Below are 288,358 nucleotides of genomic sequence, written 5' to 3' on the forward strand. Positions count from 1 at the left end.
CAGTCTCACACCAAGCTTGCTCCCCACCTGCTAAGGAGATCCCTTAATGCTCTTGGTTTTTTGTCCTCGTTCTCTGTCTCTGTACTTATTTCATGTAGGTTTTAATTTCCCTTTTTTAAAATCTGGAGGGAGAAGATTTGTGGGGGCATTTTAAAAAAATATTCCCCCCCCACCCCCAAAGCTTTTGTGAGAGCAGTGCTCAGCTCTGCAGCTCTGTACTGAGGATGCCACCAGTGCCCACACAAGGACCAAACTTTGCTGTCACTGTCTGGTTCAGGGCTAGTCTGCAGAGCCTGGCAGCAGCAGGCTTCCAAACATGTGAGTGGAGCATTCTTACAGTTTGAGTGAAAAAACCTCCCCTGTCTCTCCCTTCAAAAAGAAACCCACCGTGGTTACTGTAGTAACCATGATCTCATCTGCCAGCACACACAGGCTGCTGGACAGTCCCTGCTGCACTGGGGAAGTGTTGCACGTGCAAACAGGGCTTGGACAACATTTTCTAAGTCATTCAGGCTACCCTGTTGCCCGAGGGCAGGACTGGCTTTGCCTTCACCAGGCAGGTTCTTGTCCAACTCTCTGCTTTAAATCTCCAGTGATGAGGAAGGGAATGTTTTTCCTTGTCACAGCTGTTGCCTGTCTCATAGCCTGCAGTGTGAAAAGGATGGTATTTCCATACAGTTTTTATCTTCACTGGTGTAATTGTAGTTCTTGTCTCTGGTTGTTTGATAGATTGAACTAATGACCAGCAATTTGTGTAGTGATCTTTTCTGCCTCCCTTATAATGTTCTGGGAGTTGGAATATGATTTGGGAAGAACAGAGCTGTGCTGAAAGTCCTGTGACTTTCTGTGGCTGGAGAGCACATGGGCAGACTCAGAATCAGCCTTTTCTTCTCTATTCTATTGGACTGTGTTCCTGATTTATAAAATTGACTCTCTCCCATGCCTGAAGGTAGTTTCAAATTGCTCTTCTGACTCAGTTCCTTCTTTTTGGATTTTAAATATGCTGTTACCAGTAAATAGTAAATCTATTATAACACTGGGTTGTGAGAACTTCTAGGTCTTAAGGAAGAAAGGAATGGCTGTATAAGTAATTGCTGGCCAGAAGGTGTAACATGTTTGTCAGACAAAACAAGTCAGAGGCCATAATATCCGAAGGAGAAAAGTAGATGGTTGTTTTAATGGAGTTGATACTGGCAGCATGAGCAGCAGAACCATAATTTCAGTGTCCTGTGGGAAGTTTTTTTCTGTTTCATTTATCAGTTTGAGCTTCTGTGTCCTCCTTTCACACCCCCTCTGGACAGTGCCTCAGTCCATTGCTCCAAGGAGGCTGGATGCAGATGCCACCCTATTGCATCCTGCAGCAGTACAGAGACAAGGAGATTATTTAGCAGCCTCACAGTACATTTCTATCTCATACTTTGCTCCTTTCAGAGGGTTACAAATGGTTTTACAGACTTTGAACTTGTAATCTATTAATAAAAAGTATACTTTTAAATTTCTTTAGCTCCTAAAGTGTTTTGGTTTTGTTGGTTTCCAGTCAGGTTTTTCCCAACTAAGCTCTGTGTTTATTTTGCCTGGGCTCTGCTTTCGTTTCTTGAAGCACAGCTTTAGAATTTAAAGTGAGCTTTGCCACTTGGTCATAAGGCTTGACTCTCCCCTGCCTCCTGCTCCTCCTCCTCTGCTCTAGGTTCTGGATAGAAGTGAGATCAGCTTCAAGGCTTGGTACAACTTCTTGTGTAGCCTCCATGCTGAGTTTAAGATCTTTAAGAGCCCTCATCCCCAGAAATGCTGCTTTTTTCCCCACCCTGCCTATTTCTCCAGTCCTTATTGACATTTTGTGTCAGAAGCTAAGCTAATTCCTTCTTGAAGGTATGGAATTTAACCAGGGTAACTGGGTTTCTTCATGGACCCACTTCCATCAGCCAAACCAGAAGCAGGAGGTAAGGCCCAAGTCAGGCCCCACAGTCCAAAACCAGCAGCCTGGCTAAGGAAATCCAGAACCAGTAAAGACATTTGAGTCTAAAGCCCTTCAGCCTCTCATGAAGTCTCTGCTCCCACAGACAGCTCAGCAGGGTAGCCCTGTTGTGCCTCTGCCCAGCTGGGAAGGAAGGTGGCCAGGGAAACAGAAGCCTTGGCCAGCTGCAGCCTCTGCTCATGCTGTGTGGGCCCTTTGCAAGGAGAGATCCCACCTGTGGCTCTGACTGCCTCGGTTATTTGGCTACATGGCATGATTGACAAGCTTAATTTAATTTTTGACTGGTCAAGATTTGGCTGATTTGATCAGTACAGTTCTCCAGAGGCAAAAAAGAAAAAGCCATTATTCCCACTTCCTGCTATATTTGACTTTGATAAAACAAGAGATTAGTTATCACTAAGGTAAAGGCATCAGCTGACCACAGTTTTCAGCTGGAGCATTGTGTATTTAAATGATAACGGGGCTATGTGAGCACAAACACCTTTTTGTTAAAGGTGCCTCCTACTTAATGAAGTGTTAGATGAAAACTAAATTGTCCCCAGGTAGTTTTAGTCTGGAGTATTTGGGTAATACACAGAGCAACAGCTTATTAAAATGGAAGAAGCAAACAAAAATAACAATGATGAAAGGGATCCTTGATTCAAAATGATATTGTGTGTCTCAGAGCATTGACATTTGTGTCAATATCGTATTAGCGGTAATCAAATTTCTCATTGTCTGCTGCAATGTAACCAACTCCTCGAGTGTAAAAGTCTATTAATCATGGAGGTGTGCTCTCTGTGCCTGTGTCAGTGGGAAGATAAATTAGGTGGCACTTTGCAGATCTGCTGAAAGAGAGGAGGACATGCATTGAGTATAGATGGAGCAGGATAAGCAAAACCTACTCCTAGATCTTTTTCCTTGACATTTTCCCTGTGCCAAGCCAAATAATGGTCCAGATTGTGCTTTTACTAACTATTCTGCATACTTCTGTATCACAGTTTTCATTTTAGACCAAATGAAAGTGCATTTCTGTGCTTATGGCAAGAAGTTGTGGGGGGCGAGTTTCTGTGACTGCAGACTATACAGGCAGTTTCACCCTCTTAAAATGGGAGTAACTACATTTCATAGTTGTCTTGGTTCTGACAGAAACTGCAATGCTTTCAGCAGGCTCTGGAGACCCAAGTCTGCTATAGCTTTGCCACAGATCTCCTGCATGATGTTGGCAGATCATTTTGCTCTACCTTGTTTCCCCTACTCTTACTGCAGGCAACAGCACTTCTGCATCCAGAAGGCACAGCCTTAATAACACCTCGTTAATGTTCATGAGATAGATCCAAAGAAAGAACTTGTGGGTGTGTTTTCTTCATTCCTGAAACTGTGTGAGGATGGGCTGCACAAGGCAGATGCCAGCTGGATGGATGGGGGGGGTCTCAGAGGCTCCTGCATCCTGTGCCATCCTCTTCATGGCTCTGTGAACAGCCCTTGCTGTGTGTGCAGCCATGTAAGAGGAGCCCTGTTACGCCTCTGTTTGGCTGGGAAGGACACTCCTCTTCCCAAGGGAGCGGGTGGCCAGGGAACACAAGCCTTGGTGCATGCTGTGGCAGGCCCTTTGCAAAGGAGAGGTCTCACCTGCAGGTCAGGTGTGCAGTGCTGTGTGTGCAGTCAGCTCAGACCTGCAATTTCTGTGGCCAGGATTACATGCATGGGGAACTTGACTCCATGGATCTTTTTCCGCATTGTTCCCCTGTCATCCTCTAGAACATGCTCTCATCCCAGTGACTTGCTTCCACACAGTTAGCCCCTGCTGCTGTGTGGGCTGTCTGAAGGGGCTGCATGTTTGAGGAGGTGATTTCAGGTTTTAGAGCATTTAAATGGGTGGGGATTACCTCAGGGACCAGTTTCACCTCATAGTGATCGGAGCCTCTTCAGGTGACAAGTGGTGACAGGATTCCTTCCTTTCCAACATGGAGCTCTTGGTAACAGCAGTGCCAAGTGTTACTGCAGTGTACGGGGTGTTTGGGCTCTGCAGTTTAGAAATCTTTGGTTGTCCATGGCAACCTGCAGGCACTGAAATATTGGCTTGCACGTATGTGGGGGTTTGAAAAGCTGCTGTTGCTGGAGGCTCCTAGGAAAAGCCTCTCAGCTCCGTCCCTGTGTGGACCTTTTCCCCATTGCCCCATCCCATCCCACGCAGGTTGTGGCTCCTGCCAGCACAGCAGTTTTTAGCAGGCTGCAGGTCCTCCCTAGGAGCATTGTGCATGGCCAGAGAGAAACCAGGATTGAGGTAATGTGTGCAGGACAGTCCTACCCAGAGGTAGCCCCCATCCAGCACAGACATCAGGGCTCTGATATCCACCCCTACACAGAAGACCAGAGTTCACTGGTGATTGATGCATCATAAAAGGCAGACTTGCTTGTAGTTGAAATTAGGAAAGAAGCAAAGAAAGAGATCAGAGCCACTCTATCTCACGCTCCCAGGTCATGATCTGGGCAAAATTCCCTGTGTCCCAGCTAACAAGCAGGAGGCAGGGCAGCATCCCAGACTGTAACCAAGTCATTGGGCCAAAGCAGTGGCTGTGTGACATGATTCAACACGGCAGTGTTCCCCCTCTGCTGCAAATGTCTCACATTAACATACTGGGTCACCCTGCACCTGTTTGTGACCTTGTCCCCCATGTGTTTTGGAGGACCCTTGTGTCAGCCAGCTAGTGCACACTCTATTCTGATGCAGGGTGTTGTGACAGCCCTGAAAGGGTCACTGCCACCTGTGCTTTGTCACTGCCTCACTCCTTAATATACCCCTCTGTGGGGAGCCAGAGCCTGGACCAACTGCTCAGCTTCAGTGAGCCACTTTTGCAGTATTACACTATGAAGACATTTTGAGCAGCTTCTGTGCTTTTGGCAGCCCCCAGTCCCTACTGTAATTAGGCTTGGGTGTCCTCCAAAATGACAAAAACTTTAAAAGCCCCAAGCGTAACCCTGAGCGAATGTAGGTGGGGCTATGATCCCCAGGAAACGTCATCCTGGGAGTCTTTCAGCTCCACTGGCCAGTTTACATAATCAAGACTTGACACAGCAAAAGAGAGACTTACAGTCTGATGGCTTCAGTCTTTTAATCCCTATTTCTACCAGTAATCCTTTCCCTGCAAGTAGGCCCTACTTGTCCAAGTAGTTCTCTTGGCTTCAGCAGAGTGTCTTTGGCCTGCCTGTACTTAATGTAAACTAAGATTACTTTTGGCATCTGTGGAATCCTAAAAAACTAAAACAGCAGAGTACGATTGAGGGCAACAGGCTTTACAGACCCAGGAGGTCACACTGGAGTTTACATTTGCTGCTGGCAATTCCAAGGGTTTGCTAGAACAGCCACAGCAGATGAATCTCCTTTCCAACTGCAGAATAAACACTGCATGTGGGGTAAATATTAAAGGAAAGGAAAGGTCCTTTGTCAAACATAAAGGATGTCTGTTTACCTGTAGCAGATACTGCTTATTGGAGTTTTGCAAGTCAAGAGATAAAGCCTTAAATGGGGACAGCCAATGCACAAAGATGAGGGCTCTTCCAGCTTTTCAAGTTTTGGGTAATTGTGGCCATGGCTAATTGTCACACCATGATGGCTTAACAGTTATGTGCTTGTGATTGTGCAGCCCAACTCACATGGGAAATGCTTCTTGGAGCCTAATAAGCACTGAGGTGCACATCCTGCGTGCTGCCATGGCAACAGCAGGATGCAGGAGAGCTGGGAGGTCTGGCTGCCAGGAGCTGCTGCACTTTGGCAGGAGAACTGCCCTTTGGATGTCCAAATTGGTTTAATTACCAGCTGTGGAAACTACCTGGTGTCTAGTGACTGATTCTTCAAACAAGTGATACCCCTGTGAGCAGAATGAAACCTTTGGTTGCTGGGCCAGCACAGCTGTGTAGGGGGGGGACAGGCAGTCCTGGGGACACTGCCTTGCAGTGCATACGCTGGCAGTGTTTATGCAAAACTGTCAGGCCTGATAAGGAAGCCCAGGAAAGCTCCACTGACGCTTTTCTGGCATTCAATATCAGATTGTGTTAGGAGGTTTTGTTTTTACCTTGCTTTCCTGGCCATTGCTGATGCCTGTCCCTTTTGCCGCTGACAGGGCACGTGCGGGCAGCCTTCCCTCCCTGCTGACCTTCTTTGGACAGGGCTGAGTGGGCTTTTGGCAGGAGAGTAGTAACAACAAATTCTGTCCATGGAGAACTGTGGTACTTTGACACTTCTTTGCCCCCAGCTGAGGTGTTTTCCTTGCTGAAAAAGATCATGGCTCTGCAATGCTGGGGCTGTGTTTGCCAGGTCAGCCAGGAAGAGAAGTCCCCTGCCTGAGCAGCAGTGTCCATGGGAACTGGTGGCTTGGATACCCTGTGTTCTCAGTTTTCCTCTGTGGCTGAGACTTCCAGCAGGGCAGCAACTTCTGTGCTGTGTCGTAGCCAAGGAAACCACATGAGGCCCTGTTGCTGGTGAGGAAGGACAGTGGGATGGAAAATTAAACGGGGGAACATGGTCCATGTAGGAGAACAGGGACATGAAATAATTCAAAATCCTATTTGTAGATCCTATGAAGTACTTTGGCAGCTTGGGTAGGTACCTGTTAATTCCAAGCTGAACAAAATCAACTGTTTGGGGGAGTTTTTTATTCCATTTGACAAACTGAAGGAAAATTATTCAATTACCATGGACATGAAACAGTTTTGTTTTGACATATCTCTGCTCAAACTGTGGTAAAAGTTAGTATTTCCCACTCTTGGGTCTTGACATGAAAGAGCAAGTGTTTTGCATCAGCCACCACTGCTGATTTCAGTTGCAGGATGCACCCTTAGCAATGGGTCTCCTGCCAATGTTTTGAGTGTTGCTACTGGGCTCAGGGGAGTGATGGTTGATAAAGCTGAGTCTTCTGATATGGCCCTTCACTCAGTCTGTGATATGCAGCCCAGGTCCCTCCATGCCAGATTCAGCCCATGAAATTAGAGGGTGGCTATCAAAACGATGCTCTGAGTGTCTCACGCCTCTCTGCTGAGGTGTTGGATAACCTGGTGAGCTCTCCCAGGAAGAGCCTGCATGGTCCTAATGCCAGCATGGAGTGGCTTCTGTGACATATGCTCCACGTGAATTCCCTGCACCCTCCACAGGTGCATCATTTGGCTGAAAACAGACAACTCTCATGGCTAATTATGTGTTGCTCTGCTACCTGCTAATTAAGGAAGGCTGCAAAGCTAAGATCTCTGGGATAGTGACCATCTGACTCAGTGAGTGCAGAGGTGAAGGGTAAAAACTTGGGAGAGAAACCTGGAATGGGTAATACAATAGTGCTTGGTTGGGTTTTTTAACTTTCTTCAGGATTTACTGACATTCCTGTTCAGAAATACAGCAACATGTCTGGGATAAAGAAAGGTATGTAAAGACCACAATTTCTAACTCAAGGGAAGTGAACACATTGCAAGTAGGAAAAGCCACTTCTTATCTGGCTGGAAAAGAAACCCAGTTGTGTTGGCACAGAAGCATTTTGGAAAATTAAACAGCAGGAAGGGAAATGACGCCGTGGTTCCACAGGTGTGCCACAGGGAGGCCATCAGAAGGGAGCTCCCTTGCCCTGCATACTTCAGAGAAGGCTGAGGGGAACTGCAGGGGTGGCTCCCACTGCTGGGAATTCAAGTGGATTTCCTGGGGCTGAGCATCCATGGCAGAGGGAGAGCTGAGAAGGTCTGACAGACTAAACAAACAATCTCTGGCCAGCAATGAGATCTCAGTACTGCTCCATGGTCCCTGTGCACTGCAGATGTACAAATGCACACCTCTGGCCATGACTTCACCTTGGTAGCTAGGCTGACAAATGCCATGGGGAGGTTTCTTAATGGAACATATACATTGAAGTCTCATTACAGTTCCAACATAGGGCTGGATTTCATAACCAGAATGGTGCCATCAAGCTTCTGAAATTAACATCTGGTTAAAGCCTGGTTTATAGGAACTTTTTAAACTCTTGATATAACACAAGATAAAAATGAGCCTGAATATGGAAAACCTGTACAAAATTATTCATTATGTGTGTCACTATGTATCTTCTTTTACATGGCATCTGATATGAATCAGGATATAACTTAGGGGGTTACTGAACTGTGTTATTGAGGTGTTGACGTCTCTCAATTCTGCATCACAGTAGCTGAAGCTCTGTTGTAAGGGATGGATGACTAAATGACAATGCACAGATGATGTGCCTCCTGTGGAAGCATCTATGGAAGATGCTAAATGGGTATAAGATACTATTCATATTATCAGTAATGAAATATCTGCAATACAAAATAACTTTCTTGTGTGCTAAGATTTCGGTATTGTCTGGCTTGCCTGGAGAACATAATGAAACTATGGCACCAATAGATAATACAACTGCAAGCTGAATTAACTGCAGTTTTTGATCCTCTGGCTAGATAAGACTTTGTGTTTTCTTATTATTGCTAAGTTGCAATAATTAATTATTCTTTGCAGAAAATATATTCTGTATTCTAATACCACTCTGCAGCAAAGATGAGACTCTTAGAAAAGCTTTAAATGTAACCTCATCAAGAAGTATTCTGGGCAGCACCAACATCTTAATGGTTAAAAAAACACAAAAAATTAGTACCTACAAGAACTGAATCTTTAGCTCCCTTTGTACATATATAATAGTAACAGGAAGGGAATGGAGTGACTGGCTACATGAAGACATTACCTTATATTTTACTATTACTAAAGCATTTTATTGGTCAAGGAGACCCAGCAGAACAGAAACAATAATTATTTCCTGTAGTACTAGTTTTACAACAGTGGAAATGCACCCAGTTGGCAAACCCCTTTAAATGAAAGCAGTGAAGGCATCTGATGGCTTGGGATTAACCATTTCCCCAGCAGTGCCAGTGAAGAATCACACTCCTCTTTCCTAAAGTGAACCTGCAGTCACTCAGACAATGGATACAGATTGATTTGCATGGGTAAAATCCCCTTTGAGTACCTGGTGCCTGCTCCACTGGCACTGTTTTCTTGTAGGATCTCCTGGAGACCTAAATGAGGCCTCTAAAGCTAAACCTGTGGCCAGGCGTGGGATGCCAGGAGGGAATGTTCACCCAGCTGGTCTGACGCTGATGACGTGCACAGGTAACCCGAGAGCTTGTTGCACAGCTTTTGTGACTGGGGTTGCTGTGGGATCATACAGAGATGGCTGATTCTGTCCCTGTGTGTGCCATGCTCTTGATGGCTCTGTCCTGGTGTATGCCATGCCCGTGCTGGCTCTGTCCCTGGTGTGCCATGCCCACGTTGGCTCTGTCCCTGGTGTGCCATGCCCACGTTGGCTCTGTCCCTGGGGTGCCATGCCCACACCAGCTCTGTCCTGTGTGTGCAATGCCAGTGTCAGCTCTGTCCCTGGTGTGCCATGCCCACACCAGCTCTGTCCTGTGTGTGCAATGCCAGTGTCAGCTCTGTCCCTGGTGTGCCATGCCCACGTTGGCTCTGTCCCTGTGTGTGCAATGCCAGTGTCAGCTCTGTCCCTGGTGTGCCATGCCCATGTTGGCTCTGTCCCTGGGGTGCCCTGCCCACACCAGCTCTGTCCTGTGTGTGCAATGCCAGTGTCAGCTCTGTCCCTGGTGCGCCATGCCCATGTTGGCTCTGTCCCTGGGGTGCCATGCCCACACCACCCCGCTGTGCTGCCCCTCCTGAGCACATGCCTTTCAGCTGTGTTTGAATTCAATGTGCAATGCCTGTTGCCCAGTAACTCACTGGCTGCTCAGTCCTATTCTGTGCTGCCCTGTCTGGATTATTCAGGAATATCTGGGAACCTGTGTTCCTGAACTGTCTGTTATCAGCAAGCCCAAGAGCTGGGAAGCCCTAGGAAGCTTTCACTGTACTCTGTGTACTTTTCCATTCCCTCCCACAACTCACACAACATAGGGCAACAACACAGGATGCAGTCAAATGGTGACCTACAAACGTCACTGTGAGTAAGGCTTTTTAATTCCTGTTTTAAAAGATCCCAAACTACAACTTGGTTTCAAACAGTACCTTCCCAGGGGTGCTTATTCCAAAGGACCACTTGAAGTACCCATTTTACTTCACATATATTCATGGCTTTCAGATGGAACAATTTCCTTTGTTATCCCACCTGGACAGGAATGTTTTTGTTATATATGGTCAGAAAATGGAAGTGAAAATACAAAAGCTGTGGTACAAAACCTCTTCTTGTTGCCAGTGGCACTTGAAATGTGCTGCATCATCAGGTTTGATGTTCTGAAAGAATGTTTTTTTACTTTTTGGCCCAGGTGGATGATTCTTAGGGCTTTTCCTAATGTCTTTAATAGCAGTGATGATATGCAGCTTATAGAATTCTGCAGCAATTGTTTCTCATTAGTCACTGACACAAAGCTTTGCACAGCAGAATCTATCTAGAGGTGCCACAGGGAGAAGACAAGAAAGAAAAATGTGTCATACTCTGAGGTAAACAGCTTTACTCCCTATTAGTCTGCCAGAGGCTGAATTAGTAATTGATGAAGCACTTTGCCACGATGAGATTTGTTTAGTCCACTTAGGATTTGTTTTTCTCTGTTAACACAGAGCTAAACAAGCAAGGCTGTGTCTACATGCTCTCTTGCAGATAGGAGCTTGCTCCATGCCTGGTGCCTGTCAGCTGTGAGCCACATCCCCGGCAGCACGGCTGCCTTGTTTGCACAGCACCGAGGGGAGGGCTAATATTCCCACAGTTACTCATCCCAGCACCGCACCCCCTTCCTCCACCAGGTGTTGGAGCTGCCTCTGCCTTGCTTGGCAGGGCAGGCACGCTGTCTGCCGCACAGGAATGCAGCTGTCACACACAGCGCTGCTGGCAGGCCGTGGGGAGGGCTGGCGACAGCCTTGGGCAGGGTGGGGGTCATGGCACCTTCAGCCAGCTCTGTGGCAGTGTGAACAAAGTGGTTCCTCTGCCTAGGGAACACATCTGTGGGAAGGTTGTGGCTTTTTCCATCTTTAACACACCCTATTGCTTATTAAGATTTGAGAAAGGTAGAAGTCCATATTGTTAAGATCACCACCAAAATTTTGTAAAGAAGCTGACACTGCTACAGGAAAAAAAAACAAAAAGAAAAAAGAAACAAGAATATAGAAAAGAAACACAAATCCCTATCTCAAAAAGTAAATCCAAACCAAATTAAATTTTCAAAGCCTCCTTCTGGACATAAATCCCCTATTTTTCTTTTGAAGGTCAGCATTAGATGATGCAAGAACAAGGCTGAACTTCCAGCCCATTAGGCTCTGCGGAGCCAGGCGGCAGACGGATGATGTGGTGTGTCTGCATACCTCCCCCAGGCACTGGAGAAAAGGTAAGATGTAAAACCCCTCCTGCAGTGGAAGGAGTTACAAGATCCTTCTCATCTTCAAGGGAATGCACTGCTGCCAAGGGTGCCATGGCACAAGCTCATGGAAAGCAGGAATCACTCCTAGAAGAGACACGGCTGGCAAAAGGAGAAGGCATTTGCAAAGCCTTCTGAATGTTGCCTCCCCTGGCTAAAACTGATAGGCAAGGGCTCACCTTGAAGGCACCTGAAGGGCTTCTGAGCCACTTCACACAACTCCCCAGTGCCGACTGTCCGGTGTGAAACAAGGAACTTGGTTCAGTCGGGAAGGCATAGGTTTGTCAGAGCCCGGTGTCCCACTGGAACTGCCCTCATCCTCCGAGTCGAAGTGTTTGTCTCTTCTATCAGCCTTGGCAGTGGGGCAGCTTAAGGGATCACTCCACAGTTTTGCTGGCATAAAGCTGGTATCTATTTTCCCTATGTAAGCAGAAGATACTGAATTGGTTTAGGTGACTGTGACTTGAGTCCCTGTGAACAGAGTGTGGGTTGTTCTGGCACAGCTACAGTTGGAAAGTGCTAATCCCCCCATCTGCACTTGTTAAACCTTTTAATTAAAGATTACTTTGATGAAGGTGCAAGGCTGAGAGGTCAGGGTTTTGCTACAGCACTCACCAGAGAGCAAGAAACAGCAGTTGTGAGTGGTAGTGGACTTTGAGACTTGTTCATTTGAGCTGTAGTGGAAAAGATGAAGAGGCACCAGCTCCTCTGCACTCCATCTGTATGGGGCGAAGTTAGACCCAAATTCCTCTGGTTCAAGCTGATTCACAGCTGAGCAGGAAAGGTGACCTAGAACTGCCCCACATCAGTGATTTCATGTAAGTCACCTGACTGATGTGTGAGGGATTTGTCAAAAGAGGGAAATTAATAACTTGCAGAAACACCTTGGAGGACTGGGTTCTCAGATGAGAACATGTACTAAAATGTGTGGGACCCAGGAAGAAAAGGCTACATTAGTGCAGCCACATGAGCACATGGCTCCTCTGGAATGAATAAGAATGCTGCAAATTCTGATTGTTTGCTTGCCCTGTGGTATTTACAGCGCCCTGGTACTCATTCAGCTTTCCTAGCTAACAGCTAGGGAGGTAGATGGAGCTGCATAGAATCCTGGCATCAGACACTTGACAGGCACCTTCCTGCTTCAGGCATCTGTCAGGAGGACAGCAGGCAACTTGGATGTGTTCCTGTGTCAGGAACAGGACCCCAGCAGAGTGGGGATTCCACAATGTACCTGCCCCACTGACTTCTAGAAGTTCCTCTCAAACCTGTGTGTCATTCCCAGGCATCACTCCTATTTCCTTGAGGAAATACTGACCCTGATGGCAGAATATCGTGTGTTTGAGATGCTGAAGACACCAAACTACTGTTTGCTAGGGTCTCCAGACTGCCAGACTGGCTGCCAGCTTGTTAAACACACACTGATGTGCCATTAGGGAGCTGAAGTGTCATCAATGTTATAAACCTGAACCTGTAGCTTAATTTAGGGGCTTGTCAGACATATGGTAATGGTCTGGTAAGGCTTGGTGAAAGGTGGCATTTGCAGGCATCTGTACATTTTTAATCTCTGTATACAATAAAATATTACACATTAGCTTTTGCTCTCGCTGGCAGATTTCTTGTGGGAAGATCTACTTTGGGACTCCAGTAGCACTGAATACTGAGCAAGTGACAGAAATAGGGAGTTTGGAGCAATGTCTTTGCTGGCGTAACTCCATTGCAGCCAGAGGGTGAAATCCCAGGCCTGTTGAGATGCATGGGACTTGTGCCAGGCTTCAACTGCTGAGAACTCTTTTAGCAACTCAACCCTGATTTTGCTTTGGACTGAAACCTCCCTGTGGATCTCAGCCTAGAAACACTTGCATCTTTCACACAGAAGAAAAATGTTCTGCAGAAAGCAAATGAGCTTGGAAATGATTTAAACTTCATCAGTGGAACCCTTGCTGTAGACATTCACTGTGGGCTAAATTTGGTTTGTGTGGTAAGACACAAAGTGGCTCAGAGACACTCGTCTCCCTCAGTGATGGAAGGGCTCATGCTTGGCTGCAGTCACAGTTTATTGGACGTGCTCCCTGTTACTCCTGTGAAAGGCAGGAGCAAAGTTTTGGTGCTCTCAGTGTAATTCATTCATGCAGTTAGTGCTCATCAACATTTTTTAAACACCAGGAACTCTAGATATTGACAATGTACTTCTCTCTTCTCTTTACAGTGTATATTGCTGTCCTGGCATCCCAGCTCCTTTTCCAGGCCTATCCATTGTCCCAGGGTATTTGCTGGAAGCTCTTGAGAATGCAGACACACCTGCATCAAAGTCCCTGTGCTCCTGTTTGTGAGACTACAGCCCCAGAAAGGTCAGAGTGGTGCTTCCATTACCCACAGCTGTGACTTGATAACCTTATGGTTCTGAGGTCAAAAATTAAGCACGAAAAGAGGGGTTGGAAAACCAAAATAAATTAACAATAATTCTGTTTTCTTTATACATTTTAAAGAAGCAGGATGGGGAAAACTGTTTTGCTTTGTAGGTCACCTTCACAGAAAACAGGAATCATTCAGTTGCTGCTGGATAATACCAAGGGCACCCTCGGAGGCTGGCAATTGGAATGATTAAAAAAATATGAGCAAGATTTTTAGTGTCTCCTTGAGAAACAAACAGAGCAAAATTGTTCATCAGTGGTGGAACAGACACTGTAAACAATGTATTTAATGAATCTGGAAGGATCTTTAAGGGAGCAGATGACCAGCTCTGTCTTTCCAGCACAGTCCCAGTCCCTTACAGAAGGAGTTTGTGACCTTGCCTTCCTATCCCACACATCAAGCTTTTTGCAGCTGTGTTTCTTTTTGCATTTTAGAAAACAGGAAATATTTCACAGAATCACAGAATCAATGAAATTGGTTGGTGATTTAGCGCAGGTTGCCAAGGATTGTGTCCAGTTGGTTTTTGAGTATCTCCATGGAGTGAGATTCCACCGCCTTTCTGCACAAATGACTTGCTTTTGGGCATTCTCACAGTAAAAAAGAAAAATGGTTTTTTGTGTTCAGGTGGAATCTGGTGTTTCAGTTTGTGTCTCTTACCCTGTCAGTGGACACTACTGAGAACAGTCTGCCTCCCTCTTGTTCTCTGTGCTGGGGATGGACCTTGGCAGCACCTGCAGGTGATCTTGGAAAGCCAGGCAGCTTTTCTGGATGCTGTCATCTCCAGGACCATGTCACAAGCAGATCCCTGAAGAGGCCAAATTCTGCTCTTCAAAATCAGAGTTTTCTTGCCTTTTGTGCCACTGTCCCTTCTCAGGATCCTGAACTCCACTGTCTCACAGGCACTGGACCAAATGCTGACCCACCTTCATGTTTGCAAGCAGTTCTTCCTTGATTCTGAGGTCCAGCAGAGCACCCTTGCTTATTTCCTCGATCAGCCACGCCAGGGAGTTGTCAGTGTGCTCCTGAACTTGCCTAGATTGCTTGGGCCCCTCCTGCTGTGTTGTCATTTCTAGCTCAAACCTGTTCCTAGCAGCTTCAAAGGAAACCTTGGTGTAAAATAAATCCACCTCCTCCATGCTGGCTGCTGGTCCCTGTGCTCCCTGCTGCAGGCCCGGTGCAGCATTTCCAGGTGTGCTGGCTGTGAGGTGGCTTGGAGCCCACACCTGGTGTCCTGTGCACCTCTCCAGCTGCTCTGGGGCACCAGCACTTGCCTTCCTGGACGGATGTTCACCCGAAACCATCTCACCAGCGACATACCACATAAGTGTTCTTGGTGAAGTGTGTTAGTGTTTTCTGCTTTTCAGCTAACAACACTTGTGACTTCCTTTCTGCTCAAGGCTCACCATAATGTGAATAAGCTTTCTTAACTGGTTGTTTTAAGGGTTTTTTTCCTTGAAAAGTTGAAGGGTTCTCCTCAAATCTACTGTGCTTAGGGCTGAAAACACAGGATACAAAATTATTCTTTCCAAGGGCTCTAAATAGATGTGGCAGACAAAAGGAAGAAATGAAGGCAGAAAAACCACCTATGTATGAAAAAATATTACCAGTTCTAAATAAAGGTAGAAGTATATTTGTCCAACCTTTGCTAGAGACACTGTCATTCCTAGAGTTTGGTTTGAAATCTTTCCCAAGTGACTAAATTTAAAGCCATTCATGTAGTGAAATACAGTTGATGACTCTGAAAGTTTTAGTGCTACCGTATTATAGATCCCACCAGGAGATAGGCCCCTGAGGGAGTCTGTCATTTCCCTCATCTGCACTCACTGAAGGATTCAGTACAGAAGTGGATTAAGCTCTTGGGGCACTTTAAGCAAACTCTCCTTTCAGATTCCTGCAGCGTATTTCATTCTGAGCCCCGAGTGGCACCCAGCAAGGCTGCTCTGCTGCCTAAACACAAATACTGCTCAAAATTCCTTGGGCCAGAGCTCCCGTGTGGCAGAACGTGTGGCCAGGCGTTTCACAACTGCTGTCATCTATGGATTTCTGCTCGCACAAATAGAAAGGGAAAGCCCAGCTAGCTCGGTTTGGCTCTGACAAGGAGCAGCAGTGCACATACACTGCTCAAATACCCTTCCTAAGGGGGAGAGCTGAATTACAGGACCACCTGCACGTGTCTGGGCTGTTGTGTGGCACAGAGCTGTTTCCTTGGGACCCACCAGCCAAGGATGTCACAATGCTTGTGGGGGCTAGTCCACCACCTCGATGGCTTCCTGCCTGGAGAAGCTGCCCTTCCCTCCTATTTTATCCCCTGCCTACAGCCAAGCTCAAGGGAATAACGCATCTCCCCAAGAAACTGCTGGCAGAATTCAGATGCTTTGAGAACTTTTTTCGTGTTCATCACGATTTAGACTCACATTTTAAGCATAGGAAGGTTTAAATCAGGCTCCGGCACAATCCCTGGCTTTCCCTACGTGCCACGAGCATTCGGTCCCAGGGGCAGAATGATGTTGTGTAGCCCTGCCAAACCCTGAGGTGCCCCAGACCTGACAACAGCCTTTTCTGCTTGGTGGAAACCAACACCAAATCTCTTCCGGAAAACAAAAAACTATCTCACAAATCTTTATGTCTTTATTCCTAGTGAAGGAGGGCGGAACTGCCGGGAAATCGCCCTCCGGGAAACCTGTGACAACGCTCCTCTCACTGTTACAGCCGGGGCTTAAAATGGCGCGGAAGGGCAGCGAGCCGCTCCCTTACTCCGCTGCGCCGCACCAGCCGCTCTCGGGGCGCCGCGGGGCTGGTGCCCGGAGGGAAGTCAGTCGGTGGGCAAGGGGCTGAGGGGAGGCCGAGGGGCTGAGGGGAGGCAGGGCGCGCTCACGGAGCACACCCGACTCGGCAGCCCCGACTCAGCAGCGGCAGCGCCCCGAGAACGAGAAGATGGCGGCAGCAGCGTTGACCAATCAGCGCGCGGCGCCGGCTCGCGCCCGCCCGTTACCCAGTCCCGGCGCTCCGCGTGCCCCGGACGATTCCATTCGCCGCAATCGCCCCCTCCGCGCGCCCGGGTTGGTGGCGCCCGGCCGGTATAAAGCGGAGCGCGGCGCACGTGTGCGCCTCAGTGCCGGCGGGAGAGGGAGGCGGGGTGGGGGCTGTGCTGCTGGTGTCGGTGTGGAGAGGGAGCGGTGGGGGTCGGGCGTGCCGCACAGTCACCGCACAGCCCCTCGGTGCTCGTGTCCCCGTCCCCTGTGAGGGTCGCCGGTGCCCCCCTGCCCGGCCCCGCGCTTCTTCTGCTCCCCCGCGGGATGCGGGCTCGGCCCGCCCCGCTAGCCCTCACCCCCGCGCCGGCCGCAGCATGAGCGCGGCGAGCGACACGTATTTCCTTATAAAAGACATAAAACCCGGACTGAAAAATTTAAATGTCATCTTTATTGTGCTGGAGATCGGTAAGTGGCGCCCGGCACGCCCCACCCCCGGGCCGCCCACGCGTGTCACGGCGGGCGGGGGGGCCGGCGGCGCCGTGCCCCCCCTGAGCCGCGCTTCTCCCCGCAGGGCGAGTCACCAAGACGAAGGACGGGCACGAGGTGAGGTCCTGCAAGGTGGCGGACAAGACGGGCAGCATCACCATCTGCGTGTGGGACGAGATCGGCGGCCTCATCCAGCCGGGGGACATCATCCGCCTGACCAAAGGGTGCGTACGGGGCCGCCCCGCGCCCGCCGGGCCGCGCTGCCCTTTGTCACCCGCGGGGCCCCTCCAGGGCCACGGGGGACACGGCCGCCGCCTCCGACCCGCTCCCTGTAACCGAGCCGGCGCCCTAAGGTCACTTGCCAAATTAAACCCACCTTTCCCAGGCCAGAACATGCCTAGCGTGAGTGTACAGGCAAGGAGGGGCGTGGGTTTGTAATGAGGAGGTGGTGGTGAAGAGATTTGTGTTGGCTTTAAAAAGCTTCCTCGGAAAATACTTCTGGGGCAGGGGGGAATGCAACAGTCAGTCCTGGCCTGTAAATCAAGCAGGGGAAGTCCCAAAGCATGTTCTTATTTTCACAGCTAATTCCTTACTCTCGCAGTCAGCTCCCTAATGAAAGGTGAGGATGATTACATATCACACAGAAAAGTTGCTTTTCATTAGAATGATGTAACAAAAGTGACAGGCAGAGGTGAACCTTTTCAGTTTCACTATAAAAATTCATTCTAGGGCTACACTGTAGAATGTGTTAATTTGTTGAGGTTCAAATAATTACTCAGAGGTAATTTAATTAAAAAAAGAAAGCAACCCAACCCCCAAAGTTGTTGTGAGAATGTTACAGGCAATCTGAAAATCCTTTTCAGTGTCACTTAAATTGTCACTAGCTAAGTCATAGTAAGTTTCATTTGAGTTCTTCATGCCACTTAGGTTGCACTTTTAGCAATCCATTACACCGATCCTTTGACCTACAGCACTCTAGGATCTGCAGTGTGTGTAAGGTCCTGTTAATTTGTTTTTATGAAAAAGTAGGTGAAAGGCAACTCGGGCTGCTAACTGGGCTGCTCTTAAGTTGTTCATTTGAGTGTAATTCTCAGTTCTGCACTGAAATTGCATGACCCTTGCCACCAAAACTACAGCTGCTTCCTCCTATGCGAATGTCCTTTTACACGAAATGAGCTGACTCCTCAGCAGAGGTGGTTCTGGGGAAGGCTGCTTGCGTGGAGAGCACGTGGAGCGCAGGGATGGGTGGAACTAAACCAGAGCTCTGGGCCAGCACAAAGCCCCGTGTGTAAATGACATTGAAACAAATTAAGAGCAATACTGTTCAGCTGCATTACTGTACTCCCTTCTGTGACTGGCTTACTGTAACTGCGTTTCTGTGCAACGAGTCATGGCATTGTTTAATGTAAAAAACCGAGCTTGGCTTGTATGTATTAAATTTATGAGGTGACATCAGAGATTCTGGTGGGTGGCAAAGTCATGCCTTCGTTCACATGAATTACATGCTCCCTTAGGACTGCGGAGGGAGTGAAATGGCAAAAGCTAAATCCATTCTGCTTTGGCTCTCATCTTCAGAAAACTGGCCTCATGCTGGCATACAGGGTTCTCCAAACACAGTTTTATATTTAAATAGAATTGAGTGTGTGATGTTGCCATTACAAGGCAGGTAAATTTCAGCTCTGTAGGCCAATCTGGCTTCATAGTGCAGGATGCCCTCTGATGCAAGCAGAAAAGCTTACACAGGAACCACCAGTAAACATGCCTTTTTTTTGCCCCTTGCTGAATTTCAAGCTGCAGATGCATTCCTCTGCAAAAGCAGACACTGTTGCTTGCTTTTGTCACTGGGTGGTGAACCCAGTTAGAGGAAGCTGTTCTACTTAATATTTCTAAATTTGAAATTAGTGCTGGAGTTTAGTGCTTTATGGCCAGCACTTTTTGAGATAAAAACCAATGCTTGCATACGTGGAATAACTTTGTGCTGGGGGTTGTTAGTCACGTGGTTTGCTGGGTCTTTTTCCAGTAAATGTATATTTGACTTACGTTTATTATTTGGTAGCTCTTTCCCTTTGTTTTCTGCCACAAGACTGCCTGACTAGCTGGTTATTAAAGGTTAAGCAGTGAGGGAATCTTAAAAGTGAATCTATGAAGTGAAGAACACTAATCCTTGTTCTGGATGGAAAGCTCCCAAGATAGTATCTGCAGTTACAGTGCCTGTGCTTTCCTGCTGAAGTACAATGAAGGTTATCACTGCACTGGCAGTGCTGTCCTCTCCTGCCAGCCTGACTCCTCCCTGGTGCCTCTTCAGGGCCCTGCCTTTGGCCGGATGTCTCCCAGTCTCAGCAGATAAGGCAGAGGGCAAGAGGAAGGTTTGTTATCTCTGTTCCAGAGATACACCCGGAGTGTAAGGAAGTGGTGACTTTTCCAGAGTGGTGACTCCTGTGAGTGCAGTTGCTGAGGCTGCCTGTTCCTGTGCTAGAAGACACCTATATTCTTTTTAACTCCCTTACACTGTGCCTGTGTTTCTGGTCTGCATTTTCCTCATTCTCTACACATATGTGATGCTCCTCACTGAAGGGAACAATTACACAGAAAGTTTTGTATGGCTCAGATTTCTGTGCTTGAAGTCAAGTGCCACCATAAAGAACAGAGTGCACTCACCCTGTCTTTGTAAGGGAACGTTCCTGCATTCAAAAACCAATTTCAGTGTGTTTCTATACATCACTTGGAGTTTGATGGCCAAACTTGTGCCTTTGAAAAACCCAGTCTGGTAAGGACCTATATTAAGAATGGAAACACTTTTGAACATACACATTCAGTAGCAGTAGCTGTTCTCCAGCAAGCAAAGGTGATTCTTCCTGGCTCCTGCTGAAAGCAGAACTGAGAGTTGTCACCAAATATAACACAGATACTGCTTTTGGCAAAATGCCTTTTCTCTGCAGGACAAGTCATAAGGGTTGTTCCAGTCAACAAAAGAGCATCCAATCTCAAAATAATTGGCTGCTTTCCTGGAATTGTCAAAGGAGTCTGCTGAGTTTCCGGTACCTTTTGCTAGAAGTAGTACATGGGGATCTGTAAACCATTGGTGTCGGTGACATTGAGGAACCTGGGAATTTTTTTAGTCCATGCTGGCATGTAATACTTGTTAACTTCCTGGAAGATAGCATTCTTCCACTTCCTCTGTAAGCTCATTCACTAAGAAACTGCTTCACTTCTCCTTTCTCTGGCCAGGTACGCATCTCTGTGGAAAGGATGCCTGACACTTTACACGGGACGAGGAGGGGAGCTGCATAAAATTGGGGAGTAAGTATTGTGTGTTCATACCTGTCAGCAGAGTGCCATGGTAAGTATGAGACCTGGTAGCTCTTAGGAAATGGAATTCAGGGCAGCAAAAGTGTGTTCTCAGTTGGTTGTGGGTATAATGAGCTCTGACCCTGTCTGGACTGTAGGTACTTTGAGGAAAACCAGCCTCCTTCATTGGCACAGGTCTAGGAGGAGGAACTGTATAAATGACAATCTGCTTTGCTTACCTAGGCCTTATCTTGATTAACCACTTAATTTTGGTGGAAGTCTTTTGTATGTGTGTCATCCTTGAGGGACAGGCAATGCAGAGAAGGAAGAGCAAGGTCACTCCAGTGAATCATATCCAAGCAGAAGCAAGTCTCATTAAACCTGCTTTAAATTGCCCACAGACTGGGGCAACAGCTTCTGCCTAAGAACAAACATGACTAACATACTTGAGCAATAGAAAAAACTAGCAACATTTTCTAACCAGAAGAGTACTTCCACTGTTGCACAAAGTGCTGTGGGAAACCTTGCAGTCATCAGGGAAGTGGGGCTCTGGGGTTGCTACATATCCTCCTTTATGGTTCAGAAACGCCCAGTGTTCAGATGGATTTACACAAAAAAAAAATCTATAGATTGTCTTGTACAAAATCCATTACCTCAGAAGTCACCCAGCTGACTTACTCTCCAGCACGCTGGAGTGATGAGAGTCCTTATCTGAGTTGTACCTCTCAGCAGCAGGTGGGAGCTCCGCTTGAGTTTAACCATTCTAAGCAGTGTAATGATCCAGATCTTTCTTCTTCTCTGCCATAATTTCCATGTTGTGAGTTGATGAGCCTATTCTGCCACAGTCCCCTTGAGTGGAAAAGGATGCTTTGAATTTCATTGCCTGTTTTGGGCTCCCCTGTGCTATTATTGTTAATGGGGCACTGCACAGTATGGGAGTGTGTGGGAGTGAGTTTTCTCTAGAGGTGTAATGCAGTCCCTGTCTGGGAGCAGGCTGGGTGACTCAGTGCCTCAGGTGACCTTGTGAGTGGGTGCTGGACAAGATTATGCAGCTGGAAGAGAGACAAAGGGAGCCCTTTCATCACTTTTTGTTTTACTTAGGCCAGTTTACCTCCCTGATTAAATGAATCCTTGCCTCTGCTTGATTGAAATGCCCTCATCAGGAAGATGTGGCAGCCTCACCACAAGCCTATAAAGGGATCAAAGAGCCTTTTAATACCTACAGATATTTTCTGAACAGTGGGGTCTGGAGTAATTACTTCTATCTGATGGGATGTGTCAAGAATATATGCTCTGTGAATTGTGGAGCTGAGAACTCTGTTAAAAAATGGCTTTAGAACTTTCTAATAATCCTAATTTCTTCCCAGGTTCTGCATGGTGTACTCAGAAGTGCCAAACTACAGTGAACCCAACTCAGAACATGTCGGGCAGAACAAACTGGTATGTTAAACTTGTCTGAGGCTTCTGGCCTAAAGTGCTCTTTGTTCTGAATATTTCACACTAGACTATGATCAGATGTGACTCTTCTGGAAGAAGGGACTCAGTGATATATAGCTAAAAATGAGCCAATAATTGAAGTAGCAGATAAATTCCATGTGGAGCCACTGTAAGAACAAAGAGGGGAAAGAATCAGCCCCTTTCTGTAAAAATAGGAATTTTCTTTCTCTGATCCATGTCTATTTTTTTTTTTTTTTTACTTTTCTCTAAAGGCACAGGGTGAACAGAATAATATTTCTGCATCAAGTGGTATGGGTACTTGTACTTTTGGGCCACTGGGTAAGTTCTTTTCAGTTTGTAGAAGTGAAAAAATGAGAAACACTTAATGGGAATAGAAATTTATTTCAAGGGTTCTCCATTCTTGGGATAAAATGTACTAGGCTCTAAAAAGTCATTCAGACTGGGGCCAGAACCTCAAGCATGTAAGCATGAACATTTTCTGAAACTGTTTTTAGGATTTCTTCTGTACGAGAGAGGAGGAGATTAGAATATCTGGGTTGCCTATATCACATAAGAGGTCTTGACTAATCTTAAATTGTTGTGATGCTTTTGAAAAGTTTTTGCTGCACTTGAAATTCTGCTTTTTTTAAACTTCCTGAGCCATTGGCTTTAAAAATTACTTCAGTCTTGCTAGACACCATGGCTTTCCTGCCTGGTTAGCTCACAAAAGCAGATGTGGTGGTAATCTGAATTTCAATATTTGACTTACCCAGATCATTTTGTGCTGTATTTAAACACAGAATCTTAAATATGAAAATGCTTCAAGGCTTTGAGCAGGTGTAAACTGAGAGGGAACCTTAGTTCCAGCCTGCCTACACAATGCCCATATTCAGTAGCTGGTATTATACAGCTGTTATCATGACCCTTCTTGCTTTAGTTGAGAAAGGGATGGAGGGAAGGTAGTTTGGGAAAGGAAGGGTAAGCTGTGATTTGGGGTTTTGCAGTGCCAGGGAGGCTTTTCCTTCTGGTCTTCAGGGTTTGGTGTTTACTGCAAACTCCACGTATTCCCTGTTGGTAAACTTATGTAAGGAATCAGTGATTTCAACCCATGGAACTCGTGATAACGTTTTTTCTGTCTTTTTAGGAAATGGTTTACAAACTGGACCTGAAGCAAGTGGATTTCCATTCACATATAACCACGGCCACATTTATGCAGGTAGTGGGAGAGGCAATGGACGAGGACCTGTAAATCCAGCAGCAGCTAATAGTGTTCAGCCTCTTCCCCCTGCTGTCAGTAACGGGAGGGACCCACGCAGGGCCTTTAAAAGATGACTATGCCAAATGTGTGTGTACAGCTTGCTTAAACTCTACACTCTACTTGAACACTTACTGCACTTTTATTTATAGTTAACTGTGAACCAGTTTGTCCTTTGGTTTTTGTTTTTTTGTTTTTTTTTTTTTAACTTTTTTGGTGTATGGAGCAAACTTGATGTGATCTAGTTCTTGTTTTGCATCAGGGAAGCACAGTGAGTCTTCCCCGTACATAAAGGGGGTAGGGGGAGAAGGTAGATATGAGGAAGTAAGGGTCACAGGTGAAAATGTCTCAATTAAAACTCAGTGCCCTTTGCTGAACAGAAGAAAATTTCAGTTATGTACATGTATTTTTGTTGGTCAGCCATGTAGCCTTAATAGGTCTACTCTGTCCTGTGTACGCATGTGTTGACTTCCGTTAGGGATAATGGGAGCTCTTTGTATGGGAAGAGAAATGAAGGGAAGAACAAAAGCAGTCTGGTGAGCTAGGTGTCCTGGGAATTAATACAGCTTGTGAAGCAATAAGTGTAAGGAAATGGTGATGCCAGACCTAGTGGTGTCTCTGGAATCAGGGAATGGATAGCTTGAATTAAAGCTGAAGATGTGGTGAGTGTCGTGAAGCTTGATTCTGATTCCAGAAAGGTATACACTACTTGAAAAATTCTGTCTAAACACCATTATCACTGTCAAGGAAAGTGACAGTGATTTTTGCTTTGGATAGAAGCATGGATATTTGTTCTTGCTTTGCATGAGATAGCAGAATAGGAGGATCTAAATTCAGACAGTGTTGGGAAATATGCATTTTGTAGCCTTTCCTTTTGTCAAAGCCCAAGGTTACTTTGCAGGAGCCTGAATTTCCAGGAGTGGACTGTTCTCAAATGCTGCATTACCCAATTACTTCAATGAGTCTGCCTACTCCTCCTTCCTTCATTCACTTTTCCAAATAAATTATGTATTAGATGAAGCTGTATATGTGGATTGCAGAGGTACTGGCCAAGCACACAACTGCACTTGTGATGCTGTTAAGCTTTCCTTCCTCTGTTTTATATGAAACATGAATTATCCCTTGAAGAGCCTTCTCCATATCCTGGGAGGCAAATAGCTGGTTTTATTTCTGAGATCACAAATGCCTTGACTCTAGATGAGAGTCCAGTGCCATATTTCAGATCAGGTTCAAAAACAACTCGGAAACTGAGATGTCATACTGGATTCATCTGTTTAACTCTTCTTAACTGACCTCTCAAATAAAAAAAAAAATTGCACTAACCACATCAAAAACAAATCTAACTTTCTTTCTGTCAAGCCATAAAGACTTCATGACAAAAGGCTGTTTCTGAATTGTGAGTTGTCTCTGGTCATTCACGTTATTCGAATCTACCAATGTGTTACTAATGTTTACAAGTTGTTTACATTTGATACTTTTTGCTTTTGGTACTCTATCATGATATGTTGAAAATTGTTTCTAATTGGTGCAAGTTCCCTACTTGGTGTGAAATACTGAACTTTGAAATGCAAGCGTCAGCAACAACAAAGTGCTGAAGGGTGGTTGAGAGAGACCTGTGTGCCGAGACACCTGAGGGTAAAGTGCTTTCCTGGTACTTCCAGGTGGAACTAGAGAAACTTGTTTTGGACACAAAAGGGTGGCATGCCTCAGGAGATCCCCTCTGCATGCTGCTGTGGAAGAATATACTGGTCATTGGTGAAGCAGAAAGCAGGCATTTCTGGGGAAATGGTGTAAGGAGGTGACATGTAACTCAGGGACTTTAAATTGCTTACTTGTTTAAATAAATGTGATGTATAGTCTAGATGCATGGACAACCTTCTTCTGCAGTGTTGCTCTAAGACATATGACATGCTTGTGAGAAGGAAGCCCAGAGGACTTCTAAACCCAGGAACTATCTGTGATGTGTTCCAGAGGTACATGAGATGTAAGTATGGTGTGAGAGCCATGCTGCCCGGTCAGTAGTAGCTGTAAAGTTAGCAAAGTGAACAGTGCAGGTGATGGCATGGTGGGGTCTTCGTGTTCATTGGACTATCTCCAGTGTGGATTTCAAGTGCACACTGGTGGTCTTCTCTGTGGCATAAAGAAGTTAAAATCAAGGGCAATCCTGTGTTAGTGTGTGCTGAGGTGCCTGATGTTTGTAGCTCTATGCATCTGAGCTTTTATTAAGCTAATAAACAGAATACTTGTTCACAAATGCCAAGTAAAAAGTGATATGATTAATGCTAATAAGAGGCATAAGAATAAAACCCTGCAGTGAAGTGGATGATTGATGTGCAGTTGGGAGGAAAAAAGCAAGAGACTGGTCTTCACATTCTCAAGGTTAGTAACATTCCTACTTTCCTGTTTCTTACATTAAACTATTGCAGTTTATTAATAAATTTTTACTTCTTTGCAGGGGAAATCTGTGCCCTGAAATGGACATGGACTTAAATATAATTTTTCAAGGTCCTCTGATCTTCCACTGAACCTGTGACAAAGTTGTTTCCCTCAGAGGTATCAGTGTCGAGATAGTGAGCTCTCAGCTTGCAGAGGAATCTGGGAGCCTTACAGCTGTTGGGAACCTATCACCTCGGTTCACAGACACACATCTCTGTGCAAACAAGCAGTTGTGAATTACTGTAACATGCTAAGGCAGTTCCTCGGTGCTCAGTGATGAGGTCAAGGAGTCTCTCTGTAGATGTCTTCCTGTTAATGGTTAGGCTGCACTTAGGGTAGTCTCATTCTGGATAATACAGATTTCCAAAGGAAAAGTGTCCATGTACCCAGACACAAACTGCACAGTGCTGAAGTGCTGCTGAGTAGTCCCCATACACTCGAATCACAAGATGCCCTGTTCTCATCACCTGACAACAACTCCCCCTCCCCTACCTGCCCAGCACAAGGACTGATGGCAGAGTGGCAGTGGAAAGAGTTCTTACTGTATTTCTGCTGCCGTCTGTTTTTTCTGTCCATCCTTTGCATGAATCACCTTGATCTGAAAGTGGCAAAGCAGTCCTGTACAGTGAAATACTGTCATAACTTTGGATACAGGGGAAAGTCACTCACTCCATGTCCACAGTGAAAATGGGAAGGTGCTATAAAAACAAATATAAATACTAGACCAAAAAGCAGTACCTGGAATGTAATCTGCCTTTACAACTTGTTTATTTAGTTTTGGCCTTAACTTGAAACTGGCAGGTTGCAGTCCTGTGCTCTCCAAATAATGCTGATCTTTAGCATCACAAATCCCAGGAAGGGTGTCTGCAGTGAGTGCTGCTTCTGCAAAGCCACGATGGGTGGTGCAAAACACCTTTTCTACCTCAGTGCAGTGTCTGCACAGCCAACCCCCTTAGCAGCACTGCAGGGCTGTCCACCATGTTCTCTGGCCAGGGGAGTGTTCAGGAGACAGGTGCTGTTCCCTGAAACCCCTTATGTTTTTCATAGACATTGAACCTTGTGTTTCATAGTGACCTGGCTGCTATGGCCATCTTTTGCAGCTCATGTACATACTCCTAAAACAAGGGATCTTTTCCCCACTATAAGGCAGTTTTCTTAGGAAACTCCTGAAGTGCTTGTATAGGACTAGGAATTAGTAAAAGCAATGGGGTTTGGAGTGTTTCTGGGGAAGTCTCCTGGGCTCCTTCATGGCCCATGTGTTTTCACCTGCCAGGTTGTTCCCTTACCTCTCTAATGCTTGTAGATGTGCCCAGTCAAACATGCTCTTTGTCCTTAAGCCCTGAGCCAAGCAGTTATTTGCACTGTGTGTGTGGTGTCCAGCAGTGCTTTCCCACGGCATCCCGGGAGCTGCCTTGCAGTCTCCCTGCAGCCCTTGCTGGCAGCTGGCTCCGGAGCTGCAGTCAGTTAATCTGGGGAATTGCATGCTCCTGGGGAGGCTGCAGGGCTGTGGCTGCCCAGCCCGGATGTGCTGAGCTCCGTTAATGACTGCAGTGGAGCTCCTGCCAGCTGTGCCCCAGCCAGGTCTGCCTCTGACTGTGCAGTGCTGCAGGGTGAGCCTGGCCCTGCTGCTGAGGAGCACAGGGGCCCCAGGAATTCATTAAGAGATGCTCTTTCTGTCTTCTGCCTTTGTCTTACTGAGTCCTTTATTCTTGCTTCCAGAGAATGTGAAATTGTTATGGCTCTTTATGGGGATTCTGCTTTTTAATTTATTCTGTGATGGACATTTGGGAGTGCGTGTGTGTGCATAACTGGGATGAGATGATTAATCCTAAACAAGCTGTTGATTAAACTACTGGAGTTCATAGGGATTAGGAAAAAGGTTTGGAAGTGACTAAGGACAACTCTTAAGGACTTCATTTAGGTTTTTAATTTCTCTAAGTTGCTGATGTTTTTTTTTTTCTCATAAAGAAAACCATGCAGTTGTAAGAGCTTCATCTGAAACTGCCCTCCCACACCCCCAGCTGATAAAGACCGTCTGGATTTGTACATGTCCTAGCAAGTAAGATTAGGGAAGGTAGAAAACAGGTTGTAGCTCAGAGAAGAAAACTCTTGTTCTCTAAATGTATCATCAGAGCTAAATATTTCCTTATTATACAAGTTTAAATTGCATGGTTTTGGCTGTGTAGAGTGGATTGTAGGGCTGATTGGCTGCTCCATGTTTAATAAATTTGCATATAAAAGACAAAATTGGCTTCATACACCATCAGCTGTGACTCCATGGAGGTGTAGTTGCATGTTGGTTGTAGTGTGTCAGCAGAACCCTCTACCAAGCTTTCTTTGGGTTTGTGTCCAGAGGATGAAGTGGTTTTGCAAAGTACTGGACAGCAATTTGGGAAATATGGAACCATGCTTGTCCACCCTATGTCCCATGGGGCTCACTGGGAGATCCCACTAACTTCAAGGATAATTTGGATCAGGTCCTATGCAGGCAGTAGTTTCTCATCTGTAAAACTGGAATAAAGTGGTAGTGCAGATCTGTCAGATACTAAATTTGTCATTTATGGTGTGGATGGTGTGGAGAAGATGAAAGCCACAGCCAATGTAGAGTTCTTCCTAAATCAGAAAACTTTTACAAATATATATTTCTAAGCCTGGATCCTTTGAAGTGAGGTAATTGGACTTGCCCTTTTGGGTTTGCTCTTTTTTCTTCCAGTGGTGCCAAGTGCTGCAGTTCTGTGCCCAAAACTGCAAGTGACCTGTCAGTGAAACTGGGAGGAGCTGCTTTCCTGGGCCCTGCCAGCTGGGGCAGGGATGGGGGATACCCCAAAGGCAAGGCCTGGAGCAGAAGGGCTGGTGGGGCTCTTCAGGGCTCTGACTGGTGGCTTCTGGTACCTGTGTTGTGGGTAAATTTTTGAAAGGATTGGATAATAACTGTCAGAGTGGCTTGGGGAGGGGGGGAGTTGGTTCTGGTGTGGGACAAGATGAAGATGCATTAAATGATCTCTAGCTGGCTCCACCATTCTTTTCTATGATTTATGCATTAGCTTAATTTTTGTAATTTCCTTCTTCCTAGCTTGATTAATACTAAATTTAATTTTCTATAATCAACTTGAGCATGTAACTTGGAGAGATGAGGTTTAGGCTGATTGCGGTAAAAATCTACCTATCCAGCCTAGCTTGAATAAAGCAAAACTATTTTTATCCCTAAATTATGCAATATTTTCATGGAGCTCTGCGGCTTACTTATTTAACCTTTGAAAGGAGTGCTCTATTTTTTCAGATCACCTAATGCAAACTTTGCAAATGGGTTTTTTAATTATGAGAGACCCACCTGCATGCCATCAACCAAATTATTAGTGAGGCAGAGAAGGATAATCAATAGTGCTGCCAGACTTAAGGTGAATATGAAAAATGTTTAAATGCTGAGAACAGAAGTTGCCAAGAAATAAGTTTAAACACCAGGTGCTGAAGAACAAATTATTTATTATTACTTACTTTATTTTTAGAAATAGTGAGTTGAGGCCTGATGGAGATAGATGTTTCTATGTGCAGCAGCAGCACTTGGCTATGCAATAGGACCAACAAAATCAACACAACCTTCTTTTAGAAGAAAATAAAATATCTATTTTAGTTTTAAAAAGCCTTAGGTAGGGAGAGAACAAGAGCTTCATAAACTCTCTACTATTTTTAAGTCTCTGGTGAGTTGTTGTGCTGTTGCTTATCAGAGCTGTCTGTGATGTGGGTTGGGATGACCTTGAAGCAAGAAACTCCTGTGCAAACGCCATTCTTGCAAGTGTTTCCCTGGAATGCCCAGTCTGGTTTCATTTTGGCTGTGCTTTACTGATGGCAGGGCCCATTGCTAGGGACAGTGAGTCTAAATGTTGTTGCTAAGCTTATTTTCCCCAGTAGTATGGGGAATCAGAGATAATTTCTAGAGGAAGTGGGACCCAAAATATCAGTAAGTCAGTACATGAAGCCAATTAGAAGGATATGTCAGCTCAGGAAAATTGCTGCAATTAGCTTCCTGTAGTCTTTTTAGCCAGGTGGATTTGCAGAAGCTCACTGTGTAACTTTATCAGTGCTGGACCTGAAGGCAACAGTTGCAAAAATCTGGGTCTTTCTAGTAGATGTAAATGTCTGGAAGCTGCACTGAAAAAAAGAGGTGCATTGATCATGGTTGTTCTCTTGGATGCCTGGTGACTGGAAAACAAGAACTGATAGTAGATCTGTAATTACCTTGTGGTTTTGGGGATGTGCTTCAGCAGCCTGTTGTCACTGGGCTAATTGTGATTTAGTTTGGGTGGTATGAACGAATGGCTCCTTCTATGGCTGTGGCTGCTTTGATGGCCAAAACTGGTGAGGCTTCTTCTTCAGTCCAGGAACACAGGTGCCCCCTGAGGAATTAGCTTAAGGGATTAGCTTCAGGTGTTGTGTGCAGCCTGTGATCAGCAGTAACAGCCTGTCAGAGGGTCCCAGCTGTCAGCAGGGTGATGCACAGGAGGAGATCTCCACAGGACAGTATTTTCAGGTACCACAGGTTACCTCATCTCCCAGAAATATTTGGTTCACTCAGGATATGAGGGCTTTGGGTTTTTTTTGTTTGTTTGTTTCTTGTAAACTTGAGAGCTGCCTGCTGTGCAGCTCCGTGGTTTCTTTGACTGCCTTCTCTTTGACCTGTCCTGAGAAAACCTTCCCAGTGGAGGCGCTTCCCTGGTGTCCTGCTGAGCCTTCCCCTGCCTGTGGTTACCTTGCCCTGTGGGCACTTGCACTGCTGCTCCTGCCAGTGCTCGACCTCTTCTCGTTTGTCCCTTAACATGTTACTACTCCTCGGGTGTTTGGCAGGTCTGTCTCATTATTTCTGCTTGTTGCAGCTGCTTTCTGTATTACCAAAGTAATTTACAGCCCTGCCCAATTAGAGCCCCTGTTTCCTTCCCCAGCCGGGTGTGACATTGCCTGCCCTCAAGAATAACCATGATCTTCCTGCAATCCCATTGATGGAATCCTCTGAGGCTGGCGAAGGCGTTTCATGCATCGCTGTAACAAGTTGTTCACAGCTCCCCGTGTGCTGGGCTTCAAATTCAGCCTTTCAAAAGACTTTGATAAAGAAGAAAGGACTGGTTTTTTCCCTGACTGCTGCAAATGAAAAAGCTTCTCACTTGGGAGTCGTGGGTCATATTTATGGAAATGGGCAGAGCAGTTGCAATATTTATGGCAGTTACAGAAGCACTTGAATCTATATTTTATTGATATGTATTTACGTGCCCACAGAAATCTTATTGCACGCTAGTTGAGAGAACTTTATTTAGATTTAGTATTTTGAAGCCATTTTTTAGTGCTTCTTTATTATCCATGGAGTGCAAGGTCCAATATTTCAAGTAGGACTGTCACCAAACAGCCGGAGGTTTTTAAAAGATTTTTATTTTACATAAAGATAAATGTTGAAGCCACATTTTTCAGAGGCACCATCTGTTCCGTGTTGACCTTAATTTTCTGGATGAGTGCTTTTCTTCAAACATTTTAAGTCTTGTCTACATTTCATTTGGTTGGGAGTGTTTAGGTTATTTGTTGAACAGGAAATCAGATATTCAGAATGCAAACACACCATTACATTGCAAATTATTCCCTTTGTATAATTTAGCGAACTGCTTCTTAAATACTCTGCAGACTTGCTGGGGTAGCTCTGTGTCTCTGGCATCTGGCAGGTTGGCCCTGTGTGGAGCTGGATTTCTTTGGAATGTCACTGGGCAATGGGGTGCAGAACACCGAGGGAGAACTGCTGAGTAGCTTTTTAATGGATAGTTTCTGGGACTGAGGGTTGGGTAAGGATTTCTTGGTTGGCTTCGTGGCCTTGGAAGGATTTGTTGTCCAACAAACAACAATATCTGCTCCTACTAAAAGGCGACACTAAAATAGCTGTATGAGTACACGTGCATCGTTCCCACAGGGCGATACTCCCCTTTCTCCCTTCAAATTCTTCTTGCTTTCCTTTCTGAAATAGGTTTATAGATTATTTTTGCCTTCCTTTGCCTCCAGCCTTGCTCTGTGCCTTGTCTGAACTCCTGTGGCTCCAGTGGTTCAGCTTTTTGTTACTCTGCCACTTCCAAGGGCTTTCAGGACCCTGCCTGTCTGTCTGTTCCTTCTCTCCTGTATCAGCTCCCTGCCTTGCCCTATCCAAACCTTGTCCCTTGTCATAAAAGCTTCTTGGCACTGCCTGTCACTGTCCCTTGCAGGGGGCTGCAGCCTCAGCCTGTCCAGCTGAATGTCAGGTGTTCACTATTGATATGTGCTAGATCTGGGCTAATGCTGGCCTGCAGTAGCAACTATTTTAGTGACAAAATGTACTCTTGGCAGAGACAGTAATTTCTTCGTGGCTTTGGATGGGAGGTGAGACCATACTCCTGCTCTTACGTGGTTTTTTAGTGTTTATTTAGCATCTCCTTTTGCCCCTGCAAAATGCAGAGTGATAGTGAGACTTTTTTTCCCCTCAGAGTATGGATTTGGAAGTAAAACTCATGATGTGGTAGAAAAAGTGTTACAATATAAATTTTTTTTGTGTGTGTGCTTCAAGAAATTCCCGGAGGGGAAAGCTATAAGGACTGCACTCTTTTAAATTAACCAGCTGGTTTCTTTACAGCTCTGCTATGTAAGTGCCTAGTAAAGCTCATTTCAATGAGGTGCCAAGATATGGGGGAAAAGAGCTGAACAAACAACAAAATATCTGCTTAAACCAAGGCTGAACTGTTCTGAATAGCAAAGCCTGGAGTCTGTCTCACCAGGCTGGCTGCTTTTGGAAATACCTATTCCTACACCAGTTTTTGAGGCAAGTGATGGACAGGGAGGAGGAAGGAGTGACTGCTGGGCTTGTGGCTTGTGCTAGTGGCTGTTTGCCATCCCAAAATCCACATAGTGCTCTGGTGCTGGATACTTAGAAGGTTTTTAGATGTTCATGTGAGGCCCCATGGAGATGTTCATGTGAGGCCCCAGTGTGTGGCCAGGTCACCTGCTGTTCTTCTTCCTCACCATGCCCAGGGCACCAGGCATCTCTGCTGGGAAGTGGGGTTACCAGTATTGTTTCAATTCTAGGATCTTTTCCTAATTTGTGCTATAAAATAATTAAATCTAGAGTGGGTAAGTTTTGCCTCTTGTGGCTATCACTAACATCTAGATTTATATTTTTGTTTGCAAGGGCAGAAGTCATTAATACTAGAGAAAACAAGTCTGCTGTCCCTTGACCATGGAAATAAATGTTTTTCTACTTCTGAAAAATCACTGAGTCCTGAAAATGATAGTGGTTTGGGTTTTGAGGCTATGATTTATGTGCAAATTGCACATCTCTAAAGAGGTGAGGAGTAACTTGTCCTGAAGAGCTACAGCATCATGCTGCACCTGTGAGATGGGCCATTAGGAAGGCAAGGTATCTGGCTTAACTGCCAGAAGGTCAGCTCTTAATTATTACTGTAATTAATCTCAGGTGATCTTTTTTATCTACTCAGCAGAAGGAGCTGTTGCAGAAACTCATTAAAAGCACGACTCTTCAGCAGACAGCAGAGTAGGGAGCTGTTCCTGGGCTCTCCTAGGGGTGGGTAAGATCTCAGAAATAGCACGTTGGGCTGGCAGCAGCATTTAGGCCTTCAAATGCCACTCTAGGGTAGCTTGAAGCATCCGAGCTGTCAAAAAGTTGGACTGTGCATTTGGTTGTGGAGTTTTAGACAATCTAGTGGCATCCCAGTGTGCTGCTAACTGCCCTGCAAGGGACTTCCCACTCAAGGGTAACAATCAAAATTGGAATGTTCTAAGATAGAGTCTGGATTTGCAGCTGCTGGAGACTATGGCAGAAGTAGGGTAAGTGAATGAGCAACAGCTGTGTTGTTTTCATAACAGATCTATGTTAAAAAACATTATTTCTCTCTCTCCAAACAGAAAAATGTTTAATTTTACAAGACAAAGACCTGTTTTTTTTCCCCCATGCATCTGACTTTCTACAATTGCTTAAGAAAACACCTAACTTTGGTAACATTGTGGCAGAATAAATTGTTTGGTGCATGTTCATAATGTTTCTTTTGGTAGTTCCATAGCATAACGTTTGTGAGGGTTTGAACAAATAATTGTTTTGAGTTAAAAAAACCTTTCATGTGACTTAAGGGAGGTATTCTGCAAATACTGCCTTTGCTTTAATATGGTATGTGGTCATACCTAGACCACGTGAGTAAGTGTATTAGGGTGCCCAAAAGCTCTCTGACCTGCTAGGTAGCAAGTTAAATATGAAGTCACTGTAAAACTATTTGGAAGACTACAACTTTGTTTCTTGGGTTGAAACTTAAATTGTTATTCATGAGAATGTCAGAACTATCACCACTATGTGATTTTAGATATATAAAAAAAAGTGTTCTGAATTTAGGGGGCAATATGCTTTCCACTGGCACATAAGGATAGGTTATTACTTTAAAATAACAAAGGCAGCTCCATCCACTTCAAATGTGGCCTCACCCTCCCCAAAATCTGTGCTTGCTTTTCACTGCTAGTACTTTGATGTTTTGTGGTGAATTGCAATGCCCTGGTGCCTGTTTAATTTCTGAGGGAGGCTGCTGTGCAGTCTTTCTTACAGGGAGAAATTGATGCTGGAAAATCTACCAGAAAACTGGCAGGTCACGTGGCGAAGCAGTACTGATGTTGCTTTTGTTTGTCAGGGTGAAACAAGGTGTTCAATAATGAGAGATTGTGTATTGCTTGAATTTTGTGTATACGACTGTGCTAACCCCAACGTGCAGGGCAGGAAAATGAATTGACAGGCAAGGAACAGCTGAAGGTTGTCAGCAGGAGGTTCACAGGGAGGTTATTGAGGGCTGCAGAGAAGTCAATCACAAGCTAATGGGTTTTGATTCCTGTAGTCTGCAGCAAGAAAAGGAATCTCCACCCAGTCACAGCCCTGCTGCTTGGTTGTAGCACCCTTGATGAGAAAATGAACCCACCATTTGCTGCCCAGGTCTCACCTGTGTGCTATTAAGGCTCTGCCTCAGCAGGTGCCCTGGGCTCTCTCATGGCTAGGATGGGGCAGCACAGAACTTCGGGGGCTCCCACTACTCAAAAAAACCCCAAAAAACTTCAGAATGACTACTTGATGTTTGGAAGAAAGAGCAAGGTTGGTTTCCTGGGCTTCTGAGAAATGTCTTCATATTCACTTCTCACAGTAAACAATTAAAACTGCTACTTTGTTTGTATCCATAGTTTTTAATAAAGCAGGCTCCTCTTTAAGGAAATTGCCACAAACCCACATGTTCATAAGCCAAGTGTTGTTTTTCCTTTTTAGAGCATGCTATTATCCCATGTAATCTCTGAATTATAACTAATGAATTTAGCTGCACCTAATTACTAAGCTAGCTACAGGTGAGAAGTTTATTTTTAATGAGATTTTTGTTTGATGGGAATGAGTGGATTCTCCAAATGGCATATCCTTACATACAGATTTTTTTAATCTGAGAACTGGGTATTCTAGTGATGTAGGTTGAGGTTTGTTTTGTTGTTTTTTGGGGTTTTTTTTTCTAAATATAATGCAAAATGTAATGTGTGGTAACATGGCTGACTGCTCAGGAGTAAAGAATGCTTTTTGAGAAGAGGCTTTCAGTCTTTTACCAGGATTCCCAAATGTAAGAAACTTGCATTGCAGACAGTAGTGTAGAGATAGTGATGCTTTGATAGCACTGAGGTGGCAATAAAGTCACTGCTTGGAAGCTGGGCCTGTGGGACAGACACGGTGTCTCTCTAGTGCGTCAGAAACCCCCCAGAATGGTGTACAGGTGCAGCTCGTAGGCAGCCCCAAATGATGTTACTTCCCTGCACAAGTGATTCTGATCTAAAGCAGGCTGGTCCTGCTGTGCCATAAAACATTTTCTCCCTGGCCTAGCTGGCACTGGTGCTTGGAATATTCCAGCCAAAATGTGGAAGAGAAAAGGATGTCCCTTTTGCTGGTCTCAGTGAGACAGAAGAGCAGTACATTCTTATTATAAAATTGGTGTCACAATTTGGAGCCAAATTTAGTCCTAGACATTGTTTATGGGTTCATCCAAAAAGCAGGCAAATAGTTTTCCCACTATTATGAAAATAATTTGTTTACTTGCCATCTGGTTATTATACATGATTTTCTCCCCCCCCCCCCAAGATAAAATGATCTTTTGATTAGTGACTACAGTAAAATGTGTCTGATTTATTTGTGAGAGTTGCTGTTTGCCAAGTACATTGCTGCAGCACAAGTACTGTTTGTTATGACATTGTACTGAGTCACTTGTTGATGCTATTTGAGGGAGAAAATTCAGTTAAAGAAACTGGAACAGGATGTCCATTTTATTTCAGTACTTGTAATCCTGAGTCATCTCAGATAGTTGATGAAGTACAGCACCTCACATTTTAGACAGGACTTCTCTTAAGATAATTTGGGGATGTTGTTATTTGATAGAGGGTGGAAAAATACACAGAGCTGAATTTATGCAGAGAGGTTTATTTTAGTTGTCACTCTCTGTTGAAGCACTCTTAAACCTTGCACACATCTGTGGCAATTTACCAGGTCTTTAAATACTTTGTACTTAGAGTGAAAGAGGAACCATGTAGATAGCACATGGCTGTGCAGGTAATGGGATTTTGAGGACTCTGTCTCAAGTATGTGGATTCTGGCTGTGGAGATCAATTAGGTTTATTCTTGATTGATCATGTTGGCTGCCTCCTGCTTTACTTCCACTGCAAAAATAGAACTCCAGAGGCATTTGGTTGAGTGCATGGAAAGCAAGCAACTAATGGGATGGTTATTTCTCTTGGATGAGGTTGAATTCAAATATTAAGTGAAATTTTGGATATGATTTTATATAAGCCTATATATCTGTGTAAGTGTGAGAATTAAGGTCGTTGTGAGAGTAGTATGAACCATCAAATGTGTATTATTGTTACTTCCTGTATGGGTTTGTAAATGATTGTAAAATTCTGAAGCTGAGTGTATTTCTCCATAGGAGCTCAGGGGTTTTTCAAAATAATTTGCATGTATCCCATTAGCTTCACTTTGGGGTAGCAGGCAGCAAATCTTTAAAACATAAAGTATTTATGGGCAGAAAATAAAGACTATTGACTCTATTTAAAGCTGTGGGAAGAATTCACATTAGAATAATATAATTATTAGATTATAATTTGCCCTGTGAAACACCTGCTTTAGGTGAGAGATGCTACTATAAGGTGAACAGTGGTCAGAGGATATAAGGGCCTAGTTTCACTTTTAATTTGGATACATGCATGTTCAATAGCTGCAGAAGCTTGGAAGATGAGGGGCCAATGTGTATTTATCAAACACTGATATCCAGATAGCTGTAGAATCAACTAAAGAATGTTGGTAGTAAGAGCCAAGGGTTGTTGGTAAGAACACACTGTGAGAAAGAATGGGATGTGGCTGAGGAAGGGGCCTTATGGGGCAGGGCAGCACTTTCCTGGGACAAACATCCTTGTTCTGGCTCCTGGAGAGAAATACAACCCAGCAGAAGCACAGGATGGAGGCTGAGAAGTGGGCATGGGTGTCGGGGGATTGAGACCACCAAAACTCTCTGACCTGTTTCCAGAAAGGTCTGAAAGAATGGACTGTGCATGTAACTAATTTGCATAGAAAATGAGAAACTTTCCAGAGCAGGGAAAGCCTACCTATGAAAATTTACCCCCACCAAGCCCTGGTGTGTGAGTACTCCAAGAACCCTTGGACACTACATCAGCTGCATCCATGCTGGAACTAGTGCTGGTAATATCTTTTTCTTCCTTCATCTCTCCTCTCTAATCTTTCTCTCTTCCCTTTCACCTTCCCTCTTTATTCAAACCCCACTGTTGTGTACCTACAAAGGAGTTCAGGGACTATTGTAGCAATTTCCATGCCAAGTGAGCAATTTACTAATAAAACTTAGTAAGCTTTTGCTGACCTTCTGATTTTTGTCATTCTTCTCAACCACAGGGATCTGTGAATCTTGGGTGCTGCCTTCCCCTTAAGGGTGGCACATCACAGTAGAGCAGTTAATGTTTTGAGAATCAAGGTGACAATCTGGGTTGCAAAAGGAAAATGATACCACCCCTCATACCGTGCAGTTGTTTTCCTCCTGGGATCCTGTAGATCTAGGAGAGCCATGGTTGTTGATCTGGCACTGACATGGCAGTGTGCCTGTCCAAAGGCTTCTCCTTTCATCCCTTCACTTCCTGACATTCCCAGGAAATCTGTGTGACCAGGCAGCAGAGCAGCTAGGAAAGCTCCTTCATCCCTTAATAGGAAAGAACAATGAATAGAGGTAGTGCAGGTAAAACTGTACATTTAAATTATCTGCAGTCAAGAAGTGAAATACATTCATCCCTTCTGGCACTCCTGCTAATTTATATTTAAAGCAATATGAATTTCATGAGCATTTTAAAAAATCATATTTTAAATTCAATCTGCTGTCAAGTCATTTGATGTTTTGTGTAAAGTCATTTCCCGTAAACAGGTTATTGAATATCAAAAGACTTGTCTCATACATAATTTGTGGAAAGAAACAATATTATAATAAAGATGAGAATCTGGCCCTCATGTGAGTTGGTGAGCACTTTCTGGATCACTGCAGCTTCTTGGTGCTTGCTTTATCCCAGTCAAGGGAGTGACCTGGGAAAGGAAGATTTGAAAAGGAGTCCTTAATAATAATGTTTTCTAGGTTACAGTAGGTTATTTTGCAATTAAATAGTAATATATAATATATGAAGAAAGACAACAGTGTAATTTTTTCCAAATATCAGAAAGAGAGTTGGAAAAATATGGATTAAAATACCTCAGACCTTTCAAGCTGTAGAGCTCATGCAGAGTAATGGATTGGGTAATACAAGTAGATATGTTGAAAAGCTAAGACATGTTTGTTCAAAACTGTTGATGAAATAACTGCTGTATTTTCGTGGCATGAGGTTCTTACCTGTGCATGGAGACTGCTGTCATTTGGCAGATGCTGCCCTATGTAAAACTAAGCATCAAAGCTGGGATGTAGCTGAGTCTTTTGCTAAAAGAAATAAATTTGCCTCCGGATGCCACCGGTTCCTCTTCCAAGTGCTGACTAATATACCCTGGGTGTAAGTGTATAAAACACACAAATAAGGTGCTTGGGGTCTCAAAGATTAGATGGATCAGGCCAGTAGGGTTGAAATAGCTTTTTATTTAATCATTTATTCATTCAGTTATTTGAACAATCTCTGCTTTGAAAGGGAGTTTCTCCTTCTGTCTTTGAAGACTGCCAGAAAAAGTAGTTTCTACATTTTGCATCACTTGTATCATAGTGTTTATGTTATACTGATTCATCACATTAAACTGAAATAGTCTTGGTTATGTTAAAGAGGCAACTGGACATTGTGCTGAGTAGAACTGGATTGTGCTTCTGGCTTTCTCCAGCAAACTGCCTCCTACTTGATACAGGTTTGAAGCAGTTTTACACCTTAACAAGCTTCAATCTTAAACTTTGAAATCCCAAGCTCCCAAATTTCCCAAGTCAATGTTTTGGGTTTTTTTTCCCCCAGGTGTTGATTGTCCTGGAATTTTTGTGTTATTTCACGCAGGAATGGAAGTTCCACCTAATTGCTAAGTGCCCAAGTGCTCTGAAACAGAATTACTGTGCTTGAGGCCACGGAAGCATTTCTGAAATCAATCGCATCTCAACTCTGAAACCACTTGGGTTCAGATAACCCCTGGTTATCTCTGAGGTTTGCTGTGTGCGTTTTGTGGCCCTTGGAGATGTGAAGACTCTGGTATGGGACTCAGACAAAAGAGTTGTCCATTCCTCATCACTTCTGGGCTGGCTCCAGATTTGGTACCTGTGGCCAGAGCTTTGTCCTCCCGGGCTGGAGGTTTGGAGCTGGATCCTGCCTGCTGTGAGCCTGCGGCTGAGCTGGCAGGAGCTGTGCCCACTCAGGATTTATCCTCCATCAGCTGTGTGTGCTTCAGGATGTTGTTAGTGAGGTTAGAAAGGGCTTGGGAGCCAAAGGGCTCGTTGGCAAGGAGATCAAAGCAGGTCCATGCTGCAGGGGTGGGAGAGAAGGATGAGACCTGGAAGGGGCTGAAGGAACCCCCTATTACTTCAGAGGGTGGAGAGTGGTGTCACCACCAAAAGGAGCAAACTCCAGGTGGTTTTTGCCCTCTGCACTATATATTTTTTCATTGCTGGGCAAATTCTCATCTGCTGGGTATTGCCTCTCCTTATCTCCAGAGGAACTGATGTGATTTAATTTGTGTCTGAGAAAAGGATTTATTATAAGGAATGAAGAGGTGCTGTTCAAATCCTTGGTGTTCATATGGTAACGTTTTCCCCATGTTCCTTTTATGTACAAGGTGAAATTAAACCCTGAGGGTCATAGACATCTAATGACCTAAATCTAATGCCATCTAAAGACCTAATCTGAAAATGCTGACACCATTGCTTTGATTTGATTCTTCAGCTAGTAGAAAGCTGAGCATGGGCCAAGCACATGGGGAAAAATGGGATAAATAAAACCAGCTTTTCCTAGCAAGCACATAGCTTAGAAGGAGTTAATGTGCACTGATAATGCTGTAGCCTGCAAGTTAAAATTATAATATGAAGCAAATCCACAATACCCACAGTAGGAAGCTCAGCACATTACGGTGGAATTAATGTACAATTTCTGTGGTCAAAGCATGGGGCATGCTGAATAGCAGCTAAATTGTCTGGGAAGAGCCTGGCAAGACACCCTGTATTCCTGTGGAGCTCTTGTTCTGAGGGTGTTTGACCCTTTTGCCTCCAAGGAACAGCAAAAGAAAAGCTTCCCAGCTCCTGTGCCCTGGGCAGGGCTGGTGTCCATCTCGGTCACACCTGCTCTGTTCTTTGAGAGGCTGCTGTGTTCTCAGGTCACTGAGATCCCTCCTCTGCAGAGACCCTGACCTGAGGGCACTGAGTCGTGGTCAAAGGTGAGGAAGAAATAGCATCCTTTGGTTGCTGGCAGGCATTGTGCGCAGTGCTCATAGCTGTGACTTGTAAGAAGTCACTGCAGATGTTACCACCTGGGACAGCCTCCCAAAGTATCTGCAGCTTTCTGCTGCACACAGAGGAGAGATGATGCTGGGAGAAAAGTTTATTTAATGGAGTATTTCTGATAATAGCAATGTGTCAGTGCCTGCTGTGAAGTGTGCAGGAGAGGCTCAGTGGGGCAGAGGTGCCAGGGATGCCTGCGACCTGCACAAGGGATGGGCACCCCTTCCTTGCAGGGTCAGTGAGTTTGCTATATAGCAGGAATAAATTAAATTGGAGAAGATGTTCATGGAATACATGGGAATGAGGAAAAAAAAATGGTTAATTTCAAGTGAAGGAAGTTCTCTATGGTCCGGGCTCTTTGTGACAATGAATCAAAAAATGCCTGAGCCAGAGGTGAGGAGGCACAGGACATCTCTGCAAAGCACAGCTGGTGACAAAGGGACAGCAGCACACCTCGGCCAGCCCCCACATTAACCGCTGCCCCGGGATGGGTGGGAGGGATACAGCCACATCTGCTGTACCCGGGTGTGTGCCAGACAGCGCTAAGGTGGAGCGCTGCTTTTTGCAGCCCAGTATAACGTAGGATGCTGGGAGTGCGGTGATGAGTTTCCGTACTACGGGGCACTCTTGGATTGCAGCGCTGCCTTCTGGCCCCAAACCAGCGGCTCTCTTGTATCGATAGGTGGTGCAAGTTTGCTACGGCTTCTGGAAAGCTGGAGCAGCTTTTCCAAGATTGCAGTATGTGTTTAGGCTACAGGGATCGGAGGAGGAAAAGCTGAACATTGTAAGGAAAAGCACACTCTTAAATATGGCCCTTCTCAATATCCAGCCAGTACCAAACCAGCAGAGGCAGTGTGCTGTCATGTGTGCCACTTGCACGGGCTCTCGGGAGGTGACATCGAGACAGGCTGTGTTAGCCCCAGTGTAATGCCCAGGTCAGTGGGAGCCCTGGGCTTGCTGGCAGTGGCTGCCCCAGCCTTGCTGCAAGAGGGGTGAGCTGTGCTCCTCCAAATGAGCTCTGGAACAAACAGGGGAGGACAGCAAAGCAATCAGACTGTTGGTCTCCATGTTCTGCATGCCAATTAAATGGCTATGAGAGAAAGTGAAAACCTTGCTGATGCTGAGCAGAAGTGGCAAAGCCCCCTGGTTTCAGCTAATGCAGCTATGACTGCTAAAAATAAAGGGAAAAGAGGATTTAAACTAAAGCTGGGTGTCTAACAAGTCACTGCATGCTGAATGTACAATTGCATAGTTTGTCAATCAGACTGTAAATGTGTCCTGTAAGGTTTGCAGATGGTTGTGTTGCCAGTTGGGGAAATCTGGTCTAAATCAGAGGCAGAGTTAACTATGTGCAGGAGCACAAAGCCATCAGGACTTTCACTGCCAGAGGAGGTCTGTCCTGGTGTTTCCAGTGGTTAACTGTGGGGTTGTTGAGTCTAAATTTATTATATGGAAATATTTGGCTTAGCTTTTCCTCCAGAAGTTGATCCCTATGAGTAGCTGTTTGCAGGTCCACTCAACAGAAGAAATTAATGCTCATGGATACCCCACTGTAAGGAGAAGATGAAGCTGAGTGAGAAACTGAAGTGGTGCAGTCTGGCTGCAGGAATATTTTCTACAAGGGTTTATTTCCAAGCCCTGTAGCTGGCAGTCACCCTGTCCCAGCTGTCCAGGGAATGACAGTTTCTCTTTGCTGCAGCTTTCAAGGTTTTTAGCTGTGTCTGTTTCACATTGAAACAAACAACAAAAAAATTCTTTTGGACTGCTTTCATCAAAGTGGAAACATCTGGTTTGGGTGTAAAAATAGCTGGGTGTGTTCTCAAGGCAGAGTACATTTTTATTCTGTTTGTCCTGTTCTGCAAGATCATCAGGTACATCCACTATCCTCCCCCATGGTCACCGTGACACTGATTTGCTGAAGCCATGGTTTGTGTGTGCGCCTGCGTGCCCCTGCCCAGCCTCTGTGCCTGCTTTAATGGAAAGCACTATATCTGCCAGCAGAAATGCTGTCTGGAAAAGCAGTGTGCTTCAGGAATATGTTACTTGGGTAAACAGGTCTCTAACAGTGAGAACATTACATGGGATAGGAGCAGTGGAGACAATGGGGTTTGGACAGCTTTTCTACTACACTGTCACTTTGGCACATTTGTGGATTAATCACGGCATTCCTCAGACAGGTTGGAAGAGAAAAGCTAAGGTAGATCTGGTATTTCTGCCATGTGTTCTCTCCCTTCCCTTCCCAGCTGCCCGCCTCTCACAGCACAGTGCTGAAGTCAAGGCACAGGAAAAGGTGGCAGTGGTCTCCCTTGTAGCCAAGGAGCAGACCTTGCCCTGGTCCCGGCTTCTCTGCGGGCTCTGGCCCAGCACACAACCTGCTCTGCCAGGCAGGAGGGGTCTCTTCACTCTATATTGTGTGATTCTCTTGTTGCTGATTGTGGGGATGATGGCAGTGAAACACAGACTGCATCCAAGATGGATGGGGAAAACTGCATTAAGATCTCTTGCTAATAATCCTTGATTAATGCAGTTATACTGTTCCTGTTAAAGGCTGTCGCTGGACAGGATTAAGGAAGAAGGACCTGTGAGGAGCAGGATTGGTTGTGAGTTTCCTTCTTGTATCTTTTAATCTCTCATGTGCTACTGCCTGATGTTTTCAAGTCTTCCTTTTGAAATGGCAGATAGAAACATATTACTGCTGTCTAGAACCTTTACTCTTCAAAAGAAAATAAGCTTTTCTTGCAGAAGTAGGCTGCTTTGTCAGATGCTTTCAGAAATGCCAATGTTGTGCCTTGGTTGATGTGGCTAATTAAAAATGAGCTTGTGTCAATCAAAACTATTACTATAATGATAATGGCAAAAATGCAAAGTGCAGCTCTAGTAAATCAGTGTTAGAAACGTGCCTTATTTCTTCTGATTCTGTGTCTGATTCACTTGGGGAGAACTGAAATTTTTGTGAATTTTGATATTCACAGCCTTTTCTGTTACAAATTTTACCCTTTTAATTCCTGTTGTCTACTTAGATGACAGAGTGTTTACTCAAAATACTTAATTACTTGCCTAAAGATTGTGGAGTGTGCCCCCGAGGACTCGGCTGGGCTGAGTCCAGCTGTATTTGAGACTCCTCCTCCTTCTCCTCCTCCCCCTTGCACCGACTGTATCCTGTGCCCTGGGGAACACCTCGTTTTAGCAAACACTACATTCTGCTCCACGTGAAACTGGGCTGAGCTGAACCCACAGTCCCAGGATTTCTATCCTGCTGTCAGTCTCTGAGCTGTGCCATTGCCCAGAGTTTGTCTGCTGTCCTAGATGTTCAAAAAACTTACCCTGATGATGCTGAATCCTTCCCTGAAGAGGCCCATCTCACTGGCTTTGAGTGACTGCTCTCTGATTAAGCATATACAGACAGGAAAGTATTTTTACTCCCTCGCATCCTTTGTAGTGTATTTGGCTTTTCAAAATCTATTTCTGCACCAAACAGATGAGTAGTTGCAGTGAAAGACATTCTGAGTATAGAGTTTGACTTAGAAGTGTGCACATGAAATGCTTATAAAGACACCTGATTGTCAAGGTTTGAAGGTTATGTGCATGCAATGTTATGATGGTGTTAGATCTGCCCCTGGTTTTGTTTTCAGCAAAGACACAAATCAAAGAACCAAAGCAAACCTGCCTTTATATATTGAATCTCTCAAATGTCAGTACAAAGACTCCAGGTGCCTTAATGATTAATTGGACTCAAAATGGCAAATATGACCACCTAGCAGCAAAAACTAATTATATGCAAATAGTGAATTAAGCTCAACCCAAGGTAACTCAAAAGATCATAAAGCAGCTCAAGGATTTTAAAAAGTATTTCTTATCCATCCCCCCTGCCCCCTGCCCACCAAATGCAAGGAGCTTGACCTTCCTCAAAGCAGCCTTGTATAGAACGACTCTGACTTTCCCTTCTTTTCCTGTATTTGCTAACCCCCAGTATCTCTCTTTGTCACTTAAACTTTCCAGTGGTGAAGTCCTCCTGCTCCTGTCTGACCTGAGATCCTTCCCCTGCTGACTCCTGTTATCTCTGGCTCAGCTGTTCCTGTCCCTCCCATCATTTTGAAATAATACTCTTTTGTTCTGCCTCTGTGCATGTTCTTGCATACCACAGTCCAGTAGCTCTTCCCTGGTTCCTCAGCTGCTGCCTCATCCCTCCTTTTCATTCTTGCCTTAGGTGTTGCTCCTGCCTGTCTGCAACCCCACCGCAGTGTGAGCTAAAAATCCTCACCCGGGAAATTGTAACTGGGGCAATTTAAAAGCAGGCCTGAATGCATCAGGACAGGCTACCTCAGGTTCAATACCTTTCCCCGGGTGTTGTAAAAGTCAGTTGTCCCTATTACTTTAACTGCTCTTCACACTGAGTTGGACACAAGCATGGTGGCACCAGTTTCCTTCACCAAGTCCTGCTTTAGCCTGTCTCAGTGTGGGAGCCCTGGAAGTTAGCAGGGATCTGTGGCAAGAAGAGCTGATGTGGACCCTGCACACATTTGCAGCAGAGCCTCTTGCCTTCCCAAGGTGGAGGCCTCAAAGAAAGTAACTGCCAGGGTATTCCTGTGCTTTTACACCCCTAATTACCTTCTCATGACTAAATCATTAGCTGCCTTTCGCTCAGGTCTGCTTGTAGCATCTTCCTCTTCTCTGCTTCTGATGTTGAGGCTTTCCCTTTAGTGTAGCAGCTGTTCAGTTCCTGTCTGAGTGATGGGATTGAAATACCTGCAGACAAGCAGAGGATCTTTCAAATTCCTCTTGAAATACACCTGGAAATTGCAAATTCAGCTCTGGGATGGAAAGCTGAACTGCGGGGAGAAGCCAGGCACATGCTTCCTGCACAAGCAGGCAAATGGCATGGATGGGAAACACAGCCTCTGTGTTTCAGGACCTCTCCCCTTCACAATTCACCCCTGTTTTGTTGCAAGGCAGTCTCATGATGGTCAATATTTTCCTAAGGCTTCAAGATTCCAGTCTTGTGATCAGACTGCTTTCATCAAATAAAATTGGCCTGAAAGCATGGGGGTTTTCATCAGGGGTGTGCATCTGGCTTGGAAACCACAAGGCAAAGGTACATAACCCCTCATTATAAATATTTTTGGCTTTAGGGGCCATGATTTCTTTGGAGGAAACCACAGTGATAATATTGGAGTGCTATTGGCAGCTATTCCCAGCTGTCTTTTCTTTTTAAGGTGGCACACGAAGGAATGTTTTCCCCTGGATTTGCTGCTTTGAGATTTATAGCTCAGGGCAAAAAGGATCATTCTGAAAAGTCTTGCTGTTTTGTATGACTTTTACATTTGAAATACTGGGCTTTTTTAGACTAGAAGACATGGATTTTTAGCCAAGCTGTTTTGGCCATGGTGGTTGACATGTGCATATTGAGAAGAGCTCACCTTGGTTAAAATGCAGTACCAGTGCAGGTGGAGGCAGCCTTTTGACTTTCTGGTCATTTGTGTGCTGAAATAATTTTTCCTTTGGATGATGTAAACACACAAGGAACAAATTAAAACACAGTGTCCTTTGTGCTCTGTTGGGTCCCCCCAAGACTTGATTTTTTTGATAATGAGAAAAGAGAATGTGTTCAAGAGGGGGAAAAAAAATAAACCTGCATATAACAGCTCTAAGCTACGATGAAAAATGCATAGAATAAGCACCCTTTATTTCCCTCAGGTCCCGCAGCAAAGCTAGGCATGATCTGCTTTATCTTTCTAGGGTAAAAATAAGATTTACTTTAAAAAAAAGTTTCAAGAGTATTTAAATTAAAAAAAAAATCAACCAAGTTACAAAACAAATCATCCACTGGTTATCTTTACCATCTATTTAATGAAAACTGAGGTAAATCCATGGCCAAAGTAAAAGGCTAAAGTCTAGCAGAACTCTGATACATTTGGGAACTCCAAAATCTTGAGAACTGTGTATTTGGATCGTGCTTTCATCTAGTGACAAAATCTTGAGAGTCACCTTCTCAACCCTTTGCTGTATGTGATCCATTTGTCTTTCTAATGTATATTGTGAATTCACCTGGCTCACATCTATGCACATATAAACATTATAATGAGGAGGAATTACTGCTGCCACCAGTGGATGTGCCTGGCCGGCTGCCAGGGAGTTCACTGATTGCTGGGGAGATGCCAGCGTTTATGAAAAACGAGTATTCTTTCAAATCACAAAATTGTTTGTGATTGAGGCTGAATTATGAATAGCTGCTGTGTCTGCCGTGGCCAAATAAGTTTGCTCGGAAATCAGTGCTCGGGGCTCTGATTGGCGACCGGCTCCGCAGCTATTGAGGCCTTTGGGCCTCATTTTCTGCTGTGCAGAGAGCTGCCAGTTGGGGCTGGGCTTGCACAAAGGGAGCCTGGTCCCCAAAGCCCCTTGCTGGTGACTGGCTGCTCCTCTCTGGACTGTCTGATGGCCCTTCCTGCTGCTAATGAGAAGTGGGAAAAACCCTTTGGACGTGCAGGAATAGTCTGTGTTTCCTCTAGTTGGTCCTGCCACCACGTCCCCTTTCCCCGTGTGATGCTGCCCCGGTCTGGCTGCTTTCCTGAGCTCTGTGTAGTTCGGTCGGGCTCGCTTTGCCCTCCTGCGGCGGACAGCAGATGTTCAGGAGGTCTGGGCGTGCCTGCTGGGGCACGCCGAGCCCTGGCCCACAAGCCCAGCCCTTCTCAAAGCAACGCCTTGGTGATGGTGCTCGGTATTTAGGATTTGCTTTGAAGCACAAGCTCAAATGTCTTATCGTTGCCTATATGGTTCTGAACATCTCTGACTGGACTAGCTAATAGATATGACTAGTTTGGGATTTATTTATTCGCTCTGAAACACAACCAAGTTTTTAAGAGGAGAAGCCTGCTGCCTGTTCTTCTTTCTCTGAATCCAAATAATTATAACTTCAGACAAAACAGCTCATGGTAATAAAAACTTTCTTGGTAAGAGATAAAGCATTCAAAATAACTTATTGAAATATATAATTAATAATAATTTAAAACAGTGTTCATATTGTTAGCCTCCTGCAGAACTGTTGCACCTTCAGATCTGTGGCTGCTTCAGCCTGTTGATGTTGATTCCTCTGCTGGTTTATTTCCAGGTGCTGACTTGTTTCTAGAAGCTACTAAAACATCTGTAGAGAGGGATAAGACTGGGGAAGTGTTTACTGGCTCTGTGTTGTTGCCTTCTCAGACACTGCAGAGACAGGTTGTGTCAGCAGGGTGGCCTGGCCAGATGTGTGGCCCCCACACTGCTGGCATGTGACTTTCCCCATCTGTCTCACACAGGCATGGGGGGCCATCTCCTGTCCCTCTGTCCCTGTCACCAGGGTGGTGTTTGACTTTATTCTGAGGACCTAGAGGTCTCCTGTGTGACGGTGGGAAACGGCTTCCAGATTTATAGCTGCTGCGTGTTGGGGTGACTTACTGGAAGTGGTAGGGGATTTTTTTCATTGTCAGGTAGGATCTTTAATGTGAAGACAAAAAAAAAGTCATGTTTTAATAGTTGTGAAGTGGAAATTACTGAAATAAGGAAAGCTGTTGATGTTTGCATCTGATCTAAGAGGACTCAGCAGGTACTTGCTGGCTGTTTTTCCAGTTTCAGCATGGCTCATGAATGTCCTTGGGATATCTTGATCTCTAGGTGGAGAAATGGGAGGACAGCATAAACACACATAAAATAAAGCCTTCTTAAGAAATATGTCCTTAGTATACTATAAATGGATTTGTAATTATCTTGTACTTCATTTAAAATAGCTGAAATCTAAGGAGTTCAGGTCAGGTAAGGGCTCTTATTCTCTGGTATGTGTGTGGTTCCCTATAAACCTCTTAATTGTTTGTGAGGTTTATGAAGAGGAATGGGGGAAAGGAGAGCAATCTTGATGCTGTATGAATTGCAACCCTCTAAAATGAACCACCTGACACAAATGCAGTAAACTAAGGAAACCCAGCTGATAATCCAAGGAAAACCAGTCATTAAAGCAAGTGGGAGCTCTTTCTTTCCCTGCTGTGGACACGTTGCTACCCTGGGTAAGCTGGCCCAACACATGTGCTCCACAGTAATAGGATAACCTTTTAAGGGGATCCCTTTCTCCTATTTTTGACCATTGATTAGTGTACCAAGCATCTGTTACTGACTGTGCATCCTCCTGGCTAAATTCCTGAGATGTGCTCTTAGAGTTTGTGGACGATGTACTCTGGGAAAAATTGGGAATTCCAGTTTGGAGCATGCATTTGATGCATTTTGCATCAAAAAAAAAAAAAATAGAATTTGAGAGTAAAATTGATTTTTCCTCTTTTGCTAGAAGAATAGGTAACCAATTCTTATCCCTCTTAGAGAATAGTTGTTTTATCCCTAAGCTCTGAAAAATCAAGCAATCTTACAGAGAGACAGTAACAAAATATCTCCATTTGATTCTAGAACAGTGTTCCTTTTTGCACCTCCATTTATTAAAGAGGCTATTGAGGATTCTGCACCACAGGCTTTTGCAGCCACAAGTCCAGGTGCAGGAGTGGTGCATACAAATGGTGAGGAATCTGTTCCCTGGCTGTGGCAATAATGGTTCCACACAGCTTACCTGGAGATGGGTGCTGTGCACTGGAAGATACGTTCCTGCCTGCAGCCATGGAATTTCCAAAGCAGGACTGGAACCCAAATGTGATTATAATGTGAGTCAGAATGTAATTATGAATGCAGGAGGGGATGTGGGACTGCAAACTCTGTTTGATATGGTAAAATCTTCGGTGTGCTGTAGTTCTCAGCCTGAAGTTCTGCACCCATTGAAGATTTCTAAAGTTAGAGGTTTGGAGTTGCTTTAATGCGAAATATTTAATTTTTACATTACAAAGAAAATAATGGTCCAGGGGAAAAAAAATCTAGGGAAGGTGTTCACAAAACACCAAGATTAGGAGCGTGAAAAATTGCATAGAAAATTGCTTTCAGGTCGATGCTTCCGAGCCAAGTGGCACGAGTTCTCAGATGTGACAAGCAATCACCATCTCCTCTTAGACGTTCCAGGAGCTGCCGAGTGCTCAGTGTGTGTTTGAAAATAAGGTCACTGATTTAGGCTTCTGTGAAGGGACTTAATGGCTTGATCTGAGGCATCCACTTCAGAAGGTTCTGACTGGATTCACATAAACCCTTCAAGTCAGAGTATACAATTTTTTATTTCCTGTGGCCAGTCAGAGACTTAACACCAGTTTTGCATTTCATCTACCGAGATTGTTTATAGCCCCAGGAGGGAGGGAGGTATTTTAAGCAGTGCTGTTCGGAGGACTGGTCAATCTCATAAAACTGCCTGGTGTTTGCATTCCTGCAGGCAGAGGGTAGCAAAAAGCTGAGTGGATGCTCGGTGTGACTTGGGGAGGGACGACTCAGCAACGCCCTCACTTCCATCCTTGCCAGTGAACAGAACTAAACCTCAGTGCTGCAAGGGTCTGGTCCCAGCACCTCCAAGTGTGTCATTCCTGGCAGAGGTTTGTCCCACCTGCTTTAACCAGCAGCTGATGATGGTGGCTCCACAGCCTACCTGAGCAATCTCACTAGTGCTTCATGGTGGCTGCTGTTAAAGAGCATCCCCTCACCCCTTCTGATGTTCACTCTAACTCTCACTACTGACATCTTAGGTCATTGCTTTTCCCCTTCCTTTAGGAAGGTAATACCTAGAGGATTCCTTCCTAGTTTTGGGAATTCCTCCTTGTACCTGACAGTCAGTTATGTTTTCATTCAACCTTCGCTTTGTGTAGGATGGTTGAAAGAATGATGACAAATGCATCACGTCATAGTTTCTGTTCCTTTGACACTCTTGGCTGTCTGACTGGCCTGTAGCTCTGTGAGGGCATTATTTCAGCCAAGGTCTAAGGACTCTTGGCTCTACTGTTATTTTGCTCCATAGGGATTTCTTACAGATACTGCATTTTATGATCTAAGTCTTTTTGCATCAACATGACTTTGACACATATTAATTTTAAGATTCCTTACAAACATCCCAGAAGAATTCCTATGCCACTACCATGCCCTTCCCTGTTTCACACAGGTGTTTATCTTTACTAAATGTAGACCACTGTATCTTTCTTCACCAGGTTATATTTTTAAAACTGTTTGTTCTTCAGCTTTATCAAAATCGTGTTCATTCTAGCTCTGTTGTCAAACTTCCTTAAAGATTTTGTCATCTGCAGGATTAGTAAGCATGTTCCTTTCCATCATCCAGATTACTCATGAAAGTGTTCGAGTCACCCAAGACAGATCATCATGGAAAATATCCTTTCAATTTGACAGTGAACCACTGAGACTGCTTTCTAAGAAGAGTTTCTTCTGTAGTCTAGGTCGTGTATCCCTCTTTTTTCAATTATTATGTCTGCAAAGAAAGCTTTCCCAAAGGCAAAATATGTGTCATCACTCCTACTTAAAGAAGGTAAGCACGTGATGATAGTGGATACTCGTGCAAGTTTTGTCCAGTCCTACTATATGATCCCGTTAAAACAGGGACAAACTTGATGGACAGGCCAAGCAGAAAGAAATGGGGGGAATTTCCTTTCCATATTTATTTTCCTCTGAGCTCTCTGGGATTTGGATGACCCAAGCTTAGACAGGAGAGCCCGTGGCTCTGCGTCCGTTCCTGTCGGTTCCTCCGGTGTCACCCTGCCGTGCCCTGGCCAGGCTGCCTGCACACCCTCCGGCAGGGACGTGCTGGCTGGACATGCTCTGCCTCTGCCCTGCCAGCCCTGAGCTCCCCAGCAAGGGCTGGCCTCAGCTTTCATTGCTTTCCAGTGGGGCTTGAGGTGCAGCCAGCCAACGCGCCAGCTCCGAGAGCTGCTGTCTCAGCAGGGCTGTGCTGACAGCAGGTTTAATGAGGGGAAGGTGGATGGGTGCTGGAGAGCTGGTTTTGCCCTTTTAGTGCCTGCCTTGGTAAGAGGGGCTTCTGCCTTGCCAGCCTGCAGCCTGAGGGACAAAGGGAGCGCTGAGGAAGAGATCCTGAGTGGAAGGCTGCCAGGTGATCTGCTCTGGCCCCTCTCTGGGGTTGTGCCAGCCTGCAGGGCAGCTGCTGTTGGAGAGGGCATGGGCAATGGGAGCAAGCAGCCTGGTGCTGTGGAGAAGTTGTCCCAAATTGATTCTTTCACCTGGTGAGCAAGAGGCCAATCTACACAGAGCCTTGAGATACTTGATTTACTGTTCTGCACAGAAAGGGGAGCTGGGTGGCAAATCCCCAAAGCCACCACAAAGATTACCAAAACTTTTCACTATTTATATACTTTAGCGAACAAAGGCATCAATGTTCTCTTATTAATTAGTATCATATCTTCCATTGGTTCATGAATCTCTTGCTTCCCATGCTAATTAGTCCATATGCTCAGTCACTCTCTTCTTTTGGGTTGGGGCATTTTTTGGGTGGGTGGCCATGAGTTGGTGGTTGTGATCTGTCCCTGCCAAAACTACCTTTTACACAGCTGAACCTGATTCAGCACAGTTGCTGTGATGCCTTTATTAATTTCATCCTTATCTTGGGGGTTCTGCCAAATGTCCTTGTGGCCCCTAAATTCTGCTTTCTTTGTGTGCACTATCAAGGGTACATCCTTCTTCCCAAGCATTGGTAACCTCCAGGCTGTCCCAGGTCTGGGAGCTGGGCTCTGCCTTCCTGCAAAATGGCTGCACCAAGACTTTGTGCTGCTGGACATGAAATAATTACTTTTTAAAAAGACCCATGTACTGGACATAGTGTAACTTTAAGCACAAGATCTTGTGGCAGGAAAATACAGCCTTTGCATAAACACACACTGACTCATGCAAAAATTTTAAGGTCTAAAAAATTCCTGTCCTGAGGCATTTGCAGCCTGAGCTGTCCTGAGGAGATAGCACTGACCTGCCCTCAGCTGGGGTGAACTGTGGGTTTCCCAGAGCATTTCCAACCCATGTTCCCTGTTGGGTAAGCAACCTTGAAGATCTCTAATGCCAGAGGAAGGGGAAATCCTGTGAACTGAGCCCCACCTATATGCAGAGAAGAAAATGTGTCTGTGTGTCCTTGGATTTTGCCTGTGCTACGCAGCATCCCGCATAAATGAGTGATGAATCATAACTCAGTGACGAACTCCAGTCCCCGCCACTACCTCTCTTCCCTTCCTTATCTTCTGGCTGCTGCCTTGCTTTGTGCTAAGCAGGTCACCAGACCATAATAGTTCAGCGATTCTTGCATAGATGGCTTGAAAGAATGGGCTGGGGAAGGAAAAAAAAAACAGTGCTAAGTGTTAAAAGCATGTCATAAGTCTAGTGCTGTAATAAGGGGATATTTCATAGAGTAAATGTTAGTCACTGCTAATGGGAAGCATCACATATAAATAGCATTCCCATCTGGTTAAATATTTTCCACTGGAAGGTAATTCCCAGCTACACACTTTTTCCTGAGGCAGACACTGTTTCCTGCTTTGGCCTGATGCTTAGCCACACAGGCGTGTAGATGTTAGGTAGTGAGGCATGTTAAGCCTTTAGTACCACAGTCTTATCTTAATTGATATTCATAATACTCTGACACTTTCATGGGGAGGGGAAGAGAAGGCAGAGCTGTGAATTAAAAGCACCTGTGTATGTGAGGCATACAGAGAAAGTTGATTTCTCATAGTTTCATCTTGTGAGGTATGATACAAGCTAAGCTGGAGAAAATGCTGGTTGTTTCATCTCCCGAGGCACCTGAGTTACCTTTGTGTTACGGGAGGGCAGATTTTCAGTTGAATTGAAGTGCAATAGTGGAGCTAGCAATAATAATAATTCTTACATTTGTATTGTTTCGGCAAGTGGTGCTAAGGACCTGCTCCTTGGTTCCCTCTCCTGTGCTTTCAGGGTGAGTTAGATGGATCTGACATTCACAGCTTGTTAATCACCAGAACCCCAGGTAAAAATAAGTGGATACTTTAAGTGCTGTAAGATTTTCAATTGAAATTCAATAGCACCCTGGATGTTTGTCTAAGCTCTTGTACTGTCTGTGCATTGTAGGAGTTTCATCATCACAGCATAAACGCAGCTGCGGCCGCATTGAGCTGGAGCAGGAAATGGGGTGGAGGTTTGAAGCTGCCACAGTGTTTTTTTTTTTTGTTAAGTCTGGCAATTTCATTTCAAACCACTTTATTTGGCTTATTGTGAGTGGGTAAATACAGTCCTTGAGAGTCGTTCAAGCCATACAAAAAGATGCTGTGCTGCGAGGGGCATTATGGACTTCAGAGCATCCTACCACTCTTTTTCAAGAGAGGACAACTCCCATGTACATCTTGTGTGTTTACTCTTAGATTCTGTTCCTGTTTTGACATCAGGGACACAGTTGCATTCATGTGATGTTTTCATTTTGAATTTATGTTCTCATACCAAGAAGAAGGATGTGTTTTGGAAATGGTGGATTTCAGAGGGTGGGATTGTCGTTGTAGATCAAAGGACTATGATGTGGAAGAAGTGGAAGATGGTCTTTACTGTTTTTTTTAATCATTCTTTTTGACACTAAAGTAAAAAATTGCATAGTCTGATTTCTGCCATTTGTAATCAGGGTGCTCTTGTCCCCAAAGAGAACACAGCTAAGGTAAAATAGCAAGGTTCCATGCCCTGCCTTCTGGGGACCAGCTAAGAAATCTCAATGGCTCTGGTAAATTTCTTCAACGTTAGCTGGGGTTACAGAGCATTGTTTGTCAGGTGATGCCATAGATGTCATTGTCATAGATGTGATAAGCACCTGCCAGAATCTGGCTGGCATCCAGCTGCATGGACCCAGTTTAAACAGAGAGGGATTTATTTTTAAATGCTGGTTGGAGTTCCCACCTGGAAATTCAGGACAATTAAACTGAACTACCTGGTGCCTAAGAAGTTAATTTTCCACACTTGCAAACATGAATCAATTGGCTTAACAAGCAATACATTATTAAAGGGAATTAAGTTCCCCTAGCTGGTGCTGCTTTCTGCCATATTACCCCAGACAGCAGATGCTTGTCTTTGGTTTTCCCATAGATGCAGCATTTTAGCTTGCCTGAAGCCCCCAGGGTACCCATAAATGCTGATCCTCATCTGGTGGGAGATGCTGCTGCCTCAGGTGCTCACCAATATGAGCAAAGGATGCCTGATCAGAGCCCTGTTTGTCTGAGTTAGGGAATTTGATGATCTCTTGGCCTTTTTGGGTCCCTACTAGGGGACCCTTTCCATACTGCATTGCTTCCTTTAGACAAAGCTTTAGGACAGGATTCCTGATGAGAACTTACTCGGAGCTCTGAAGCACTGGGAAATACTGCAGGCCTTGTCCTGTTGCATTCCTTGCCTGGATACTGCATGACATAAATTTGTTCCTGGGTATGCAAACCCTGTAGTTGTGTTAGTTCCAGGTATTGTGTGTATTGCAGGGAGAGGTTTACACTCAGGCATGTCTTTCAGTCACAGAGCACCCCCATATGAATAGCTCCAGGTTTTAACATTGCTGTGGCAGTTTGCTGAAAACAGATGGGTATATCCTCACGGACACTGATACATGAAATCTCCCCTCTAAGCTGAGGGAAGGGGCCAATTTACTTCTGCTTTGTGTTCATGCCTTTTGGTGTCTTGAGCAGCAGTGCTGGCCACAACTGATGTCACAAAGTCCATGGCTAACAAGCAGGAAAGAAAGATCAGTGTTTTCACAGCCTTGTCATGCCTTATTTACTTATTGAATGTCATGTAAAGTTTGAATCTGCACTTAGCTTTTCTCAGCTCCCTTGATCTGTCTCACAGCTGTGGTAGATGGTTCTCTCAGCTGCTGCTGCCTCTCTAATCTGCACTTTGATTCTGTAGGCATTTCTTATCTGCTGGCTGTGGTCTGTTTGGCACGTCCAGCTATGAAAGGAAAACCAGACTGTTGAGAACTCGTGTGATAATACTTCTGCCCCTCTACAAAGGAACTTTATGTGCCTTGCAAACTTGCCATATGCATGCAAAGCAGCATGTTTTAAAACTCTTAGAAGCACCAAGCCAGTGTTACCCCAATTCATTTTGTGCTTGATTTTCAGTGGGTATGAGCTGATGTCTCTCTGTTGGTATCAGTGGAGCCGTGTGTGTTTTTAGAGAAAAAATCAGGGCTGCACATTTTCTGGAGCTTTGTGATGATGTGGTTTTACTAAATCTGCTCATGATGATTAATCTTTTTGTCTGTATGTCTGTATCATAAGGGCTGTCCCTGGAGACAGAACTCTGGGGTCAGAAGCCCCACTGGGCAATGTGGGACCCAGATGAGTGAGCCCAGGCAGTGACTCAGTGTCAGAACTGCCCAGGCTGGTGCTGCCTGCCTGCAGCTGGTCCAGGCTGGGGTGGGTCACAGGGTGTGCCGTGCCATGGCCAGGCTAAAGTTCATCCTGAGCAGCAGGGCTGGCTGTGTGACACGGCCCTGGTGCTGGAGCCTCGTGTAACTGCAGGGGAAGCTCCTGTATTCTGAGGCACATTTCTGCACCAGCCCTCTCTCCACAGTGCAGAATCTGTCTTATCTAGGCTCATGCTGGTTTTTAGTACATAAGTTTATTTTATTGTCTGTGCAAATCACAATAACTTTACAAATTAAATTACATTAGCAGGCTTAAAATGTGGGTTCTTTGGTCTGCATGTAGCTCCTTTTGGGAAGCCAGCTACCAATGCTCACTCTGACTACCATTTTGTCTTCTGACCTGAAAAAGCTGGTGTAAAAGAAAATAAGCTTCCTCTGCTTTGTGTCCTGCTTTCCCGTGGTCTCAATGACAGAAACCTGCTCCTTCAGTGGCAGAAGGCTATGGGTGAGTGTGTTGCTGGAGCTGTGATATACGTAACCAGCTGTTCATCTTCTCTAAGTGAGGAAGAAAATCACCCAGAGGAGCAATGCCTGTCCCTGAGGCAGCAGCTGATGTGGATTTATGAGCCTGTAGCAGACATAATCAACCTATTTGGTTTTCCCAAAGCTGGAAGCAAAGCTCTCCTGTGGGAACAGACCTTCTGTACCCTTCAGCAGAATACATCTTGCTTCCTGGGTGACTCTGCTCGATGGGAGCCAGAAGCTGGGTGTTGTGTCACTCTGGCTGCTGGAAGCTTATTTACCTGCTTTGTGGAACAAGGTCTGCTGAGGATGCTCGGGGCTTTATATCACCTGGCAGGTATCACAGTCTATCCTAAACCTTTGGAAATAGTTTTCTAATGGAATCTTGCCTGCCTGGGGAAAAGTCTGTACTCATCCTTGCTTTCTCACTGCTCTGGGCTCCAGTTAGAACCAGTTTTTCTGAAATAGAGTTTTGCTTGCCCCTGAGAAGGGCCCCTCCTCAGCAATGACCTGTTTCAGCACTTCTCCCTGAGCAGTGTCCAGGTACAGCCCACGCTGTTGAACCTGGGGCTGAGAGAGAAAGAGAGCACATTAAATCTATAGCAAACAGTGCACAAGTGAGCCGTGCTGTTTCCTATTGTGGCCCTTTCTCCTTTGAACTGATTGAGGGCAGGGCAGGCTGAGCAACAAGGGCCAGGGGTGAGCTGGGGCTCAGGGAAGTGTGTGTGCCTACAAGCAGCTCCTGAGAGGGAAATCTTCTCCTTTACCTCTCATGAGACTGGGGAGCACAGGAACTGTTCTGAGAGCAGCACCTCTGATTGTTTGGATGCTCACTGCGAGGATTGCCTGGATGCAATCCCCCCGGGGGAAACCTGCTGGTGTTTCCACTATTTACTCGTGATTGTGGCAGCATCCGAGAGCCACAGGCACGGTTCAGAGCCCCCTTGTGCAGGGAATTGATTATGAGCAGGATTGGGATGAAAGGTGACAGTTCCTCAGGGACTGGCTGAAGTTTGGTGTTTTTCTCAAGTTTTATGGAAAAAACAAATTGGCTCTTAAAAGAGTGTTGGAGCTGGTGGTATTTATGGCCAACCTGAGCAATAAAGCCCCTTTCAGCATTTGCCTTAGGAATGTGAGCAGTGGAAGGCTGAGGCCTGGGAAAAGGAGTTTGTAAGCCAAATTCCAAAGATGCTGTTGAATTCAGGTGGCAAATTCTGGCATTTTAGGCAGTACCTGTGTTTTCAGGAAAACCTGAGGAAAAAAAAAACAGGTTAGAGAAGATGTGGAAGTCATCTTCAAGGGGGAAACTGTTTGCTATCTGTTGGAAGATCTAGTAACAATGTGTTTAAACATTTGCACTGTGGAGGGTAAAGAAGTTGGTAAATACCTGTGAAAACTTTCATTGTTTTCTGTCAACTGTGACTTTTTCTTACCCTCCCTTTTCTATTTTATTTTGTTGGCTGAGTTTGGTTTTGCTTTTCTTTTTTACTTTTTAAATCAAAAGAGCTCTCTGGGAATTACTGTAGATCTTCTTCAGAATTCCTTTGTAAGACACTGTATTTTTTTGTTTGTCTAATTCATGCTGAGAAGCAGCATAGCCCACAGGAAGCACCATTAATTTCAAGGAACCAATCAGCTTTAGTAAGGCTATTAGTTGAGATTATTAGGTGAGAGTTTGTGCAATATTGAAAGTGCCAAGCTATTGCCAAATTTTACATTGATTTTTCCAATTGTCATATTTTTTGACAAGTGTTGTAATTGTTTACTGGAAAAGGAAATGAGTATTCGTGTTCCTTCTTTTGCTGCCTCTCTGTTTTAGAGAGAGGAGTAATTCATTATCTCACGAATAGAAAACAATTAAAGTGTTGTTTCCTTAATGACTGCATGATAATGGAGTAACAAAACGGTGCCTCAGACCCGCAGCTCTTACCAGAGTTCTTGGGAGGGAGACGAGTGCTGTGTGCAGCTGAGCTGGCATCAGAAATGTCTCATTTCTCCTGTGCTGGGGGTGATTGAAATCTCCCTGCAAGCTACTCTATTAGATATGCTTATGCACTACTGAAAAGAAAAATGCAGGCAGTGGAAGAAAATACCACTGCAAGCACACCCTGAATATAGGAATACTTAATTTGTAGGCAGAGCTTCACTTATCTGGCTGGGAGCCAGTTTTTTATGATACAGGCAGCAGTGTTTGTTTAATGTGTCCCTTATCAAATCCCAAAGCTAATATTTGCCTTAGTCCTCTATGAAGATAAACAGGAACTGTTTGAGTGAGAATTAAGATATTGTGTATCATACTCCTCAGAACTGCATCTGGGTACTTTGCCTTGAATCCAAAGAAATGTCTTGCAGATGTGAGTTCACACTCTTCAGAGCAGGCTCTCTTTAAAGCTAGTTTATGTAGTTAAAGTACTTGGGGAGGTTATAGCAACGAGGGAGATCTTGATTTGCATCAAATGCAAAGCATTCTGGAGTTGCTTTGAATCCATCAACCACCTTTGAGGTCAAGCTCTTGGTCCTGAAGGTAGTAAAGAGGTGGTATTTTGAAGCAACTTGTAGAGGACTTGTGCATTCCTGCAAAGAGGAGTTCTGCAATCCCAGCCTGGCTGTGCAGGGCAGGTTGGTTCATGTTCATCTCCTGTGCTGCACAGCACAGGCAGAGCTTACAAAGTTTCCTTGCCTTCAGTGCATTTGTTCCAAAACTGCATTTAAAAGTAGAATTATTCTCCCTCTACAAATTCAGATTTGAAGACAAGCAGCAGCATGAGGACTCCTACTGTGACTGGTCAGGATAAAAGTAAATAAATGGGTGGTAAAACAAATGATTCCTGGATGCCACTGCTGATGCTTGTCAGGACCCCCCACCTTCCCCATCACCAGTCCCTCAAAAACCCAGTACAGTCAGGTGGCTGCAAAGTTTAACACAGCTTTATTGAAGCCTGTGAGAAACAATCTGGTACTATGGTGGTAATGCTAGGGAAATGTGCATGAGGGAAAAAAGGTAAGGGACTTAGAAGGCAGAGTCACAGCAATGCAGCTGGGGAAAGGAACAACAACAAATAATCGCTGTATTAAAATAATATGTAGTATGTTTTTCCTCACCAAGCAGTATACGCGTAGCATTCAAAGCTGAACAGGAAAATCTGGAAATATCATGAAGCTATGAAAAGAGGATTATTGTGCAAAAAGAAATCTGTAGTAATGAGGAAAAACAGCATTTCATGCTAAGGGCAAGCTTTAAGTATTGAGATAAGAACAATAGCAATGGTTAATGCTGATAATCATGAACATTTGAGGTTTTCAGATTCTTGCCAGGCTCACCACATGCTTTGTCAAGCTAAATGCTGGGAGGAAGCAATGTAGCTGGAACTTGCTGGAGTGCCTTAGGTGGAGAATAGGAAACCTTGTTTCCTGGCAAATAACTTTTCAGCTAATGCTTTTTCTGCAGTTTTTGGCCAGCTGCGCTGTTGAGTGAAAATAATATTTGGGAGAAAGATGGCAGAACACATTGAATAATATACAACCTTCAAGAATAAATAGTCTCCATCCTAGTGGGGATACAGGAGTAGGCTAAAGTCTGTTTATTACCTGCATGAAGTAATTATTTTGTGCATCTCAGGAATATCAGAAAAGCATCTTTCCCTTTCTTCCACCTCAGGCCCCTGTGTTCATGTGGATGGCACAGCCATGGCAGGAGAACTGCTGCTGGTGATGAATGTGACTGTGAGCTTTGCCCAGGGCCCCAAAGGATGGGGCTGTGTGCCACAGAGGGGCAGGCACATGCCTTGCTGCTGAGTCCACAGGCAATATTTCATGTGACTTTCCCTGGAGGATTCAGACTAGAAGAAAACCCCTGCAGAGTTTAGCTGATCCATCCTTTACTCTCATATTGAGCCTTGTGCAAAGAAAATGAGAGCAGACACCAAGCTCTGTATTGTAGTGTGATGATTAGGAGCTATAGAACCAAAATAATCTTTCAGGTTGCTCCACTAGGATGGCATCAGAAAGGGAGTTTTGCCACACTTCTGGCTATAACAAGCACATCAGCTGAGTTCTGAGTAGACATTTTTACCTCTGGCTTCAGTACTTACTACAGGTAAAACAATCACCAGATTTCTTTGTTCTATTCCAAATTATAGCCTGAGGATTCATTTTAGTCCAATACTAGGGGTGGATTAGGCATTAATGGGGCAACAGTGGATTAACATCCCCTGCAACTGCATTGTTCATGCAGGCAAAACTCCCTGTGTGCATTGCCTGGGAGTGTTGTAGAGGCAGAGATGATCTCACCCTGTCTGCATTTTGAGCTGACCAGGCACCATATGGATGCAGTTAGTGCCGTGCCCTAATGAGAGATGTGGCATTTTAGCTTGGGGCAACATCTGACATTTACCATGTCTTCCACTTGGCTTGAAGCATGGGCAGAGTGAGCTGGTGCCTCTCTCAGTGTGAACATTGCCTCTGCCTGAAAAATATTGTGCAAAACTGTGCGTGAAAGACTTGCAGAGTGATTTTGTGAAATTGTTATAAAGTGAAACACTCTCAGTAATATGAAATTACTCCTATTAGAGCTGCAGCTTGAGTAGGTTATGTATGATCAAGAAGCACCAGTTCAAGTTCTCTTGTCCCTGATTTTCTATAAACACTGATTTTGGTAGTCTCCCACTGCTGGCACAGATTTTGACTACTGTCACATATTGCAAAAGGGAACTGTCTGAAATAGTTTCGTTTTCAGGCTGGATGCTGAATACTCTGGTAGCACAGGCACTTTAAAAAATACCAGGAGGAAAGCTTTTGAGGAACTTTGTCTTTATTAGTTTGATGAGGTATAAGTGTGCAGATGTCTTCAAAATCAAGGAGCCTTTAATGCCAAGTAGATGTATTTTTCTTTGGGGTTCAGCACATTAATCCTTATATTAAATAGCAAGGATGGGTATGAAGGCGAGCATATAGAGGTACATGTGTGATGTATATTACACAGCTGTACACATGTATGAGGTACATTTCTGTCTCTAAATGCACCTTCCCCTTCCTCCCTTCTGTAGAAGAAGATTTTCTTTTCAGGCACTGAAATTTGACAGCAGCAAACAAATAGGTGAAGAGACATTTTCCATTTAAGGTTTTGAACCTTAATCCAGGTTTTTCCTTCTGTTATTTTAAAGCTTTTCATCATTTTCTCCCCATTTTCATCATTTTCTCCCCATGTTCTTCTGCACAGGAAATGATCCAAGTATGGTAATTATGAAAACCCTTGTATCTATTAACCTGTATCCTGTAAGTCATTAACAAGAATTCATAGTGCAGCCTTCCATTTTATGAGAGAGTTATATAGCAAATGGAGAGTTTCTGAAAAAGTACAATAAAATGATAGGCAACAACGTAGGAGATGTTAGGAGTGGAGCAGGAGAGAGCTGCTGCTTTATTTTCTGAAGAATGTGTGGTGGGAAGGGGACTTGGGCAGGTCTGTTCTGGGGTTAGAGCAGAACCTGGCTTCCACTGTGCGAAGTGGCACCACTAAATAAAGAAACTGAGGAAAGCCAGAAAGAACAAGCTGTTTCTCAACAGATACGTGAGAATGGAGCAACTCCCACGGGAGGCTGAGCACGAAGGAGAGAGAAATGGCCCAGCCAGCATGGCTGCCTCATATCTTAATATAGCCCTGCTTCTTGGCAAAGCAAGGGGGTGAGGCCTGGTGGAGGAGGAGAGCTGGGTTTGCTTTCCCCAAACCCTGTTTGCAATAGGAAAGAAATCCTGCTGGCTGTGCTGCAGCAAAGCATTGGGGTTCAGTGATCTGCCAGTGAAATCCAGCTGTTGGAGGTGCATTCCTCAGTGCTTCCAGCAAATCCTGCCTGCCCCTTGTCTGCAGGAGGTCTGTACTCAGTGGGGAATGACCTAAATGTCTGGACAGGAGGAGACTCCATCCTGCTGCTCACAGAACCTCTCCTCTTCCCTCTGACCTCTCTCCCCCAAGCCTTAGAAGCAAGTAGGCATGGCAAATGTGATCTGGGAGCTTGCACTGCAGACCTGGCAAGGCGCTGTCACCATCATGGGTTTCTGCAGGCTCAGGCTGAGCTATTTTGATGTAAGACATTGCTTTTGCCTATTCCAGACCAACTTTTATCATACAAAACAAACAAAAACTCTAAGCAAAATAAAAATGATTGACTACATTGCACAGTAAAAATCACTTCTAGACCTAATCCTGGGCATTGCTTCAGCAATACATTTTGGCAGGTAGAGAGATGATAAATATTGAGCTCTTTGCTCACTATTGCTGTCTCTTACATGGCAGCTGTCCCACAGTAATTTCTGATTCCCTACTCCCATATCCATCTTATTGAACTGTAGACCCTATTGACTCTTGTTTTTCCTTTTTCCTGTTTTTGTTAGTGCCTCTTGGTTCTGCCCCAGCCTTTGTTCTGGGCACTCTGCCGGTGTTCCTCAGTAGCCTTCCAGCTCCTTCCTCCAGTTCTCCACCCCTCCTAGTGACTCCTTCCCTCACACATTCCCTTCTCTCATGCACACCCCGCTGTTCCACTTCTTATCCACATTTTCCTACTTTTTTCTCCTCCTACACACTTCTTGTTTAATGCCTCCCTCCACTTCTGGCTGCATGTCAACTATTGTAGCATTAAAAATTACTAAGAACTAATTAAAATAAAAATATCCCTGATGCATTGTTTTTTAGGACTAGATTTGTAGTATCCTATCAGTCTACTTACTTTTTTAGCAAAAGAATTTACAGCCACTTCAAAATCCATTAAAACCTTTCCAGGTTCTCACCTTATTTGAAGCTTCATGTCATATACATTACATATCTGTGACATATGTAGTGTTTAATAGCTACAGCATGACATGATCTTGTTTCAGTTGAGATCTCTGTGCTGTTGAGCCCAACCCAGGAATGTGTATTTCTGTGTCCTGCAGCTTGCTTTTCCTTTGAAGAGTTGTGCAGTGGCACACACAGGACACAAAGCTATTCTTCTAAACAGCTTATGCCTGAATATTTGGTTTTACTCAGGACATATTTACACAGGTCTTGCAGGACATGTCACCCTTCAGCCTTCAGTCATAACCTGCTCTCTGAATGCCAATCTCCAGCTATTGCCAACAGTAAAATGGTGAACCTTGCAGGGAAATGAAGGTTATTTAGAAAAAGTCACACAGTGCTCATGGCGTGTGGAAGTGACAATTGACTCTGCAAATGCAGGCAACTTCCTTGTGTTCATAATTTGTTTACCACTAGTCAGATGTTCTCAGTGTCCCTTTTTCCATGTCTCTGGCAGTGCTGTGTTGAGCTGCAGTGATTCAGGGACCAGGCAGTGAGTTAATGCAGCTCATGTTGTCACCCTCATGGGGCTCGTTTGCCTACAGGCATGTCAGAAGGAACAAGTAATAGAAGGGCATATATAACTGTAGCTGGCAGCGTACTGAAAAGATGCTGAAACTCCCTTTAAATGGATAGTGTAGGACATCAGGAGCTAAGTAGCTGAGGAATAAGATAAATTTTCTTGAACAGTGCTGTGTTTCTGTAGTTAGGCTGTGCCTGGTACTTGATCCAAATGAGTATGTGTATGTGGTGTGCAGTGCAGTCATCCCTTGTGTGCTATTTGTTCCTAACACTGTCTTGCACATTTCCAGTATCCATCACCGTTCACATCACCTGCACTTCTACACAGCTTAAGCCTGATGGGAGGGAGTAAAGAAGGCAAAGCCAGAGTTTTCTCACTGCAGATAATGGCATAGGGGTTACAGCAACTTTCTGCTCCCTACCTTCAGGAATTTGAAGGTTCAGGGTGCTTTTCCACAAACCTTGAGGCAGGAGTAGAGAAGCCTGTAGTGTGATCGATGCTGTGTTGGTTGATGTTCTGCTCTTTCACAGTGTGCCTGCACAAGCCTGAGCCTGTATGTGCAGCTTCAAACTGGAGAGGCCAAGAGCAAACCACGTGTCCCTCCTGTTGGTGCAATCTAGGCTTGGTTTAGCTGCTGGGGATCACCCTGCAGAGCAGAGAGATGCAAGCTTGTTCTCTCTCCATTTTGGATTAGATTATGGCTGTTGGCTGAATGTGTGTGTCCTTGAATTTGCTAATTGTGTTTTTCTAATTATTCTCCAGCAACAGGCACTACAGGTTTTCTGGGCACTTTGCACCAGGACACAGCAGACTGCGTTGTAAGGAAAATGTAGGACAGCCACACACACACACGCATAAAAAGTCATGTAATCTCTTGTGATGATCCAATGTGATTATCTGCTGAGATATTCCAGGGAACTGTACAGACAAGTTGTTCCAAGGCCAGATTTTCACTGAAGGGAGTGAAGAGTATCACGATGACTTTGGAATTTGGACAGTGTATTGCAGCTGTGATCTGAGGGAGAGGAAATGTTGGAGAGTTTAACACCATTGACTGGCAGAGGAGCAATGCTAGTGTGCAACCTTGCTGCCAGCCAGTGTAATACAGTTCCCAGTTTGGATCAATTCCAGCTCTCAGACCCCAATTTACTAACCATGGTAGGAAGGACACGAGTTTTCTTTTAGAAGGTCAGTATTATTTAAGGTTATTGAAAGTGAGTAAACCTGTTTCACCTTTATGAACAAAACATTGCTGTGGAGTTTTTAGGAGCCACACAGTTATAATGAATATATGATACTTCATGTGGTGTTTAGCTCAGCCTGAGAGAGAGAAAATAATGGAAGTCTCTTCTTTCTGCCTGGGTGTTCAAATGAAGGAAAATCAAAGCTGTTATACCAGAGCTATATATCAGCTAACATATTTTAGGAACTGTGGAATGATCATAATTACAAAAAAGTCCTCCAGAGAGAAATTATGAGTCATAGTTTATGTTCTCTTTGGTGTTGCTATGGAAAAAGAGGTTAGTGCCAATGGTCATACAGCAATATTAATCTCTGATCTGAAAGAAAAATAAATAACAATCTCTAGCTTAACCCAAAGCAGATTTATTCCCAGTTACTGCAGCACACTCCATTAAAGGGGATAACCACATAAGAAAAATTAAAGATGACATTGATTATCAGTTTTCAACATGCAGTTAGGGAGAGTTCCTTATTTGAATTCAGGCTCCTGCAAATGACTTGGTGGAGTAAGAGGAAGGGAAAAAAGGCAGTTTGAGCAAAAGGAGGGCAGGAAAGATCAGCCACCACTGACAGCTGCAAGTATGCTGATTAAAATTTCTTTATGCATGCAGTTAGCCTCAGCCCGGGGTGGATGCTGGTGCAATGTAAATCCTGAAACAAAACCCTGGCAACGGGCAGTCTAAAGTGGTGGAAAGTGGCTCTCAGCCTTTTTCCGATTATTTGGGAAAGCCAGGGCGGTGAGTCAGGGAGTGGTGGATGCTTGGGTGCTGAGTCAGCACCTCCGGGGCTCTGCCAGTAGTTTCCTGCCCCTCGTTTCCTTGCCCAGGCAAAGCCCTGACCAGGGAGAGGCCAAACAGCTGCGTGCTGCCTTCGCTTTGCTATGGGTGAATCTTTTTTTCTTTGCCTGTAGCTTTCTTTACCTGACAGCTTCCCTTTGACACACAGAGCGAGTGTGTGTTAGTGGGTCACAGTAAAACTTTTACCCCTGTCTGCCTGATGTTTTCAAGAGCTGTAGCTACTTGCACTTGCTCTGTCACTTGCAGCTCCCGACAGCACACACCTTGCAGTCAGAACTTAGCTTGGAATTTTGCTCACAATGCACCCTGCAAAGCAGGGTAGAGCCTTCCTTTCTGCCACACTGCTGCATCTGCTGTGCTGATGGCAGGAAAACTTTTTGTTGGGTTGATGAGCTAAGCAGATTGGTTTGGGGAGATACACGGATCTCATGTCCTGCATCTGTGCACGCAGCTTACTGATGATCGCTGTACGTGTGGCCCCAAACCATTGTGTGGCTCAAAGCGTCTTTTGAGCCAGCTGAAGGCTTTTCATGAACTTTCAGGGTTGGACTGGCCCCATGTGAAGAGTTTGACCTCGAACAAATTGCCATTACTTCACTAATTCTTCTAAGCTTACCTCCTTTTTAAGTGTGTGACTATCAGTCATCAGTTGTGCAGCTGCTTGGCATTACAGCCTACAACAAGAAAGGGTTTTCATTGCATCAGTGTAAAGGGCTGTCCAGGTGTATTTTACCTTCTGATCCTTTTCTTCTCCCCTTTCTTCTGTCTGTTAAAGAGACAGAACATGCTTCACTCAGGCCCATAGGATGGCTTTCACTGCACTCTCTTATTTGACAGTGAAATGGTCCAGAAAACCCGTATCTATGCCTTTTCAGAGGAGCCGGCTCGTGGATTAGCACGTGGGGGTCAGCGTGGGATGCTCTTTGCTCTTTCCCCTAAAAGGGGACAGAAATGTCAGCTGGTTTTGTGTCATTGAAAATGGAAGTATCAGCAGCTGCTGAGTGCTGCTAGTTTAAATATTTATACCATAAGGGCTTCATCCCACCCTTTTTCTTTGTGCAAAGCTGCTGCCGATTCCGGTGGAGGTCAGACTCTGAATCTGTGCAGCAGCTCACAGGTCAGGTCTCCCAAGGAATAATCGTACAAGTGGAGCTCACTGTTACTGTGTTAGGAAGCGTAAACAAGCAGTTTTTAAAAAAAGTAATTATGTAGACAAACCTGTCAGCACAATCATGGAATACTCATGCATATGCCTGACATCTGCCAGCCTGACGAGATCCAGGCACATACTTGAGATGCTTGAAAGAATACAGTGCTGCTGGTCCCACAGTCTGTCTCCTCCCTCAAACAGTAATTCTGCAGGCTGATGTTTTCAGTCAGGCCTTGAGAGTGGAAGGCAAGGGAAAGAAACAGCTTGGGAGGCATCTTGAGAACCTGAGCTTGCTTCCTCCTCTGGTTTATAAGACAGCACAAAAGCAGACATTCACGAGTTGAGAGAACATTTTTCTCTCTTGCAATGCATGCTTTCTTTTGTTTATTAGGATTACAGACCCACCTGTCCTTGTAAACGTGCAATTGTGATGGAGAAAACATTTAATTCTAGTCCTGCAACTGATGGCTGTGTGTGTGCTGTATTCTGAAGTGGGTATTTGAGTTAATTCCCCCAGATGCTCAGTATCTGCATTTCCAATGGTTTTGCTGGATAGCATTGTAATGCTCTTAGGACACTGTGCGTGGGATTCGTTTCAGCATCTCTAAAACTGGATAAAGCATGACCAGGGGTATTGTTTGAATTAAAGCTTAGCAGGACAAACAAACCAGCATATCTGAAAGCAAAATGTAAACATGATGCTGGGGCTCCTGGTTAGCACGTCGTGGCTGTGGGAGGTTGACAGCTGCTGCATAAAGGTTAAACGTGCTTTCTTTGGCCTGTCAGTAAAATTAAGCCTGCTAAAGACTATGTGGCACTCTAGAAGACAAGAGTTTATCTGTGTGCATAAACAGAACATAGTCTTCCATATAAATATGCTTTCAGGACTATTTAGAGTATTAGGAGTATGCTGCAGTCCAATAAAAAGATGCAGATTGAGCCAGGAGATTTTGGAAAGTGCCTGAGTACGTTTAGATGGGCTAGAAGTGTCTGGAAAGCAAAGCACTGGTGTTTGCATTGCTAAATAACACCATAGGATGAGAAAGAAAATAGTGTAGATACAACAGGGACATGAACTGAAGTAATAAATACCTGACCTTTAAATTTCATCTTTGCCAGCTTCTCAGACTGCTTCTCCCAAAGACTGACATGGCTATGGTTTATATTATGCTTTTATTTGTCATATTCATAGTTAGTTACAAGTAAAAATTATTGAAATCCACTGTAGTTAATACAAAATAAAAATATAGCTGCACCAGTTATGCCATGATCTTTCTTAGAAACAGTATCTTCTATATGATACCATGCACTTAAGAGCTTAACTCTTAATAGTACTTACCTACACTAAGCTCTGACTAACTTCCAGTGTGATTTACTGGTTACAGATATTATCCCTGTGGAGTAACACCTGTTAATTATTTCATAATGGTACTTCTGCTGTAGCTTGTATTTCCCCTGTAATTTGTGATTCTAAACACAAAAGGAAGCAACCTTTTAGTGCAATGTTAAGTATCAGTAGAATTTTTATGTATATAAAAAAATAAAAAAACCCACTGCATAAACAACCAAGGATGTAAGGGAACTGTTGTGGGTATTGTGCTTCCCTTTCCTCCCTTGCCCCTTACCTTTAAGTGACAGGAATGAACATTCATAGTGAACAAACTACCCTGTAACCTCTCATTTTCAATTAATTTTGAAAAATTACAGACTACTAATTTTGAGAGCAGGTGGGTGACTTTGATCAGAGTTACTAGCAGAGAACCAAATCCTGTGGCTTTGCAGGTTCATACTTACATAAACTCATCCCTGCCATGAAGTTCAATCCATAACACATTGTTCCCTTTGGACATGCCTGAAAGAGTATTTCACCTTTTTAAAGAAATTGTCCTTACATCCCTGTAATTATCTAACTCTCCTGTGTAGATATAGCTCTATATATGAAATAATCTGTAAAAAGATAAATTATGCTATTTTCAAAATACTCTGAGATACAAAGTTGTGCAGGTGCAAAATTTGATAGTATATTGCTATAAAGACTATGAATTAATTAGTGTTATCTGAGTATATATACTTTAAGCTGGGAGTATAGATTGAATACTCTGGGGGGTTATTTTTGCTTTTTTTACATTTCATAGCATTTCATGTTTTCTTCAGGATACCTTCATATTCCTATCAAATACTTATTTTTTTCTTTTCAATTTCTGAACCCTTAAAGGTACAGTAACTGATCACACATTCATGCTTGTCGTTAATGTATTTCCATAACTCTGTTAGATTGAAAAATACTTTTTTTTCTTCCCCCCCCACCACCTAAACACAGTGATTTCTTCTAAATTAATAGCGAGTGACTACTGGCAAAAATCTTTCCCTTGCTGAAATGGATGGAACTGGGTTTTCAGCTTTGCCCTCCAAATACTCTGCTCTTTTAGTCCTATGGTGCCGTGGAGCAAAGCCCTAAACAAACTGTACATGTGTGCACAATTACTGAGGCTGTTAGTATTCACAGAGCATGGCAAGGCAACTGGAATCAAACATTCCCACTGGTATTCCTACATTTACATACAAAACTACTCACAGTGCTGGGAAATACTGGGGGGAAGAAAAGAGAACAGAAATGCTTGGGTCTCGACTACTCTCCACGCGTTCCTCTGACCTAACTCTAAGAAAGCCAGCTGATCAGCTCGCTTCTACCAGACATCCTCTCTTCCTGCTAGTCTCTGACACCAGCTGGCAGCACCTCTAAATTCATGAACACCAGTGACTCGGCCTAAAACAGAGCACGTTGCAGCTTTAGTCGTTGACCTTGTCCACTCTGCATTCCAACACGATGCAATAAATTACCACTGCAGAGGAAAGGATGGAAGAGTCGCTTCTCCTGCCCGTGCAGCTGGAACCAGTTCCTCGCCTAAGGAAAACCGTGTGTGTCTGGCAGGCGAAGGGGGGCTTGGGCTGCCTACGCTGTTTGGTCCACCTGCAGGACGGCTGCTTGGGTCGTTTCTTCGTCAGATTGTTCCGCCTCCCCGCCAACTGGGTTGTTTCTCTCATCGAACAGTTTCTGGCTAGAAACTTCTAGAGGCACCCCGTACTCTTCGTCATCTTCCACGATGGACAGCTCGATGTTGTTGTTCATCGCGGCCTTCCCTTCCGCTCTGGCCTCCTTCTCCAGAGAATCGACGGCTGCTTTGCCCTCCTCGGCCAGGGAGGTGGTGGGAGTCATATCCGAGTGCATGTCGGCGAAGGACATTTCGTCCTCGTTCTCAGCCTGGTCGTTGCTTGCAGTTTCTGAGGGCCTGTCCTCAGCTTCTGCGGGGCTTTCTCCCTCCCGGCCTTTCTTCGTGCTGAATCCCACTTTGAAACCTGAGCCCTTTGCAGAGGAGGATTTCTGGTGATGCACAGTAAGTGACTTCTTGATCTTTTCTCTCCGTTCAGGCGACACGATCTTTGTGCTGATCTTGTTCATCTTCTTCTCAATGTTTTGGCGGGAAAATGCTTTCTTGAGGCTGTCCACCTTCTTGAGGCTGGATCTTTTAAGTTTCTCAGCTCTTGATTCTTCTGTTTTCTCCTCTGCACTGTCATCCAAGTCATCTCCCTCATGAAACATTTCATCATCTGAACCCAACTCCACTGTGTGCAAGGTTTCTTCCAGTGTTTTGTTCTCATCCACAGGCTCTTCTTTTCCTTCTGTAATGCTAGGAATGGGCTCTTTTGCAAAAACACTGGCAGGGATCTCATTTTCCTCCTGAAAGAATTGACAGTATTTGAGTTTCATAGTTCACAGGATTAAAATTTAGTAAGCAAAGCACAATCCTGAAAAATTATTCCCCCCTCCTCCCCCATGATGAGATGAATGCTGAACATTTACTGTTTTTTTCCAGTAAATTTTACATTTAACCATTATTTTTACGTTTAACCAGTAACAAACCCCTCAAAGCCCACTGAACCATTATCTGGCAAAGTTTAAGACTTCTGAGCTGTCAGCTCTAAGACTACTCTTTCAAAGTGACTTGGGATGTATGTAGAATGGAAATTCTGTTCTTTTAATTTATATTAGATACTCTTTAATGAGAGTTTAGCTGTCACATTGTGCACCTGTCCCTGGGAAGAAGGGAGGGTATGGTGGGGAGGGAGGTTGTACTGCAGACCCCTGGGCAGACCTCCAGAAATCACATAACCCCACAGAGCTCTCAGTTTCTCGAGCCAATGACTGAGAATATCCCAGCAGAGGTGTTGGGTGCATCTGGGAAGTATCTCAGATGGCAAATGCAGTTAGCACTTTTGCCATATTCCTGGAAAATATACGTTGCTGTTAGAAATGGATTGTTGATATTGAGAAACCAGTAAGTTTATGGTGTTTAGCATATCTCCTATTTTACAGCTATTTACAGGAAAAAAAAAAAACCAAACTAATAAATTGTGTTGGTAAACATTAAAATGTGGATAGGACAACTCCTTGAAATGTAAGGATACAAATTTATGGTATACAAAAATAAAAAGACACTATACCACATAGAGAATAGGAGCTTGTAGCTAACAGGGTAAGTATTGCTTTTTAGAAACAAAACCAAGAAAGGACACAGAAAGAAAGAATCTAAAACCAGAGCAAGGGCAAGGGCAGAAGCTGCAGGTCGTAGCAAGGGATGTCTGTGCCCACTGAGTGCAGAAGCTCTGCGATCCCGAGCAGCTCAGAGGCAGCACAATGAACACTCTGTTCTGTGCAGGTTTGCAGGCATCTGCCCATGCAAAGAAAATGAGGCTCCGTGCACACTCCCTTCTCCTCTCAGCGCTTTGAGCCTGGGATCTGCATAGTCTCTACTCATTACCTTTTTTATCACTTTCAGACAGAGTGCATGCAATTTCACTTCCTCACATGCATTGGAAGGATTTTCTTTTCCCTCCTCCCTCCACATTTATCTTTAGATACAAAAAGCAGTAAGTGCTGAGTGAAAATGGTTGTAATAGGCTCAGATCTGTCCCTAGTGGGCCTGAGTGTACAGTTAAGGGGAAAAAAGGCCACATACCACTTCCAAGTTCATGCTCATTATTTCAGGACTGAGCATACAGTTGTGAACACTGCAGAGAATAGTGTCTTGGGTTAAATTTGCTGTCAAGGCTGTTGTACATGGTTCTTGTTTAGTCTGGGGAAGAGGAGGCTCAGGGGTGACCTTATTGCTTTCTACAACTCCCTGAAAGGAGGTTGTGGCCAGGTGTGGGGGTCAGGCTCTTCTCCCAGGCAACCCGTGACAGGACAAGAGGACACTAAAACTGTGTGTCAGAGAGGGTAGGTTGGACATTAGGAATAATTTCTTCACAGAGAGAGTGATTAGACACTGGAATGTGCTGTCCAGGAAGGTGGTGGAGGCATCCCTGGAGGTGTTTAAGAAAAGACTGGACGTGACACTTGGCATCATGGTCTGCTTGACAAGGTGGTCTTGGGTCACAGGCTGGACTCAATAATCTCATTTGCAGCCTAATTGTTTCTGTTGTTCTGTGATTCTGTTAAAAACTAGGCCTACTTTGTTAGCCCTTCTGGAACCCAAGAATATGCAATAGGCAGAATAATTTTATACCATATATATATATATATATATATATATATATATATATATACACACACACACACACACAGAGTGATTTGAGTATGTTGGTTAATATCCTGCGTGGATATAAAAATGAAAAGTATAAAAGAAATGGATGTTGGTTTGACAGTTTGTACATGCTTTATTCCTATGGGTTCTGCACACCTTTCTGGGCCAGTGGCCTCAGTCAGATACACTGGCACACAGCTTTACAAGCCCTCTGCCCGCAGTGGAACATCTAAGGAAGCCCACACTCTTCTCCTGACACCTATTGTGTTGTTGCAACTGTCGGCAACAGTGACCAAGATAACAAAACAAAGGAAACCTGCACCAGCTTTAAGTGAAACCAGCTGTTAACTGCTGTACAAATATTTATATTTTCTCTCCACTGCAGTTAATGAAATGTGGATTACATGAGTGGGTGCAGTGTTGAATTATTCCCCAGAGCACGAGAACTCAGTATAAAACATAATTTTCATGTCTAGTGCATTCTTTCCAAACCTAGGTAATCATGCAGAGTTTTAGACATCTGAACATTCAGGTGTGAGTGCCTGAGTGGTATAGAAAACTCTGATTTCAATGAGTAGAGAGGTGGGTTGTTACTTTTTAAGTATTTTATCTAGGAAAGTGGTGTCATATGAGTTTAATCACAGCGCAGTCAGAGCCAGAGATGGGTCTGAAAGGTCCTTCTCAAGGTCAGTTTAGCTCTGTCTAAACTGAAGTGCTGCATGCAGTCTCTAGAAGAATATGGATATAGATTTGGGTACAATTTTTATCAAATTTCTGATTAAGAAGAAGAGAGACTGTCAAACTACCCATGTTTATAAAGGGAAAACAAACAAGCAAACAAAAATATACTATATAATAATGAGCTAATGATTGAATTAAAAGAAGATCCTAGGTGGTCTCTGGCTATCAGGCAGTACTGGAATTCAAGTGATCACCCCTCTGTCTAAGCTTCCTGCATGGCTCTGGAAAACATCAGCCTCTGGGCATCTATTTGTGTGCTTATAAAATAGGAATGATACGCTTCCTATGTCATGCTTCCAAAAGACTTTAGGATTACAGGAACTATTAAAATGCAAATGAAAATAAATTAAGTAAAATGCTTTGAAAACATGAGGGTGCTACAGCAGGAATGCTCTGTGGTGGAATAGACATTTCTATTTCAAACATGGTTACTGATAACATGTTGTAAGTGGGCTAGTGATAACTTTTTAGTCTTACAAGTTTATGTGACAGCTGTATTTTGTTTTTGATACATTTTTAAGCAGTCTGCTATTTCATTTAGGAAGACTAGGAACAATACACTGAAAAATGCCAGCTGTTACAAACTGCATAACTATTTTCCATGCCAAAAGAAGTAGAACTTTGATCTTTTCTTCTTGATCTAATCTAAAATTCTAAGAAAGCAATACACCTTTGTATTTTCCACATCTGAGTTCAAAAACAGCCCTTGCATTTTTTTTCTCAGATGGGCTTGACTGTAGGTAGCTAGCTCCTCTGAATTTTATTTTTCCATGTAGGAGATGAATAGAATAGTGGAAGTCCTCTGCATAAAACAACGCTTGCTAACACTAGTAATACTTGCATAGTTAAAATTGGTGCCGTCCTTGTGGCTTTTATCAGCCATCCTTGGGAACTTCCTGCAGGTCACAATTTCATCCCTATCTGTTACGAAAAGGAATAAGATCCGTAACAGTGTACTACAAAACTGGGTGGCCTGAGTCAACAGGTAGTTAATTTACTCAGGAAGTGCTGATTCTCTGATGCTGCATGAGGGAAATCAATCTGGTTTGGTTTGGTTTTTTTGTTATATTTGCTGTATGAGGCCATGACCTTCAAGAAGGAGAGATGGCATTTTCCCAGTCCTGCTCCTCTGTACGTTGCTATAATATGCCCAAATGATCACTAGCCTAAAACTTCTTTTGCTACACAAAATAGGTCAAAACATGACAAATCCTCCTGAAAGCATCTGCAGCTACTTTCCTTTGGACAAATGCAGCTCTGCAGGCTTGGGTGTCACAGTGGGGAAGAGAGGGCAGGCAGGAGCAAAGTGCCAGCAGCCCATTTGCACGGCTCATGCAGGCTGGGGCAGTGGCTGCACCGTCCCCTGACCTCCCACAGCACAGCTGGGCCAAGCCCAAAGAGCCATGGGAGGTATTTTTGTCATTTATCAATATCAGAGTGTTCTCCCTGCAAGGCTCCAGTGGGGAATATAGCATTATCAGCTTGTAATTTTTCTGGTTCCCTCACTTGTTCATTTGTGAGACTGAAGTTGCTTTTGCAAAAGATTATTGCAGTGATCTGAACAAGAAGATACATTAAATGGCTAATTTTTGGTGCCCTCCTCTTGCTTCATTTTAGGATGAAGGATTTACCAACAGCAGCATCTGAAATGGACTTGAATGTGCTTGACCCCAAGCTGCAATTTTTACTTATTTTATCTGTCCTATTTCCATGACATTTAACCAGTGAATATGACATTTAATTGAAAAAATTAAACATGAGCCTTTTTTTAATCTTCCATTTTGCTTTTGGAGCTAACAAAGCAAACAAAACCCCCACCAAACCAGAACCAAAAAGCTGGTCATGTGGCATGAACAAAATAGAGGGGAACAATGCCAAAGCTTAACAAGGATTTTTAAAACAGTCACTTCAATGTTTTGCTGAATTGCTGTGTCATTTATAATAACTTTTGCATCCTCAAATTCTTGGAATGGAGCTCCCTTAAAATATGCCACCAATTAAAGAAATATATGCAGACATTCTAGGGAGAGAAAATGAAGAGATTTTAATGGAAAATATGTTAATAGGTGAACTTTTCTAAACACAGTTCATTCTCAGTGCATATGCAGAGGGAAAACTGATGCTGGCATGTGGCAGCACAACTTCATAAAATGCAGAGCTGGAGCTCAGTCGTGTGTTTTGGCTGAGCTCAGTGCTCCCACCAAGTATTAGGAGTTGAGGGTATATGGTGAATGCAGAACTGAATCGCAAATGTGAATTTTTATTTTCATTTTGAGCTGTCTCCCTAAGATGGGGAAGCTGCTTCTAATGAGGAACATGCTCTGTGAAGTTTGGCATTGTTTTTTTCAGTGGAAAAGAAGGATCCCCCAGCTGAAGAGGAGTCTCATACATCCAGATTCCCCTTTGTTTTCCCAGAGATCTGGCGTCAATACGGCTTCATTACTGTGACTTCTTCCTGCAATTGTTTTTCCATGGATTCCTGTGCAAGGCAGGACAGAAACCCAGCCAGCCTGCTGTTTTTTCCCCTGTGCAGTTATCCTAGCAAGGCAGTGGCCCTGCTGACTACCAGACTGTCCCTCCTTCAGCCTGAAAGGACATTGCTGGAGGAGGGACAGTCCATGCTGCCATTTAACTGCAGGCCACTGCCAGGAGCAATCCCCAGCTCAAAGATGAATTTTTTTGGGAAGTAAATTTAACTGCAGTTTTTCTTTTATTAAGTCTTGTGCTCTTGATCTGCATTGGCTTGGGATTGGTTAAGTTCATCATCCTGCACTGTGGTGATATATTTTCTGGTGAGAAGGGAACAGAGTCACCTAAATCCCTGTAAAAGCTGTGGAGAACAGACCTGCTGACCAAAGGGACAGGCAGTGGGTTTTCTTTATTGTTGTACTGGGACACGGGCCTCTGTTGTTTGCCTTAAGTTTGTGCAGTGTTAAGGAAAGGTTCAGAGGTTTAAACAGGCCTTAGCTTTACACCCCTATTTAGTGTCAGGAAACAAGCCAGCAGGACACCTCAAACCCTTCTTGGGGATTTTTACTGTTGCTTTACCCCTCAAAACCTTTCTTGGGGATTTTTACTGTTGCTTTCACCCAGTCCCTGCAGATCGCTGCCAGTGGAAGAGCCCCACCCGAGGTAATGCCAACTGTCCTGCACACACAGAGCTCTGTTTGTTTTTCCTCTCTGCATTATGTCATCCTATAATAGTAAATATTGAGTTCTCTGGAGGAAGACACTCCTTGCAACAGCAAGGCCTTAATTCTCATACTCAGAGATATGAGAAATGTTAAAAATTACCTTCCCCCAGGCCTTGCTGATGCACCCACCCCACAGGACAATGTCTAGGTCTGATCCTGGAGGCAGGAGTCAGTCATTAGCTAATGGGGCCTGGGAGATGGCAGTGTTTTGACACAGTTATGGATCCTAAATTACTTTCAGAACTGCAGAGAACATGTGTATTTTAATTTACCCAGTCTCTGGAATAATTTCCACATTCCTTCTGGGGTGGAAACATGCCGCAGCCCCTCCTCTTCTGGCCTGACAAGCGTGGACTGTAATCTGGGAGAACAATAAGCAGGGAAATGGGAGCTTCCTTTCTGGGGGAATTGCCTGTGCACTAACCAGGCCTGCCAGCTTTTTACAATCAAGCACTGCTCTCTTATTTTGGGATTGTTTAGGAAAAAGGCCCAACAACCCAAGGAGCAGGGTTAGTGGCTGACAGAGGGAACGCCCAGCTGAGAAGCTCAGTACGGTGAGGTGCTGGAGCTGTGACTACCCCAGCCCAGCATTTGCCCTCCTGCCCTCCCTCAGCGATTTGTGGAGGCCTGTCTTTATTTTTTTGAAATGTGTGAAAGTCACGTCCTGTGTTTAGTTAAAGCTCACGGCGTGCTCTATCCAGACCATTGCTTAAAAAGGGGAAAATATGCAAACTGCTGCTATCACTGGATGGACTCCCAGGAAGCTGAGTTTTTAAGCTGAATTTTTAGCTCATCCCTGAATGGGCCAGATCAGTCCTGCAGAGTGAAGCAGGGCACGAGGAGACAGGGAGATGCAGCCCTGCCCCTCTCCTGCTTCCAAAGGGTAGAGGCAGTTGTAGTTTTTAGGGGCATTTCTACTGCAAGTTTGCAAAATGGGCTCTTTCCTCAAGTGTGCCAAGAGTTTGGAAAAACATAAGGGCCGTTCCAGTTTACTTAAACCTCAAAATACACAACAAAACAAACCTTTCCCCAAACATATGCTTGGAGTTAGTAAAACACGGCTCTTTCCCTTCATTTGCAGAGAATAAAAGGTGGCAGTTTTCTCATGCATGCTAAGAGTTAGCAAAACAAGGTCTCTTTCCTCACGTTTGCTAGGAGTTAGTAAAAGACAACTTTATTTCCAAGACTGCAAGAGTTAAAGAGAATATTGTATTCTATTCTTTCCCAAAGTTTGCTAAAAGTTAGCAAAAAATAAAAAAAGGAAACAAAGGGGGAAAAGTGCATTTTCCCTGAGTTTGCAAGAGTAAAGAAGAAAGACAGGCCTTTTCCAGATTTCCTAAGAGTTAGGAAAACATGCTTTCCGCACGTCCACGAAGAGGAAAAGTTTCCCCTGAATTTGCTAAGAATAAAAGAGGGCACGTTCCCCAAGTTTAAGAGTTAGCAAAAGACTACTCTTTCCCCAAGTTTGCTAAGGTGCAAAGGTTTTTCTTCCACGTTTGCCAAGTTAGCACCAAGACAGCTCTGGTTGCCGGGGTTAGTAGGCAGTGAGCTGTTCCCCCGGCCGGGAGCAGGGCTCTCACCTGGAAGATGAGCACCTTGAAGCGGTCCCGGCGGAGCAGCTGGGCGTGGTGCTGCTCCAGGCGCCGCACCTGGTCGCACTGGCGGTCCAGGCGCTCCCGCACGGCGCGGGTGTGCGCGCACACCTTCCGCGACTTCTCCAGCAGCTTCTCCACCGCCTCCCCCGTGGCGCCGTGGCTGCGGCACAGCTTCACCAGGTCCCCCTGGATGCCCCGCACCGCCCCTTCCAAGCCCCGCTGCCTCTGCTCCATCTGCCGCTGGTGGCCTTCCACCGCCTCCAGCATGGAGACCAGCTTCTCCAGCAGGGCCAGCACGGTCAGCGCGTTCACCTGCCCGCCGCCCGCCTCCGCGGCCGGGAGCGGGGGCACCGCGCTGCCCGCCGCCGCCTCCCCCATGGCTGCACCGGGCCGGCACGGCGCGCCCGGCGCCGCTCTTAAGGGCTGCGCCTCCGCCCTCCCCCGGGGAGGTTTCGGGCAGAGCCCGGCCCCGGCCCGCCCCGGGCAGCAGGCTGTGACCGCCCCGGGACCGCGGAGCCTTCCCCCGTCCCGCCCGGCGGCCCGCTCCGAGCGGCCGGCGGGGAATTGTCGCCCCGCGCTCGCTGCCTCCTCGCCGGCATCAGTAGATGGCAGGAGATACCGCGGAATGCAGCCCCTCTGAAGGGGCGAGGAGAAGGAGGATGTGTTGCTGGTGATGGTCCGGGGAGAGATGTGGGTGTAGACTGGAGCTCGAGCCTGTCGTGTAGTCTGAAGGCCTTAAACTAATAAGGATAACTAAACCTGTTTGCATTATTGCTGTAATCGATATCACAATTATTACAATAATCGTATGTCGAAGTGCTTCTAAAAAAGTAAATTACTGCTGTAATAAATACATCAATTATTACATTATTACATATTAATTACATAATTACGTATTAATGTGCTCTGACAATATACAATAAAACGGTATCGGTATATTTATTCTTATATCAGCATCCTGATGATAATTTGTAATAATTGTCATAATACTTAACAGACTTATGAAACATTTACTTGTTTCCTTCTACCCCATGCAACACCAGACGGGGTTTTGTTTTTTTTTTTTTAATAATAATGTAAATAGTTTTATTTCCTCATTGTTATTATTGTTATTATTACAGGGCTTTAAAATAATTTAGGTGATGATTATTCTATTCTATTCTATTCTATTCTATTCTATTCTATTCTATTCTATTCTATTCTATTCTATTCATTTTGTTAGTAAAAAATCCAAAACAAACAAGTGTGTTGTTGCATGGGTGGAGGGAATGCCAGGAGCTTGGATTCCCTGCTTGGGATGTGGAGATTAGCTGGGCACTGTGGTTGTCCTGCTTGGATTTGCCAGGGTTTCTTCAGTAAAAAAGAATCATAAGGTTCAGCGTGGCTGTTTTGGGGGGATAGTGATAAACTGGGTGTGGTGGCAGAGGCACTGTGTTCCCAAGCACCAAAAGGAGCTATTTGGCATGAAGAAATACCAAGCTGTTTATTTAGAAAAGTGCATAACTCTTCCCGGGACAGACCCAAAGCTGTTATCACCAGGGAAAATGTTGCAAAATTCTGTGGACTTGGGTGTTTCATCCTGTACTGATGTTCTCAAGCAGTCAATATCTATCTTCTTTACATTTGCTTGGAAACAGGACTTCTTGCTGCAACACAGATGTTTCCAGTGCTTGGCTATATAGGATTCTAATATTTGGGTAGCTGACATATTACATTTTCTAATATTTGGTCAAATACACTTCATGATTTCCCTACATCCTGCAGGTTAAAAGCATCTATTTGGAGTCCAAAGGACCATGATTCCTGCCCTTTCCTTTGTACACAGAAGAAAAAAAAAAGTATTTTACCATGAAAAGGAATGAAACCTAATGACTGAAGAGCTATGCAAATGAGTAACCCATTTAAAATAAATACTGTGTGCTTGAGCCCCTGAATGTTCTGCAATGTTACCCTTTTTTGGTTTTGGTCCTTGCTTTTTTTTTTTTTTTTTTTTTTTTTGCCCTCAGGCTGCAACTTCTATTCTTCAAGTTGTGGGAGCTTGAAAAATGCATTTGTGAGTGAGTTCACTTCGGAAAAAGAATCACTGAGTCTGCCAGAGCTGTCCACAGGGGAAACTATGCTGAGACTGTAAAATATGCAGGCTGAGAGGGGAGTGGACATATTTTAAAGGCACAACCTAAACAAAACCCTTCTGTTTCCACGAGCTCTCCCTGCCAGCACTACCTGATACACCCTTCCCTAGGAAGGACGTGTTTGTGTCTCCAGAGGGCTGCCAGTGTCAGCCCCTCTCAGCATAGCATCCTGCCCATCTCGCTTCCTCTCTCCCTCCCTTCATTTTGGCTGGGACCTGAAGTCAAGGCAAAGAGGAGGAATTTTTGCAGAGAGCAGTGGCTTACCTTGCTCTGGCAGGGAGCAACCTGTGTCCATGCCCAGCTACATATCTTTCCTGTGGCAAAATAGCTTTTTAATTTTCCAAATTAATTTTTTCTCTAGCTTTGCTGGGCTGTGGCAAAGCCCTGGCCTGGCTGTGGTCCCAGCTGCTGGCCAAGCTGCCTTCCCAACCCGTCTCTGGAACCCGTCTCCTCCAGCCTTCTTGCATCAACCTTCTGCTGTACCTGGCACAGATGGATGATGGAGGAGAGAGCTGCCCTACCTATGGAATCTAAAGAAACACTCTCCTGACTCCTGCTGCAAGCCATCTACAAAGGCTCTGCAAGTTTTTGAGTGTTTAAAACTCCCAGCCCCGTGTGCATCCTACGGAGAAGTTGTGGCACCCCATGGGAACCAGCACAAAAAACAGTTTGGGTTCCTGGCCAGTCCTCTGACCCAGCAAAGCCAAGCCAGGGACAGCAGCCCTGATGGAGCTACAAGGGCCGTGGACACCCATGGCAGAGGATTCCTCAGGGTCCCCATGGCTTGGGAAGAGGTGCTGTGTTGTCCCTATGTTCCCTTCCCAGAATTGCTGCTTGGGCCACCAGCCCTGAGGCAACGCTGTAGGGAAAGGAGGGGTGATGAGAACAGGAGAAACAATGGCCCCAAACTGGTACCTGTCCCATTCTGCTGCTAAATTCTAGCTGGGGGTTTTGACACCAGCTGTCAGCTCTGATTACCTGTCACTTTTGTAACAACACTGTCAGGCTGCTGGGCTGCCAGTGCTTGGAGGAATTGGAGGATCTTTATGCAGGTTTGGGGTTTTTAATTTTATCGATTAATTTGGCAGAGTAGTGGAGGAGGTTTTTGCCAAGTTTCAATACAGATTTTACTAGTGAGAAACTTTCTAGAGGAAAACATTTTACATTTATTTAGAAAGAAGAAGCATTAAAGAGATTAAATTTATCAGGGTCATCCGATGTAAGTCAAGAGTTCTTTTCATGTAAAATCAATATGCGTGAATTATATGGACAAAAATTGGAGGTTAACTTACTCATTACTCACGTGGTGCTCAGGATAATAAATGTTTGATGCTGGAGCATTACTGATAATTTATTAGGCATGGAGTAATAGGTAAAACAAAATGACAGGAAAGGATGGAGAAGGGAATTAATAGGGGAGGGAAGAACGGCAGGGGCCATACAGGTCATCGTCATGTTATTGAATTTCATGTCCATGCTACCAGTGACTTTAAAGAGATGGTGGGAGGCCATCTAACTGCTGAGGTGAGGGGCTGGCTAATGGGAAGAGCTGTGGAAGGTGTGGGAGGAGAGCCCAGCATGGGAGGGCTGGTGCCTTGAGGGGCTGATGTCTGCTATGCTTGGACAGGGCAGAAAAGGGGATATGGATGGGACATGGCTTGGGAAGAAGTGGTGCTGCATCTCGTGCACCAGAGCCAGCAGTGTCTGCACCCAGCAAGGGCTGAAGACATGAAATCTGGTTGCCTGCTGCTGAAGGGCTTCTCTGAGGGCTGGGTCACAGTGCCATTTCCCTCCTGTCAGCCTGCTCCATCTGTCACAGTGACGCTTGTCATGCTGTTGGCACCTCTGCTGCTCAGCCAGGGTTGTTTGACACTGGTCAGAAGCTTCTGGGGAAACGGAGCCTGGACTGGCTGCTTTGTTAAACGTGTGATGATTGAGTGAGGTTTATGTTATTAGGCAGTGAGACTAACAATGCTGATGGGACTTACTCCAGTGGAAGACGTTTCCCCTCTCAGCACAGGTTGCTTCTTCCAGGGAACAGCCCAGAGAAATTAGTCTGTGAACCCCTAATGTTGCCTTTTGATGTTTTTTAAAAGAAAGGAGTATGTCTGTTACGAGTCAGCCTCACTGGAAGCACCCTGTTTGTTGTGCTCTGAAAGCATTAGAGAAGAAATGTAGTGGGTTAGAGAAGCAGGGGCTGATTTCCTGCATTGTCTCTGGCACCGAGCAGCCAGTCTGGACCAGTACAACTCACCCCAGCCTGCTGATGGATGCCAGCAACAGCAGTGCATTGTGGACCAGCTCTCCTCTAGCAGTAGTTACTAGCCCTTAAATTTTGGGAAGGTATCAGTATCTCAGATATGATGTAGTGTTTTGTGTAGAGGAGCAAGCACTTGAGCTGGGGAGGGGAAACCTCTTACTGCTCCCCAGCTCCTGAAGCGAGGGATTCAGCCCCGGGAGACTGCATGCAGCCTGGCAGGTCCAGGGAATATTTAGCATGAGGGGAGCAAGGGGAAACCCACCACCTGTGCACAAGGTGGATTGGGATCTGGGCAGCATGTGGGACCTGGGACTTCTGCTGGAAGAGAGGGAGCTTGGTGGAATGGGGGCTGTAGGAGGAGGATGCAGCAGCATCCTCGGCACCCTGGCAGCGTGAGCCTTTGAGAAGCAGAGAGAGGCTGCGGGTGAGGCGGTGGCTGGAAGAGACTCCAGGAAGCCACCACCCCTCCTGCAGCACTGTCCCTGGGGTGTGCAGGGAAGCAGGGCCCTCCCTGTAAGGGCTCTGTTTGTCCCATGGCCACCCAGCCTGCTCCCCACAGGAGGGAACCCCAGTGCCTGGCTCCCAGCTGGCACCTCAGTGCTCACAAGAATAACTGTATTTGGAGAGCCCACTGGTGAGAATGGGAAATTTGGAGAGTCACTGCTAGGAGAAATTTTAATATCTGGGGAAAGAGAGTGATGTGGCTGTCTGACAGGAAATGTATCAGCACAGAACAACATGAAACTGCAATTTTACTCTCTTGTGGAAATGGTATCCAGTAGAACTTAATATGCAATGAAGAAATCCACTTCCACTTTATCGGCCAGACTAAATCATGTTGTGCACAGGAGACTTCCTTTTGCTGTGTGCCAAGCAGTAATGATTCTATGCAGACTTGCAGACAAAGGAAAAAAATAAGCCACATAAAAATACCATATGTGCCAGGCATTTTCTGTGTATTTCCTCAGACATTCGAGGAGCACAATAATAAACTACGTGTTTGGTTTCTGTTTTTTTTTTTTTTTTTCCCCTTTGAAAAGCAAATTAAGTTTTGTGATGGGGGAAAAATAGTTTCCTTAGCTTCAGATAAAAGAGAATATTTCAGCTGCTCAGTTGGACTTTTCTGCAGCTCGGACAAAAGCGAGGTCAGGACACCAGCAGTTACAAATTGAACAGCATATGGCCGGTCAGCCCGGACCTGCCAGTGCATTGTATTCCTCTAGCAGATATGTGGGGCACGGAGCAGGAGGAGCAGCTCCATTAAAAAAATGATACAGAGGTGATACTAAAAGGACGTGAAAAATGGCAGGATCCGCAGGTTGGGCCATGATTACCTACAGGGAACAAGCTCTGCCTTTGGAGCAGAGAACCAGCTTCGTTCTCGACATCTGCTCCTGCAGCCGAGCCTTTGTGGTGGCTGTGAGGATCTGCAAGGTCACAGGGACCAGGCACCCGGAGCTTCAGGAAGGGGTTTTGTTGTTTCTGGTAAAAGCCCTTTCCAAATGGTGGGTGGGCTTTTAGGAAGTGTGATTGAAATGCTCACCAGTGTTTTAACTTCCTTCAAAAGGGCTGTGTTCTTTGGAAGAAAATGCTGTTTGTTTTTCCCAGTTTCGGATCAGAAGCTATATATGGAAACAGCTACTTTTCCCTTTCACTTTTGGATATTTCTGGAAAAAGGGGATGTAGTTTTCAGTGAGAGGCAGGATAACCTGTCTGCTTTTTCTTTCCCTCTTCAATAAAAGAGAGTAAAAATTAGAAAGCTTTTAATAACTTAAAGCTGAATACACACAGATGCTTTCTTCTAGGATACTTTTTATTACAATATGTTCTCAATGATTTATTGTCTTCTGAAATTTCCCAAGGAACATTTAAGAAATCAACCCTCTTGGAAAGGACAAGAATGGGCTGCTCCTGTGAAGACTGACTCTGTTCTTCTGTTGTGGAGATTACTTGAGGTGATGCCTCATCATAACAGAGGGGAGATTTTCTAGCAGTAAATAAGGGATTATGATGAGTATTGTATGTAAAAGGTGTAGGCACTCAGGGTGTGGTGATTGGCAGTGGGGCTGTGCTGTGGCACACAGGGTGTGCTGATTGGCAGTGGGGCTGCAGCCCAGCCTCATCCCCCATGGGCACAGCTGTGAGAAGCAGGTGAGCAGCATTGACAGCAATGAGCCATGGAGTGCCCAGGTGCACTGAGCAACCACCAAAGGGAGCAGAGGGCACACAGGTGCACTGCATGAACAGGAGGGGTAGAAAAGGTTGGGCTAAAGAACAGGAAGGGCAGACATTTACAGTGTTCTAGAGTGATGTTGTTCTGTATGGGCTGATGCTTGAAGCCTTCTGATGAGGTGTGGTGTTACTCTGTTTGGGTTGAAGCTTTCTCAAGTTGTATGATGATACTCTGTGTATTGTGGCAGTCTCATCTGTGATATATGCTGTGACAAAAAGGAATTGTGCCTTTGTTGAGAATTTTTATTTTTTGTTACAAAGCTGAAAGAAGAGGTTTCCCTACTTTGCAATCAGGTTGTTTGGAATAGGATGATAATGAAATAACATTAAATGGAAGCAAGTAGGGCATTAATTATGTGAAAATTGAGATCTGTTTTCTGCAGATAATTGAGGAGACTTGAGTCACTTTTGGCCTGCAGACATACCATCATTCATAACCTTTGAATCTTTTATTTGAGATGAGCTATAATGGACTTGGAATCTAGAGAGTGTCTTTCTTTCATTGCTGAGGCATCTGTCATGTTGTGCCATGCAACTTCATGTTGTTCTGATGACATGGCAGAAGATAACAGTGCAATGCAAAGCCAAGCGTGATAAATATGACATGGCATGTCCAAAACAATACTTGCTTTTAGTAGATCAGTTATCCTTTAAAAGCTAGTATTTAGGTTTGTCCTTAGATAATTCAATAGCTCCCATCTCTGGTAGGAATGATGTCAACCTGAGTTACTGTTTGTGATGAGCAGCACTGATGGGACATGATGGCATGAAAAGGATGAAAGAGCAGCAGGCTCCGGGTGCACATCCCAGAGCTCATTGCTGAGTACCTGTTCGGGGCCAGGTTCACGGGGCTGGGCACGACAACAGCGTGAGAAATAGTCAAACAGGATCTGTCACAGGCCAGCTGGCCTCCGTGACAGCCTCTGCCCACCACAGCACTTTGGGTTTTAACTTCTCCTTTTACAGAGGTCACAAATAGAGTGCCTGTGTTAAGGCAGTGAAAGAAGGAAAGAAAAAGCAACACTCCAGAAATATGGAAAATTGTGTGAACGGGTTAAATGAGGAACTGAAATCAAATTATTAAAACCCAAAGTTTGATGTAAATCTTGCCCAGCCAGTTTGTCATGCAAACTGCATTGGTGTGATTCTGACAGGGCTCCAGGGAGAAGCCAGCTCAGCCCCCTGGGAGCAACAGGGTCAGAAAGCATCCAAAAAGTCAAAAGTGGGGTGATCCTGGACCTCTAGAGTTACTTCCTCTTCACAGAGGAATATTTTGAAAACTGCTTATTCTTATTTGTGAAAATCTGAAATCTAGACTGGAAGAATCTGGGGTATTGGACAGCATTTTTTCTCTTGTTCTCCCTCTCTCTCACCTGCACTCTCCCCCTTGCTGGCTTTCATATGCCCTATGCATACTGCTCTCTGTTCTTGACAGTGATTATTTTCAGTGATTCAAAACACTTATTAACTTAGTTTTAAAAATTGCATATTTTTCAGCATCCCTGTTGAGGTTAGAAGAAGAAAAAGGTTAAATCAGGTACTGAGCATCCACGTTGCACCGTATTAATGGCTTATTTATTACTTCACAGGCATTAAGCATTTTTATTCAGAAGTATTGAATAAGCAGAAAGTAATCTACATAGGACACGGCTAAAATGTCAGGTCGCAAATTGGTTTGTTTATGCAGCGAGCACTGAGGGTTTCAGAGTTGCCCTCTCGCGTGCTGTCGCGCTCTGGGTTACAGGCGGTGACCCCGTGTTCAAATCACAGCCATGAGCGGGCTGAACTTGGTTTTTAACCCGAGCAGGGTTCACCAGGAGTCATTTACATGTGCTGGCTGCAGGGCTGAACCTGTGGTGCTGCTCAGGGTTTCACATGACCGCTTGCTGGTGCCCTGCAGCAGCCCGTAACCCACCCCAGAGCTGTGAACCTCCTCCTCTGCCGTCCCAGAGAATCTCCCATTGCCTGCACCACGAGGCTGCTGCAGCCCTCCAATGGGTGTATGTATAGCCTGGTTTTATTTTAGCTCATGGATCTCTAACCACTAAAGCCAGACTCTGTCCACAGGCTCCAGGCTGTCTTGCCAGGCTTTCTGGCGATAGCTCAGACAATTCAGGGTTGCAGCCGCATAAAGGTTACTCCTGCTGTGAGAAAGGATGGTGAAGAGGTTGCACTGGGTGCACTCTGCTACTCTTGATCCTTTGCCAAAGTCCATTTTGTTTTGCAGTGTCAAATGTGTTCGAGCAAGCTTGTGGAAGAGCGTTCTGTTCTCTGGGTGACAAGGAAGCTGGTAGGGTAGCCAATCTTCCAGGCTGGCCTCTTGCTGTGCATCAAATCAGCCCTGAGATCTGTTTAGGCTGCCAACAGAAAGATCAATTAGTCCCTGTCATGTGGGGTACCCTGAGGATCAGCCCAGTGCCCTACAAACCAGTCTGGCCCTGCAGAGCATTTCCTGTCTGCCACCAAGGAGCTATCAAAGAGTGATGACCTTGTCGCTAGTGTGCAGCTGAGATGGATGTGAAGCCATGGCCCAGATGTGTAAGACTCTGTGCCATAATTAGTCCTCCAAACCAAGCAGCTGCTGGGCCATTGCTTTTCACCTGGCTCTCACCCTGATCTCATACTCACATGGTGCTGCTTGAATCATTTCACTAAAAATTCCCCCGCGTGACGCATAAATCTGTGGCAACTGTACCTGTCCCTGTCTGCGCAATGCCAGCTGCAGGCAGGTCCCCAGGTCCCACAGCTTCCCCTGCTCATTTCTTCTGCTCTTCATCACTTAGGAAGGGAGGACAGAGAGAGCTTGGGGATTTAGGGCACAGGAGGGGAATACATGGGGATCTCACATACTTGAGAGATTTCCTCAGTATAGGATTTTGATTTTTGGTAGTGCAGATCTATTGTAAAGGGACCTCATCCCTCAAAAAAAAAAAAAATCCCAGAACAAACACCAAAGTATTTTTCCCTCTGTATCTTCTGACAGTATTGCAGATTGCTGAAGGAAGGGTTGAGAAAATCAATCTTCATTTGGGAAGGGCTTTTCTCCTAGCATGCTTTCTCCACAGAATCTCCCTTTCCAAATTCTTCATTGCTTGCCAGGAGCAGTAGCCACAAATTCAATACTGAATTGGAGCAAGAAAGGCCATAGCAGGGGAAAGTTGTAATTGAAGAAATAGAGCAGCATGTTTTTTCTTTTTTTTCCCTTAGATAAACTCCCTTTCATAAAAACTATAGGCCTCCAAAAAGAAATGTTTATATTCCATTGGCATTTTGCTTTAGTAAAGTTTGTCCTAAAAAGTACAGAAGAACAAAACAAGCCTGGTTCCTCACTGCTAAACATGTTTGCCCAATCTCAGAGCTTCACTAATAACTCTGTTTCTTAGCACTAGACATCATAGCAACTATTCTGCAGTGTACAGTGCTGCAGTGGGCTGGTTTGTTTGTTTGTTTCTGAGTGATTTCTAGGCATCTGAGGATGCCACGCTGGGTTAAGGCAAGCAAGATGCTTTTAACCTTCATGTACAGATCAAAAAAAGCTGACTGCTCTAAATGAGCTGCATGTAAATCCAAGGACTAATATGAATGGAAATCCTGGCTTCTTTAGCTGACTTGAGTTGAAAAATACCATTTAAGTGACTCAGAAAAATATCTTGTCCTCTTGGACAACACCCAGCTGAATGGGAGGTGAAGGGAAAAAAAGGCAGGCTAAATTCATAGCACTCTCTCCATCCTCTCTGTTCCTCTTTTCTTTTTAATGCTGCTAAATATTTTCCCCCTGTTTATCATCACACCAGTTAAGGGCTTTGTGTAGTGTGACAGCACGTAATTCAAGGAAGCAAGCAGCATTCTCTAAAGCTGTGTATTTTCCCAGATTCAACATTACTGTGCCAGACAGCAGGTCTGCACCTTCTGCTGCTCTAATGAGCTTTGAGAGGACCAGGCAGACGGAACAGTGTCGCTGTCCACCTGAATCCTCTCTACGTCATTTGCCAGATCCGCACTTGTGCGAGTCCAGTGTCTGTGAGAGCTCTCCATCTTGAGATGTAAGAGTGTGGGTGTTAATAAAAATGAAGTGGTTTAAAAATAAAGAAGAGAAAAAAACCCCGCTTCTGGCCAAGTTGCGCTCAAGGTATGTGCCATAGGGATGTTGCAGGAGGTTTGCAGTGAGTCAATGGATGATTTGAGAACTGCAGATCCAGACTAAAGGGGAAAAAAAAAATCAAATTTTCTCTACTTTATACCTTCAGCAAGTAATTTCACATCTTCTCCTGTTACTAAATAAAGTAATATTTAAAGAAATAAGAGCTGATGGTAAGAGCATATGAAATGGAAGGTTGCGGGAGGTAAAGAAGTCTTCTGAAGTCCAACTTCTTGGATAATTTTCCTCTTGCAAAAATTTGATCGCCTTTCGGATAACCCCGTTCAGGATGCGTTTGCTGATCGCTATCTGCTGATCGCTATCTGCTGTCTCGGTGCTCCCAGGCTCCGGTGGCTGTGCCCGGTGCCCTGGGGCACTGTCCCAGCTCCATCCCACCCCCTCTCCTGACGGCAGCTGCTTCCCCTCCTCTCCTGCTGCTTTTAAAGGACAACCAAAGTATTTCAAGGGCTGAAATCCCCATCTCGCTCTCAACTGGCTGATTTTCTTTGCCTTGCAACTCGTAATTAATTAGGAAAAGGTTAATTTTGCACCTTTCAGTACTTACTCTCCAATATTATTCAGACCATGATTGTTTTCCCTTTCCCCCTCTGTCTCTCCTGTAAGAGTGGCTTTTTTGGATTAGTCCATTTCTGATCTTGACATTTTTGTCTGTTGCCTTGCCTGTCTCTATTTAACAGCATATTACTGGTGTCACTTCATGTGAAATCCATGTAATTATTTTTTAGGTTTGAAAGGTTTTTGCTTTTAAAGGGCAAACAATACTTTTCAGCAGTCTTTCCAGGTGCATTAAGACATGTGGGAATTTCCAAACATAGTGGGAGGAGAAGTTTCACCATCAGCAGTGTCTAGAAGTGCTAGCTGGTGTCCCTTGACACGTTCTTTGTGGAAGATGATGGTTGTCTGCAGAGGCTTTTCAGCAGCTAATTTTAAAAGCATCTTAAATCTCTCCTTTACTTACAAAGAGAGAATACCAGATAAGGACAAAATGTCTACAATCTATTGTGTGTGCCCTTCTAGAAAAATTCAAGGTAAGAAAACAAAGTTTGAGAAAATGTTAAGGCCTTTGTCAAAATATTTATTTCTGGATTTAGGGTTTTCTTTCCTCATGAAAAGTATTAATCAAATTCAGCATGATGTTGCCAGTTGACCAGATCAGTCAGTTGACCAAATTCTGCTGGGTACAGTCCAGCAAAGTCAGGGGCAGTGATGTGTTCTTTTTCAAGTCCTTGCCCTGTGGAGTCAGTATTATTCATTTTCTTTGTGCCCGGGGCACTGGGGAGCAGTGTGGTGCAGTCAGTAAGTGGTGCTCAGTTAGGGGCAGGACACCAAACCTGGCTGATGGCCAGAGCATCGTTGCAGTCACAAAAGATCTTCTGACGTATTTGCTCTTTGTGAGCTGCTGCCTTTGTGCCACTCCCTTCAGAGAACGACTGCAAAAGGTGCCACAGACATGGGGAAAATCCAAGTTTGAGACTTCTGCTGGGACCATGGGTTTCTCGTAGGAGGGTAGGTCTTAGTCTGGTGAAGGGAAGTGCTGTGTAATGCTGTTGGTTTTGCTGCTTCACTGTGCTATGACGGACATATTTTGTCATCAGGATATGTTGATATGGCCCAGGAAAAAATTTCATCTAGAAACACTAAACACATACATAGAGCAACCAAAGGTATGGGGACATGGAAGGGCAGGTCAAGCCAGTGAGAGGACCATGTCTAGCACTTGTGGGGGCCTTGGGCTTCCAGTAACCCACAGGGAGGTGATGCTGTTTCCAGTGATGTCGGTGAATCTGAAGATGTGGAAGCTGTGTAACACAGAGTACCTGTGTAATATGTGATATACAAATACATTCTGCATCCATTAGACCAACCTTTAATAATCTGCTGTGTAGAGCACACAATTCTCCCCCAGCCCTCCAGTCCCTGGAGCTCACAAGGGTGAGATAAGGACATGGTCAAGAGGTTCCTTCATTCTCTATTTTTGATAGGAGAGGGTTGGAAGTACTTCAGCTGTGCTGCTGAACTCCTGGTTTTGAGCTTAGTGTTTCTTAGTATTCTGGGTTTTTTTTTTCCTTACTTTATCCAAGTACTAATTATGGCAACATAAATATATACCAATTTTAATACCAAGCAAATGTGTGTTCCATTTGTGAAGACCTGTGAGAAAGAGAGAGGGAAGCTGAGGTTCCCCTTGCTGTTATTGCACAGGACAGGGTGGGCCATCCAATGCAGCATTTGTCCACCCCAAAGTCCCCAGGCTGCCCTTCCCCAGTGCTGGTCCATTGGCATTGATGGAAGAGGGCCTGCAGGTGACTGCTAAAGGCAGCAGGAGTTCGTGTTCATCAGGGCAGCCCTGCTGAGGGACACAGTGTGCTGAGGGACACAAGCTTCCTCTGCTATTGACTGGAGCCAGGGGTGAGGAGCAGGGCTGGCTGGACCTTGGGCATTCCCTGGTGTGAGGGGCCCTGTGTTCCTTGTGTAGCCTCTGGCACAGCAGCTGTGACTGCCTCAGCAGTTGATGTGTGTTGGGGTGAAGAAATTTGGCTCCCTGAGGGAGAAATGACATTGAACACTTGCAGCCAGTCTTCTAAGTGGCACTTGGTAGAGCAAATATATTTAAAAAGCAGTATTTTTGAAACAACAGCGCTGTAGATATTGTGTTCTTGCCCTCCCAGGATCATTTTTCTCCCAGCTTTGAAGAGAGCAGGGCCAAGGCCCCAGGCTGTCCTGCAGGCATGACTCTGGCCCCACGTGCTCTCTGTGCAGCACGTCCGCAATGTCACTCGCCCTCCTCCAAAATTACTTCTTCACTTTTAAGCATGGGATTGTTTTTTGACCTTCAGGCTTCCACCTCCAGCACAAGACTTGTCAGCTTCTGGGACATGGGCTGTAGACAACTCCAAGCTGAAAGGCTGCCCGCTTGTCTTTGATCTTGTGCCAGGCTGTCCTTCAGGTTAGGGCTGGGCTCCAGCAGCTGCAGCACAGGCAAACCAAGCCATGGCTGGGGTTTGCAGGGATCTCAGGTCTCTTCTTGGTGAGCAGGCTTGGTAAGAGCAGTCCTACAGAAGCCTAAAAGGCAAGGGGACAAAACTAACCTCCAGGGGAGCTGGTTTATTAATGGTATTTCCAACCAACTCCATTGTTTTCTCTCCCTCTTCCTCCTGCCTTTGACTTTAATGCTGCCTGCTTGCAGGCTCAGGGAGAATTGCACAGGAAGCATTTAGCAGAGGGGGTGTGAAATAAAGGCCAAAAGAGCAGACTGGAGAGCTCCAGCCTTTGGTGATGGAGAGGACAGGGGTCTGTGTGTGTGACCTATGGAGTGGCACTGCAGATAAGCACAGGGCACACTGCCCTCGCCCTCCTGACCATCCCTCCGCAAGGGGCTCCTCTGCAGCAGCCCTTGCAGGGTTGTTTTTAACATCAGGGGTGTCTCTGTCATTGTCACAGCCCCTCATGGACCTGGCTCCTCCAAACTGCTGGGCCAGGCTGGCCCCTGCCAGCTCCCTCAGCCTCACTGGGGCTCCTGGCAGGGCTCTGCTGCAGGGAGCAGCTGCTGCACACGGGGCACCCTCGGCAGCACTCGCTGCTCTTAATGAGTTTGTTGCTCTTTCATTAATGAGTGAATGGCTGGGATTTCATTTTCCCCCTGTACTGGTTTTCCAGAGCCCTTCTTGAGAAAGCAGACCGAATTCAGACAAAAGTGACAGTTTTCTAGATTAAATTGCTTCCGTCTTCTTTTTGATTTCCATTTGATCAGAGTAGAGTCTCTGAAGGCATCAAAATGGATACTTTTTGCATTTGAATCTATTTGCCCCTATTAACTATTAGAAACATATCTTTAAAAATCATGGCTATTCCTGATGGAATATTATCACATATTTGTGGTGATAATTTGGATTTTGAGGAGGGGAGGGCTTTTTATGCACCCAGAACCTAAAAAATACACACAAACCCCACCACATGAACCACGTGTGTTCCTTTGAATACATTTTCCACAGACTTCTGCAAGGTCTGTTGTGAAGGGAGCAGTAGCCAGAGACTGGCTTCATGCACCACAAATGTCAGCAAATCAATTTAGGGCAGCAAAATATTTCCCACCTTGGAAAGTGGGGATGCTTTCCTTCCCAGCCCTGGAGAGGCACACACAGTGCAGCCAAGAGAGGGGTGAGCAAACTGCTGAGCTGGGCTGCAGAGAAGGGCTCGACCTGCAGTCCCAGGGAGCCTAGGGTCTGATGGGATTAGCCTGCTTATCTGCTTTTCTGGCTTTCAGTTAGGATTTAGTTAAGAATTTCCTGCATCTGCATCAGCAAGAAGAAATAGCTGTTCCCCGGGACTCAGAAAGGTCAGCAATAGGCCAAAGATATTTAAGCACAGAGTTTGAGACTTTTAAGGTGCTGGAAGTGCATAGGCTGGAGCCAAATCCTAAAAGTAGTTCCTTGGCACAAGGAAAGAAGAAGCATCTAGCAAGGGCTGCCTTGCTGTATCTGTGTGCATGTGTAAGCAGCAGGAGATGTTCCCACTCCATTTTGTGCTGGCTCTTTGTCCCTCCACACCACACCTGCAGCAAGGCTCCCACGGGCTCGGGTGCTCTGGGGTCTCAGTGGGTGCATGGCATTTGGGACACCATCCTCCCCGTGCTGCAAAGCCCAGGGCTCTGACTTTTCCCACCCCATCTGTGCTTTGCCCACCAGCCAGCATCTGGTAGGTGCCTTCTTTGAAGCATTACTCCTCTGCAGGCAGAAAAAGCCCCTCAGATTAATGGTCTGCCTAAGAGCTGAAGAGAAAAAAAAAAAGAGAAATAATTTTAAGTATCACATTAAAATGCCACTCCACATCTGAAAGGATCCATTAAAACTTTTATAGAGCTTTTTACATTTGTTTCCCCTCTTTTACATTTTGTTCCGATTCAGGCGCTTCTCTCTTACAATTCTCCTATGTAATAAACATTTTTGCCTCAGTTGGCTCTGCTCTAAGAGGGACTATTTTTGGTGCAGAGGAAAACGTGGCACTTTTGATAGAATAGAGTTTTTCTTTCCAAAATCACCATTTGCAGGGATCCAGCCTGGGCAGGAGCCTTGGGCTAGCCCCCTGGAGGTGTTCCTGCACAATCTTTCTTAAAAATGTTGGGTTTTTTTTAAAGGGATTTGGAGAATACACCTAGGCTTCACCATCTGGTTCTTCTCTGTGTTAGAAGGAAAGGTTTCTAAGGTCCAGCAGAAATCCCTGAAAACATTCAAGGCCAGTCTGGACTGGCCTCTGAGGAGTCTGGTCTAGCTGAGGAGGTTCCTGCTCATTGGAGGGGGGGTCATCAACTTGATGACCTTTAGAAGGTCCCTTCCAACTCAAACCATACTGTGAGTCTATGACTGGGCTAATTGGGCCGGTGGCTCCCTCCTCCTCATGATTGTGGGCAAAAAAAAAAATAGAGCTTTCACCTGTTTAGCCTTTGTAATTACTTTAAAAAATATTTAAATTCCTAAGTGCTTGAGGAGTATGGACACAGGCCCTGCTGTCTGCAGGGGAAGCCAGGAGCTGCAGGCCATGTCCTGCACCCTGCCCAGCCTGTCCCCTCCATCTGAGCTGGGGATGTGTTCACCATCCCTCCTGCCTGCCCAGGCAGTGAGTGGTCTCTCCTAAAACCTGTGCCTCATGGCCCATTGTGCACAGGGAGCTGGTGGTGTCAATGTGTTAATTGGAAAATAATTTTAAGGTCTAAAATTTAGACTAGACTCAAGTGTCCCCATAGGGAAAAGCCAGCATCTTACCTTACTTAGTCATAAACAGCCCAAGGGAGCACTTTGTGCCATGTATTACCCTTTCCTTGCCTTTTGCTCCTTCTCCTGTGTCCATGACATTGCAGATCCTGCCAGATGAAATCCCACTCGCTGCTTACCTGTACTTCCTGACTGAGGGGTTTGACAGGGCATTATTTAATCCTTCATCTTGTCTCTAGTCCTCTTACATAGATATGCATTTCTGAAAGTTAAATGCTTGAAACACAGCATCTCAGTGCCCTGGGATGGGTGTGGCCACCCCAACGGGCATTTCTCAGGAGGAATAAGGGCTTGAGCTCCATTGCCAAGCTCCTTGCAGGGCTCCCCTTCTCTCTGTCCTGCCTTGTTACTGTACCTGCTGCTCGGGCTTTCCTGCCCTTGCTCTGGCTGCTTGGCATCAGCACACCTAAGCCTTGCAAACCGAGGGCAGACTTCAGGAATGCAAATAATGTTCCCTGTGCATCCAAACCATGTCTCTAAAAACCTTTTTGTTTTGTTCCTTGTTGCCCTGGAGGATAGTTACTTCAAAGAGTGGCCCTGTTGCCTGGTATTTCAGTTTATCTCATTACCATTGTGTTTGCCAAGCCAGCCAGCTTTGCCAAAAACAGAATCAAGGTTGTTGGCAGTGCTGGCTGGCTCGCATCTTCACCCTCTCTGCTGGCGGAGATGCTAATTTCCCCTTGATTGCAAACCCTGCATTCATCTTTTGTGAATAAGCCGTGCCTACAGTCACGCCATAATGGCTTTAAAAACCTGGGCCTGAGCCTGTGGGGCCCTCTGCTCGGGCTGTCCAAGGCAGGGCTAATGGATGCTGTTAGATTATTTACTTGCCACTTTTTTGGCCCAGGGCAGCAGCTGGCTGGCACCCACAGCTGGCAGAGGGCAGGCAGGAGCAGCATGGGGAGAGAGCTGCTTGGCAGGCAGAGCCACCCAGGGGAGGAGCTGGGGGAGGCACAGCAATGCAGATGGACAGACGGATGGATGGATGGATGGACAGTGGGTGGGTGCAGGGATGCACGCACCACTCAAAGGTCATTTGTCACAGCAGGGGCTGGTTGTAAGAGTGGAGGTGAGAGCTGACAGTTTCTGGCTCTAGGGGCTTCCCTGGGCTTCAGGAAGACTCAGAAGAGCCTCAGGATACCCTCAGGATGGTTTTAATACAATCTGATTTCCCTCTTGTTGTCTTGAGTTGATTGCAACAAACTGTGTGTAAATTTTTTAAAAGTCTCCGGTGCAGAATGCTGAGCTGGCAGCAGTGTAGCACAACCTGAGCAGTTTGTGCTCATGCTGACTTGGGCTGGCACTGCCAGCATGATCAGAATGGGACAGCAAGCTTTGGGGTTGCTACTTAAAGTCAGTTTAATGGCTGAGGATTATTTTATTGTTTTTAGCATCCCTAAAATGAAACACACCTAAAAAAAATAAAATAAAATAGCAAATCCTGGATCTATTAACCAGGGTGAGCAGCAACTGCCACATCCCTGGGCTTTACATTCCTGTTTAGGATAGGCCTGCCCCAAGTGATGCTATGGCTGTTGCTAAGCAACAAGTGATGCTTGCTATAGCCAATACTGCCCTCTTAAAGGTAGTTTGCAAGGAGCAATCTGCTGTGTGCATGACATTAATTTGCAGATGTGTGGATTTGTATTAGTTAGTGGCAATAAACTTTGGCAATGCTTCAGCGTGGTGTTAAAATGGAATACGGTGTGGCATGAAGATATTGTGCAGCAAAAGCATTAAGCCCTCCCCTTTATTTAATTGGAACTTAAAGCTGGGATATCTTACTCACCAAAATAAATTAACAGTAAATCAGGTTACAGAATAAATTAACAAATTAAATTGGGTTACTTGGAAAGTTTAAAAAGGAGGGACATCTGTGAGCTCCTTGCATTACAAATACAGTTACAAAGTCTTGAGCTGGAAGGGAAGGCTCACACAGAAACATATAACTGTCCCAGTGCTGCTTTGATTTCCAGTCTTTATCAGCAAAAGACTGGACCTGCTGTAACCATGAATTAAAACTCAGCCATGGTATAACATCAACCCAAGTCAAGCACCCACATCAAGAAAGGCTTTTGCTGCCTGTCTTCTTCTAGTTCCCAGAGATTTGCAGAGGATGGGGCTCCTTTCATGGGCCATCACAAACTCCCTTTTTCATCTTCTTGAGCTTCTTTTCCTTCACTTCTTTGCTCCACCAGCCAGCACCTCAGTTTATTTCCTGTGCCTGCAGAAGATGCTCCCACCCCTTGCTTGCTCCCCAGGGATGTACCCCTGGTCCTACCTGTGGATGCAGTGTCTCTCCTCACCCCATAAGCTTGGTGGTGACTTTGGACATGCACAGAGCCATTTGCAAGGCCTGGGCTGAGGTGCTGCTGGCTCTCAGGATGTCCAGGAGGGGCTGGCCTGATGGTCTTGCCATGCCACAGAACTTCCCTGTGCTCCTTCACTCACCTGGGCCCACTCTCCTGCCATGGCAAGGCTGAGGAAACTCATCTGATGGCAGCAGTGAGAAGGGGAGCTATGGCAAAGTACTTTAACTGTATTACTTTCAGGTGGTTGCCACATCTTTTCTAATTAAAGTAAAATCATCTTAGGACTCCTGAAATGAATATTTGGTATAATGGATTCAGAAAGTGATGAAAATGTTTTCATTAAATAGTGAGAGAGGGAGAGAGACCCTGCAAGGCATAGCGTTTTATCTCAACTCTCTAATAACATTAATAAACTCTTTAATCTTTGTCACGTTTATGACTTAATGGCAATCCTTAAAGACATGACAGGCAAGTTAGAGCTGCCAGGTTCCTTTAACCTATAAGCATTCATATCCTTCGCAGGGTTCTGATTAAGTGGAAAATTCCTCTGCAACAGGCTTTATTCTCCTTGTAAATCTGTGCTCTGTGGTTGTGTGAGTGGCAGGGGATGCTCAGCTGGGACCAGGCCATGCTGTGGGATGGGGGTGTCACCTCCCTATTCCACAGCCAGGTGAGCACCAGGGCTGCTTAGTGTCAGCTGTGGTGTGACCAGCCTTGGCTGTTCCCCTTCTCCCACCTGGGTACTGACCTGGCCCTGCTGGTGGCCCTGCCTGTCACCCAGGGGACTTTGGGTCTGCTCTCCATGAAAACCGTGCTCAGAGTGCTTGGTGGCCAGCTGTGTGCTGTGTTCCCTGCTCCCTCGGGGCTATGGAGCACTGAGAATCCCTGCCCCTGCGCCTTTGCTCACTGGCTGGGGCAGTCTGTGGTTGCAGACAAGTAATATTTGCTAAGAAACAGCGTTAAGGGAAGAGTGTTTGGTGGCAAGGTCAACACTCCAGTTGTGGATGCTGGAGTTGAGAGCTGCCAAGCCCAGACTTTCCTCTGCCCCAGTGTGCCATTATATGTGTGTGGTCCAAAGAAGCAGATATCCAGGGGGAAAAAGTAGTGTGGATCATATAATTATGGAGCTGCACAACAAGATAGGCACAGCTAGGGGCTGACTCCAGCCTTGGGATTTTCTTTTTTATTTTCTCAGCAATCTGACAGCTTCTAACCATCAGGTTTCTGACTATAAAAGCTAATTGATATTCCTTTAATGTAAGGGTTTTGCATTTAATCTCCTTTATTTTGTTTTGTTAAAGCTACATGAAAGTGCAGCCTTTTTTCCTCTGCTGCTGGGGCTTGGACCTAGAACATCCATTTTGACAGCTGCCACCCCACTGTTCCCAGCTGGAAGCAGAGGGATGCTCCAGTGGTGGGGTGAGTGCAGAAAAGGGTCACCAGTGCCACCGAGTGGCAGCTCGGTCCCTCCTGGGGACCTTGCACCCTTGGGAGGGCTGTGGCAGCCACATCCCTTCCCCTGAGGCACCTGCAGTGCCCAAACTCAGAGACCTCCACATGGGACAGGTGTTATTTCATCCACATTTGGTTCGCTGTTATCTGCTGCACACACAAGTACCAGCCTGGTAAATTGACTCTTGTAAATTATAAGCTGAAGCCTCTTTGGTTGCATCTCAGTCACGTGCCAGCAATAAAATGAAGAATCGCCCCTCTTTTATTTGCATAATTTTGATGCTGTCAAAAAAGAGACAATGCTTATGTAGCACAAGGAGAATTTTTAAATAGAAGCATTACGTTTTAGAACCCTAATAAAGATAAAAGCAAAATAAACACTGGAATTTGAATTTAGAGAATGAGAGAAGAAAGATTAGGCTGTGCTGGTGAAGTAATGAAGGTAGTGGCTGGTAACAATTTTTAATAGCACATTAATGCTGAATTACTTTGGAATTTCTGCAGGAGTTGAGATGACATCCACATAAACACCAAATGAATTCCAAATGATTGGTATTATCATAAAGAGCACCAAATGAATTAATAATGATGGAACACTTAAACTAAAACGTTATCTTGTCTAATCTGTTTTCTCTTTTACGTGCTGCGCAATTCATTTTTAGCCAACTATGACCCTTTCTTTCATTTGTCTTTTAATTTAAAAACACACATATTTATTTTTGCATGGATGTTCTGCTCCTGCACTGTTTGAAGCGGGACTTGGACTAGTCCATCTTCACAACAGTTTTGTGTTGGCCTCAGAAAATTTAAGCAATGGATGGGAAGACATCTGGACATGAGCCTTATTGCTGGGAAAATGACTATGACTAATAAGAACAATAATAATAATGATTCCCTCATGATGGTCCCACATGTGCACAGACCTCAGGGCACCCTTAACAGCGTTTAATAAGCTAAATGGCTCACTTTACAGCAAGGCAATGTCTGCCCCTCCCATGGAGAAGCCCAACAGGAGAGGAAGCCTGAGCTCGCACTCTGTGTGGATGAGCCAAAAGAGATCAGTAAGCAGGAGACTGGGGCTGGTTTTGGGTGTCCCAGGGAGGAGCTGAGCCCCAGCACTGCTGCTACACGTTTGCCCTTTGGGGTTCCCCATCCCTGTCACATGGGGCTCCTTGGCACAGGCTGGGCAGGGGCCACCAGCACAGCATCACTGCCTGCGGGCAGTGCTGGCCCTGGCCACTGCAGGTCCCTCCCCACGGCCGGGCTGGGTGTGCACGCTGACATATTAGCAGTCAAATGACATTTAGAGAGCACAAGTCTCACTCTCTCCTGCAGGCCAAGTAAATATCATTAGTAATGATATTAAATCTCAAATTGTGCTGCTGCACTATGGCAACCACTCAGCAATTTGCTATTGCAGCTTGTTCCTAACAATTACTTTCATAGACTTTATTTCTTGGAGAACTATTACTGACCATAATCTTCTACATGGCATGCCATGAAAAGAAATAATAATAATAATAATAAATTAATTAAAGGAAAAAAGTCAACCCAGCTTTCAGAGTGAGGGTGTAATGCTGCCATGAGGCTGGCATGGCAGGTTTTGGTTTTGTTAGGAAGCTGGGAGCTGCACAGGGAGCTTGGCAGGGTACAGCTCTTCTGCCCTGTCATTCTTTGTGGCTTTGATGCAGGAAATAGTGCAGGGCAGTCAGCTGGCTCTTCTCTACAGTATCCATCACACAAACATAATTTTATTTTTCTATATAAAATTGTGGTTTTGTATGTGCATGTGTATTTATTAGATGTATGAGTACGTAGGCATACCCCTGTGTATAGGGGTACGTGTGTGAACACACACACACAGGTGCATATACGTGTCCATACATGTATTTATACATCCCAGCCTGTCCATACCTGTGTGTACACACACACAGAGCCCCTCAGCTCCCGGCTGCTCCTCCCTGCAGCAGTGCTGCCACTGGCAGGCCGCTGGCCCCACACACGTGCTGCGCTTCTGTGACAGAAGCAACATATAATTATATTACAAATTAACTTGCAAATGCTGGTGGTGATGTACTCCACAGGAGAAAAAAAAAATAAAATCATCAGTTTTGTCTTCTCTTGTGTCTTGTAGCTGGTCTCTCCAGCACACTTTGCATCTGTCAGGATCCATGCCCTGGGAGCACTAATCATTTTTATTAACCATTAAACAAGAAGATCCTTTTTATTTGAAAATGTAAAACATGCGGGAAGCACTATCTATAGCCGCTAATTCAGGTCACATTACACGGCTCTGCCTCACCTCTGTGCTCATCCCTGCTCGGCTGAAAGCTCCGCCGCAAAGCCAGCGCTGCCGTCGGGGCTGATGATGGGCTGTCGCCCGCGTTTGCTTTTCGAGCCCGGATCTTACCCTGAATAACTACACCTCTTTTCCCAGTGACCCCACGTAAACCAAGCCCCTTTTAAAGCTTCTCTCGTGGCAAGTTTATGAGGCGTTACTACATTTTCTTACTTGGGGCAGGGGCGGCGGGAGGTGAAGGCACTGCAGTGCCCGCAGAGCGGGTGGCACTGGCTGCGGCCACCTCCGTGTCCCTGGGGCTGGGGCACTGCCGGGGTGACACCCCCAGCGCTGGACCACGGCTCCCACAGCCCTGGGAAAGTCAAATGGGAGAGGGACTGACCCCAAGGCTCCTCCCTGGGTGTCCGTGCTCCCTGAACTGAGTGAAAAAGGCCTCCCATTTTATGGACAAAGCGGTGGTGGCGGGTGCCACCTCGTTAGCATTATAGAGCGGATTCCTCACATGCTTTTTTTTATTCTGCAGCTTGGCTGCTGCTGTGTGAGACTGCGGAATATTTTACTGCCTTGTGGCTCGCATTCAATACGGCAAATAAAAAAAAGAAAATGAAAAGTTGACAAAAATCCTGCCTATTTTTTTTTTTCTTTTTACATGCATCTCTGTTTTTAACAGCCCTCCTGCTGTGACAAAACTGTTAATTAAACTGAAACTAAAATAAATTAAGCTCGCCTAATATGACAAGCATTTGAAAGCAAAGCATCAGCCCAAGGGCTGGCAGAGTAGGAGCTGCTATGCCTGTTCCTTGTGTCTCTCCTGTCCCCCTGCCCCTCCTGCTTGCAGGTGCCAGCAGAGGCTGCATTGGTGGCACTGTCAGAGTGCAGCATCCCAGATGCTCTGTGTGTGTGGGGGGCAAAAAAATGAGATTTTGCTTCCATGTCAGAGAGAGCATAGTGTAAGAGGCTCCATCAGCCAGGCTGTGGCCTGTCGAGACCAGAAATACTGCTAAAATAATTGTATTATTTATATCATTAATAAGAATAGTTTTAAATTAGTCTAACTTCATGTGGAATGGCCCTGTGTTTCTCCATCTCCCTTCAAGTTCAGCTGAGGTTGTTGATAATTCTGGAAAAGCCCCACCAACAGCGCTAGACACCCTCACCTTGCCTTACAAACCTGTGGGGGCTGCAGACACCTTCCAAGCAGAGCTGCAGCCTGGCCATGCACCCATAAATTAAAGAAAGGGCCAGGCTGGCCGAGGCACAGCGCCGGCTTTGATGTGCAGTAATGAACCTCGCTTTTAATTCGGGGCCGTAACTTCCATGCCGACGCAAAACTGGAGCTGGGAAAAGCTGCATGCATAATCAGGGGTGAAAGCAAGGATGCGGCGTGCGATGTGTCTGATGTTGGATGAGAGGGAAGATAGCCTTTAATCATTTTGTTTTCAAAGAAGCTTTAGAGAGCTCTTTGAAGATGAGGCTTTTTTGAGGGCTGCTTCTGGAAAATAGGAGGCAGCGATAGACGGCACCCGCGCCCACCGCGCCCGCTCGGTTAACCTGTGCACGGGACACACCTGGGCATCCCTGCCACCAGCACGGCTGGCACAGAGAACCTCTGCAAAACCAGAGCTGCCCGTGCTGGTGACACCCTGAGGGAGCAGGAACACACCTATTCTAAGCAGTTAGAATAGGGTGTCCAGCATGCCTTCATTAATTATAACAGTTTTGTAATGATAATGTTCTGTAAATCATGTCTTATTATCTTTGGATGAAAGGGACTGATAATGAACATCTAATCAGACTTTAAGGAGAAGCACCACGATGGTGAGGCATGGGGCTGTGCCTGTCCTGTGATGCAGCATTTGGGGTGGGCAAAGGTGAGGTGTGTGTCACACATGCCTCCACAAGGCCCCACTGCTGCAGTCAGTCAGGGTGGTAGCTGCAGGTCAGTTCCCTATGGGCTGGGATCCAGCCCAGCATCCGAAGGCACAAAGGTGTGGGAGCCATCTGACCATCCCAGGCTGGGGAGGGTGAGGGGCTCTGCCGATAGCATGCCTGGCTTTATTTTGAGGACTGAGGTCAGGATGCTGTTGTGGTAAATGCATCACATACAAAATAAGGACATGGTTTCTTGCTCCAGGAATGTTACAGGCTGATCCTTAGGGAATGGGTGTGCCAACAGTCCTGTTTCTACCTCTTAGTTTTACCTTTTATACCTTTCAGTGAGGCTTGTGGTAAAACAACAGCCAGGAAGTGATTCCAGGCTGTTGGGCCATGTGTGCTGCCCCAAAGCCATCACATTGAATGTGGAATACTGGTATTTTCAGTGGTTTTTGCACATTTGGTTATTTAGTGTGGTTTTTAAAGTAGGTGAATGCTGGTAGTTGAGGTTATTTGCAGTTGTCATTGTGCCATGAAAAAAAAGCCTATGAAACAGCCCAAAGAGATGAATTACTGCCCTCCCCAAGGACTGAGTCTATCTCCACGGGCATCACAAGGGACCTTGCTCTGTGCTCAGTGCTGCTGAAGTGTGCACTGAGAAGAGGACAAACAGCAACACATTTTCACCCCTCTGTGTGACTCCAAGAAGAGGAGCTGGGCTCTGCCTTGGTGCATGGCACAATTCTCATTGCCATGGCTTTGCCTGGCTGGGTTTTTATGTGCCCAGCCCACCTCCCTGCATCTTCTGTTAAACTGCACAGACATTGCCACGTCTCGAGTTCTGGCCAGCATAGGGGTCTAACAAACACACATTTTCCAGACCTTCAGAAAAGGAAAAATCCACACCTCCAAATTTGCTGTGTTTTGTAGTTTCTGCAAATGTCTTTGGTAGAAATCTCCGTTCCTGTACGTACAGCCCCAAGACACCGTTACTGTCAGACTGTGTGCCCATGCCAGCATGTTGAAGTTAAGTTTGATAAACCGAAAGAGGTGGGACCTGCCCCATGTGTTGAAAAGAAAATCCCTTTCCCCTCTCTGCCCTCCTGTCTGCAGCAGGTATTTAAACGCTGGCCTTGCTGGGGAGGTGTGAGGCTTTGTGACAGGCCCTGCAGCTGGGGATGCAGCTAATGACATCTGGCAAACGCTGTTTGGGGATTAAATGTGCCACTGCTCCGTAAAAGCCAGGCTCATAAGGTTGAGAAGTTTGGAGATAGTGTGTTGGACTCCTATTTTCACTCCTAAGTGATGGTGTGATATTTTTGTCCAGGCCAAACCTTGCCTTTTTAAATTAGGTTTATTGCTATAGCTCCATGGCAATGTGTATGTGCTAATGTTTGATTTTTGTATCTAATGTAAGCAACCGACATAAACAATCCAGACCTGATTGTCTCAGTGGGGGGACTGACATTTGGAATTGGCTCAAAATATGTGGTTTTGATGCTGTTAGAATCCAACTCTTCACTCAGAACACAAAGTACAAAGGAGAGTGTCTGCAGGTTAGAGCTACGTTCGCCTCTTTCAGCCTAATCCTCAACCTGCTGCTGAAGTGCTCCTCCTGCAGAGGAGCTCGCTGCCATTGCTGTGTCAGGTGTAGCAATGGAGGGGTCTCAGGAGGGACACTGTAATGCCACTTGGCCATGAGTTACCAGAGCTTGCAAAGTCTCCCTAGAGGGGGTCTTGTGCTGCCAAACCTGTACAGTGCAGTGCTGCCGTGCCTGGCCTGCGCTCCTTGTCAGACCACCCTGGCTGAGCCTGAGCGTGGGACACAAAGCCTGCAAGGACTGGGACAGAGAGGAGTATCTTGCAGTGGGTTTGAGCCTGGAAACGTCCCTGTGGTGCAGCCAGCCAGGATCACATCTGCTCTCAGCCTCTGCTGTGCACTCCTGCCCCACTCTATCACTCTTCCAATCCGAAAACAAGGCTCCAAGACTGGAGAGCTGGGGCAAGGGCTGAGGAGCAGGGGGTTGCGGGACAGCCCTCTCCCCTGCCTTGGCCCAGCCTACAGTACCAGGAAGCACAAGGTCCTTGCAGGGCAAGCATCCCACTGCCAGAGAGCTGCCCTGTGCCATCATCTGCCCCTCTGCCTGTGCAAGCACCACTCCCACTCCCATCAATCAGCACAGACCAGGTGTCTGGAAGCATCTCTTGCCAATCACCTTTTATTACCTTTAAAAAGCCAAGAAACCCAGAACAAGACAAAAACTGAGACCGTGTGAACATCATGCAATGGATTCACTTTAAAGCAGGCTGGGGTAGGGAGGGGAAGACCAAAAGTCATGTTAGAGTAGAAGTATCGCTGCACCCGTGTCTGAAGGCCAGGCTGGGTGGGCTGTCACTGGTGGGGTTGGTGGTGACTGCTGTGAGTGACCAGATGGATGCTGAAGCAGGAAATGGAAACACACTCATGAGACATCATCCCAGGTAACCCCAGGTGTGACTCTGACATGGTGATGACAGTGAGAAATACTCCTAACTCTTGTCTTGGGTACGTTCTGCCTGGGCAGTCTCTTTGGAGAGGAGCAGCACAGTGACTGCTGTTACAAGGGCTCTTTAGTTCAGTTCTGCTACTCAGTGGGACTAGAGCTCGGGCACTCAGTGCAGAGAATGTTATCCAGCAGCAGCAGTGACATTACCCCACTCTGCCCTGCAGTCTCACTCTGCTGTCTTCAAAATTCACAGCACAAACTAGAGCAGAATTACCTTCTCGAGAGGCTGTGCTTTGGAGAGTTTCAGCTATCACAGAAATAACTTTGCATCTTGTCCATCTTGTGGATGTGACAAAACACATGCCCTTATTTTCCTGAGGTATAACCAACATTTGGGTTCATTACATTTAATGGAGTAGGGTCACCCATAAAGTTATTCATAAGGTATTTTCTGAGTGTTTTTCACCTTCTCTTTGAAAAAATAAATTATATCAGCATGTTCACAAGGTGCAAATGGGACTGGCATTTCAGCTGTTATTATGTTATTAACTTTTTTAACCTAATAATTTTCAATCAAGAGTGAGAAGCAATTTTCACTCACTCCAGTGACCAGAGTTGGAGATTCTGCCAAGTGTTCTTGTAGGGTTCACCCTGACAGACACCTAATTCCATCCCAAATGGAAATGCTACCCGCGACACTCTCATTGCGGTCACCGAGAATTTCCATTTCCCCTTCGGTTAGGACTTAATTTAGAAGGCAAAGACTTCCTAAGCTATGGGAGAATAAAGATAGATGGCATGGGAGAAGAAGGCTGATGAAATGTAGTTGACTCCGGATCTGAAATATTTTATCCCTTCTCAATGTAGGTTAAATTATTCTTCACCTTTCCCACATCCATAATTGTCGCTGATCTTGGACCAACTCAAAACCCTACTACTGAGTTCAGTAGACTCAAAATTGCCACTAGAACTGGAAAAAGAAAAAAAAAGAGACTTGTTAGTGTCCATACACAATATCCCAAGACTATACACAGCTATGAGATACAGCAAATTTAAGAAAGGCAATTTTTTTCTCATCACTGAGTATTTATTATATATAACAAATACATGAAAAAGAAAAAACTATATTGTGTGATATAAATAGTTTATTTACATTACAGAAAAACATCAAGACAATGTATACTATTTCAAATATATCCATACATAATCAAATATAGCTGTAGTACATGTTCTCATTGGTGTAGATTACCACAAATGCAAGGCAACATGTGTAGATCTTGTCTTAATCTTTTGTCTATAATACTGTATTTTGTAGTCCAAGCTCTCTGCAGTTAGTTTTGCCATTGTGGAAACATGCGCTCTTTAAATTAACCTTGTCGATGCTCTTGTTGTGTTGTCTGAACTGTAGTGCCCTGTGTTTTGCTTCTGTCTGTGGATTCTGTTGCTCCTGGGACATTTCCTGGAAAAGAGAGTTGTGAGAATACACGGCTCTTAGCAACACATCTGCTCGAGAGGTGGCGGGGGCAGCAGGGACGCGAGGGCGAGAGGGGCATCCTCCAGCCCTCAGTGCCTTCCTCCTCAATGAAATGAAACCAGCTGGCTAATGGCAATGGCACCACAAAAAAAAAAAAGCCACCACATCCCCAAACACATACTGTGAACAAAATTATGGCAAGGGAGATGTTTGGATTCCTGAACCCTGGACACTCTGCACTGCAATGATCCCAGCTGCACCGCGTTGTTCAGCTTTGTTCAGGGTTTATTTTGAGCGAGGTGCGGGTGGAAGATCCACGATGATCCCATGCTCACCTGGCCAGCGCCCCAGGTCTGTGAGGTGCTTACACAGTGGCTGCCTTTCCAAGGCCCTAAGTGTCTGCAGCCCCCGGGTCTCCATGGAAATGCTCCATGCTCAGCCCATGAGCAAACACCGTGCCTGCACCGTGCCACGGCTGCTTGGCTTGGTAAGGAAAGCGTTTGTTCTGGAAAGCCCCAAATCTGATATTCCTTTGGACAGCTGCAGGGGCAAACCCCTTGTGTCTCAGGACCTCCAGTGTTCCTTAGTAAGGGCATGTTTCAGCCTTTCACCTGCAGCAGCACCTGCTGAGGGGATGCTACATTTCTCCCTAATGGAAAGCTGGTGGTGTGTTTCTGGCTTCCTCTCACGGAAAGGCACCCTCAGGCAGAAAGCATGGAGAAGTTTAATCCCAGGTGGAGGCCACAGGATGCTCTAATCAGCTGAAAGCCAAGGGTGGTTGTGGTAAAAACTGTGGGCAGCTGCACAACAGACACTGAAACACTCTCTTGGAGTGCCATGAGAAGAGGCCCCACAATACTCCAGATGACACTGACATGAGAAAAAACATCCCTTTGTATGGGGCTGACTTGTTCTTCTGTTACAGGAGGGCTTTCAGCAGCACTAGGTGGAACCCTATGGGTTATGCACTGGGGAGACCCCCCTCAGTGCAGTGAGAGCTTAAAGCAGTTGCCTGCAGCTCTGTGTCAAATAACTAAGAGCAGAACAGAGTGAAATAAAATAAAAAAGGTCATTTTTTCCCCCCGCTGTTGAATGGGAGTGATGTTATAGTTTTGTGACGTCAACTGAAAGGCTAAACAAGAGTATGAGAACTTGGGAAGCATTTTGAAAAAATGCTGGAATACAATTATGTAAGTGTCGAGCAAAATATGGGTCAGACTGTCCTGACTTGCCTCACTTTTAAGCCACCAGGACCACCCCCTCATGAGAAGCTGTATGGCTGTGGGCTATATTTTGCCTCGTTCCTTCCTGGGAAGCAGTGAAGTAGGCTGCTATCAATACTCCAGGAAAAACCAGGCTGCATCTCCTGCGCTCTCAGGGGTCACGGCAGAGCTTTCATTACGGAACGGAGGCAGATTTCAGCCGGTCTGCGAGCTCATGACGAACTCATTATTCACTGTGAGTTCCCTGGGAAGGCCGTCAAGCTTCGGGAGTGAGTCAGGGAGCCGCTGCTGGCAGGCACAGGGCTGGCTCCCCGTGCATCACGGGCACACCGAGAGTCCTCAGGCACTGTCCCCGCATGGCCTCTCCTGCCCGGCCGGCACAGCGGGGCCTCGTGGTGCTCTGCAGGACATGGCCAGTGCCACTTCCATGGGCTGAGACAGCCCCAGTATCTGGATTTACAGCCCTGCTTTGCCCTAGCACTCAGCCATGTGAAGTAGGGTTAGGGAACCAGGGCACAGTGGGCACAACCAGACTGATTTTCTATGAAATGTGGAGGAGCCAGGTGGCTGGGGGATGATGAGGATGCTCAGCAATCCCAGGGGATGCAGCTGTGCATGGTGGATACCAACTGCTCCAACTGGAAGCAAGGAGATGAACATCTCATAGGCACTTTCCCCAAACCAACACTGACAGTAGCTACATAGTCACTTCAAGCTCGAGAGAAATCAATTCAAATGTAGAGATTACTCCAATTAAGATGATGAAAAAGCATCTTTAAACCAAAAATGCCCATGTTTCAATTGTACATTACCCATGGCTGGGAGCTTTGGAAGGCCCCAGGCTGCTTACACACAATGCCACTGCATTTACAGGTGGGTTGTATCTGAAGTGCAGCAGGGGTTCTTAAGGGGAGCACTGGCATTTAACCAGCTTTTGAGACTTAATCATCTGCTAAAAATGAGTGATAGGTTTTCCTTGGTCTTTAACTGTTTAATCAAAAGTCCTTTGTAGTGCACTGTGTGTGGGGTGCATTCTTTTATGAACACAGCAGTTACATCGATGTAAACCAAGTACTGGAGCACACGCTGCCCTCCCTCCCTCCCCCCACTGAAGCTTTGCTCGCGAGTTCGAGTTACTCACAATGTGATTCATAGCAGGTAAAACACGTTACGCATTCATTTTTAATCAAGTTATTTCTTCACATAAATAAGCTGCTGTGACTAAACATTAGGGAAGCACTAAAAATGCAAAGCTGTAAAGAAAACTGCTGAGAATCATTATGACACTAGGCCATACCTATATTATTTGCCATTCTCCTTCACTTTAATCACTGCTTCTTTTTTTGCCTTATCTCTAAGCTGAAAGTCCTTGGGCAGACTGTGCCTCACTGTTTTACCTCTTGGGCTCTGGTTCCCTACTCCTCCACCTCAGAAACTTATTGCTGTCAGTAGTGACAAGTAGCCAAGCACCGAGTCACTTAAACCCCAAACATCATCACTTCTGTTAGTTGCATTTTCAGTTGAGTTCATCCTCTGACTCTGTTGGTTGTGTGGCTACAGAAATGGTAATGGTAGCAACTTGGAGGGCCAAGTGCCCAGAAGGCAGAGGAAGGGGCAGGGACAAACCTGATCTGTCAGCAGTCTGTTTATTCAGATTAAAGTGTCTGTGCACAACAGCCCTAAAAGTCACCAGGACTTGCCGAGAGCCTTCCAGCAATGGAGGACACCCCCAGAGATTTGCACCAGAGATTTTAAAGTAAAATTTTAAGAGCAACAACAGTAATGATAGCTGGAAGATTACAATGGTAGTTTTGTGAGGCTCACATGGATGTGGTGCACCAAACTTGCTTGATTAATTAATTAGCTGAAGTTGCACTGAAATGAGCAGCAAAGAATTTGGCCACAATGCCCTCTGAGTGAAGTTTCCCTTCTTTCTCCCAGGAACCTGGCAAGGTGGTTTCAGCACTTTCAAGGATTCAGGGAGTGGAGTTCAAACCAGTACAGTCAGGTTCCCCAAAGCAGACAACTTCAAAAACTCAATTGCTCATGCATATGCTGCCACAACGCTCTCTTGTCATGTGGATTTCTCTTAGGCCACTTAAGAGCACACTTCTGCAAATGTATCTCAAATCATTATGCTGGGATGGAGGATGCTCTGCAGTAATTACATGCATTACAGAAAAAAGTCAAAAGATCATAAATTGACTTGGTTACAAAGTGTGTGGGGAAAAGGTACTGTCTCTGTATGAAAACAGTGTGACAGGTAATTTGCATTACAGTACTGGATCACTCAGAGCTCCCTGTCTTCATTCTTCAGTATAAAGTACTTTGCTCACTGCAGCAAGGTGACAAAACTAGACTCGACAAAACAATACACATTTATTCCATTATCAGTTACTACACCACTTTCTTTCTCTTACTACACGCTGTATTTTTAGTTGTTTGAATTACCTCTGTGAATACCACCTCCTGTAATCTACTGCCTCATTAGGTAGTTGCCATTCAGGTGATGAACTCTGGCTAAAAAAGGTTTTGTTTTGTGCCTTTAGGCCAGAGAAGGATTTATGAAATTTTTTTTTTTATTCTTTTCCAGGAACAAATGCTCTACACTTGTCTTCCAGCCAGGTAGTACAACTTAGCGACTGAAGTAAAGTAGAGATTTTATTTTATATGGAGGTATGATACTTAGCTTTTTTTTTATATTAGAAAGAAAATAATTTTTAAAAGAGTGATTTATCAGTGTTGCTAACTACCCTGGGGCTTTTTCCATTCACACAACCCTCTTCTCCTCACTAAAGAAAAAAAAAAAACCCGACTACATCATATATAGAAGACCCTAAAACATGCGCAGTGCCTTTGAACATGCACTCAAGCCTAATGAAATCATTTAATCAGCAGGGTTACAAACAGGCTTAAAAGTCTGTGTGCTTTGCCTGATTAGGACTAAGGGAATGGGCCCTTAAGGAAGCCAGATGGAGATATGATTAGTTTTATTAAGTGTTGATCCAGCTGCTGTATTTATATTTCCCCTATTTATATGAACAATATTTGTCCAAGCATCTGAATACAAAATAGAGAACTTCACTTGCTGTAGGCACCGTTGCTACCTAAGTTTGATTAAGACGGAAATAATAATTCAGTCATAATAATGAAGGAGCACTGGCTGGCTGGACCAGATGATATCTTCTGTTTGTTGGTGAATGAAGTAGCATTTGTTATCAGTAGTGTCACTGCAGAAATCAGTATAATCAGTGCACATTGCAGAAAAAACAAAAGGATTTTCTCTTTCTACTGTAAAATTCCAGAGATACTGACCTTGTAATACAAAGGACTACAACACAGATGATAGCAATCTGGATGGTTCCAATCACAGCTGCTATTAAGACATACTGAAATCGTACTGGACCTGGAACCACATATAAAACGCTGTAGTCCTTTTTTTCACAGTGTTGTCCAGTATAGCCGGCATCGCATCTGAAATAAAAAATATTTTTTTCCTTGTTATACCTGATGCTTTTAACGAATGCTGGAAAAATTGTATTTGGAAAAAAAATTAGTGGCTGAAGCATAAGCTTATGTGGTTTTTTTGTTGATTTTTTTTTTTTTTCAGAATGGACTCCCACAGAGAGAGTATCAGTTAGTGCTCAACCTCTCAGAGGGAAGACTTGTGGTCCTCAGTGACACAAAGGTCTGTGAGAGTGAAGAACACTGTGAGAGTGCCCAGGGGACCAAGACATAACGGGCTTCAAGTGGAACTACTTGCACGTTGTGATGAGAACCCATTTAGTTCCTGGCACAACATACTTTAGATTTCTCCCTTTCTTTGGGGAGGTGGGGGAGGGTGAAAAGCCATCGAGCTGTGGTTCCTTATGCAGATTACCCCTAAGGAGGTGATAAGCAATCATCCAGGCTCCATATGAAATGTGATTAGATGTTCCTGAAAGTGGATACATCATTTACATTTTGTCTGGTTGCTATAAAAAGCCCCTCTATTGATGCTGCAGCCATCCACCCCAATGCTGCCTGCTGCACTGCTCACCAGTTCCCCTCCTGCAGCCTGACAGCTCCACTCTGCTCTGTGATTTTGGGGCCAAGCAGTGCTTTTACAGTTTTAGCTCTTGCCCTGTTTCCCCTTAATTGCCCAAGCAAGATGTGAAAATCCAGGTCACTGGCAGCAGCAACTGTCAGGGACTGAGACAGATGGCTTGGGCTCCTCTCAGGTGTGTTAGTGGGGCACTAACCCCGATGGGTTAAGCCTTTTGCTTCCTTCCTTTTCTTCTCCTGCATTCCCACAGCTGCCAGCACCTTGAGGAAATGATATTTTTCAGCTGAATGGAGCACCTAAAATGCAGAAGCTGCAAAGAGCAAAATGTGTCCTGGCTGCTTGTGTGAGCTGGGAGAAGCTGGTGTGAGGTTCTGCCCTGGGGAGAGTCTGGTGTGTATCTTTGTGCTCCCATTCCAGTGTCCCAGGAAAATGATGCTTCACGTGTAATAGTCCTTTTCCAGCCACCTGGCCACTGTGTGGACTTCAGAAAGAATATCTGCACCTGTGCAGGGAGCATTCCCTGCAGGAGCACTACAGTGCTTTCACTATATTCCTCCTCCCTGCCCAAACCTCCTCCAAAATCACCTCCTGCTGAAGCAGCCAACTCTGCCCCAGCCAGCTGCCCCACGAGCACCACTCCTGCCCCAGCAGGGACATACACTGGTGGCACTCCTCTCCCTCAGGCTGAGGAGGGCACCTAGCAAGGTCTGAGTGCATTGTGAATGGCTTTTAAAAACACATCTAAATATAACTGAAGGTTACTGGATGGCTTTACAGTCAGTTAACATTGTTCATAACTCAATACACTTTTGGAACTTTGTTGAATAATTTAAGTCTGATGGATTTTGTAGCACAAAGGGCCATGGTTGCCATTATTTTCCATAGCTGATCCAGATTAAGTGTTTCTGTAAGTCATTATTTCCATGTGTGTAGCCTTCCCTTGCTGGCAGGAGAAGGGTTACCTGCAAGACGGTTCCAGCATGTTTGTGGAGTGCTCACACTTGCCATGCATGCAGAAGCCGTTGTAATGCTCTGGACAAGGGATGTAGATCCCTCTTGCACTTTCTTCCAGTTTATTTGCATTCTCTGTGAACACAGGTGAAAGGGAACATTAACCTGACCATGTAGGATAAGGTGAAGTGATGGAAAGAACTCAACAAATGAAAGAAAGGAAAACCAGAGAGCAAGATGTGAAAGATGTTGCTCATGGGAAGCAAGAGCAAGGGTTTGCCCCTTCAAACAGGTTGGTGAGATTTGCAAGGGCTTATCTCAGTCTTTTATGATTCCTGTCAAGTTACAGCAAATGAGACACCTGAGGAAATAACGTGACTATTCAAAATCTGATGACAGAAAGGCACATGAAAAATACCTGGTTATTTCTGTTTTACTTTATGGACTGTCTTGTCAAACTAAGACAAAGTTGGGAAAGAGAGTCTGGACATTTGCATGTAATATACATTATGCATTTTTAATTCAACACAACATATACAGAAAGACAATTTTATGGCTGAGGTAGAGCGGGAATCCAGAGCTGAAGTTTATCATCAATGCTACACGCCCCTGCCCCAAAGCCCAGTGGTCTCCTCCACATCCCACAGCACTCAGCACTTTGAACTAGTCTGGCATTCTGAGCCTACTTCTGCAGCAGTTAAAGAGTCACTGAGACTGCAAATCCTGGGAAATCCCTTCATGCAGCCAGGAAAATGGAGGCTTCATTTAGCTTTCAAACAGGTATGTGCTCGACTTCACAGGCTGAAACACAGAGTGTTACCACCATAAACTCACATGAATTTCATAGACCACCAAAGTATTAATTAATCTGGGTAACTTTGGCAAATTCCTCCATTTAACCAATACTTATGATATCTCAAATGGTAACACTCCTTTTCATGTGATAGTGTCTTCTAGCCATGATTAATTAAAAACAGAAGAATAAATCTCATGATGGATGTCTGAGGAAACGTAGCTTGCACGCAGATAAGTTGAAGCATTTTTATCTTCCAAAGGAAGTCCCCGAGTGTTATAAAACAATTGCAATTTGTGTTCTGCCTCCGAGCCAGTCATGCCAGCAGCAGGCATGCTTAGGTATTATCCCACCTCCGGGAAAAGTGTGCAGCAGATCCAAGATTCAGATTTTCATAATGAATTTCTTTTCTGTCGCTGCTCTCCAAGGAGAGCTGTAAGAGTCTCTAACCACTTGCACTAATAAAGTTGGTTATATTGCCCTTATGCGAAAACAGGCGAGGACCAGCTCCCAGCAAATCCCAGGCAACCTCTATGTCCCTGCTGACAGCATTAGCTTCTCTTTCATCCTTAGGATTTTCAGGACCTCTGCACTCTGGACCATTATTGCATTTTTTCAAATGCACATAAGCCCATGTGCCTCTCCCTGTTCCCTGATTACATGGGGATACCTTTGGATGTTTGAGGCTGTTGGGGACCATGCAGTGCAGGAGCATGGGGGCACTGAGGATTCTTGGGCTGGGGGCTGACAGCTGTCTCTGGGACAGCACAGACAGGATGTGCTGACAGGAGGCATGTTACAGGTATGGTATAACCTCCTTTGACAGCTTACTCAGGAATTTTTGCCACCAGAAAAAGGTGGGAACACAAGGTTCATTTGGTCTGGCACTAAACATTTTTGGCTACCTATCACCCTCTAAGACACTGGCTACCGACAAGTGAAATATACACATAAAGTTATCACCACTTCATGCATGTTCCTTTATGCCCTGGAAATTCCCCCAATATAATAAATGTGTGTGATATGTCAGCTATCAATGGACATGCACATATGTGTGTGTATCTCTGATTGTTCCTTCTCAGGTACTGAGGTATGTCTGCCATGTCTGTGCACCACCACTCAGTGCAAGAATCCCTCTTCTCTCAGATCAGCCAGCAGTGTGATTAAAACAGTATGAAATCCTTTGGTTTAATTTTTTTTTTTTTAAAGGCTCACTTCAAGATGGGGGGAAATTATAACTTTCAGTACAGACTCACTTGGGACTTGAAAGGGACCTATCTGGATGTGCAGATGCTCTCACTGTGTGTAGGCTGTAGGGCTGGCATTGGGCAGAAACCATGTTTTATTAAACAAGGTCTCTAGCACACCTTGAAGTAAATCTAGGATGGTGCAGAACTTGTAATTACACCTCTAAGCATAATGTTGTGATGGAAAATGCTTTACTGAATCTAAACTGAGATGGCCCAAGTTTTGCTAGGATAAACTTAGCTTGTAGGATAAACACTTCATAGGGTAAACACTTCATACAGGAACACTTGTCGCCTGTCTTAGAAGAGCCCACAAAACTTAGAAAGAAATTATCTGTATCTCATTTTGGTTGATGACTCCTCCAACAGAGTCAGGGATTTATATAAAGGCAGAGCAGGGGAAAACCACATTTTTAGTTTGACCTGCCATTTAGTTTACTCTAAGTACAGACCACAATAAAAACATCATTTTGTTCAGGCTGAGAATTTCCCTGCCTCAGAACAGGTTATTTTTCTCACTACAAAATCCATCTTTTCGGATATCTCTCTGATATAGAGACCCAGACACCCAGGCATGCTCTAAAAGTCCCTTCATGTTCAAACTGACTGCTCCCATTTCTGGAAGGACCTGAGCACTTTCCAGCAATCCAGCTGTTGATGAGATACTAACTCTTATGAATGTATCACAGGGCTTACATCAGCATGAAACAAGAACTATAAACTGATTCTAAAAAGAGAGGATAGAAATAAAAACCATGCTGAGGTTATGAAGCAAACAAGAACTGTACATATCTTAAAAAAATTAAACCTAAATTAAATAAATCACGACTTCCACCCTTATAAAAACTTTGGATTATTTATAAATTCAGTATTGGATGCAATTTGTACTAGTCAAGCTACACTAAGGAGCCCCTCTACCACACCAACCTCACACCTACAGAGAGTTAAGCTAAATATAAACCCACTTTTTTCATGCACAAGTAGATCTGTATGCATAAAGCAATGACACAGACTAAATTCAAAGTTACTCAGGTTTCAGTAATGTTAACTTCAGTAGCTCCTCTTCACACACTAGACTTGCTGCATTATTATTGGCAACAACGTGGGCAAGTTTTATTTGTGCCAGAAGAAAAGACCTTGTACCTTTTTGTGGTGGACAGGATTTGAGGCAGAAGCCAGCTGCAAAGACTAGAGGTAAAAACTGGACTGACTGGATCAGTCTCTCCTATCTCTGGACAAAAGAAATTCCTGCCACGTTTCTCAAAATGCTTGTCCTTTTTATTTCAAAAAAGAAATACATCCTCCCCATCCAGATCAATTGTATTCAGGAATCTTTTTCTTGAAGCACTTTTGTGATCAAAAAAGTCACTCTGATGAAGCCAACATCTTTTGCATTTCTGCAGCATTTTTTTCATCTTTAGCCTAACATGACATTTCATATTGTTCACATCCCTTGTTAGTGCCAGCACATGACATGATAGCCTATCAAATAAGACACACTAGTCAAAACACGTTATTTTTAAGTGCATGGAGGCCAGATGCTACTTTGTGTAGTTTGAAACAGCTTATCATCTTTCACTGGAAAAGTCTTCAGCTGAACCCTTGCTCTTCAACCTCTCTGTGGATGGCAGGGAGATGCTGAGATGATGAGCTATTTCTCTAGGATAAACTGGATGCTAAAAAGATATCCAGTGTGGCTGACCACCCATTCAGCAATCTTGCTTTTCCTGATGGATTGTCTTCTGAAATGTTAAATAAATTATTTAAAACTATCTTGTATAAATTCCTTAATATCCGTGCCTGTTCCTGTCTTTCATCAAGACGGCGCAGAAGAATGATTTCAAATATATTTTGTATCATTTTAATTTTCATTTCTGGTTTAGCTATGTGGCTTTCCTTCAGTCTTTGGAAGTTGAAAGTACAACCTTCAGATTCTCAGGTAACAATTTCAGTGAAAGCTGAAATTCAAAAGCTGGAACAGTCTGCCTGGTGGCAGGATGTGACTCTGCAAGTGATGAAAACAAGGCAGCCAGACTCTTCTCTGGGCAGCCCTCACTGGTCCCCAGCTCCCATCTGAGCTAACGTGGAGCTTCTGTTCCACAACCAAACATGTGCAGTAGTGCTGCTGACAAAGGAATAAATCCATTAGTGCCCTTGATGAGGATTATATGAAGTACTGTCTGGAGTGCTCAGAAAATTCTTTCTAGACATAAGGTCCTACAATTCACTTTAGAGAAATTAAAATAAAAATCTAGACAAAAATAGGATTCTTGTATTCAAGAACTGACTGCCAGGCACTTAACAATTAGTTCTGCAGGGCTAATAAGTCTGTCATTCTTCATGTGTGAATCAGTGAGACTTTCTAGGTGATTTCAAGCAAGCAAAGTAGAATATACACAGCCCATAAATTCTGATGTTAGCATTTTGGCTGATGTACAGCAGGTAATGTTGGAGCTTTGGAAATAATAACTATTAGGCTATGCCCATATGAGAAAATATTGGCTCACATACAATGTTAACACCTAGTGTACAGTCATCCCTGCACCAAGGGAAGGCCTGAAAATACATATAGACACATATATTTCATCAAAGAAGGGATGAGACAGTGAATGATATGCAGCAGAAACTATTTTGACACCTATCTCATTGGAAAAAGTGGTTAAGGAGAATTGACTACATAATAATTTAATCTTTTAATACTGCTGAGGTCAGTCAAATTTGCAGATGGAAGCTCTCGCTGATATTGAAGTAGTGACTCCTTACACATCACATTATCAGAGGACACATGAAGGGAAAAAGGGATTTTGGGGTCAAATGTATGTCTTTAACATTCTCAACCACTTCTGGAAGCATATCCCCCTTGTACCTCCCTGGCAGGTCTCCCAAAGAGATGCTGCAGAGCACAGCACTGGGAACTTTCTTAAGAAAGCTCTTCTGCTCTACATGAAAGAGACTTCTTGTGCAATTCTTGTTTGAAATCAAAACAAACATCCAGAGAGTATCCACCTGTGGAGCAAAGGCAGGGATGCCCTGAATTTTGGGAAAGAGCTTCAGCTGATTGACTGCGGTTGAGAAGCTGAACCCTGTGGATAAGCCTAGGGATATTTATGCTACTCATCTTCAGTCTTCATAGAGTCAGCGACTGCTGCTCTTTGGATATGAAAGGGAACTTTGTCAGGGCAGGAACATCTGCAGGAATGGTTCAAAGGTCCAGAAGAAGGATGGTAATGGTGCTGCTTCCTCTGAAAATGCAGAATTTCTTTAGCAGGTTTGCTGGTACTTCCCCCGCCTCTTCAATAGCATCCAACAGGAAGCAAGATCCCGCAGCAGCTTAGGGATGAAGTCTTTAGGCAGGCGTTCTCCTCCCTTGTAATGAAGAACTGCCATGATAAATCCCAGCTCAGACCCAGCTCTGACGAGAGAACAGAGATTTCTCCTGGCTCAAGGCATGTTGTCCTTGGCAAACTGTCCTGCTGCTCTGCTGCCAGCTGCTCAGGGCCAGCCCCAGGAGCACCTTCACCCCTCACATTCCCTTCTCCTGAAACCTGGCTTTTACAATTACAGAGCACCTCTTCACAATGAAGAAAATGTGTGCAAGCAACTCGCCTGAAAATCGCTGTTTGGGTGGGCGTTGAGTGAGAATTCTGAAGGAAGTGCTTGCTGCTGCTCAAGAGGGAGCTCACCAGCCCACTCTCCCTGAGAGCAAGAGGAAAATGAGACACCAAATGTCAGCTGAAAACGTCTGGCACCACTATGTTGCAGCCTGAGCCTAAATTCCTCCTGCAGCCACTCCAAGTACAAACTTGAAGCTAGTTTTTCTACATAAACTGCACAAAAAATACCCTTCCTATATTAGCTGCTTCACCAAGAGGGAAAAAAGAAATGGAACACGGTGAAATAAATTACATTCACTTCTTTTCTCAGGCACAAAATAGGCTTGCTGAACACAGTAATTTATTAATTTTAAATGTCCCTATGCAAATCAGTTCCCTGGAATAAGATAAAATCCACTTTCCTTTTTAAAAATAATCTAGGGCTTTTTATGTTTGAGATGATGGCAAGATGTCCTAGTGCACTTCGAAAAAAAATATTGTGCTCTGTCTTTGCAGTAATGCATCATAATTATTCAGCCTGCTGCCATAATTAATAATAGAAACCAATGAATTAAGACACTAATAATCCCCAGATGTTCAAATGGAGAACAAAATACTTTTAGCTTGTCAGCATATATATAGGGGCTATGCTATATATGTTAAAGCTGTTGCTGAACTTTGGAAATCAAGAAGCACTTTTACTTACAACATCTGTGAACATATCTTCCCTTCTTTGAGAAAACTGATTGAAATCAAGCAACTTGTTAATCATTTTCCTGCATACATAACAAGACCATTTGTCTACTCAAAACTAAACCAGGACTGTTTTTTTTGGTTTTTTTTACCCTTGTTTTTCACAGTGTCTGTTGTCCCCTTGCATTCACAGATGCCTTACCCTAGATATTGTACAAGTCCCTAAAAGCCAAGGCTCCTGCATGTAAAAGAAGGTTCTACCAAGTAGTTACTGCAATACAAGGTGCAATACAACCCAAAGTTGCACAGCAATGTGAGTACATGGCAGCAACCACTGCTCATACATCCAAACAGGAACACCCAGCAATATCAGCTAAACTGGAAGAGAAAAAACACCACATGGGCTAATGTGTTGCTCCAAAGCAGCATTTCTCCATGTCCAGGTGCTCACATTAGGCTCAGCTGCTCCCTGGGGTGATTGTTTCATTCAGTGAGGAAAGGCAGGCTGCTGCCTCACCTTGTCCAACCTCCTCCTCTGCTTCCCACCACCACATTTCGGCCTCTCACCCTGACTGAGGCCCCCCTAAAGCAGCAGTCACTGCTCTTTGATGCTGCACTCCACCCTGGATTCCAGGACGCCCAGAGGAGGCTGATGCACTGAGCTCTCCCTGCAGCAGCTCCACAGAGCTGCTTGTCCCTGTGTCAGTGGCACCTGCCACTTCCCAGGCCAGCAGACTGGCGATGTCCCCAGCTGCCCGTGTCATCTGTGTGTCAGCTGTCCCCAGGCCATCTCCCCACACTTTTGTGGATGAAGTGACACAGACAGAGCTCTTTAAGGCAGCTGCTGCCGGGGCCAGTCCTGAGGGCTGCAATCATTGCTAGGTTGGGATTTAATGATGCAGGGCTGCATTGTGGATTTATCAAAGCCCTGGGTAAAGGGGCCCTTACAGTTTGTGTTGCATTCTTTTGTGTCAGGATTGAATAAATCTGTGTTAACCCCATTCTTAGAATAGATTAAATGCCTCTTCATGCTAACTCAACTATTCCTTGTTTTTGGCAAGCTGCTGACATTCCCTTCACTCAGATTCTCCTGCCTAAGAGAGATGCCACCAGCCCTGTGGGAGCAGCATCCTCCCCCTTCAGAAACCAGCAGTGTAAAGAAATAAAGCATGGTTTATCTCCTTGCACATGATCTCCTTATGCAGCTCATGACAGAGCCCTTAGAGGATGAGTTAACCTTATTATTATTGTAATTCTGTGTTGAAAAAGCGTTGGTGTCAGTTTAGAGATTTGTGAGGTTCCCTCCAATTAGGCTGCATGCCTGAAGGCAGAGGGCCGAGCACTGGATCCATCACATGCAGCACTGCAGGAGCAGAGCGGGTGTCACCCTCTGTGAGAAATTTCTCCCAACAGCTGAGCCCACAGCTTGTTTTCTCTCCCATCCACCTCTCCTCCAGCTGCTCATTAGCACCAGTGCTGGAGGGGGTGAAAAATGGACAGGAGCAACCAGATCAGGGCTCCTCTCTATGTCCTCCCCTCTGAGAAACTATGCCTGAGAGTTTCAATTTACTGCTTAATGCCAGATTAAACAGAGATGGAAACACCACCCCAGTATGTGGATGTTAGCAGCAGAAGATACTTCTTTATACAACCAAATTGTGTCTCCTTCAAAGAAAGCAGGCGTGGATCTGCAGAGGATGGCTAAGAGGGACGCTGCCAGAGGAATAGCTCTACGCTCAGCACTGTCTTTTAGGGCACAGGAGACAGACCACCATCCCTGCTGCACAGCCCCAGCAGCACACAGACATGATTCTCACTAACCAGCAGCTCTTCACGACCCTTCCCAGTGGAGCAATGCAGTGACACAGCACTATTAGTTAACTTTGTTATATGATGATTAAGGAACAAAACTCCAGAACCTGGCCGAGTGGCATCCTGCTGTTTCTGCTTTGTATGCTACTATGCAATTTCTGTATCAAAGCAGCCCGGCTAGTGCAGCACTCCAGAGCAGCTTATTTATATGTAGATGTGGCTATATGACATTTCCAAATGCCATACATTTGCATATGAAGGTTCCACTTTTTTTCCCCAGCTTCAAGTAAACAGAGTCTGCTGCAATTCCAAAGCAGTGCTTTCCCTCACTTGGAGCTGACTGAGAACCATCTTCCTTAAGCAGCTAAAAAACCCTGAAACACCTAATTTTCACAATTCAGCAGTCTTACCTATCAACTGTGTCTCTGGGTGGGTCTTGTGATTTATAGCTGTACCTTTGATACCAATCCAAGTGCAGAGAGCAAAACTGCAAGACCTTAAGATTTCATATGAAATGGCTACAGATAATCTGCAATACCAATCAATATTTGCAAATAGGCCTCAGACATATGATGGAAGCTTGTGGTCATCCTAAAAAAGCCTGTGGGTCACATTCATTATAGCTATGAAGATGGTATTGATTTTTATCACTGATTTTCCACTTGAAAACAAGAGCAGGAGCATGTTGCAGGAGCTGCTGAGGAGCTCTGAAACTGCAAACCTAACACAAAAACCATAACCTTATGTAACACCAGGAAAGCCAAGTGGACATTATATATTCAGCTTTCTTGTCAAAGAAGATAAGGCTGAAGCAGATGGTATGTGGGCAAAGTTTCAACCTGAATACATTGCCTTCTAAAAACCAACAGTGCTCTGAAAACAGCGGATTTTGTGGCATGAGGCAGATGAACACGCTACCTGCACATTGAAGAGCTGCCTGATGCCAGGCCTCGAGGTATGAGCTGGAAGAGTTTCCTGTTGTCAATGTGTGCATGGCAAAACACACCTCTCAGCACTTCTCCTGCACCACCTTGCACGAGCAGTACGCATTACGTGCAACACACAGACTGAGCCTTGTCCTTGTGCACGCTGCAGCTGGGATGCACAGCCGGGGTGTGTGCTGAGGGAAGCACTCCTTGGGCATCACCAGGCAGTGTGGGAGGGCTGGTGGGCAGTAGAGCCTGTGGTGGTCACAAGACATCAGCTGTCCTCCTCTCCCACAGCTCAGACCCGCTCCCTCCCCATCCCCTTGGGCTGGGAAACACCGAGGTGGGGATGAGCTGCTCCCGTGAGCCCCCGAGCTCTGCCTGCTCTCAGGAGACCATGACAGGCACTTCCTGACTGTGACAACAGGTACAACAACTCCCAGGAGTCACCTTCGCCGTGATCTCAGCTTACAGAGTTTCATCAACTCGCTACTGCATTTCTAGAGCACCTCATCCTCCACTGCCAACTGGTAGATAGCATCAACTATGACAAATGGGATGAGGTGCCAGAAAGCTGATAAATACTTTTGATATGGCTCTAAAAATAGTGAAGGGATATTTGTATCCTTCTGACACTTTTTGAAAAGTAGATGGATATGCATGACCTAAGTTTTAAGACGGGTGTCAGGAATATTGATGTGTGGAAGGAGCAGGATCGTTTGGCTGGCGTTGCCCCGGGGGACAGTCGCATGACTGATGATGTCTCCATCTCCCTGCTGAGGGTGTGCTTGGAGGGGGCTCAAGCAGAAAAAGGGGAGCCCATCCAGAAAAAGACCAGGATTCATCTTGCCCACCTAGGACATATTGCTGCCTTGATGGGGATGATGAAATTGGAGAAATGGGGTGCAAGTCCTCTTGGAGCAGCACTGCTGTGCCCTAAGTTATACCATTGCAATTCCTGCCACATTAGCTTCTGCACCATGTATGATTGAGGCATGTTCCCAGCATCACACCTGTAAATTTAATCTGGTATTTCTAAACCCTCTCTGGAAATGTGGAAGACAAATACAGTTTCTTCCTTTTCCCTCCAAGGTCTAGAACAATGTACAATTCACACATCTAACCCCAGATGTCCTGAAGTTTTCCCTTCTTTGGCACATATGCAGGAATTTAAGCACTGGTGCAAATAGCAGCTCTTCCAGATTGTAAGGACTACACTGATAGAAATTGCTTTTAAGCAATTAAACTGTATATTAACAAAGCATGCTTCCAGTTTGTGTGTAGATGCATTTAGAACCTCTATCCACCTGATCAAATTCAGAGAACAGGCACATCTTACATAACACAGAGCTGCATTTTCCATCCATCCTCACCCCTTCAGCTGCCTGCATGGCTTTTACTGGCAGAAAGATCAGGCAGACAATCAATGAAACAAAGTAGGAACTTCCTCTTGAGAAACTGCTGCGTATAAAAGCACACCCTAATCCAATTACCAGGCTGCCCCCTAATTTCCAATAGAAACTCCAGGTCTGAATGGATTGTTTTCCACAGAGAAGCGGTGCTTGAAAAGGTCTCTGACTTATATTTAGGTCTGCCAGCATGGTGTTATGAGACTTTACTTTCTGGTTTCACACTTCAAATAATCTTAAAAAATTACAGCTGAAAGCAAGTATGAATGGCAAAATTGCCAGAGGTTTGATGGAAGGCATGGATAAGAAAAGGTTACCCAGGTATGTGACAGCGTGGACAAGTAGGTCAGGGATGTCATTTTGGCTACAAGGTGTTTCCTTCAGTCCTTTTGACAATCTGAAGGTTTTACAGTCCTAGTTCTACACTGATTTTATATTCAGTTTTGATTACTAAAAGCAGTCTATTTTTTTTCCCATTTTTTTTGGGGCACATGTTGGCAAGATGCTGCCAAGCTGAAGTGTAACACCCATTTGGCTCCCTTCCCTCCTTTCTTTTTTTCCAAGGTAGCATCTGTGCTTGTAAAAACATGCTGCCTGAGAGGATTCATCCAGGAAACTAAAGAAAGAGCTGCAGAATTTGGGGGAAGTGTGTGTGAGAAAATAGGAGACTGAAATAAAAATACTTGACTCCTATATGTGGTATTTTTGTACACTTCCTGGATCACATGGCTGGCAAATCCCTTGTGAATATCCTGATTATTTTAGTTGCCAGAGCATGACCCTGAATGGCCTGTGACTACTCAGAGATATGTCTGTTGTTGGCTAAAAGCATGGTTTCAGCCATATTTTTCACTACTTTTGTTCAGGCTATTCAGAAAAGTTTTGTTATGCTCAGAAACGTTTTATTGGCATGTTGCAAACCCATGATCACTCCTCCATACAAATCAAATGCTGCACTTGCTAAGGGATGAATCCTGCGTGGTTTGATGCTATTTTTACTCACCCCTTTGCCCTGAGTCCTGCACTGTAAAACTGTGATGGCAATGGGTCCACACAGTCTACAACCTTGCTTTTTTTATCAGTCCAGCTGTATCGTTAAAATCTTTTGTGGCTGCTCAGAGGGTTGGCTTTCAGCAGACTGTATGTTTGAAATTCCTGCTTGGTAAACAGGAACACACCAAGCAGTGTGCATCCTTTCCCATGCCTGGAGCTGGAGAGATATCCCAATTTTAAGTGTAGCAGAAAATGGATAAAACAATATAAAATGTCACTGCAGCAAAACCTGCTACATTCCTTTAGTATTTTACCAAAGATACAGTTTCCCATCTGGCCTGAAACCTTGCAATGGAGGGACAGAGCCAAAACCTTTGCATGTTCTTGGGTTTGCATCAAAAGGGTCCAATGTCACCACACAAATTTAAGCTTTTTGCCTGTTCCTCCAGCACCACAGGTCTATCAGGCAGTAGCTGATCTCTGAGACACAGAGAGGAGCCCACCCAAGGCTGCAGAAGACACTCTGTGCCTATCAGAGCCTGAGTGGCTGCGAGAGACCCCTCCAAGGCACACTGAAGACATCACTACGGAGCTGTCACCTCCCCTTGTCCGCTGACTGCAAACTCTTCCAATGTCCTTCAGCTGACTTCCCCACGGACCCAGGCCAGACTCTGCCTGCTGAAATAGGCCAACAGCAGACAGCATCTGGTGGCCTATCTCCCACCAAACTCTTCCATCCAGACCCCTGGCCATCTCTGTGTGATGGGACAGAAAGCAAGCACAGAGCTCGCCCTGCAATTTCCTTCCATGAAGAGTGGAAAAGCTTCTCTACGCCCCAGAGGTCCTGGCATTTATCACTGGCCACTCAGCTCATTTTGAAGCACAGACAGAAAAGTCTATTAAGAACATCTTTTTTTTTTTTTAATAAATGAATACCTGCATTTACTATTTTTATACACCTGTCATTATTGTCTTGCAGCAGTGCCACAGAAGTGAGCTGTAAAGATGGCACTTGTGAAAATAAATGGTTTGGTATTTTAACTCCACGCCCACTCCTAGAGCTAATATTGAAAGCAGGAGAAGCTGAATGGAAAAGAAAGGGTAATTCTGGGAAATGGAAAATTTACTAAGAATAAAAATGGACAAAAAAGCCATACAGAAAAATCTCAAAGCTATTAAACTCAATGGCCACTCTCCCACTACCCTCAGCAAGGCTGGAATTTTACCTACTGCCTCTTTAAATCTTATTGACTCTTATAACAGCATTTTAAACCAAACAGCTGACATCCTTCTGCCCAGCCAAGGCCTTTTAAATCACTGAAATGCAGGATGGAAAAAAATCTGCAGTGCCAGATGTGTCTAAAAACAGTCACAGTTCTTGTTGAAGCAATCTGCAGAGGAAAATGTTTAGCATTTATCATGCCTGACAAAACACTAATAGTTTATCAGTTTTGATATTATAGACTAATAACAAGCTTTTCCATGGCTACTTCATTTGCAGAGCATAGAGACAGGCTGCACTACTGTTACTTGATTTTAGAACAGTGCTTTTTATTTAATCCTTTCCCGTCCTAGCTGGATGGAAGCACACTTCCATTATTAAATGAAATTGTAAACTAAATACTCTAGGGAAGGGGTGTTTTTGATGTATACCTGACACAGCTTTAAACCACAGATAAAATAAGAGGGAGATTAAAACCATAGGGAGAGTTTTAATTTATTTTTTCCTCCTGAAAAGTATTCTGCCATTATGTAATGCTGTCTGAAATGGCTAAGGCTTGTGGTAACAGCAGTAGGCAAAGCAGTGCATTTTGATTCTGTGCTGATAATATTCTGACATGCACTGCCACAGCTACTCTAATAGCACATTTTGTTTACAGCTGTTGTGTTTCCAAGAAGAGAGTTTCACAGTCACTTAACACTCACGGGTACAAGGTAAAATGACAGCCCAAGTGTGTAAGAAGCCACCTTTCTAGGCAGGTAAATATTGCTTTTCAAACCTGAGTTATTAAGAGCACTTCTGCTTGCTTGGTGATACAGAGGTGCTCCTCTAACTGCCGAGGCTGGGTTTATCCTGAATGCAGAGGAATGTTTGTATGGACAGAAGTATGGGAAAAGGCACAGCTTATATTCAAACTGCTGCATCTCCCACTGAAATTCATACTTTCTCTGAACTATTTCCATTTTCTTTCAGAAACAAGCTTCTGTCACTTGTGGTTTCATACATTAAATGTTAATATGCATAGTTATGTTGCATTGCTCAAAAAATCAGTGCAGGGTGTGGCTTTTAGCAGGTGTGTTCAATGAAAAAAGAAGTGGAACCATCAGCCAAGTGAAACTGTTGTGGTAAAATATTTGTCCATTTTTACTTTCTTTACCCAAATCTATTAAACCAGGCAAAATTTGTCACTTGTCTCCATCTAGTCTAATTCTGAAGGTCTACTAAAACTAAATACACCAGCTCCTTCTTTTCTTCCCCAACTGTATTTCCTTTAATTCCACCAGATGCATTTATACTCCTGAATCCAGGTGAAATAAGGCTCAGGTTGCCACTGCACGTGTCTAAATGATCAAATTATCTCGTGTTTGTATTGCAATTTGACATGATGATACCTCTTCTACAAAAAAGGATGTTTCAGTCAGTTCTAAGTAGCAACTTTCCTTATGGTTACAACTTATTTATTACAACTGTCATATGCTTTCATCTCGTGGTATTTTGATATCTAGCATTTCATAAAGAATGCCAAAACATCCCATGAAACAAAATTCTGAGGAAATTCAGTTCTATGAATATTTCAAAATATTTTTTTTAACATTTCAGATGAGATCAAATGCAAATATTTAAATGTTGATGTTTCCTGAAAATGGATATTCTAGCATCTCATTATAACTTTAACTCTCAAATCCTTGGGAAGGCAAGGATTCCTAACAGCAAGTTCACAGAAACTAGGCCTAAAATAGAACTGCTGGACAGAAAAATACACTGTGGTACTCCTTAATATCTACCAACTAATTCAAATTAGTGTAGTGGATGGCAAACAGGTGCTGTGCACCATTTTGAGCAGTATCCTTCAAGGATGACTCTTGAGATGATCAAAGTGCCTGGAGCCCAGAGGAAGGATGGAACCAAGGGTGAGGGATATCCCTCCCCAAATCCAAAAAACAGGACTAATTTCCCAGCCTGTTCCTTGAGGAAGATTGATAGAGTTTTGTCTCAGATACCTTTTGGTTTTTTTTTTTTTAACTTTGTCTCAGATACCATTTTTTTTTAAACTTTCTCTTCTTGTAGGGGAAGCATGGGAGTTGAGAAAGGAAAGAAGATGCTATCAAGAGGGAAATACCTTCAGGGTGTCAAAATGCCAAAGACAGGATCTACCATGCTCCTGGCACGTGGATGAAGTGCTGGGGTTGCAGACTGATACCTACAACAGTAGCACAGTGTGAATCCCAGGCACCCAGCAGAGTCGCCCAGGAGTCACATGTGCCACCACCCTGTGTCACTGTAAGTGTCAGACTGTTGGTCCCACAGAGGAACTGGGCTGCACAGTCCTTCTAGACCCCAAAGGGAGAAGAACTTAAGCTTCCCTGCAACTTCTGGTGTGCAGTAGGTCTGGGGCTGTCTGCAGTTAATTTAAGTACAGATCTGTGAAGCCGCTTCATGGTGGAGTTCATACAGAACTCTGCTATTTAATGCTGGTCTAGCTCAAAGGAGGGGCCTGAAAAACAGCAAAGCTGCAGTATTAGCTAGGTGCTTCAAAGTGATTTAGTCAGGTATAAAGAGACCTTTTCGGTTAACTGTAAATCCCTTCACAATGGCAGTGGCTACAGCCAGGAATTATGGTGCATATTCCATATATCCATGGCAGCCAAACACTGGCTGTAGGTCATGTTGTTTCATTCCCATAAACCTCAGAAAACAAAAGTTAGGAAAAACAAATTTTGGGAGTAGCTACAACTAGAGCCTAAAACTAGCATGACTGCAAACCATAAATGTAATTTTTACGGTCCCTGCCCTTTCCACTAGAGGTCCTATTTAGGAATAGGTATCTGGTTAAAGACAACTTGAGAAATCAGGCACAATTCAGCTTGTGTTGAGTTTTGGGGATCACATTTTTATGTGTAAGCAGGAAGTTATCTTTCTTTTCTGCAAGCTTTACCTTCTTTTCAGCTTACACATTCTGATCAAAACACAGATACTGAGCAGAGGACCAGAAGATCAGCAAGTACTGAAAGGTTCAGGTTTGCTGGTGAAGATGGGTTCCTGTGCTCCAAATAACACCAAATGTCACAGTTGAGAAGGCTACAACACACAGAATATCACCATACCATTTCAGAAAGCTTTAAGCATTCACCCAAACAGAGTAACACCACACCACATCAGAAGGCTTCAGGCATCTGCCCGTAGAGAGTAACACCAGGTCACTTCAGAAGGCTGCAAGCATTGGCCCTTGTTCCTTAGCCCAACCTTTTCTACCCCTCCTGTTCATGCAGTGCACCTGTGTGCCCTCTGCTCCCTTTGGTGGTTGCTCAGTGCACCTGGGCACTCCATGGCTCATTGCTGTCAGTGCTGCTCACCTGCTTCTCACAGCTGTGCCCATGGGGGATGAGGCTGGGCTGCAGCCCCACTGCCAATCAGCACAGCCTGTGTGCCACAGCACAGCCCCACTGCCAATCAGCACAAACTGTGTGCCACAGCACAGCCCCACTGCCAATCACCACACCCTGTGTGCCACAGCACAGCCCCACTGCCAATCAGCACACCCTGTGTGCCACAGCACAGCCCCACTGCCAATCACCACAGCCTGTGTGCCACAGCACAGCCCCACTGCCAATCAACACACCCTGTGTGCCTACAACCAAATATATGTAAATGGAGTGTTTATGGACTGGGACACAAATGGAGGAATCTGTAGAAATGCCTTCATGAACTCAGGTCTGCTCATCTCTATTGCACATAGAATTTCTGTTTTTATCCATAACCTTTAAGAGAACAAAATGTTACAGAAGACTGCTAACATGATAGCATAAGGGGAAAACCAACAAGTAAGGCACATAGCAAGCAAGTCTTGGGCAAGCAGAAGTGTTTGGAGCAAGCTTCATGAATTTCTCACAGTTCTGATGGAAACCCCACATGAAAAAACATACTTGCATTACAACCTCCACCCTCACCCCACATATCATTTATATCTGAATTCACTTCCAGGAGTTAAATGCTTCAGAGATGCTGACAACAGTAAAATAGCCTGGTCTGGTTTTGTATATTTTTAGGCTACCTATTCCCATACTGGTTTTACAAGTTGGAATTGTTTTCCCTGTTTGTTTCCTACAGATCAAATTCTTAGCCTGGATTTACTGAATTTTCAGGCTCCCAAGCTTTAATGCAAATCAAATAGCTTTCTTTATAATGTTCACTCACAACAATACTGAATTTGTTTATTATGGGAAAAAGCACAAACAAATTCTGCAACTTTTGATTCACGCTAATTAGTGACTGAATTAATGGCTAAGGTTTAGAGGCACAAATGGAAATGTTCTTCCTCCTTGAGCTACATCAGTCTAAGGTAAAGAGATACCTAGCAGTTCACCTGAGACCTAATTTAAGTTTTAATGCTAACAATTACAGTTTCCATGAGCATGACACTGGGAAATTGTAAGTAATGAAAAAGCACAATTTATCTCATTATAAAACAAAAAACCCCCCAGAAATCCAAAAGAACAAGGCACATTTTACCAAGCTTAGCGCGTGCAATTCAAAGTTAGAGGAGAACTCCCATAAAAAAGTGAGGTATTCTCTTGAGCCTGGCAGATTAAATGAGCAATATTTCTCTCTCCCTCTCGCTTGTTTTTAAAATCTCCATAAGCCTGTTTTTATTTTGCATGCTCCTCAGGAAGAGACTGTTAGGAGTAAGTGCTGTTAAATCACATGGCACTGTGCTCTGGAGTGCTGCAGTTTCCTTCCTGGCAGGGGGCTTGTTTGTGAGGCTATTATGCGACCCCTATGACAGCGTGTCTGTCTCCCATTCCAAAAAAATTACGTAGATTTCAGCAAGATATAGCCAAGCAGCATCTGAAGGTAAATTTGAGAGGTTTCTACAGAAGAAAATCACTTGGGGTAGCCTGTGCTGCAGTGTCCATAGCAAGACAGCTGCATTATTGCCCCAGCCTTTCCTATTTTAGAAATAAAACTCCCAGTCTTCCTTATGACTCAGGAAAATGCTTGAGTGGGACTTTCCACACTCCACCTTTTACAGCCCTGAAGTTAAATCACAAAAGAAATAGCTGCAGGTTTTCATTTCAAAAACACCCAGGACAAGTGGAGGTTTGGGGGCCACAAGAGTCATTGGGACTGACTCTGTTGTGTTCTCAGACTTGAGTTCAGAAGTATCTGGCAGTAAGATTTACTGACCTAACAGCTGGGATCTATCACTGCCTTTCAGATTTTCCTCTGGATACCAACAACACTGGAGGAGCTGCAAGGCAACAGAAGGGCTGGAGACCACCAGGCTACCAGAACTCAGGGATCTCTCTTGTGTTTGAAAACCTCTCAGAAGAATCTAGACTGGGTATTTTTTTCCTGTGTTTTGCAGAGCTCATCTACCACCTTTTGAGGACTTTCACTGTGCATAAAGCTTAAGTATATTTTCATAAAACCTTGCAAACAAATGCAAATAGCAATTTGTAAATGCAAACAAAAATTCAAGCAACATTAAAAAGCTTCCCGTTTTTTTTGAAAAAAAGGTGTCAGTTGTACCATTCTTGTTCTTTCCACAGGTCAGAGTGGGTGTGTCTGTGTGTGTGTGAGCAGAGGTAAAAGCTGCAGCTAGACAGCATTCATGCTGCCACACAGGTGTCAAAATATTAAAATCTAGTTTTTTCAATTTTTAAGTGATTTGATGGAATAGCAGGAAGGCTTTCTATATAATCTATTTATTTAGTGTGAAAACCTCTGAGTCTGAGGAATCGAAAGGCAAGCAAATCTGCATATGCAAGGGTGTAATTTCCCTCACATTTTTACAAAGCTGCAGATGAGAAATAGTTTCTCTCTAGCTGTGATTGCACAGTGTTCAGCTTTGTGTCTCACTTGCTAATTCCATTAAGAAGAAAGGAAAGCCTGGTTGACAAAGGCTCAGCAAAAATGCACCATAGTTTATATCCCATAGCTAAGCTCTGGGGCTTTATTATTCTTCAGCAGTTCAGCAAATGGCTGAACACAGTAGTAGACACAGAATTTAATTTAAACGGACAATGTCAAGTGGTTTAGATTCCAAACTTAACCTGCTTTGAAAATGTTATGATCTGGAGAAGGAATCTAGTCTGAAGTTCTCATGTTTTAATCCAGGGGGAAAAAAAAAAAAAATTAAATTGTCACTATAGAAATTCAGCACTGCTGTTCTGATTCCTGGCTACTCTCCAGGCCTGCTACAGACAACGAAGACGCCGGTGACTGAATTGCATTTATTTTGGACTCCAAGACTCTTGGACTTTTGAAGGGACTCATTGAAGAGTCTGAGACTCTTCTTTATCCTTGTAATGTATGATGGCTCTCGTGGCCTTTATCCCACAGCCCTGCCCCAGGCCAAGGGAAGATGATGTGTTGACACAGATGGATTTTGCCCTTTTTGGTGGAGCTCTTGAGTTTGCTTGGGCAACACATCCATCTGCTGGATTACTCGCCCGAGCAGTCCCGGGAGTGCCAGGACGGCCCTGGTGCCAGGAAGCACGCTGAAAAAGATCCAAGACTGTCATGCAGGTTTGAAATCCCATGGGAAGCCAGGAGGGTGAGCAGGGAACAGAGCAGCCATGAGCAGACGTGCAGCATTTTGTGCTCATTATCAGTTTTGGGCACAGCAACAGCACTGGCAAGCCAGGCCAAGGCACTGCCTGCAGGAGTCCCAGAAGGCACCACCTGAGGCTGCTGCCAAGGGAGAGTTTACTGCCCTCGAGGAACCCAAAAATAGAGCTCAAACTGACCACTTGTGGATGCACATTTTTCACCAGAGGAGACTGTTTGGGCTGAAAATGTCTCCTTTCCCCTTCCATCAGTTTCTCTGCGCTGCTGGCATTCAGTTGCTGAGACTTGATCTAATCAATGCTCATATGGGGAGGTTTGTCTGGCCTGGAAGATGATATTATTGAATAGGTCTATCAAATTTGTCAGTGTCTTTGCTGACAATTTTCATGAATATATAACACTGAAATATGGCACATCCATACTGACTTATTCCTTATGGTGCTCAAAACGGCTTGGAAAAAACCCTCTGTAATTTGATCATGAGAAAGGATAAAGTCATTAGGGGGATAATTGCTAATATCCAGATCTTAAGAAGAGAATATAAATATTGAAGAATACAAATAAATAGGCAAATGGATTAACAAGATGAGAACTTCTTGATTGCCTGGCCTCTGAATTCCAAAATGCCACCAAAACAGCCTTATTTATGCATATAATGGGGAAATTCAAGAAAACATCCATCATGGGACTTTCAGCTCAGACACTACATTCTACAACATACATTACACTTAAAATGCTTCAAAATGCTCTTTCATGGAAATTGCAAGATAAAGTGTATTTCTATTGGATTTGAGGGAAAAATCACACCCATTCATTTATTCAGTAAAACCAAATCTCACTGCACAAACTTGATCAAGGTCAACGATCCGCCATTTGTTGAGGAGAATGAAAATCTGCCCAAGTCTGATAAATACCTTGGGGTTTCAGAAAAAGGAGAGGCCAGAACTGCACAGAGGCACAAGGGTACACGAATGGCACGGGCAGCAGTGGCAAGGGCAGAATGGTGACCCTGGAGAGGCAGGACAGGGTCAGAGAAGGGCCTCCCGCAGCTCACTCTTCTCAGGTTTGCTTTGTTGTAAGAGGGGGTACCACTTTTTGGGTGATATTGGTCTGGCACTTCGGAGTGCTGGCATAAATCCTGCCTGTGTAAAGCAAGAGCCCTTAGAAACTGAGGCGATGCAAACCTACTGCACAGATTTACTCCCCGAAGGAGTGAGTACCCTCGGCTTTGCAGACTGAAAGATTTGTGCATTAGTGGTGGGCATCAGCGGGCTGGCAAGAACAGGAGGGAGCGACAGCGCTGATGAACAGACAGTTTAAACAGTTTGATATGGAAAAACTCAGCTGGGTGTTGGGACTTGTGGCTGTTTGCAGGGCTGCTGCCTTGCCGGGGCCCTGTGGTGGCCATGCGGGGGAGGTTATGGAAAAACCCGCACTGCTCAGCCACCACAGTCCCTGCAAAGAGCATTTGGCTGCATTAGCATAATTGACAACATCAATTATGCCCACTGCTATACTCTCCCCTGGGAAAGGCCGTCCATACAAGGCAATGTTTTTACAAGCGTGCGGTGTTCACGGTCTCGGCGATTTTTAGTGCCATTAAATGGTAGAGAACAAAGGTATTCTGTGGAAAGCCGCAGGCTCGGGGAAATTGTTTCAGAGGCTGAGGAACTGAGGAAGAACTGCTTCAGAGGCTGAGGAACTGCTGCTTTTTCACACAAAGCTTCCCATGGTTAGGGCAGCATTTCCTGTCTGAGGAGATACGAAGGTGGGAAAAAAGTAGTACATACCACATTATCACAGGCATCACCATCAAATGTTTCTGCAGCTGAAAGAACAAGAGGATGGCACAGAGCTTCCTGTCTGGCAAAAGCTGATGCATGAATGTTCACCGAGCCTCAGTTTTACACTGCTGCTTTCTTTTTCCCTGATTATTACCGGAAGGCTGGAGTTGTTGCAGCTTTTTGATACAGCAGTCCCATTCCCCTAAGGTCTTCTGACAGGGTTATGCCCCAGACATTTGGGGACACTGGAGGCAAGTGGATTGCCCTGCATAAACTAGCAATTTTCACCCTACATGCTGTTATTGTATGTAAAAATGAAAAAATTAGGCCAGAGGAATAGGTGCACACAAAAAAGACATCAGCTGGCACAGATGACTGTGGCTGAGGTTAAATCAATGGATAGAACTGCTGAGACCTGCCCAGGGAACACAGTCACCACCCTTGAGAAGCCCACTGGGGCCTAAGCCAGACCAGAAACCCCAGGAAGGGGGTTTCTAAGGGGCAACAATGGTGTCTTCCTGTGCCTGAGGTACCTGCTGGATTTCACTCTGATTCAGGACGTCTCCATCGTTCCCACGGCTGTAGGGAAGGAAGGTGTCCTGTGTCCTTTCCACAGGCTTTGTCATCTCTCACTGGACCTTCTGTTCCCACACTCCTTCTGACCTCCTGGTGCTTGGAGACCATCTCCACTACAGACCTGCTCCTCTGTGCCTTGGCACTGCCCTCCCTGTCAAGTAACCCAGATTCCTCCTGAGGTCCCTCCTTGGCTCCCAACCCCTGACAACACTTTGCTGCAGTCAATTTTCTTCTACCCACCACCTCTCCTCTTGAATGTGGGCTGAAAGATAATCTCTCCTAAGCAAGAGCTGTTCTCTTCCTTCTTCCCACTTGAGCTCAAGGTGCCTTCTGTGCTCCTCTTCCTCCATGACCCATGATGTGGCTTTCTATTATCACCACTGCAATCTTCTCCTCCTCCTTAATCCCCAGCCTGCCTTTCCTTCCCTTCTTGTTACAACTCAGTTACTGCCTGCTGTTGCCTCTCTAGCTGATGTGAGCTCCTGCCATCCTAAAGCAAATCCACCAGGCAGCAGCAGCAGCCTAGGACAGGCTGCACACTGAAAAGGGTCTCCAGGCCTTCATCTCAGCTTGGGGAAGCCAGTGCTCTCCTCAGCTCTCCAGCAAGAAAGAGAAAGGATTTAAGATAACATTAATTGGCCTTGTTTCTAACTTAAATAATTTTGGCCTACTTGGCCTTATCTCCTGTCCCCTGTCCCCCCAGGACACAACATCAGCCTTTCCAGCCTTTTATAGAAACTGACTACTACCTACCACGAAAAGCTGAGGGTAATCAAGAATTTGTGGGAAAGACACTGATGACTTTTTCTTTGCATGCCCCTGTCTTCACCAATGGAAGGGGCTCCTTGGCAGTAGGAAACACCTGGGCCATGGCTCACCCTTGATCTTTTAGAAATTCATCCCAGCATTTTCTTTCCATAGCAACTTCTACCCTCCCTGCTTTGTGCTGCAATACCTCACAATGCTCTGCCTCACCGAGACATCATTTATTCAGAGCTCTATGTTTTAATCATCACACACTGTTTCAAGTAGGAACAGAACAATAATTTCTAAGGCCAGGTACCCCATTGCCACAGGGATAGCACAGGAGATGACCAGCTGGATTAAATACTGCCTCAGCACTCTCCCAGCAGGAAATGTTCACACCTGTGAAACCATCACCTGGGTGTCACCTGAGCCATGCAGCTCAGGTGAACCCAGCAATCCACACCTACTCCCTCCAAACACTTCAAAACCACAGAAATATTGTGAAACTGAAGCAATGAGTGCATCACCTGACCCATTTTCACCAGACCTTCCCAGAGGCTTTTGTTCTCAGTGTGAGCTGTGAACATTTGCATGCACGTGCGCGTGCACACACATGTTCAATTTCTAAATCAATCCTCCCAGGCAAAGGGTGTAAAAAATGTCTCCCAAACCTCACTAGTATTTACATGTTTTTAATTTCAAGTGTCATATAGGGCTATTCAGCCATTACATTTTACTGTGGCTTCTAAATAAATTAAACCCATTTATCACCTAAACCCCCCACATTTTAAGAGCCTTATTAACTTCATAGTTAAATGCTGACAGGTAATATCTATTATGGGAGCGTTTCGTAGTATCCCAGCAGTGCTATGAGCTGGATTTTCACTTCCTTAAACCTGTATATCATGACAAAAATATGCATAATCTAGTACACTGATTCTGTAATTTTCAATAATGTCTGCTAATTCTGGCAAATAATTTACAGTACTTATTTCCTCTGTCAAAACTGGTGTTTTATGGCCAGAGTAGTTGTAGGTTGACAAAAATAGAAGCAGCCCATTTATTAAGAAGAGAGTTTGTAGCGAAAGAAAGAGTAATGAAAATACAGTGTTTTCTTAAAGTAAACCAGGAAAACCATACTAGAATATGAGGACCCTTCACCTCAGCAAATGAAGGAGAAAAGAGACTTACACAGATCCTGTGAATTGTGATTCTCACAGAACAGGAACCATACCTGCATAATCTGTCCTTGCATAATGCCCATCTTCTGATTTTGTAGTTGTTGTAGTATTGTCTGTGTGAAAAGAAATGTGTTGAGTTGCCTGGGGAGCCTGGGCTCGATACAGCCCATGCCCCCACCACAGTGCCCAGGCAGGGCTAACTTCACTTGCACACACATCACCTCTGCTGGCTGCAAGGCTCTCCTGGGCCTGCCAGGTGAAAGCAGCAGGATCTTTTTTCTAACAATATGTGATAACAGATTGCAGCTGGGATAAATATATCAGTCTGAAGCAGGGGTTGTCATTTCTGCTCTACTTGAAGTAATTGGGGAGTTTTAATATGTACCCTGAAATGAACTGCCACTTAGGCTGGTTAACTTTAAAGGGACAGGAGTAAACTGGAATGTGTTTAATACACCTGCATACTATGGCCTTGTAAGTAGATGTACTGAGGATTGATGGGTCAGAAGCTAAGGAAAAAAGCTATTGGGAGTCTGAGCCTCAGCAGACACTTTATTTACAGGAGCTATTGAAAGGCAAATTCTCTTCATTTTCATTTTAGAGAAAAACAGGGTTTTTAAAATCAGCTCAAGGGTTAAGGGTGATGTAATAGCTCAAGAGATAGGCACAGAGAAACACTGTATCATGGAGAAACAGAGAGAGCCTCCAGCCATGATTGGAAAATTTTCTTCCAGGCATCCTGGGGCCCAGCAAGGGTCAGCTGAAGAACCAGCCCAAGCACTGTGTTTGGGAGCACCTCTTCAGAGAATCTCCCAAGACTGCCTCATGCTGCTCCAGTTGAGGGAGCACCAGAATATCCATCCTGGGTGGCAAAATGTATCTGAGGGGCATTGCCACTGTCCTGCTCCAACTGCTGCCTGGCAGCCAGAGCTCTGGGCAAGCTGCTCGGGGCAGGAGACTGGTGACTGATGCAGAACCACGGGCAGGGCCCTGCTGCTGCTGGGGGCAGGCCGTGGGCAGGGTCAGGAGTGGTGCCCCCCTCTCATGCCTTGCTGTGTCTGCACCACGGAGGGCTCTGCCTCTCACCTCTCTGTGCTCTACAGTATCAACTGCAGCAGTTTAATGGAAATACAACAATTACCAAATAAGAAGCCAGCCCTGGTTCTGTTTTTTTCTCCCTGAACAAAAATTGAAAACATTCTTTGAAATGAGTTTTGTTATGAGAGTTACCTTGACATCGACCCAAAGACATGACTTCAATTTTCTCCTGTTTCTGGCATGATGCCTCTTTGATTTGACATGCATTATCATAAGATTTCCCATCGGAAGCACAAAGAGGATTGAAGTTGGTTTGAGAACAGTCAATGTTGCACACACACCTGAAAAGATATAGAAAAAGAAAAAAGAAGAGGCTAATATGAGAAACTTTTTTCAAGACATCACAAATACATCTCAGAAATGTAAGTGTTTGTATTATTCTGACTGTACAATGCAAATCAACATAATGAAAGCGGAATGTTCTGTCAAGAGGTCATTCGTATTTCTTGATGGAAATGAGATGCAGGGAGAGGGAAGAGGCACATAAAAGCAAGCAAAAAGAAAGCTAAAAGAAGTATGTTTTACATGGAAAACTGTACCACAGCATTACCACTTGTAATCCCCTGTAAACCAAAGAGAGATGCAGATAAAGAAAGCTGCTGAGCCCTCCTGCAAACTAAAGAAGCCACAAAATTCGCCTCTGTTCAGGTGCAGTCCATTGTATGGAATACCATATAAATGTGGGTTTATATTGATTTATGAGTTAATTCTGAAAATAATTACAGCACCTAGAAGCACTCTAAATGTAACAGATGTGAAACTGAAGCCTCACTTCACCCCACTGGGATAAAACCACCTGCCAAGGCTGAGACTGGAGCAGGGATGTGACCGCACTCTCTCTGTGCCTCGGGCTGGTGGGATCTCCCCAGCTCCTGGACAAAGAGAGGCTACTCACTATTAAAACCAGGAGAATACTGTTTTAGGGAAGACTTTGTGCACAAGCATTTTATGAAGCAGTTGGATAACTCAGCAAGCAAAAAGCCTTACGCAGGTGTTACCCAGGAAGGTCTCCTGTTGTGCTCTCTGAGGGGTGAGGGCTCCCATGTCCAAGAGCACAGTGTGGGCAAATGCAGGCAGGGCAGTGGTGGCCCCATCCTCAGATTGCTTAGGGCCATCTCCAGAGACTCCAGATCCCAGTTTGTGAGCTCCTGGGCTGCCCTGTGATGTTAACCAGAGCACAGGGAGGAACTCACTTCCACTTTCCACTTGCTCTGGATCTGAACTAACGCACTAACGTGGACACACCCTGATCCCAGCAAGCCTTGCCATTGCTTCTAAGATGGAGAAACCTAATTATGTCCATTGACGGCAGGCTGCAGACTCTTTTCTTTAGGTTTCTGCTATTTCATTATCATTAGCAACGTCAGGTAGCCTTGGGCATCGGCAGGGGAAAGGCACGCTAATCTTCTGTCCCCCAACTGTGCCGTGTAACAGACAGCTCAGCCTCAGCAAACCCAACGTGATCTTGCCTGGGGACAAAGCCAGAGGTCTAACCTGGCAGCTGCTCCAGCTCTTCTGAGCACGTAATTGTGCACATGCTGCTATCCAAACTCTTCCTGGCTCCTTCTGACATTAAGGCAAAGCAGTGCGATTGATGCTCTATCTTCCAGCCCACTGGTTGTGCTGAACCTCGCAGTGCCAGCTCCCCGGCTCTCCCTTTGGAAAGCTAAGTAATGGAAATGTCAAGCCTCCAGCCTCGCTGCTTGATTTAAGAAAGTGTTTAAAAGTCAGTCCACCTCCCATTTGCAGCAGACATCTGGACACCTTTGACTACTGGAGGTGTAGAGGGATATACACAAAACTTGGGTGGAAAGAGGAAGAAGGAAATTGGAGAGTTAGGGTCAGATCTCTTCATCACCACATTTGGCTTCTGGCCTCCAGGAATGTGCCCAGGGTGATGGAAAACAGTGGAGCCAGTAGTTGTCTTTTAGAATTTTTTTCTTACACTGGGTAGGTCTGTTTACCCCAAATGTTCACTAAATACAGAAAACTTCAGTTCAAAAAGAGGCCAGTGGTGAAAAGCTGTGGTTATAAATTAAATTACGTGATTTCATAACTCAAAGAAAAGCGTCTAGCTCCCTGTGCGTAGCAATTTCCCCACACTGATAAACATACACAATATAAGAAAAAAATCCAGTGCATTTCCCAAGAATCTCCTTATCAGCAGAATAAGAATGTTCTGCTCCACTGAAATATTAACCATCATCATTTCTTCCTGCAGCCATTTCCAGCTTCCCACCTTAGTCAAACTCACTTCATTAGGAAACATTTACTGCTCAAGTAATAGCAATTCTTTCCACGTAGCTCTACCATTTGCATTTCAGATGGGACACAATCAGCCATATGCTCCTTTTTTTTGTAATAAACCAGCTAAGAAACAGCTTCACTTCTCTACATTTTGCTACAGAAAAATGAGTGAAGGTTAATATATATTATGTTTCAAGTCAAGAGAAAATTAAGCCAACGGGAAAATTACAACAAAAGGGTGCTCTTAGGGGAAATCTCAGCAACTTTGGATGCAGTTTCAAGAATACCTAGGGGATGCAGGAACCTATGCTCAGAGTTAGACACTTTAGAGACATATTTTTAAAGGTGTTTAAATGCTTAAAGATGCATGCAAACACTTTGTGTGGGATTCCCGGTATCTCAGAGACCTATTTCCCATGATTTCAAAGACTGCTTCAGAGCCCACTAGGCATTTATTTACATCTTCTGGTACCTTCCAAAACACAAAGACCCAAAATTACTTTCCAGACCTCTTCCAGCAAAACTGAGAAGAGAACCAAGGTTTTTCTGTACTCCATTCTAAAATTTCAACTGTGACACCTGTTGTCACAGTTTCCAAGCAAACCTCTGCAGCAGCCGCATGAAGAGGACACACCATGTGAGCACCACAAGCCACGTGCTGCTTGTGCTGGGGTCAGGTCACTCTGAAGCAGAAAAGGACTCCCCCAGGATGACACCATATGCTCCAAAGCCTTATGGGATCCCCTGTGTGAAGCCTGATTTTCAGAGCCAGCTAGAGGGATGCTGAAAAAACACCAAACTTGCCACCCCGATCTCCTTGCTGCAAGGATCATCTGCTCCTTGCACAGTTTTCAGCAGACAACTTCTAGCTTGCATCCACAGTTTATTACTGCTTTTGCAGTTATACACTCAAATCCTACTTTTAAGGCTGCACAATTAAGTTGACATCTAATATATGTCATGAAGTGCAAAAGGTAGGATTGCATAAGGAAGATTAATGTGCCTGTGTTGCTGGCTCTTTTTAATTTATAGTGCTCCTCTTCTCTTATCAGGGAAAATGATGGTATTCCAACACATTTTTTCAAACTGGAGGAAGCAAAAGTCTGCCATTTGGACCATGCTGCCAGATTCCAGAAGGGCAAATTGCAGGGAAAGAGACGAGGCACGTACTTCAAACATGTGTGCCCAGGCAAATGCAGCCTCTGAGAACAGCTCAGACTTCAGTGGGATCCACCAGCCAGGTAATAAATACATGCTGAACAGCACTTAATGCATTTGATGGAATGAAAACCTGTAAAGGTGCCTTCACTTCTTGAAGTATTATAAAATGCAAGAGCGGGACTCTCTTGTGTTAAACAAGAACCAAACTGTGACATCCCTTGGCTCAGGGTGTGTGTTATTTTCTGGGCACAGAGAGTACCTTCAGCTCTTGTGGGACACAGAAAGCCCCTACCCTGAAGAGAGCCTCCACCTAACACTTGTCATGCACAGGGCTGGCAGCACCCATCCCACTGCCAAGGGTGTGTCCAATGGGCTGGCTGGCTGCCTGCAGCTTCCCAGTCCCTGAGGCACTCCAGTATGCCTTGAATTTTAACTAATTTGATCATTTGACCATGTTATCATCCTGCCTTTGACTTCTGATTATAGTTCTATCAATAAATCTATTTGCTTTCTGTGTTCCTAAGTGTAGCACTGAAGTAAGCCTGGCAATAGAAAGGCTGACTGAGCGTTCCTGGTGCTCAAGACACTGTGGGAAGGTCAATGAGGTCTCCTAGGGGGTCACAGAATGAAACTCTACCCAAGAGCATACACAGAATACATGTGTAAGATTTAACCATGCCTTCTGCAGTCAGAAATGCAGCTTTAAAAGCCTCTGTGAGGAAGGAGAGCCTCCCAGATGTCAGCAGATACCCTGCAGCTCCTCTGAAAAGGAAGGAATACTATTCTACAGGCCCTTTGCAACTTCAAGTAATGGGCTCATATGTTAATTGATTAAAATTTGGGCTTCCACTATAAACAATCATTAAACAAGGCTCATTTTCTTATGTCTTTTCTTCCAGGTCATTGTGATAATCTCCAATGCATTCCCTTTCTTTCATACACTTTATTTCATTCCATTTCATTTCACATGATGATAATCCTGGAGGAGCTGAACATCCAGCAATGTGGTTACTTTGGTGATCATGGAAGCAAAAAACACCAAAGCAAACTAAAAAGGACTGCTGAAGGGATGAGCTTGGGCACCTCCTAAGGGGATTTTGGGCTACCTCGCCATGGTGGATCTTGCAACACTGCTTGAAGACACTGGATCCTGTCATAAGAATGTCACACCCGGAATGAACCAGAAAGTGTCTGCAGGCAGAGGTGCAGCTCTGCAGATAAGATGCAGGAGAGGCCCAGGAGGATGCCTGGGGGAGAGCTGGCAGAGCTGAGCTTAGCCTGAGGCAGGTGAGATGCTGACAGGCACCTCCTTGTGCCTCACTACCGACTTGTGGGGCGTGTGTTGCTGCACTCTGGTCTGTGAGCTTTGGCAGCTTCCAACAAGGCAGAACTGCAAAGAGGGTGCTCAGCAGCACAAGGGAGCCCACGGGCAATTTGGGATTTCACCTGTTTATCGTGCTTCTTCCCTCCCCAGGGAAATGAGAGAAGAGCACAAAGAACTCCTTTCCAGCCCAAATCCTGATCATGACGAAATGCTGCCCAGCCCTCAGTCTGGTCCACGTGCCAGCAGTGATGGGGATGTGCTGCTTGGCCAAGCTGGAGCAGCCAACTTGGCTTCCTCTTGAATCAGTCTCCATAAAAATTAATGGGGTCAATAAACCAAGCGTGGGTGAGTGCACAGTCTCCTAACACTCCACGCTTCTGCAAATAACATATGGTATTATTTTCTGGGCACAGCGAGTACCTTTGCCCACAGAGAGCAAGGTACTGAGGATTCATGGCTATGAAGGGCTGTCCCTGGAAGAGGAGCTGTGTTTTAGGGAGGAGTCTCAATAAAATGAGGGAATGGTTCTTTGCCCACAAAGGGTAGGAGAATACTATAATTCTATTTCCTTAGTTCATGAATAGAATATAATCATTAGTGACACAGTGATGACAAAAAGAAACACACTCCATGCTTTATCTTTATTCCTAAGACAACTATTCAGTCTTTGTTTCCAGCAATGTATTACTGAAAAATAATTTTAAAAAAATTACTATGCAGTATCTGCACGTAGCATGAGGAAGGTTTCCTATGTAGCTCTGATGAGAAGCAAGGTGGATAAATGAGACAATGCTTCCAAAAGAGTGGTTTCACTGGGAACAGATGCAGGCACATTTCTGTCAGAGCGAGATGGCAGTGGCAGTCCTTCCCCATTCAGCATCTTTTAATTAGCCCTCTGCTGTTTGGAAACCTGAGAGCATTGTTGGTACTACCTCTGTTTATTAAAGATTCATATTCAGACTTTGCTGGCCATGGGTCATTTGCTTTTTGGAACCAGAGCAATAGAAAATTGTGCCTGAGATATCTGAGAGAGAAGTACTTAATGAAATGACTAACGTCTTCAGCCAAATGCCTAGTTGATTACAGGGTCCAAACAGCAGAACAGCAATAAATCTGCCACAAAGAGAATTGTCAGTCAAGAAAAAAGACATAAAACCAAAGAGACAGGGAGGCAAGAGCTAAAAATGTGAACATGCAAATCTAGTGTTATTTTTACTAGTCAGAGCTCTGATATTTGAGTGCATATGCTAATTTGGTCAAGTGTGAGATCCCACCATGTCTCAGAGAGCACTATTTTACAGGGAAGGTGAAGTTCCATTCTGCAATAATTTTAAATGTTATATATTTTCTCCAGGCACAAAAAAAAAACCAAAAAACCCACAACAACAAAAAAAAACCAAAACAAAAAAAAACCATTGAAAACCCCAAGAAAATTCTGCAGCATAAAAAAGCCCAAAGTCCTTTGCCAGAAAACAGTGTATAAATAATAACACAGTTGTTGTACATTTATGATATTTCAATCAGAGACATTTCTTATCTTCCTCTGCTCTGACTAGAACATGGTGATCAGAAACTCAAAGTTCTGAATGTCAGCATAGACCTCTCCAAGCCCCCTACCCCTCTGAGTAGGACATTAAATGCCCATTTAATGCCCATTTGCCATTAAAGCAAACCTGGCAGTATATATGCCTGCATAAAGAAGCTGGCAATCAGTCTCAAATGCCTTCTCTATCATCAAGGTTTTTCTTTCTGGTACACAGGGCATCTTTGTTGACATTACCAGCAGGCAAGCTGAAATGAAGCCAGGCTTAACATTATGCCTTGACACTGGAACAGGCACTGTAGCACAGCTCAGCCACGTGTCAGGAGGCTGTGGGAGCTCTCATTTACCCAGGCAGCTTTGGGGGGGTTTAATGTCTCAACACAGCATCATGCAGAGACGTTGGAGTGAGCTCTAGGCAGGGACTGGGCAAGGTGAACCTCTGGGAGCTCAGGTAGCTTGCTCAGACACACAGCCTGTGACAGCCCTTCACTGGGGAGCAGGGACAGGTCACCTCTGTACCTACCTCGGCATATCACCCACCCACAAAGCCACCTGCACACACAGGCAGCAAAACTGGATTGCTCCAGGCAGCTTTGACACACCTTTGTTTTGATGTGAGTATCAAAAGGAGCACATAAATCTGAGCTTCTGACCCTCAGCCCATCTCCAAGCACACCTCTGAGCTTTACAGTGGGCTCAGACAGCCCTACAGAAATGGGCTGGCACCATTACATCCCTAACAGAGAGGCAAGGGGTGTCGTGCTCAATGCAGAGTCACCAGGGACCTTTGGTAGTCTGGCCAAACTCAGGTACCCCACAGTGGTCTCTGCAGCACATAGAGCTCAGCCCAAGAGGATGGCACCCAAAACCGCCTGGCATCATTGCCTGCTTTGGCATGCACTGAACATCATATATCTGCTGACATACATATACATAAAATGTATTCAGAGTGCACACTGGCACACAGTGTTTTACACTTTCTATGAATCATACCCTACAACCTGTCTGTGCTTGCCAGGAGCCTGAAATCCTATCACTGCACTCTTAAGAACATCATTAAGAGGCTTAAAGAATAGAGACTCTGCGTGTCTCCTTCAAAACAAATTTTGCCGTAATTTCTGAGGTTGATGCAAAACTTTAGCTGCAGTGCAGAACAATAAACAATACATATTTTATAATGGCAGCACAAAAATAGCATGCAGTATTTCTTTCCTGGGCCTGCTAGTGCTTCTCTTCCGCTTTAAGATCACAAGAGAAGAAAAGCACAGCTTATTTTGAGTGCCTTCCATTCAATGTTTGTTACTTATTTATTTATCTAATTTATTTTTCCTTTTTGTCCTTTGCAGCCCTGCTTCTGCACTAAGGGCTTTAGCATGCCTACTTTGCATGGTGGCTTCCCTGGGATATTTTACTTATTTCAACTGTTCAAATGTTTATCTTCACCAGGAGTAAAAGGAGAAAAGCTTGATTCCCTCAGGGTGATGCAATGTTTCTGCATGGCATTTCAATAGCATCCTGTTATTCAAACAATTAGAAATCACAGAGACCATGCACAGAATTATCAGCATATTGCATGGAGATTTTTATTATTATGTAGTGCATAATGAAAATGATTTGAAGGACCCCAAAGCATCATAACAGAAGGAAGCACTGAATAATCAGGTGATTTTTTTTTTTTTTTAACTGCAAGAGCCCAAAATATTGTTTACTGGACATATGTCAAGCTAAAATGCACTAAAGTGGTGAATATATTTACTGATGGCCTTCCTTCCATACCAAATGCACCACACTCTGGGAGTGTAGCTGGAGACAGAGCCAGGAGCTTGGGCTACAGCTGCCACACTGCTGCTGCTACTGCATAGCAGGGATGCACTGGCAGTGCTTAAAAATACCCATAGATTTTTCAGAGCATGCTTTGCATGGCACCTCATGGAGGATGTTCCAAAACCATGGGCTGCTCCTGGAGACCCCTTGCTGTACAGCCCTGAAGAGAGTCCCTGGGCACTGGCTGCTTCCCAGAGCTCCGTGAGGAGCTGGGCTCATGCTCCTCCGGCTTTCAAGAAATCATCCTGGAGGCTGCAGCTCCAGGAAAAAAAAAAATCTTTCATCTGCAGTGCAAGACACTGCAACTTGAGTCCTAATTCCCCTTTAATTTTTGACCTGTAACTTTTTTACTAAATTTTTGATCAAAAAAAAAAAAAAATTACAAATGTCACCTTTGCTTCTTTTTTACAATTCACAGCACCAATTATAGTGTGACCTTCACCTGGCTTCCCAATGCCTCTGGTGCCCTCAACAGTACATTAAATTGTGTGCTAACAACTTTATGGCTAAATAAACGTGTCCCTCTCTCTCTCTTTTTTTGTCCTGCTAAATATCATTGTTATTGAAAAGATACTAAGTTGTATAAAGTGATATTTGCTACACTGGATGCTTTAAAGCCAAACAGAGAATCCCAAGGCTGATGACTGGGTTTGAAGAGTCATGGAAAAGCCCCCATGCTAGCTGTGTGACAAGAAAATTCTAATTCTGTGCACATGCCAATTCAAGTGTCTGCAGGTATCTAATGTGTAAAGTTTATTTAGAACTCATAGAATAAAATAAATGCCATTCTGTGGTTTGCCTGCCCCTGGTGTCCTTCACATCTCTGTGGTCTGTGCTAAAACAAAGCTTTGCTGACTGTTTCTCTCTCTGTAAACATTTGAGGCTGTCCTTCATGAACGGTTTATTGCTGTGTGCCTCACACTGCTGATACTCTTCACTCCTCTCTTTAAAGCCAGCAGAATAATGAAAATTGTTTCCACAAATCCCACAGTTTCACTCTGGACAGAAGAGCCAGTGGGAATATTGCAATGTTCAGTGGGAAGTATGGGACACTAGCTGGCTGCAGGTCCTGGCATGGGCCTTCCATGCAGGAAGGATCCATCTGCTCACAAAGAACTGCAGCTCTGTCTGGGACCAACTGCAAATTTCTGCTGAAACTTCTGCTAACACTAGAAGTTATTTCTGAAAGTGGGAAGTGGACTCTGATTTATCAGTGAAAGTAAAGGGATGATGGCCTTTTGGCTAGCAGAGACCAGTGTGCTGCCAGCACCCTCCCTTGCTGCACATGAGCTAGCCAGTGCTGTGGGGAAGGGAAGTGGGGACCTTCCTAAAATGAGCAAAAACTGTGGCAAAGGAATTCCTCAATGTGAAGTCTGCCTCCACATGCCCAGAACAGCTCCCCCCATAAACCCCTCTGTGTCCTTAAACATGTGTGCCTCTCGCTTCCTCAGGGATTCACAGAACACTCTGAGGTGGAAGAGACCCACAAGGATCACCTTAGGCAAAGCAGCCCATGCAGGGGTTGGACCCACAACCTTGGTGTTACTAGCACCACACCCTAACCAGGGCTACCTGCCTGAGGCAGCACCATCTGAACTGGCCACATATTCCAGGATACCCTGCTTGGTCAGCTGTCTGCAACTACAAAACAAAATCCAGTCTGCTATTCAATGACATTTTAGGAGAATACTTCCAGGCTTTCCTTCAGGCATTATTTGCACCTCCTGCACAGGCAGAAAGGTTATCTGTGCACAGGATAACCTCACATTATCTCAGCCCACAGGTATGAGCCTGGCAGCCAAGCAAATTACTGCATTTGCAAGGAGGGTGCAATAGTAACCCTTCTTTTCCTCAAAGCCTTCAGGGCTGTAGGTAAAAGCTGCTGTACAAAACTAGGCATTCCTGCTGGCTGGGGTCTGCCTCTGCTCTTGCTGCTCGTGATGGCCACGGGCTGGCTGCTTTTGGGATCAAGCCCCAAGGGACAGTACTGCTGCCAGGGAAAGCAAGACAGACAAATGACTGCAATGTGCCATCTCAAGGACACGTCCTTGCCAGGAAACTAATGGGATGAGAGTAACCTTCTTCAGGGCTGGCACACGGAGCAGTGGAATCCACCTGCAGCTCCTTGAAAGGAGCAAGTGCTGTGCACTGGCCAGGACAGGTGTCCCTGGGGCACCCGTGCTGCTCCACAGGGGAGAGCTCTGTTACCAAACGGGCAGGCTGAGCCATAGCAATTAAATCTGTATGTCTGGGGACATCTCACACAGGCTTTTAGCCGCAGCCCACACGTGGGAAGGGACTGGGGCAGGAGATGGGCTCTGTGAGGAAGGGACACCTGCCACTCTGCAGGGGCTGTGAGAGCTGAGGTCAGCCCTGTGCATCAGCTCCTACTGAGTTTTCCTCAGGCTCATATTTAATGCATGGAATGTATTTTTAATGGTTTAGATGTGTGAACAAACCGTGGCCTTGATGTTCCTACATGGGTGTGTGAAGGAGCCTCCGACCTCCTGCAATGGATGCAGTTCTATTTTAATAGTTAACATAAAGATGGAAGAGATGAAGCGTTCCATTAAGACATTTGATAATAAATTGGTAAGTGCTTTCCCAGTGTTTTACATAGTTATTCTCTCTGTTGATCTATTTAGCCAACATATGTAATTCTGAGCTACAAAGTTGTATTCCTGCTTTCGTAAACATACTTACATAAAACTCAATAACAACACAGTCTATTTATTGCTAAAACGCTAGTAGGAAATTGGAAAAGGTATAAATACAATTCATTGCTGGTGATCTCCTGCCCCCTGAAGGCACTGTAAGGCTCCAAATCTTGCTCAGTTCACAGCATCATAAAACCAAAGCAATAAATGTCACTCTTTTCTTGATTGCGCATTAGGCCAATCGGCTTTTTATTGCCACTAAATAGGCCGTCAGGAAGGCACCGCTCTCTTCACTGCTGGGGGATGACTTCGCCTAAATGGGGGCCAGGGAGGGAGGAAAGCTTACTTTTAAATAACAAGGCTGAGAGAAAGCAGGGGGAAAAGAAAGGTGCAAAAGCACGTTGCTCTGCAAGGCCTTTGCACTTGCTCTTTCATGCTGTAATGCCTCGATGTACGCAGATGATTATGTGTCAATGCACATTAATATCTGATGTGCATTACCACATTATCATCCCTTATGTGCACTTTCACAGCCTGGTGAGCCCAGGCTCTCCCAGCCACGGGGTGACACAACCAACGTCACCGTGGGGGTACAACCTGAGCCTCGCTCAGCTCCAGGCAGCACCCGCGCACAGCGCTGCCCTGCAGGGCCCAAAGGGACCCGCCTGCGCCCCTCTCACAAAGCAGCAGGAGCTGGGGCATCTTTACAACACCCTGTATTACAGAAGGAGCACAAAACAGACTGCCAAAGCCATTCCTCCCAGTGCAGATAAAGGCATGTGCTCAGAAGGCTGGGACACTTTCCTACCCAGGACTGAAAACTACTGTCATAGCTGGTGGCAGAGGAGTAAAAAAAAAACCCCAAACCCTGTGTTCATTTGCTCCCCCGTTGATCTGGACACCTGAAATGGTGGCTCTCCACCATGCTGTCACATGTATATGTTGTACCTAGACACTGCCTGAGAAGAGAGAGGGATGCTGCTGCTGCCCCACACACGTGCACCCTTGTAACAGCTGCAGGGCAGTGTTAATGCAGTCCCACAGCCACACCAGCTCGAGGCTACCACCCCAAATCCTCCAGCTGCCCACGTCACAGCAACCTTTAATTCACCTGCTCATGCTGGGTGAGCCATTCCAGACCCCCAGCCAGGCAGAGGGAAGGCAGGAGAGGCCAACCTCCCTTCCACCTTTGGGTAGTGTCCCCAAAACCCTCCCCGAGCCCCTGAACGCGGGCAGCCACTGCAGCTCCTCCCCACTCTTCAGCAAACAGCCAACTGGGCTAATTGCAAGTCAGCTTTACATTTCCTCCCTGCTTCCACAGTCCTCTGTCCCTGCAGGCTTCTCTGCCATAACCACCCATCCACACACACACATAGGCATCTTGGCCATGGAAACCTAACAGGAAAATCAGTCTGTGTTGAGCCACGCTTTTGAAATTATTGCAGCTTTTTTCCACCAACTCTAATGTTGACAGACTACTAATTGCAAAGACAAATGATGACTGTGTCTCTTACAAGCCTTCCTCTCCTTGAATTTCAGAAGAATTTGTGTCTTGCTTATACAAGAGCATGGCATGGTAATACATGAAAACCCCCCAAAATCTCAGAAATTATTTTTGGCTTTTCACAAATCAATATTTCCTCTGAAGCAACTGAAGCAGTCATTAAGGCAAATTCTGCTTTTATCATCACAATTTCCAAGTTATTCAGAGCATTCACAATCTGAGTTTGTTCTCCCTTCTACCAGGCAAAAGGCTCCACAGGCTACTGAGAAGTTACTCCACAGTTATCAAACTGGGAGAGAACTTTTGTTTCACTGAAGTCAGTGGGATAACTTCCATTTACTTCCTTAAGTTGGAAAGGTGGAAGTTCACCTTTTGAACTGAAAATCAAGTTTGGGTGAGCATCTGAAAAGAGAAGCACAAGGGAAAAAATGATCTAAAAGCTTTATGATTGTGTAGAGTATTATTCCCTGGACACACAGCAGGTTTTGCTGTAATTGCAAAAGATAAAAAATGTCATTTTTATTACAAAACCAAATGTTAGAGATTTTAGTTTTTGGATAAGAGATGGATGTGTCATATGGGGTCCTTAAAAACCTGCTTGGGTGAGTAGTACAGATGGAATACAATGTGGGTTTGCATTTATCTGAGAACATTTAGAGCCATGATATATAGTCTACACAACAGACTTCCTCGATGTATAGAGAAAATATAGCCAATTTCTTTGTGTAGGCTGAATTATTTACCAGAGTGTTCCAAAGTGTATTGGTAATAAAACACTATGAAGTATAAGTAACTCCAGACAATCTTGGCTTATGTTAAAACAAGGGGTTTTTTTTTGGTTTTTTTTTTTTTTTTTTTTTTTTTAAGGATGTTATTAAGAAAATAAATCCTGAGAATCTGGAAAGGCAGGACTTACTCAAATGAACATAAGCCTCTGAAGGATTGTATTGACTCAATAGAGAGAAAGGTCAAATTCTCCCAGCCATCATCCTAAAGGAGCTGGGAATCAGTCTCACTTCAAAATTAAATAGGCTATTTTGGCACAGGATGAAGGATGCAGAGATGGTGAAGTGGTTCTGTGAAACTCACCTGACTGGGAAAAATGGCTGGTTTTAACTAAACCCAAAAAATATATATGTAGAGTACAACAATTTCACCAGCTGGCCAAACAAGCCATCATTTTTCCAAGCATTACCTTTCTAGCCAGGGCACCAGTAGTGCAATCAGTTTAGAAACACAAGGAGCTCATTCCCTCATCCTCTTCTGGAGAACTGGATCATAGTTTTTCTCAGGGCTGTTGCAGATAAAGCCAACTGCTTTTTCCATACCTTTCCTGACTCCTTCTGCAGACCCCTTTTGAGAAAGAGGAAAACCATCTATTTTTTACTTGATTTAGGGTATTTCTGAAGGCTGTGGGAATCTTTCCCTGTTTATGTTTGAGAAGAAAATCACTTTTACACCTAGACTAGTTTAGGTTGAAACTGCCCTCTGAAAAGAGTCCTACAGTACTTCAGCAGCTTGCCAGAGAGAAACCTGACAGGAACCATGGCATTCATACAATGCTTACCTGGGGATCTCATTTTCTGACCCTAACACAATGTCTAGACCCTGGTTTCTAATAAGCCAGATCTTTCACCTAAGCTGGAGCTGCTGCAATGTTGTTCTTTTTTGTGCTGTGGACAGCAATTCAAGCTATAATTTTGTATTTTGCTAATTTTCCCACTTTTGTGTCTGTTCATATGGCATTTTTTTCCCCAAGTCCCAAATGAAGAAGTTCTGGGTTCTCTCTTCAGCTCTCATACTCCAGGCAACAGGATCTGGCTGACCAGCCTCCTATAAAAGCCTCCAGCCTGGCCCTTTCTTAGAGCAGGCTTCATAATTAAAATGTAATATGCAGATTGGTAGGAATCATCTTGCTTTTTCTAACATTCCTCATGTTTTGCCTTTCATTGCAAACACTTCATTGACTAATTTCCAGTTGCTTAGGCTACATTTTTTCCAGTATTGCTGATTCTTAACCCACTGAATGGTGTCCCTACACTTATCTCAACATGGCATCTCAACAGTTTCCCTGGGAGTCAGCTGCTTTCCTTTTATTTCAAAATCTTTTAATCAAAGAACACACACCAAATGAAGCATTACCACGTAACAGAGACAGAAGTGGGCTGATTTCTGGGCAGGCACTGGAGGTAGCTGTGCTATCAGGTTGGGGCTAAGATAAGTGACATGGGTGTGAGAGGGTGCAACCTGCTTGGTCACCTGCTGCTGTGCAATGCAGAGACCGTGCTCCAGTGCCTTTAATTCCCTCTGCAAACCCTTGCCTGGACTCTTATTAGACATGACTGTTAAGCTCCATGTGAAGATTTATGCTGCAGCAGCTTCACTTCATGCCTTAGGTATGATTTCAAGTTAAGCAGAAATTTAAGTTTTTGCAGAATTGTGCATGTTTAATGATTTTATTCCATTTCTGTGCTAATTTGAGCACAAGTCCAACATGTATGTGTAAGTATTATGCCCAGCCATGAACACAGATGTGTATTTTCACTAGAAGAGAACGAAAAGCAGCAGAAACCAGCAATCTATCTACTGTATAATGCCTGGGACATTGCAGATGTTAAAGCAGCTCGTTGTTTCTGCATCTGGAACAAGTAGGTCACACATAGTTATTATACACACTGCTGAACATGAAGCAGCCAATACCCGTGTAATGTATGTGAGACTTCAAACCACCTTTTAGTACTTTACAGCAGTACAGCATCTTGTTTGCAAATGCTCTGCTTGAGAGCAACTGATGGAAGGGGGAAGGGCCCCAAAGCTGACTGACCTAATTGCTGTGTGGATCGAGAAGCTGGCAAAATCATTAGTTTCTTTTATGTTTTCTTTCTATACTATAATAAAGATAAATATTGATTGCTGGGGCAGTATTGATTGCAGGGGTCACTGCAGATGGCAGCTGCATGATTTGCACAGATATCTCCCATATACAGAGCCACTTATTTGCATGAGAATATGGTTTCACCCTCCTCACGTGCTTCTGACTGTTTGCTTGCCTTATAGAAGCATTTATCCAAACTAAATGTACCAGTGATTAGCAGTAAAATATGAAACAAGTGACTGAAAGAGTTCATCTTTGTAATACCTTTAGTGTACGGGCCTGTCTGCTGTGGGTAAGTGGAGTTTATTGTCCCAGCTGTGTGGACAGTGGCACAGGACACAGGGACCTGCTGTAATTTCGCTGCAGTGTCACTGCCTCACCTGGGAATGCCACCCAGGGGCACAGCATGCCTGGGACCAGCCCTCCTTCCTTCCCCACTGACCCACACAGTGAGCAAGCCCAGCTCCTTCCTCCAGGCCTGGATGCCTCCCTCCAAGTAGCAGCTCAGGGTCATCAGTGATCCTCAAGAATGGCTTCAGCATCTCCTGAGCTGAACCTGCCCAGAGGGATCCTTGTCCACTTGCAAGGAATGGAAAAGGCTCCTCCATTGTGGGCCAGGCTTGTGAGGAGGGAAGGGAGTTCCCTACCACGAGCACAGTGCCTATTGCAGAGCATGATACTCCACTCCCAGACAAGGAGAAGTCCCTGGGGTGAGTAGGACAAAGCTGCAGGAAGCAGCAGGGGCATTTAGGCACCTTTTTATCACTGGTACAAACACTTGAGTGGCCCATTCCAGGGTTGGGCACCTCCTGCCAGGGAACTGCTGCCTCTCTCCTCCACCTGCAGCCTCCAGAGGGAGGAAGGAGCAGGCAGAGGAGCACTCTGGAGGGGGTCTCCTCACCTCCTTGGACACTGCCAGGCTGTAGGGGAAGCTCTCTCCAAGCACAGTGCTGTGTGTCTGCCCTCCAGCTAGCAACCTGCATCTCACTGTGGGCACTTCCACACTGCTGCTGGCTGACCTGCTGATATTGGAATGCAAAGGGAGAGTATGCATATTTAACCCCAATTCATCATTTTGATTTTGATTAACTCTGCAAGTCAGAGGTTTGCAGGCTTTAATCTTGTTTTAAGAAAATACTCCTCTCCTCTCTATTGTCAGCATTTTCCAACTGGAAACTCAACCAAAGGATCTTTCTTAGTGTTTATCTCCTTCCACTCTGGACATATTGGTGGACCTCTGAAACAGCTGCCCAGTATATATCCAAACCATGGCTTGCCCAGTGTAGGGAGTGCTCTTATTTCCTCAGTGGCCCATAAGAAGGAAATTAATGCTGGAACCCAGGCTTCTGACGTGGTTCTGTACTGACACTAAGCCACTCCAGCAGAGAGCAGGCACTCCATTTGGTGAGCACTATTTATGTACAGTGAGTGTTTCATAGATGCTTTTTGGAAGATCTGAACAATACACCACGGTTCAAAACGTTACGCCTCATTCTTCAATTCCTTTTAAGTGTATCTCTCGGGGTGTTACGTTGAGTAGCCCTGTCTTACAAAATCAATTATTCCTTAGCCAGCTCAGAAATAAAACCCAAAGCAAGCAACACCAAATGTCTGATTTACCAATAGATTGCAACCCCGTGCTAAAGAGTGTAGCCACTGCCCTGCTTTAAATATTCATGAAGCCCACTGGTGCAAAATGCATTAAAGGTGGGAATAATGCCAGTAATACACAATCCTCTTAGTGACAAGAAGCTTTCACATATTAAAGCAGCAAGATGTTAAAGACTTTCAAGTGAACAATCTTTGTTTTTAACTTAGAGAAAGAGATTCACTAATGGAATGCCAAATTGCATTCACTCTCGTGATACTTGACTGCAGAATAGGATAATAACACATGTGTGCTTCTGCATGCCATGGAAAACCTGTTATTACAGAGGTTTCTTTCCTGCCTTTCCTCAGTACTTTCCAGAAAATGTTCACACAAATCTTACCCCTTCAAGTAATCTTCTGTGTGCCAGCCCCCCCATTAGAATCCCAGGAGCCTAGCCATTAACAGATTGGTTTTACGCAAATAAAAAGAATTAAAAATAATGGTGACAGAGTACAATAGCACAATTTAGATGAGTGACAACTGGCAATGAATAACCAAAAATAAAAAAAAAAAAAAAAAAAGGAGTTAAACTGGAGATAACGGTCTGCAAAATATAGACTGTGACAATGCAGAAGAATGTCAATTGTCACTTTAAATCATCAGCAGCCCAGCCACATCTGCTATCACACCTGTGCTCTCTTTTCTGATCTACTCTGGCACCCTGGAAATAGTAGGCAAACAGCCAGCCTTGCATCTCCAGCTCTCTGAAGTCTGGCTCTGCTACCAGCCTGCATTCCTCTCACCTGGAGTAGATCAGGCATTGAACCTGCACCCTCAGACTGCTCCTGACTGAAAGGGATTTGCTGCTGGTGCTGGGATTGACATCCTGTAATAGCAGGTCCCAGGACCATCAGGAACTGCTGGCCCTGTTTGGATTTTACAAACCTCATCAGTCAGGTGAGAGAGCTAAAGGAGCCCAGCTTACATCTGGTACTTGATCCACATAAAAATAGTGAACAAATAATAAAATGACATTTCTTGGCAAGGGGAGTGGGGCAATATGTGCCTCTGGTACCAAACATGAAAATTCAACTAACATATATTGGAGAGAGGATTCTACAACCTCTATACATAGTCCACTTTGATTCTAGAAATAAAAATAATGAAAAGTTGACAGCCAGAAGGCTCATTATTTAGGAAGATGCTTATCCAAGACTAACCAGGGGGCAAGGACAGGAAAATAGAGCTTTGTTATGGCATATGAAGTTGCTTACTTCAAAGCAGACCTTTCACAGGCTTTACATGGGGTTTGGGTTTTTGGATGGGAATTGGCTTTCCTGCCCCCTAACAGTTTGTCTGGGAGCATCTTCCCAGTGCCAGCCCTTCCCTGCTTCCTGCCCCCAGAAGCAGCTTCCCCTGCAGAAAGAGTGCCTGTCAATAAAGACTGAGCACCTCAGCTCCTGCCATCATTATGCTGCTCTGTAAAAGCCAAGTTGTTTCAGAGGGGAGGAATTAGATTGTGCAAAAGCTGCAGTGGGAACACTGGGGTAAGTTGGATCAAGCAGTTTTACCAAGCTATTTCTGGAAAAAAAAATAAACACTGCTACTCAGTGCTTATGATTAATAATGTTATCTTGTAGCTAATTTTATTCCTTGCCCCTCTCTTCTCCTGCCTTCCAATTTGGAAGCGCACTTAATTATGAAAACATGAGCACTAGACTGTGAATTTTGATATATTAATTTCACCATGGTTTTGTTTCTACACTGCGCCACCAAAGCTCTCAAGGACAACCAGTCAAGGAGACAATGAAAATCATAACACCTGAGGTAATTTTCTTAAGCAAAGTCAACATTAGGCAATTTCTTACTCACAAATTTCATTACATTACTGAAACCTATAACCATGATGCACCTTGCTCCTGTTTTTCAACACCACAATTTCCTTTGGTGACTGAAGCCAGAGCAAGGACTCAGTGGTTTTTTTGCTCAAAGTTTTTTTTAAGAACTAGAACCAGAGATTACCAAGAGGCTGGCAAGACAAAACCAAAACGAGCAGCAATGGATCACCATGACTATATTCCTGAGCTCCTTCACTCAACAGCAGAACTGTTCCTAATTTCATGCCTGACCAAGAGTGCACAGATTGGGGTCAGCTGCCCAACACTGGGCCCAGCCATCATGTTCACCATTCATTTATGGACTCCTCTCTGCTCCATTCTGATTCTCCATACTAGAGCTCTGGCCTCACTGTTTTACTGACACCTCACTGCCCAGTTTGTGTATCCATTCTTTAGCTACCACTAGCCCACAGCTCCAGAAGCACCGTCCAGACAACAGCTCTGACATTTGCATGGTTATTTTGTTGTCTCTATAAATCTGTTTTAGTTACTTAGAGAGAAACAGGAGTCGTGCCATTAGGGCAGTGATAGAAATACAGCTCTGTGAATTGTGACCTTTTTGATCTATTGACTGTTCCAAAAATCACAATGAAATTATTAGCTCAGAGTTGGCTTAATGTAAGTTTGCATATATTCTAGGCAAAATGAAAAATAAATGTCTGAATTAATAGAATTCTTTCCCTTCAGCTTTTGTAATTAAGGTTTAAAATAAAAAAAATCTGAATAATTTTGAAGCCCTTTTTAAAAAATAAAAATTAAAACCACTTCTATTGAGAAAATGTCTAAGTGTATGCTCTCATTTTTTCAAGCAACTGAGGGCAAGGTTTTCAACTCCAACAAACTAGGAAAGAGCGAGACAGATTTCCCAGCCTTTCTAATGCCACACATGAATTAACATGATGATAATACTAATGATACTTTTTAACTGGAAAAGCTTTAGGTCAATTATTTTTCCCAATTCTATTTTTACTGAAGTATGAAGCTGTAAAACCCCAGATGGAATAACATAAGTTATAATGGCAACAAAATGGATAACTGTGTTTCTACACTTGGTCTGAATTGTGCATGTTCCAAAATTATAAACCAGAGTGTTTTATACATTTTTTCAGTGATAACTACTTCAGTCACTTTGAGATGAATCTCTGTGTGCAGAAAACAGATTATCTAACATTTGTAACGCTTTCCAAACCACAGCACCTTTAAATAATACAACATTCATTAAAATAGAAGAGTAGAGCAAATTACTGTACCAAACATCCTCTGCATCTTCATCGCACTCTGCCCCAAACTGGCAAATGTCACAGGTCGATGTCTCTTTTTGACTGGTTTCACCTGAGCCTTCATTGACTGTTTGATGGAAAGCAGAAGAATACACATTAGTAAAGACAGCACTGCAGCAAAGCACTTCTCTCTCTCTAGAAAAATCTATTCATTGCATCAGCTTAATGTGCTGCTCACAAAGCTGATGGCCGGCCAACAGTGTTCCTGAGCGGGCCAACAAAACAGAGATTTCCATGCTGGCCTCTGATAAATCCCCTCAATTACAGAGTTAAAAGGAAAACCAGAGAAAAACCCTTCCTTTTCCCTCTCCCCTTAATCAATGACCCCTTCAAGCCACAGCCCAGAAGGTCATGTCCCCACTGAGCCATACTGCATTGTTCCCTGGGAAAATAATGGAGGGGCATTGATAGCATCACATGCTGCCTCGTGTCCTTTACCCATGAAGGCCTTGAGATGGCCCCAAGGGGATGCTTTCCTCGAAAATGTTTTGAAATTACCTGTCATGTGGCACAATCTAGTCCACTCCAAAGGCAAAACATTTTTCTGTGCAGAAGCACAGCTATGAGCCCCGAGGATTAGTTATCTCTGCCAGGGAAGATTTAGTGCTGTCCAGAGGAGAGGACAATCTCCAGCATAGGTTAAATCTGAAAACAGGGGAGAGTCAAGGCTGATGTCTGCAATTGTGTAAGGTTTGTACCTGGCCCGTAAGACAAAAACAAGAAGGGACTAAAGGGAAAATAAAAATATGGGTGTAAGAGGACTGCAAAAAAATACTGATGGCTGAGTACTGAAAGACAGAAAGAGACCACTAAGGTAGGCACCAAGAAGAAGATTTGTTAAAAGACCCAAAAGAAACATTATCCATGTTTCTACTGAAGTGTATAAACACCCTTTGGTATCTTCTGAAAGATGCCACACTCCAGCAAGACACTGTACCTAGAGATACCCTGCCAGTTGCAGAGTTATTAAACCAACGCAGACTTTAGGTGTCAATCAGCTCTGCTCAGAATGATGTTGTTATCTGCACCAACAGCCTCTGCAGCGTCATCTCTCTTGCATTTGGAATCAGCAGCATGGTGCAGGCTTCTGCACACCTGGGTGCAGCCCACCAAAGCTGGTGGACGTGCTGAAGCGTGTTGGTAGCCCCAGTGACATTCACTGGACAAAACATCTGCCTGATGTACATCCAGGTTGTTACCAGAGGCTTCTGTGTCAGAGGGCTCTGAGTTTGAAAAAGCTGCTTTTGTTATTTACTCAAAAAACAACGAGAATTCCAGGCTTTCTTAAAGCTGTTTGAGGAGAAAGGGATTTTGCCCCTAGAAGAGCAAGGGTGACTCCAATGCCTTTTTCCAGCAAATTTGCTTCCCTATCTTGGACAAGTTATATAACCTCTGCCATGCTTCCCACTGTGTGATAAGAGGAATAATATCATTTCCTCCCAACAGAGAATATGGAAACAAATATATTAAAATATTGTGATAAGCTTAGATACTACAGTGATAGAAATCACAGAAATACCAAAGGTAGATAACTTATCTAAAATGCCTTTTTCCTGAGCCTTAATATAGTCAAAGTAAGTGTTGGTATTTTTAGGTATGGACTATGCTGCATTAATTTCCTATCAGTCATGCTTGAATTTAGACTATATTAAACTGAAAAAAAATCACCTGTGAAAAGCATTCTGATTATCTGATTATCCCGTAAGGAAAAAAAAAAAGGTAGTTTTGCTCTATTTGTACAAATTTCCTCACCTTTATATCCATATAATTCATGTACAAAAAACCAAAGGGGAAACCAGGAAAGACACGCTCTGGATTTTTGTTCTACTGTGTTGTCAGGCTTTAGAGGGAGGGTCTGAGCTGTGGTTTTTCTGTTTCCTTAAATGACTGAGAAACTCTCTAGGCTCACATATTATAAAAGCCAATGTACAAGGGTGGTCAAGGAGTCCAGGTGCCCCATCCTCACACCATTAGCATCTCCACGTGCTGCCTGTGTGATTCTGGCCCCACAGCATCACGAGGCTCATATGAGATCCTCCTCACCTCCCTTGCAGCTGCATCCAGGCCTGCAATGTTTCATTTACATTTTAAATATAGAAATCTCTTTTACTGAGGAGATAGCTCTGACAACCAATCGTGGCAGGGGATTTCCAGTGGTTCAGATCCTAGGCAGGACATGTAACAAGTGACTATGGCACCTATGGGCAGATGACTTCTTACAACAGCCAAGCATTCCTCACCTATCAGAAACATGACAATTGCTCCAGTTCAGGAGGGTGAGAATACATACTTTATGGAATGGAGCTTTAATTTCTTTATTTTGTTATTCTGCAAATCACTTCCCTTGCATTTCCTTTTAATTTAAAACATATGCCCTGCTCTCTTCCTCCCTGTAACGTTTCTATTCATCACTACCCAGCACGTGTCGCTTGGCCGGGGACCTCACACGGCTCTACATCACAGAGTAAGTGAAACAGCTACTTAAACCATTAAAAAAGGCATTTGAAAGACTGAACATGTTGAAGAGAAGTAGCTGGTTTAGAGATCATCCTCTCTTCAGCATGTTGCAGTTCTGAATTTCCATTTGAAAATACTAGGTCACTCCTTCACATTTTTCTGAAGAAGCCCTGTGACCAGCTTTCCGTAGTCAATGTGCACATTGTCATTAAATGTGCAAATGTGCAGCAGTCCTTACTAAAAAACACATCTCTTCATCTCCTGTTTATTCTCTTTCTGTTGTCTGCAACAGATAACATTATTCTTTACATTTCTTATAGGTGTGTTTTCTCTCCCTACACAAACATACCCACCGGCATATGCACCCACACCCAGAACTGACACACACAGGGCTTGTTTTCTCCATGCTGTGCAGATAAGTGCTTTGATAAATAAGACATCTTGCAAAGAGTTATTTTCCCAATATTTCCTGCTGCTTTCTAGCTTGAGGACTAGTGGATGCTTATTTTCTAAGGTGACTATTTTTTTCTTTTTTTCTCCTCACTGCACTTGCTGATTTGCACTTCTTTTCTAACCCAACTGGAAAAATTTGTTAGCAAGAAATAATCTGTTTTCTGGATTCCTCTTCTAAAACAGAGAATGAGTCTTCTTCTCATGCATGTTAGGTACTCTTCATATTAGCAACTACTGAGGTTTTAACACCAAGGCCCTGCAGGAACATAGTAGGGCTCCAGGGAGGCTAATCACTGAAGCCCACCACTTATTACTCACACAACTGAGAAATGTTAAGCCTCAAATTCCTATTTTAGTAGCAAGATTATCAACTTTGAGAGTCCAAAGAAATGTGCTAACAAGGGTTAGAAGGTCACTAACATTACCTGAAAGTCACTTCAGAGACTATGTCAATCTCCTAAGCAATATAAATTCTCAGCTGTGAAGGCACTACACACAATTTACAGAGTCAATGGACTGTGGTAACCACAACAGCTCCTGTTTTAATCATTTGGTCCTTCTCTGGCATTCTCACAGTGCTCAGATGAGATAGCTGTGATTTCAAGAATGTTTGTATTGTTTGCAGGTCCCACAAGAAAGAAACCATTTCTGAGGCATTTCTCTTTGTCTCCCTAGCTGAAAAAAAAACCAGATTGAAAGCATCATCAGTAGACTGGTCTGACCCTGTGCTTATTTCCTGTAACATCAGGAGAAAACTAAAAGCCCCAAAAATGCCCACTGCCACTGTAGCTATCTCTAATTTCTCCTTACATTCAACCTCTTTGAATCAAGTCTTCTGTAGGTACAGACCTACAAAATGGTTGTAGCTACAATCCCAAAAAATCATGCTAGGACTTTGCCAACGCAGCGTCCCAGACTCATGCTCTATTAGGAGCTGGATCAGTGGTTTAGAGGTTTTAAAACATGGACATCAAAATCTCTGTGTTCAAGCCTCTGAATAACCCCTGCTCAGTGTCTTCCCAAGGTGTGTGATGAGTGGCAAAGCAGGATGGTAATGAATTCCTTTCTATTTCCAGAAGAGCAGTTCCAGTGGCACGGTTAGGAGTATGCACAGCATCTTGATCTGGTGCACAAAGTGCCACAGGGGACATACCTTGCCCCACAGGCCATACTGCAAGGAGTAAAGGGGTGTGGGAAGAGTAGCTGGTGAGCCACGAGAGAGAGAGACAAGCAGGTGGCAACACTGGCTAGACACAGATCTCTGAACCTCTCTTTGCCTCTGAAGGTAATAGGGCAAACTCAAGAAAGCCTCAGCTCAGTCTTCACATAGCTTTTTAGGACTATTATAACAATCTTTGTTCAAGATATTTCAACTACACTGGAGAACACAACAAAGAAACAATATAAAACATCACCACGTGCTTGAAGATACAAAATATGACTATAATGAATTATGAATTATGATTACTCTGATGTAGTCTTCCTTTGATCGATGTGATCAGACACGTGCTTATCACAACCCCTGATTCTGACTTGACTCCTCATGGTGGGATATCTTTGCTACTGTTGAAAGAAAAACTTCAAAAAGTCTTGCTCTAGCTCATCCTAACAGGATACATGCTTGTTTTCAGCTATAAAATCTAGGTAATTACAAAGATCACATGGAGATGAGAGTTGATGGTCATGAAAAACAATGTGCAAATTAAAACGTAGTGGAGGAGGATGCTCTTCAGACCAGCTGAGGTGATCTTGCCACACACTTCAGTCCTAACAGGAGTGCTCTGGGCAGGTGAGAAGGTGAGTGGATAAAGTGAGAAAGGTCTAAGCAAGGAGGGCAGAGAAGCGAGCAGAATTTACAAATGTGTGAGAACAAGCACTACCTGCACTACCAGACAGCTAACAACACCTCACAAACTGCACCAATAAAAGCCCAGATGCTGCAAGCGACTTCACTCTAATCAATAAGCCTTTTTTCCTCAAAGCATTAGCTCAGTCAAAACCTGCAAAGTGAGAAAAATGAAGGGTGTGAAGCAGGGGGTCAACTTGCCAATGGCTCTGCCCTCAAAGCCTGGCGGAGGCTCAGAACGGCATTACCGTCAAAATGAAAGGAAAATGGCCTACAGTATTGGTAATAAATTCAAACTCTGACGTGCCTTGCTCTGCTTCACTCCTGCCAGCTGGCTCCATCTCAATAAATACAAATTTGCCCTCTCTCACACCCATAAACACTTTGGGGAAATTACTTATTGCAGGGGAAAACAGTGTCTGTGCCCAGCTCAGGGCCCAACACAGAACTTCTTAAGGAGACCTGAAATATTCTCCTTCACACCAACATGCCTTTGATGGTTCCTCCATAGCACCACAGGTGAGTCCTTGAAACCCTGTCTCTGCTCTATGGCAGGTGATTTAAACAGCACCGGGGCTGTGCCATACCTGAGCTGGCTGCCTGGGAAATCAGACCCCCTTTCTCAGGGTTTATACTGCCTCAGGGCCCATCCTTGGACACCTCTGCCTTGCCATTCTCAGCCAAGTGCTGGAAAAGGTTAATGGGATGACTTCAGCGTGATGTAAATACCGAGCAGGGTTTTTGAGGAGGAACTAGATGCACTCAGCCATAGCTCAGACTGCTGACAAAATGTGCTCTTATCTTATTGCTAAAGACCATGTAGATAGAGCCCGGCACTGCTTTGATGCCAGTCAGACTCAATTTGCAGTGTTTTTCAGCTCTTGTATTTATACTGTGATTCTCAGCTTATGGTTTTTTCCCTTAAAAATCATAACCAGTGGATTATCTCAACATATAAGGATCTCAGCTTCCATGTATATATTTGCTTTGAAAGGTATGCCTAAGCTTTAGAGCAGTGGAGAAAATGCTTATGAATACAACAAACACTGGGAACTCTCATGTTTATAATTTTTAAAAACTACTTTTGCAGGGCTGATTCATGATTTTTCAGTCCAGTGCTGAATTGATGTCAGACAGGAAAGCAGCACTTCTGGAGCAGCTCACCCTTGTGCACAGCCCTGTGCTGGGTTCACTCACACTGTGGGTGAAGGCTGTGCTTCTGCCCTGGATATGGAGTCTCCTAGTACAAGAAAATTGCCTGGGAGTGCCCTGAGTTTGGGGAATACCTAGTACAAAAATTTTTTCCACACTATTACTAAGCACTCCTGCTCTGTCTTTACTTTTTACCTCTTGTCTTGCCTTCTAATTCTCTTGGCTCTTCTTTCCTTTTCCCACCACCCAGAGTTTCCCAGCGGCACTTCCCCAAACACCTGGAGCAGCTCTTGGCCCAGCTCAACATCTCGGGAGCCTTCTCCAGCTGTCACTGAGCCCAGGGGCTCGAGGGTCTCCCCTGGCAGCATTCCCACCCTCTAAAGCTTGCTTATTGTGGCTGAAAGTAGATGGGATGGGAATGGTTTCCCAGGATCAGCGCTGCTCCTCTGCACCTGTCTGCCTGCAGCTCTCTCCTTTCAGCTGGTGCTCCTGCAGCATCCGTGTCTGAAGCCAGGCCATGACCCTCCACAGAGCCCTGCAGGGACTCAGCTGCATTTCTACAACCGTGGCCAGGAGGGAACAGATTCATTTCTTACTCAAAGTGTATTTATTCTAAACAAACACCACTTGCTTGTTGCTGTCTCATGCATATTCCTGCAGCTCCCACAGCGCATTTGATAAAAAATTAAATGCCATTAGTCGAGGCCAGTTTCTCCTAGCAAATAACTCTAATGGTGTTACAAAAGGAATGGCTCATTGAATAAAACCCTATTGTAAGCTTTCTGAACACTGACATGAAACAGCTGTGGTTATTGCACCATTGTGTGGTCCCCCTACAAAATTTGACATTTGCCTGGTGTCTGTGGGCTGCCAGCACTGCAGATTTAGGTGCCAGCACCTTTATGAAGGTGTACAATGACCAGCACTGACAGTATTTGCCAGCGTGAGGAAGAAGGTTCATTTAATTTTGCCAAGAGCTCCCCCTCACAAACAGCTTTGAGTAAAAAGCTAAAATAGCACATGGGGACTATTCATCTCTGCCTTGCATTAATTTAAAGGGAAGCTTCACTTCCTTGGAGGAGAATTTTCAAGAAATAGATACATCTTTTTGGAAAAACATGCCTGCAATACTGCCAAAGCTTTGGTGGCATCAGTCCCTGCTTTTATATATTTCCATATGCACAACAGGATGAATGAAATAACCAAGTGGACATGGCCACAGCTGGGAGGATGGAATGCCACAGGTCACCAATCAAGGCAATTATTAAAGACCCTGGAAGGAAATTACTGTACCTCTAATTGCAAGGACCAGAAGATTTTTCAGGATCAAGGAGAAATAAAAAAAGATGATGTCTGATTCCTCCCTCAGGTTGAGTTGCCTGACCACACAGATCATTAAACCTCAGCACTGTGTCAAGGTAGGTAGGAAGCTGCAGCCCAGGAAAGTGCCCAATGTGTTAATGCTTTTCTTATTTGTCAGAAAATGGCCATCACAGCTTACCCTAAAGCAGAGTCAAGTGTGAGCTGCTTCTGGCTGGCTGGCCCTATGTGCCAGAAAGAAGCAGAGCAGGCCAGGATGGAATTCTATAGATGGAGTGTATGGACTCTATACATGCTGGAACAACAGTACTTACAAATTCTGTGAAGAAATACTGCATGAGACGCAGGCTCAGTTAGAGGAATACGAGGCAGCGCTGCCTTCCTCTGTCAGAGAAGATGTTACAGTTGGACATAAACCACAGAAATTACCCATCTGTGCTTTCCCTGACCTCTGCCAAGAATTCACATCCCACCTGAGGTTCTGAGCATTTTCATTCATTCTAGGCAGAGAGAAACCTGCATCACCAAGTTTACAGAAATTTAGTGAAAAAAAAAAAAAATATCCAAAGCCATGTTTTCACAAAGCCTAAAATAAGCAAGCCCCAAACGGGTGATGTGACTTTCCAGGGCTTTCCACACTGAAAGGCTGCTTTTGCCAGCTTCCTACCTGGTGGAAAGATTAACAGAAGTCTTAAATGTGAACCCTTACAGCTACTCATCTTTCAATAAACAGAATGAAAGGAACAAAGATAAAACCTAAAAGAGCTGTCTGGCATCCACTTGGTGACTACTTCGGTTTTAAGATCTTTGTCATTTTGCTGTTGATTTAAGTCTGTGTATCCTTTTGAATATTAGTATGGCTAGCAAGATAGCAACATCATACATAAAAATGTTCTTTATTCCAGAACAGATGAAACTCCCAGTGGTGAAAGAAGATTTAGGTATCTCTGAAGATTTCTTATCACTGTGCAACATAACTCTCTAATGGTTCAGTGCCTTGGAGGGTCATCTGAGATCACTTATCACATAAATCAAATAGGTGGCAGGCTATAAGAATGGAAGCCTATAGCAATTTCATGTCTTTACTTGCAGACATCAAATCTATCTTTTAGGCAGACTATAGAGGAGATAATATTCCACTCCATTTAAGCCAGTGAAGAAACCCAAATCTGGGTATTAACCAATTTTTGGGAAGCTGCTCCTGGTCTCAAACTGCACCACAATTATCTTGGGAAATGACTGGTTTTAAATCCTAAAGCATGGATGGCAGACACTGGTCCTGGTTTTAATTTATACTAAAGCTGCTGTAAAATCAATCTGGCAATGGAAGGGAGTGCCAGAGCAAGTGAAAGTCCAATTTAGTTGAGGTCCCATTTACATAATCAGCAGTGTGTAAAGTGGATCCACTGTAAAAATGACTTGAGTCTACCTATCACTGGATGCAACAAGAGGAACAGAGTTTTCATCTCCCTCTCCACTTTTCTTCCATGTAATAGTCCCTTCTCTTAATTTCTGCGGTGTTAATGCAGGTTACACACAGGTAACAGAGAGCTGGAGCTGCCTTGGGGCTCAGGAGCATCAAGCTCGTGTGCCAAGCTCATTTCCAGTAGTGGGGTCTCAGAAGGGGGCAGTTCAGTGGGGTGCCAACACTGACAGTCACAACCCACGTTCAGCCAGGCTGCCACCTCATGACTGGGAGCTGTGAGAGATGGCTCCTTAGCTGCCCCCTCCTCCATCAGCTCAGGGGATCCCCAATCCCCCTTCACAGCTCCTACCCCAGAATTTAGCCCTTCTGCAGCAGCACCCCCTGATCTGCAATTGCTACCACTGATGTGGTCCTCCAAACTGTACAACCAGGGCACATCCCCAAGTTTGCTCCTTTTCCTGTGAGAACTCCCCTTAAAAACAAAAACAAAGCCAAAATGCATCTCAGAGCTAGTTGTTACAACATCCCTCCTGACACATGTGACGGTATTTCTGTCTTCCCAAGGCTGTAGGTAGGTAGTCCTTGGGTCTCTGCTGCAGCTCGGGGTGCACAGCAGTGCTGGCACCTAAAGAACTTGCCAGAAGCTGAGACAAGGGCAGCTGCAAAGCCTCCAAGTCTTGCTGGAGGAGATACAATATTTATGCAACATAGATCATATCTTTTACATAACCCTACTCTTCAACAAACATGAAAACATATGGCATCAGTTAATTGCATGAAAATACTTGGTAGGAAGATAATCTTTCAGGACAAATGGGGAAAAAACCCAAATCAAGCAGTTTTTCCCCTTTTATTCCATTATTAGTGAGCAGGTTGAGGCAGTGCACAAGTACTGGCTTAAAGCACTCCTTGGTTTATGCAGTGAAATCATTGTGTCCAAAAAATCCATGAGAAACACTGGCAGCACTGCTGATAACCTAGGCAGAAAGGCAAGGCAGCTCATGAATGAGAAGCACAGCCACTCCTGCAAGGGTGGCCAAGGATTTAGGAGCAGGAGCTGCCATGAACCAGGTCTGTGAATAAACAGGGGGTCTAATTTTGTGCTGTCACCCAGAATTTACTTTTCTGGGAGAAAAAGCCTCCCAGACCTCCACTAACAGGACAAACAGGCTGAGTGTGACACTTCAAACTCAGCCTTGACTTTGAAGCAGCAGAAAAGCATGGATTTGAATCCATTTACACCAGAACAATGCTGCCCTTCTGAGTATAATTTTACAGACATGTTTATGATATAGGGGGAGCCACATGGCACAAAAGGTTTAAACATTTAATCTCACTTAGCTTCAATACACTGCATATACAGAAAATTGGAAGCCCAGCAGGAAAATGCCAGATTTCATTCTCACTTAGTGGTGATTAACCTTTATGAGCTCGCTCGGCGTTCTGTCACCTGTGAAGTCACTCGGGGCACGCAGGCTGCAAAAGCCCTGGCTTGCTGCTTTGGCCAGGGGACCACAGCTGCTGAGCTTGAGCTCTCCAAGAGCTCTGCTGCCCAAAATGGGGCACTCCCCTGCCCCAAACAGCAGTGCGCCCTGCCCCTACATTCCCCGAGTATGGGAAGTGTAGAAGGGACTATAGGGAATGAATGACCTGGAAGGGACTCTTCCCTTTTTCTTCCTGCAGCTGTGCCTCCTTGGCTGAGCTGGGTCCAGTTGACAGCAGCCTTACCCCAGCAGACAGACACAAGGCAAGCAGCTGATACATATTACACTTTGCAAATACGCTCTTTCTCATTAATACTGATTCCCACACACAAACACTTTAGCTATATTCACTGATTGCATTACCATTGCAGAAGTGTAATTAACAAATTAAAAGGGAGGATTGTGATTCAGTTTAATTTGGGGGAAATCTTTAAATAAATAAAATAAAAAAAGGAGTCTGATGAGTCTGATGTTTGAGGATCGTTACTCTCTGCTATTTGCTTTAATTCTTTGGACATGCTCTAAGAGAAACGCTTTCCTTGAAACAAACATGTCCCGAGTAAGCTGCAGTGGTGGCGACACAGGTACTTAAAGAAGAAACAATGACAAAAAAACCCATAGAACCAAAAGAAATCCTGACAGATGCTAGATCCAGATACTAGATTGCAAGCGAAGGTGTATCATCATGGAGAGAGGAAGGGGGGAAATGCCGGCTGCAAGGTGGTCAGACTGATCTGAGACTGGCAGCTTATTCACACAAAACCTGCACAACCCTTACCCACAAATATTTGGGAAGGGAAGAAGAGAAAGCAGAAAATCCCCCATACTTGCTGCCCTTCCAGATCCTTGCATGATAAAATAAAAGCCAGTTCCAATGAGTAAATCAATGTTTCTGAGAGTCAAAACTCCTGAGCTAAAGTTAGACTGTATTTCTCTCCAAACACCAAGTGAACACTCCTGGAAGAATGGCTGTGAAATGATATATACTGCCCCTCACATTTCTGCCAAAAACACCTTTCAGGTGATCTAATATCCAGAGAAACCATAATCATTAAGGATTGATCATGCTAATATAATTTTCTGGATGGCTTATTAACCTACTAAGACATGTTTTTCTCGACTTCCCTTCATTAGCAACAGCGATAATTAGGTAAGGACAAAGTAGCAAAATTGATCATATGCTACTGCTGAAGGGGACATTCAGCACAATGTTCTCCAAACTCGAGATGCATTCATTTTAGTTAGTACCACAGCTATTTTCTGCCTTTGATACAAGGAATCTGTTAATGCAGACACTGTCTAACAGGAGCTTATTTCTCTCATATTCCAAAATGGAGTTTTCTTTTTCCTTTAAAGATCTTAGCACAAAATGAGATGAGACAGGAAAACACACCCTCTTTGACACAGCATATGTCACAGCCAAGATTTCCACGATACACAGAGTATCACCATACAATTTCAGAAGGCTTTAAGCTTTCACCCAAACAGAGTTACACCTTACCATATCAGAAGGCTTCAGCCCATGCAGAGTAACAATACATCACTTCAGAAAGCTACAAGCCTCTACCCTTCTTGCTCTTTAGCCCAACCATTTATACCCCTCCTGTTCATGCAGTGCACCTGTGTGCCCTCTGCTCCCTTTGGTGGTTGCTCAGTGCACCTGGGCACTCCATGGCTCATTGCTGTCAGTGCTGCTCACCTGCTTCTCACAGCTGTGCCCATGGGGGATGAGGCTGGGCTGCAGCCCCACTGCCAATCACCACAGCCTGTGTGCCACAGCACAGCCCCACTGCCAATCAGCACACCCTGTGTGCCACAGCACAGCCCCACTGCCAATCACCACAGCCTGTGTGCCACAGCACAGCCCCACTGCCAATCACCACAGCCTGTGTGCCACAGCACAGCCCCACTGCCAATCACCACAGCCTGTGTGCCACAGCACAGCCCCACTGCCAATCAGCACACCCTGTGTGCCACAGCACAGCCCCACTGCCAATCACCACACCCTGTGTGCCTACACCTCTCAAGTTGTCCTCTCCTTATTTCAGTCTCCTCGTGAGAGCAGCACTTTGAAAGCAGAGCAGCTGCAGAGCCCTGGCTGGGAAGCAAAGGAGTGAGTTATACTGTCACCTCCTGGGCAATAACCCCCAGAGCTCCAGCAGAACTGCAGCATCAACTTTCCCCCACCATCCCACTGATGTGGCAAGTGCCTGTAAAACCCCAGAGAGACAAAGGCATTACAGCCATGGTAAACTTTCAAATATTGCTCTAAAAATGCAAGCAACCGGCTTTCCCTGAGCTCTCCCCCATGTGAGCAAGAGGCAACTTTCTGTAGATAAATGCATTATAGGGAGCTGAAAAGAGTTGACATTACAAACTTGGCACTCTGATGGTGTCCTGTACAAACAGGGAAAGGGAGGATCTGGCAAAGCGAGAGCCAGACTTAATATAAAAAGCATCAACCCAGCGTATTGACCTTATTTAAGCTCAAACAGCATAACACTAGAATACTTAATGCAAAAATGTAATAAATATTCTTTATTCTACATGCACATTAATGTTTTCTTTAAATATGCAATTCACTTGATATCTGCAATCCCCCCTTCTTCAGATGCAAAATCCAAAATAATGATTATATCAGTCATTGCTTAATACATTCAACTGTGGCCCTGATTTTCATGCATGAATGGTCATTTACATATCATTACCCATCATGCCATCCACTCAGATTTTTCTTTCTAAACAGAGCAATACATTTAAAGTTATCATTTTAAAGCAAAAATGCTTAAAAAAGGGACGTTCATTTCTTGTTATCTTATCTGTGCTCTTAGCAGCTAATAGAGTGGAATATTAAAATGGAAAATTCTCAGTGTGTGTGACAACTGTCACAGTGAGAAGATCTTAGAGAAGAGGCAATTATCAAGGGATTTTTCTCAAATTTGAAAACACCAATAAACATGAACAGAAAAGCTGAAGCAAACTGACCAGAAGCAAAACAGTAATTATAGTACATTCTTCTATTTTCCTAACACAAGTCCTTGTTAGGGGCAAAGCTAGTGCCATGTTAGCAACAGCACTGCGGACATGAGGAGCAGTTAGAAGCTTTGCATGAATAAATGACAATTTTTCAATTAATACTGCCCATGCTCACAACAGAGAAAGGATTTCCCCCCCCCACCCCCCTCCTGCTACTTTTAAAGTAATTTTCTGCTATGTTTAATTAGGAAATTTCTCTACAGAAGGCAATGTGATAGAAGATTAATTCTCTATTTTCTCACCCACTGTGTCAGTAGACTCAAGTGGACACTATAAACCCCAGTTAAATACGAAGAGGATGATCAAGCACGGAGCTCCTTTGGAGAGGTCGCATCCGCAGACTGTGGCTCTCATTTCAAACCAACAGGAACGAGTCAGGAAATGGTGTCTCTCCGTGGTGCAGCGCCACAGAGGAGCCATTCCAAGTGCTCCATGGTGTGAGGGTTCACCATGCCCGCTGAGAGGGTTTGCTGTCTTGGCTAATGACACCGAGCACCACCGGGTGAGGCACTGCCACAGCTGTCTTGGGTCTGCTTCTCCCCCTCACCACTAATAACCATTCCTCCAGCAGTCCCACCCTATTTTACATCTTTTATGCCAAGTATGAAACAGCAGTTGCACAATAAATAATGAAATATTTGCTGGTGGGCAATACAGTAAAGTTTTATTTGGCATTTTGTTTTTTTTTTTTTTAAAGGGGAGAGACAAAGGGTGCAAACTGTATTTGTTTTTAATGAACAATGAAGGGAACAAGCTATTTACCTGCAGGACATAAAACCCCATGAATGGTCTATTGCTGCCAATGCTGATTAAATACCAGGTTAAGGCTTTTTAAAATTGAAATCCAAGGCAGAGTAAGAACAATTACTTAGAGGAAACTCAGACCTACAAGATGCAGAAACATGCAAGATATTACCCTTTGATGTAGAGGGTAAGCAATTTTCTCAGAACTGTTACTAGTGGAGTGGCTGAACACCAAAACAGAGAAAGCATGAATGATTTAGAGGAGGAAACACAGACATGTAGTTGAGTAGAGACCGAGAGCTCTGCACATTGATTAACCAGGACCAGATTGTTATAATACAATAGAAGTTGCTAGTACAAACCTCCTGGGGACAGGAAAGGTCAAAACAGGACAACTGGCAGAGAAAATGTGTAATGCAGAAGAAATTTAGAAGCTTCAATTTCAGTTTTATTCTGAGCTTAAAAAAAATAAATCAATATTTTGGCTAGTCCAATGTCTATTTATTCCCCCACATTTTGACACATTTATAAGGCATTCTTAGCCCACTCTGCTTGATGCTGCTCTGGCTTCATGTAGAGAAAGGCTTCAGCAGAGCATTTAAAAAGGGACAGCCACCTTTGCAGAGTCCAAGGGAGAGCTGCAAGGATGACAAGATTTAGCAAACACAGTTCCATGGTGAGCTTAGGGGAATGGAAATTTTTTACTTTGGAAAGGAAGACTGAAAGGAGACTACTCGTCTGATACGAAAAGGAATGTAAAAAAGGCTGCTATAAAAAGAAGGATAGTCCATTGTTCTCCACATCCATTATTCCTGAGACAAGAAATAATTGACATAATTTACAGCAAAGGAGATTTAAGTTAGATATGAGGAGACTTTGTCCCCCCATCTTCTAATAATTACCATGGGCTGGAACAGGCTGCACTGAAATGAAGTCGGTGTGCTCAGAGGTGGCTTCTGAGACTGCTCCATGCAAGGTCTGAGCAAGGGACAGTCTAACTATAGTTGTTCCTATCAGATTGAGGAGGGTGGATGAGATGATCAGTTGAAGCTACTTCCAGAACTACGTGCCTATGACTACACCTTTCCTGCAAGCCAGGGAATGGCTGGGCTCCACACTGTGCACTACTCAAATCTTTACTTGCACAAATTCCCACTGAAATCATGGCACACTTTTTGGTAACGTAATTAAAACATTTTCATGTCATCTGGGTGTGTGATAAATGTCCATGTATGGGCATACTTTTTCATAATCTCTGAAAGTTTCTGACTCCTGCAAATACGGGGGATTTGGTCACACCTAAGACCTTGCAGTCAAGATTTCAGCTTGTCTGATCCTGAAGAAGTAGGGGAGCCAACCACATCTTCCTCTCTTGGGAGGGAGGTTTATTCCCTTAGACACAGTGGTTTGAATATATCTGTTCCACTTGACCAAGATTTTGTTCCATTATAATAAAACACCTTTTAGAGAAAAGGCACAGACCTCTTTAAAATGAAGACACTTAAAAAAAATTGTTAAATGGACTGCAAAATCTCCGTTAATGCAGAAATACAGGTAATGCATTTCCCAGAGCACTCAGCAATGAGTTTCCAGTGTTAGCGCTCAGCTCGTCACCCTCACGCCAAAATGATGCTACCTGTGGAGACTGTGCCCTGATGCGGGGGGCAGGAGGTGATGGAAGCAGTGAAGCTCCTAATGTCAACTCCAAATCTGGGGACAGGAAAGCTGGCAACCTCAGGGAGCCCTACTTCCAACCAGAGCAGCCTGTGCCTGACCGAATGTGTGTCAGGAGCCTCGGTGGCCCGCGCGAGAGCCACGCAGCGCAGAGGGCTCGCAGCCACCTTTGATCCGTGTCCCCCAGGGCTGCACTTTCTGCAGCGCACCTGCCAGAGGCACAGCACAAAGTGTGTCCCCTCTGCTCCTGCTTCCAAGCACTGAGCAGCCCTTTGACAGCCAAGGCAGCCTCGGGTGCCCACTCCATATAGGTGCCGGGGGCCACACGGGGTGTGCTTTTGTTCCCCTCCTTTTTCCTTCGAGAGCAGTCAGGCTCAGGGCAGGATTCCAGTTCCTTTGCACAGTGATAACACAGCCTTCCAGAAAGGAAATCCAAAACAATGGATTGGGTGCAGGCACATCCATCTGTCATCTCCAAAAAGCACACAGGTGCCCTGTGAATGCCTGGTCATTCCTGTAATTACCTGCTAAAGCTGAATGGGCAATTTTGAGCCCGAAGTACATGGAATCCGTGAGCATTTTAATGATGCACAAAACAATTAAGAATATTACATGCACGGTTCCTGATCACCTTGAGATTTTCTCTCTACGTAGTGCTGAGGAAACTCAACCTCTATAACCCTGCTAGAGCAAGAGGGCACAGCTAAAATCAGGAAACAGAGAGTGGAATAAATTGCAACAAGGCAGGCACTTTTTAAAATGCAATTTTTCCTTCCACAAACTCTTAGATAATGATAGAAAAAATGTCCATGGTGAATTCTGATGTAAGGGGAAAAAAAAAAAAAGGCCAGAACAATAAATGTGTCCCATGTGACAGCCAGGAAAAATGAAGGGTCTGATTCAGGTCCTGTTCTAATCAACGGGACTCTCTCCATTACCTCTGCTAACAATCCCATTAAACCCTTTAGGTCTGTTTGAGTAGATAGAGCACAGAGGTAAGAAGAAAGGAAGCCTAGCCACTGAAATGGCAGCTAAGCATCAGGTAAGGCAACCAGACTCTCCATGCATAGCCAAGGAACATAAACATAGCCAAGCAGTGCAATCCAATGTGTAATACAGAGAGGCAGAAAAAAAGGATCTGGCCCAGTGTGGTAAGGAAAAGTCTTCAGTTATCACATTTTAAGTGTTTGCTACAGAAGATGCAATGCTGTTCTTGCTCAAGACACTGTGAAAATGTGGCTTCAGGAAAACCCCTGGGGATAAATTCTACCTGTTATGGCCCCAGACACACAGCACAATGAGGAAGGAGGGTGTGCCCCCTAGCTCATGGATGGGAGGTCAGCTTTCAGCGCCTCTCAGGTCGGCGCCCATCAGACTTCAGGGGAGCAGAACTGCCTCCTAACATGTTGGGACCAAGCCCTGTGTGCTCACCATGAAAATTTCTTAGGAAAAGCTACTTAACATATGGGAAACGTGGATACATTTCTTTTCAAATCCTGTTCAGAGCGAAAGAAGCGTAAACATCACCTAACACAACCATGGCTTTCAAGTACCTTATTTTCACACCGAGTTGCTATAAACTATCCCCGTAGAATTTTGTTGTAATTACATGCAGTAAAAGGAACAACCAGGTAATTACCTCAGACTCTGCAATAACATTTCTACATTTAAATGTAAGTGCAAGGTGCATAGCTTGTATCCATGTCTCAACCATAGGAAAACCAGAAAACTACTCATTTGAGGGAAAACCACACATTAAAAAGCCCTCTGGCAGCTACCAGCACTGTCCCAGTTCAGGCTGCTCATAACCCCATTGACAGCAGTGCATGGTTTTGAAAATAACCATGTGTGTTTCCAAGGGGTGTTTTATCCTCCTTGGGAGCCTGGCACCCTGAAGCATACACAGGAAAGCTTAAAAGAGTCTATTTATATGTGGAGAGAGGTAGTGGAGAAATCAGCTTTCTGACCCCGGTCCCTGAGCATGCCACGGGCTGGATTAACAGGGGCTGCCAGCTCCTTGCACTGCTCTCAGGCAGCAGTCGAAATCACTGGGGGCAAGGTGGTGTTGGATTAACCACATTTCACCTCCACAGGTTTGTCTTCCACGTTGAAGAATTTTCTGTCTTTCATGAGCTTTTGCGCTTCATTTAAGCCCTAAATAAAGCATAAATAGCCTACGGGAGCAAACTTTACTCTCTACCTGTCAGAATAATTTCCTACCTGAATTAACTTGTGAATACACCTTAAAAAAACCAGACACATTCTTCTCTGTAGCCTGATAATTTGCCTGCTTCATTTTCCAAATGCCTTTTTAAAGCTGCTTTCCCATTTTGGGTGCGAGTGAAATCATGTTAATACACTGACAGTGTAAATAAAGAGCAAACACAGGCTCGGACTTCATGTGGTGTGTGTGATCTGGTTTACACAGTGATTTGTACCCCAGGCATGACTCTCCCATTAACAGTACTCATACGGGCTCTGTGCCTGCCTAAAGTCCTAGCACCTGAATGTTTTGAAGACATCCTGCTATTAGCTCTCACCATGGGAGTTGAGAATTTTGTCATCCTTTTGCATCAGGAGCAAAAAGCTCCCCCAAAAAGTCTGGCCTGGCTGAGTGGGAGGAGGAACTTTAGGGATGCCCCATCACAAATCTCAGGAAGACACTTCAAAGAGCAAAAATGAAAGAAAAGAAGAAAAAGAGAAACTGTTGTTTAAATATCGCTACTCCAAATGCCAGCAGCCCCGATGAGCTGCATCCCTCCAGACAGAGGTGATTCATAAAAGACCTGCCATCTGATAAGGCCTTCTTTCAGTTTAACAAAACTTAGTGTCTGCATCACATATCTTATTCTGGGATTTCAAGCAGGCAGCTCCTGGTGCTGTCTCCTCCTGCCCATTCCATGGGGGCTGGCATTGTGGTTCCAGCAGCACTGTGAGAAGGTGGTGGCAAAGCCCCACTGCCTGCCACCAGCTCTGGGCAGCACCGCCTTTCTGATCACACTGCTCCAACAAACCAGAAACAATTACCAGCTTTGATTTCTGCTTCCAGGTTTCTTTTGAATCTGAACACTCATGGAGGACAGCACAGGCTTTTGCATCACTGCCCGGAATGTGGACAGGCCAGAAAATCCCAGCTGTCCAAACCAGAGCTGGCAGCTCTTTGTTTCCTAAGATAACTGTGGTTGTAGGAAGTTCGCTAATGGCCTTGCTTTTCAGCAGAGCAGAACTCATCCTCTGCCCTCCAGCGTTTGGTGGGAGCATCAGTGGCACGCAGTGGACAGCTGCAGAAGTCAGGGGAGGGCTGGAAGAAGTCAGGGTGGGTAGCAGGAGTCCATCTGAGAGGATCCCAGCTGCACCACACAACCAGCATCCACCAGATGCTCTGCCCAGCTCCCAGTTACCACTTTATTAATGAAAACACAGATCCCCTTTTCTGGTCTTACTATCACAGGTAGTTTAATCAAAGCGCTAATGAAGCAAGTGGGAAAAACACAGCCATGCATTGTGCTGGCTGCAAGAAAGATGCTTTAGAGGAACAGAAACCTCCAGTGACCTGACAGTTGGCGGCTGAGCTGGCTGCAAAGCAGGCGACCCAGCTCTGCCAACACAATGGACCATTTCCAGGAGCTAAGCCTGCAAAGAGCTCCAAGTGCCCACCAGCATATCCAAAACCCCGCAGCAGAGCACAAAACACAGTTCTCTCTTATCTCAAAGAACCTGGTATTTATCACTCTTAAATCAGGCACAGCCTTCTTCATCACATCCTTGTCTGGATCTGGGTTCACTTTCTTTACTCTTTCCCATCTCAGAGCCCTCACTGACAAAGCACCACATCTACCCCTGTATGATTTTGGTCTGCACATAAGGAATGGCTCTTCTCAAAGACCCCAACCCAATTTGCAAATTCCCACTTCTTTCTTAGTTCATGTATCTAAAATGGGATTATTTTATGGGAATCATCTCCCTAATGTCTGAGCAGCTTCATGGCCTTACACTGTGCCTCTCTGCTTCATTATTGCTGTTGTTTTCCTAACAATATTTCCATGCTAAAATGAAATTCACACACTTTGCATCCCATGAACATTAAAGACTTTTCAGGGAATAAATATAATTGCTCAGCGCATCAAGTATGATTGATCCCTCTGCATTTCCTGGTAATTACCCTCAAGAACAGTGTGCATTAGACACTCTCAGCTATCAGAAGTAGTGTCTAGGGACTTGTGGTCAGGTTTACTAAAACACTCCCTGCAGTATGTGACCTATAAGACATATATGCATATCCTACTTAAGTGGATTCCATTTTGCTCTTGGACCTGCATCCGGCCAAAGGAAAAACATCCATTAAGCTATTCTACCAAACTACCATTATTTGAAACAAAGGAAAAAAAAATACAATCACTGAATCACAGAATGCTCTGAGTTGGAAGGGACCCACAAGGATCATTGAGTCCAACTCTTAAGTAAATGGCCCACACAGGGATCAATCCCACAACCCTGGTGTTATTAGCATCATGCTCTGACCATCTGAGCTAATCTCAGTGGCATATACACCATTATGTTTTTCTATCAGCTTCTACATTTTTTTCTTACTTATTTTATTCCTGCCCTTTACAAAATACATTTGCAAACAGAAGTCCATACTTACACTGGACTCTGGATATTAACATGTACAGATTACCTATTTTCCCTCTGGAAGCATAAGATTTTGTGCTGATTTTGGCTGAGGTACAGTTAACTTTCTTCACAGTGACTCATAGAGGGCTGTATTTTGGCTGGCTGGGGTTAAACCACTACTGCCCTTTCAATGGCTACTTTTTATTTACCATATAAATAGATTAACAGAATTTATGCAGTATCAGAAGTTTCATCTCAGCCTGTGGTCACACATGCCTGTGGGACAGGTACCTGTCTTTTCCCTGTTCTATCTGTAAGTACTGATTGTCACTGCCTCCCTGACAGGTCAGAATAGGCTCTTCTTGCTCTGAACCAATCCCTGTTTAAACAATGATGCTGAAATATGCTCCTGCTTACCAAGCAGTACTATTACTTTAACTTTGGCTTTGATTCACGCTATTTCTCCTCCTTCTAAAACAGTGGCAAACCTAAGCATCTGAGTAAATGCTATCCCAAATAATATGTGGTCTTTCACCACTGCCAAGGTGAAATGGTGCGCCTGCTATATGCTTGCTTCTCCAGTATTTGGTTCAGAACCCTTTCAAAGCCAGTGAGGACATTAAGCAGTTGAAAAACATTATAGTCAGCTTCAAAAATCCTTGCCAGGGTCATAAACACCTTGTCTCTGTGAGCTACTCTTCTCTCTTGCTACCAGTATCCAAATGGATGGATCTAAATAGTCCAACTAGCTGAGCTCTAAATCACATCAAAGGTACCATTAACAAATGGAAAAAATGATACAGGTCATTCTTGGAGACATTCAATTTCCTGGAGCCTATCTGCATTCCTTCTTCATATTCTTTTGGCTTGAGATCCCTGAGACTTAATCAGAGCTCAATGATTTATTCCCAGGGTGTCTTTGGTAACACTGTTCCCTTTTTTATTTATCTTCTGCAACTGGTCTGGTGCAGCAGACATTCCCCAGCACCTGTATAATGTTTCAGTGCACTCCCCAGTACCATATAATATTTCAGTGGATTCCCCAGCACCTATATAATATTTCAGTGCACTCCGCAGCACCATATAATATTTCAGTGGATTCCCCAGCACCTATATAATGTTTCAGTGCATTCCCAGCACCTGTATAATATTTCAGTGGATTCCCCAGCACCTATATAGTATTTCAGAGCACTGTTCCCTGGTGTGTACTTTGCAAAAGGCCAAACCTCCTTGATATTCCTCTTTTCCATGCTGTTCTGGCTGAGCCTGTTTTTCCACACTGTCCAGCTGGCCCATAAACCAGTCCTGAAATCCTGGACAGGCCTCATGACACCAGGGCTTTTTCCTTAATTGCTTCCACCAATTTTGAACATCACTATTGCCTCTTTGGAGTTAGATGGGAAGGAGGGAAGGAGTTAGATGGGAAGGAGGGAACCATAACCTCTGCTGCCTACTCAGATCATGATATTGTTGCAGATCTGTTTTTTCAAACCATTTAAGTACATTTGAATTCATAGCAATTTTGCACCCTGCTCCACTGAAAAGGCTGAGAGGTGAAGATAATGCTTTCAGTCTATTACTAATACATTCTTCTTATCTCTAGATACTCTAGCACCCATCCTCATGCTCTAATTTGGTTTGGGATTTTAGGCATTGAAATTATTGTTCCTAGGACTACGCAGCCATCTGTAAGCTTCAAAGCTAACCTCGCTGCTACTAGACAAAGAATCTGCTAGAAAAATTCTGCTAGGAGAGAAACAAAGATGTCACCTTTTGATCACATTACAGCAAATTCCACCATTAGTATACAAGAGATAAGTGCCATGGACCCCCACCAAAGATCTCATCCTCTGATGAGGTGTCCCTTGAGCCCGAGGAACTTTGTTCTGGTGAGATGACTACAGAAACCAAAATATAGCTACGACATTCCCATTTACCTGTCACCTGCTCTCAAATCTGTTGAATGCCCCAGAAAAACTCATCAGTATCATCCTGGAAACACCTGCTTCCAGCACATGTTAACCTGCAGGAGCAGCCATGTGAGTCCTGGGCTAGAGAAAAGAGGTGGCTTTGCACAGGAGAACAGTGGTTGCTGGATGCTGAAGGCAATAGAAGTGGACAGGATGGTTTTGCTGGCCATTTACAGTATCTCACTGGGTCTTAGTGGCCCTTTTTAGACCCTGGCTCTCTTTTGCAATGGAACACTTCCTAGAGAGAAAACCACTGTCCACACGTCACATGAAGAGACCTAAGCATGGAGGCTGTACTGAGGCTGCTCACTGTGTGGGCACTGCAGAGCTGTGTGTTCCCACTGCCCAGCCACAGCCCGGCAGACTTGGCCACATTCTGGGGCCACAAAGCTCTATTTTCTCACTTTGCACATGCTGAGGGTAGGAGCTGGGATTATGCACCATATCCATATGCTGTCCTTGTACAGGACCAGAACACGGCCGCTCTCAGCACAGTCTTTGGGAACAGAGTCTGAGCTCAGCTTGGCAGAAGCCCAGGCTAACGTTCTCACTGCCAGTCACTGTTCCTCTGGAAGCATCCCTGTGTGGAGCAGAAGGCTTTGAAGGAGACAGGGTTTGTGGTACACATTCCACAGACAGGTAAGAAGAAACTCCTATGGCAACACCACGTGTCGTCGTTAGAGGTAGAAAAGCTGTTTCCAGTAGAGCAGTGCGTTCCATAAGGCCTAATGTAAACTTGTTTTCACAGCTGGAGAATACCTGAGGAAAATAGCTGGGTGTGTAGATAACTAGAAAATCAGCCTGAAAACATGGAAAGCACAGAATAAAATGACAAAGAATACCAGGGTCCCCATCACCAGGCTTTGGAGGAGCAATGTTAACTACATCAACATTTGTGCCTTGCCCAACTAAACAAGACCATACATCTTCAGCTGTTAAAACTGCCAACTCCCTAAGTTCAACCATACTTCTATGAATTTTGCATTTCTAAGGGAATCTGGAATACCAGCAGCAATTTAATAAATTTATAATAAGCACATCCAGACTTACTGTAACAACAATGTCTGAGTAGCAGTTCTGCATACTCTGAATACAAGTGGATATTAAGAGAGCCAAGAGCAAGGGTTAATCATGGTATTTAAAAAACAAAACCACCTCTGCCTATGATTCATTTCACAGACTTCATTGTTTCATGAAGCAAGGCATGTCGATGAGTAAATAATCCTTGTGGGCTCAATTTGAACCATTTGTAGAAATGAAGAAGGGTGGGTAAAGTATTTCCTTGGGTAGGGAAGGAAAGTCATCACATTAAGGAAGGGGGTTGGCTCTGTGTGAATAAAACCTAACTGCTACTGAATATATTGAAACATGATCTGAAATCAGATTTGCAGTAGCGCTGCCAGGAGACTGAAGAGGTCAGCTGTTTGTTTTATACACTGCCAGTGTTTTCCCCTCTCCCTGCCTGCTCCAGTCTCACTGGAAAGCAGCATGGTGGATGGGAGAAGGTCTCCCTGCTCCCAAAAAGCCCTGCAAGAGAGGCTGTGGGCAGGCTGTCACCTCTGCCTGCCACTTCCACCAGGACAAGGAACTACAAAATATGCTTGGTGCCAAGGGTCCCTGATTAGCCCCACATTCAGCACAAAGCCGATGTTATCCTTGCTCCTTGGGCCATAATTGTTACACCCATGGCCCTCTAATGACCTTTATAAGCTGTGTCTCAGATAACACAACACTGCTTGTTGAGTGGCAACGCTGCACAGGACAGGAGACAGCCCTGGCTGGAAAATGCCTGCCCCCTTCTGCAGGCAGCAGGCTCTGCTCTTCTGTAAGCCCTACAGAAAGGTGCTCTGCTCGGACAGATCAGGCACCAGGCAGGTTATCAGCCTATGAACAGGGGCCACAGGCTCTCAGCAGAAAAGGGAAAAAAACTTCCCCAGTCTGAGCACATGAAAGCCTAAAAACTTTCAGGCTTTTTGGTTGAAAGGTGGCTTTAAGCATCTCCCCTCTGAAGTGACTGGCAGAATAAAGGCACAGTTGGAGCACTTGAGCTTTCTGCTCTCAAACTCGCTGAAGTCCACAGGGAGCATTGTGTTGCCTTTGGTCAGCATTGGATCAAGCCACAGATGCCAGCAAAAGCCATCCCAAGAGCAGAATTTCCTGTGCTGGTGCAGTCTGCCTGTGTCCCACAGGAAAACAAATCAAGGAGAAATACAGAGAATTATCTGAAGGAAAAACAATCCTGAATTTACACTTGGGCAAAGCACAGAGCTTTGTCTTTATTACCTCTCTCCCTAGGCAGATTTTTTATTTCCTCTTTCATGTTCACCCTTGAATTCTCTGCTTGCTTTCTGGGGACATGGGCAGGTTTTGACTCTCACAGTAGATACTACCAGGAGAACAATAAACAGGTGATTTTCACCTTCAGGTGCCTGAAACCTCCTTTAATGTTTCATTACAAGCACATACAGCGGGCTGGCAGTGCACACAGTGCAACTTGAAAAGAACTGCGGGTCGAAGTATCTCACAGCAGAATATTACTGTGGATTTAGCACTAATTCCAGCTTTATTCCTTTCCTAATTCCTGTATCACATAGCCTTATCTACAGAGATAAAGTCCCTTGAAGTGCAATTGCTTTGATGCATGGATGGAAGACTTTTGTCAAAAATATTGTAAGACTTGCTTAGAAAACAATCACCACTGTATTTAGACCACAGTTCACTCCAAACTCCCCTGACGGGTTTCAGTGCAAACAAGCAAAAGCTTCCCTTGGCTGCCCACAAAAGTCACATTTCAGACAAGCCTGTAGCATACTGGACATTAACCTCTTGCAGTGTCTGGAGCATGGCCGTGCTCTCTTAAAGCTGAGACCATCACTAGCAGCACAGCATTTGCACACCACGTCGCTAATTCCCTGAGTGCCCCGGAGTATCAGTGTCCCTGAAGGGCACACTATTGATCCACAGGTAGATTATGTTACTTGCTTGGCTTTGGCAGCCCTGCAGCAAAGGGCTGTGTTTAATGCACGCTCTGCCTGGGCTTTCAGGAGCTCTTCAACTCAAATCATAGTGGTGCAAGGCATAGATCTTTTGATGTCAAATTCTGTATGATTTTACAGCTGGCAACAAAGAAAATTTACATTTACAGCTGACAGCAACTTTCAGCCAGAAGGATTTCAAAGCACTTTAAGAACTATCATTCAAAACAAATAATGCTGAATTAAGATATTTCTGGGTTGAAATATAGAAAATATTGAACAGAACTACTCAGCAGCTTGGGGTAAAAGGTGAAGAATACGCCATCCAATTGAATGAGTGCAATGCAATTTTAGTTAGGCAGGATGCAATTACAAAATCTGGAGTTGGGCCAAGCCACCAAGGTTAACTACTCTACTTTTTCTAAAAGTATCATGGGGTTTTTCTAATGACCACAAGTTAATGATGTTGTGTCTGAAAGTCAGCACCTCTCCTCTTACAGTGGCCTTTACAATCATTTCATAGTAACAGCCTGATACCCAATCCAGTGAGAAAACCCCAAATCACCATCCCTACCATCTCAGAAATGTGCTTATCTTAGAAAATTGGGTTTGGAAGGGACCCAGTGAGCCACTAGGTCCAGTTTGCTAGAATCTCAGGAAAGATCACACATATAATCATATCACTGATAGTGAGCCTAGAAAGTTTGATAAACCTTTAAGATTTACTTCAAAGTTATGAAAACCATAAACTTAGCACCTATCACAAAAGGAGCACACACATAACTCAAAGAGGACTATTAGAAAATCATGCATGGCAAGCCAAATATGGACATTAAGACAACAGAAACTTTATGTTGTTTTAACCAACTTTCCTACCTTCAGATATTGATGTTGGTGTACAGATCTTTGGCTGAAAAAGGTAAATAAATAATTTACAATTTTTAGTTTGCCACACATGCTTTTGGATTTTTGGTCAATCCATTTCTTTTAAATGAACTTTTAGATCATTCACTCAGTCAGGAGGTAGGCTGTGTTTTCAACTGCTTGCTAGACAAATCATTTAAAAAAATGCAGAATTTAATTGTGATAGCAAGTGAAATGGAAAGACTAGAAATAAAAAAGTCCTTTATAATGTTCCATTCAAATCTGGAATATTGCTCATGAGGACCAAACCATCAGAAATCACTTGTTGGTGAACATGTACAACATTCTCTACTACCAAATATAAAAACTGCATGTGTCAGTAAGCCCTAGGGTATGATCTACCAAAATCAACAGAGGTTTTTAGGCTGGTTTCTCTGTGCTTTGACCCTCACGTAGCAGATTACAACAGCTTACCAGCTGCAGAACAGCATTTGCACAGCTCGTTGGCTCACACCCCTTTGTTGAGTGTTGATCTGATTAGGTAAATGAGATATTATGACTGACCTTCTAGAAAGTTTTGGGCTATGCTTTTCTTGTGCAGGATATAAGATAAAGAAATCATAATAGCCTGTGGTTGCCTGGTCTCAAAAATAATGATATTCTAAATCAAACAAAAGCAAAACAAATCCAGCTCAGAGAAGTCAGGGCAATTTCTCAGAGAGCGGCTCTGCCGGCCATGAAGATCTCTAGTGCCATAAGTGAACTGAGCACTTATCCTAGAGGATCTGTCTTGTGTTAATTCATTAAATTCTAAGCAAACCACACAATAGCTTCACTGTTGTTTTTAACACTTAGCACATTGTACCATCATTTGCCAACTTTTTCTTGATGCTAACAACTAACTTGCAAGCCTAGTGAGAACTTAATGGGACTGAGACTAGCATCAAGTTTGCCAGAAATTTCAGGTTCTGACACATTTTAAGGTTGCTGGTAGACAGCTCTTTGAGTTCTCACTTCTTTAATTGTTTACAGGTAAAACAGCAAATCTGATCTTTGCTCTCATGCTAGCTGGAAGTGAGCATACATTTGCGAGTATTTGGCGAGAATTTTTCATCGGAGATTTCATTTCCTGCAGATGAAAAAGCTATCTTCTGGTCCTAACACTCTGATCTTTATTTGATTAAAAGGATTCATTCTGATTTCTTTCCCTGTGATAGTGCATAATATCACAGTGCCCTGTCTCCTTTGTGAGATGTCTTCAGAGGTCACTGCTTGGCCCTTCTCTGAGTCCCTCACCTCAGAAGTAACACTGTAGGCACAGGGCTGATTTTTCAGTCTTGAAATATGTGAAGATGTTTAAGTATGCAGGCAATGCAGCCAAGCTATATTCAAAGGTCTCTTCTGTCATCTGAATGGAGAATCTAAAACCTGGTGTTAATATTAATCAAAACCGGTTTATGAATGTAATCTCCTGCTGAAAACAGAGCGATGTGCATATTCTCTTAGCTTGGATTAAACCTTTGATGGCTGAAATATTTTTCAGCCAGAGACACCAAACAGAAACAAAAAGACATTGAAAAGAACGTAGTTGTTACACTGCCTTTTCTCTCAGCAAGGATGGTTTTATAGCTGTGCATTTGGAGAAAGAAAAAACCCAAACCCCACAACGTTTATGTACCTTGGTATGAGTGTAATAACTCAGTAATAACCCAGCACATAAAAAAGGAGCACACAAAAGGCTCCAGGTGAAACTCTCTGCTGTGCAGATTGCTTGTCTGCTTTGCTGGGTCACCCTCCAGCTCTCTGCGAGGCCTGGGAGAGGGAACGGATCTCTCTCAGGTTCTGCCCATCAAAAGCAGCACTGACACAGCTAATGTGCTCTGTGAATAGATGGACAGATGGATAGGTGAAAAATGAAACTGTAAGAAACTAAATTTCACTGAAAACTTAAAGTTTCTCCAGTAAAAAATGTCCTTAACCCAAATGTGGCATTCAGGGCAGAAGTTTCTGTTTTCAATGAAAACTTTTTGATTTTTTTTGTGCAAGAACTCAAGCTTATATTCTTATTTTGGCTACTCTAACTGTATATTACACAATGGTGCAGGCTCACTGCAAACACCTGACTTTTACAGGGGCTCCTTTCAGGGGCAGCAGACCCTGCCATCCATCCCCAGCTGCTACAACACATTTATTCTGTCCTAAGAGCAGGTGAACAGGCATAAGCTGCAATTCACCAGGCATTTTTCTCTTATTAGAGATATCTGGGATCCAGTTCTGTGCTACATATTATCCCAGTGTAGCAATGCCAGTAGGGCTGGTGCTTCTGTATCTCTACAGACTGTGAAGGTGAAGCAGTATTTACTCTCTAAAAAAGAATTACAGAACTGTGAAGAAGAGCAAGACAGAGGAATAAAAGTCTTTGTGTTTATAAACTAAAACTATCTGGGGACGGCTGAGAACCCATGTTCGATAAGAACATTAAATATAAGACCAGGTTTTTTGTGACTAAGGCACTGGATTAATTTTTTTTTTTTAATGAAAACAATACCAAAAATCAAAATGTAACTTTAAATCTGGCAAATAGCTTTTCCTTTCCCATCTTTTTTTCCTAAGCAATAGGCTCTCACATTTGTGGAAGCTTTGCTTAGCAGAGCTTTCTAGGAATCACAGATTGTTCTGCTTCTGATTGGATCATAAACATTTTTTTCCTGTTTTTTTTTTCCTTAATTTTGGCATGAAAGCAGATGATCTTAACAGTGAAATGGTTTTGGCAGCACAAGTTTTAAACCTCCTAGCAAGCACTGCACCTCCTTTCAGACATGGCTGGAACTGATGTGGCCCATGCCCTCACATCCTGAGCAGTCACTCCAAGAGGCTGAAGTGTGTGTACCTTACATTCATGTGTATAAAGTGAGATTAACATGCCAAAATGTCAACTGAGCCACCCTAAACATGAAGAGCATGCAATCAAAAATGGAGCTGTCAGTTGGCTCAACAGTTCTTCAGACACCAACTTAAGCAAAAGCTAAGATTACAGAGAATTTAATAAATCCCAGGGATGTCTCACTTCCCCAGAGGAAAGAAACCAAGCCCAAGCCCACCACTGAGCTCTTGTCTTGCATCACACAGTGGGAATCTTCCTCCACCTGCCATTTCTTGCTTCTAGAAGTTATCTGCCTTACTTGGGATTTGATCCTTTCCATGCTGTCTTACAGCCTGTCTCACCTTGCAAACACACACAAGTCTCTCTGCCTGTAAAAACATTCTCAGAACAGTGTTTTGACCAGCCTTTCTCTCTTCAGGAGTGCAGTACTGCTTTAATATTCCATCTCCTCCAGAAGTACAACTTTTCCCTCACTCCCCCTGCTGTGTATTTTCATCCCTGGCACCTTCCTGGTGTCCATCCTGTCTCTCTGGCTCTTACAAACACTACAAACCCATATATCCATTGCTTTCTTGCTTTCACAGAAGACCTATAAAGCATATAAACCTTCATGACACCTTCCTGAACATCATTTTCTGCACCATACTTGAAAAGGGAAACAAAGTCAGCATAAAAGGAAGAAGGAAGTTACTACATCAAGGTGTGACCACAAACAATTTTTACAGCTCTGCTTGCATCCTGTAGCCTTTTGCAAAACCAGTCTCTACTTACTCACCTTTCTGCTTGAAGAACTTGAACTCTCAGGGTCTTCTTTTTCTACCAGGAGGATTTTAAACCATTATGGATATTATCATAGAAATAATAAAATAGTCATATAACAATAGTCATCTGGACCAGTGGACAAGCCCAGATTTTTTCCAGGTGCTCCTACACAGTACTTCTTCTTTAACTCTGGACTGAGGTTTACATAATAATACAAGCTCTGATCCACAGACACCACCATTTTAATGGGAGTTTAACAGTCTGGTGCATTATTTGATTTCCAAATGCAGTCAGCGCCAGCCCATCATTAGAATCAAGGCAATAATGTGGCCCCAGGGAACACTTCTCCCTAGGCCCTAGTAATCACCATTGGCCCTGAAATTCATGCCAAAGTGTTAGTTCATTCAACATTTTACTCTTTTTTGTTACAGCTTAAAGAGAAGAACGGAGGGTAATTTCATACACAAATGTACAAGAGATTTGGTGCTCATCTGGTGTGAAGAAGGTAATTTAAAGGCTCCTCTATTTAGAAAATCTAAATATAAGAAACTTTGGCCTTCATTTACTGAGATTCTGAATCAGGTCTGGAGACCAATAATAGTTCAGCTCACAAACCATAAAGAGATGCAAGCCCCGCTAATTTCATGCTCCTTTAATCTGCTTTCATCAACTGTGTGGATTTTGTAAAAGCACTCAAAAATTAGATGTTACCATTTAGTGAAAGCATTGACTGATTTCTAAAGGGTTAGCTTGCAGCTACTGAAAACATTAGAGACATGGCAAATAATCCAGTGCTATGAGCTTCCCTGCACTACATGAGTTCTGCTCTAGCAACATATATATAATTGTATGAAAGTTACTCCAAGCTCTTAATAAAGAGAGAGAAAAAAAAGCTTGGCCTGGATGTTGATCTGATTCCAATGAGGCTATAAATAAACTGGTACTTGTAGTCCCCAAGACAAACAGTTTGGATGTGCTCAAACATCATATTCATTAGCATGGATTGTATTTACACAAATGGAAAAGAAAGAGAGCAAGGCCATTGATTTCATTGTAATGAGCAATGCAAAGCAACTGAATGCTGTTAATCAACAGTGTGAGCAATATTGCTTTTACCAGCTTTTTAGTAAGTTTTTTCAACATGTATTTTCTTCATTTCTGTGATTATTGTTATAAATAATTGCATTAAGAGTGCTGTTTCATCAAATTGTCTTACAACTGCAATAATCTTTCATGAAGATTTCTAGGACAACAGTTACTGTGAGTATAGAGAGGGCTGGGTTCTGAGAATAAAAATCCCCAAACAGCTTAGTGCAAATGAAAACACATTGTGTACAGTGGGTCCTGGCACTGTGCTGTGCAGTTACAGCGAGCATTAATGGAGAACAAGCCTGGTGCCATCTAGCTCATCAACTATCATCAGTTTCTTGACTAGAAAAACCAACATCATCTCCATCCTTCTACTCCAAGTGAGCAAAATGCTGAAAAAGCTCCTGTGAGCAACAGCCACAGTGCATATCAAAGCACAGACACTGTTCACGTTGTCCATCAGGAAGGACCTGTGACAAAATTAAGACCCCCACCACGTGTGACCCCTATGCCTGACCTGCATTCCTTGCCTCTTTGGAGAGGAGTGATGCAGAAGACAACTTGCCACGAGCTGAAGTGGTAGATGGGCACTAATACACTTCCTACACACTGTCTGAGCATAAAAATCTCTCCAGGTAATCAACAGGAAAATCACTTCCAGCATCAGCTTCCAGTGATATCTGAGCATCCAGACTTTGGAGCAAAGTTTAGACAGCTGTAGCAATGACCAGAACTCCTTTAGTCATGAGAAACACTGCAGATACAGCAACACCACAGGGGCAACGAGGCAGTGATGGACAGACTGAGATCTGATGCCACCGTGAGAAAGGCAACAAAACCTTAGAGTTTCTGAGATGACACGTTTTCACCACCAAAGAAGTGCTATTCCCATTCCTGGAGTGCTGTGCTAAGCTCTAGTGGCCATGCTGAACCAATTCTAATTTCTCAACCTAATTTCTGTGCACAAGGGGAAATAGGAAAGGTACACAGACTTTGGCTTGTTTGACCTAAGGCAGAGGCTGAGAAGAAGTGCAAGGGCTATCACAGGATACTGTGGGTCTGGAGAGAGAGGACACGTGTCAGGAAGTGGAAAGAACTGGGATCAATGGGCCATTTGGTCTCTGCCACTTCTATATGTAGATACTCAGCTGGCTCTCATCAGGGGAGATCTGCACTGCAAACTTCTTTCCTGATGGAAGATCCACATGCAGGAATTACCATGAGATCCGACTATTCTGTTGGAATTTATATGTTGAACTTTTCACCTCTATGGAAAAAGTGACAGCATTTTTGTAAGGTTTTAAAAATGGGGGGAAAATAAAGCACAAGAGAGAAGGAAATGCACATGGAAATATCATTCCTTACCTAAATCAATGGACACTGTTTTTGATAACATTACACCGTATTTATCATGTCCCCTTCCCTCCTCCCGAATGCAGCCAGTGAAACTCTGACATGAACTCAGTTGAAACCCTACTCTGATTACTCTATGATCTCTGCAAACCCAGACTGTGTTAATGTTTTCAAAGGAAATGGAAGGTGTTTAATAATTTTAACTCAAAGGCTTCTGTGAAAATTTAGTAGAATGTTCATTTTGATTACTTTAGTGTTCAGCACAGAGAGGCTCCGGTGATTTTATCACAGTCCTGGTATGGCTGAAACTCACTGAAAAGAAAAATCACCCATTTCACTGCTCCTTCGAGAATCAATTGGTAAAGCCCTTTATCAACAGAAAGCAGGGGAGGTGAGCTAAAGCACTGCTTGTATTTGTTCAAAGTACAAAACGTGCAAGTCAGATCTAAGGAAAAATTATATGACAACTGGGTTAGAACTACACAAGGCCAACCTTTTCTGTACTGTCTAGAGATCCCTTGTTCATAACCTCAGGCTACTATCAGCACTGTGATGCTTGCAACAAAGTACTATGTGCACATCAGTACTTGATGAACTGAATGAATAAATGTTAAATCCCAAAGCATGATGTTCCTTGTGATCTCTGTTAAAAGCCTGCAACCCTTTAAAACAAGAGCCTTAACTTCATAATCTCTGCGGCATCTAAATCATCATGAGAAACGAGTTCATTTTCCATACACCGTGTTCTGCCAAGCGAAGTTATTTTTCCAAACACTTATGTAACTGTTCAAGGGGAAAGGCAAGACTGGAGCTAACCCCGAGTGTGCTCCGTGCTCAGCTCGGTCTGATGAGATGCCTTCTGCTAACTGGAGCAAGTTCCTCTTCAGGTTCCACCCTCCTTTGGCTCATCATCTCCCTTGTACTCTCTTGTCAAAGTGCTGGCAGAGGCCCTGAGCAATAAGCAGCTCATCCACTGCTCGGGCAGCACTGGAACAACTGCCTTGTACTGGCAACCTGCTGTTTATTCCCAGAGATCCATTCATGTCAAAGTGCTTTATCAAGGTTCAGACTCAAAGCACAGGAACAGCACATCTGTGTTCAGGGTCTGATCTGCAATTAAAAGATTTCTGTTGAGCTGGGTATTTGGACTGAATCCTGGACCTGTCTTTCCATCCTCTTCTCCACTTTAATCACAGGCTTTCTTTAGGCCTCTTTTGTGTTTTCACTCTTTGTAGTTACCTTGGATGACTGTAAACTGGGCGAACAGGATAAAACACCTTAATACCCAGCACCGTTAAGAGGAGTGAGAAAGCAAAGCAGCACGGCTGCAGAGCAAGGGCTCAGCAAACAAGGACAAGCATTCAAATTGATGAGAGAGGACCCAGGAACCATGAATCCAGCTTAAAAAATACCTTTCATCAAAAATGATCAATCTGAAGCACACCTTTTCCCCCTTTGGTTTCTAGACTGCATTGCCAGCTTGCTTTCTACCACAGAGTGACAAGACAAACTCCTTAAAAGCAATCAAAGAAATCTCAGATCTTCAATAAATCACATGTAGAGGATCCTAAGCTTGTGTGCAAGTTCAGAAGACCACAGAGCCCATGATGAAACCACAAAACTTGGCAGCAAATGCCACCCCTTGCTATGCACAGTTGGGAAAGGAGCCATCTTCCCAAAGCATTTATTTACAGCTCTCTTGACAATATCTAGCTATACATGGAGCCATTAAGGCAATATCAGCATTCCCAATGCTTTTAATGACCTCCAGAGCAGGCCTCTAGAGACAGCCAGTCTGTAAGCCATGGAAGAGAAAACCAGCAGTGTGGAAATGAAGGTTTTCTTAGGCCCCAGGGACAAGATGTGTGGCAGCTCCCATCGGGTTTGCTTTCCCTGCTGCAGACCCAGAAGGAAGCCTGTACTCAGACTAGACCAGTCAGACTGAAAGCAAGTTCTGATTCTGGCAAAAATCAAGAGGAGACAGCACGAGGCCTATGGGGAGCAAAGAAAAGATGGAATCAGGAAACCACAATTCATCATTTATCTTCCCAGTATCCTGCTAACAATGGAAACTTCCAAACTAATGACTATTTGAATGCAGCCTTACATGCAATGCATCATCCCTGAATGGAGTATTGAAACATCAAATAGAGAGTTCTAAGATTAACAGGATGTTTACAAATAATTATTAGGAGGTGATTGCCTAATTTTTGTCTATGGTTTGGTGTATTTACATTCTTATATTCAAACATATCTGTACTTTGTAATATTTACATATCTCTAGTTTGAGGCTTCACATAGTAGTACTATAAAAATGCTGATTTACTACTTATGCAGACACGGTACACATTTTACTGTGCTGCAAATGCAATTTGCCAAGCTGTTTCATTCCTCCCTTTGTAGTTGTATGATTAAATATTTTGATTTTCCTCTATTTAGTTTGCTTAATAAACTTTCATGCATTTTGTTCGACAAATACTACAAAGTTTGGCTCTTGCAAAAAAAAAAATAATTTCAAAAAGGAAAAAAAAAATGTTTTCCCTATCAGTCTTTAGGTTTACCACTTGACCAAAATATTACCCCGTATACTATGAGAATTACTGTGCTAAGCAGTTATTTTTGACCAAAGAAGAGCATTAATAAACACCAATGCTCTCTACTTCACTGTAGGGAATACTTAGAAACCAAGTTCCAGGTACAAAGAATGACACCTCAGAAAGTACCAGTCTGGCGTGGTTATGGATGTTTTCTTACACACACCCAGTGATTTCTGTTTTCTCTGTTCTTGCATAAATCTTTCTCCATTAGCTGATTTGATCAGATTTGTGAAAGATGAACTGGGTCTCTCAAAGCTCCTTCTACAATCTCAGTAAAACTATTATGCTTATTTATATTTCAATTGCTTATTTGTAAAATGACTGTACTCTTCCCAGAGAGGAACGTAGCTTCATCACAAGAAGACACACACTGACTGCAAACACTGTGATATTCTTCTTTAAGCTATAATAATGCTGACACTTCACTAAGTGTTTTGTTCTTCCCCTCTTAGAACTGTTAGAGCTAAAACCCAATGCTTCATATCATACACAGAAGTGTCAAGGGAGAGTATGATATAAATATACAGATATGAAACAGCATCTAGAAATGATGAGTTTGATCTTTCAAAAGACAAATCACTAATCTCTGGCTCTAATAAGATAAGGGATGATAAAGGTCACACTGAGTAAAGGACTAAGCTGACAGATCGGTCCAAAAGTTTCAAAACTGATATTGCTACTCTTTTCCCATTGGGAGGGAAAAAAGCAATCCTCTGTGTGACCTGCAGCAGAGTGTTACAGACACGTTGGAGAGACCCTTTCACTGTGCTTAACACAAGGGCAATTTTAAACTCAGCCAAGGATGTGCAGGCTGAAGCGTGGCACAGTGGTATTTTAAATGCCACAAAATTATTCCATTTATTCTTTCAAAAGACACTTTCAGTCTGAAACTGGTAAAAGCTCTTTCACGTCTGCACATCTTTATGAGGATGATTAATGTGATTCAGTAGAAGTTGCCAGGTGACTGTGAAAGGACCTTTGGTCAACAGTAACTTGAATTAGCTGCTGACATGAAAAAGGAATTGCAGAGTAACACGGCTTTATTCAATTTGGGGCTTAATGTAAATCTGATCCACAATTGCCAGCAAATAAGAGCCTCAGCAGAGCACTACCAAAATCCCTGACTTATACCAAGAGTGAGCATTTCATGGTTACTCCCATTGGGGTGATAACTAGTGTTTGGCACTCTGTAGAGCTCTGCAAAGAGTGGAACTCCATTTCACGGGCTGACTTTTCTTTGATTTCTTCTGCTCAGGTGATCTGGGTGCTGTCTTGCAAAACCCAGCCCCTAGTGCTTGTCTGTACAATAAAGAGCAGTAAAGATCTGTGGCCTCTCACAGCCACAGAAGCTGTTACAAAAATGCTGGACTTCACCTGCTGCTCTTCTACTTAGTCACCAGTGAACTAGCTTGTCCATTGCTTTCAAGATCTTTGAGGAAAGCTAATGTCCTAACACTAAATAAGCAAGGAGCCTGAGAAAACAGACTTTTTCCATTGAAAAGTTTATTCCTCTACGTCCCCAGATGAACAAATGCTGTAAGGTATAGCTGAGAAAGTGGAAAGTTCTCTACTTTCCATTCAGAAGCCACTTTGCATTTATTCTGGGTTGAATTTGCAACTATGCTCTCAGGTAAAGATCAGGTTGTACTACACTGGTCAGGTGTAGCAAACTGCACAGACAAGGAGCAAGAGAAGACAGAGGGAGGAGGAAGAGGAGAAAAGAAAATGAGGGTACATTTTTGGGAAAGCTGTGAAATGAGGCAACTTCACTTTTGCGTTTTCTCTGCCACTCAAGTGAGCTCATTAATGCCTGAACAATTTGAGGGAGATTGATTAATTGCATAAGGGCCCAGAAAGGACATGGTTATTGTCATTAATTCTAAATAAATACAGTATCATACAAATTGCATCTAAGGGGAACAAAAAAAGCTTTTGTCCCTCTCAGCAGTGAGGAAAATACTAAGTAAACAGTGTTAATTATAGAAACAAAGGGATGGAGTCAGGCACAAAGCTTTTAGGTCACTGACTCCATTCATAGAGGGGGGAAAGAAAAGAGGGTAAGGTACAATCTAACCTAATTATAGCTTTGTAAAAATTATTTTCAAGCCATTAACTGAGATTTGGCCTACTTAGATTGCAAACTTCTAGGGTCAAAGACTTGCTCTTCTCAGTACTTGCCTGTCTTGCAAAATGCAGTCTGTGGCCCTGACCAGAGCTCCTGCACCCCAGTATATTCATCCCCCAAGCCATGAAGGTGAGCTGTCCCTGCTGCTGAAGGACTTCGTGAGCTCTCACTTGAAATTAGCAGCTGGCAAAATGTGTTTTGAAATTTGTGAGCTAGAATGGAAAGAATAGAGAAAGATTGTTCAATCTAACACTCAAGTCTTCCCATCAAAATCAGAATAGGTAACCATCCTCTCCATGTAAAGATCAGCAAAAGCCAGAAGCCAGGTCAGAAGAAACTTTTCATGAGAACTCAGGGATATACCTACAGTCCTCCCCAGAACCAGTTATCCAGAATCTGGGTCAGCGTAAAAAAGAATTGGAAGAGTTACAAAGTTGAGTGGGAGAGGACCATTCAAGAACTGATCCCAAGTATCTTTCAGGCTGAAAGCACTGTTCACTGAGAATGAGCATGTTCTTTTTGATTTTCTAGTTCTTCCAGGTCAGTGCTGACATAACCTGCTATCTGCAGAGAACCACTTATTGTCATGGTTCTGCTGTGATATGTATGATACCTGCTGGTTTTGTTCAGGCCTGGGGTGCTGGAACCAAGAAAACACAGAAGTGATTCCGTGGAGTGGATGGGGGAATGTTTGAGGAGATGTCTTGCCCAACTCTTATGACTGCAGAGAAAAAAACCCTTGAAAATGTAAGTGCACTATTAAAGATCCTGAAACTGAAATGCAATAACCAACCTGAAACATTTTTTTAAAGCAAGCTGATTTAGAGTAATTCTTGATTTTAAAATGTGCCATGAGGGATGGCACAGTGTAGAAATTCTGTGCTCTTGAATGGCCCACACCTCCCAGCACCCCGGCGATTACTTTTCAATTGCAGGTGAAGAAGCTCCACAGTGTAATTTATAAGTCACCTCCAATCTGTGGAAAGCTCTGATATATTGCAGGTAAAAGCGCTTCGCTTCTTACACAGCAATCAGCAGATGTCAGGAGTACAAGTGCCTGGTTCTACTGGTATTCAGCCTCATGCATAGGTTTGAAAAACATGTGCAGAAGAGCTGGCCAGAAGCATTATTTTTTAATTAAGAGAGAGAAAAAAATCTTTACAAAGCACCTTAAACTGACAAGGTGAGGTGTATGGAATGACCTAAGACAGACAGGCACTGATTGAAAGCCATTGAGGTAATTCCCGAAGTAATTAGATCTTTGGACAACAAAGTGATGAAACAGGACAAATGACCTTTTCTCATTCGCACACCACCAGCTTATTTTTCTGATTTGTTCCACTCTCCAGGAACAGTATTTCTTTTAAATACTATCAGAAAAAAAAAATATGGCTATGGCACTGAGCTAGGATGCAGAGTATCTGGATTCAGTGCCTGGCTCTACTGCAGATTTCCAATATGACCTTGGGCACATCCATTAATCTCTTGCATCTCAGTTCTTTAGCAGTAAAATGGAAGGAGAGCTACTACTTTTTCCTTGCCCGCTTGCTTGTCTTCTCTGTGGAGCCTGTAAGCGTTTTCAGAGCAGAGTTTCCTGGCATAGCCACCTCTATAAATTTAGCAGAGGCCATGAAAGTCAAATGCTGCGCTAGTAGTCAGGCAGAGGGAGGCCAAAGGCAGGATTTGGAAGCACTCCCTGATCCCTGTACTACCTGTACCTGTGTCTTGGCTGTATCTGGGACGTTCCCAGGCTGCTCCCTGCCCAGCGCAGCGCTGCTGGCGTGGGCAGGAGACGAGCCCCTGCTGCCCACTGACCTGCCCACCACAGGTAACCCAGCAGCCATGCATTTGTGAGGCGGCTCCCATGACCTCAAAACCCCACTTGAAATACAGAACTTACTTTTAGAGCACAGGAGGAAGACAGATTTAAGCCTAAGCCACATGGAAACTTTTATGTAAGGCACCGCTTCAGAGAATTACATGTTGGCCTTACAAAGTTATTGTGAAGATCTACCTTTTTTGGCATCTAATCACCTCTTTGCTGCATGTGTGAGAGAGCAAATACATAAATATGCACCCAGACAATGCTATACAAGTTCTGTCTGCATATCGTACGCAGATACCTATGTGTGTGTGAATACACATCATTACACACCCACACATGATCACATTTCACCCCAGAGAGGAACGTCAGAGTTGGTTTACCATCGCAGTAAACATCCAGCTTGACACATTTTTCAAAAGACCTCTGTGAATTCTGCATAATTACATTTTTGAGGATGTATTTTGCCAATGTGCCAGATAATGCCAGAAGCACAGCTTTGAGTTGACTGCATTCTTACTCCCACCAGTGTCCTTGCTATGACAGTTTTGATACAAACAGTGTGTATTAGATCATTAGTACAGAGACAACCCTCTCTCCCTGCCACGCTTTTGAAGCTCAGGCTGATGAATGGGAACTTGCTACTTTTGTGTGGAGCTTGGCCAATACATCACAAAGCTGCACCCAGGGAATGACACCTAGATTGCCTCTGACCACGCTGCTGGGGTGTTCCCTATCAGCAGAAACAAACAAACAAAAACACACAACATGCCTACAATCAATCAAGACATAATTTTCTGTAAGCACACAGAAGGTCACTTATTGACTAATAAGGCAGCCAATTATCCAAGGCCCATTAAGAAGTATAAGCACTCAAACCTTCACCTGCTCATGAGAAATTTCTCAGTGCCCTGTTTGCAGTCCTTCTTAAAAAGGTGAAATAGGTCTAACTTATGGAAATATGCAAAGAATAATGGGTCTAAGATTTCTGTGAATGAACCAGGAACAATGGCAGGCTTTTTATTTTTTTGTGTGTTCATTTATTTTTAAACACAGACTACTTCAAAAGACAAAACCCATAAAATCTCTCCCTGACCTGGAAGACCATGAAATGACATGGAAGAGGCGACACTAATTACAATCAGAAGCTGTCCACTGATCCAGCCTTACGCTCTGCATCACCCTTTTGCTAATCAAGTGGCTGTATTGATCCCTTCTCCTTGGATGCTTTCCCTGTTACCCCAGGGCCCATGCAGTGCTCTGCATATGGGCTGCAGCTTGAGCTTTCACAGCTCTGTTATAGCCAGGCATCGACTCTGATTTGGAACAGAGTGGGGCAGCCCTGCACTGCAAATACAAAAGTGTTTCAGCTCTTCTATAGTTAAATCTGCCCTCCAGAGATCACATGCCACTTTCTATCACTGCTAGAGAAGCACAATAACTTTTTTGATTTTCTCTTTCCGTCAGTCTCTGCATGACTCCCACAACTTTTGGATCAGATTTTAAAATAATACTAATTCCCTACAAGCCTCACGAGAATAGGCGGCTTCATTCAGATGAGATATCCAGCCGGAGCTCCCACTGATGGAAAGGCTGTGCTAGAAATCATGCTGCATTAAGGGCCTTTGGAGGAAGAGCTGCTGTGAACCCAAACCACAGGCACTGCCTTTATACATTCTTCTGACCATGAAAGCATTCAGAAATCTGAATTTTGGCTATTTTTGCAAAAAGCAAAAAAGGAAGGTGTCCTTACATCCATATTTATGGACTCTGTTATTTTTCATTTTTGTTCAAGATCAAATTCTGGCATAAACCGGCTCTTCTGTGTTGACTTTCCAATTACACACAACGCTCGCACTGGGCTCTGCGTTGACCCTGCTGATCCTCCTTGTCATTTCTTCCTGATGTGCTCCTGTAAAATCTCTCCTCTGAATACCACAGTGATGATCAGTTACCTCTTAGAATCGGTAACTGGTCTAAAAAGACCTATTCCAACTTTTTCATTAAAATGACAGTTATTACAGTCATATTTGAAATTCAGCTCTTTTAAAAAAACCCAACAAAACAACCAACAAAACCACATCCATTTTCTCTCTGTCTATACTAATAAAATTGAAAAATTCTGCTGGAAAATTCTAAAGATACTGTTGTACACTTAAATTTCAAGACACACTAAGTTTAGAACAAGATAATGCAGCGTTTTAATTATGGTTTTTCTATTTATACATTTCCTATGTGGCACAAGCCACCCTTAATGAAAGCATGTTTTAGAGTAGCTTCAACACCCAGCATTATTACAAGTTTTTGAATGCACCAGAAGCTTATCAACTAAAATATGCTAATTTCTCTAATAGGGTAATGAAGTCTAAATACTTTCAGGAAGACATTGCTATGATAATGGGTCTACTTAAAACACAACATTAGGAGAACCTTGATTACAGGTTGCTCAGTAGTTTCTGACTTCCTTAGGAACCAGTTTGTTCCATTGCTAATTTGCTGCAAGAGCTGCTGGGAAGGAAGCTCATTTCCATTCACTTAGTCAATCACCTTCAACAACAAAACCAGAGTTGGATTCTTAGGAAAACTGCTAATACAACTGCATTTCCAAGGCCTTAAGACTGACTTAGAGCTGCAAAGGCCTCGATGATGAAGCGAATCCAGGGGAGCAAGTGGATGGTGTGGTGGTGCCACATAGATCAGAAGGTGATGGACAGTCAAAATGAAGTGACAGGTTTGATGAGATGAGAAAAAGGCAGGGGAAGGGTGGTGAAGGTGGCAAGCCCACTAAGGAACCACCTGGCTGAGGTCTGTGCACCTCTCTGGAATAAGCCTCTGCATTTCTACTTGTACAGTGCTTGGAAACTTGGGAAGTCCCCCATCAGAGCCTCAAGACACTTGTGTTCCCTGATATGGGAGCTCTTCTTGCCTTTATAAACCTGGTGACTTCCCAAGACTTGAGTCTTATCAACACATGTTTCTTTCACCTTCAACACACGCAGGCAGCCTCAGTGTTAGCTCTCAAACTCCCCTGCATTTCAGACCCATGGGGAGCAGGATAACATCACACAACTTGTGACCAGGAAGGTCCAGAAGCACAGCTGTGGTATCTGCTCTGTGTCCCCCAGCTAAAAGCACCACCCATCAAAGCCCTGGACATCCCAACCCTGGCACTTGCCCTTGCTTCACTTCAGAGCTGCAGGATGCAATACTCCCACATTCCTTCCCACACCCATGTATTTACTGCACCACCAAGGCCTGCTCTCCTGAGGGCACCCTGGGTTTGCCAGGCTGCCAGTTGCCTGCCCTGGCTACAAACACACACTTTATTTCCCCATGTATCCTCCCAGGCAGGGTCAGGCCACTACAGGATCAGCCCAGCAATGATTCAGCTTCCTGCTGGATGGGAGAACAGGCACGTGGTGTGTACCTCGTCTGTACGTGGAAGCATCTTGTCAAGCAGCAACCCATGGCCAAGCTTATACTGAAAATAAGATTAAAAAAACTACTAAAAAAAGAGATACTTTTGTACTTAACAACTACACCAAGTTCTGACCCCAGACATCATATCTGATTTCCATTATAGGAAAATCATGAAAGTCTGACCGTGTTGTACAGATACACTCCTTGAAAGGAAAAGGGCTTGGTATTTGTCTCCATGTGTTCAGCTGGGACTGTGCTCTCCCTCGTTGTGGAAACAAATGCTGCTGTAAATCTAGCAGTATTGAGCTCAGCGTGATCTAAGTGAACTAAATAGTCTAGCCTGATATTTGCATTTCCTTTTTTATCAAAACAAATAGTAATCCACTCATTAAATCCAGTATTTCTGTAATTAATTTGCAGTCATTACAAATCACCTTTAATTGGATTAACTATAATTACTATAAAATAATTTCCTGAAATCATGTTATATATGTGGGACTTTTTTATAACTCTTATTTTTAGAGATATAAACTTAAGTCAACATAATGAAAGATGAGAAACACTTCAGAGGTGAATGTCAGAATCCCTTCTACTCTTTTTTTGCTGAGCTCATCTGCATATTGCCTATTTTGTCCCCTTGAACTCAACAGACCCCAATTAGCCAAAACAGTGACTTATTGCTGTTCCTCCATTGCCCCACTGGCTCCTGCTGCAGCTGGGGAGTTCCTCGAGAGTCTGGCGGCCACCAGGACTCTCCTTTTCCATTGCCAGTCTGTCCCTGGCATTAATCACCTCCTCCTGATGCAGAGGGATCAAAGCCATGCCCGTGTTTGAAAAGCAGACAGGCATTTTCCCTGGCAAAGCATGACATGATTTTAAGGAGCCAGTTCCTCTGAAACCTCACATTTTTATGGCAAAACCAAATGTCTGAAGTCAGGGATCCACAAACTATTTACCATGCTCTGGGATAATCTCTGTACTAATAACACCCCCCTGGGCTGTACACAGTACCACAGGTTTGGTGTTCCACTTTTGGGAGGAGCTATTTCCCAGCCAAGGGTGCTTCAACTCTTCACCTCTTGGGTTATGCTCTTCCACTGCTGATCCAAGCTAACACTGCTCCAGCGACTTCAGTCAACAGTGGCTGAAGATGTGGAGCACACCTCATACAAAAGGGTCGTTCTTGTGCACTGTACATGATTTTACAGCTGCAGAAGCCACCTAGGGTTTCTGTGCTCATATCCCGAGATGAAATCAAATGTTGTATAAGGAAGAAATCAAACATAAAGGGGGCAATGACCTACGGGCATAGCTGACCCTAGACAAATGGAATAAATTTGCTGGAAATACAGGGTTCTCATTCAAGACCTTTCATTCTTAAAATAAAATTACATGGCACATTGGCAGGAGTTTTGGCACTGCTCTAACACCAGTCACAATTTCACATTTAATACATGCTGTAAAAATAGCACATTTGATTCACATGAGCATGTCACGTCACATAACTGTAGCACTGAGCTGCAAGTTACATTTTCTACCCCTTATTTGAGTGTGCTGCTTTCCTTTCTCACAGCTCCTTGTGAGGAGAAGTCCAGCAAGATTTAATGAGGCTCAGCAATCTCAAAACTCATTTTTCAAATAGGTGGGGTCAAACCAGCTACTAATGCACGAAACAAAGTCCTCTTGAAAAAAAAAAAAAGAGGGAATACAACCAGGTGTTATATTAAAACAAAAAACAACCACCAAAACTCATAAATGATGCTCATTTTATACAACCTGACTTTACCTAAGGCTCTAGTGTTTCTATTTGACTAATCCCTTAAACAAAATGCAACTGTAGAGCTTTCCACAGCATCTCCTCTTCCACTGCTGTTGCTAATACACACATCTCTGGCCTGACCTGTTTCCTGCTCCCCATTTTCCACAACAGGCACTCACTCCTTTTTAAAAGTCAATTCTTCCATAAGAAGAGAGCAGTGGAACTGAGAGCCACGATCCTTGCTGACCACTCCAACCACGTAGCATCGCACACCGGTTCACCCTCCCCAGCTCCTCTGCTGTCTTTTCTGGCCCGTGCCCGGCCCTCTGCTGAGCCCCTGCACTGCAACAGTGGGCAGAGGACAAAGCTACAGACACAGGAGACATTTCCTGCTGGGGGTTGTCCTGAAAGGAGCTGTGAAAAGCGCCAGGCCAGCAAAAGGCAGGGCAGGACCTCGGCAGCCCACAGCGAGCTGAGCCAAGACTGCTGCGCTTGACAAAACAGCCGGATCAATATGTAAAGGAGAAAGAGGGTAGGGAAAGAGCAATTCCAATGAAATGTAACTTGCCTCACTTTCTCTTTGAGTCCCATGGCCAATCACAGCATAAATGATGCAGAGCTCATATATTTAGCATCTTTGCTGAAGACATTGCGTGGCCAAAGTAATTTTGCTCACAGTTTATATACTTCTTGAAAATATGGTCTCTGACTTGATGCTCAGACATTAGGCAGACATTAAGTATGTTAATATTGCACTTGTAATTACATGTTTTTTTTCTTCTAATTTTGGAAGGATAATTCTTTGGAATAATTACATAGAGGGTGAGTTAAGTTCTGGGAAATGGTTGAGTCACCAAGAGTCACATCTGCACTCATGCAGAAAGGCTCGTTGAAATCCTAAACATTTTTATCCCTTATAATTATAAGAACTGGGAAAAGCAAAAAGTTGGTTTATGCCTTTTAGGAGAAACACACGCAGTCTATTTGAGAGATGCTATAGGGATTTCCTCTAATGGAAACAGCATAGCTGCTATGACCAGTTTCTGCCTTTAGACTTGCTGAAGATTTTCCACTTCACAATTAGAGCAGTACCTCCACACTTAAAGAGCACACGGCCAAACTACAAACAACATCTCTCAAATCTTTTAAGATTCCCACACAGAACTCACGCCTAGAGCCAGAGATAAAATGGAAGAGGACATGCAATCCACTGTACACAGACAACTCCAGTTTGTACTACAGTCACTGCATAATAGGACACTAAAATACTCCCAAAAGGACTGAAGAAGGAAATTACATACAACCGAAACTGCCATTTAAATGTCAGGCCTGCAGAATTCTAACTCTGAAGCTGCTTATTTTGGAGCAACCAAGGACCCGTGGGGAAAAAAAAAAAAAAAAAAAAAAGAAAAGCAAATGGAACTTTTCAGTGTTCAAAAATGGGGTTTTAAAACCTGAAGGTCTAACATTTTAGCAAATTTATCATCAGCAAAAGTAAGTTCAAGTGAACCTGCTGCACCTTATTATCCTCTTTCCTTGCCCAGCTGTAATGCAGATTTATTTCAGCAGCCCAGGGTCTCTTAGTAGTGTTTGTGTGCTACCCGCAGGTCTGTAGTCCTCTATTCATCCATGTTATTTAAATAATAATACATATGTATAATCCTCCTTCCTCCTGTAACTGTTCTACTTGAAGAACCAATTAATTCCATTTGTTACTTCCTGGTGTATTATTTCTTCTCTACAAGCTGGAATCCCTTTAGGAACCATGTCTTGCCCTTGACTACTGATTATTTCCTTGGCTTTTCAATCATCAGAGCCTCTTCCTGTGGATTTTAGAGCATTATTGTGATTGTCAATTTTAATAATGCAAGTTTCCATAGTCTGTGCCTGCTGCAGGCCTTTAAAAAAAAAAGACAGAAAAAAGGACAATCCTGCTTTAAAAATAAATGAACCAATCATTTTGATTTTTTAAAAATGTAAGTAACTCGGTCTTGCTTATTATATGCCCATATATTATGTAATGCATATGCAAACACTGACACTCACACAGCTCTTCTCTCCTTCTGTTCTGGTCTAAGAAATAGCCACAAAATGCTTTTGTGTTTTAGAGAAAGTGAGCTTCCAGAAGAACAAAGCAGGAAAAGGATCACCCATTTAAATGCCTTTAAGCAGAAGGCACTAATCTCAGACCTTTGAATCCTGACTCCCTTGAGGAATGGCACAAGCCATTGTATCTGCTGAGGTTACATCGGCTTTTTTTCAAGACATTATAGATTAAAAACATTTAACATATTTTCAGGAATTTATTTGTTTTGTAAGCACATGACTGAATGATCCTTAAGTGCTCGAATAAATACTTACATGCAGAAAATTCAGAAACAAAGGCATTTCCTGAGGCATCAGACTTCAGGAAGCAAAGTTTCAGATCACCTGTACTTCCTTCTGCACTATTACATGGTTAGGGGAAGCATTAAATGCCTACACACTGCTGTGGCTGGTTTAATTTAGCTATCAGGCTTCAGGCAGAGCTACACCACCACTAAATTCACTCCTCCAGCTGCAGCCTTGGAAATTATAAGCCTCCAGCCAATGTCACTGGTCATCTCTATTTGCCTGCACCCAGACTGCTCTGGCATGGAGTGCAGAAAGGATATTAAAACTCTTCCAATCCATCTGCCAAAACGAACAGCACAGTAATGCCTCCAGTTTCAGCAGGGGCTTCTGCTGATGGTTTTGATAGTTGAATTAACACCATAAACAGAAACAACACTTCATCTTAATACTCTGCTCTCTGCTGCTACCACCACCTGAAGTGGTGCTGTGGAGCTGAGAGCAGGAGAAGAGTCAGTGGGAAGTTTCTTGGATGTTGCATTGGCCAAGCTCCACAGGATGTGTCTCCTGTCCTGCTGCCTGAGTGATGGCAAGGTGCCCACACAGTTTTTTTAGAACTCCTCACTGTGGCAGTGCAAAATTAGGCGTAGATCTGAGCTTCCAGTTACATCTGTCTGTAAATAAACAGCGCATCTGCTCTCTGAGCTGCACAGGCACTGAGGAACTGATGTTTGCGAGCTTATTCAGGACCAGCTGAGATGCAGCTCTGCCCCAGTTTTGTCCAAATAATGATTTCCAAATTAAACCCACCATAAGGCTGCTGATGAGAGCAAGCCAAAGCTCACAGCCACACTGTATCTATGAGCTTTCAAATGCTGCCTTAGCATCTTCCTTTTAGTTACTGATCAACATAAGCACAAGCTCATCTGGTTTGAAAGAAGCGCTATGAAAAAATGCAACAAACCAGTTATGTCAGGCTGTGGAGACACACCACAGTCAATCACCTAACAATTAGTAACAGCACTCAACAGAGGTATAACTAGTTATGTCCTATTAGCACAAAAAGCAGTGTGCAAAAAGCACAGGGGGGAAATGGACAAGCTGAAGTGCTGGGAAAGAAAATGTTCCCAAGAGTAGCAGTGCTCCCCAGAAAACACCTGTCTTTTACCAAGCAGTTAAAGCTAAGAGGAGCAGACAGAGGCAAACAAGGTAAGGGGCAGCACAGGGAAAGGTCCTCAACGGCCTGAAGGGTCTTGTGTTCAGCTTTCAGAATCCAAGGAAAACAGAACATCCAGTGAAATCTGTTTCATTCCAGCCAAGGGATCACTATTGAGATCATTATCATACCGCCAGACCAGAGCATTTAGGTTTATTCACAGCTGGTTCTCAGATACAAACTCATTTTTTACATGAGACCATTCAAGTTCACATTTACACTCCCATTTTGTTGCACAAGCCAAGCATTTGTTGGTGTTTTTCAGAGAGCTATTTCCCACTAGGGTAGCTCAAGGATGAAGCTTCTTTCACCTTCTTTGCAAACAGCTGCTCCTGGCTATCTCTAGTGACATGATTTGGAAATACATTGACCCCAGTCTGATTCATGATGAATATGCACATAGAAACATAAAAACTGTGGGCATGCATTTATGCAGAATAATGCACACAATGTATGCATTAGGCTCCCTTGTAATGCTCATACCTACAAAAGGTTAAATAGCCCTTGGTGAGAGAGAGCTATTTAAATGGACCTTTTTATAATGGCAAACAATAATGCATTCTGGTTACCTTCTGACATGGCTTACTTCCAGTCAGCATTCAGGAAAATTACTACCTGATTTCAATACATCTTGGTTCAATTTCATGCAAGCTTATTGTCTTCTAATTATCAACACAGCAATTTGATCTGCATCCAGATAAAGGCACTGCCCTGACTTCTAACACCAGAGCAACGCCTGTGGTGGTGTGCTGATTTCTCAAGCAGTAAGCAGTTTGCTGTTGTCTCACATCCCCAAGGCACAAATAAGCAGATGCTGCATTAAAGCTTGTTTTACAAAACTGCTTCAGTTGTGGTATACATTTTTAATATAATATACTGAGCACAATACAGCAAAAACTTCCAGGGCCAGTAAAATCCTACAAATTCATTAGCAAAACCAGCTTCTCAATTAAATCTAGCTGAAGACTAGATCTAGTTGAAAATGACTGCCCAGGAGAAGCTGAAATGAGTGAAAAGCTTGATCATGCTTGCTCCATGTGAGCATGGCTCAGTTTACCCCCCCACTTTTCTGAATGTCAGGTGGGATTGCTTCTCATCAAGGATAGGCTTCACTAATCTTTTTCTTCTTTTTCTCACAAGGATATTGGGATTGGCCTAAAACCTCACTTTTTTTTTTTTTACAACATTACAATTCTGAGTGTAAAAGCAGAGGTACAGCTTTTCACAGTCAGAATGGCTTCTACACAGAAGGCACTAGCAGGGAAATGTTTTGGAGCCTGCCCTGACATCCTTTCATTTAGGGGTAGGTTTAAAGGATCAGAAATGATTGCCTTCTGGTTTTGAAAGACAAGTCAAAGGAAAAAGCAACATTTTCACTCTCCTTGGCTTATTTGCATTTCTTACCTACATTCTTCTCCCTCAGATGACATTGTCAGCTGCAGGATGACAAGAGAAGAGCACCTCTGGAGTACTCTCTAGCTAAGCCTCTACAATGCCTGTAAACTACACAGTGAGCTGGTGGTTACAACGGGAGCTCTTGAAAAGCACACAGTGTGCCCTTCCTCCAAACAGGGGGATCTTTGTTGAGCCCTTTGAAGAAACTCAAGCTAGGAGAGGACTATTACTACTAAAAGTATTTGTTTAATGGCAGTGTAATGCAAAATATTCCAAAAAAATACTCTGGCCAGCAGCACACTAAGGTTTAGATAAATCATCTGGTGTCTGCCTCTGGTAAATGTGGCATTTGTCTCGATGGTGTTTATGGCACTACTGGCTGCTATTGCTGAGAGCCATGTTCCAGCAGCCTTGTGTGACTGCCTGCCTTAGAGGAAGAGAAGTTCTGCATCACAACCTGCAGGATTGCTGTCTTTTATGAAACCCTCTGGCATTAAATCTTTCCACACAATAACAATAAGTGCAACCACAGCAAGGAGGATGAGACAGCAGAAGGAAGCTTTCCCTTCCTCACCACTGGTTATTTCTTCTGTGCTTCACAGTGCTCTCTCACCACCTCTCTTGGATGTATTCAGCATGTGTCCCAAAGGGCCACAAAGCCAGGGTGCTCTGCAGTGTCCCCTCCCACCCTTCTTTATACACAAACATGACTATGAGAGTGTGCTTAGTTTTGTCTCCATGAGATGATGGCACCTTCACCACCATTTTTCCCCCTCATGGGAGGTAATGAAGATGAGGGTTGCTAGAACTGCTTATAAGCTCAGCTGAGATATCAAGCTGAACCAGTCTAACCCCTTATGAATAACACTAAAAGTTAGTATTAAGTTCTAAAAGCCAGAAAAATTTCACTGCCTGCCCCACTCTGAGACACTGCCATTTGACAAGTGACATGACCAAACGAATGCTCCGTGCCATTAATTAAGACTGGAATTTGCAGGGATTTATGTGGTGACACTTGTATCATACATGCTAGCACCAAGTACCACTGAACAAGTAACTGGGCACTAATTTAACCTGGCCTTAGCAACTGGTGCAGTCTGACAGCTCCCCATGCAGTTCACTGCAGTCAGAGCAGAGTCTGATGGGGATCTTATGCTCCTTCTACATCTCTCCAAATTAATGGCATTTCATCAGCTCGTCCTACAATGCCATTAAACACAGAAAACACAGAGATCACAGAGATGGCCCTGATGCTGAAAGCACAGCACTTTAATGGGCAGGGAGAAAACTCAGATTATGTGCCTAGCCACCACGTGTTGTTTAAAACAAATGGGGGCACATATTCCTAATTATACAGATTGCACTAGTAATCTCTTCAAGAAAGAAGATACATCTTGTATAATACGATGCAAGATTGATTACTTGTGCCACCCTTTTTCCTGCCCCTAGCAGCTGTTTAATTCCCTAGTTAAGACAAAGCAAAGTCTCTCCTTCCTGTGAAGCTGAAAAGCAATCTAGCAGGAAAATCTAGAGATGAAGACAGGAAAACCTGGTGAAGTAGCCTGGTGAGTTCCCAGGATACTATGTGTAGAAGTTTCTTCCCATTTGTTTATTAACTTTAAACCTTCTTGTGCTCTACATTTATTATTGATTGCAGATAACTGAAATGCTCTAGAAAGTTACTTCAGATATTCTTTCCAATACATAAATCACCGACAGATTTTCTCAGTATTACTTCCAAATTAAGGGTACTTCTTTGTCCACCCCAGTTCTTGCTTGAGACTGTATCAAACCATGGATTATTCTCAGTGTAGCTGATCTCTGTAAAATAGATTTACCTTACCATAACTGCCCATAGAAATCAATAGGTTCTCTTTTAACCAACAAATGTTGTAGCACAGGAGTTGAGAGGGAATGGCAGTACCTTAACTTCAGGTACAGGTTAGATGGATAGGCACAAAGGAAAACAGAAAATGCTGTGAAAGACAGCTCAGTACCAGCTTATTCCTGTTAAAACCGCTCTTTTCAAGTAAGAATGAATACCTTAAACCCAAAACTTTTCACTTCCTATGTATTATTGTCAATTCAAAAGTGGTTCATGCTAGTGTTTTCAAATAAAAAGGGAATCCAAGAAAATCCTCCTGACAATAGAAGGAAAATTTCAGACTAAAAGCAGCTGTTATACAGCTAAAGGCATCCAGAAAAGAGTTCCTTATAGCAGAGGTGCTAGTACGTGCTGCACCGTTGTATCCTGAGCCCTTAAGTAGCACTAATGGGTTCAGATATAGATTTACTCCACTGGTTTAAAAGAGTTCCTCTCCATGTAAAATGCTCTCTTTTTAACAAAACCCCAAAATTACTGCTGCTGCCTGTAGACACTGCTTAGTCATTTGTCATCCTCACCTTTAAGAGACTGATGAAGCATTGGGATTGAGGGCTTCAGATTTGATGAAACACATTTTCCAGGATCCCACAGCACAGGAAAGGTGAAACCTTTCCCTGCTGACACAAGGGAACCTGGCCTGGCCCAGACAATACTTCAGCAAGGGGACAGCCACCACCATGGGGGCAGGAGGAGAAAAACTCCAGGAGGAAACCAGAAAGAACTCCAACAGCAAGGATGGAGCCAGGTTTGGCATGGGCCCAATCCCCAAGATCTCGTGGTTTGACTGTGACGATGTAACCTCATCTCAGCTCCCCTCTCCCTCTGGGGAATGTAAGGGGTCTGAAAGCAGCATTGGGCAATGTCCAAGGGAGCTGGGTCAGGAGGGGCTCATGATGCCAAAGGCGCTGGGTGCTGTCACCAAACATCTGCTGAGCCTCTCCGTGCTGCCTGCAAAGGCTTCACAGGGCACTCCTACTGCCAGCTTTCAAAGGTCCCCTGCTGCTGTTTCTGGGCCACCTGAGGGGATGGCAGGACCCCATCCCTGAAGTTCTGAGCACTTGCTGAGCTTTCATTTCCAGCACAGACACACAGGTGCATTCCCACCGATCCTGGGACAGCAGGACTTGGGAAGAGAGGACACCAGGACACTCCTGGCACAAATGGGAGGGGGGGCTCATAGCCCATGGTGTCCTGTACTGTGGGGCTGAGTGTCCAGCTGAGAGGGGACAGCACTGCTGTGCCATGCCACAGAATGCTGGAGGCAGGAGCCAGGTGACAGCACCCAATACTGACCATGGCAGAGCTCACAGTTTTGCAAACACTCAAATGCTCTATTTCTCAGGGATTGCTCTGCATGTCCCTAGCAAAACCTTCCAGAGAGCCAAGGAAGAAAGAAAAGACTAACAAAAACTTTCAAAAAATATTTGAGAAAACCTGTGCCAAAATCTCCTTGGATGTGTGTCCATGACTTAGCATGAGAAGTGAATTGCTGCTGCCGTGCAGAGGGTGCTGCTTGCTGGTCACGGTCTAAAAGCACTGATGCAGCAATAAGCACAGCTTAATTGCCAAGTAGCTTCCATATTAATATCACAATTTTTGGTCAGAAACATGTAAAAGCCTGTAGGCTTTGGAGCAGTAAAATAGAACCGGGGCCGTATGGTGGCAGAACAAAGTCTGCTGAAGAATGTTGTATTTTCTGCCTTTGATAGGGACTTTCCAGAGCTGTCAGCTGTGCTGCAGAATTAGAAACCTGACATTGCAGCAATCAGTTTTTAGATTTCAAGCTGTTCAAATGACTTGTCTCCAGGGAGGAATATGTAGCATGCAGGAATCAATAGTGGAACAGGTAAAGATGCCAGTGTACAAGGGCAGCCGCCCCAACACCACGCCCCAGGCAGCCAGGCACATCTGCCAAAAAGGAGTCCTGGGAGAGGATGACAGCAAAACTTGCTCTCTCTCTGAATCAGTACCAGAGAGGTGCTATAGACAATTCACTACATTTGTGAGATTGCAGCTTGATTCTATTTGCCTCCGCCTTACAGACAGATCGTCCACACGCCCTCAGTTCACACTGTGCCAGTGCTCCAAGGCACTTGCTGAAGAGATTATAACAGAGCCTATTTTATCATATCCTCACCTCTGAATGCATTACAAGTGACACCGCTTAATTTTAGCCAATCTGAACAGCTAATTAGATGTAAACAGATTGAAAAATTGTACACATGGGACAACTCATTTTTCAAAAGGCCACTAATCTAAACAAACCTGAGTCCATCAATTCACTTCAACATTTGTCTAAATGAATTACAGCACAGACCTATCCTGCACTGGCCTTGTGATTCATGTAAGAGGCTTCCTCCTCTTTTGATGAAAATTTCAGGCACTGTACAAAAGAAGAAGTTATTTATTTATTTATCAAGGCCCTATTATAACAAATATGAAGATGCCTCTCTGAGTCTAGTGTTTGAGTCTAGTGGACAATGTGTTATGAGCCAAAGCAATTCCAGCCTGCTCCAGTACTTTCTCTCTCGCCTCCCAAACACATCACATACACCACATCAAACACAGGGAGGCTCTCTGTAGCAACAGATAAAAATCAAATTATATTTAATCATGGTCAATACTGGTTGGAACTTCAGAGCTCCTTGGGTGTGATCCTGCCCTGGAGAAATGAGAGGGAAAAGAATCCTGGACAGATCCTCCAGAAACATCTGGGGATCCTCCTCCCCTTCGGAACTCTCTCCAAGCACCAGCTGGAATAGACCAGTAAATACACTGGGAATCAGGGAAGCAGTGCAGGACAGAGAGAAGCTCAAAGGAGCTTGTCACAACTCAGATGAGATCAGGAGCTACTGAAGTTACCCAGTACTGGCAACATAGAGAAATGTTAGGATGCAATGCAGAGTAGTCTGGCCTATTTTTTAATACAGAGCAATTAGCAGAGCATTATGCATGAAGTTTTCCACTTGCTACTAAAGCCCACATTGCTTCCACTACATGCAGATGTAAATGTACACAGTCACATGGGAGAGGGCAGAGAGAAACACACTTGTGTGGATTCTGAAACGAACAAAAATATCCACATAATCAATCTCTTTCTGGACTGCTTAGCACAGCAATCTGGCTGAACAAAATAAGCTATACTCTGCCTAATCCACATGTAAACTAATTTATAGTACCTAGAACGAAGAGCTGCTGAGCATCTGTTGTGATCTTCCACATGACAGAGGCCCTGGACTTTCAAATTCATCCCCATTTGAACAGAGCAATCCAGACACCCAAGGGTCAAAACCTCGAGTGCTGCAGAATCCTACATAACTTTTAATCACTTCCTTCACTGTGCTATTGCCTTCATTTACAAACACACATATACTTCACTCAGAGTTTGTCTAGCTTTAATTGCCAGCCCAGCATCTCATTAGACCTTTGTCTGTCAGCATAAAGAGCCTGCTGCTCGTTTGTGTTGCCCACACTGGTACTTACCGATGGTGACCTAAGCAGCCCTTTCCTTTCCCTGGACAAAGCCTAAGGCATCAAAGCTTTCAGGGCTGCGTTTGCTTGGCAGCCACGCCCTTGGCTGCACACAGCCTGCTCTCCTGCTTCTCAGGGCCTTTGGAGCTGCAGTCACCTCCTCTGGGGAAGGTGGAGGTAATCTGACATCCTTACTCCTGCTCAAGAGCCTGATTCTTAAACACACCAGTGGCCCTTTGCCCTGCTGTGTGTGCAGAGCACTCTCACACAAGCCCCCACTCCCTACCAAAACTCAGCCTTCTCTGGAGCATCACTGTTTCCAGCGGTGTTTCCCCACTCACTTTCTGCTTTCTTGTCTTTGCTCTGTGGTTGTAGCTTTATGTTTGGCCACATTAAAGGATCTGCTTTCGCACTAGAGTACCAAATAAATCAGAGTGGGTTGTGACAGTGAGCTATTCATGTCTTAGTTTCCCAGATATAACTTTTGAGAATCTGATCAGTAAGAAAAGTATGTCCCCACCTAGGCCACTGGTAAAACAAACAAATAAATAAAGAGCACAAGGCAGATCCCTTTGCTGTCTGTCTAACAATGATAAATCCACTTATAATTACATCCTGAAAGGCAGTTTTTACTCCACTAATTTCATACCACGTCAATTTTGCACGATTCTTGTTCCTTAATCAGTGTCATGTAGCAGCATGCCAAACGCTTCACTGACATCCATGGACACTACATCAACCAAACTTGTAGCTTCATAAATAACATTTCAATTAGTTGACAGAATCTATTACATCAGCCCATATTGCTCAGCATTAATTCTCATTTATTTCTTTATTGAGCAGGTCCGGGACTGCATGTCCTGTTCTACCTCAATCAATGTCAGATTGGCAGGCCTATAAATATCTGATTTCCTCCCCCCCCCCCCTTTTTAATACCTACACATCTACATTCTCTTAGACCTTTAGAACTTTCCCATGTTCTTAGGTTTATGGGAAACCAACATGAAAATTCCTCAACCAGATCTCTTTACACTGCTACCTGCAAGATATTTGGGGCTGCAGGGGTAAAAAGAGCCCTGCTTTGATACCTGATTTTTCAATGGGCTTAAATAGGCACCATCATGACCTAACTCCTATGCAGCTAGAAGAAATGGTATCAACAAGTCCAAGGCATTAAAAAAAATTCACATAAAATAACATGGAACAGCTTTGACCTCTTCTTCCCCGAGTTGTGACATTTTCAAACTGCAGTTTAGAGATCTCCCTGTTGTTAAACACTTTGGCCTTCTATTCAAGTATGCTCCTGAGCAACAAGCTATGTGCTTGTTTTAAAGTAGAAACTAAGCATGTTCTGTAAAGCTATTCAAAAACCTGGGCTAAAAGACTCATGGCAACATCTTAAGAACTGGTAGTGCTCTCCCATAAAATTCTAACTCGTCTGGATTTGAGTATGAATGGCTCTGGATTCCTGGGCTTGCACCACACTCATTAAACTTGTCCTGTGTGTGCATTTACATAAAGGAGGAGGCTGTCTCCAGTTTGCTAAGTGTCTAGGAATCAGTTGTGCCCTTCCTGAAGATAAACTCCCACAGACTTCAAATATAGCAGGCAAAATTTCTGGTTTCATTTCCCAATCTCTGCAAGGAAAGAAAACCTCTTAGACAAAAGGGAATTTAAACATCAAGTGCAGAATATATTAAATTTGCCAGATGCAGCTGAGATGTGAAATGCAGAGTTAGAGAAAGCGAATACACAAAGCTTTAGAAAGACTTGGCATTTTTCATCCCATTTTTTCTTTTTAAGATCTCATGAGAGCATCTAACAAAATCCTGTGTCACACCAGAACCTGCTCAAAGCAAGTGCACACTGAATCAGCTTCTTCAATCACTAAACCACAGAATACATAATGATGAGATGCATGAAGATCTGAAGCAGTTCTGGTCACTCCCAGATTGCCTCAGATCCCACTTGTGCAAGACATCCACATTCAGAAGAGAAATTTAAAAGTCAATGGCATTTAAGCATGTGATAAAAATGAAGCATTTGCTCGAACACATGCTCTTGATCCATGAAGGAAGGTGTTTGTAGCAAGCTTGGAAGAGCCATTTGAAAGCTTAAAAACCATTATTTTCCTCTGTGGAAGAACTCCCTGCACAAAAAAGCAAAACAGTGGGCCAGATTTGCCTCTCACTGTCATCACGGCTAATCTCTAGTGACTCCACAGTTGTCACAAAGAAAATTAATCCAGGTTTACAGAGATGTAGCAGACAAATCTAGACCACTACATCTCTCTCTTGCTGTGTTTTCAATAACAGACCAATAAGCGAGTATTTGTGATTGGGCGCTTCTTTTTTAATCTGTTTGCTGGAGTATCGTAGGATTTGTTTGATGATTTGATGACTTAGTTATTAGTGGATTTACAGATTTCACATGATTAGCCAGCATATTTTGGATTTTTTTTCCTCTGTTTCTATGCAGAGAAGCAATTTTGACTTCTAAAGCAAAACCAGGGCATCCTCAGTATTTTTTGATGTAGGTGAACATCTTCCATTCATAGAATCCCTGTGTGGCTCTGAACTACTTACACAAAGTGCCAAAAACCTAAAGGATTGCATAATGCAGGAAAGAGGCTATGAATGAACGTCATTCATACTTCTTGCCTACACAAGTCTGTGGATTTTAATGGCATCTCCTATTCATTTTCTTCAGCTTTGCATGAATGGCTGAAAACTGGCCACAAATCATTCACTGCCCATCAAAACTCTTCCCCGTGGCATTTCTCAGTGTCTGCTTGATGGGACCAGGAGCACAGCAAGGACTGCTGCCCATCAATAACACAGCAAGCACAGGCAGAAAACACAGCACTTTTCATTGGATGCTTGCATCCCAGCTTCAGAAGCAGCAAGCAAAGCACAGGCAAAATGCAGGCAATCCAAGCCCACCATCTTCCAGGGCTGGTACTTTAAAACCCTGGAGAGCTTCTAGGAGCTATGGGGATTTGCTCAAGCATCTCAGCCTAGCAGGGTTGATGAGCTCAGTACTTAGCTTAAATGAGAGCCCAAGAGGAGTCCAAAAACTGGTATTCCTGTCATCTCCATACTTCCTAAGATTTTTCCAAAATGGCTAATGCATCCTACCCAGCACTAGGAGTCCAGCACCTGTAAATGCCCAAGTGTTTCTCTTCTAGTCAACAAAAACATATGGGAACTTGATCCTTTCCTAATTTTTAAAGGCCACAAAGAGACATGAACTGCCTTTCCCTGACTAACTCTTGTATAGGTCAGATGAGCACCAGCCTGAACTGGAAGTCATGTAATCATGTTAGGACATGAAGAGCCTGAGCTAATAAACCCGGCCTTTCAAAGAGCTTATTGGTTTGGGCTCAGTGCCATGCTGAGGTTAACAAGGTAAAAACCCGTTTAACAAAGGAGACATATTTGACCAACCACAGTCAGGTCAATCATTTTAAGATTTAAACATTCCCTCCAGAGGTATTTACCCAGTCGGTGCACGTTGCTATAGTTGATTCTGTACCTTCTGATGCTGCTTTAAATTATATCTCCCAAATCAAATTAGAGTAGAAGAAGCTTTCCTCTTTCCTTATTGCAGTTGACAATCGCACGTGGGGTCAGCAGATATTCTGAATTCACATGAGAGAAGCTTGAATCACCTATTACACCCAGGAAAAGAATCTGTAGCTCAAAATATGAATTCCCTTTCTTTCCAAGGTTAAACTAGAACAGTCAGAATATTCTCCCCTATACTGAGAACATGTGTGTATACGTGTGTTTATCAGCACTACATTTTATACACTGCTTCATTCAAACCAATATACTCCAGGTTTTATGGTGTATTTTGGCTCAAGTGTGATTGCTAGGACAGTGTTTACAGCAATATTCAGCGTGTTCTGCATAGCCCTGCCCATCAATCAACACTATAATAAAGCAGAAAGGGAAATCACTGGAAAAGCAGCAGAGCTGCTGAATTCAAGTGAGCCATTCAAAACTAGTACAGAGAAAATACAAAGGGAATTGGGTCAAAGTAGCCATTTACCTGTTGTTTAAAGGGGAAAAAAAAAGCATATACATGCTACATTATGGTTTGCCTTAAAAAATAACATGGGCTGCAAAGTGTTAATTTTTTTCCTGCCTATTTTCTCAGGGTTAGTGTTTCAAGATGACTGCTGCTCCATATAGATTTATAATATGTATGTGTTTATTCACACATCTCTAAGACAACAGGAAAGGCAGACCAGAATACCAAATCTATCATTAAATCTACATATTGGCACCTACAAAAAGCTGCAGGGCTTCATTTTTTTCTGGCTAAGATTGAAGGGACAAATTGAAAGAATGAACAAACAAACAAGCCATGCTCATCCTTAAAATACACACACAAAGCTAGAGAGGCAGAGAGAGGAGGAAAAGGAGGTGGCTTGTAAGGTTGTTGGCTTTCAGGTTTGTCTAACAGATCAGGAATAAGTTTAAGAGCAGTATAATCTCTGATTCTTTCTGGATATCACATGGGCTTGCTGACAAACACTGGGGTTCAAAAGCCCCAGCACTGGGCTGGCTCTGAAGCAACATGTGCTATTCCCAATTCAGACACTGGAAAGTGATGCAACTTCCAGCCCTTGCCCAACTTGATTACCCAGGCTCTGCTTCAGAGTTTTTATTCTCTCCCCTGCTGTGAAGAACTGCTTCACAGTGTCAGGGTGTACCACCCTGGAGTCCTAATCTTAGAATTAGCACCTCTAGATGCTACTGTAAAATAAACAGTGATGATGATACTGATGAATTATCACTCTTTTGATTGGTTTTATTTTAATTTTGCTTTAGTCTAGATCATAAAGAATTAACATAAAAATCGAACTAGGATAAGATCTGTGTATCCAAGGCCCCATAGAATTCCCACTGAAGTCATTAGGACTTGAATGGAAATTGAAGGAGGCTCCAAAACGAATTCAAGGTAGGTGCTTATGCACTGCCCTGCTGGGGGTCACAGCAACACCCAGGGTGACAGTCACCTTCAGTGAATCCACCAGACTGTGAATGAAAGCCAATCAACAGAGCTGGGAATGCAGACAATGCAGGCAGGGCAAAGAAGTGCTCAGCGTGAAAATGAAACCGAGGAGAGATGTTCTTAGCCCATTAAGAGCTATAATGAAATACTGCATCTTGAGTTTGTTGCTGTTAGAAGGAAGCCAGGAAACGAGCAAGAATTCATTATAAAGCTGCTCAAGACCAAAACATGAATCATTGGGTTCTAAAAAAACCCAGTTGTCTAGAGAACGGCATAGATGAAAATGAATGGAATCTCTTTAAATTACTCTCTGTATAAAGTCTTTCACATTCATCCTTTCTGGCTTTCTGATTAGTATCTTTCTGGGATGTGGGTTTTTAAATAATTCCACACCACACTCCCAGCTTCTGCAATCAAAACACTGAAATGGCTCTTGATTCTGCATTTTTCATCTTCATTTACAGGGAAAAATGTCTTCTGCAGTAAGAAATTTGAACACCTACTGTCCTACCCATCTACTGGATATCCCCAAAAGTGTATGCTGAGGGCTCAGTAATCAAATGAGATTAAGATTCCCTCATCACTCTACAAATAAGAGGACTTTTGTATGTTATTGCTGCATAAAGGAGGATTAAATCACCTCTGGAAAGCCCTCAAGATCATTAAAGTGCTGAAAAGCTGAGACCCCCCTGATCTCAGCGTCCATGACAGGCAAGCAAAAAACCCCAAATCCTACACAGTGAATTGAGAAGGCTTCCCTGCAAACCCAGATGGGAATACCTAAAAGGAAAACGTGGCAGCAAAACACAGCCTCTGGCTGTCTTGTTCATGCTCTGACCAGTTTCCTGAGAAAAGGAGGCTTGTATGAACACATGGTGTGCTTATCTACACCTGTCCCTCACATCAAACCCTTTCCAGCTATTTCTGAGCCCTCTAGCAATTACAGTTTCCATGTGACAGATCCACTGAAGGAGGAGCAGTACTGGGAGCTGAACTGCTGTCAGTTATGGGGGAAACCGCCTCAAAGCTGGAAACTTGCCATGTTCTAAGAACCAGAAAAGCACAACTTGAGTTGATTTCTTACTAGATGTGTACCTCAACAGACCAAAGAAATCCAACCACGAGATACAAGTCAGTTGAAAATTTTGTTCCCACAGCTGGCTGGCTGGGACCATCCCTGTGGCAGGAGTTTTGCTAAAAAAGATGCTGCACTGGTTATTCTGTTAACCAAGACTGCTTGGAGAAGCATAAGAAAAAAAAACATTCATGAAAAATCAGAAACCACACAAGACTGCCTAAGTCCTCGAGCTTCTCATAGGAGCACGTCCCACTCATGACTGCTGGAGTGGATTTTACAAGACTTACTGTGATGACATCCAAAATTTATTACAGCTTTTACAACAAGACCATGTCTAGTAAAGAGTGATGTAGTGACAACATTTACTTGTATGGATTTAGCTTAGGGCACATAAATATACTTTTGTACTTCAAGAGCAGCCATAGCTGCCTACTAAATCTTGACTAATACAAGGCAGCTTTGTAGACCTTTAAACACATGTACCAACTTGGTTCTGTCTCCTTCACAAATCTGCTTCCTTACTACCTGCACAGTCAGTCCCAAGGCCCTGCTCTGCTCATCTTCTGTCAACCCGAGCTTCTAAAATGAAAGTCTTTGAAATTCATGCCTTTAAACTCCTATACTTTCTGAGAATGGAATGCATTACTTTCAAATAATGGCCAAGTTTGTTTTCCCATCTCCTCAGTTACAAAACAAACTGAAAACTTTATCTGTCTTCCTTGGTACATGCATAATGAATTTTGTGCAAATTCATTTGAAAACCAATTTATTGACCATAGGCATGAAAACCCTATTGTACATATAAATCAAATAGCAGATTTATAGTAAGCACTGAACATGGTATTTTTCTGGTGTAATGGTTTAAAAAGACAATCTAAAAGAACATTACAATAAAATATCTGGAAAAAAAACTAGCAATATTCATGCTGCAGTTTTTGGGGAGCCAGACTTGAAGCATCTTGAAGTGTCCTGAGTTCCAGAAAGCAGCCTGAGTCTGATGTCAGAAAATCAGGCCCCTTGAAGTGCCTCGTGTTCATGTTGTTGGCCACTTCACAGGTAAAAATAATACCTTCCATACACACTGCACTCACTGATATCTTGGTTACCAAAATCAAACAAGGACTAGGGGATACTTTGCCAAGTAACTTGACTGTATTTGAAAAACCTGAATCCAGCCAGGAGTCTGAGCCCAGCCCTGCTGTCTGTGTCACACCAAAAGCTGGCTCAGCTCCTGGTGGCTGCCCCAGCAGCCTCCCAGCCTGATGCTGGCCTTGCCCTTCCCTGCCAGGGGGCTCCTGGAGCTTAGTCAGGGAGCTGGGGCAGAAATGAGGGGAGCTCTCCAGGACAGCCTTCCCAAGCTACTCAGAGTAGCCCTGGCCCCCCAGAGAAGCCTGACCTACCAGCCCCAAAGTCACACTCCCTACCCCAAGGCAGGACACTACCCAGACCCAATGCTTATACTTCCAAGAAGGACTGATGTCAGACAATCAAATCCATCGTGACTGTGCCAAGAAATTAAAAAAAAAAAACCCAAAAACCAATAAAATAAGCCCCTACTTAAATGCTAGTTTGCCTACATTTTACAGTATCCCCTGTAGGCCACAAAGGGCTCAGGCTATTTCCATGTTCAGTTTTGTTGTTGCTGTTCTTATAAAAACACATTGTTCTTTCCCTGGGCCATTTCTTCACATCTTTGAAAGAATGCTCTCTGCTACCACAAAATATTTGGCTTGAATCCTCCAGTGAGGAGGAGCCAAGGGTTTGGCTCATGTTTTAAAAACAAAAGAAATATTACCCTAAACATAAAACAAATGAGTGCAACTGTAACAGTAGATGGAGATAGAGCTCCTAGCACAACCTATGAATAATTCCAAGTCCTATTAGAAGTAACACAGCTTTCTGAATTTCCCTAGAAAACAGTATGTCATGATTAGGTTCCAGCTTGACTGAAATGCAAAATACTGCTTTTTTCAAAGACAGAGCTGAACAAAAGACAGTATGTAGTGCAAGAACTTAAATTGCAAAGTATATCCACTTACAATCTGAAATTGTGTAAGACAATGTGTGCACACATAAGAACAGAGATATTAAAAGAGGGCTCTTACCTCCGTCCCCAGATCCTGAGCCAGCATCTGAGAAAAGAACAGAAAGGAATTTATATTCATGTGCTCCAGTATGTGCTGTGAGCATGCAAAGCAAGGCTTCAGTGAAGTGTACTACAGCATACCTCGCCTTTGATGGCATCCCTGGGTAAATTATCGAGATCTAATCTGAATGTAATTCACTCAAGCCATCATTCTCATGTCTCTATTTTTTTTTTTTTTCTTTAAAGTCTCTCTATCAGATGAAAATAACCTAAGCCACAGAATGCTGCAATGTCCTTAGAAGTCTCTACCTCGTTCTGTTGTACTTAGACAGATAAATCTTTGTTCCCAACAGCAGTACAAAGTTACTAGTTGGTCACTGCTCTCACCAAGGAGAGATTTTAAAACCCATCTGTAAATTTGTATCATTGTCTTTAGGAAACAGGACATCACATCAAATTATAACTAGCTGGAATAAACCATTAAATTATTATTATTCAAAGTCTTCAGGTAAATTATTAAAATGCCATTTTTCTCAAGGTTGTTGCCAAGTTTCAAAACTGAGTGCTTTCTTTTTCCTCTGCTCGACATTTTGTTGGCTGGAATGATGAGAGTCACAAATTTAGAAAGTGCAACATCACAAAATTGCCAAGCACAGAGCTTCAGTAAGAAACTTTCTAAGCAAGGCAAAGCACGGAAATGCACACACAGGGCTACCAAAAATAATGCCTAAGAAGAGTTTCTTCTGCAGGGAAGGGAGGGAGGCTGCCATCCTATCCTCCCCCTTAGTGAAACAGTTATGCATTTATCAGCATCAGAAGGAGTTTGGAACAGCTGCTTTGGGATGAAAGTACCCTGTGAACTTTAGATCTCATTTACTGACAGAGAGGTCTGGTGGATCTGAGCTTGCACATGCCATCACTGCTCCAAACTAAGAAAGCAAAGGAAAATCTTTGCTAAATAATTGGTTGCAAGAATTCCTTCAAATGGTAGATTTATTCAGCAAGGCTGCAGAGGACAGCTGCAAAAGGTGGCTGAAAAAGGGAACAGAAATAACAGTGTTTTCCCAGTGACCGTGTCCTGGATTTTCCTGATCTGATCCTTTGTCCTGATGCTCCTTCCCAAAAGAGCTACTGAGGAAAGAGGGAAGAAAGGTCTGCACTACACTGCCCTCATGGCTCTGGGAAGCTTTGCTTTTCCAGGTGTGCCAGATCTCCCCAGCACAGAAAAAGAAATGAGCACCTGCTATCACCTGCCTGCCACAGAGAGCTACCACGGTACCTGGCTCTCTGCAGGAAAGGACCTCATGTTCCTCCTCCTGCCCAACCCTTCAGGGCCCAGACCCCTGCCAGGCAGGGCCACAAGGGCTGCTCACTGACACTGCTCCCAGAAGCCCAGGTCCCTGCTGGAGGTTCTTCAGCACCCTCTCTCTCTGCCCCATCCCATAGGGAAAGCTTAAGGAAAATGGCTGGTCCCTTCTCCACTGAGCTCCTCCTTGGGAAAAGGAAAAAGAGGCCAAAGACCTTGATCAAGACTTCAGGAAAACATCTTTTTTTCCTTCTCTCTTTCTGAAATCCACAATGTGTTTCAAAGAGAGCACTGCCAACACAGTCATTGCCAGCAGGCAAATAAGTTTCAGAAAAGTTATAGAAATGCACTGAAATTATCCCTTTAATCAAAAGGTTTGAACCAAAAAGACCAGTTGCTGTGCTGAGAGAATTTACTAAGTTGAACAAATCCTACACCACAGTAGGTTTTGTCAGCCTGAGCTCCATTTAATACCAATTTATGGACAAAAAAACTGCAGCATATGTTTTTTTCTTCTTGAATATTGTCAGGTAACAGCTTCAGAGAAAAACAACATTTCCAGAGAAAGGAGTTTATTTTCTCTCAGGTGTATGAAACATGAAATTACAGCACTGAAAAAAGTTTGTCTAATGTACTTTTTATTGACTCCTCCATCCTCAGCCAAGAAAAAATTCTGCTTTAAGTTTAAAGAACTCTCTCAAGAACAAAGGCTTACTCCTGCTCTTTTCAAGTTAACTTCACTGCCCACCTCTAACAGATACCGAGCACGAAAGAAAAACATCAAGAACTCCTGCACATAAGCAACTGGGTTTTCCTGACAGATTTTGCTCATTCACCTTTCTAGCTGTTTTCATACAAGCTGAGATATAAACAGCTCACTAGGCTCAGAGTTGAGCAAAGCTGTCTCACACGCCAGTCAGCTTTCTCAAGTCCAGAACAAAACACCTGTGGCACAGACCTGTTCATTATGTGTGCTTTGGACTAAATCTTCAGCTGGTATAAATTGGCAGAACTCATTACAACCAGTGGTCTGTTGAATCATACCAGCTGGGGATCTGGCCCTACAAGGATAAGGAAAAACCCAAGAAACTGGATTGCAGGCAATAATGCTCCAGTTCTCTCTCTCCAGATTACAGAGAGGTTTGTGGTAATCCAGATGCCCATTTATCAGACATCTGCTCACTTAATCTGCTACCAGCTCACTTGTCGTAACAGCTCAGAAGTGTAGGCAGGGCACAGGATGATCAGGAGCACAAGACAGAAATTAAAAATCAAATCTACTTCTGTGCTGAACTCTTCCAAACAGTGCCAGGGGTACAGTGCATCAGGGACTGCGAGCCTATAGTAAGTTACTTAAAAGGGAAGGATGGCAGTGACTTCTCACGCCCCCAAAAAATTAACCAGTAATGAATTCAAAGCAAGAATTTAAATGGTTTTTGCCATTTTCCTGGGGGCGTGGCAGGGTTGGCAGGCAGCCTGGCGTGAGTTATACGTACCAGTGGCACACGATCCCTCGGACACCAGCAGGATTTCACTCTGCTGCTTGCAGGCAGCCTGTTTCAAGTAGCACTCGTTCTGGTAGGTGTCACCATTGGAGCCACACACGGGCACGTAGTCATTGTTACACTGATGGGAAGGGACAGAGAGCAGCAGCGTTAGTCACACGAGCAGAGGGCACAGCACCCATTTGGGTGCCCCCACACACACACCCCCTGCTCCCTACTAGCATTAAAACCCGGGGAAAACAACAGAGAGGGACACTGACAATCCTCTCTCACCTTTACAGCTACCAGGGGAGAGGGAGGGGTATTTTTTAAAAGAAAAATCAGATTTGAAGAGATTAGGTAATCTAAATGGGCAAAGTGTTCAGTAAGTGCCCCAGAGAGGTCTCTGACTGCCAGCAGGAGCAGGGGTCATTCCCAGGGAAGGAATACGGGCAAGGCAAATGACTCCTCACATCTGCAATGACAGCTCCTGTGTTTCCATTGGATGGCTCCAGACAAGCAGTAATGAACAGGCTCTCTCTTCCCTCCTCCTGCACACACACCCCCGCAGTGCTACGGAGGTCTGCACACACACAGGCGTGTGTCTAACTGTTCAGGCACTGACTGGACAGAGGGAAATTATTTCTGAGACACCAACGATCGAAGTCCATCCCTCTTTCTGCACAGACATTTCTGCTCCTGGCAAGCTGCAGCTGAGATGGCTCCACAAAGGTCCAAGCTCTCCCCATGGTGGCCAGTGGGTAGGAGCAGCAGCACTGCAGCGAGCCCAGCCAGTACAGAAGTTTCTCCCACCACGCACCCCTGCTTTGGCTCAAACTCCTGCTGAGCTCTGCCTGATTTCCTCTACCATGGGAAGACAGTTTTGCCCCTTCTCATTCATTAAAAAAAATATAATCATTTCATTTTAGACTGAAAATAGGGCAACCTACCGGGTGCAGTTAGCACAAGATAATCATCCTTGGAGGCTTAGAAATACTTGGATGTGCCCAGTACATGGCAATTATACCAGGGATATGATTATCTCGTGATTACCCTGCTCCTGGTATGCCTCATTGTTTAATTAGAACAAATGGAATGATCACAATTATTATTTACAAATGCTCACCTCTGCCTAAATCCAAGTAAAAATTTAGAAGAAATCATACATCCTATTAAGCTGTGTCTGAGGTGTGTTTGTTGGGCACAATGTAAAACACAGAACAGAAATATCAGGGATATTAACATCAAAAGTACTTTAAACTGAGCCACTACAGAAATGATTAACACAAACAATTGCATAGATTGCATTAATTGCAGGCCTCCATACAGAGCAGCTGCCAAGAAATTATTCATAGTTGGTCAGAGTGACATTTTGATTGGGCCAAAACAAATGACATTTTCCTTTTGCATTGTATTCTCTTCAATCTTCCCAAGATGTTGCCCATCCTCAGCACCCTCTTCCCGCGGAACATGGAAGAAAAACAGCAGCCACAACAGCAGAAATCCTCTCCTTCTGCTCCTCACGAAGGGTTCCTCCATGCAGAGATTTTAAACTGTTGATTAAAAATGTTTCTAGGCTATTTTCACCATTATGTTCCAAATCTGAGCAATGTTTAAAGCATAAAATGCCAACTTCATCCAGAAGCTCAACAGCAATTGCTAGAGGCTGATCTGGAATACATAACCAGGACAATTAACACAATCGTGCATATTTTTTAAAGCATGAAGCATCAAATCACGCTTGCTTTAAGTGTAATATCTGCTTGTCACCCAAGGATTTGTGAGGAATTTGGCCTGCAGTATCTCAACAGGCTTTCTTACATGTAGAAACAAGGTTGGCTTCTTTGCCCAAGAAACACAGAGGCAACTTTTCTGCCTGAGAAACACAAAGGCAACTCCTCTGCTGCTTTCGCCCAGAGCAAGGGACGATCTTTGACACGGACTCAGCTGCAGATCTGAAAGGCCAGACAGCCCCACATACAGGGTGAAATCCCAATCCACACAGAGGAGTGCTTTGAACTAGGCTGGAACTTCTTCCAGAGGTAGGCAATGTTAAAATGCATTCAAGAGACATCAGGATCCCAGGAAGTATTAGTAGTCCACTCTTCTCAACAGCACCTTTGGAAAACTAGGATTCAGATGGAAAAAGCAGGAGCCATAAGGAGCAAAGGGAAGGATATCTTCCATACGGATCCTGCCTTGGCTTTGAGCTGGAAAATGTAGTGGAAGTTACACAGGAAAGAAAACAAGACCACCAATGTGAAGGTTGTGATATTGGTCACCAGGTGGTTCCTAACCCACTAGAGCTAAACTCTTGTGTTTGTCCATGCTGAATCCTGTACTCACAGCTCATCATGATCACAAAATACTTCCTGCTAGTGCTGGAGAATATCAGGTGTTGAATGTCAGTTCCGTCAGTCTAGTGACATGTTTTTGTCATTGGCTTAGGGCTCACTAGACCAGGCCCTAGATGTAGGGACGATGCTTCATCCCCAAGTAAATTGAGCAAGCCCTGAGGGAAACCCATGTTAAAACTCCCACTAAACCCAGCAGCACAGTGCCATACTGTTCACTTCTCTCTTACATGTGCCAGTTTTTAACATACAGCTGTAGAGCAGGGAAATGGACTCATGCAATTCCATCAAGTGTCAGTCAAAGGCTGCCTTCCTCAGCACCTGCAGCCTCGAGTGCCCACTGTCGCAGCCAGGGACAAACCATCTTTGGGGGCCTCTGAATCACTGCTGTGCACTGAAAGCAGGTGGATTGTTTCCTAAAGATAATGGTAACCTGTATAACTACTCCTCCTGGTAACACTGTTAAAAGCTTGACCTCCTCCTACTTTCATGGATCAACTACTTCCAAAATGCCACCCACATCTTGAACCCAGCAGCACAAAAATATATTCCGGAAATATAACAAAGCTGGAAGTTGAACAGATGATGTCCAACAGGTCATCAGGACAGGTGATGTTGCAGCTCCACAAACACTGAAGCACATGGAAAACTCAACATGCATAAAAACAGGAGTCCTTCCTCCCATCAAAAACAGTAACTGTCCACAGGCTTGGTGACTCAAGAGGAAAGACACTGATGGAAATATTTGGTTTATTTTTTGATACGTTCATGAAACGTAAGAGGGAAGAGCCCAGCTGCCAGAACTACGGCTTTGGGCAAACAGGTACAGACCCCAGCAAGCCATGCCTCCAACCACTTGCCTGCTGGCACAGCTCTACACCTCCTGTTGGACCCACTGAGTCTGAGGGAAGGAAGGGCTGGTGGCTTCCCACATGCTCAGCCCTCCTGCTGGAGCCAGCACTGTCCCAGTGCCTTCCCTCCCTCCAGCACCAAAGTCTGGGCTTGTCCTGCACAGGGGATGGGTCTGCATCCCCTGAGCAGAGCAGGACATGGTGTTTGTCAATGAAATACATGTCTCACTGAGAGCTGTCACAGTAGACTGTGACAAGAGAACCAGCCAATATGAGCCTCTCTCTCAGCACATACCCGCTGGCTCTCCAGGGTTGGAAGTCTAACTTGGGTGTTCCAGAGCAGTCTGATCATATTCATCTTTTCAAATAAAAATAAATTCATTTTAACTCCACTTGGGCAAACATGAAGCATCTGTAATTCTGGATTGAACAAACCCAAACAAAGACTGCAGAAGCCCTGCTCTCCACTTCCATGTTCTCAGCCCCTCAAGACACAGGCTGGTCAGCCCAGAACTTTTCATCAGTATGGAGGCAAAATGAGCTCTCTATCCTCGTCTATTCTCTCAAATTTCTCAAAAGACATAAAACACAGTGATAGTGATGAGGAGTCTGCTATTGATTTGCTCACTATCACCACAAAGAGTTGTCACTGAAGTGGGAGCCCTGAATTCTGACGGGGGCCCCCCTTACATAAGTTACCTGGCCAGCTCTGCCTCACTTAGCCAGCCTCAGACACCACACTAGAAATTAATTTTCTACTCCAGTGGCATATCTTTTTGGCTTGTCACAGTGTCCACTGATGTTACAAGAGCAGCTAACATCCCCCCAAGCTCTGCCTGTATCAAAGCACTCGCGTTTGACTAGAGAAGCCCCCGGCACCACAGCGCCCTTGGCAGCGCTGGCACAGCATCAGCCACAAGTAACTTGCCCTCCAAGGTCACAGTCAGCCCTGCGGCTCCACAGAGGGCTCACAGCTAGACAAAGAGCTCTGAGTGTTTACAGGGCCTGATCCAAAGGCCAGTGAAACCAAAGACTGCTGTTGATTTCAACCCATTTCCTAGTGATCGGGCCCACAACTGCCCAACTCATTCTTTTGATCTTATTTACATATTCATATACCAATTGCCTGATTTTCTTAAATCTGTTTCAACTGCCCACTAGGGACCACACAGCCTGGAGAGGTTTACCTAGCTTCATTTACCCCAAATCACCAGGCATTAGCACCCTGCCTTGGGAAAACAGCGCCTTCTTCCCTGCCAATAGCAACATCTGAATTTGAACCCTGCAGGCTATGAGTTCACTGCTTTATACCAATTGTCAACATGAAACAGGGACCAAAGACAAGACCCAAGCACTCTCAGTGGCTGCTCTAAGTTCCAGAGACTCATGGCACAACATCTGCCCTGGCTTACCACCAGGCAATGGGACAAGTCATAGATGTTTCACTGCCTTACAGATTCTTAGAAAGATAAAACAGACCAGACCATAACCCTTGTATCACTGCATATGCTGAGCGAAGGCAAATGCTCAAAACAGCATTCTCACGCTGAATTTTTGATTGCATGCAAACTCCAAATAGAATAAAAGACTCCCACAGTAAATATTAATTCCCTTCTAACATGGGAAACACAAGAGTTTAAGAACTACTGTCTTGCTGTCATTAGAGAAAATTCCTTCCTTGTTTAAAATGAAGGAACTTATCACTTGGGTTTTATCTCCGAAGGCACATTTGGCTCTAGAAATGCAAACGATACTTACAATGCTTTAACGTGAATCAAAGCTCAATATTAACAGTCATTACAGATGTGCCCAGTCTTGAGCTGTGCGCTATTTGGCCTGCTCTACTGTAAACACTCCAATCGGCATAGTAAGTTTCACAACTTCACCAATCCACATTAAAATGCAGAAAAACACTGGGGCATAAACACACATACAACCCTGTGCTGGTACATGCTTTAAACTCCTTTAATTTGTGTGGTTTCTATTCAGGTCATTATTTAAAGACCAGCTGTTCTGCGAGTTAGCTAAAACATTAAATGGAATCCTTCATAATGAAATCATCTGACTTTGAGAAGGGCTGAGGTTTAGATGTAGCTGAGAGAGGAAGAGAGAAGAAATAGAAGGAAAACCCCTTACTACTCAGTAATAGCTCTCCTAAAACTATATAAAACCTAAAGGAAGTTCATCATTTTGGAACAGAGGGATTGCTCCTTAATCTGATCAGCTGGGCAGATAAACAGGCAGAAGCATTGTCACTATGCAGCCCTTCCTGAAAATATTGCATAAGCACATTACAGATCCATTTCTTTAACTAGATCAGAACTCCGAATACAATAAGCCATGATCTGTATCAGAAATGAATTTAGAAAGGACTCTAAATCCTTGTTAAAAGGGCAGGGATGAAAAATCAGAAATGCACAACCTGGAACTGCAGACCTGAAGGGACATTTAAAGCCACAGCGCCTGGATTTTCCCAGAGAAACTTATGTCTTTTTGCCACCAGTTGGTTCTCCTGCCAGCTTTTATACACACTGCCAGGTTTTCCCTCTAACTTCTCTGCACATAGAGAAATAAATTGCCAAGTGATTGGTTATAAAGGGAGATCCTTGATTTGTATTCTCATTAGTGAATTAGAGAATGAAATATCAATCTTCTTACCTTGAACTGACAGACACAAGTCACACTGTCTCCAATCCTTAAACACTCCCCATCAAATTTACAGGTATTGGTGTCGCAGAGAAAGAGATCATTTTCTCTGTCATCGTAACCTCAAATGTAAAGAGAGGGAGAAAAAAAGTCAGCTTTGGTCTAGCAAGAGAACAATATGGGATGATTGTATTCTAATGCACACAGCACAATAACCTTGTTGATGAAATTGATAGAGTCCAGATTTCCTTTTGTCCTTCCCTGTCCTCAGCTTTTCACTTTTCTTCTTGTTTCTCCCTCAGTGTTTCTCTCAGTTCTTATTCCCCACTACCTCACACACTTTTTTTTCTATTTCACGGACTCGGTTTCCTCAAAAGTCACCTGGTAATTATGCTATTTCATGGCTCTGGGTTGGAAATGTCATCAACTTATCCCCATCCGATCACAAATCTGTTGGACAAAAGTCCAAATTGGAATTTCTCCAGCCCATGACACAACAAAGCCCCCAATAATAAAGACAAACAGGCTGTGTGTTTTCTGTGATGGTCTGCCTGATCCCAATGAAGATTGATGACCTCTAAGTTAACAGAAGTGCCAGGATCCCCATGAGCCGCTGAGTGAACCGAGCTCTTTGCCTTCATATTCTCCAGGAAAAACCAACAGATCTGACTGAACATTCAGTTCACGAATACAAGCATGAATTTCAGATTTCGCTAGCTGACTTCCCACTCCAACAGCGAGTGGCAAGATACTAAACAAAACAGCCATATCAGACTCCAGACCCATTAAGATCTGAATCCATTGATTTTTTTTTTTTAAACATTCGAGTGCGCTTTAACCGTATCGCTACATGTTTAAAACGAAGAGCTCAGAGCGCAAATTCCCCCCGATCTAACACGTCATGTGCGATCCACGCAGCACCCCAAATAACGCTCTTCGCCTTAGAAGGCTACCACAGAAGGCTACGAATTATTTTACGTATCGGAGAAGGACCGGCTGCTGACCTGCACAGGAAACCCGTTGCAAAGGTCAGCCTGACTTTAAGACACGGGCAGCGGGATCCCGGTGCCGCGACGCCGACACCCCGATCCGCTCTCCGTTCGGTGCGCACGGAAACAGCCGCCCGCAGGATGCGCACACGCGGCCCCGTCTCCCGCTCCCGCACGCCGAGTGCCCCGTTCCAGCGCAGAGCCGCGCTCCGCCGGGGCCGGGGCTCTCTCTCTGCCCGGGGAGCCTCCCGCACCGGTGGAGGGCGCGGCTGCCGCGCCCGGCACCGCGGAGTGCCCCGGCGGCTGCGGTCGCACCGGGAACGGCGGCGAGCCCCGACGCCCAAGACTTTTAGCCTTCGCTATTCCCGTGCATTCAACGGGACGCGGCATCACCCTCTGAAGTTGCCTCCCCCGGGCTCGTCCGCGCAACTCCGAGCGCCCGGCGGGGCACGGCGGGGCCGGGCGCGGGATGCTCCGGTGCTTACCGGAGCAGTTCCAGCCGGTGGGCGTCTGGCAGTCGCTTAAGGAGGTAGGGAAGGCCGCCAGCTTGTCGGGGCGGGCGAGGACGAGCAGCACGGCGGGCAGCAGCAGCCAGCAGCAGCAGTCGCAGAGCGTCCAGCCGCCGCCGCCGCACTGCCGGGGCGGGGAGGGCTCCCAGGGCACCATGACTTCCTAACTCAACTCTCCGGCAGCGGCGTGCCCCCCGGGCGGCGCGGCGGGCGGCAGGGACGGGCGGCGGGGCCGCTGGGCATCCCGGGGCCCCGGCCGGCGGCGGCAGCGGGTCAGCGAGCGGCGGCCGGGCGCTACGCTGGGGCGAGCGGCGGAGCCCGGCGGGGCGGCGCGGGGGTGCGGGCGGCGGCGGGGCGGGGAGCAGCTGCCATAGGGGCCGGGCGGCGGGGAGCGGGGGGAGGGCGCGGAGGGGCCGCCGCCGCGCAGCCGCCGCCGCCGCCGCCTGCCCCGCTCTGCCGCCCGCATCCCTCTGCGCGGGGGAAGCAGCAGGTCCCGGCCCGCCGCGTCACGTGCGCCGCCGCGCCGCCCCCATTGGCCGAGCGGGATGCGGGGCCCGGCGGGCGGGGCCGGCGGAGCCGCTGCGCCCCGCGGCAGCGCCCGGGGCAGGGCCGGGCCGGGCCGGGCCGGGCGGCGGCGGCGGCGCGGGGAGAGCGCGGCCGGCGGGGCCGCGGGCGGTGCTCCGCACCCTTGCGCCCCGGGGCGCCGTCCCGCCGGCCGCGGGGATGCGCCCGCCCCGACGGGGCGCGGGCCGGGCAGCGCCGCGCCTCTCCGCGCCCCTCCGCGCCCACACATGTGCGCGCACGGCCCCGGCCGGCGCCGAGCCGCAGGTGGCAAGCGCGCCCGCGGGCAGGGACATCCGCGACACCCTCCGCGCACACACAGCGCACACGCCCGGGCGCCGCTGAAGTTGCCAACCGCGCGCCCGGGTGCCGGTGTTCAATCACGCGCGGCTGCGACGTTAGGAAAATAAAACACCGTCACGGCTGTAGGGTCTGGAGCGGGCACAGGGCTGGAGAGGTGACGAGGGGAAGAAACGAGCAGTGCGGGGAAAGCAAGGAGAAGAGAGAGAGGGAAGATCTTGCCCAGCCTCGGCAAGCAGCGGCCAAGGTCTTCTCGGGCTGCGGCACCATCCCCCCATCCCCGCGACGGAGTCGGAGGAAAATGCACCATCACTCTAGCACGGAGGGCTGCTCTTGCCCCCACACCTAAGGCACGCTGGCGGAGCGCAGCCCCGGAGCAGCATCCCGCCGCCTCCAGCCGGCGATGTGCCACGGGGCTGCGGGAGCCGCCTCCCCCGCTGCGCCCTGCGCCGAGGATCCTCCTCCCTCCTCCCATCTGGGGCTCCAGTTTTAGCAGGAGGTTGCCAGCACGGTGGTGGGGACTCCCCTCGCTCCCCCGGCGGCGGGAGCACGGCAGCAGCGTTCCCCTCACCCTCCCTCCGCGGCCGGTGTTGGGAGCCGCCGGCCCCGCCGCAGGGCTCGGGGCGGCCCAACTTCGCCCCCTCCTCCGCGCATCGCCGGGCCCGCCGCCGCTCGGCGCCCGGGCGCAGCGGAGCCGGCAGACACCCGCCAGGTAAATCGGACCCCTGGCCCGCGACCGGCGCTTAACGTGCGGCCGTGCTGCCGGCGGGATGGGGCGGCCGGCGGCTTGGGCGACAAGGACGCCTTAGACTGGAGAATAATAAAAAACGATCGGATCGATTTCTGCAGATGGCAGCAGGGAAGCGCTTTCTAAACACGGGCGCTGGACCCCGCGGCCGCCCGTGCCGGTGGGAGCCGCCGGCGGAGCAGCCGGGCCGGGCAGGACCGGGGCTCGGCGCGGATGTTGGGCGTTCGGCAGGTGGGCTGGGCTGGGCTGGGCTGGGCTGGGCTGGGCTGGGCTGGGCTGGGCTGGGCTGGGCTTGGCTTGGCTGGCCCGGCCCCTCCTCCGCCCTTGGGGGCAGCTCGGCATCTCCGAGGGCTCCGGCACCGCACGGGCGAGCTACGAGAGTGGGCGCTGCAGCGGGGAGTAGGGTACAGCTCTCTCTGGGCCTGGAGACCCCCGGATGTGTGCGAGGAGACCCTGCTGGGAGTTTGCTGTTCCCGAAAGCATTACCTCCTTTTCGACCCCTAAGCCAAGAGTACACACAAATCCTTACACCAGTACTACTCTTTGTTACCCCTTCATATAGGGGCATGGTATGCAGGAGCCAAGGAATACTTCACGCTCAGTTAATCCCTGTCTAGCTTCTCCCTAAGCTCTAAACCAGGTTTTCTTCTGGCTCCTTTCTCCCCTGTACAGAGCTCCCTGCTCTGCCCACCTGCTGCTATCTGTATTGACCTCTTCTGCCCACCTGTACTCCAGAAACCTTTGCTACAATTAAAGGGTATCAATTTGCACATTCCAATATGTTTTAAAACTCTGATGAAGACCCACACAAATCCGTGCCTACAGTTTCCTATTTACTAATCAAGACCTAAGCAGAAAGAAAATACTAATTTTTTACTGCCTGCTAGTGGTTGCACTGAATCTTATCCTTCATCTTCTGTGGCTTACAGAGCATCTGCCAGCTGAGTGCTTGGTGCCAGATCAATTTTTTTTCTTTCCTTTTATCTCTTTTCATGGCTTCTCATGCCATTCAGTTATTTCATATACTACCACGTTCCTTTTATTTCCTCATCCGCTCTTCCTTTTGGTTTTAACTTTTTTTCTTTTTTTTTTTCCCCTCCTATTCATTATTGCTTGTTAAAACTCAGCTCTCTGACATATCATTGACGTGCTTAAAAATCAAGAATGTCCTGGCTGGCCACAGATACCACAGTCACACAGCCTCACCAGGGGAATGTCCTCCTCTCCCTTCCTGTCTTTTTGCTCCCCCCTTGTTTCTTCTCCCCACTTCCCTGGTTCTTCTGTGTGGTCTCACCTCTCTCCATTCCCCTGGTAGCAATTAGCAAAGCCTGCAGTTTCTATTCCCTTCTTCTTTTCCTCCACTCTCCTCCCTTCTTCCACCCCAACCTGCCTTCATTTCTACATAGCTACAGGTCATAAAGGCACTGCTGGCCTCATCTCTAGACCAGTTTAACCAGACCACATGGGGAATTAAACTGCTAGGTCAGTCTTTCCCAGACGAGCAGCCAGAGCCTCTCTGACGTGTCCCTCCTGCCACAATAACTCACACTCCAGATGATCCCACAAGTGTACCCAGCGTTCACAGAGTACCATTAAATCCAGCAGCAGAGCCTGGCTCTGGCCCGTGCTGTCCCCAGAGTGCCATATAACACCGAGCTAGGCTCACGGTGCTGACTAACAATTACCCTGCTTTGTTTTCAGCCACTCACACAACAGGCACTACCTGGGGAGATGAAGAAGCCCCTCTGTTTGTATACTGGTTCTCAGACTTTGGGATGTGGAAGTTCCACCAGAGGTCCTGTATTTGGCACAAGATGATGCCTGAACTGTGAACCTGAAAGTGTCTGAAAGGCAATCTCTGTATGGCAGAGTAGGACAGTTTTTCCTCTGACTAGCACCAGTATCTTCCATAAAAAAGTATTTCCTTGTTGATATGAAAACTCTAGTTATAAAAACATTTTATTAAGATTAAAAAAAAATACATCTGTCTGCTCCAAAAGGGATGGCTAGACCCACAAGCCCCTTTTCTCAATTACGCTCTCTAGCAATTTCTTTTGAATTATAGAGACTGAGATACAATCATTTTTTCATGTAGTTCCTAGCTCCAAAGCATTCTACCCTCTTAATGCGACACTGCACACACAATCTCTCAGCAGCACATTATTCCCAGCTATACTTCAACACTTAGGCTAGTTGACATCTACAGGCTTGTACTCCCTGATGTGCCCATCCCATCTCACCAGTGCACAAAAACTACTACTTGTAAACCACGCAGGCAGCGCTAGGCTGGTGTGAGGTACAAATTGCGACCAACATCTCCTCCCTGAAACACTGAGGTCATGCTACTGAGCCACCAGTGGGGTTCCTTGCAGCTAGCTACATGCTTGACTCTAATGCCAGATGAGCAGCAAAAATAATCACAACCTTCTTGGAAGAGCCCTTCTCGTACATGATGAGGGCAGGCTACATCTCAAGTATTAAACCCACCTCTTGTAGAGCTTTTCTGAGGCCTGCACAGTTTTGAGATGCTCATGCTACAAGAAACAGGCTGATGAGTGTATTCAAGGGTAGCTGATACCGATGCAGATTTATCCAATACATGTGGCCGTGCCATGCATACCTGCGCTCAGAGATCAGCTCCCAGCTGTTTGAGGTGTTGCAGGCCCTCAAATGTCTCAAACTGAGGGCAGGGTGGGTCCTGGCTGTGCATGGCACTCCTTGAGTCCCAGCTGGGCAGCAGCAGCTGGCAGAGACTGGGGCCAGACTGCACCTGATCCCAGTCCCACGTAGCCACGTCTGTGAGTAATACCTTCTGTTGCTGTGCTTGGCCAGCAGACGCTGTACTAGAGAGGAGTTACACAATCTCAGTTATTCACACTTGTATTATATCTTGGCTGTGCTGCTCTTGGGAGGCTGCAGATTCCAAAAAGTTTCCCAGAACTTGGGAGAAGCCAAATGGTACAGATGAGTGTACCAAAACCTCCTCATCTACACAAGCTCTGGGTACACAACACCCGTTCTCTTTCTTCTCCATCTATGAAGCTATGACTATGTGTCTGATGTCTCTAAAGGCCATAGGAAGGTAACCTTGGTCAAGAATATCAGTGAAAAAAGGCTTCTTACAGTTCAGCTAATATTCATGAACTGTGTTTTCTATGAGCCAGCACTAGAAGTATGGGCTGACAGTTCTACAGCTGCTAAGAGCAAATCCCACCAAATGTACAAGGGATATTTGAGTTAGCCTCTTCCCTGCTGACACCACATCACAGCCTGTTTATGAAACACACATTTACAGAATTGAAAAAACCCTAACCAAACTCCACTCTGCACAATTCTTGAGAGAATGAGAGCTACATGTGTGTGAGCTACTGCAAGCTACCACCACTAGTTGTAGTTCCTAAGGAAAAAAAAAGTGAAAAAATCTATTTAACCTACAAGAGACTTGCCCACATGGTCACTGCTAATCCTAAAGAAAAATGGAGTGGGGGGCTTACCAATTTTCAGTGGTAATTCTTCTTGACAAAATGTGAGTCTGTTTCAAAAGATCCCACCAGAAAAGGCTTGGAAGCACAGTTGCCAGTTGAAAGACCCAAGGCAGAAGGAAAGGATGTTACCAATTCCAGCAGAAGACCAGCGAAGGATACACAACCTGTATGCACTTGCTGTGTATGAAGCAGGAATTTCTCCCCTCACCATGGAAGAACAATGCTCATTTCAGCTCTGTGTATTTTCAGGCCTGGTTTGACCAAAAGTTGGCATACTTAGCCTAGACACGTGTTTCTGTCAGAAGTTTGTGAATCTCCAGCAGATTTTATGATCATCTATTTTTCATGTGTGCAGGAAAAGCACACATGGCTTCACTCGAATGCACAGGCAGGAGGGAGCTCTTTGCCTACATGCAGTTTTACAGATTTTATACAGCTTTCAGCTAAATCACATATCTCCATGCAAAGTATGCCACTCTTGGATATCACATGGATTTTTAATGCTCTGAGGGATCCTTTGGGTCTATAAACAACAAGTAGATTACATTCATCTACATCATGACAGACTTCCCCCCCCCCCCCACACCTTGCTTGTGAGACAAAATATGGCTCTTGTTCTTCCCTGGAACTAGTATGGAATCCAAGCACAATTCATGTACAGTTATGAGAAAACCATGCCATATTTTTCATTGTAATTAACTGCTTCAGAGCAAGACTTCTCATGTATAAAGATGAAGAAAGGTCTCAGCTTTGCCTGAAAGATAAGTTGCCTTTCAGCAATGTCTCACACTTTGAGTTTTGACTGAAACATTCCACTGCTTTGGTGACCTGTTGTGCCAAAAAAGCTGTCTTGTGTTACGCTTCGCTTTCAGCTGAATTTGCTGGCACATGCCAAGGGACAGAACAAAGTATTGCAATTTATACTGGAACGCTATTTTGTGCTGCTCCACACATGAAATTGATGTCAGGAAAAAGTGCACAAAGGGCATGGAAAACGTAAATAAATACTGTGATCCTTTTACCTTCAGTTTTAAATAGATGGATTGAAAAGCATGGATCCTAAAGATTTATGAATCCGTTTATAGTCCATTCTGGAGTTTTAACATTTCATGCAGCTTGTAGGAGGGAGTGTATTATTTATAAAAAGTCATGGTTATTCAGAAGTGTTTATTTCTGAAAAGCAACAAAATATCTTCAAAGGAGAAGAAGAAATTCATAGCTCTGGTTTACTACCAGGGTTAGCCAACTTAAAAGTCTTTTCTCATTACTGATTTGCAAAGGCCTTTGCTCTTAGAAGCATGTTTGGAACACAGGGCATTTTGCTACCAGCAGTAGAAATCACCTCCATCTCTCAGGACAGACAGCACTGCAATGGATTCAAAGAGGTGGTGGTGGGGGAACCTTTACTGTTGTGGAGGTACTTGAGCTTTACTTTTGCAGCCCTTTTCTCAGCACAGTATTGAATAGAAATTCAGAACTAGGGCCAGCAGGGGGAAAACCCACAGCAGCTATTCACAGATACAATTTCTGTGTGACATCAATTTCTTGGCCATGTGAACAATTTCTTCTGTCTGATGAAATGTAACATCCATTTCTTGTTTTCATTTTCTATCTTTGGGCTCCTTTGCCCAGAGTTGTTTTTAAGACAAAGGGCCTGAAAGGATTATAATGTAAAAGTAAGTGCAGCCTTAGCATAACTTTGGTCTTTCTAGCTACTTTACCTCATTGGAATTGCAGTGATTGCTTTTCTTCCTAGCAGGTAATAAATCAGTTTCAATGAAAAAGAAAAACAACTCAGACATAAGCCAGCATTTTCAAATGGTATTTCTCCATCAACTTTTAGCTTCACCCTCTGTGGAAGTGGAGCTTGCAGAAGTTGCATTAGGCTCACCTCAACTGGCCACACTGTATCCTATCTAGATACAATTCCTGCAAGCCACCAAGGGAAGTTCGTAGTTTAACTGAGCAAATCCCAAGCAGTCTGACCTATCCCTCCAGTCTCTGCTTGGCAGTGCTGTCAACAGGAACACCTGAACTGTGTCTATCTGTAGAGCAGAGAGCCCAGCCACAGACAGATGCAGCACTGCTCATCACAGGAGCCATTTCTGGCTTGTCTCCAGCAGACCCTTGAGGTGGATGGTGCTGCTCAGGGATAAGAGGGAGTCTCTCTGTGGTTAATAGCTCCTGGTAGATTTTATTTCCATGAATTTCCCATGAACCCCATGAACATATGGCAGCCAGGAGGACCTGTGGTCATGAGCTTCACAAACTATGTGAGAAGATAGCTTTCCTAAACTCGGCACCTGCTAACATCATTTGATACTCCTACTTCATGCATTATGAAGTAATAAACAATCATTTTATATTCAGCACCTTGTGCCAGCCCTTATCTGTAAGCCCTGCTCCATGTCTTCTGATAGATTGCTAAATCATCCTAACAGGTAACATCCTGCCCATGCTTTCCTTTTGAGCGGGGATGGAGATCTGGCACCCGTGCCCCTACTCATGAGAGGCATCAATGGGCAGTGTCTGAACAGTGCATGCACTGCCAGCAGGAGTGTCCCTTCCATAGTCCTGAGAGTGTCCCTGCTGTCCTGAGCACATGACATGGGTACAGTGTGTGAACCCAAAGACACTGTTACCTGTTAAACACAAGGGTTTGGGAACTAAACAGCACCTGTACACCCCAGGCAAATACTGGGATAAGTTCAACTGCTGTGCCATGGTATTGTGCCAAAGTGGTGACCAGAGTGGTGGTCCTGTGTGCTACTCAGTGAGAGCCTGGTGGACAGCCTTCAGCTGGCCTGTCTCAGGTCAGAGAGTGAAGGGTCATGGGACCCATTGCCAGCTCTCCTTGGGAACGGAGCATCAATGAAAATTAAGTATAACAGAAAAACCACTAAGGCTCTTGAAGGATTTGCATAAGAAGGATTTTCACCTGGATCAGAAGTCAAAATCCTTAGAAATTTTTGCATACACATGCACTCATACCAGCACACATGCATGAAATATAATGCTTTAGATATTACGAAATCAGATTCCACATCTGAGAAAGGGGAGGCCTAGAAGAGCTACAGTTTTGTAAAACATCATTTGGCACTTTCCATCTCAGGATCTGAAAGGGATGTTTTGGCAATACTGACATTGTACACAACAGGCTACCAACTGCAGGCACAGAGATGGTGTTCTAAGGAAAATGAATATTGCTTCCCATTTAATATATGGCACCAATACTTGGTAGAGTTTCTTAACAAGCCACACTAATCTCCTATCTGATTTGCAAGCTACCACACATGCATTTAACTTTACCTTAAACGAAACAAAACAGCAATACAGTGAAGTATTATTGAAACCTGAAAACAGTTCACTCCATATAATTAAATTTTAATTCAAAATGTCATTGCTTGTGTACGATAGAAACATTTTTTATGATCAGTCAGACAATTTCTACATAATAGTTACCTTTATTTGCAGGCATATTGACTCAAAACAGTAAAAAATGCAAATGAAGATTCTTCACTAGCTAAAATGATGTCAAATTATATATACAAATGGTAACATAAAAGAAAAAAAAAAAGATTTGTCAAGTACATCAAGTAAAGCTCTGGAACAATACAGAACTCCTTGCTGCCTTAATCAGAAAGTTTAATAGCTTCCATTTAAAGAAAGAGGAATTAAAGGCAGAGTGCAGTCCTAAATACCACTCCCATCTACTCTGAAAATGGTGGCAGAGTAATTTTTCATAGGTCTGTGACACACGAATAGAAAACGTCCTGGGTATTTGCTGCCCAACACATGAAAAGTGGGTTTTGCATCTAATACTGGGAGACCCAAACTGAAGGTGAGCAAGATACCCCTGCACTTGTGATATCCACAAAGTTGCTCATCCCTGTCCACAACCTCTCAGCTGTGTTTTCCTCTGCTGGTGATCCATGTCTTTGCTGACCCTGCCCTGCTCTTCCCTGTGCTGTGAGGTTTCCAGGCACAGCACACACCCTGCTCTCCCACGGTCCCACGCTGCTGGGAGAAGTGAGACCCTCTGGCTCAAGTTGTCTTGGTTCAGTGCCCACCCTCCTCCTGCTGCAGCCCTGCTAGAGGACCTCAATCCCAGATGGGTGAGGGTATGAGGATAGGACTGGCAAAGGCTTTGGCTTCCTACGGAAATGGCACATTCTGCCCAGAACACACCTTCACCATTTGTTTTTTCTTTACTTCCTAGAACTTGCCGCAACTTTGGTGCAAGGCAATCACCATTAAACTCCGTGCAGGAGAAATACACAGCAGTTATGAGAAGCTCTCTGCAACCCCCTGCCCTGCATCAGCCACTGCCTCACTGCAGGCAGGGCATGGAGGAGTCTGGTGCAAGAAGGACTCCAAGAGATCCCCTGCAGATGTTTTATGAGCTTAGACCGCTCTAAAATGGTTCTTACTTCCGTCATAGCAGGAAGATGTAAAACCTGCTCTGTGCCAGCCCTGTAAGAGAGCAGGGTGTGTGGATGTGCAATTTGCTGATAACAGACGAGGTGCCAGTAGATGGCTCTCAAGATATGAGGCCTATGGCTTTCACAGGGCTGAGCCACCTTCCTGCTAGGGAGCACTGCTGCTGCTGCCTGCCGGGAGCCAAACAGCCACTCAAACTAGACCTGGGGACAGGACAGGGATGGCATGGAACTGTGGCATCTTCTCCCCAGACGTGCCTAAAAACAGCAAAGTTCTTGGCTTTGTTAGTTTTGATAATTCAAGGCAAAAAATGCACTCCTCACTAAGGCACGCTTTAAATCTCCCTTTAATTCTTTAAATGAGATTTAAGGGCTGTTTAAGTAGGCTGGGAAAAGCTGAGATAATGCTTCTGCAGTAGCCCTGTTAGTGTGCAAGGAGAGGTACTGCCAGTCCCAGCAGGGTTATGTAGTTAATAAGTCAGATTTTCTTAACTAAACAGTTGAGCTATGTCTATTTAGAGTTGATTTTCTCAAGCATACATGAACTAACACACCTAAGGGGAGGGGGTCCAGGAGGGATGCTCACAGTTAGAAATTCTACAGAGAATTGAAATTAATTTTTAGTACTGTGTAGCTACAGTAGATAACATTTAATTGGGAGAGAGGGGAGAGGAGAGGAGAGGAGAGGAGAGGAGAGGAGAGGAGAGGAGAGGAGAGGAGAGGAGAGGAGAGGAGAGGAGAGGAGAGGAGAGGAGAGGAGAGGAGAGGAGAGGAGAGGAGAGGAGAGGAGAGGAGAGGAGAGGAGAGGAGAGGAGAGGAGAGGAGAGGAGAGGAGAGGAGAGGAGAGGAGAGGAGAGGAGAGGAGAGGAGAGGAGAGGAGAGGAGAGGAGAAGAGAAGAGAAGAGAAGAGAAGAGAAGAGAAGAGAAGAGAAGAGAAGAGAAGAGAAGAGAAGAGAAGAGAAGAGAAGAGAAGAGAAGAGAAGAGAAGAGAAGAGAAGAGAAGAGAAGAGAAGAGAAGAGAAGAGAAGAGAAGAGAAGAGAAGAGAAGAGAAGAGAAGAGAAGAGAAGAGAAGAGAAGAGAAGAGAAGAGAAGAGAAGAGAAGAGAGAAGAGCTCTCATTCTCAGTTTGGGCAGTGATTTATATCCCAAGTCTAAATTTTGTGAATTGAGTAAATATAGAGATAAAAAAAGCAACCAAATTCTTATAACTATTCAGTCACTCTTAAAACAGGGAAGAGGGTTTGTACACCACAACTTTATACAGACAACTGGCCATTTAGTGTATGTACTAGAAATTCTGCTGGAAATGTTATTAAATTTTTAATTAAATTTGGTTTTATTCTTACTTTAAATGCAGTTTTCCACAAAGCATGTCCTGAGGCCTTTGCCACTCAACTGTGATGTATTTTTCTGGTCAGCAATCCCTGTCTATATATATTATACTCCTTCTGTTTCTTGGTTTCATGTCAGGGACAGCCAGAGTGATTGCTGACTAAATAATTAGCAAAGGGAACACCATCGCTGTATGTTTCTGTAGTCATTAGCTTAGCAAGAAAATAAAACTAACTTTCATAATCCCTTTCCCTATAGGTACCTGGCACTTTCCAGGAGCAAAGTAGGGAGAAAATGTAATTGCTAAAATCTCACACATTCATTATTAGACTAATGATACCTTTTTCTCTCAATCTTGCCCCATAAAGGCATCTATAGAAGTGAAGGTGCAGAGCTGCTGCTTCCCATTATAATAGGAAGGAGAAATGCAGACTTGTATTATTTCAACCCCATCAAGCATTAGCATGACTATGTAGAATATTAGAGTATTATGTAATAAGGTAGAATAAGTTAATAACATAATACAGCATTATTAGATAGTGTGCCCAAACCATTTCCAGCCACAAGAAAAATAAGGGTGAGGGCAGGGGGCTTGCACTGGCACCAGTGAAAGTGAGGAGTCCTGAGTGAGCTGCCTTCCTTCTGTGCCCTCCAGAGGAACAACACTCCCTAATTTCCAGCTCCGCTCCCAAGTTTGTGTGTGGCCATGTTTTTCCTCTTGCTTCCTCCGACTCCAATCCAACCACAGGCTACAGAGGGAATTTAAGGAAGGTAGCTGGGTAAGATTTGTCAGGTAAGTTAGGTCTGACACCTGTTTTGCATGAAGAGTATCTAGTATTTCAGACTATTAAAAAAAAAAAAAGGATGAATTTTCACTGAGAAGTTGAGCTGAGTTGAAGTAGGAGCAAACTGCTTTACTTTGGTTTTCTGAACCTGAACTTTTTACAGAAGATGAGTGTCATTAAATCTGTGGTACTCTCCAAAGCCTTGCATGGAAGTCTGTTCTCAGGTTTGAGAAGGAGCTGTTGAACTCTAACGATGTTAATGTAAGTTACATCACTGAACTGTAGCCTTTCTGGTATTAATAGGGGTACCAGAAGCTGTGTGAGTCATGTAAAAAAAGCTTCCATTCTTATACAAGGTCATTCTCCCCCCACCAGATTTCTCCCATATGAGGAGGTAGAGGCTGGTATTAGCATTGGAAGGAAGTTGGCTGACATTCTGATCCCACAGAAGTAAATGTGAGTTAGTTATTTTAGTTAGCCGGGATTTTTTTCCATCAGCTTTCATGACTAATATAGTTAGTCCTTGATTTACATGCTATTATCTCCCTATGAACTTTAGAGAATCTTGTGCTCATTTCTTTTTATTACAGCACTAGAAACTATAAAAGAAAAACTCACCTTGAAGTGTAAAAGAAAAGGTGGTGGTTCTGCAAATACAGGCTATCTAATGAATTCATGGCTTCCCCTACAGAACTGTTCTGGTAGTGGTGATGGGAATTTTTCAAGATAAATTTGCTAAAATGAATTTCACTTATTATGCTTCTCCTTTTATGGACCTGTGCCCTGATTCAATCTCCCAGTCTGAACATCTGGTGTGCCTTAAAAAGATTCTTCCACGTGGAGCCTGGTTCCTGATTTCCTCAGCTATTATTTATTACATCGTTTGGGCTTTAGAAGGGATTGCTGAACCAGTGTGGATAATCTAAAAAATAAACTTAATCTAAAACTAATGCAAACTGTACAGCATAGGAGATTTAGAAAAGCTTACTTAGCAGTCAAGTAAAACCCTTTTATTTATCTTGGTACTTCCTGAATCTACCTCTGAACAGATATGGGACCATGAGGGAAAAAGAAACCCAAGTACTTTCTGAGTGACCAGAAGGCAGAAATTCTTCATTGAAAACAATTCTTTCAATTCTTCATTGAAAACAATTGTCTGAGCAACGTTTAGGGATCAGAGAGGTTTGAACTCCCTCACATCGCCCCCATCTCAGTTGCCAGGTGGCATCAGGAAGTTTCAGCCCTTGTTTTGAAAACAGTATCTATTATCCACATTTAAGCCAAAGCATCTTTTTCAGTTTAAATTATGGCTGCCTTAACAGTCTGCTGCCTGAAATGTGATACTGAGGCAGAACACTTTCCAGCAGTGCACAGTCAAATCTGTGGGGCTCATTAATGCTGCATGCTGGCAAAAGCCCTATTTGGGACATGGAAAGGTGATTATCACCTTCTAAGCTTTGTCCAAATAGAAAGCTAAAACAATCTGGATTGGATGTGAGCACTATGTACAAAATTCTTTAACATCCCATGTCTCCAGAGTCGGGGTTAGTGCCAATGGCTTCAGCAAATGAAGCAAAATAATCCCAGATCCAAGGCTTTCAGGAGTGAGAAAGGCAGAACTGCTGGTAGCAGCAGTGCTGCTCTCGCAGTCTGTTAAATGTGGTGTGGAAACGTGAGTGCTCAGGAGCTCATGAACCCAGATGGAGGATTTTTAACGTGTTCTTGCAGGAACAGAGACTGACTCTGCTCAGGGCCAGGTGACGTACTAGGGGTAGTACAAGAGACCTCCTAGCACTCTTGGGGATTTTCCACACCTCAAGTAGCATTTTAGTTTTAGTTAGAACTTTTAAGTTTTTTTCCAGAGAAGAAGGCTTCTCTTTTTTTGTGTCAATAATACTTATTTCAAATGCATATTATTTGTATATAATCTTGTCTCTTTTCTCTCAGGCTTAACCATTGTTAAGGGTTTGTATTGCCATAACAGCACATTTTTCAGTGATACTGATGGGGCAGATCCAGTCCAAACACCCCTCCCAGTCATATTCATCTCTTCTGATACACATACGACATATGTACATTCAGAGAATGTAAAATGGCCCAGATGATGTGGGGAGTGAGCTCTGGATTGGCTGATCAGATCGTCTTTACTATTGTCATAAACACATCTGGGTTATTTTGCTGAATCAAAATTATCTGTTTCTTTGTTTGTCCTTCAAGAGCACTTTTAACCAACTTGGCACCTTGAAATATAGAGAAAACAGTTTCTTTAAAGCACTAGTATGTATGCACTACTACCTTTCTCTCCAGCACCTAAAGCCAGCATGCCAGCCAGCACTTTACTGCAGAAATTTATTCTGTGCTGGAAAGCAGCCCCGGTACAGACTTAAAAGAAAATGTCTCCCTGCCTCGTTAGCAGAGCTGCCCAGGGCAGGCCCGAGCTGCCCACCACGGCTCCCCAGAGGCACATTTGCTCTTCCAGCTGACCCACAGAGGTGGGGAAGCCGTGGCTGGAGCCAAGCTCAGGAGCGCTTCCCAAATCCGAGTTCAAATGCATTTCTGACTTCCCGCTGGGGAGGAATTGAGCATGTGGCCTGTCCCTCCCCTGTGCCAGCAGGTCCTGCAGCAAGCACGGCATGAAGGCCACGAGGGCTGGTGCTGGGGTCTGGCTGGGTGCCCAGCCCAGCAGCCACCAAGGGAAGGTGTGAGCCTGAGGAGGAGGGACAGGGCCAAGGCTGCTCATCCAGAGAACCCCCGCCCGCGAGAGATGGTGCTCCAGAGGCAAATGCTCAACTGCATTCTGCGCACGATACGTTTGTTAAAGACTGTCAAATGGCTTAGAAGTAAGATTTCTGGAAAATGTACAAAATGAAAACAAAATCACAGCACTGCTGTAGATAGTGACAAAGCATGAAGATACACCAGCATTAAATAAATAGCCAGCTTGGGGTTCTCAATTGCAATTACCACATACTCTCTGTGTTTGTAATACCTAGGAGACCCATAGCACATTACAGAATTTTGTTAATTACCAAGTAAGTGAAGAAGGAGAGGAAAAACACTGTGACCAAAATGTATATTGTGTATTGATTTAGAGAGCTGTAATTTAAAATTAATAATTTATCATTGCTCTTAACAGGCTATACTCTATTTTTTAAAAAGTAATGAAACCTTTGGAATACAGAGGAAATCACTTCCCACTCTGTCATTTCATCTATGCTGAGAAAGGAGAAGGAGTGTTTGTCTTCCTCTTGCCACATTTATAAAACGTGCAGTTTGGCAAAGAGTAGATTAGCAAGATTACAGATTTCTCTTTGCTGTTACTTATCATGCAACAGTGGACAAAATAGTAACTGGTGTGTGATGTTAAGAGAGTCTTCCCAGGTAATACCCTCGGGAAGCAATCACAGGAGCACTCACAACAAAGTGCTTGTCGTTGTCATTGTCCCACCAGCTTCAGCAGTTCTGACCAGCAGAAGTTGCTTGGCTTATTGAATGATAATGAGATTGTCTCCCTCTTGCTTGAAAAGCTAAGTCACTCAGATCAGGACTTACACAAGAAATAGAACACTGCAAGCTATTAATGAAATCACAGTTGGTTCACATCTAACTAGAGGAACAACCACAACAAAAGTAACTTGTCATGAGAAATTATTTAACCCTGCTGCAGCTGCAACCTTTGTTTTGAGTGTATGTGCCCACTTGGGCTAAATAATTTCCTACAACCACACTGTGAAAACTTTAGGGGGAAAAAGCTTCATAGGGAGCTTCAAACAAACCCAAGTATTAAGTTCTTATGTGTGCTTTCTTTACAGAGGCATTAATCATTTTCAGTTATTGTTCATTTTTAGTGCAGATAGCTCCTGCTACATCCTCGCTGTTAGAGATGTGAAAAGCTTCACAGCACGGTGAGGAGGTCAGGTCCCAGCCTCCTTTCCAGTGGAAACAGGGCTTATGGGATTACACTGGTTATGAGCATGCAACTCTTTTCTCCTTCATACATTATTTATTAAATTGGCTGCTTTCAACCAAACTAGAGAAACACAGATTTCTCCAAAGTAATTAAATTCCTACAAGTTTCATTGAAGCAGACAAATAGGAAAAGGACAGAGACCCTAGATATGCTCTGAACTGAGCTTTTTAATAGACACCAAAGAATCTCAAGAGGAGATTCAACTAATGATACCAACTACAAATAAAATCCGCATGAAACTCTGACCCATGTCAAAGGTCTTTAGAGACAAATTAGACACTATTAGACACAAATTTGGTGCTGATGAGTCTGTGTCAGTTGCCATCAGCTGCTGCATGCACCTTGCATTTGGCATAGATGCTCAATGTGTTGAAAGTATAGTACAAAGTTAGGAAACTGTCCTAAAATCTGGAGAGACATTACTGCTCTGCCACACACTTCTGTGTGATTATGGATTAGGATTTGTGCAATGGTGCTAAAATGAGGATGATGCCTTTGGTCTCTATAAAGAAAGATGCAACAGATAGTAAGGCATTCACACAATGGGGGGATACAAAGAAGGAACCTCAAAGACCCTGGAGAAAATGAGGAAATTACCATACAGGCCTCCCTTTTTCCCACTTAAAGCATAACTTGTCTTCTAGATTTTATTTTTACATATCTTGTTTCTTGTATCTTTTTTGTTTTCTGACCACCTACCCTCTGACACCAGTTGGTTCAAGTTATGTAATCAGCCTGGGAAGCACTAGAGGAACAGCTCATAGCTTCAGAAGGAAGCTTCAGGAAGAGAGTCCAAAGCATGTGAAGAGGCAGCATCCCAGGATAGCTGGAATTTTCAGAGAACTGCTCCTCTGCTTGCAGTTTGATTTACATGCCCTGTTGATTGCAATGATATACCCCCAGTAACTTTTCTCTTGAGACTTAATTATAAAATTAACATTCCAAATTTTAAAAATTTCAACGGGTCTCCAACAAAACCATCAGAAGTAGGAAAATGTATATATGTGGCAATCAGGTATTAAGAGCCACAGACATAGGGAATGGCATCTAATCCACTAATTCCCAACAGCTGGAGAAAAGCCATTACTTGTAGGCACGGTAAGCCTCAGTGTCCTTTCAGAGCCACACTCATTTTCCATGACTCTTTTTGCAGGGATGGGGTACGACAGCAGAACAGAGGTACCTGTTCTCATGGGGCACACACATTACAAACATGTCTTCACAAGTATGGTGTACAGGGATTTTTTCCTAATTTCCCCTCCCAATTAATTTTTCTTTAAAGCTCAATTTTTTTTAATTGGTGGAAGTTCTGTTCTACTTAGGATCATTTCACTTTCTCTTCATTGTTTTTCTGATTCTCAAAGCATCTCCCTTTCTGGGAAAAAAAAACCACCAAAAGCAACAACCATAAAACCAAAACTCCCAAATCTGATATGTCAAATGCTAAAGTAAGGTTACTCCTATTTATCTAGATGAAAAGAGAATCACCCAGTCCATATACAATAGTCAGTCCAGGACAAAACCAGAAACTAAGTGGTTTATCTTTATGTCTAGTCCTGGATCATCTTACTGCTGTGCAGATAATAATGAAAGATAACAAAGGCAGTCCCATACTGCCAGATCACTTGTCTTCTGTTTAAATGCATCCTTAAGTATATAACTACCCCAAATCTCATCCCCAAGCAGGTCAACGGAATACAGAGATGGCAAATATCTAAGTGGCTCTTAGAAGAATGTCCTTCATGTTATCCCTGGGCAATATTGTCTGTAACACTGCCAAATTAATGAAGAACAAACCAGCAAAAAATTCTGGGTGACAAAACAAAGTATATCTCCTAGCTCTAGATGGGCCACTGAATGATCATTCCGCTGCTCACAAAGTTTGGTTCCAATTACACCTCTGAATTGCTCATTCCTTGAAGACATCTGGTGTAAATTGCTTTCTGAAAAGTAGCCACAGATTTCACAAAGTTATGCAGATACAACAGCTGTTGTATATATGCTCACCCAAAAGCGAGAAGTGGCATTCTGCTTCTTCCCCATCTTGGAACAAAAACTCACTTCTTTGCATCTACTGTGCAAGCAGAATTTGATTTTTTTGTTGTTGTTGGATTTGATTTTATTTTTTTTTTTTTGCTTTGTTTTGTTCTATTTTGTTCTATTTTTTGTTGTTTTTCCCCTTTCCTGCTGGCTCTACTCCTTCCACATAAACCTATGCCTGCAGATTACAAACACAGTGTTACTAAATTCTGGCTTTATACCTAGAATGTGCTTCAGAATCCTGGCTGAGGTTGTGCTGAGTGCTCGGCGGCTGTTTTGGTGGCAGCTGTTTTCTCTGAGTCACCTGGAAACCAGCTGTTCTTTAGCTACCTTCTCCTTGGTTAGAGGATGCTCACTGGAGGCAATTTCTGGGATTTGTGATTCATTTGCAGGAGATTGCTGGATGGATCCTGCTTTTCCCATATGCTGGAAGGCCACCTCTGCAAACGGCTGTGCCATTTGGAAAGGTGTGACAGTGCTCTTGCTTTTGAGAGTTTGATTAATCAATATAATGTGAATTTTGTTCAAAACTGTATGGGTCCAACCTAAATTTCTGTGTGTCTCTGCGCACTTCACTGAGCTTTGAGTTAGATTGTGCTAAATACAGCATATCTCTTTTCCCAGCAGATGATGGCTGGAAACAAAATTCAGTGTGTGTGCAGAGAGATCAGAAAAACAAAATCTATACCAAACTCAAGCAATGAATAAACTAAATCTGAGTTCAGTATGTGGTTTGATTCATCTGTCACTTAGACTGGCTTGGTGTCAGTATCTCCTGACCTCAGCCAAATGACTCTGGCAGTCCCCTGAAGAACAGGGACAAAACAAAGCTCCAGTATCTTGAAATAGCATAGCATGAGTTATTGTGATGGAGCTTTTAATAATATACAAGACACATACAGTATCCATGTTTGGAGTAAAATAAGGATGGCATTTACTCTGAAATGAATGGCTGACTTGGATCCTGGCCCTACAATAGTGAATGGCAAAAAAAAATCCCCAACAAAACAACTCCGCTCATATTTTTAAACTAAAATTTTAACAGGATTCTTTTTCCTATGAGAGATATGAAGAGGTATCTTTGCTTACATTTTTTTAAGACCTGTTTAATAAATCTGCATGAATTGTCAGTGTACTTATCTGATTTGATTTTATATGACAGGAAAAGGGGAAATAAATGTGTTTAACAGAGAAAACCAAGCAGGCATCTAAAATGATGAGATTTTTCGCAGCATTTGCTGTGATCATTTGATTCTGCATTCCCCCTGTCCCTAAGCTTGTGTTTCTGTGCCTCTGTTCTTTCTAGATTTTATCTGACTCTGAGACAGTTCCTGTCTCTGGAACAGAGATAGCACACCTAGGCTACTGCAGTCTAAGTAAAGAAAAATGGCTATTAGTAGGATATTTGTTGCAGGAAGAGAAAATTTTGAAATGGTCTAGCTGTATAGTAACTGCCACAGAGTCCTACACACAACACAAATGTATGCCTAGAAATGGACAAACCCCCATGGACCTTTTCAGTTTTCCCCAGTTTCTTGGGGCTTTTTTTTTTTGTTTGTTTTTCTTTAAAACCTCATCAGCCTATATTGCAGGAGGCATGCCCAAATATGCTGTCTAAATAATACAATAAACTGTCTAAATATTTCTAGTACCAGGGGATAAGGAGACCTTTTAAACACTTAACTGCAGTAAGAAGCTGAATACAGGAGCCAACACAGGTACCATTCCTCAATCCCCCTTGGTTAAGGAAAGGGACAAATATTAATATAATGTAAAGCAAGCACAACCCTTACAAAAGCTGGATCAACCCTTCTCCCGGGGCACTGCCAATCAGCAATTCCTGATGAACGATGTTAAACAGGAAAATATTTTGAAGAAGTTTTACATGGCCTTGTGGACAGGTCTGCCCCTTCCCTAGGCTCAGCCTCCACAACTGAGAAATGGGCTGGTGACCTGCTGTCCCTGCCCATCTGCCCTCCCTGGTGTGGCACTTTAAAACACTGCTCCTGGTAAGGAGATGAGGCAAAGGAGGTGGGAGTGGAAGGGAGAGTTTGTTCTTAAGAGAAAAAGATTCTTCCAGTGATAGAAACCCAAATGTTACAGATGGGCACATGCTCAGCTCCTGACTGCTTTCAGAATGGTTTCTGCTCTCCAACACTTACTGTTGCTTTTTTCCTCTACGTCATCAGCAAGGATTGACTCTCTGTAACAGGGATCTATTTTGGAGAAAAGGCAGAAGCTGGAGTCCTTGCAAAGAGCACCAGAACTACTTCTCAATAAATTGCCACTGTGACCACAGTCTGATACCACACAAACACGGAACTAATGCCACTCCTGTAAAGGTTACAGGATTTGTCTGGTCTTTGTTGAACCTTAGGCTGCTGTTTCATATTCTAATAGAAATTAAAGAGCTAATTGTATACAATTTAGACTACACATGAGGGACACAGGTTCAGCTTCCAGCTGTGCTGGGAAAATTTTAATTGTTTAGTTAGAAAAGCAATCTATTTGGAGATGTGTGAAACAACTTCTGATTTGAGGTTAAAAGTCATCAGAGCAATTTATGATCTTACAACTATTAATTTCCTAATTTAGATCAAGGAATAGCAACTGTAAGGAAAAGGCAGTGACTGTGTAGATTAGATCATTAGACCCACAGTCAGCAGAACTAATGTCCATTAACCTAAGTGGCAGCACTAACACCCTTCTTCCTGGCACAGACCCACTGCCTCCCCCTAATCTGCTTTTCTGGAAGAACACCTGGCTACAACAGAGTGAGGCAATTCCAGGGAAAAAAACCCAAACAAACTAAGCAGAAAGGCAGCATCCATGCTTATTTGGCTATGGGATTTTCCACTGTGATACAGAGTCCACCAGTGACGGCTGCAAGCACAGCGCGTCCCCTCCTTCCCACCAGACTGCTCGGGACACTAAGGATCCCAAAACCACTTTATTGGGAAAGGACTATGGGAAACTGCAGGGCAGAAGGAAGGAAAATCACTAATTTTCTGGCCAGCATCAATGTCATCTGCTTCTCCTCTCCTGCCTGGTCAAGTCACCCAAAAACCTGACAGACAGCTTCCAGCAGAGACTGGCTGTGGTGCCACTGGCAACCACAGGACATTATTACACTGAAGTAAAAAAAAGAAAAAGCAGAGAAAACTCCAAGGCATTTTATTTTTTTCATGATGAAAAAGTGTCTTCATGCTCCAGTAATGAATGTGAACACACACATTTTAGGGAACTTTTAATAATATTTACTCGTTAGCTGTTCTCATTTCCCAAAAGCGCCCCTTTCTGGGTCTGCCACCATCATTTCTGTACAGTCCACAGTCAGCAAGGAATGTCATTTAAAAACTGCTAATGTGTAGGGTTTAAACAGCATTTATGTGGCTGACAGATTCTGTCTTACTGTGCAGAAGGGATGAGTAACAAAAACCAACAATAAATTAGAAACTTGCAACAACAGTGAGATTTAACGAGAGTGCATTCACAGAGAGCTGCTGAGGGCAAATTAAACGAACCAGGATGGATTGCCATCTGTTTTGGGCAGTGTCACTTGGCAAGGACCTAAGGCCAGAAGGGACTGGTGTTATCTTTGCTGTCTAGGTCACCACACCATGCTGCCTAGGATAGGCTCGAGCCATGGATTGAAACAAAATAGTCTCCTTCAACTTCCCCTCATGCCAAAGCACCACAAAGCAAATACATTTTGCATAACCCTTGACAAGTTATCTGCCATATTAATCTGGTGATTTGCTCAGTTGAGTCTCCAGATTTATCTGTTCTCTTTTAATTGTGGCCATGATTCAGTCATCGCATCCATTTTTGCTGATATCAGTGAAAGTGTACCTCATTTGTTCAGTAATATGCTCATTTTATTAAAAAGATAAGGAAGCAAATATAAAATGAAGGACATTAATAAACATTGGACTGACTTAGTACATCAAACCACCGCATGAGTACTCATAATTTAAAAAAAATAATCACGTCAGTCACTGAATTAATGCAACTAAAGATCTGGGCTCTATTTTCTAGGGTCTACACAAATCTGTTATAAAAAAGACACAGCCTCTGTTTTGAAGCAAAAATATTGGGTAACTGTTTCAACACCAGCCACTAAATAGATTGCCTGATATATTGGTGGAAAGTTCAAAATTTCAGGTCCAAGATCATAAACCCTCTAATACAGAATAAAACCCACTGCCCCCCTTCAACCCTTCCACAGTACTGACTGAACTGCCCCTGAGCTTCACTGCTAGGGTGAAGATCAGAGTGGTGAGAAGGGGCCCTGGGCAGTCCAGAGCAATGTGTTTTTGCCACTCTGCAGAAAACTGCTGGAGGACATGAAGGTAAAGCACTCTGTGTCCCCTCTCCACCTGAATGACATGGGATCATGCTGCATTTTAGCTGCATTTTAGCTTTAATGCAAGTCTGTGGATTAGTGGTACTGCTCAGACAGAGCAGTGGTGACTCTGGTCCCTCTGTTCTGTGGTGGGATAGTAAAGCTGGATCTTTCTGGTTTCTTTTCCTGAGTTCAGGTTCAAGGAATACACCTTGCCTAGTTTTCCATTTCCTACCCATCACGAAGAGGGCAGAGACATGGAAATCTTCAGGGTGATGTTCCGTGACCTCTGAGGCCATGTTAGAATTTATCAACAGCACTAGCAGCGAGCTCTCTTTGGAGAGAAACTGCTGGAGTTCTTGACAGCACTGCTTAGTATGTACTCATATAGTCCACTAACATAGACCTGTCAGGGCAATAAAAATAAGAATACTGTCTTCAATCTTTTCCATTTCCCCAGCACATGTGTCATAACACCATATTCCTCCTTCTCTCTTAAATAGCAGCAAAGATGTTCTATGTGTCAGAGCTTTTGTTTCTTACCAGAGAAAGAAAATTATTGTATTGAGGTGGTTCTTTTCAGTCCTTGTTACTACAGAGTTCAGGTACTGCCATGGCAAGGGAATATTGCTACTGGAATTATACTTTTTTGTCTTCTTCTGGGCTTTGACACACAAAAGAAAACATGAGGCCCTTACTAGATGCATATTTTCAAGAGACATTTATGTGGTACTTTAGATCACATAAATACTGAGGTGAGAGGTGACTCTGCACAGGAAAGTGAATCCTATCTAACTCCAGCATGTTTGGATGTGAGATCTTGATTTTGCTCTTTGTAGATGCAGAAAACAGCCCCTTCACCCAGTTTTACTGACCTCCAGCTCTAAACCAGCATGTGTCACATTGCCGAAAACCACAATGCTGATCAAACCCTGAGATATCAATAAGCAGAGAATTGCACCCTTGCTGCCTTTTGAGCCTCTAGAGAACATTTATTTTGCAAACTTTTTTCATATTCAAACAAAAGTCCAGAGAAATACTTCCTTTAAACAAAAACAGCTTTTCACATAACCCTTAGATTCTTGAGCTCTGCCTAGAAAAACACATCCAAGTACCACAGGAGTCTGAAGAAAATATGAGAAGTCAGAGCCAGCAACACTAGCATTTTAAATGAGAATATGAATTTCTCCGACATGTGGGGATAGTAAAAAAAAGAGAAGGTGAGGACTGTGATCAGGGCAGACAAGGGCACTGTTGGAAAGAGAGACGGACAAAGAATTTGGCAGAATTCAACTCACAGTCTGCCTCAGCTGAAGCAGATAAAAACTTGCCTTTTTCTTAGAGACCTGTTATAGTTTAAAAACTTTTTTTTTTCCTCCCGTCCAGCCTCCTGCCTATCTTTCTGCTGCAGATTTAAAGAAATAGGAGGCAGGTGCATTGTGAGATGAAGGACTGAAAAAAATTGAAAAAAGCAGCAGCCCTTATCATTCTCTGCTCTCTTTCGCAAATCTATGAAGCAGGCTGTGAAGGATGCTCTTCAGCCATCCGAAGAGAAAGCTCCTGCTGCAGCCTGTGCCGTGCCTGGCGCCTCCCGGGGAGAAGGGTCCTGCTGTCCCATTCCACGCCGGGGAGCACGTCCCTTCTCAGGCTCCCTGGCACGGTGGGCAGGGGGGAAGGCTGGCAAGGGAGCCAGGGAACAGAATGCCAAGAGCAGGGAAAAGGAAGCAGGAAAACTACCAAGACAGACAGAGTGGAGGAGGCTGGATGAGAATTCAAAGAGTCACAGCCAAAATGCGAAGCTGAAGCAAAACACTATATTTAACAGAACTGCTCAGTTGAATGCTGCTGGAGAGCTCAAGGTTTGAAGGATCATAGAATTAGGGAGTAGGTTTAGTGCTCCTTCTCCCCTCTGTGATGACCTTCACTGCTCACATCCCATTCAAATGTAGGTAGGAACTTCTCCAGATGGCATCTTTGCACCTGTCATATCCTGGAGCGGTCGTACATACCTAATAAACCTTTTCAAATATGATGTCTTGCTTAATTTAACACCATTGTCCTGATGTAAGTGCACACTATGGAACACATTTTAAAAACTATGTTAAATTTGGCTTCAATAAGCTTGGGGAGCACTGAGGGTTCAGTAGCAATCTAAGCTCACTTTTAAGGCACTGCTTGCAGAACCAAGGAGGATGGAGAAAGATCTTGAAGAAAAGTTAGGAAAGGGGAGTCATGTGGATTTTCACTACTTTCCCCCACAGTTTTCTGATTTATGATCCTTTCCAACAATTGTAAAATAAGATAAATAATTAATATTACAACATGGACTGTTACAACAGTGAATATATTACAGTGGAGTTGCATGTAACTTCAGAAAAGTACTTCATGTTACTAGCTTCAACTTTAGATTCGGTAGCAAAACAATGATCAAACCTTATTTGATGCCAATATACTGATTGTCCTGGTGGAATTTATGTTGTTGAATATGCCTCTGATTGGTCATGTTAGATCACATATCAGACAATACTAAAAATTTCTGACAAAGTTGCACAAGATTGCAGCAAAAGCCATCAAAATAAAGCAGCATGATAGCAAATAGAGCAGTTTAAACAAGGGTTCAATATTTAATACTGTATTCAATTTTGTATTTTGAGAGGCTGGCAAGGATTAAGCTTGAAGAATTGAAATAATTTATTTTATAGGTCTTTATTCAATCCACACAGTAAGAAACACTGTCCATCGTGGCCTCAAAACTATGACACAGATGGATTGCTTCATTCTGTTTCCACACAAGGAATTGGATATTGTTTAATTAGGGAGACATATTTTAAGATGCCATGAGATTGACTGGAATATTTCTGAGACCTTTCTACCTTGCTGTTAGGACTGAAACACAACTGTGAATGCAATGAGAAAAGAACCTGTTTCTTCCCCAGGAATTTGCCATCATGGGAATTACTCTGTGTTACAGAACAATGTTCTTGTAGGTATATGGCCTAACCAGAGTCCACTGAAGCTGGCATGTTTGGGGGAAGACTCTGACCTGTGTAAACATCAGAACACTGGGGCATGTGCATCACATTGTCCTGCTTGCTTTGGTGGAGCTGGGGCAGCCACACCAGCTCAAACACAGCCTCGTCCATCCCAGGCAGCAGGGCTGAGTGCTCAGAGCAGAGACATAACCAGCACTGTCTGAGACATGCTGCAACTGGAATTAACAATTATCTTCAAGACTTAATTACACATAATGCTCTCCTGTGATAGAGTGAGGTGGCAAGAGAGGCTCCCATACCTGTTTGTCAACAGAAAAACCAGAGCTAATAACAGCAGTCTCTAATGAATTGATCTTGAACTTCAGAATATGATCAGCTGTCCTCTCCTGTCCCTGCCAGGAGACGGGGACAAGCTGAGGAGCCTGAACTCCCACTATTAATTATTGGACAAGGAAGTTGCCATGGCACAATTGTTTCTCCCCTTATGTCGGGTTTTACCAAGGTTTTCAGAATACTAGGATCTACTTTTCCACACAGTGACAAAGGCTTTTTCCAGACCCTGCAATATCCTCAACCCCACTGCTGAGCTGCAGGAGACCACACTGTTACCACACATATTTCAGCATGAGTGCACGAGACAGAGAGGGTGTGCACAGAGTTTAATTCATGCTGCTTGGTTTCCATCCTGAAACACATGGAAATGTGTTTGGGATGAACTCCTCTGTCACTTAATGGAATACCAGACCTAATTTCTTCCTTAAACAGCAAAACGAAACAAAGCCCTCCACTTAATATTGGAAAATACAAAAGGTTTAGATTTTAAAGCTGGGTAAAGCTCCCTTATTTGCAAATTCCACTGTATAGTCAAGAATAAAGCTGTTCTGAAATACCACAGAAAACAAGAGCTTAAGATCTGCTTTATGTCCACTCTATGAATGAAGGAGAAAGACCAGGCACAAATCTGTGATAATCACCAAACCCCTCAGGCCCACCCAGAACTGTGGCACTGACATCCTAAACACTACTGGGGTGGCAAAACATGAGTGCTGTAGAAATGACAGGAACTCATTCTTCAAGCATGTATTTCAACTGGGAAACAGTATGCATTATTTGGAGTGAAAAAGCATTCATTTAAAGGTGCAGTTACTTGAGGGTTTGTGGTCTGAATATAAACACAGGCAAAGACTAACAGAGAGAGACAATGTCTGTGAACTTGTCTGACCTTTTCCTGTCCAAACATCACCCTCAACTCTCACCTGAATCTTGTCTTGAACTGTTACCTGTTCCCAGAATTGAAGGGGCTATAGCACTTAGCAAGTGATCCCCTTAGCTTCATTTTACCAAGTGAATCCTAACCCAACCCTAACCTTAATCATCCTTAGCCTGTTTCTCCCTGACACAGGGAAGAGAGCTACCTTTGGCCCTCGTGCTAAAAGGATAAAAGGAAGGAGAGCACTGCAGAGCTGTCACCACAACTCAGTCAAGCTCAGCTAAAGGTGTCTGAGGAGAAAGCTCAGATTAGCACATCCCTAATATTCCTCTCAAGTGGAGGTGGCCAGCAGATCCCTCCCCTTGTTTCCACACTGCAACTTGAACTGCACAACCTTAAGGGACTCTGCCTGAAGGTGGAGGTGTTTATGGACACACAGGGTACTGACCAGGGAACAGCCCTCCCAGAGGAGGCAGCAGCCTCAGTGTTTTTGGCAAAGTGGCTCAAAAAAAGTGAGAGGAACACCCACAGGTGTGGGATTTCCTGGCAGTTCCTACCACTGGACAGCGGAGAGTACCTGAATTCCCCAGTGTCAAAACCTGGAGCCCCTAAAATGCAAATCCACAGAAAGCTACTCAAGCTGGAGATGACTAGCACTTCTTACAAGAGAAGTCAGAAATCACAGACTTCCAGAGCCTGCAGGCTGTGTGCTCCACATGGAGAGAGAAGAAAAGAGAAATGCAGTACCAGTAATTTTTCTACTGCTTTTTTAGGAGTATCTGCACAAGTGCTAGAAAAACTGCCTTCCCCATTCCAGTTAAATAAGACTAGCATTTTCTTCCAGTAATTTCTAGTAGGGTGCACATTTGGTTTCCTGTAAACTATAAATTCACAAAGACAATCCCCACAAACCCGCACGAGTAGGAATCATCCCAAGATTTATGTGTGCATGACATTTTCAAAAAATTCCCGCAAATCATTTATATGGCAGGATGTGTACATGCTGGCTGTGAGCAAGTAATCAGGAAACAGCATTTCACATCCCTGGGCTGGCACTTGAGGTGGGGCCTGGAATACAGCTGGGTGGAGAAAATTTATACATCTTGTAAATGTAGCAGAGCTCTCCATGTAAGACTAGGCAGCAGAGTTATGGGGGAAACAAGCCTTGCCCGTGGATTTGTTGGGATGCGAGGAAAAGCTGCTGCATCTGTTGAGATTTGTCTCCAGGAAGCTGACCAGGTCTGTTCAATTGTGAGCTGTGCCAGGGAAGAAGGAGCATGCTGGACCTACAACATATCCTCCTGCTGACATTTCTGGGCTGGATTTCTGGACCCCCTTACTCACAGATTCTCTGGTCCTCATTGCTCTCTCACGGTAATTTGTTACACACCCCTTACAGTGTGTAAGAAAAGAGCAGCTACTGCTGGAAGTCACAAACAGCAAAATGCTTCAGGATGCTCAAATACCACCAGGAGAACTGAAAGTTGAAGGGAATCCTCCTAGTGCTGTCACTTATGTTTCACAAGAGCAAGCACAGCTCGTGGCTGCTCCTCTAAATACCAAGTTGATTGTGAATTCATGATTCTTGTCATTTCAGGAAATTGTCATCACCTACTCAAAATCTGCAAAACTTTAAATGAATTTTTAGTGGGCTCGGAGAGAATTAAACATAATTTTGTGTCAAGAGTAACTAAAAGCTCGCCATCAACCTGGTTTTACTCTTAGTGGAAGGAGTCAGAAGCATAAAACTAGCCATCAGCCTGCAGTGAGTCTGCTGAGAAAAGAGAAGAAAATATTCCTCCTTTTACCAGAGTAAAAGAGATTTCAGAATCAACCTGAGTAGAGAAGATCTTCAGCCACTGTGCAAAAACACAGCTAAAAAGCCAACAATTAGCCCAAAGTGCAAAGGCTGTTTGTACCTAGGGTTGCAAATTCACATTTTTAAACTCAAGGGGCTTTGCACCCACCTCACAACAGCCTAATCAGTGGTGTCAAGATGGCCACAGTGGCCAGGACTTAAACCCAGGATTTAAAAAAACAAAAATCAACTTCTCCAAGCACAGGGACTGCCTGATCTCTTTCAAGCTAGGATGAATAATACAGATATGTTTAAATTTGAAATACTCTTCTTGTGAGCTTTATCTTCCAGCAGCAAATTCCTATCCTCTTTCCCCAGCTGAGCCAAGATATTCCTGAATATTTTATAACTAAAAATCTTTTTCTCTTTGCCCTCCTATGTAGATTCTCACACCCTGCATCCCAGCATGACAAGTTCTTCTCTTTGAAATACTGAGCCACTTTCAGTGGGTCTTGTCAATCCTTTACACCTATTTTAATTGAATATTTCAAAGTGGAGGGAGATCAGAGCACTCTGCCTGGGTGGGCACTGGCTGATGGTGTCAGGCTCTCTCTGCTCATGCCCAGCTGAAGTGATCAGATCCCTTGCCTCTTTGGGCCAAGGGGATGATGGATGTCACAGCCTAATGGGTGAAAAGTGGTGACGAGGGAGCTTGAAAAAGAGTAGATAAAGCATGCTAAATTTAGAAGCTGTTTGTTTTCAAGAATGGGTTTGAACTTTAACTCACACAAAAATGATGCCTCGCAATTTCACTCTTCCGTGACATCTTTGTTCCTCAGCTAGGGCCACGAAATACAACATCACTCTATTATTAATAGCAAGGCTCGTTGTTTTTTTTCCCTCCACCTCTCCAAGTGTGGATGCCTGGATCATGTAGGCAGATGCAGCACCCAGGTCTGCTCTAGATGCAGTGTAGTAGCTGCAGCCAGCCCAAGTTCTTCCCACAGAAAATTAATGGGAAACACGGGAGGCTTGCTGTTATTCATACCTGAGTCAAACCAAATGATATATAAGCTTTCATTCTGGTATAATATTTAAATCTTAAATAGAATCTGAAACTACTAAATGAGTATTAAATTTCTCAAGCAGCTTATTCTTCTAGGTAAATTAGAAGGCAGCATAACATGGGATCTCCTGTACTTCAACTACATTTCTTTGCTTACATGAAAAGCAGCCTTTTCAGAGGGAAGGACTGCAGAAGAAATGGCTGACTGTACCCAAAAACTCTTGCCAGGACATTCTGAATATTGGGACCACCAGTTCCATTAACACCTGGCCACAGGTAGAGAACGAAGAGAGGCTGCCACAAGAAAATGTCCTGTAACTGTGCAAGCCAAAGGGGAAAAGGACAGAACTTTTCTTGAAAGCAAGACAGTTAAGGAAATACTGGTAAGACATTTTGATGTGAGAATTATTTTTGCTTCTTTTATTTTTTTCTTTATATCATCAGAGTTTGGTAATGATACTGCGAATTTGATTTTTTTTTTGTTGTCCCAGGCATAATCCCCTGCAATTCCTTGATAAACTCCTATCTCATGCTCATGTCTTCATCAATTTAGAGTCTTTGCTTCCCATTAGAATTAGTTGTTTATGGTTGACAAATATTATCTGTATTTTCCTTGCTAAAATGATCATGGGGATAAAACTTCTATTTTTATATTCACAAATAAAGCTGAACAATTATCTGGCTTTTGGCATAAACAGGAACATAACAAGATTTCTTTTCAAATATTTTTCCTCCCTTAAATTCTCTATTGTGGTATTTTGGATCCAATGCCTGAACATTCAGCATAATTAATTAAGCTTTTTATTCCCAAGAGTAATTTAGTGGGATTTGCCAGAAAATGTTTGGAAAATGGCTATGCATTTAATAATACGTGCACTGACTACTGTTCCAGTGCTCTGTAGGAGTGGATAGCCACAATAAGCATAAAAACTTAGTTATGACTGGGAACTGTATCTCTGTTAGGTAAACACAGCTTAAAATCAGGAGATAAATTTTGCATTATTCCAAATCATTAATACCATATCAGAGTGAGAACCCAGTTACAGGTGAAATTTGCCCAGATTGCCAAGGGTAGAGTGAGACATTTTGGTCATCAGAAGATTGGGGCAAAGGATGGAAAAGCAAAGACTAAATGTGTGGTGGAGGCAACTGAGGAAGCCTGAGCACTGAAAGAACAGGCTACTGAGACCAGAATTGCAAACCAAAAAATGTCCTGTGCTGAAATAGCCTCCAGCAGGTCTCCACTGTTCACAGTTATCTGGGTGCAACCTCTATATCACAAACTCTTACAGTCACTTTTACATTTGCTTTTTTCCTTACATGCTAATTCCATTGCCACAGTCACTGGGTATAGGGCTCACGAAACAGGCTTCAAACCCAAAGAGGAAATGTGAGGTGGCTTCACACTGTGGCCACTAAATCATTTCTCTTGGTACTCAGGGTACCTCGGTTAGAGCTTACTCAGGTGTCTGAGTCCTGCAACTCAAAAAGCTTTTACTCATCATCACTATGAGCTGGGTCTGACTCCAAAAACCTGTTTGCATTGGAGCTGTGGTGTTGTAGCCTTACTACCTACCTCCATGTCAATAGCAATGGAGAAATAATAAATCTGCTCATTCTGCTTGCAGTGGCTTCCAATCAATGAAGACATTTGGGTTACTGGTTTAGCAGCCCTTGAGCCTGTTTATGGTTTCATTTCCTGGGCCCCAGCAGAGAAGAAATCAGCACTGCTAATGCAGTACAACAGCATTGTCTGAAGTTGCTTTGAAGGGAAAACCAAGATGCACACAGCCCTGACCACAAGTTTTCTGTCTGTTACTTATGAGGCATGATAAACTAATAATTAAAAATCTGAAATCCTTCAAATACCATATGTATATTTTCAAACAGCTTCACTTTATATAATTCTTTAATCAAAAGTGCAGGAATGAAGCACAATGAAAGCTGACATATATTTCAGCAGTAGTAAAGGGGGGATCATACTGAGTTTTGATGCAAGCATATGCAGCCCTTGTAGACTGCAGCCTGACACTGATAATTGTTTTGCCCCATGAGCTTGGAACTGTTGGGATAGGCTCTACTAGCAAGATACCCTACAAAATATGGGCCTGACCCAGTGCTTAGTGGAGTTAATTGGATTTTTTTCTATGACACTGGCAGAGATGATTTTAAGCCCCTAGAGCAGAAATTGGCTCGCAATTGTCCATTTTCTCTCATTATTCACAGAGAAGAAATTCAACTGTGCCTTTTCAAAGATGATAGCTGAGTTAAATTCATGCTTTTATTTTGCTTAAGGAGGATGAATTTCTTTCAAATAAAATGTCCTTTTTTGTTTTTTTTTTTTTAGCAGAGTTCTGGCACATGTTTTCAGGGTCAAGATCTAATAATAGCCTCTTACAAAACCCCCACAGTTGTGACATTCACTCTTTGGTGCAGCAAACAATGAGACTGTAATGATGATGATAATTGTGTTTATTTTTGATTCTGGAGAAATGTCATCTATTCTCCATCCAGTCCCATTGTGAAAAGGCCTAAGCCACGACCTCCAGCAGGATTAGCTGACACAGTTCCACTTGGCCCAAATTTGTGACAATCTGCTGAAAATGGCAATCTTAATTTTTTTTCTATTCTTTTCTCACTGCTGAAGAGATATCCAATAAGAAACATTACCTTTAATTTACATTAAAATATTTCAGCTAAAGTTAAGCCAAACTAATGGGTGTTAATGATGCACTTAAGATACTCCCACAGCAGAAGATCTCCTGGTGTCTCTTACAGAGGTCCTTCACCTACTCAAGAGAGATTTGCCTTCAAAAGATAAACACACCTGTTTGCCAGCACTCTCCCCTCCTGTAGCTGCACTACTGCCCCATTTTAAGGGAGACCATCTGCATTTAGGGTCTAAAGAGGTGATTGTAGCTTCTTCTGTAATGTATTTCCCTGTTGCCACTAAGCTGAAATCATACTGCACGCTGGGGATGAAAGTAAAAGCAAGGACAAGAGTAAGAGGGAGAAAGGAAAATGGGGGAGAGAAAGGAGGGACTTGCAGAGATCTTAGGTATGGCATAGATTTCTTCCAAGTAATTCTGAATTTGTAAAAAAAGCCAAATTATTTGAATATCTTTTGATTGATAGTTCAATATATTTTGAATAGATAGTTGAACATATTTTTTGAATGCTGAGGTAATAAGAAAAATAAAGGATTAGCAACTGCCTTGGAAATGTATCATTAGAAGTAAATATTTGAATAGTTTGAAGTATTGCTTTGTAGTTCAGCAGTGAAGCAAAGCCCTTCTTTATAGCAGTCCTATTCTATGTATGTTTACTTAAGAGAATTGAAGTGATTCTCTTCCTTACCTAATTTCTTGTTTTCCCCTCCTTCTTTCATTAACAGACTTTGATTTAATAGTTTTCACTGGAGACATAGTTCATCATTGTACCAAAGATGGTAGCATCCAGCAATTTATCTGTCAGCCTCTTCTCAATGCACCAGCAATTTTTCATAGAAGAGAGGAACTTACTGGAGCAGTGGTCTATTCTTATGGCATATAGCCCTATTAGCGTAGTAAATTTATCATTATGCATGACATAAAAGATGCATTACCATCCATTAAGTTCAGGTAGAAGCAAACCATTGGATGCCTACCACTGGATCTCTCCCACACCACAATATCCTTTCCAGTAATGCCTGTGTGGTCTTTGAGGAGAGTTTCCCTTCTAAATGGTACCCTACAATTAAACGTGCAGGGCTTTCAAATGCAAGCCAGCTGTAAGATATTGGCATCAACATTTACTGCTGTGTAATGAGGTGCACCCAGTTAAAAGTGCATAAATTATTACTTGTTTTATATGGACAGGAAGCCTGATTTTGCATTTATCTTCTGCTACACCTTCCACACCCCTCAGATATAAATTGAAAAAAGGCTCATTATCTTTTTTTCCCCTTTGTGTTTTAATGCAGCAGTCCCACATAGGGAGGGGAAATCTGCACAGTCCTGTGCTTCTATAGCAGAGGAACAGGACCCCCAGGCAAAAAGCCACATGCCCCAGAAGCACAACCAAAATTTTTCTTATAGTCTCAAACCCCCTCTATTTGCAATTAAATTATCTAAATGGTAAAATTACTTTGTGCTGTCACATATGATGCTGCTGCCCTAAGAGAAGCGTGATTTAATCTAAGTTTACACCTGTAGCTGACTTGTTACAGGAAGATAATTTGTCTATTGAGTTTTGCCTGTTTTCATTCTAATAATGGTCTTTGGCAAACCTAGATGTCTTTTTCTCTTTTTTTCATTCTATCTCCAAGAAGTAAAACCCAAGACAGGATTGGAAAGGTCATTCTCCCTTTTCGTTTCTCTTCTCCTCCACAGTGAGAAATGTTCCAAGATAAACACACCCCTCTACCCATTGTACTCGGCCTGAATTCACCCATTGAGGTCTGTTGGGGTTTCACACTAAAACTTCAAAAAGAACAGGAAACACGTAGAAGTGAAGAACATTTTCATTTAAAGGGTGATAAAATTCATCACAAATTCTTAAGACTGATCTATAAAGGTTGAGAGCTTTCAAGCAGTTTGTACTGCTGGGTCATTTTACAGATATTGCCACTACTGTAAAAAGGGAAAAAAAAAAAACCAAAACAAAACCAAAAATAGCAAGGGAGAGGAAAAAACCCAAAGAAGGGGTAGAAGAGGACTAATTTTACAGGGTGATGGAATTGAGGACACCAAGAACAAGCACTGAAATCTTACAGTATTTGATCAAACTTGTGCATGCCTCCTTCCCTCCTCAGGGGAAAAAAAAGGCAATTATACTCCACACTGATAATGATGGTAGAGTCCCAGGAAGTGGCACATGCAGCAATGGATAGTTTTAATTATTTGTTGCATTCAAAGGCAAAAATTATACTTAGATACATTGCTTCAGTGTTGACTACTGGAGAAAAGGCTTTTACTGAACAAGGTAAGAAAGCAAGGAGGGAGAAAGGAGAAAGTAAATGATATTATAAAAAACATCCACATTGAGAAAAGATGGTGTTTGGTGGACTTTTACACTTGAACAATAATTGAAAAGAAAACCTTCCAACAATATTAACAATTAAGACTCAATTGTCAATCCCTCAGTCAGTGCAGAAGAGATGCACAGATCAGACACACTAAGTGTGGACCCACATCACACACCTGCAGTGCTGCAGCCAAAGTTTTTTTAGCAGTGGTATTGTCTCTCTCAGCCTGAGCAGAGCACACGCAGAGGGATGCCTTGGAGGAATACTGGAAGCTGCCCCAGGTGTGTTCAGAATCGGTGAAGGAGGTCCCATGGAGTGATCACTTAGCAGAGAAACACATAACAGCCCTCTCACAGTGTTTGCCCTGTTGGCAACCATTACAAACCAATTATTTCCTTTGGTCTCTTAAAAGAGGTGGGAATATAGGCTTCCTAAGGACTGCCATCACCCCGGAATGGCATCACATCAGTGCTTCAAAGGGAGCTGTGCTGAGCACGGAGACACTGTCTGACCTAGCCTCCTACCACTGAGCAAGCCCACGAGCTATGGCTGCAGGAATGAAAAGTGCTCCCCAGGTGCCTTGTCTTATAAACCGGTAAAGGCAGGAGAAAATTCTCTGAAATCTCAAAGACCTCAATTCAAATGTGCTTGCAGAAGCATCTTTTTATCTATCAAATGCTTGTGGACTCCAATTAAGCAAAGTACAGAAAGGGCTGGAACGGCCCTGAATAACCTTTGCACAAGATGATGCTTGTACACCAAGAGCACAAAAAGCCATACAAGTTATTTAAACCTATATTTTTTTGTCCATTTGCAGTAACAGCTACCACTGCATGCTGTGTATCAGTGGGCTGACTTGTCAGTGGCTGAAGCCTGCTATTAGCCAATGAGTAAACATGGCTTCACGCCCTCAGACCTTGGGAAGGATTAGCTTTTGCTGTGAAATACAGATATATTGGCAACGTTTTGGGATGCATTTTGAAGCATTACTGGAACACTCTGGTACACTTCATAAGTATAAATTCTTTACATTTTCCCACAGTGGCAGGCCCTGCAGGGAATATTTAGCACTAAGTGTAATTATTTTGTTTTATGCAGGAAATATTTAGCATTAAGTGTAATTATTTAGTTTTGTGGAGTCTGTCTCAGGCTCTAGATGTCTGTATGTTGTTTCTGTTTTAAGATAAATACATACAGATTCCAATAGATATTGATGTACCCCAAGTACCAAAGTACTGTCACTCCAGACAACATTTCCAAACCATCCTTCTCCCAAATAGTATCTCTGCTGGGGAGACCAAGTTTTAAGCCTGCTGTACCCAATTTCACCTGAACAACAGAGGGAATAACTAGAGAGCATTTCAGAATAAGGAAAACTGAACACTAGGATGCCAATTTGCATTTCTTGCCCATCTCACTGCTGTGGGATCAGTTTCTTGGGCTACTGTGGCAAGTCACTTCAGCACAGGTCCTACCATCCTTCTCCCCAGCTTAGTACATTCATGCTTCGAGGTGTGATCAGAAACACTTGGATTTTCAGCTCCACACTTTTGACTTAACGACCTGTGAATTATCTACCTGTAATTTCTAGCACAGGCTGTTCTAAATACATGAAAATACATTTGAGTAAAATTGCTCTTCCTTCCCATTCTCCATTTCATTTTTCAGCTGCATGTTGAAAACAGCATTGTCCTTCAGCAGGACATTTGGGTACATTTGTGAGAGGCATTTGGGTACAGCAGCAGGAAGGTTGGCAAGAAGCGCCCAGAAATCCTAGCAGAGGACACAATGCAACGATCTCTTAAGCAAGAGGGCTGTGTACATTTTTGTAATTACTGCATTTTACCTCTACTCCTGTGAAGTGTCTTCGAAGGCAGTCCCTGGTACTTGTTACCAGACTGTGTCTAACCTAAAGCACTCTGGATTGAAGCCTCATTTAAAAAAAACAAACAAAACACTTGGAATTCAACATCATGTATTACTCCAAATAAGAAACCAACATGAGTGCTCTGCACCTCGCAGGGAAGGAGAGCCAGAGGGACACTTATCCATTTGTTTGGAGCAATAAATATCAGTCAGAGTTAAGGGTTTATGATTGGGTCCATCCCAGTCAGCTTCCTCAGGTAGTTTTTTAATTTGCTTGACCAAGAAGCACCAGCTATTGTAACAAGGATTGCCCCTGTCAGCATTGCTCAAGGCAGTTAAACATAAGTTGTTATCACTGGGGAAGAAAAGCTGGCCCTTTATTTTTATGGATGGGAGAATCAGCTTGTTACCATAGCAATGTTGCATTTTCACATGTGGAGGCTGCAGTTGAAAGGGGCAAGCAACCTCTAAACTTTAGCAGTGATGACTGAGCAACAAAATAGAGGGCAAAATATTTGTTTTTCTGTTGAAACAACGTTTGCAATTTGGGGGAAAAGATGCTTAAGGTATCTTGTGTGTGGTTACACCATTGTTTTGCCTCACTCTTGCCAGCATACACCTCATCTTGGAGTTGATTAGATAGAAATTTTAGTGCTGCTCTATCACCTGTCTTCATTATCCACAGTGTTAAGTGGACATGGGTGAGAAAACAAACATGTAAAACTTATTACTGTGAACTCATTAGCAGGGGTTTTTACGTTTATTTAAATATAGATATTTAAAAGCTTCCCTCTGGGAGAAAGGAAAACGTTCCCCAGAGTGGGCTCGCATTTTTAAGATCTAAAAAGCAGCATGCACTCGTGCATGCGTGCAGATATTGAACATGTACATGAGAAATCCTCATCAGCTCCACAGGCACTTAAGCACCAGGCGAGGCACTGTCCCTTAGGAAGGCTCATTTGCCCAATTACAAGAGGGAATTTTGCCCAATAAAATGAGGAGGGCATCAGCAAGAATGCTAAGGTAGAATCCTTTTGGCAAGAAAGGATTCTAGATAGTTACTGTAACTCAGTACAGGGATTTGTACCAAAATCACCAGCACTCTGCTTTCACTGTCTGCTAAACACAAGCAGGAATCAGACAAAAATAGGAGGGTGGGCACCCAGGAGCATTAACTCGCAGCTTGTTGCTTGACAAACAGAGTAATAGCTAACATTGTCTCCTGGAGCAATGCATTTGAGACTGCTGTTCATAATGAGCAGGCTCAGTTTGTCCAAAGTGGGAAAACCCAGAGTATTTTGGTGTGGAGTTTGGTGATTCAGAATGCAAGCTGGACAACAGCCACTGATGGAAGCAATAGAGGAAGGGAAGAGAGAAGTAAGGATGATACAAGAAGTTCTTTCACTGTGGTCTAAGAAAGAGCTTATACCACAAAGGCTCAGATGTCTTTTAAAGCTTTCTATTTTGAAAAAGTATTTAAAATATTATTAATACTTCAACCACTTTCATGGTTTTTATTAAATTTCTAGCTAATGAAATCTTATGGCACTGACTTTCATAGCATAGCACACATTTTACGAAAGACTCATTGCCATCCAACCTTTACTTTCCCCTTTCCAGTTTAACTGAATTTAACAAAGACTCCTGTGTTCTCTCAGTCACTTAAGGAGTGGGGGGGAAAATTCCTCAGGCAGCTTTCTTTGCTTCCTCTCTTTACACTCTACCCAAAAGAAATCAAAACTTCCAGATACAAAAAATTAAGATTTTTTTTCTCTTTTTAAAGGAAGCTGGTCCAAGGCAAACAGGATTGCTTGAAATGTTGGTCATGAAAATCTCTTGCATAGTGAATTATCCATCTGCGAGCTTGGAACAGAAACAATGCATGCTTCACACTTGGACTCCTGTTAGTATTTAATGCTCTTTCCAATATATCATTCATAAAATCCATGGATACAGACAATTCCAGTTATTCTGTTTCTTTTAGCACATCTGTCTTGGGAAGTCTGTCCCACATCTTTACCAAGAGGTGTGCAGAAGGGCAGGGATGGACCTACAGCGAGCTGAGGCCCCATGCTCTTATCTGCAGCTATCACACTGCAGCAGTCAATTATGCAATTGCTGACAGAGCATTTGATGATTTTCCATTTCTCTTCATCTCCAAAACACGTATCCTAAGAAAACAGACAGCACTGTGGGCTCAGCATTCCTTCTCATGCCTTTGCAAGAAGTGGGAGCCATGCCACTGATTTCAGTGAAAGAACAGAGATGGGTCCAAAGGCAGACCTGGATGAGACTGGTCTCCCACATTTCTGTGGGCCCTAATTTCTAGCCGTTCTCTCATCATTACTTTCCCCTTTCTCCATCCTCTCTTGCTGTCATTGTTCCTCCTAGAGACAGAGTAACTGAGTTTTTGCCAAAAAAAATCTAATAAAAGCAAGGCTGCTTTAGCTGTGATTTTGAAAAAGAGACTGTTCCCTTTTTGAGGGAAAATGTCCAGCTAATGGCTATTCCACTTCCCCTCCACATAAACAGAAGCCAATACCTTTCTATCATGCTTCCATTAAAAAAATTATCTGAGTGGGAAAATTTAGGAGGGTGTTTGAATAGCTTCAGGAAAGGACAAACCAGGTCTCAAGTAATTTGCATCTCAGCACACCCATGACATGAGATCATGCATCTCAGCACACCCATGACATGAGAAATAACCTTAAAGGTGCACAGGGTACCTAAGTAGTACTGGGCAAGTTTTTCTTTCTGATGCCTTGGGTAAATTTTAGTATGAAGCACTATTATGTTTCTGTGCCTACATCCACTGAACTTATTTGGTCTTGGGACCATCAGTGATTTACTGAAGAGAAGCTGAAGACCCTGAGTCACATCTGAAAAGCCACAGGACTCCTATAAGGGAGCAGCTGTACTGTCACTGTCAGGTATCCCCTTGCCTCTCCATCACTTCCACTGAGTCAGGTAACAGCTTATTTAAGAACATCACACTGTGCACCAATTAATCTGAAACAAAGGAAGATGGCATTGAAATCAAGTTGGCAGAAAATTTAATTTCTCCACTTTCCTTGGTGCCTAAAATAAATGGGCTGTATGACAGACATGGAAGGATAAATGGGAGATGAGAAGAATGTATCGGTAGCATTCTTTGATCCACTTTTGAAAAGACAGTTTTGCCACACGTCTGCTGGAGGAAGACAGAGATAAAGGACATTCTTACAAATAAAGTCCTGGAGGCTATTCCATTGCCCTCCCACACAGTACACCTGCTTTTCATCACATATCCCATCAGATAGTTCTTAGACTATTTTGCATTTCCATATGTCTTCAGAATACTTTTCTACTACTTAAAAAACAAACAACAGCCATAACAAAGCCATCAAGAATTTTGCTATTTGTCATGCCATATTCTTCACACACACATGCACAAAGACTCAAACCCTTTCTCCTCCCCTTAAAGCACAACAGATTAATTTAGTTTGCCTCCATATCTGCAGAACAGCATTGCCATGATGAAAATTTAAATGTCAGGAAGAATTCAGTACTGTATTAGAAAATGAGACATCTGCTATGGTAGGCTCTGGCAAGGAGTGATGTTCTCTAATTGAAATGCCCAACCTCTAGTGGGTTTCCACTCAATAAACATCCCCATTGTTGGTGAAATTGTTACAGACAGAAGCTTCCAATTTAGAGAAGCCAGCAATAAGCCTTTCTTCTCTACACACAGAAAAAAAAATCTGTCCTCATATATATAAGTTCATAGAATGAGGACAATGAGGGAGAAAATCAGACAACTGTATTTATTCAGAGAGAATGGATGAACCTCATTCCTCTCCTGAAAACTATTTCTGTTTCCAGTGTGGATGTTGGCTTAGTGGTTAGATCAGAAGTGTGCTGTAGCATCTGGTTTGCAGTTATGCACAGCTACTTGAGCTTTATAATTCTGTTTGCCTCACCAAGACTATAGTACCTTTTGATTGCAGATCTAATCCTTGTCAATAATATTCTTTAGTGACCTAAAATCTGAAACACAGTTTTCCCTCTAAAATACAGGTCTACAACTTTTACATTTGATATGCTATCAGTGGGAAAGTGTACTGCTGGTTTCACTGAAGTACCTAAGCAAACTTGCGGGTTTTTTTTCTATATAACACTTGGTTATTTCTAATTTTAAAAAGTGTTACCTGTCCTATTCTTCCTTTTACAATAAACACAGTGTCATGCCAAATAAAGTCTTATTTAAGAATGACATGGAGTCATGGAAAACTAAAATTAGAGAAAAGTTGACTCTCTCATCCAGCAGCAAACACACATGACCTGCAGCACATTGCAAGTGAAGCAAGCTGCATTGTACCAAAAAGAAAAAAAAAAATTAGGCAATGTGGGAATGGCACAAAGAATCCACTGAAGTAGCAGACAAAACTACAGAAGTGCGCTATGTACACAAAGGTTTGCACTTGCACAATTCACAGGTGAAACAAAAAGCGTGTTGGGATGCAGCAGTTCAGAGATGTGACTGGTGAGCGCCCAGGGCTAATCCTAAAAGGAAGGCTGCAGATGGAGGATGAGCAAAGCACTTGCTCTTTGACTGGGATCACGTAACTATTTCCAATGAAATAGAATAAACGTTACCTGACATCAAAAGCTTAGTTCTGATCAAAACTCACCCGTGAAAGGAGGCAACAGCAGTGGAACGAGTTATTCTCCATATGCACTTTAAAAAGGGAGACGAACCAAAAGGGGAAAGTCACTTTACATAAAAATGCAGTTTTACCACTCTACTTAAAAAGACCAGCAGCAGAATTGGATCATACTTTGTCATCACTGACACTTCAAATATCCTTTTATTTCTTTGTAATCTCTTTCCCAATCATGTTCTGCTCATGCAGACTGACAAGAAGGGAAACTTGCTCCTGCATTCTGAGTACTTAAAGACCCGCTTCCCTTAAAAGAGAGGAAGTGCTTTTTGAGTACAAACTGAGAGATACAGATCTCAGATTAGAGAACCTATTTGTTACTCTGATATAAACTTGTTTCTCAGCAGTTTTATGCTCCTAATATCACCTTATATTCAGTTTAATGATATTTTTATTCACTCAGTTGTTTTGTTTTACTACTTAATTTGCACTTAATCACACATCATTTTATGATTAGCAATATTACTACAAGAAGAATGCTTCACGTTTCTGTGGCTCTGCTAACTCTGGAATGTTTTTAAAAACCCCATGAACACCAACCCCATGTGACCCAGATTTTTGCTGATGAAGCAACTAATGTACAAAAGGGTAGAAAAGGAAAAAAAGAAAATTTGAGTTTCTTGCTATGAGTGGTCCAATTACCACAGGATTTTTCTGACTTCATTGTCTTATTTTGCATTGTCTTGTCTTGCAGCGTTTATGAATACATTTAATTTGCAATCATGTTCTGGTTGAGGGTAAGGACTTAGGGCTTACAATAGAAGAAAGAAAGCTCAGAAATACCTTTAACTGAAGATGTTTCACATGGAACTTCACAAGAAGTTCATACCATTTTTTTAGGTACTACATTTTAATGGCCAGATATGTCCTTCTGATTTAACTTAAGTGAAGATACACGAGGTGACAGTAATGCTTCCAACACACTGCCTGTACAAAAGACCTTGTTAAGCAATTGCCCATCACCGAGGAAGCTTTGACAAGGTGAGTGCCCCTCCACAACCTTAAACAGCACAGTTTTAAAAATCCCTTCTATTTTGCAAGATCCTTTTATAACCCATGGCAGGTACTCAAATTCAGAAAGAAAGAGAAGTGGCACATTGATATAAATTTTCAAGTACTTGAAACTGTATTTTAGAGCATGAGCAAGGATGTTGAACTGAGGGGGCACAAAGAACTTTAGCATTTCCAAACAAATTAGACCTTAACTTTGTCATCTTTAAGTTCTTCAAACACCACCTTTTAAATTACAGTCAGTATGAGACCACAGTGGACTCATAGCTGTCATATCCCATGATCTGCAGGCAGTAATGAGAAATCTAAGTTACTGATGCATTCACAAATCCAAAGAGCAAAGTTCAGGATTCAGACCAACTATTGCCTGGCCTTCAGAAATTCTTCATTTAAGGATAAGCTTGGTCTTCTGGTTATTTTGCTGCTAATATCTTGGTTTTCTCTAGCTACCATTAGGAAATGGGGCAGAACTTCTTTTAAATTCATGGTATCCACAAAGGGCCATAACGTGAGACTGACGAGACTACCTACTTTTGCTTCTGTGGTTTGCCTTTAAGTAAAACAAGTAAAATAACTTCATATAAATGTATAGCGAGGTACATAGCAATTATTTTAAGATATGGGAGATATGGGTACACATAGAGAACAGGTAGAAAGAGGTGGTTAAAATAAGAGGTGTGCTTGGAGGTGAGAACTGCAGAATCTAGACAACATGAATATAAACTGTAAGCATGGGGATAATAGAAAAAAAATATCAAGACCTATAGAGACTTCTTGGTAAATGTCAGTGCAGAATTTGACCTTTTGGTATCTATCATACATTCACCTGTCTTTGTTTGGGGCTGGTATCTCCAATGTCATTTTGCATTGCCTTGCAAATCCTCTGATGCTTGTTCAGAAGTGTTGTAGGGGGAGGATCCAAGAAATAAGACAGACAACTTCAGCAACTATAGGGACAGAAGTCACATCTTCAAGTGTCTCAAAACTGAAAAATTGCTGTCCTTCTTCATCCAAGGTGTTGTGTGAGTACTAGCCACAGTTATATTTCATGGTTTTGATCATGGGGATGCACATTGCTTGGATTCAGGTAGAAAGGAATGCACTTAGCCATGGCACCTGTAAACTTCCATTTTCTTCATCTGACTTCATTGCCTGAACTGATATTTTTTGGCAAAAATAGGCTGCTGTCAGCGACTCAAAAAAATGCCCCTTTGTTAGATTTTTTTTTTTTTAAACTAGCAGTACACTAATAGTGGTCCTGGGGCAAACGTGGGCACCGAACCCCACCCCTGGCCTCTATCCTCTGTCACCCTGCTCATTAAAACCACAACCTACAGACACCAGTGAGGGCCCAGCATGGAAAAGGATGCTTCATTAGCCTTGGCTTTTCACCTGGTTACTGGAGGAAGAGGATGTGGGAAGAAGATTAGAGGTGAAGAGAAGTTATTCTATTAACAAAAATAGGACCCAGAGGACCTGGACGTGCCCCGATGTTGTGACAGAGAACTGAAACACTGGAATCACCAAAATCCAGCTGGATTTTATACGATCCCCTTGACAGAGCAGATGCTGCTCAGACAAGCACTCAGATGGCACCATGTTCTCACCCAAAATTACCAAGCTCATCCCATCAAATGGAGGTTGAGGCCCACATCCAAGGCATGTATCTGGGACTATGTGACAATTCAAGTGTGTAGTCCAGAGAGCTCAGATTCTCTGCAAGGCACCAGAGCTGCAGCCCAGCTGTGCTTCTGGACTGAAAGGATTTTTTCATCCCATTTTTTGCTTTGGCACCGAGTTTTATATGGGCATACTGAATTGTATAACAAAGCACCACTGAATGGTAGATGTTTCATGAAGTAATTTTTTTTTTTAATAGAGTTATTAAAAACTCCTCACCCCCTTTTTAAATTAAGAGAAAAGAGCATGACCTTCTGACATGGATGACTAGAATAGCATACACAAAGGCACTGTTGATTACTCCATCTGCAAGCAGGTCCTATACAAACAGCAGGGTAACATTTCCAGAGAAGCCCAAATCCATTTTCCACAGGGGTATAAAAACACATTATTTTTGTTTTCTGTTCAAGGGAGGGGAGAAAGCGCTGAAGGAGACAGAAGCTGCTACAGATATGATCAGCTGAAGCTAATCTTGTCTCCAACCAGCGAGTTGCCTGATCAGTGCTCTAAGTGCTTGGTTATTGATGCTGAAAGAGGCACCACTCCTGGAAACCAAGCAGGTGCTGCAGCACTTCACTGAGCCAGGGCCTCGGGGTACACCTTCCTGTAACCCTCTGGAGGGTGTGGGTTTAATTTTTGGGGGTTCAGTTTGCTTTGGTATGTTTGCTTTTGCTTTATTTTTTTGCTTTGGTTTTGTGTTTTTTTAAATTTCCCTCTCTCCAAAACAAGATATTCCTCCTCTAAGGTCTGTAGGTGGAAAGTGGAAGCCTTCTCTTTTCAAAACATCTGTAGTTCAGATGACTTTGCAATTTGAATTTTCCATTTAGTTAATATCAAACAGTGAAGAGATGCCAAGAAAAGCAACCAGTTATAAATTATAGCACCCCAATAGCAAAACCACAATATTGAAAATGCATTAATAAATTTATTTCCTTTCACTTTAACAAATCCCAGGCTTTTCATTTTGAAAATAACCTTCTAAGAAAATGAATGCAAACCTCCCATAAAATTCCAAAGATCAGCATACACAAGAACTATGGAAAGAAAGAAGCACTGAACAGACAACATGGCTTGTCTTGTCCTGTCTGCCCAACATCTGCAGCCCTTACTCTTTTTTGGTTTCCACTAACTTTGCTCAGTTTAGTTTCTTTGCTTAATTTTCCCTTTCTCTGAAGCCTGAATGTGTTTTACCTTTCTCAACAGATGATTTCCACAGGCTGTGGCTTAAACCCCGTGGCTGCCTGGCAGTTTCATCCCCTTGCCCCTCTGGACTACAACTATTGATTTATCTGCTACTGAAAGCTTGTAAAGAACAAACCTGCTTTATTCAAACACCCTGGAAAAAGCAAAATATCTAAATACCCTTATATTGAGGAATCCGAAGAAAGAGTGGACGGGGATGATCAAACATGCCAACTACTTTTTTGGCAGTTAATAAATTTGCTCAGCTCCAGCTGCTGCAAGAGAACCATATTTTGACTGAGAGCTTCTCCCTCCTGCAGCAATCCGTCTGCAATCGATAGATTACCTGACAGCAGGCACCCCTGGGATGCCCTGCTCAATGCACATGTGCAGGGAGGGTTTTCTCTCTGAGCTAACTGGGGATAAATTCCTGCTGTCCACATCCACCTCTGCACCCTCTAACAGCTGCCCTTTATTCAGAGCTCCTAGACCTGGCTCTTTGAGAGCTCTATTTATGGCACACTGACACCAATCCTCCACCCCTCAGAAAGATCTCACATGTGCTTGGTTTGTATCACCGGGAGATAAGCAACTAATTCAGAAAAAACAAAGTGTCTTCAAATATATTTAGGTTATTTTTCAACCTGTAAAAACAAGTGGGATGTATGCAGTCTTCAAAATTATTCCTATTTAGAAATTTCCCCCCCTACCTAGAGGGATGGAACAGTTCACTCTGTACATTCTGCATCCTCATACCAACATTTGGATTAAAAGATACTAGTGGTCACCTTTCACTTGATAGAATTTTACATTATTTTATGGAAAACAAGTGATATGGTAAAGAAAACTTGAATTTACAAATATTGTGGGCCAGATCCTTCTCTTGTACAATTGTCTTGTACATTTATCTTCCTCTAAGACATTGGTAAGGGACTTCCTATCTTGTTTGCTACCTTTCCATAACAGCTTTGCACAGACTTGTCTGCAGGACTAAGGATATTTGATTAAATTTCTCCATTAAGTAAATTCTGCTTGAAAAAAATACTAACTATGTGAGTTTTCTCCCTGGTTCAGACCACATCTCCTCTGTCCCTACATGCATGGATCATGTTTGGTTACTGATTTCCAGAACCAGTGTGGTGCTGCATCCTCCCAAATGACATACCTTAGATGTGGTTCTATGACAACAGTTATCTTCTGAGGATATAAATAGCAGCACAGAAGCCTTAATAAGTAATTTTGGGAATTCAAGCCTATACTCTACCCAAAATATGAATGGTTCAGGCAAACTCATGAAAGAGATGATTGCTCCCCACGTGCAAAGACAACTCCAATTTCTTAAAAATCAGTTTGGCCATTGTCACTCTCCCGGACCGTCCAAGCCTAAGTGTGCTCAGTTTGCACCGACGGCCGCCACCAATCTTTATTCACAATCTTTATTCTACACCAGTTTTGGAGCTCCAAGAGGAATGACAAGACTCAGGCTGCCAGAGATCTCATGATTAATCAAACAAAAAGAGCAAATTGGTTCCTGATGCCAAGCCCAAGGCCACCCTCCCTCCCCCAGACTCAGAGATACTCTCTGTCAGAAGGGGCATTTCAGAGTGTTTCGCACAGATCAGAGCACTTGCTTCCCTGACTCCCTCTGATTTCTCCCCTCTGACCCTCCCGTCCCTGTGCTGCAAGGCAGAGAAAAGCATCTGCCTCTAGGATAGCTCAGCCTTCCCTGTGCTGCAAGGCAGAGAAAAGCATCTGCCTCTAGGATAGCTCAGGACCTAACAGTAGCCCCATTCTTGCCTTTCTGGCAAGGAAGGAGAGTTAGGTGCTTCAACAACATGTCATGCATGGGGAGTGGGAGGGGGAAGGGATGAAAGAAGGCAGCAATTTCTGACAATATGTGCCATTTGGGTGCCCGTCTAACACTAATTTCAAGATAGAATAATAAAAATTTACCACTAACACAATTTATTATCTGTTTGCATTTCAGGATCTTAAAAATAGAGCGGACACATCATAATACATGATGTCCCCAGTGATTTCTATTCCCTAATTGCACAGATAACTTGCTTGATTAGTGCTGTGCTTTGTACAACAGGACTAGCTGGAACACGACAAGTCTATTTACTTCAGAAGTGCTCTGGATATGATTAGCAGGAGTGCATAAATGTACATTAGTGTATATTAATGCAGCAACTAATCTACACTGTGGACAGAAACAATACATACTGTATTTTTCCATCCAGTATGTTTCTATTTGAAAATTCCTTACACAACAAGTGCCTCTGAGGTACTTACTTTAATTTTCCTAGTGCAATTTGTAATTACCTTAGATTGATATGTCTGGTTTTCTAAATAAATTGCTTTACTGGCAAAAATATGCCCTCTTTGTAAGCAGATTATATCTAGTGCCACACAGCACAGTTAACTTCTTTCTCATTGGGAGAGGAGGATTTGAACTCCTTGGTGTGAGGGTTTTTTTCATTTTGTTTTTAAATACATCAAGGACATTTTCTGTCCAGAAACAAAGCTGCCCTGTAAATGATGGGGATGGTTCTGACATCCATCTTCTAACTAAGAATATTTGCATTTCTGGGACATCCACTGTGCTCTCTGCAGCAGTGAGAAGTAGCTTTTGTACACAAAAACTGGCAGCAGAAGAAAGAGTTGGTTTATAACTCTGTTGTCAAATCATACATTTGTTGTGACCTTTCCTGTGATGTACATGCAGATTACTCACCATGACAAATATTTACCAATATAGGAAATACAATAAATAATATTTCTGATACAATGGGAAAGTTATTAAATACCAGAAAATGGAGAGGAAGTTCAGCCATTTTGTCTGTGATGGATTCAGGCCCCTGCACAGCTGAACTACAATCTACAGGATACCCAGGACCACTTGGCAGAAGAAGGACACCCCGCAGCAGGACAGATGAATTCATGCTCCTGAGCCACAGACAGCATGATTCTTTCAAGAGAGATAAAAACTAAACCTCTCTCCAGAACCTTATTTTCAGAATTTGCAGAGATAGACTGATTTCAGTAGCATGTTTCACTTTACACTTGAAATTGCACCACTCCCCTCAAGCCTTTGGAGGTCATGCCCTCTTCCCCAAGTTCCTTTCACCATTATCCATTGTCAATAGAAGAGACAATGATTATTTTCAACTTACCTTTTTCATGTAAGTCTTTGTAAGTGTTTCCATGTTTCTCCTACTGTCCAGAGAGCTCTTGGCTATGCTATTGTGACATTCAGTTTAACAGTTAGCATTGGGATCACCTCCAGTAGAATATTCTATATAAATATACAGGACTTGAACAATCTTCTGTTCAAAAAGCAAAAAAAAAAAAAAAAGATGATTTTAACTCCCAAATACAAATCTCAAAAAAAGGACAAGATGTACTTCGTAGTTGTTGACTGTGCAAACCAGACAGGCAAGTTTTCTCTTCCTTCCTACCTCAGAATGTGCTTACCCTCCTTACACTGACATCACAGAATATCCTGGGTTGGAAGGGACTCAACTGGGATCAAAGCCCAGCTCCTTGTTCTGCACAGAACAGCTCCAAAATTCCACCACTTGCCCAAGAATGTTGTTCAAATGCTCTGTGATGTCTGGCAAGGTTGGGACCCTGAGCACTTCCCTGGGGAGCCTACAGTGCCTAACCACCCTCTGGGTGAAGAACCTCTTCCCAATATCCAGCCTAAACCTTCCTGACACAACTCCAGGCCATTCCCTCGAGTCCTGTCACTGGTCACTACAGTGCCTGCCCCTCGGCTTTCCCTTGTGACAAAACTGGGATGAGGTGGGGACAGTTATAACAAGCACCCACTTAGCAAAACCACTGCATTCCTCCTAACCTGGCTTCAGTGAGACACGTTGTGCTGTCAATTCTCAGAAACATTCTCCTTGCCTCTTGCTAGCCAAGTTTCACTGCTGGTAGCCAAACGGACGATGCCCAGATTTCATGAGATGTGGAGCCTGGCAGATTCCTGTTCTGCTGGGTACCTGACCATGTCAGTCTGCAGCCTTGCCAACACTCAGCTGAGCAATTTCACATAGGTAAAGGCCAACAGAGATCACCAGAAGGAGACTGATCACAAAGACTGTGGGTCACATGCACCGTGTACCGCAGTGCCAAGGCAACAGGGACAGGGATGGTCACGACAGCTGAGAGGAAGGAGGACCCTGTGGAATGGGATTGTCTTTAAAACACTGCAGCTGGCCATGCTGATGCTCTGGAGGCTGTGCCATGCCACAGGCAAGCCTACAGCTCAGCACAAGAGCAGGTTGGGAAAAGAAGCACTCGGCACTTTGTTTAACTGTAAGCAGACGAAAATGTCTCACCCTCTGCCTTCGGAACCGGGGAGCTGGATTAGACACTAGAAAATTGCGTAGATTTTCTGATGGGATGCTACTCTACAGTCTCTATCATTTCATTTTCAATTTCTTTCCAAGAGTTACGGGTCAATGGCTAGAGTCATATATAACCACTTCCTCATGCTTATGGTAATTACTAACTCCCACTTTATCACAGTGCCTTTTATCTGAAGTATCCCAAAGCATTTTACAAATTCAGCAACACATCAATGTTGGACCTGATCCAAAGTGCATTAGGGTTAATGAAGTTAATATACAATGTATTATATGCATGTAAACATTTCATAAATTGCTTGCAATAGCATAATTACAGTTGAGGCCATCCAAACAGCCTTAACTCTGCCCTGTAGTGATGGAAACAATAAAAAAGAACATCTGGACGAGTCTCCCAAAGACAAGCTGCATTTTTTTGCAGCTAATTCAAACTAAGACCATATTTAAATACTTAAATAATAATTAATGTGTACTATTGGCAAAGGACTGAGTTTAGGTTATGTGTGCCACTTAGCTGAACATTCTCATTCTTGAGATTTTTTACAGTTTAACTATAAGGCTGAATTTCCTAGATTGAATGCAATTTATCAGATAAAATTTGAAAGAAATTGTTAGGGTAGAAGAGATGACAAACACTAGTTCAATTTTAACACCGTATTTATCTAACTAGTGATCAAAATTAGCTTAAGCACATCAGTGTGCCATCTTGACACCTTCCAGAACAATTTTTAATGCATGCTGCCCCAGGGAGTCTTTAAATTGGAGGTGTACTAGGAAAAATATCATCCTTTGCTTCACACCTTTTTTAACGCTCTTTCCTTAAGTAGCCTCAAATGCCCACTGTTTGAAATGTGACACAAGTTGGATGGGCACTTCACCCCACCTCGTGCAGCAACAGCTCTGGGAATATCACGTTTTAAAACACACATTCTGGGATTTACACTAAGTCTTTTAAAGTGTTCAAGCTAGCAAACCTATGGATCCATTTCAGCCACCCTTACAACTTCATATATCCTAAGAAAGGCCCACACTGAAATATCTCACATCTACCCTACAGCTGGGCTGGTCTTTTAAATGTGGACACCATTATTTTAAAGTTACTATAAATAGTAATTGCAATTTGAAGCTTGAATAGTTTGAAGTCTATCATTATGAGCAGTTATCTGCTATTTGGAATTTGGCTTCCTGGCTCTTAGTGACATTGCTGGACTTCTGCTGAGTAAGTGACCTACCAAGTATTGTCCAGTGTGGACTTGTGTTTTCCTCAGCACTAGAAGGAAAAGAAGATTGAGAAGAACTAAAAGAGCTGAGGGATAAATGACATTTAATAAACCAAAGCACTCCCTTAAGTCTGCTCTGGGAGACAAAGGGACAGCACTTTAGAACACTGTGTTATGATCAGTGCAGGAGTCATTCCCTGCACTTGGTATCTGCTCCTAAAATGCTTCCACTAGAACAACACAATTCCCATCCTTCTTCCCAGTAATTCACTCAGAGTGTGCCTCAATTCACATGGGAGGGATTACAGGGAAATTGCAGTGCTTGTGAGGTTGGGTTGGTAGCCTTGGATGCCAATGCAGACAGCTATTCAGCAGAGACTCTCAAAACAGGTATAAAACAATGCAAGCAGATGCCATTTCCTCTACAGAAAGAACTCGGCTTGGGAAAAACTTTCCTTCTGCCTTGGATCAGGCTCCCCAGGGACAGCACAGCTTTTCTGCCAACTGAAGCACAAACGGATGCTGTCTAACCCAGTGTGCTTTCTGTGATAACTAGACTTGGAGCATCTACTCACTGCACAGTGACAACTGCCATCAGCAGCAGCAACCTTCAGCCTCTCAGATGTCTGTTCTGAAGATACAGAATACTATCTTGTTACAGAACAATATATTAAAACATTTTGTTGGTCTGGAAAACATCACATTTCTTTAGTTTAGAATGGGAAATATTTTTGCAACAAAACTCTCTTCTGTGTCAAAGGAGAAAGTTTGTACAAAACCCTTCCTGTTCAGATTTGCATCAATTTAATAATTATATGTTGTCCCATCACTTACTAACATTTTTAAAGTAATAACCTAGGCCAGCTTAATAAAAACTATGAAAAAATTCCCTTAACTTCAATTGCTGCAGATATTAATAAAAGCTGTGTGAAGGTGAAAGGGATAATATAAGCCTTTTCACCATGAAGACAGAGAAAGGGGGACCCAGGTTGTGCAGTTTCCACACTTGAAAGTTGTCAAGGTCTGCCTGGTTAATGCCCTGAGCAGCCTTGTCTCACATCTAACACTGCTTGGGGGAGGTTGGAGTAGGGGTCTCTTTGAACCTGAATTATCCCACGATCCTGTGGAAGTGATTGTCTGACATAAACACAAGACAAAATAACTTCAAAGTTACCATCGGATTATCAAAGTATTTGATAACAAGTGCATTTGAGTTTTCAAGTGTAGAAGGCCAAAGACCTGACTGAGAAGGGCAAAAATAATGATACAAGCTAGCCTTTTACCACGGGATTATCTCCACTCAGATGTTCACAACATAATTAAATATCTTTATAATGGACACATTAATGAACTACACAGTTCCTTTCTAAATTTGAAGACTTAACAGTTGTACAGCTTCTACCAGATATAGGTAACATCAGCAAACCAGATTTGAGTGAGTGGAGTCCTGAAGGGATCAGGTTTGATGCAGTTCAATAATGAGGCACTACAGCTGGAAACACTTGTGAAAGTGCTGAGGGCACAAAGATTATTTCAGCAATAAGATGAAAAAGTGAGTAGGTAAACTGGTGACTGTACAGTGACCTGATAAACTGGCAATAATCCGAGAATATGCTTAACACAACCATATGGAAAAAAAAATACCCTGGCTGGAACTATGAAATGAGTTAGAGAGTGTTTAAGGATCAGAGTTAAGTTGCTCAAGAGGAGCTCTTAGCTGACATTAAATTAGTGGGGCTAATGTCATCTTGAGTTGCACACCAAGGGAAATCTATTTCTAAATATTGCATTCCAATTTAGGAACCTATATTTCAGGAATATGGAAATAACAGTAAGTCATAAAAGTCAGTGACCAAAAAAAAAAAAAAAAAAAAAAGACTGTAATTTTAATTAGATTGCCCAGTTATTTAATTAATTCCTGTAAATTTTAGTAGTAAAAATTTAGAATTTTTATGTTTACTGTTCATAAATGCCACAAATAAAGAGCTCTCAAAGCACACCACAGAGGAAGGGTCTTCCAGTGATGTAGACAAAGAAATAACAGGAGCCAGCAACTGGCCTTACAGCAGCTTCAATTCCCAGAACCCACATTACACCAAAAACCTCCAAGTCCCTAGAACACTCTAAAACCAAGCAAATACAACAGTGGCTGTCATTTTGCATTGATGCTCATTCAAAAATAATTTTGTAAGAGGCACCTGGTGTAATTCTGAATGCAGATACCACAGGTGTACATGTTTAGAACTCACTACAGTCCTGCACACACCATGCCAAGAACCAGCAATTCTCAAATATAAGGGATCCCTATTAGTAGTCTTCAACTGGCAGCCGAACTCTGCTTTACCTTCCTCAATTTGTGATTCTAAACATCTAAAATATTCAGAAGCTATAACCTCATTTGAACATTTCCACTCTTACTTCAATGGGGCTGTGACATACAGCACATAGGATATAAGTGTTAGGAGCAGGCATCTAATTCCCTCTGCCAAAGGCAGGAAAAAATTGGATTGCCTTGAATACTTGGCATTGTGAGTGTGCACAAACCTGAAAGAGCATAATTAAGATGAACATTGGCCTGTTAAGTCTTTTCTTAAATGGTGCTAGTCATGGAGGGGAAAAAAAGAACAGCAGAATAAAAGAGTGATTAGAAGCATTAAATCTGGTCACTTGGCTTAAATCCCACCCTGAGTCACAGTCTAGTAGGAAATACAGACACTTGATCTCTTTTTCCTCCTCCGTCCTTTCCTTTCCCAGTGAACTAAGTGTTATGCCACCCTCTGTCATCCTTCCTGTTGTGCCACTTTTCTGCAGACTTGCTTTTTCTACTCTGGTTATGTCATTATCTGCATTTCAGATCACATTATCATAGCCACCCCAAAAATTTCTATTTAACAAGGGCTGGGTACTTTGCATAAGCATTTTGAGGAGACGACTTTACAGCCACCTTCCTCGCTGCATCACAGCTTCCCAAAGCTAAAGAACACGTTTCCATTTTTCAACTAATTAGAGCAACCAGATGCAAAACAGTTTTAGGAAGTGATTGATCTGCAGACTATTTGGTGGAGTTTTCAGTTGGTTGGGTTGTTTGGGAGTGGGTTATTTTTTTTTTGGGGGGGGGGGTTGTTGTTTTAAAATGGAGATGTTTGTCACTATTCTCATTGTAAACTTCTCAAAACAAAATCTCTCCTTTCCATTTAAGATAAAAAGTATTAGCAATGCACTCTAGCCAAGATTACAGCTCAAAATATCTATTCAGCCAATAAATTCACCTATTTAACTTATTCCCAAACCCCCAAGCCTTCAGAGCACTGTTAAGAATCCAAATTTAATGTGGTGCATCCTTCCACTTTTAGTGGCACTGCAGAAAAAAAAATTAAAAAAACAAACAAACAAACAAAAAACCAGCAAAAAACATTGACCTATTGTCTTTGCTAAACGACCACCAGAAATCTCCACAGCAGTTGTGGAGTTGGAAATGGGGCTGTAGAGAAGCAATATGATATTTTAGCATTGCAGCTGAGTGAGAGTAGTTCCTTGCAAACACCTGGGTCAAAACAACCCACAAGGAATGGCATGTCCTAAACCCTATAATTCTGTCAATTTACACCAGGACCCAAATACAGAACATTGCGGAAAAGAAGCCCTTCCTGGCCACACCACTTGACAGCTATTTACAAGGAGTACAAATTTACTGTATTTGAGGCAGGTGGTGCCAGTCCATCTTTGTGGGCAGCCGTGTGACCTGGCCTTGCCCTCCCTGGCATGCCAGGGGAGGGAGATCCATCTTGCCCCCTCCCAGGTGTCACTCAGGCTGAGCAGTTCAGCAGGTGTTTTTTGCTCACATTAAAGGCTCGCAAATGGCGCTGCTAATTGAATTACAAATTAACTCATTATCGGATACAGTAAGTAATTTCTTTAAATTAAGTGGAGATTAATTAGAATAGCTGGGCAGAACAAGTGAAGCAGAATGGTCCCACCCCTGCTATCAACAGCTAAACCTGTCAAATTATTCTAATCTGACTGACATTGATTTGGGATTATCAAGCACATCTGTCAAACTAGCATTAAAATACTTCAAAACTTAAGTGATTCCCCTAATATTAAAAGTTAGGTATTTGACACCTATAACCCTTGAGAATATCCTCAAAAATAAGGAGTTATTTAGCTATATTTCTTGAGAGAATGGATTCAAACATGCATTCAGGTGCTTATGAAGGGCACACTTGATAGTTGCTTTAGCAGATTAAAAATCCCAATAGAAAACAGCCCCTATTATCCTTTGAAACTTTATTACTTCTGAAATAATTATTAGTACCAGAGTAATGGTCTCTGATAACTAATAATTACCTCAGGTTGTACAAATACATTCATGATCACCAGTGACACTGCAGCTCTCAAGGTTATCCTTCAAAGCACGACATTGTGTCTATGTGTAGAACAGAACGAGACAATAAAAGCACTGAAAGAAATCCCAAACCAAATATTTTTTGGAAAAGAACATTCAAATACAGCAATTTTAAAAATCTGTTCCTAAAGGAGGAGAAAATGGTCAAGCATTATAAATCATTATTAGCAACTGTAACATTAAGGACAAAGCCAATTTCGAAATAATCCATCAACTGATCAAGAATTTTCTTTCTCCTCCCATATGTATAAGCAGTGCCACATGAAATCACCCAAAGCCTTACAAATAGCATTTCCACCTGCTGAAAAATAATCCATTAAAGTTTTTTCATGTGAATCACAATCAAGTACATCATGATAAACTGTATTTTAATTGGAGGCTAGGAGAAGGAAATTAATTTCACCAATAACCTTCTGTGATAAGGAGATGAGTAATTTGATGCCAGCTTGGTCTTGTAACTCGAACTTCCCAAGGAAAACTGGGATTCAAAACACCATCATTTATAATGCCAGGAAAGGACTAGGTAGGGTGGGCTTGAGAAGCATTTGACAAGCATGTAAAATATTAATTAACACCTCAAAATACCACGTCTCCAGAAATGAACAATAACCCAGAGGACTGGGAGGGACAAGAGGGCAGTAAAAGGCATCAGCCCTGGCCAGAAGGGCTCAATTTTATTTACAGTGACCAATACAGAGCTGACAACAGAACAGACACCATCAAAAAACTATTGGAAAAAAAGTTTAAAAAATCCAGAATGTCCCATGGGAAGTACTGAGCACCCAAAGATGTTATTTGGAGAAACTACAGGGAAAGGAAGACAGGTCAGGATTCTGATATCCCCCAGGGCCTCATGCCAGGTTATGAAATAACTAACTCAAAAGGTATACCCAGAAGCTGAAAAAAACACTTAAATCACATCTTAGATTAAACAATCATCACGGCAGAACAAATTTGACTGAAGAGTTGTGGTGATAAACGATGACAAACTTGTTTCTTTCCCTTTTAATGCAAATTAAAATGGCATAGAAACATGATGACTGTTTTGATGCAGCCACATCTTGGCAAGTCCTCTATGGCCTCTTTATCATTATGGAACGGGAAACATTTAAGGAGGACATTTGCCATCACTCCGACAAACCTGCTTATTCCCATCCCCACATCTAAACCATGGGTGTGCTACAATGCAGGAGTAGTATGGGTAAAGTAGATAAACTGGAGTCAAACAGGAGTCCTCACTTCTGGAAAGGAATGAGGGAAGAAGGGGGTTAGAAGAGAGTTAAAAATTTCCTAACTGTAACGCAATTAAAATTCTCTGAAAAACTATCTGTGGTACCATATTAGAAAGCAGACCATTTCCACAGCAACTAGAAGAGGTACCATAAATTAACCAAATGACACACTAAAAAGCTTAGACTTAAAATCTGCTAATCCCCTTAGACTCAGCCTCTAACAATTTTGCATCAGGAACTGCAGCTCCTTTTGACAGAAACAGTAAATCATCCCCTCAAGCAGCATATCTTACTGCAAAATAGGTATGTAAGAAACTATATCTGTCCCAGTCGGTTCAGAACAGTGTTTTAGAGCAGCTTATGATTATATTTTAGAAGAACTTTTCCCCCATTTAAAAATTACATCAGTTTTAACATTAAATCCAGAGATAGATTGGACACTTAGAGATATTAGAGGCTTTTTCAGTAGATGTTCTAGACATTTTGCTAGCTTTCATGTTATTCTAGAGGTTAGTTAAGCTCATTGTTTGAAGTCCAAAAGCTTTTGGAAATTGATGTCTAGGGCTAAGCTTAAATCTTTAAACACTTTTCAAAAGCAAGATTCATTCAGAGAGCCAAACAGTCTTAGCAGTCTGCCTTTTCAAGAGGACCTATTTGCAAAGATGGATCTAAAATAGACTACTTTATCTGGCTGTTCCAATGAAAGTCATTTTCAGAAAGAAATTCTCCTACACATCAGTCTGTTGTATTCACAGAAAGTAGCAGTTTCTAATTTGTCCTTCATACAGCTGCAAGCGCAGTGGAGATCTTAAATTCTTTATCTCAGTGGGGTGAAGGGTAAAGAAGGGAAATGCAGATGTAAAATACTGAACTCATTTATTTGGACAGTGGATGAAGCAACCGTGATACGTTTATTGATTTGCTGCTCCACTAATTAACATAGTGCTTTCAGTCTTCAAGTTTTCATCAAAAGATTGAGCTGTTTAAGACAGTGTTTTCAAAGTCACTTCTCAGAGATGCCACCTTAAACCAGAACAAAACCTCTGTAATTTCTGGTTTTAATTGGTAATGAACAGGCCAATTCTCTGAAGATTCCAATCATGTACTCTGACATGCAGGCTTGTGCACAACAATGTGAAAAGCAAGCCAAAACGAAACATTGCATACTTGTTTCTAAGTAGCAAACACATTGCAACAGGATACCAGCGTGGAAAACAATTCCCATTATAAACACGGAGACATCAGACATCTCCCTCTCCCTCTATGATGCATGACTAGCAAGTTAACAAATACTTCCTTAGCAGGTATAAGAGAGGAAGCAAAAAACAGGGTCCCAGAAATTATGAACACATTTCCATTAAATTCTACCATGCTTAACAAGGCAGCAGCTCATTAATTTCCTGAGATTTGCTCACTCATAGCCACAACAAACAACTACAGCTTGAACAGCAGGAATGGAGAGACAACGTTCTTCATGGTATTTCCATGTCTCCTGGCATCAAGGAGACTGTGTTTATTAACACAAGCTTTTTTTTTTTTTTTTTTTTTTTTAATGACCTTTACACAAGCAGCATCTCAAAAGGCAGAAGAGGAACGATTATGGTCTTCATGAGCCTGAAGTCCAGCTTGTTTTCTTAACTCCTGACTTTTCTCAGCAATTACTTAGAAAATTCTCTTTCATTCAGAATATCAGCACACATCCCTGACCTTTGTTCCTTGCTACATACAGATAATTAACCTACCAAAACAGTACTTTCACACCATGAAAGAAGGAAACAAGACCACTGCCTGGGAATTAATCTACTCCCTGGATGGCAGAACACACAGCCTCAGTTAATAGCCCCAAAAAGGCTTCTGATAATATTGTCTCATTGCCAGCATTAAGTCATGATAGAGGTCTTGCCCTTAACAAACACATCTACAGAAACAAGGCTCAGGGCCCTCGCACAACTTGGAGGGTGAGAACAAAGGCAAAGAGTTTGTCTTTCCCTTCCCCCTGTTCAAGGGAAGAAAGGGGCAATAAGGATAATAAATCCACAAGGCTCTGAGGAATGTGCTGCCCATAAAATGGTCCAGGGAAATGAAGTCCAGGGATTCCAAATTTGATGCCTGCTTAAAGGATGTGTATCACTGTTCTTAAACAAAGAGCCCTGGCACAGGGCCCTCAGCTCACTGCTGGATGCAGGGGTGGTCCCCATGTGGAGAACTCTTCCTTTGGTTTCTGTCTCTCCTTTTTTATTTTTTGCCATTATTTCTGGCAACTGAGAGAGCCAGAGGACCTGGACATAAAGAGATACTTTAACACTTCAGTGGATACCCACCCACTACTGCTGCTTGGATACAAAACCAAGGAGCAAATCCACTCACCCTGGGCTACTTGACATTTTGCTTTAAAAGACACTGTGGAAAATAATTAGGAGCCATATGTTTAGGGGCATATATTTTAAACCCCAGGTAAGCATCTTCCACAGAAATGTGGAACTGCCATTCATGCCCAATACAGTTCAAATCAACTATACAAGTTTGGTTTTCCCCCTGATGAATTCTAATAATATTTTCCTTATATTAACAGCAAAATGAAAGCCTTTCCTTGTGTGCCAAGAAACCCATTTGCAACTAATTAATTCTCAGGGTTTTTATGCTCGTCTTTCTACTTACAATTTTACAGTTCAAAAGAATAAAATGCAATCTCTTTGATTAAAACAATATGCAGAGCTTTTTCACTGAAAGTGATGTTGTGACAAGATGGACTATAAGGGTGTGTAATAAAATTGCAACCTCAGGTTGGATGAACATGTATCAATATGATAAGAAGAATCTGAAGAAAAAAGCATGTGGGAGAAGAAAATCACAGGGATAAAACAAAATAGTT

The 288,358-nt window shown here is 43.9% G+C and overlaps 3 protein-coding genes and 2 long non-coding RNA genes across 11 annotated transcripts; 2 read left to right on the forward strand and 3 right to left on the reverse strand.

Annotated features, from left to right (window-relative positions):
• Positions 1–1,148: 1,148 nt before the first annotated feature.
• LOC128809638 (uncharacterized) lies at positions 1,149–5,998 on the reverse strand. 2 transcript variants are annotated; one of them, XR_008437808.1, is made up of 3 exons: positions 5,428–5,998; positions 3,862–3,980; positions 1,149–1,355 (listed from the first exon to the last, which is right to left on the reverse strand). It is a non-coding gene; the product is annotated as an uncharacterized LOC128809638 (long non-coding RNA). The 2 variants fall into 2 exon arrangements; XR_008437807.1 differs by lacking the exon at positions 5,428–5,998 and having other exon boundaries at positions 3,862–5,418.
• Positions 5,999–6,572: 574 nt separating this feature from the next.
• Positions 6,573–16,407, forward strand: LOC128809637 (uncharacterized). Of its 4 annotated transcripts, none has more exons than XR_008437806.1 (6): positions 6,573–7,222; positions 7,314–7,367; positions 8,997–9,104; positions 9,894–11,314; positions 13,551–13,692; positions 13,864–16,407. It is a non-coding gene; the product is annotated as an uncharacterized LOC128809637 (long non-coding RNA). The 4 variants fall into 4 exon arrangements; XR_008437805.1 differs by having other exon boundaries at positions 9,894–9,939; positions 10,078–11,314; positions 13,551–16,407; XR_008437803.1 differs by having other exon boundaries at positions 13,551–16,407.
• A 473-nt stretch (positions 16,408–16,880) lies between these two features.
• On the forward strand, positions 16,881–110,405 carry NABP1 (nucleic acid binding protein 1). 3 transcript variants are annotated; one of them, XM_053981740.1, is made up of 7 exons: positions 16,881–17,193; positions 17,300–17,438; positions 20,443–20,514; positions 21,870–21,942; positions 22,212–22,278; positions 23,084–23,155; positions 110,338–110,405. In XM_053981740.1, exons 1-7 carry the CDS (start codon positions 17,103–17,105, stop codon positions 110,388–110,390), a joined length of 567 nt encoding a protein of 188 aa, XP_053837715.1. In that variant the 5' UTR covers positions 16,881–17,102; the 3' UTR covers positions 110,391–110,405. The 3 variants fall into 3 exon arrangements, with proteins under 3 accessions (XP_053837715.1, XP_053837714.1, XP_053837713.1); XM_053981739.1 differs by lacking the exon at positions 110,338–110,405 and adding an exon at positions 24,856–25,055; XM_053981738.1 differs by lacking the exon at positions 110,338–110,405 and having other exon boundaries at positions 23,084–24,220.
• On the reverse strand, positions 68,112–78,450 carry CAVIN2 (caveolae associated protein 2). Its single transcript, XM_053981737.1, has 2 exons — positions 78,058–78,450; positions 68,112–70,696 (listed from the first exon to the last, which is right to left on the reverse strand). The coding sequence occupies exons 1-2, from the start codon at positions 78,448–78,450 to the stop codon at positions 69,911–69,913; spliced, it is 1,179 nt and encodes a 392-aa protein (XP_053837712.1). The 3' UTR covers positions 68,112–69,910.
• Positions 104,765–230,001, reverse strand: TMEFF2 (transmembrane protein with EGF like and two follistatin like domains 2). The gene is made up of 11 exons (XM_053981736.1): positions 229,714–230,001; positions 228,252–228,361; positions 222,401–222,530; positions 219,618–219,644; positions 157,259–157,355; positions 137,517–137,665; positions 136,340–136,399; positions 112,752–112,875; positions 111,060–111,218; positions 106,420–106,506; positions 104,765–106,017 (listed from the first exon to the last, which is right to left on the reverse strand). Exons 1-11 carry the CDS (start codon positions 229,892–229,894, stop codon positions 105,921–105,923), a joined length of 1,221 nt encoding a protein of 406 aa, XP_053837711.1. The 5' UTR covers positions 229,895–230,001; the 3' UTR covers positions 104,765–105,920.
• Positions 230,002–288,358: the final 58,357 nt, after the last annotated feature.

Source organism: Vidua macroura, chromosome 7 (genome assembly GCF_024509145.1).
Source record: "Vidua macroura isolate BioBank_ID:100142 chromosome 7, ASM2450914v1, whole genome shotgun sequence".
Lineage (NCBI taxonomy): Eukaryota > Metazoa > Chordata > Aves > Passeriformes > Viduidae > Vidua > Vidua macroura.

What these genes read in the sequence shown, in the direction of transcription:
- NABP1 (XM_053981738.1), top strand. Translation starts at nt 17,103, where the DNA reads ATGAGCGCGGCGAGCGACACGTATTTCCTTATAAAAGACATAAAACCC. An exon ending in GAGCTGCATAAAATTGGGGA is followed by an intron (nt 20,515 to 21,869) that starts GTAAGTATTGTG and finishes ATTTCTTCCCAG; the next exon opens with GTTCTGCATGGTGTACTCAG. An exon ending in TTGTACTTTTGGGCCACTGG is followed by an intron (nt 22,279 to 23,083) that starts GTAAGTTCTTTT and finishes CTGTCTTTTTAG; the next exon opens with GAAATGGTTTACAAACTGGA.
- CAVIN2 (XM_053981737.1), bottom strand. Translation starts at nt 78,450, where the DNA reads ATGGGGGAGGCGGCGGCGGGCAGCGCGGTGCCCCCGCTCCCGGCCGCG. An exon ending in TCAAGGTGCTCATCTTCCAG is followed by an intron (nt 70,697 to 78,057) that starts GTGAGAGCCCTG and finishes CAATTCTTTCAG; the next exon opens with GAGGAAAATGAGATCCCTGC.
- TMEFF2 (XM_053981736.1), bottom strand. Translation starts at nt 229,894, where the DNA reads ATGGTGCCCTGGGAGCCCTCCCCGCCCCGGCAGTGCGGCGGCGGCGGC. An exon ending in CGAGGGATCGTGTGCCACTG is followed by an intron (nt 219,645 to 222,400) that starts GTACGTATAACT and finishes TTCTTTTCTCAG; the next exon opens with ATGCTGGCTCAGGATCTGGG. An exon ending in TGCAAGGACAGATTATGCAG is followed by an intron (nt 112,876 to 136,339) that starts GTATGGTTCCTG and finishes CTGTGTTCACAG; the next exon opens with AGAATGCAAATAAACTGGAA.